Source organism: Thunnus thynnus, chromosome 16 (genome assembly GCF_963924715.1).
Source record: "Thunnus thynnus chromosome 16, fThuThy2.1, whole genome shotgun sequence".
NCBI classification, from domain to species: domain Eukaryota; kingdom Metazoa; phylum Chordata; class Actinopteri; order Scombriformes; family Scombridae; genus Thunnus; species Thunnus thynnus.
In genome coordinates, this window is record NC_089532.1 from 20684692 (window position 1) to 20973049 (window position 288358).

Here is a 288358-nt window from a genome sequence, read left to right on the forward strand (position 1 = left end):
AAGGTATGAAATGTAGATGGCTGAGCTAATTTGAACTACTTAATGTACTGTTGGACAGTTTATCAGATGATCATTTTGTATAAAACAGTTGTATAGTTTAGTTTAAAATATTAATATGCAAAGTAACCATGGCTGTCAAATAAATGTAATTAAGCAACAAGTATAATACTCTGAAATGTCGTGAATAAATAAGTATCAAATGGAAATGCCTAAATGAAGTACAAGTTCACTTTCCACCATCACTGTTAGCGTGCAATGTACTGTTGCATAACAGGTTTTTGTGGAAATCTGCATGTGTGGTCAGACAACTGTGATGCTAAGAGGTGTGCTGACTAAGGGGGAAACACTGTGGTAGGTGAGGGGTGATTTCAATCATTTCCAGACATGGCAAAGTTTTTGCCAAAATTAAAGTTGCACTAAGTAGAGAAAAATTGACCCTCGGCCTCCCACAGCTGTCTGCATAGTTACCTGATGAATCTCACCAAATCTGAACCAAACACAACTGTATCCTTTCAGCTGGATTCACTCCCACTGATTCGTCACAGATTGTGAAATGCAATGATTCTGAAGTTGTAAAAGAGCACAAGCTAATTCCCTTGTTACTCTGCCAACATTACCTGTCCACACATATTTGGATGCTTTGTCATCATCGTGCTTGGTTGGCTGGTTGTCCTCCACATCCAGTACCACATCATGAAATAATCCTATGTGGCTCAGTGTCAGATAATACTAGGAGCAAAATAAGAATCCTGGTCATATAAGTTACTCTGTTCAGCTCAATGAAGTAGATCAAGTCCCTTGAAAGTGCAGTTAAGCTAAAACACTAAATTCTCCCAATGTCCATTGCTGAGCAGTTTTTCAAATCTCATTATTCAGTGCTTTGAGCCCTACAAACTTAATTCAGTTCACGTCCCAAAACCTCTACAAATAAAATGGGAAATATTTGCATGGCTAGTTGCTACTAGGGCTAAGTGGCAAAATGTTTTTGTGATTTGAGTGAACTCATCCATTAAACAATGAGACAGCATTAACAAAATGCTTAATTTTATGGCAATTGAAGCATTTTCAGTCTGCTGGCCTTAATATTTAAGAGAATAAAGAATAGAAAAACACACTAATTGTCTTTGTGGAGACGCCCTGCTGAAACATGCTCAGCCATTGGAACATTTCATATGCCATACTTGTCTGTATATAAAACCAAAGCAACCCAATAAAGCTTTTTCTGCGTCTTTCGTCATGTAACTGTGCCCCACTTATGTCAAATAATCATGTATTCTATGGAGGATATAGCTTTTGTTTCCAATACTAGGATATTGAATTCTGCATTTCTTATGACAGCTAATCAGGAACTGGTGGCAAGTCCAGCCCTGGGACTGATCCTGAGATAAGACACTTACTTCGCAGCACTGCTTTAGCTGTCAACAGATCTAAAGGATACTCAAAACTGAATCGACAGACTCTGAAGGGCAAGTTGAAAGCATCGTTCTCCAGGTGTCACTCACAGATAAAACTTTTATTTATAAAACAGTTCCATAAAAATGGGGCATTCACATTCATTGGTATGCTAGCATTAAAGGCATGGTAAAGTTGAGCTGAGAAGGTAAAGAGTGTACTGTAGTAGTGGTTTGCCATTTTATAGTACCTCAACATGTACTTTATGCTGTAGCAAACAATGTTTTACAAAAATATCAGCTGAATTTATTGCAAATTCCTGCCTTGTTTCTTACCTGTACAGTGTCAAGTATGTATAAGAGAATACATAAATGTTTAAAAGATAGAAAAGATTATATATACAGGACACATATAAACATAAAAAGAAACATTGGGTTTTAAAAATTATTGCAGTTTAAAATCATTCAATTAAGCAGCCATATCTCAAAAACACTTGTACATTCCAATGTATGCACTGGAAATTACAATCTTCAGCAAAAAAAACAACCAAAATCCAGTAGGCTACATTTAAAATTAAGTGAAAAACCATCAAGCTGTATTGCTTTTTTTATTTTTTTTTATTTACTTGTGGACCAAATCTTTAACGGTTCAAGCCCTCACCCAAAAAGTTACTTTGATTAGATATACATAATCAAACCTATTAATAAATAAAAAGCATTAATAACATTAAAACCTGTACAGATAAAAATTTCAAATATATAGGCAAACAGTGTACTTTAGTGCACAAAATACAGCAAAAAGGCTTTGTTGCGCAAGTCAGTGTCCTTCCTGTTCAACTTAAGCCAATATCATCTCTTCACAGGAAGTATGACTTGACTGCAGCAGGTCTTTGGGTGAATTTTATCAATCTGCGAAAGCTTACACTCACTCCTTTTCCTACAAAAATTTATAATAAGCGGTGAGTGACCTATAGTATTTGCTTCTGTGAAACCACAGAATGCATACCCTACCAAGCCTGAAAACATGAAAGCCTGCTGCCCAGCAAACTGTCCTAAAGCACCAGTGTGGTCGCCCAAGAAACCTTTTGTTATTTTACCTCAGTGTCCTGTGGCTGTATGCACAGTGGACTTCTCTTTAACTTTTGGGACTGACCAGACAGACAAATGACATTCTCCCCCATTTCTTCACAGAAAAGGTCAAAAATTGGATAAAAACTGCAAATCAGCATGAGCTGCAGGGAAAACTTGGATGGAATACGTCACTGAAACGGTTTGCAGGGAGAAGGCAAGGCTTAGAGCAGAGGAGACCCGAGGGTGCGCATCAGTGCTTAGCAGATTCATTGCAGTCATTATCACTGGGACAGAAATCATCTCGCTTCGCTTCTCCAGGGGAGGAAAACCGTGTCTGTCAGCCAATAGGCTTCCATCAGAATACATCATTTACACCTGACCTTAACTAGGCAGGTGTGCGGCTTACTAAATGGACTTCCGTGTTGAGACACAGCTTCATAGCCACCTTGTTAGAGCCTGCAGTGAGTCACAGGGGTTTCCCCTCTAGTGGCACAGGGGCTTTAGTCAGCCCCTCAGACTGTTTGACCACTAACTTGTTGCCCTGGTATAGTATAGTCTTGTTCTGCTCTGTGTAAACCCTTAGGAGGAGGGGGCTTGTTCAGAGTCAGTGGCACAGCTCTCAGCTGGATCATAGAAACAGTCTTCATTGACTACTGAAGTAAGACTTTGGACACTGAACTCCCTGTCCAGCAGTGTGTTGAGGTCCACCGCCCCTGAAGACGACACTGCATCGGTTTGGCTGTCTAGTGACCTGCTGTGCTCCTTCATGTTCAACAGTGCACCCTGGCTCCTCTTGAAACTGCTGTTTTTTCTCTTTACAGCATTGAAGTGGCCTCGCATCAGTTTGGGTTGGATCTCCGGAGTGTCGCCCACTCCCTCCGGTTGGACGCAAGGGGCCGGTGTACATTTTAACGCCGCGTCCTCTGAGAGTTTAAGTTGGAGGAACTGAGCCTCAATGGCGCTAGTCGGGGAGTTGCTGCCTCCACTGTCCCTCCTCGTTCTCCCTGTCTCGCTGAAGCCATCGTCCTCGTCACTTAAAATATCTGACTCCTTCACAGAGATGGAGGGAGGTTGCGAATTACACTCAGGTGTCTGAGACCAAGTCTGCTGGACCGGGAGGATATGCGTGTCAGAAGAGTTGCAGGGTGGAGGAGGCCCAGACAAACTGTAGGTTCCACTGCTCAGGCTTCCTTCATCTGAGTCCAGTCCAGGCTTGGGATTCCCAGCCTGGGCGTGGAGATCTCCAAGTGGCTGCTTACACAACCAGGAAGCTCTAGAGGAACCTGGTATGAAGGTAGAGATGGAAGTCAGAAATGTCACTCTTATCTGTAAAAAACACTTGCACCATATTCCCCACATTTTATGACCTTAAAAGCAAGATATGATCATCTGTAAAGTACATGCGTACTTAGTATTATACAGTTGATGATTTTTAAAGCCAAATGACCTTAAAGGCTAAATATCAGTCAACAAGAATCACCCCTATGCCCTATGTGGATATGTTTTTATAGGAAACTTTCCCAGGCTGCAGTTGATCTACTCAAAGTAGAAATGTCAATGGTTGCTCATATCTGTCCTCCATAAAACATGCAGAAATATTTTTCGTAAGAATCTTGCTTAACACTCACCTAGCTTGGCGGAGGCAGGCAGGGTGTTGCGCAGGGGGACCATGCGCTCCTTACAGTTCCTCTCCAGAGTGCCGTCAGTCCTCATGTTCCTCCTCGCGTTCTCCCTGAGAATGGATCGGATCACCTTGATGATGTTGACCTTGCTTTCTGGCACACTGAGGAAGACACAGCAGAGGTACCATAGTAAGATGAGCACAGCGTATATTAAACTTGATTTCAAAATATCTTCTAAATATAGATTAAGAAGATTGCTGAGAGAGTTCCAGTGTGTCCCTGGTGAAATAGGCGATTTAATTCATTAGGTGTGATCCCATTTTCACAGTGCGCTATGAGACTTCCCATTTTGAATGCAGGCTTCACTCTCACCACAAAGTAGACAGATTACACTATTAAATGCTACAAAAAACATCAGTAAACAGGGTCCATGGACAGAAATATCAACTCAACCTGTCTTTTTTGGGGTCTGTGATATAAGGAGGAGGAGACAAAATGAAACATTAACATATTTTAGTGTTGTTGCCATATTTCCCAGATATCAGTGTTTGACTACAATTGTAGTGAACCCTAAAATGTCTATGTATAATGGGTATAAATGACTTTGGAATCTTTGCATGTGTCCCAGAATTAATCATCACTGATTCCACCTGAAAGTTTAATCTCTGACCTGCTGCACAGCTGGAAGACTGTCTCTGGTCTCCCTTCCACTTCAGACTTGGAGTGAATCAGCTCCCAGATGCAGCTGCTCTCTGTGCCTGTTCCTGGGAGAGCGGGGGTAATAAAGAAGAGGCTTTTAATCACACAGTACAAATATGGTTTATGGTTTCAGTAGAAGATAAGGAAGGAGGGAGTGAGCTGAATAGAAATGCCAGAAGACGTGTGTGTGCGTGGAGAAATATGATGGAGGGGTAAAGAACAAAAAGGATTTAGTGGATTTACTTTGTGAGTGATTTAGTGGGGATAATGTGGCAGTGTGCCGGCCTCTTACCTGCAGTATTTCCCAGTCTGACCTGCAGCGCAGAGAGTGGGATGAGCCAACGGAACTTGAAGGGATCTGAATCTCCGTGAGAATGTGCCGAACGAGGGTTCGTCTGGTCATCACATAGAAAAACGCCACATGAGAAAAGAGAGAAACGCTATGTTTCACACCAAGACACCGTTTGTGGCACGTGAAGGTAAATGAGCACTACAGACGAAATACTTACCATCTTTTTCTTCAGCTTGTTGTGTTCCCTGTAGACCAATATCACCGCTTTCTTGAACACTGGAGAGAGAGAGAGAGCACATCACCATCTTAATTTTGACTGCGAATGCCTCTTGGGGAAAGCTGTCTTAAGGAGTGCAACCCACAGAGGCATTTTAGATGCCAGCTTGAAGCTTTAAAGAACATCTCTACAGCTACGGATATTGAAGTTCACTGAGAACTGTTTGAGCGCTACTCCAGACACAACTCTGCATGGCTCTACAGCATACCCAATACACTTGGTTTGTACTGATTAAATTTTAACTGCAAACATTAAATAAAATAATTCATGCAACGGTGGCAGGAACAGTTTGCAGACTCACCAAACACGGTCATTTCGGGGTCTTTTCTCATGCGGCCCAACGATGGATGCGGGTTGAGCCAGACCACCGAGGAATGCAGAAGAAACTCTCCCATAGAGATCTCTGTGACCTGAGTGAGAGACACAAGAGACAGGAGGTGGTTTATGAGAGAGCGGAGGCAGAGGGAGCGGAATAACAAACCAGGCTGTTGGCTTTTTTGCTGTAGCATCCTGCTGTGTGAGATACATACTAAACATCCATGTCTGTGAATGGAGTTCCACAGACACCGCAGACTCTGATCTGATTTTCACTTTTATCTGGTTTTTCATTGTGAGCTGTTTAAACACGCTGCAATGTTACGGTGCCCTAGACAACATTATTTAACATTCACTTTGAATATTTATACTGCAGTGCTTACCAACTAAATATTCCATCAATTTGTAAATGTATTCAATCCCCAGAGGCAATGCACAGAAGATGGCATAAACAGCATAAGGAGCTAAACAGCTCCACTCTGATGTCCTAATAGTTAGCTGGGTTGAAGTAGTTCAAACTGATTGTGATAAGTATTTAGTATTTTTAAATTTAACTTTAATTTGTATGAGAAGGCCTGGAGAAACTCAATACAATATTAATGTAAGGCAGCTTTAGATGTATTTACTATAGAGCTGAAACAATTAGTTGATTTATCGATTAGTCAATCAGCAGAAAAAGAACTGTCAACTGTTCATGATCAATAAATCAATTTTTCAAGCAAAAATGCAAAATTTTCGATTTTGTTGATTTGCTGCTTTCTTTGTTTTATGTGATCTTGGTGTTTTGGACTGATGGATGGACAAAACAAGCAATTTGTTAACATCACCTTGAACTTAAAAGATAATTGTCATCGGCATATTTCACTACTTCCTGATATTTCTGACATTTTCTAATTCGCTAGAGACCAAAAGATTAATCAATAATGAAAATAATCGCTCCTTGCAGCTCTAATTTACCACGCTCCATTAATCCGATCTGAAACGTGCATCTACCTCTTTATCGTGGCCGGTCTGCTCAGCAACCAGTTGATCAAAGACGGAGCCGTAATCCTCGTAAATCTTCTGCATCTCATTGATGTGACTAGCCACTTTCTCCATGGCTTTCAGGGCCTCTGCAGGGACAAAAACAGAACAAAGTGTAAACAGGGATCAATTCTTGGCTGTATGTGTGGGTATTTAGCATTAAAGTAGCAGATTTGACTTGCTCATCGTGTTTATGCATTGTGTAAGAAAAAAAAAAAGCCTTTCTTATATTCCGAGAACTGTCACTTAATGCGCTCATGCATGATAGCATGACAACGTGACGCTGAAATGACAAGTGTGAACATAGATTATATTTTTAGCCCGCCCTCCCCTGTGTGTGTGTGTGTGTGTGTGTGTGTGTGTATGCATGTGTGTTTGTAAATGTATATGTATGTCTCTCCCTACCAGTGAGGTGGTAGTGCTCTTCGCTGTCAGCATCAGTGAGGGAGACCAGCTCCCTGAGCAGCAGGGGGTACTTAAGCACCCTCTGCACCGGTTTAATCAGGTAGGACTCCAGGGTGGATGAGTGCTGCTTGGTGGGGTTCCTCGCGTCTAGGAATTCCTTGAAGGCCTGATCCGTCTTAGCTGAAAAAAAAAAACAACACATACTGAATTAATATGGATCATTCAGCAGTTTGCTTTGTTTGTTTTTGGTGTCAAGTGTTTTGCTGATGTAATCTTATTCTCCTGTTGTTTAGTCTACCTAGTGAGAACAATTTGTGGCTATATTGTATAACCAAACTCTGATCTGACAAAAGATAAACGTTAGCTCTCTATTACAGACCAGTGAAGAATCATGGTGCAATAACATGTCTCCAGCAGGGGGTAGTGTGGGCTTCTCCTCAACCTACCATGACCACTGCAGTCTTCAAATGTAAATATCTGTTGATGCATGTATCAGACTCAGCACATCATCTCTGTGCATCATAATTGAAGATGAGGTGTTTTCACAAATGCAAAGGGCAAAAAAACAATCTAGCAGATCTGTGTTGTGTTACTTAAATGCTTAATAAAGCTGTCTTATTTTTTAATGTGGTGAAAAAAGATCAAGAAACATTTAGTGTGAAATGGTAGGTATAATACAAAATGTTTCTTCTGTAAAGGTGATGACATTTTCCCTGAGCAGTATGCTTCCGTGATGCTTACAGAGGGGGGCCATTAGAGTATTAATTATAGCACTCCCAGCTGCAGACAGGCAGCCGCATCGACACCTCCCAGAGTAATTGGCAGGCAATTAACGAGTCGACAAATAAACAGAGAAACTAAGGCAACCCAGGGCCTTTGGCATGATGGGGTAGGGAGGGGAGTGATGAAGATGGCAGAGACGGGCATATAATTACTTATAGGGTTGAAAAACGCCCACAGATTTCTTCAGTGTGTCCTTGAATCAGCTGGTTGTGGCCGGGCTGCGCTGAGTGCTGTGTATCATGCTGAGCCAACTATAGACTCGGTGTGTGCACTGTGCAACTATCGCCTTGTTTTACTTGGCTGTTCTTATCTGTACTGTGCAATTATTGAGCTACATGTTTGTTCTAATATTGGTTCATGTGCACCAACTATGACAGTGTACACCCCACTGTTTAAAGCTTTGGTTAAGCTTTGGATAGGGTGTATGATCGTGGTGAATACTGTTTGAGTCTGGCATCTTTTTCCCTTCAATCAGACATTAGGATCCATTTTGCGCCGAGTTGGCAGACAGAAGCACTTCAGAATAATCATTACGCTAGCATCACAGGTGCTATTTGAAAAGCACAATCAGTAATTTTTGACAGTATAAATCTGAGGTATACTCACATTTTGTGCATAATTATTTCAAAAAAAAAAAAAATTGAGAGATCGGAGATTTTGTTTATATTTAGATCACAGATTGTGCCTTTCAGCTTTTTTGCATCTTTTGGTGCATCTATAAAAGTAGTATAAAAGAGCCAAGATAGCCTGATGGTGGCAAAATCTATAATTTTCATGATCTTTCAAAATATTTACTCAGTACAGGAAACTCTTTCATGCACCAGTGTTGCTTTCATAACCATATTTACCACACTTTATTCTCCTCTAGGTAAGTCTGACCCATCTGAGACTTTTCTCTGTGTCTAATCCTATTTAATATCCATCCTGTTGCTTACTTCGAGGAATATCCCATGCAATTCTGGTAATGGAGCAGACTCCCCCCGCCCCCTTCCCTCACACACACACACACACACACACACACACACGTTGGCAAAGAAGCCAGTCTTCCTGCATTCCTCTCTGTACTGGGCAGCGTTCCCAAATACTGCCAGAAAGGCCGGCGTCTTAGCGGGCATAAATCAACTTTAAAATTTCTACTCTGTCACATGCTGAGGGAGACGCGAGGAATTATTAGGGCTCTCAGCTTGTCACGGTCGCATATCGGCTGTTACTGTACAAGGTTATCCAAAGTCTGTATCAATAAATAAACGTATTTGTTTTAACTTCATCTGTTTGTAGAACAGCTAGTAGCTCTGAATGTTTAGGAACCATAGATCATAAAATAAACGGAGAAACTTCCTTCTTGCAAAGCTAATATTTTGTGTGTACATCTGTGCATGATGTTGGAGAAGCAGTTGAACAGGGCTTGCAGTAAATTGGAGAAGTATTCACCTCACTTCCATCCACCGTCCCACTCTCGGACATTTACTTTCATACATAATTCATTTGTTTCCCAAAAAGAAAAGGCCAAACCCTCAACAGTAAGTGCTGTGAGGTGTCTCTGATGCAACACAGGTGCAAGGAAGCTGAACATAGCAGGTGTGTGGTACATTTTGGATTAGTATGTGTGTGCACATTTATTTACTGTGTGCCAATTCTGAGTCTCCATTTCTCTCTGTGCAGTAGGTTACGTATTAAGACCATGCCATGTACTCTTCATGTGTTAAGGTGCGTGTAGTACCTCTCTCCAGGACCTTCTGAACCTTGATGTGATTGGCACAGAAGCCACTGTAGAGCTTGAAGTGGTCGGCGTAGTAGAGGAACGAACCCCCAAGAGAAAACAGCAGCTTCTGTAAACAGAGAGGATGTGAGAGAAAGAAAAAAAAAACAGAGAGAGTGAGTGTTGCACACAGATGGAGAGAGAGAGAGTGATGGCACACAGAGAGAGGATGAAAGAGTGTGAACATGTGAAGTCGTGACCGGACCACTCTGTCCTCCCTCTCTCGGGAGAATATTCAGACGCCCCCTCTGTCCTTTCCCTCTCGCCTAACCTCTTGAGTACACTAGCTTTCAGCAGCTCACAATGAGCGAACCGCCGCCTCAATCAATAGACCCCACACCTTGTCATGTCAAGCCTATATATCAGCCCGCGATGCTCCTGTCACAACACCTCAATTATTTATTAACCTCAAGATCTCAAAGATCAAACATTTCTTTGGATTGGTGGCTAAAATCACCTGAATGCAGAATAATGCTCCGTATACCCATACTCATCATGGAACCTACACTGATTCTTTGGGCATTTAATCAATAGTACGATATGTTTGCGTATCTCACCTTGAACTGTGAGGGGGTCTCAAGGGTGCTGAAGTCAGGTGAGGAGGCGATCCTCTCTTCCAGTGTCTGTAGGAAGACTCTCTGGAAGTCCAACATCTCTGGAAGGCTGCCAAACAGACTCTCCATCTGAGAAGGAGAATGAGGGTGGGGGGGGGGGGGGAGATAGTGAAATAATTGATAGAAAGAGGTGCAGAAAGTGGAGGTAGTGTAGAATTGTGGGGAGGTGATGGATTGGGATGTATAAGGGGGAAAAAGGAACAGGAGTGGGGAGAAGAGAGTGAGTGAAGGAATATGAGGTTATGAGAAAAAAAAAAAAAGCCAAGAGAGCTTGTAATTCATAACAGTCAGTCAGACAGGCACCCTGGAGTGTTATAAAACTTCCACTCTGATGGCTACATTTCTGACAAAGGCACTTAGGAACAAGCTATGGCTCTGCTACAAATGCAGCCCTTCATTAAAAGCCATTCAAGGGCTAACATGCCCTTGTCCATTTTGTGTCTGGACACGTCCCGCTGTCCCATAATGGCCTTTTAATTTGCCCCAGTGCTCAGTGGCCTATCGACTATTGCGTCTTGGGAGAGACGTCCTGTGTTTGAGGTCACGACTGGCACAGCACTGCACACAGGGCTGGAGACTGCAACACCGAGGTCATTAACATGCTGCAGCTACACTGTGTGTTTTCAAAGGAACACATGACGACAAGTTTAATTTAATGTGTTTTTATATGAAAAAAAAAATCCTATTTAATGAAAAAGGTGCACTGAAATTAATAGACAGCTATACTGTGGTGTGTGAGTCTGGGTTGAATGCTAGCCGTTATTGGTGTGTCCCTCTGGGGATGCTACAGTAGAAGGTCAGTGTAGGGGAATGCTAATTTGTCCTCCAGGCAGTCACAGTGGTAATGAGGGAGATACGGCCCAGCAGAGTTCATCGACGTCACCTTAGGATAATAAACACTCAATGAATTCCATGTCCTATATAGCCTCAACGCCTCCCAGGACACACCTCTGGACACTCCACCTGTCTCACACACACCCACACACACACTCACCACCTACCTCGTCCAGTGTGAGGAAGGTTTCTTTCTGCAGAGGTTTCAGGTAGATCTCGAACAGACACGCCAGGTCCTACACAGACACAGAAAAGCCAAAAGAGGGTGAGTGACAAGGAATCAAAACAGCAAGAGTAAACATTATCTCTTTACCTGTCTCGTCCTTTAAACCCCTTACATCATCAGATCACTCCTTATTTCTCCTTTTATAACCTCCAAGTCCCTCCCCCAACCCCCCAACTACTTTAATGTGGCTGTGGCTTGTCTTGGTATCAGTGGGGATATTCTCATTAGGTTGATTTATGAGCTACTTCTTCCTCCTCCTCCTCCTCATCCCTACAGTGCACAGATAGGGGTAACTGGCCTGCGTCAAGTCACACCAGGAAGACAGTCTCTTCCCTCAATTATAAATCAGCGGCAGGTTGAACAAGAGGGGTGCACTGGGAAAGGGATTTAATGAAAAATGAGTTGATGAAGAAGAAAACAAAAAAATGCCAGCCGTGACAAGTGTTGCAGAGACAAGAAGATCATGAATGTGGCTGTTAAATGTGTGTCAGGGAGGAAAAGGTCATATCGGAAAACATGGGGGCAGCAAAATGATCGAGTGGGAGGAAGATAAATAAGGCTAGACAGGAGGAGGGAGAGAAGGAGGAGCTTTGTCTATACATGGGACACAAGAAACGGCATCTTCTCAACACTTGCTTTTTCATGCCTCGTATCTCTACTGTGCACAATGTGTTACATTAAAGGCCCTCAAATTCTATTTTCTTAATCTGCTACTGACTATGAGCAATGGGTTTCTACATGAACACAAGGTTTTCTGAAAAACAGTCAAATAAAGTGATGTCACATACGTCCACCTTCATCACAGTTTCAACATTTTTTTGAATCAAAACGTAATGACAGTTTTGACAGTTGCATGTCTGTTGCCGGCACTGTCAGTCAATCCACACATAGTGCCTGTCATGGTCTGTCTTAGAGTTATGAATTGGGTTTTGTTGAGAGCAATTACACATACTACATGGATATTCAAGTTTGAATATCTTTATTGCATATGTTTATTTATATAGTTACTGCACATGTGATCATGATTTCCATTATATTTGATAGGCTGAATCTTGAATATGTGATCTTTATAACTGAGGGAGCTTCAGCCTAAAAATGTGAACAGGGAATAAGGCCAAGGCCAAGGCACAGATAAGGAAGTGTGAAAAAGTGTTCAGGCCGCTGCTCCCAACAGGTGTAGAAATGTATTAGAGGCCTCTCAGCAGATGGATGCGGAGGCAGAAGAAAAGAAACACTGATCAGTAACAAACAAAGGGCTAGCTGTTGTATTTTCATTGCTTCTGACAACAACGGAATCCTTTGTAGTTTTCATGATTGGTGACTATATCTGTGTTTCACTTTGCCTTTTTGCCCTTTATCTAACACAGACACTGAGTCCGTGTGCACACGTAACGCTCAGAGCTTTATTAAAATGTGACAATATTTTAAGAGATTTGTCTCGTTCCTCTTTGTCAGAGCGGAATTGCAAAATTGCCACGACAGTTTCAAAAGGGACTGTGGCGGTTCTTGTTTTAATAAAAAGGAAAAAAGAAAAAGTTTAAAAATTAATAGTTTAATCAAATATTCATGTTAGCTTCCTAGAGGAAATTCTCACCTTCACATAGGATTTCTCTGTGTCCACCAGCTCCTGTATGACCTTGCGTAACCTCTCAGTGCCGCTCATGTGCTTAGGGCAGGGCCTGAGCAGAGCGGCCTCACCCCTGGGACCCGACCCTAACTCCCCTCCCTGCCTCACTGGTGGTTCTTTGGTGTCGTCCATCAGACCCCCAGAGCCTGAGCCCGTCCCCTCCTGGAAGGACTGGTAGAGAGTGCACACTGTGTCCACGCTCTGCAGGGGGGGGTGACACACGGAGAGAGGAGGGTATTTAGGTTAGGCAGCACAGGGATTATGACAGCCAGCTGGATAGAATGAGGATCTCTCACACACACACACACTCATGCATGCATGTATCTGCAAACAAACATATTCTCTAGATTCCTTTAAAATACATTTAACAATCTTCAGTCTTTTACCTTCCTCATTTAACCATTCACCACTAATGACTCCATAGCTGTATAAAATAATGATTATATATAATTCTGCACTGTGCATAGCCAGTGATTCCCCTGGGTATACTAGGAGCGTTATGGAGATTTAGTTATGCACTCTATGCTAATTGGCTTTGCATCAAAGACTTTACGGTGAATCTGAAAGCCTAAACTGGATATCCCGGCAGATAGTATTATAGCATATTACATTATTCCTCTAAATCCATAATGGACAGCTATGCAGCTTTGTGACACATCAATTACAGAGAATTTGACATGCCAGGAGATCCCAGGTGGCTGTGTATTAGTTTGTAGTAGTTTGTATTAGTGGGAGTGGAGGAGGGCTTTAGCATCATCTTTTTTTTTCTAAATTTAGCTGATAAAACCTCTATTCGCGCACAAGAGTATAATTTCCTAGAGCCTCCTTTGTAATTCTTTGATAAGTGGAACCCCATGAAGAACTCAGAGTAACAGCTATAACAGAGGTGCTCAACAGAAACAGATAATCTGCATTACTTCATATTGGACTGTATTGCCTGGGGTTGGGAAATTAATATCAGCCGTAGGCACCATATTGGAAAGTCTTGCCTGTGGCGGGTAAGAGTTTGTACTCTGAGCAGCTGTGGCAAAAAATGAACGATTATCAGTCTCTCTGTTCTGTTCCCTAGGACATAAAAAATAAGCAGTGAGGGAAAAACTCTCTACATTACACAGTGAGTGGCACTGTTTTGCCTTTCTAATATGTGCTTTACAAGTACTGCATCAAATGTATATACACTTCATCAAAATCCAACCTATTTTCTTACCTGACAAGCTATTCATCAACTGCACCAAGCTTTGCTAGACTGTAGTGCGCACACCATCAATTATGCTGTGATTTCTATGCCAAAAATAGCGTCATGATGACCAGTCCCCCCTATATTCCAAGTGAATGACACGATGTAGAATTATAATCTGCGGCCAGTCACTGGAACCAGCAGAGGCTGATAAATGCCAGTTATAGCAGGTTCCAATCCGCTGCACAGCAACACAGCACAGTGGGACGGCCATCATGCCAGGCAAAACAGCTGCTCAGCACTATCCGCCTTCCTGTGTGTGTGTGGGTGTGGGTGTGCTGGTATTTAAAATAGCGCATGAGCAAGCATTCAAGTGCAGCTCACTACTAAAGACTGTACAGCAACACACATAGATCGATACACCCTTCGTTCTGACACTGCAGATGTCGATACACATGCATACACACTTCTCAAAGTGTGTGTGAAAGCTTGTCTGAGTCATTCAGCTCAGATAGTGGTGTGAGCTACCACCCAAACCCCCCCACCCCCATCATTTCCCAGGGAGCCCACAGACAATCAGGGCTTCCATTAATAAGCCTGCGACTCATCAGCTAGCTCATTATAGCATGGTCACTCCAGAGACGGCCCTCCGATGCTACAATATAAAATGTGTGTGTCTGAGAGTTACAGATTGAAAGAGAGAAAAGAAAGAGAGAGGCAGAAGGGGAAAATGCCTCTCTGTGTCCTCTATGTATGTCTGGGCTAAGCCTCTTTCAAGTGATCCACCACCCACAGCAGCGCTCCTCTCTGGAGCTGTTTGAATGTGGGCTGATAATTATGAGGGGACTTAATGTCTCCCTTTGCGCTGGTGGAGGGATCAGAGTTCTGATTGAAGAGCGCAAGACACATAAATGTACTGCAAACGGACACCTGTACATAAAGACACAGTGACTGGGCTGACAACAAACCATACTCTCCATTAACCATCATAAGAGTTGTCAGCCATGCTAGCGGCTCTATAAGGCTGTACTTAGGCACTTAATGCTAACATCAGCATGCTAACATACACACAATGACAATGCCATTCACCATTCTCACCATTTTAGTTTGGCATGTTACCATGCTAACATTTAGCAATTAGCAATGAACGCAAAGTACAGCTGAGGCTGATGGAGACGTCATTCATTTGGTCATAAAGTATTGAACAAATGACCCAATGATGGCACTAGATTAATTAAATAAAAATATAACACTGTAAACCCTGTGGGGAACACAGATGTCTGGAGCAAATGTCATGACAATCTGTCCAACAGTTGTCGAGAAACGTCAACCTCATAATGGTGCTGGAGGAAAAGTCACGGGTCACCAAAACCCTTCTTTGTCTTGGCACCATGAATGTCTGTATAACAGTTTTTGTCAATATGTGAGATATCTCACTGGATAAGTGCTAAATGAATGGTGTGGGATCATCAATCTCATTGTGCCTTATCTTCTAGATCATGTCTGTACTAAATCTTACAGATTTCACAGCAAGTTACCCAATAGTTAAGATATTTCAGTCTTTCAGGGCCCAAGTGGTGAACCAACTGACTAACCAACATTCCCAACCCTAAAGCCACACCACTAATGTGGCTAAAAAGGTCTGGGTATGCTCATAATTGAAGGTTGATCTAGTAATCAAGTGCTACTTTCTCTGGTTGGAATATATATATATATTTGTCTACAATCATCTACTTCAATGTCTGAGCTGATGGGAAACCTTTTCCCCAACATGTATTCTGATTGTGTGCATATAAATATTCATGTAGTAATCATATAAACATTTCTCCTCAAGCAGAGGGAATTCATAAAAAAACCTTAGGATATCGTCTTCGTAATCACAGCCACTGACAAACTATTTCATTAAAAGATCAAAAAAATCTGCTTCAGACGATGACGTTGCCACACATAGCGCCAGTCTGACTTATTCACTGATACATGCTCTGGGAAAACTCCATATTGCGCCAGACAGGAGAGCAGGGGAAGACTGCCTGAGGGAAACACAGAGGTTGAAGGATATCAGAGCGACATATACATCAAATAGCCCAGTAGTTGCCCCAGACAGGGGAGAGCAGCATTGTGGAGACAGATAACAGTCATATCTGCTGTTTATTCCAGCTACAGGCGCCCAGAGGAAAAGGGAGGCCTGCTCGGGTCTTTAGAAACGTGTGTGCCTGGTAGCACGCTGTAGCACACACTCTCAAGAGCTGAGTTAATTCTCACACTCACATGCTGGAAGGAAATGGGCTCATGTTCACCTTGTATGCACACAAATGAGATGATGGAGGAGCCACAGAGCTGGGGGGGGAAAAAAAGAGTAATATGCTTGATTGGAAGCTCAGGCACGCATGCACAGGGAACCACACACTTTCACCTCTCATACAGCTCCCTAACTACGATTTTCATCAAGGCTAAATTGCAGATACCTGCATTGGAGCGTGACAAGAAGAAGTGGGCAGACAGACAGAGGGGAGGGGTGAGGAGGGGGGTCCAACACACCGCCATGACTCAGGAATTGTGATTGCCTCACAACAATCCCACCGACACAGCCTGACAGTTCACCCAAATAACCAATTAAGAGCAGAGGACAGCAGCCAGCAGAGGTGGGGGGAAAAGCCTGGGAGCGCCAGGAAAGACTGTGAATTCCTATTCAGGTTTTCTCGCTGACAGCTGTCAGCTCCGGATCATGTTTCTACCTATTCCCGCTGTTCATGCCCTTCAGTCAATTTAGAAAAGAATTCTTAGTCAACCTTTGCAGGTAAAACACATATAATCAAGTGAGAGGCTGTTGAGTCATTTCATCTTTGTCTACTCTGGTTCCTCTTGACGGTGTCTTTTCATTTTCAGTCATCTGACACACACATGTACATAATGTCCAGAAGTTAGACCCCCCCGATTTAAAAGCAAAGGGTTTGGGTTTCATTCCAAAACACTATACTCTTCATGTCAAGAACAAACATTTATTTTTACATACTCACATTTTAATTCAAAAGTGACCAAAAAAATCCTAATAACACAAACGAAGCTACACCAGCATTCTCATCACTCTGAAATTAAACCACATCTATTGAATCCAGAAAGCCCTTATGGGAACCTACTCACTATCAGGAGCTGTCGGGGAGTGCTAATGACTTTCTATCGTCTCTCCTGATGAGGCCCCTTCAAAAAACTGCCATCAAAAATTACAATATAAACAGCGTTAATCTCTAAATATTAACTTCCTCTCCCAATCCTCTGCTCACCATGAAGAGCAGTCTGTAGAGCAGCCTCCATGCTGCTGTGGCCTGCCGCTGGGTCCTTCGGGCCAGTGAGCATCCCTTCCTACGCAGCCTGCCTCCTCTGGATGCTGGCATGGTGGCTCCACAGACAGCGTGTACAGCTGAACAGCCAGAGAAAATAGTTTTCAAAGAAGTGAAAATCTGGCTTGACCACCTTGGAGATTTGTCTTCTTGCTGCGTCCACCACTGATTTTCATCTGATGGTCAGTCAATCCCCTCTTCAACTTTTCTCACCCTCCTCCTCCTCCTTCTTCCCTGCTTTTTCATTAATGTCTGCTGCCCGTCTCTCTGTTAGGCCCGGGTCTAAGGCCTCAGTCTCCAGTACACCTATGCCTCTGGGGCGGAGCAGGCTTTGATGGGGATCGAGCCATTGATCCTGCGTCCAGCCGTTCTGTGAGCGTAGGCAGAGAAAAAGTGCTTGCTGCCCGCTTGTTTTGCATATCAATCAGGAGTGGACGGTCTGGTCACTTGGCTTGTGCAAATAGAGGGGAATTCTTCCCCTGGCAACTATGTTACTCTCTTACTGTCTGTCTTTTTGCATCAGCACTGGTCCTCCTACATCTCTACCTCCACACCCCGTCATCCATCTTACTTCCCTCTGTCCATTTGCCTCCAGATATCCCCATCCCTCCTTGCTCTTCCTCTGGTTCTTCCCCTCTCTTTTGGCTCCATGTGACCTCAGTGTAATTTCCAGAGAGCTGAATGGAGAGGCCGGGGGCTGTATCAGTGTCCAGTCTCTCAATAGCGGCAGTACAATGTAGACTGTTCTGGCTTGTTACCTCCACACACAGAGGAATGGCTGACTCAAAAAATGGGAGGCTCTGATCCAGTGGGGGGGTAACAGGGTAGGAATGTTAACTATGGCCTTGCACAAGAATAAAACGTGACATGTATCTCTCATTGCACAGGGTATTTTCGCATGGAATAAATAAATAGAAAAAAGGCTATCCATGAAAACTGAACCAGTTATCCAAATTGACCTAATACAAGCAGATTTTAAGCATACATTACATATATGGACAGCCAGTTAATGGAATAGATTACAATTTGTTAAGCTACCCATAAGAAAACAATACAATGTCAAAGTGTATTATGTCAGGAATGACATGCAACAAAGGTCCCCAGCTGGATGGGAACTAGGGATGTTGCAGTTTATGGTCAGGGAAAGCTCAGGAAAGGCTTTTCTTTTTAAGACAGCTCGAAATGTTTTCTATATCACTGGAAGGTATGATGCAATTGTCGTGTCGGTATTGAGAGCAACCTCACCTTTGAAATCACTGTGTGACAGGAAACGTCTGGACAAAGAGGTGTGAACTGTATCAAAAACCACAAGCCAGGAGCTACCATACCCTGCTGAAATTTTTACACCATTTGACTGCGGAAACAGGGACACAACAACCTTCAAGAGAGATCTCACTTTCATCTGTCATATTTTAAAAAGATTCTTTCCGATAGTCTCTACATTTGTGGCACTTGGTTGAACACTCAAAAAAGTGACAAAAGCAGTTGTGTGAATAATGAAAAAAGGCAAGTTCAAACTCCACCAACATTTACACATCCACACCTGGCCAGTCACTGTGCAAAGTTGGAATAATTGTTGGATTGTTTGTTTCAGATCCACCGTCAGAAGGGTAGTTAAAGACACTGTTAGACAATCCAACAAGCACTTCACGTGAAGCATACTGAGGCCTTACCAAATAGAGTTTTAGTCCCTGTTTTTAGCACATGCACACACACAATAGTTAAGAACTTACTTAAGTTGATAAAGTATGCCACTAAATGTTATTCCATCTCATTTGTTTCACATTCCAATACTTAATTTTTCCAAGTGTTGGGTGTAAACAAAAAAAAAGCAGCTCAGTTCTGTCAGTCTGGAAGGTTGCAAGATAAACACTAAACACTGTCTCCATCTCCCTTTAACGCTCCAATGGAGTCATTATGTACAGAGCTCAGTCTGCTCTGCAGATGAAACACTGCTCTAATCAAAGGAGAAGCCTTGTGCTTCACCAGCGGAGAAATAAGAAATAAACAAATGTGGGGAGAAAGAGGATAAAGAAAAGGGGATGAACAGGCATGCCTCCGGGGCTGGCTTTACCCATCCCTCACAGGAAACAGCCTTGTCATGACACTATGAGAGAGAGAGACGGAGAGAAGTGGCCCGGTGGCTGGTAGGCAGGCCAATGATTCATTTGCCATGTTAGTGGGCTATAGTGCCACGATGCCATCCCCTTTTCAAAGCTCAATAAAAGAAGACGCGCCCTCATAAATCACAGAGTGGAGGGGAGGAGAATGGAAGATGAGAGGGAGGGCTGGTCCCGTCGCGCTCCACTCCAGCCCATTTACGCCTTTTATTATTCATCCTAAACAAATATTATTCCGCCAAGTCTCGGAGGACTTTGGGAAGAAGAGTGTGTTTTAATAATGAAGCCAGCTTCTGATTAAAGCACCCATTCTACTGAGTCCCCTAGGCTTTATAGATCCATTCCGCTGCATGACTGCCAGTACAAAGCCAAAGTAATGCCAGCATTACACGTTATTCTTGCTCCACCAAGATGCCTAAAAGTAAATGAGAGGTTAAGTGGAAATGCTTGTTGCCAACATTAAATATAGCCTGATGTCTAGTCTTTGGAAAAACTAATGGGAAAACCTCTGCATCCCCTATTCCCTTTCCTGACATGGAAAATGCTAAATCTGGGTGATTCAGAAGCAAGGGAAGCAACCTGAACTATCAACGCCATACAACTGCCAAAGACGACATGCTATTAACAGATAACAGACCCACTGAGAACACAAGGTGACCGTTTCAGGGTGAATACACGTCCATAAGGACAGTCACTGCGAGTCAAACCAGTACAGTTAATTCTAATAAAGTGCATACTGCTGAGATAACAGATAGCAGAAAATGTAAAAGTTAACACCATGACCTTTTGACCTGATCCTATCTGCCTTCACTATAAACCTTACACAGTCTAATTAAATATCACCATGTACGGCGCAGTGCCAAATAATTCATGTACTCTACACATAATACTGTGCAGGCATGCTGGAATTCATGAGCTAATCTAAAATGCTAATATAATGCTAATAAAAGGCCTATAAATTCTCAGACTTTGTGAAGATATTTTTACCAAATACACACAGAGGACTGTATGAGTTGTGTGAAAACTTGCAGCTCAAATGTGAAGACTCATAGTATCACCCAGCTCAATTAAAACCTTCTACAGTTGATAATTACCGGTTGTTTGTCCCCTTTGGTGCCTCTCTGGCAGGACAGGCAGTCAGCCATATACTGGGCCAGGCAGGCCAGTTTGTCTTTAAGTGGCCTACCAAGGCTGAGCAGTGCAGAACCCAGGAACAGGTCCATCTCCTCTGCCTCACTGCAGGACGGCCAGAACCAGCACATAGCCAGCAGAGAGCACAGGGCCTGGGCCGGTGACTGGTCCCGCATAAAGAGCTCAACTAAGGTGGTGAGGCAGAGGCAGGGCCGAGGGTCGTCATCGTTCACCATCGGGGTTACAGCTGGTGCAGCTACAGCCATGGCCGTGCAAGGCTATCCCTGTGTAGTCATTCGCTAGATCTGGGTCATGGTGGATCCGATTCCCTGTTGTTCTCTCCGTTTCCTCTTTCTTTTAAAGGTTTCTCCAACCTTGTCTTCCCAACTTGTTTACAGTGGGGTGGACTGACAAGTGCAGGCTAGTATTAACTGCGCTGACAGCAGTAAGCCCAGATTATTAGCCTGCTCATGGCCAGATGGCGGCTGATGGGCTTAGTCATAACACACCTCGACAAATTACCCCCCACCCAACTCCCATCCTACAGACAGACAAACACACGATGGGTAAAGGAGATTCTTTAAAGTTTGGAGAGGGGATGGTTGTAGCTCCAAGGAAGACGGGATCATGTTTGAAGAAGATGATACAGCCCAATATCCGTAGGCATCTACTGTATCTTTTTGAAGTCTTAGACCCATGATAAGAGAGGAGAACTTAAACTGAATAATTCAACTTTTTCTTAGTCACACATTTTTTAAAAGTGTTAAAACACCTCTCAGACTCTCCAGTCCACTGAGACACATAAAGAGGCAGGATTTAGACTAGAAAAAAAAATAGGAGGAGCACATCCACTAAATGTATAGAAGACAGCTTCTCATTAAGAGGCAAAGTCCAATAACAGCACCATTTGTACTGGGGGCCAGACAGACTCCAGTCATAGCTCTATTCATAAGTCCATTTAAATGCTCTTACTGAAATGTCTGGTCTGGACAAAGAGGCTTAATATGTCTGTCCACTGTTTAACCTTTGGTTTAATACAAGACATGACTGACTACTATACATTGTGTCAAACATAGAATGGCTACTGGCTATAGAATAAAATGAAATTTAGAGTTATTACAATATAATAGAATTTAACATTAAAGTATATCTGGAGTCATGAGTGATCATGTGTAATGAATAACAGTATTATCATGTCACAAAAGTCATGAAATACTAGATATATGAAAGTGTTGTTGTACCAAAAGATTATTTACATTAATAATTGGTCTGCTGGTTATTTTCTCCATTATTCAATAAATGTTTTGGTTTATAAAATGTCAGAAAATGTTGAAAAATGTGCATCACGATTTCCTAAAACTGAGGTTAACATATTCAAACAGCTTGTTTTGTCTAATTAACAGCCCAAAACCCAAAGGTATTGAAGTTACTATAATAGTAACTAATTAAATGCGAATAAAATATTCACATTTAATTATTAAATGATCAAAAATTTTGCCAATTCATTTTCTGCTGATCAATTATTAATTTTATCTACTAATTGTTTCAGCTCTACATTAAAGCAATGGACGGAAAGATTTTGTATGTGTGTTGTTCCCTACCATAGATTGGTGTGATTACTTCCCATGTTCCCCCACCTGTCTATTAAGATCTCCTGGTATGTTATAGATGTGTGCATTCACATGTATGCGTGAGAATGTGTTGATGACGTGCTCCCTGACAAATCCCCAACAAGCTTCTAACTCAAACCTTTCAGTTCCTTAACTAGTACAGAATAGTTGAAGCATGAACAAAAATGGACGTCTTTACAACTGCAATACCTCAGTGGAAACCATGTCAAATCAGTTTAATTTGAGTTGCCTCGTGGGAGTTATCCAGGACCGATTCAATTGACTTCTGCAATCGATTGGTTAAGCTCATAATGGTAGCATTACATTAAACCAATTGCTATGGTGTTCACACTATAGCCAAATATATCATTAGGTAACTCCCAGGTGCAGGAATTACAATCAGGATCACGATGGTAAACATCACTATCAACTCTGCCTAGTAAGCACTTCACCTTAAACATACACCCACACACGCAGATCTCTCTTGTGTAATAAGCTCAAATTGGAATGCAACAGACCAATTAATCAAAAGTAGTCAGTCTAGTGAGGCGGCCGATTACAAGGTGTGACAAGAAGCTTGAAATTGGTCCTTCCCTTCCATCCATCTCTATTGACTTTCAGAACGGCGTGTGCACGCATGTGTGCGCCTATATGCTGATACACGGCTGATTTTCTACCCGGTGACTCGATTTCTTTCTCCCCGCCCCAGAGAATAAACTGATGGCTGTGCTGTGATTAAATTCCGCTCTTCGTGACAGCAAAAATCTGATTTACCAGCACCAATATCTCACCCTGTGTTTTTTTTTTTTTTTTTTTATTGCCTTCACAGTGGCTGGCTCTCCCTAATGGAGGCAGAGGGCTTTTTCTCCTTGTGTCTGAAATGTGCATGTCTGCAGTGACATAAGAACACACATAAACCTGTCTCCCCCCCCCCCCCCCCCCCCCACACACACACGCACACACACCTATCTTCCTTTCTTCCATTCAGTAAAAGACAAATGTCAGGGAGCTGAGCATCAGCAGAAGTGGTGCAGTGCAGATCCCAGCGCAGTGGGACTGACTCATGTCGCCGGGCAAACAAAAAGACAGACAAATAGAGCGAGAATAGAGAGAGGAGAAGAGGGCAAGTTGTCCTCTCTAATCCACCTCCTTGCTGACCTCGGGTCAAATGCTGCATGGCATCTTCTGACACGGGCAATTAGAATAAAGCCATGACAGCCACAGCAATTAACGATGCTTTCTGGATATTTGGCCTGGATTTACTATGAATTAAACACTGATGTAATGAGCACAACACTCCTTTTTTTCATTTAGCCATATCACATTATGAGCAGGTTGGTAAAAGTTTGCCAATCACACATTCCCAATGTTTAGAACAACTACACTGCTTTAAAAGGACATTAAATATCTGCTGCATCAATGAACTCACACACATGCGCTCTCAGGCTGTCAGCCACGTCTACATCATTAACACATGGCTTTTTGTGATGACCGCGCACACTCATTACTGCTCTCAATAAACACCAGCACACTGATTCTCCCCATATTACATTATCACAGCGCTGAGGCGTAATTCCCAACGGGACAGGTTCACACTCTCTTTAATGACTTCAATAAAGTTGGTTTACATATCAAAAACCTGACCGGATATTCAACAACCAACAGGACAGAAATAGGCGTGCCATCTGCCATAATTCATGAGGGACAAACCATTTGGCATGTTTACAGAGGAAAATATTCTTTTAAACTGGTTTGAGAGGGAATTCGGGAGTTGTTTCAATTGCAGAGTACCTTTATTGTGTTTAAAACCAAAGCCAAGACTGCCAAAAAATATTAAAAATATGATAGTTGTGTATGTTTGAGTGAGGTGAGGATAATAGAAGCATATTGGTTTCTTCTGAGGGATTTGGCTTTGCATCTGGGCATGCAGGTCGGCGTGTACATGTATACTTGTGTATGGGAGTGTGTGTGTGTGTGTGTGTATGGGAGTGTGTGTGTGTGTGTGTGTGTGTGTCGGGGGCGGTCTCTTCTCTCAGTCTGCATCCTGCATAAAGTAATAATCTGTGTTTATACCAGTGGCTATGATGGAGTATTGTAATTATGGTAATGTCGAGAATTGAAGCTAGTCTGGTTTCTGACAGCCCTGCAGCTGCCACTGTGAGTGGGCACAAACACATACACAGACACACAAGACACACACACACACACAATGTGCACACTTTTATTCATACAAACCTAGAACTGAAGCGAGGTACAGTATGTGGATTAATACTTTTTTTTTTTTTTAGCACAAAGACACACACTCTAACCACTCCTACCTTGCTGTGCTGTACAGTCCTGTGTGCGCAGTGCGAGTGACCATTCTCCAGTCCTACACACAGGGACTCGCCACCATCCACTGCAGCACACACATCTGGAGAGAGACAAGAGAGAGAGGAGGAGGAAAGTTTTATCTTATGCTCGTACCACCCATCACTGCATCTGTACAACAGTGGTTTCTGCTTAAGCACATTGTTCTACCGACCACGAAACACAAACAATGCTGGCTGGTTTCAGTCTAAATCCGTCATGGGTGCCTGCCAGTCGCACAGAACTTAAATATGTCTCCAATCTGAAAATGGCAATGGCATTCAGATGTTCCAAAAAAGAAAAAGAAAAAAAAAACACTTGGCAATCCTAATTAAAGACTTTGTTATCTCTGTCCTTGTTTGCCTGGGAAAAAACCCTAAAACGGTTTTGTAGATAAAGTTCACTGCTGGTTTTCTTAAAAATCCCTCTTAATGAAATGTACATTTGCATATGAACTGTCCTGAAAGGATGATATTATCAGAATAACTGTTTTGAAAACATTTCTCTGATTTTGCCTACTTCTCATTAAATTCAAGGTCCCGAGGACAAACCCTCTAGCAGTTGGCGCATGAAAAGACTTTATTTGTAATTGTAGCCTGGGAGGCAGGCCAACGTGACTGCAGGAAACAAAAGAAAACTTCTGGACCTCCCGTGGAGCTGAACTTCTCCTTTCTGAGCTGGCAATCATTTGTCAACCAAATGTCTGACTGCTAGAGCAGAGTCACTAAAGATATCTAAGCATCTGATTTCGATTCTCTTTTCTTATGCGTTTGTATAAGGCTGAATGAATCAAGATGACAGACAGTTTCTTTTTAGGAACGCTTTCATGAAATTGTTTGTGTCATTTGTGTCAGACAAGTGTTAATTCCCCCACTGTTGGCATTTACCTCACTGCCTCCTCATCAGCCTGCCTGGGATCCTATGCCCTCTAGAGACAGAGAAGAAAACTGCAGGGCACTTTGATCACGCCACTTACTGTAATGAGGCCTGCAAGTCATTAATCCCTTTGTGTTCAATTACAGCTGTAGTGGAGGAAACGATATACTAATGAATTATCATCATCACGATGACCCTTTTTTTGACCGTTTTTTTAAATGATGAAAAGTCATTTAAAAAAAGCAGAAATTGAGGATGTCAGCTGCACAGTTCTGGTAAAGTTTTGTAAATTTAATTAGAAAAATCTATTCTATTAATAAGGTCATTGCTTGCTGCGTGGGGGTAAAGTGCATAATGTGAACCCACGACATCCTGTTTTCAAATCTGCTCTCTGAACATTTTGCAAGTCATACTCTTTCCTAATTTACATTCTCATGTTGCTTTACCATTATTAGAAAGCTTAAATATTATGAAAATAACTATTTAAAATATAAAACTTTTACATTTTGCTCTTTTTTACTTATCTATTAACTGACCATGGGTAATATTCAATTTGTGTGCCTGATCCGACAGAAAATTAATCATTAAATTAACTGTTTTAAGATGATCAAATTATCGTTTCAGTCGATCTTCAAGCGTAAAAGCCACATGTTCACTGATATCTGCTTCTCAAATTTGTGGCTTTTCTTTGTCATATATGATGAGCAAACTGGATATTTTCAGTATGGATTGTTAGTCAGATTTTTAGAGGCAAATTTTTCATTTTTTTCTGACATTGTATAAATAAACAACCAAAATGATCAGATATTCGAGAAAATAACATAACTCTTATGTTATGTCATAAAAACCATCCATTTCTTACAAAAACAGAACTGTACCAAAACTTCACACACATTTAACGCATCAGTGTACTTCAGTTATGTATGCCTTACCTTTAGGACAACTCTTGAACAAGGAAACTATGTTTCTATCAGCTGGGTATCAGCTGTGTTTGTCCGGCGACAGGAATGACCTTACTGTTCAGCTCTGACACCTCGCATCCACAGTGAGATTAAACCGAGCTGACAGGATACTTATACATTCCAGCAATAATGAGCCCTCTGCGGTCAAAAGCCCCTCCTGGCCTTTCATCTCCCTCAGGACATACAGAGCTGTGAAAACTTCATTCGGAGCTTTCTACCACTTTTTTTTTTTTTTTTAACTTTTGACAGTGAAGACCGATTGAGTCTCTTTTGAGGAAGTAGAGCTGTGAAAGATCTTAACTGTAAGGGAAGTGTTGTGATGGTCTTGTGGTTGGGGTGACAAACAAACTACTTTCTCAGTAAACGTTTTTTTTTTTTTTTTAGGTTTACATGAATCCCATTCCCTTAAAACTATATCACGTACACAAACTTCCCAACATATAACTAATCACAAAATAAAAAGATGCAATACAGCAGGCAACAACATAAAACAGAAAGAGACAGAAGAAAAACTGGTCTTTAACTTTGAGAAGCGGTAGACCCATGTGGTTGTTTGCAGGATTGACACCGCTTGCTGATGGTGTCACTTACTGAGAAAACTGTACACATATACAGAAGAGAGAAGCGTTACCCCGATGGGTGTGCCGAATTGTCGCTTATCAAAGGAGATAAAATGTCTTTCGTTGTTTGTTTGAATGCATCTCTCTCACACACACACACACACACAGGGTCCCATGTGAAGCTAACAAACTAGATCTAAAGGGTATCATTATCTACTTCAATTTCAATTTCACTGTTGAGTGTCATGTGAAAATATATAGCCTCTTAGTTCAAATACAGTCTCGCTGATGACTAAATCTATTTTTCTCACTAGTATGAGAATTGTGTTGTTGTGAGTGCATATGGATTTAAGCACCTGTGGAGGACTTGGCTCGGTGCTTGTGTTTGGGAGCCGGGTGGTTGGATGCCACGTTTAGAGGCAGCGGCCCGTCCCGCCTCATGCTCAGGTGGAGGGTCTGCTCAGCAAACAGCGTCTGGATCAGTGCCAGGTCCAGCCCCGACACACAGCGGCCATTCAGCACTAGGATCTCATCGCCTGGACGCAAACCTGGGAACACACATAAGCATGTTTCAGCATATACCGCACACGTGTGATTTCAGGATTATCTGTGTCTATCTTAGGCGTGTTGGCACCTTCGCTGAAGGCCAGTCCATCAGGGAGCACCTCACTGACAAAGATCCTGCTGTTCTTTTGACTGTCTATATGTCCTGTTACTGCGAAACCTGGTAGGAGGAAGAGAAAGAGAGGAAGTTAGACTGATAGGCACAGAAGCAGCAAGATTAAATGAAGGATCATGAGAGGTACATGAAACTACAACCACAACATCCATGTCTGACTCACCAAAGTCTCCAGTGCCACTCGGCTTGCTCATGTGCAGCGTAAAAACATTAAGTGGGACCACCTCCAACTGATCATTGACCTACAGGGTGGTATCAAACAAATCAATAAACAAGAAATAAAGAGCAGATAATGAAGAGCACTCTGTGTCAACATGTGATTGTCTGGCCTCCTCACCACATCTCGGAGGAACTCGCCAGGAGCCACATGTCGAAACTCCACGTCCGGTCCCACTCGCCTGTGCAGTCGGAGGCAGTGCAGACCCGGGTCCAGCTGTTTCACCTGTTTATACAAGAGTCCCTAATGTTTAGCAGCCCATATGCACACAATCATCGGACATGTTTCACGCACCAACACTTAAGTCTGACAGCTGCTGTATGGCAGAGGCGTGAATTATTCACCGACTTTACAGTCAATGATGAGTAATTTTGCGGAAAACAAAATAGCTTTACCCAGGGGATTACAGAAAGTGTGTGTGAGAGTGTGTGTGTGTGTGTGTGTGTGTGTGTGTCCATCTGACTGCAGTCATTCTTAGGGTACTGTGTGAACTCGGACACAGGATGGATAGGTGTGTTATTTCAAGCCCATGGGAGAGTAATACAACAATATCTGCTGCTACAGATGCTCCAACAAAGACCATTTTACCATTAACAAGACTACACCTGATGTGGCTGATCATTTTTAGAGCAGCAACTTTCTATTTACACATGACAACTAACCAAATTACAAAAGTACGAATAGCAGGATTATGTACAAAGACTAGACAACAAAATCCAAATGACATCACTGATTTTGTTTGTTTTTATGCTACAACCGTCAGGAATATTGTTCATTCATTGCGGTGTCATGTGATCATTTATCTGTAACCGGCTGCCAAACCAACCTTGCAGGCTGCAGAGAGAAGGTCGGCAGCTGTCTGGTCTCTTCTGACGGGAACTTGGACTGTCAGGCTGTCTGGCATGTAGACACACGTCAGCACGTCTGTGGCACCACTGATGCTGTCCCACACACTGCCCTCAGGGGGCGACATGGAGTAGATGCTGGTCAGCACATCCAGCCTCTGTATCGGAGGAGAAGGGGGGGAAAAGGAAGATAAAAGAGAGAGGGGGGGATGAGCAGCATGAGATGGAGGAGAGTGAAAAGGAAAAGGGGGGGAAAGGAAGTAAACACAGTGGGGGTGAGAGAGAGCAATAGACTTTGAGTAACAGCACACAAATCAATACAGTTCCATTAGTCTAAATGCTTGGCTGTGGATCAAGCATTGGAGCAAAGATGTCATACAATTAGCCTTTCAGAAATTCATTTGACAACGCAGACGGTAGTTGCTTCACATAATAGTCACCGTAATGACCGTGTACACGAGAGAATTAGCAGGGGTCGACTGGCAGGTCTAGACATCCAGATGATATCTGTGTGTGCGGTTCCCCAGGACTTATTTACTTTGGAACGCCACAAGAGTAATTTCGAAGTGATATATAATTTATTTCAAAATCAGTCAAACTTTCACATCACATAATTATTTGTTGGTGGCATTAACAGTGAGGTTTGAGCTGGGTATTGAGGCAGGGAGTTAGCCCACCACCCGGCCTCACAGGCAGCCATTTGGGGGTTTTGGTTGCGACTTTGTGTCTCTGGAGGGAAAAGCGCCACTGCTGTGTTGTGGGGCTGTGGGAGACGCCAAAGTGCAGCCTAAGACCACAATTATCAAGGCTCTAGATCTTGAGGAAACGCTCAATCACACCAAATGTACCAAACCTCATGGGCTGAAGCAGTTAGTGATTCAGCACTTCTGACAAAGACGATATGAGTTCTCGGTTTAACTGAGACATGGGACCCAGAGAGATAATTGCCTCAGTGAATAGGTCTGAGTATATAGCAAAGTTTTAAATGCATTACTGGATCATAAAAATGGAGAGTGGTGTGTGTGTGTGTGTGTGAGTGACTGAGGCTTTCTCTCTGTTGTGCATGTGTGTGAGCTTTTCTGTCTGTTTCAGAAGCTGTTTGCGTGCTGTTGATGCATCAACTCAAGAGGAAAAAGACCTTTTTCCCTGCCAGACAAAAAGCCTAAGGGACAAGCTAAAGTCTCTGATTCAGAACACCACTTAGCACCACACACACAAATAGCGTTCTACCCGGTGTAGCTCAGATAAACACATGCACACAAGCAAACATTCGCCTCATTTTCCATCTAAATGTCCCCTTGACTAGTCTACTTCAGGAATTAGTGCCAAAATAAAGGTGTTCTTGTTCTTACGTCAATGTTCTTTCCAAAATGTTTCCCTAACCTGTAGGGATGGAGGAACACAAGGTGCTGCTTCATCACCCACCTTTACCCACCCATTTGGGATGTGAGGTCATGCTTACAAAGTGAGAATGAAAAACAAGCCGTCATGGCAACTGGTTTCATAACCGCCACCGTTTGTGTCCCGGCAACATGGCGTGACCGGAAAACTAAGATTTGGTTGCCTGCGCTGACCTGACCGGCAGCTGACTAACACTGTACACTCATTCATGGTCAGAGAGGGTTGTAACGGACCGACGGTTGCCCGGTCAACGTTCCACAAACGACTGCCAAGAGTGCAGTCCAGGCACACGATGGATCTCGACAAGTGCTCTGTGTGGAGAGAGTGTGTGTGTACGCTATTTATGTTTGCATTCAGCCAAATAATTCAAACCAATAACTTCAGTCTTTCCTCTCAAGTGTGGAAATTATTTCCAAGCTTGCCGTCCTCCACCCTGGCGCTTCTAAAGATGGACTGTGAAGTAACAGGACGTTCGGTGGCCGCTGCACAAACACAACCTTTCTGTTCCACTTAGCAACTGAGTAACAAAAATACTGCAATACTGACTGAAATAGATAATAAGCTAACCATGAAGAAGAAACAGAAGAGTAGCTGTGGACAATTTCAGCCCATTTCCCTCTATTACATCTATTAAAAGAGTATTTTCAGGTTCTTCTTTCCACCATAGTGACACGCTGTTCTACACAATCATACACACAAGGAGACAACGACTACCTATGCTGCTCTGCTGCCTGTTTCTCAGCCATGACTTTAAAGTTGAGGCAGAGGTGTGTATTCGTGGGTAGCAGAGTGTGGTGAGAGGTGGTGACACAGAAAGAGGAATCCGTATGTCATGAACAAGAACAGTTGGATGATCACCAGCCAGCAAAAATAAAAAAAAAAAGGGAGACTAAAAACATTTGTCTCAGATGGTATTTTAATCCTCCCTGCCAAAGGAGAGGAACGTGAGCGGAAAAGTGAGCTGTTACCATATTTCCAGAACCCTTCCTTTGGAATTTACTTAACAATAACATTTTTATACATTTCTAATATGTCATGTGTGAGAAGGCAGAAGTAAGTTAGAAAATCACTCTGTTTACTGTGCAAAAGCGCTGAAAGTCAAGCACTCATGTCATTTTTCTAACAGCAAGATATTCACTCACTCCTCTACTGACAGCAGGAGTGGGTGGATGGAGGCTTTGAAGAGCAAAACTATGCCAGTCAACGTGAGCTCACTTTTAACCTCTATAGGAGCCAGGGAAGCTGGTGTACTGACAGGTTCAGCCCATATAGATGTTGTGCTTTAAGCAACAGTCACAATCTATGACTAGTGCCAACATAACCTCAGTCTGTTGAAACAGCTGGTAGGTTAAAATCATATAGAAAGGATAGTAATCACACAGCAGTACAAGTAGAATGAAGTTTCGGCACAAATACACATTCAAATACACCCTTCAATTGACTTGACTTCAAAGGATTAGTGGAAGATGATTCCTAAATAGAGTAATTCCAGGGATTTGTGACCCAAGTTGGACAACAGGCACATAGTCATCAAGACAGAGAAAAAGAACTGTATGTGTCGACAAAAATCAATACAACTGTGCTATCCACCCTCCCCTTCTTCCCACCCTGAAGAGGCTTAATCCCCACATCAAAATGGATTCTAGTGACGACCTGTTTTCCACATTCACGTCCAAATCTAGGAAAGATCGAAACACTCAACTAAGGGGAAGCTGCTGCATTTAAAGCAACATTAAAGTGTAGACCCAATGAAGGCCATCATTGTTTCCCCAAACCACTTCCTGTTCTGAATCCATTTCTAGGCCCTTAATGGGGGCAGTTTTAACATTTGCCACATTCATCACAGACTCATACTATGAATCATTGCATCCTGTGGAACAGTGATCTTCATAACACCCGTTCTGCTCTTCTAAAAGTGTCCATTATACTCATCTGTCAGCACCACACTTCATCTGTTCGTCCCGGAAAACTTTGAGGAGATTTTATTTGAAGGAAAAAACATACTGTAGTATTCTGCATATATGCATTTATGATATATATAAGCTCTAGAATAGTGGCACACATACTTATTAAACCTGAAATAGATTTTATGGTAACTTGGGGGCAGCAGAAATAGCCTGTACTGACATATGATCACCTTTAAGTTGATGAACTCGTGAAGAAAAAGCAAACAAGCAATATATATATATATATATATATGTATAAAGAGTGAGGTCCAAAAGTCTACACATTGAAAATATTTAATATTTATATTTAATATAATATTTAATATTTTCACGTAAACCTGGAAATAATCAGAAACTTTGAGGATTGAGGAACATTTAAAACACAAGAATGACATGTAAAACGAAGAAGAAATATTTAAGATTCTGCACTATTTCTAGATCAGACATTTGTTGAAGTGACCAACTTAACTCCTTTGTACAAAAGGTACAATACATCAATCTAAGTTCCCTCAGAGATAGAAAAGCAATTTAATCACAGATACAGAATTTGCTGAATAAAGAATGTAAGACTCCAATCAGCAAAAGTAGTGTCAAAAGGAGGCTGTCTTATTGTGCTCTCAGAGGACAAGTAGCAGTTTCTAAACCACTTTTCATGAGGGGAAACAAGGCCAAACACTTGGGCTGGACTAAGAACCAGCATTTCACAGTGGATGACCGGACAAAAGTCCTATTTACTGATGAATCAAAATTTGAGATTTATGGAATAAACAGGGTGTATGTAAGGAGACAAATAGGAGAGATAATGATACACACTGACAGTGAAACATGGTGTTGGGAATATTCAAGTCTGGGGGTTTTTTGCCTGCTCTGGAGTTGGACACCTGCAGCGAATCGACTTCACCCTGACCAAGGAGAAGTACCACTCCATTCTTCAGAGACATGCTGTACCCTCTGATTTGCATCTTTGTGGAGAAGGATTCATACTGCTGCAGGATAATGACCCCACACACACCTCAAAGCTTTGCAAGAACTACTTGAAAACTAAAGTCCTGATTGTCATGGACTTTCCTTAACAGTCACCTGACCTCAACTCCACTGAACATTTATGGGGAAACTCGAAGACTGAGAAAGCCAATCATTCTGTGACATCACAAGAAGCTCTTTGGAGCACTGTCAAATCATGCTGGGATGACATGGGTCATCAGGTTTTGCACAAACTTGTGGAGTCCATGCCAGCCTGAGTGCATGCTGCCATTAAAGCAAAAGGGGACATACCAAATACCAAGATACTCTGAAATTCATGTACATTTTTCAAAGATTCAACTTTTCACTCAAATTGTTAAGCTGATATTATCATTTGTTATGAAAAAACCCTCTTCTAGGCTGACATTGCCCCCATCCACAGGGCACAAGGGGTCACTAAATGGTTTGATGGGTATGAAAATGATGTGAATCATATGCTATGGCCTTCGCAGTTATCAGATCTCAACCCAATTGAACACCTATGGGAGATTTTGTGGAAACTTTTAAGGTTTGGAGCTGAATCTCACATTTCACACTTCCTTAATGGAGGCATGTAACCACCCAATAACCTGCAAAATGCTGCAGTCCCATCGTCTGGCTGCTCAGATGGCCAGAATTCACACTCGTTGATCATTCAACACTCTTACCATACACACATACACTCACACTTTCAATCAGCACTTCTGGTCAACACTTAAACTCAACACCCTCCATTAACTGAATTATACCGTGAATTGGACCCCTGTCCACACCGGAGTTTAACACCGTTCTACTGCTGTAATAAAATCTGTTGTTAAATGTGCCATCTATTTATCTTTCAGACACCTGCAGATCAACATGAAAGGAATGTTTGCTTTGATCCTGGACAGGTAATACACAGAAGTAGACACACGTACACACCATATGTCAAAAATATCTTCACACAATCCACCATCAAAGCTATGAGAGACAGCAGAGGTCAAAGCAACAGGACTTGTTTCTGCCACGGCTACTTCACGCTGAAACCGATCAGTTGACACATTAAATGGTACCACAGGATGGATATGACAGATGGCAGTGGAATTTTAAAAAGATATATCAAAGATCCACAATCTGTGACGGACAAAGTCACTGAGAGCTATGACTCACCTCGGTGCTCCTGGGAGGTAGGGCATACGTTTGACCTCCTGCATCGCTCTCAAAGATCTGAAATCAAGACACAGGCAGTTAGAAGTACAGACAGTGGGGCACCACACTGATTGACTCATAAGCAATTAAGAGACCAGCCACTTCGGCAGCACAATATTAGACACACACGGTGCTATTATGTAGTTAATTAAAAACTACGCGTGGCGAGTACAGCGCTTTGATACTGCTTCCAAGCGGGGTCTGTAGCCTTTGAAGGCGCAATGGTGGAAATATGCTCTGTGTGAGTGAGCAGAGGGGGTGTGTGCGGACACTGAGTGGTTTCTGTGTAGCAGAGAGATGAAAGGGGGAAACAGCCTGGTTATAGATGAGACGATGACAAGCGCTCCCCCTCTCCATCTCCACATTCACCCTTCGGTGTCAAAATCTCTCACTTCTTGATCCATTCTGTCTCCTTCAATCTCTCCTCTCACTCCTCTTTCTGGCTTGTGATTGTAAGTTGTGTTGTGTCAGGCTGAGCCTGATGTTGGAGGTGACTCTGCAGTCTCAGCGGGCTCTTTAAGACAACAGTTACACAGAGCTGTCCATAATCTGAGGGTGTGACTCCAGTCCTCATTCAACAGGCTGCAGTCAGCAGTTTTTACTGAGACACTTTGTGGCAAAAAAGTTCTCAAAATGGGTCTGACACAAGCTCAAACATGCTTGTATTTTGCTATGAAATTAAACCAGTTGAAGCTAAATTTCTTGCCAAATATTTCCTCTGAAAATATGCACACTGCAGTTTAAAAATAGTGAAGGGAAAGGGCTATGTATGGGGTCATTATAATTCAACCTGATCCTTTTCCCAAGAATATGTTTGACAAAATCCAACTACTTTTCTCCAAGAAAAAAAAATCCTTTACAATCAGAAAAACTCTCTGGCTCCTGTTATGGTAGTAAGAACCCTCATCTGACCTCTGATCAGCAGGCTACAGTAACTCTCCCTCCCCAACACAAGTACATTTATAAAGTGGCTGTAAACAGTGCTGCTCCACCGTAAACTGACTAATTTTAGAAAGCTTTACGAACTCTCCCACAAATCCTCGGACCTTTCTGGCCTACTTCCCACAGCCGACTGCCGGCCAGCTCCTTACTGTATACATAGCTCTGCTAAGACGGATGAGAGATGAGAAAACGAGGCAGAAGGAGACGAGGGGGGGAGAGCATGACTTTGGGGCAAGGTTGTCAAGCGCAGGGGTAAATGGGATTTAGGCTTAGTCAACACAGATGAGTCAGTATGGAAACTGTGGGAGAAGGACCGGCAGCCAACGTTCTGATGTTTATGCTCTGAGAAATGGGGGGTTTGGGAGAGAGGACGGAAAAAAGAAAGACAAATTGTGAGTGAAATTGGGGGGAGAGTGAGATAAAACTCTAGGTTTAAGAGATTAAATAATCAAAAAGGAGGGAGAAGCAAAAAAAAAGAGTTTGTTTGATTTGGAAGGAGGGAGATAAAGGGAGAGCATGGGGTGGGGGGAGGGTGGGGGGGTGAGTACTGAAAGAAGATATCTCGAAAATCTTGGAGAAAGTACAGTCCGAGAACCTGAGAAGGTAACAACAGATTAAGTGTATGGAGGAGAGTTTGGCTCCTCTGATGGCCTCCCTGTCCAAATCCCTCTCCAGCAAACACGTGTCTCTTCAATACCACATGAGAGAAGCGCCAGGACAGGACTGATGATGTCATCTGAGACGACCACGACTAAATTTCACACAAGTCACAGAGAATAACAGAAAACCGAAACTAACACTACAATGACCTTTTACTCTTGTAAAAAAAAAAAAGAAAACAACACAAAAACAGCAGATGTCCAGGAAAACCCAGGACTCTGAAAATCCCTTGAAGCACTAACAGCCATCAAGTGCTCCTTATTAGCCTCTACCTGTATGTAAAAAAAGCACTAAAAAGTGGCTGTGAGAGAGGAGGGACCTGTAGAAAAAACAAAACAAAGGGAGGCTGTTTAATATTTAGCGTCTTTACACCAACCATCTGCTGGTGTCTGCAGGGCAGAGGAAAAAGTGGAGAATGCCATCTACCACATATGGCTTTTAATAATTCATGTGTGTGCTGCAGCGCCACCTCCGCCTTCTGCACTGCGAAATGTAACTGGGCCTCATTAGGGTGGCCGGCTGGAGTTCCCCAGCAAAATAATAACATACACACATACCTAGTCGTTGACAGACGTGCGCACATGCACAAATACAAATATCACGGAACAGGTGGTGGGACGGATTAGCTAGATAAAGGCCGAGTGAAACAGGACAGGCAACATTTTGTAGCAGTCAGAGCTCACCTAGTGAGGAACATGATTGGTCCTTAGCTGCGCTAGCTCCAAAACAATAAGACACCATATTGACTTCACAGCATAAAGAAAAATGGGAGCAGTTAATCAAAACCACACTCCTCTCCCTCCCATACTCTAAACTAATGAACAAAGGTCCATAAAAGACTTGAGCAAATGAGTGTTTCCTGTAGCGATTCTTAAAATAGACCACCAAGAGTAGAGTATTCTCCAAAGCTGTACCTTCAGGGTACACAGTGGTGGATCCCTATATCAATAAATAACCAGTCTTCATGAGTCTAATTACTAACCAGAGAGGATTTAGACTCCCCCCTCCGCACCTGGGTAAGGAATGCTCCCTTATGTTGATGGGAGGTTTGCACTCAAACTTACAGGAAAGGAGAGGGGGGGGCACGTGAACTTATGTGCTTCTAATTAATAAAATCTCCTTGGGGGGAAAATGTGCTGAAAAGACTGCATGACTGTAAAAGTCTCTTGCTTGCTTTCATGTCAGTGCAGGCATATTTCATTTGAGTAAGCAATAAAGCAACATGTTTGCAGGTTGTTTTGTTAATGAATATGCACAATGTGTACTCAGGGTGTAAGTATCAAGACACCGTTTTTCTGAGCAGCACACCCCAAGAGACTATGTGCATGACAGTATACTTTGATGGGGTGTGCATGTATGCTTATGAATTCTGCATGCTCATGTCATGGGTGTGTGTGGGGGGGGGGATAGTTTTCTTGCTGCTGAATGCATGAGCTGGGGGATCCTGCATTAAGAATCTGCTAATCCAGACCACCTGAAGAGTTTCATTACTCTTGAATTCAATGGAGATTATTTAGTGTCACTTCAAGGTCTAAGTGCTGCTGTAAGGCTTTCAACATTGACAGGAATACACAAATACTGATATAAAGCTGGTATATTACATAATCTTTCATCTACTGGTAATACTGGTATCTGTTTTTTGCCTTAAGTGAGTGCTGATTGGCTCTCTATATGTCACATATTAAAATAATTTGTCCATTACCACTACGCCTTTATCTGTAGTTTGTACAAAATAACGCAAAGACAGAACACAGTGCAATCTTTGTGACATGAGAATAATTGCACAAACACCTTCAACCTAATGAAGCACCGTTTGCTGCACAATTTTATCCTGAGGCCAGCAAGCTGTACTGAGTTTGACTACAAGAAAAAACACCAACAACAGTGCATTTTTAATGCAGCTTTCATCTGCATTTTACATACAGTCATAGAAAATTCAGGACACTTGATATTCCTAAAAAACTTAAAGTTTTAACACATTAAGTCTAACACTTTTGATTTTTCTCACACTTTAAAAAGAGATTTAAAAGTAGTGAACACTTTGATACATCTATGTCAACATAATAAAAAGAATTAATACCTACTACAATTTTACGCACTTTTGGTATCTATATTATATTCAAAGTGCCAGTATTGTTTTTAATCATACCAAGATCTGTGTGTGTGCTCAGCAGTACCTGTGATGCAGAGGGCCTCTTTTCCCGACCTCTCTTGGTCAGGTTGTCGAGGCCTTTGAGCGAGGAGAACAGGCCTCTCTTGCGCTGACGGTAAGTCAGGGACAAAGAGCGCCTCCTGAGCGTGGCCTCATCTCTGGAACAGATCTGAACAGATACACACTATCAGGACTATAATCATTTAGCTAAAACAAAAATGTCCTTCTAATCAGACCATCTTAATTAGGTTTATTTTCCTCCAGTAATGCATAAAGGGGGTGTTCACAGGATGCCTTTTAGATTTGAATGATTAAAAGATTTTCAAGGTTGCTGTTTGACATCAAGTAAATTAAAACTGAAGCATCACATACAAAAAGGAACGTTACAAAGCATCTAAACAGGACAAACTGCTGGTCCCTTGATTTTTTATTCTGCATAGTCATTCATCTGTCCCTCCCCTAGCTCGTAGGCACTGTCCTGGGTTTCCTCACCAGTGCGTGGAAGGAGGAGACAGAGAAGATGCCCAGGCGTCCCAGGGTGGTTTTGGTGGGGCGGCTAGCAATAGCTAGCAGGCTCTTTGGGTTGGGCAGCTCTCCACCCTGTAGACTGGCCAAGTAGCAGCGCATCCTGAAGAGATCCATGTTAAACCTCTCCAGGTTCTGCTCCCACTGCTGGATCTGAAGGAAGAGGAAAAACAATACTTTGGTAAGTTTGTTGGGGTCTCTGAATGTTAATTTGGTGGATGGTTTTGGGTGGTGGTTTAGAGAGGAGAGTAGGGGGTGGGAGGGTAGGGGGGTAAAGAAAAAATGAGAGGGAGGGAAGGGAGAGTCAAAGGGGGGATCCAGGGTCAGTAGAGTGCTTTCCATTAAGCTGCAATTGCTTGCAGATGTTGGTGGAGGGTGAGGACATAAATTGGAGGGTTGATAGTGAAGGGTGACTGCATATCTACCAGAGGAGCGAGAGCGTGTGTAGTAAATCCAAATACCCATTTTTTATGCAAGTCTAGAGAGGGTGGTGATGTTGCACAGACCACCCGTTAAACCCCCACCCCATGTGCACACAAACACACGTACACACACATACAAAAATGTACAATTGCCTTCCCCCTATCCCTATTTGCACTGTGTAAGCTATGAGAAAGTGCTTATTTTGTTGGCTGGAGACTAGTTTTAATGAGAACACTCAAGTTAAACAACCCTCTATAACAACTGCCTTTAATAGGTCTCGTCTGCAGTGTGAGTTAATTTACAATAAGACACCCTTTGGCATTGTCCCATTAGGTCTCATTCACATTGATGGCATTCTTTAGGATTAAGAACAAACTGGGAGGGTGGCATTTTATGAACCTCAGACTTTTCAAACATCTTGCACAGAAATCACCATGGGGCCATACTGTGCAATGTGAAAAACGACTATGTACATAGCTGTGCAGGTGGCCTCAGTTAACAAGCCTTGAGTGAATGACATTGAAGCCATGATTCCCATTGTATACTTGGACCATGAGAACAACAGCTAGGAATCCACATGCTTTGGTTAAAAATGACCTTGCATTTGGCATGCTTCTTATTTACACGACTGGAAAAATTAACAGAGTGAGGCATTACGTCATTTTCTGAGCAAGAATGGCAAAGGACCCCAAACATCAAGCCTTATCTCTGGAAAATCAGTCTCTTTAAAATTTGAAATATAGATTACTACTATATGAAAGTTTTTGAGTGTGTTTTTGTAACACATGCTTCGTGTTAAAAAAGTAAAGTTTGATCCATAAGCAATAAAACGCACCCTGAGGTTCTGCAGCTACAGCCTTACTTAAGTACCTTTCAGTGGCTAACGTTAGCTAATACTAGCAAAGTTTGGATAGATATTGCTGTATAACAGATATTACTGAGTCAGTTTATTAACTTGATGAATGTACTTGGGCTACTGTTACACTATGTTTTAGCATTGTGTCTACAGGTAAGTAAAAGTTACGTGGTCACATTTTACCTACAATGCTAATTAGCAGCAATTGCTACGTACGATACAGAGATTATAGGCGACTAACCTCATGTTAAGTCGTATAAAGCCATATAAAATATGTCAAAACAACTACACAACTATAAGGTTGGCCTTCTTATTTGGATAATGGTAGTCACATAGAGCATTAGCATGGTTAGTATTGGGCACCAGGACAAATAATCAACCAGGGACACATGGATGACTTTCGTGTCTGTGTTCTCATCACTTAATAGGTAGGCTGACAAACATGTATTCCTTTCACGTTTTCACTTTGTCCGAGGGCTTTTCTGTCGGGTCTTGGTGTTCCTCTGCTGAACCTGAACTCAAACACTTTCTACATAAATCTTCTGATGTAAGGAAGCAAAGCACATTTTTTACCCTGCTATTCTTGGGACATTATATATAACATGGTGTTCTGGGGGAACTGTGAAGTAATTCCAGTGAGTAGTTTGAAGATGACTTTAGATGAGGAGGGAGGTATTAGTAAGTAAATCAGATAAGCTCCTTCTTCAAAAGCAAAGACAAATTTAGGAGAGTTGCTGCTTTGGAAAAACTCATGTCTATGTATAACTATCACACAAGATCCTAGCATGCTTCTGATTTACATGCCATCTGGATGTGTTTGACAACAGTCGAATATCCGCATCTTCATTCAGGGATGTTCAAAAATAGTCCTGTGCATAAAATTCGATTTGATGATTCATGCCAGGGTGCATCACTGATGAACAGAATTCTTTTAAAAAAGGCCTATGCAGTATTAGTCTGCTGCTTCATGGGACTTAAATCAGTGCTTTAAGACAATCAGGCAACATCAGTGGAAAAACAGGGCATGTTGGGGCCCATCTGGCCTGCGTGCACAACTTATTTACATCCATTTCAGAGCCATTAAGCAAAGCAGAAATAAGCCTTTCTTTTCACAGATCCTCATCTTTTCTTGGTTCCCCCTCTTTAACATCTGCCCCCGGCTCTCCATAAAAGCCCTAATGCATAATAAGTCTTTCAATGCAACTTGATCATAGTGTGTGTGTGTGTGTATGTGAGGGTGTGTGATAGGGGGCAAAGGCAGACTTCAAAAGAGGTCTACTGGCACTGATTTCAGTAGACATGGGTGGGGGTGGGGGTGGGAGGGTACATCAAAGTAGTGCCCTGTTGGTGCTAGACAACCCCACCGAAACCTTAAATCTATCATCAGCCTCAGGGCGCCTGTATCAGAGCCCTGTCCAATACCCCTCTGACCCTGTCATTGACTCCTACCCCGTCTGTCTCTTGGTCTACTCTGAGGTGGCATACTGCCTAATTGGAAACAGATACAAGCACACGATTGGTCAGTCCCGTAGTCAGGCAGTGACATCTCCACTGGTCATTACTGCGGTGAGCTGCCTAGCTTGTATCTTGCTTGTTCTTCATAAAAAAGATACTCATATGTACACTCAGGAAGACCAAATATGAGTCCTGATATACTCCAAAAAAAACAGCAAGCATTTTTTGCTTTTTAAGTGCACAGACATGAGAAGCTGATAAAACACTGACCCTCATGGCTACGCACATGCAGAAAGCATAAATTTGCCTTAAGAGGCGCTTCAAGTGACCACCTGAGTCGCAGACAAATGATGCAGCTGGATTTTCCCGCGTTCCACAATAAACACTAATTTCTTGTAAAAGTATTTGTGTTCTTGCTACGCTAAAGGTTATGGGCTTTTTATACCCGTCTATAATCTGCTGTGCTGTATGTAGGCTACAGCACAGTGCTGGATGCTTTGGATTCTCCCCCAGGCTGTGAGGAGGAGGAAGAGGATAATGCACGTTGAGAGCCCATTACCAGGAAACATCTGGAATCCCAATCTGATGCTCGGGGAGCGAGATGCTCCCCTGGGCCCCTCACGATGTGTTTGGGGATTGGTGCATTTAGGCCACTTCTCCCACCAACAGACGAAAATAAAGCAAAGGCTTGTCACCGCACTCACAAAATCAGGAAATATAAGTAGGGCACATCATGTGGTTGCTACATGTGTCACGTGGTATAATGACACACAGAGGAGTCTAAAAATTAAAACTTAGCATGAAAAGAGCATACGTTATGCCAGCTGATCTATCGATGCTGTAAAGTAACCCAGCAGATTTTCTGTGGAATCTGTCCCAGGGGGCAAGAAAAGCACTGTAAAATATTCTCAGTGACACTGCTATTCATTTTAGCTAATTCTACTAATATCTCACTATCAATATCATTGTCACCAACTAACCTGGTTTTCAATGGCCTTGCGGTTTTTGGGATCGCTGACTACCGTCAGCTGAAGCTCAGCCATCTTCTTCATCTTCCCATCCATGTCGATCTTCTGCAGCAGGCCACGGACCTGGCTCCGCAGCAGACGCACTGTATCTTCCTTGCCCTGGCGCTTGGCCAGCAGCGAGGCACTGGCAGAGTGAATGGCTGTCACCCAGTTTTCCAGGTCGGTCTGGTTGCTGGCCTGCAGGGGCAAAGAGGGACGCGAAGTTCAATTTGATGAAGTAGCAAGAGATCCGAAGCCTGATAAATCTTCTAGGATTATCAATACGCTGCTGTTGTGTTATTCTATCATACATCACAATAAGATCATTGAGTGGCAAGCCGGGCTTTGCTGGATCAATAAATGAAAACTTGATTAACGGTGCTTCTATGAAAAAGCGCTGGTTATGAATTGTTTCTGAAATCAAACATATATTTTACCCGTTAATAAGCCATTTCATGATTATCACTCTGTCTTTATAAGATGATTCACTCTGAGGCGTTTGTTATGAATCAGTTGAACCTCTTTTAGAATAAGAATGACTCATGTTTAACAGGCCATGTGAGTGGAAACAAAAGGATGAAACCCACACCGTCTTCACGTCATAAAGTTGATTTTCTCACTGCTTGCCTCTGGGGTTATTTCAGATCCACACTACACTGTTTCATTAGATGTAGGTCTGGACACTGTGCATATTGCAGTCTGGGGAGCTTGTAATCTTGAGTGGAGGAGGTTACAAGGCAAGAGCTGAGGCTGGCCATGAATTTGGTACTGATATGTAGGTCAGTAAGCACAACAGGCAAATGGGCTCTCAGAACCCTTAGCGGGAAAGTTTGGGCACTTTGCCTGCAAGTCCCTGCCAGGCTGGAATTGGTCATTTCAGATGAGATACGTGAGGGAAGGGAAGCTCAAAGTGTGTGTATGTTGTAATTTAACCACAACCATGTACTGAATCTCTGCACACAAACTTTCTGACTTTCTGCCTAAATGTACATTCTGACAATTCGAGACGGTAAACTAGTGAAAGTAATGTGGGAAAAAATTTTGTTATGTTGAGTTGTAACAAACATCTGCCATCCATTACATCAAGCAAAAGTTGAAGCCTGGCAAAATATTCAACAATGAACAAGATTTCTCACAGACGTCATTCACAAGATTTACCACTGATGATTTAACTCATCTGCCGTGGATTTCAGAGAAATGTAGCTGATGTGTTTCACCTGGAAGAGGTAGACATCTCCGTATGAGTTGCTCAGGCAGAAGACATTCTCCTTTTTGGGGTGCTCAGGAACGGCCTGGACGATGCTGTCCTCAGCCAGGAGAGCATAGCGAGGTGATAGATCCTGCTCTGGAGAGCCTTTACCATATGTCTCATAGAACAGCAATGTACATCCTGAAAAAAGATGAGATGATGAGAAGTACAGACACAAAAAGTAAAAGAGATGGACACAAAAATAAACGCAAGTGAGTGAGGCAGAAGACAAATAGGTGTACATCATCAAGCCAAGTCTCTCTAGACTGTAAGAGTTTGGGGCTTTTAACAGCTGTTACTGTATGATTTACAGACAAAATGTCCTTGTAAAAAAGAAGATAAAAGAAGTGAAGTTCAATTGGACTGAAATATTTGAAACATTGAGTGCGAATGTTTTAAAGACTCCCAAAAGGCCACTTGGAATCATAAAAATAAGACTGTCCTTGCTCTTCAATACTTAAAAGTAATGTGTGTGAAAGCAGCATGTGTACATGCACACATACACATACACACACATCAGGTGGCCTGAATTTTATCCATTCGGCCAGAAGCAGCAGCGTAATTCCCTGTAAGCTTTTAGGATTGGAAGAAAGGACAATTACTAAATGTCAAGTGGGATGCCAAGGGTCAAGGACATGACTTCTGTTAGGAGGAAAACCATGAGACCAAAGAGGAACCTACCTGTCTGTCAAAACTGAATTATACAACAAAAAATTGGATAATCTACTTAACATTGAATTATTTTAAAAACACAAAGTCAGCACAATCTTGGACTCAGCTTCAAGGAGAATGGTGCATAATTGCTCGTCTCACTTGCTCCTCTGTCCCAAGACTCAAGCTCACCTTTCAAGGTCACCCAGTACTGCTTCCACTTGCGGCGAGTCACTAGCTCCAGCTTCCTGTCCTTGTGCAGGGTTACGAGGGGTTTGAAAGAAAGCCACCCGGCCCGTCTGACCACCCCTTGCTCCTTTTCAAACAGTAGGTCCAGCTGCTCCAGGGAACCCTCGGCCGACTCGCTGCTGCTCTCCCCCTCCTCGGTGGAAGCGTCTCTTCTTTCGCCTCCTCCCTGTCCGGTGCCCATCTCTAGCTCCCTCATGAAGTTCTCATAAATGTTCTGGCGGAGGGCATCGTTGGTCGTTTGGTGAATAGCCCCTGACGATTGGGCCCTGGATGCTCCTGGGAACCAAACGAGGCTTGAGACCTGGGAGGGGGAGCTTGTGTCTGCAGTCAGGCCATCAACTCCACTGTCAAAGGCATCGCTCAGGTCCTTGTACCTGGTCTCCTGATAAGGCACAAGATAAGCAAAAAGGTAAGGGTGAGATGTAGGAACTGGAGGACAGACAATATGGGGGAAAGCATCAACAGTTTCTTTAATTAGTCGCCATTGAGGATGTTTCATACTTAATTTACAGATTCATTGTTCCTAACTACATTTAGGCAAAACCCCACCTTGTCAGCCCCAAGACATACACACCTCTGTATATATGGCAAGCCCTATGAGCCTACCATAGAACAAAAATCAAACAGTACTCTTTTCAATTAGCCCCAAGGCACTGCAGAATTGGAGGAGAAACTTTTGAAAAAATCTAGTCAAACCCCTCGAACCTACTTCAAAGTCTGCATTACAGTCTCTTAATCTTTCACTAGGCTGAGAAAGTGGGACAAATTTCCTGTGATGGCACCTGGGAGGTTGGAACCCTCCAGGCTCAGACAATTTCACGTCATTTGAGGTCTGCTGTGGCTTCCCAATTCCCCAAATGAACACTTGATGGAATTGCACTCTTTCATGCCTAATGACAGCCTACCTACACTTGACTAGATTGCAGCATTGATTCTGCCCCTGGCAACAGAATGGAGTGCTCTCAACATGCAGACACACAGTATCATGCCGGAGCTCATTCTCCATCTTTGTTTGTTCTTGTGTCTCATGCAGCTTCGTCCAATTTTTCTTCATTCTTATCCTTTTTTCATTGCATTTCTTTTGTGCATTTCTTGATATTTAGCAAACAGTTCAAAATTGCCTCACGGGACTTGACTTGAAATATGCCTCACAAGCATGCAGACATATTTTCAGCCTATATATGGAAAATAATAGCGATGTGATCCCTTGATTCTGTGGATGTATTTTCTTCTCACATCCCGTCACCAGAAAGGTCAGCTTTCCTGCAGCTAGCAAGGATTCAATGAACCCTTTGAACCCACAGTGTTCACCTGCTACCATAAAATACAAAGTATTTGTATAGTATAGTTGTACGAAAATGTGTCCTGAGCACAGGGTGTGTCTTTTTCAGCTTTCCCTTGTTTCCTTTAGCCTGCACAGCCCAAATTTATCCACCCTCTCCCAGCTGCTTCTCATTTGGAGCAGGTTCTTGGGCTTTGGCATCGGGGTCGCGGTGTGACCTTTAAACCCACAACAGAGCCCTAAAGCCCAGGTGGAGGGGAACCAGAGCTGGAGGTGCTCCTGATTTTGGTCAACCCACTGAAAGGAGGCACTGTGACCGGCCCTTGGAGATATACGGCAGTGAACAAAATGGCCCCTGGGGGAAAGAGGAATATTCAGCCTGAAAGACCAACTCAGTGACTTTAACATGAACTTGTTGCAGCCTTGCTAAGTCAATAAGTAAGAGAACCTCTGGCATAAATAACTGATACATTTTTTAATTTGCCCGAATTGACCAAAATTAAACTACGTCAGGCTTCTGATTCTTCTGATTTCATGAAAGACATTGTTTATCTCTTTGTTACCAATACCTAGAGCTGGCAGATTTTATTTTCTTTGAGTAATCAAACCCATTTTAAATGTTTATGGAGGATTTCTGCAGGCTTCTATCTGTTTTATTTCTGGATAAGGAAACAAAGACTGAAGTTAATCTGTGGGTGCTAACCTACCCCCTAAAATCGGTTAAGCACCAACACATGGCCATAGATTAGCACGGCGTTATGGCAGGCAGGAGATTTAGAGGGGACATTATTAATGTAAAGTGGAAGCCCAGTAACACTTAAAATGAATACTGCCTTTCTATTGCATATTTGTCACTACATGGTTGAGCATCAGGGTCAAGCCAAAGGATCCATAGTAGCCATATTTCACTCAGGATTATCTGCTATTTAAGTACAAAGAGAAGCTTACTAATTCTTACTTACTTACTCTTACTTAGCAAAGCAGAGAGGGCCAGCTGTACACAATGATCATTCTATTCTGTCCTTTTGTTTGTTGTCAGATCCAACTGACCGAACACCAATCCCTATTAGCAGATTTACTCTCTAAGGACCATGAGGAGAGCCCAGAAAATCTGCACCACATAACAGCCAGAACAACCATAAGTCATTCATTAACATTAGAGTAGGGGTGGGGTTAAATTTTCAGCTAGGATTTAGTTTCACTCTAACAGAGCCTCTCAAAGGCTTACAGCTATTCTCTTGGCACTGCCCAAACAGCGTGCTTAAAACTTTTACAAGGCAAAGCTAAACGAATTAATGCAGAAACAATTGCTTTCAAGCCTCAAAGACAGAGGGACATGGGTTCAGGCTCAGTTTAAACAAATGTTCTATGTCAAATTAAGGCTATTAAGAATGTAGTGTTTGTAGAACGAAATCACATGGTTCTTAAACATGTGCTGGCGACATGCAGACACGCTGTGGTTATTTTCAACACCTCCTCTGACCCAAGCCTGTATGGTACAAGTATCATTTTGCTACTGTGAAAACGTCTATGTATCAGCCGTCTGCTCTCTGTTTCATTGCTAACATTTTTCTTTAGCATTATGCTCCATTCTCAAATGTCCATGGACTTCCTTAAACCACCAATTGAACCCTTCAAACCCTTTTTAATAAAATACAGTGCTTGAGCTAATGAGCACAGATCATAACAGACCCCCTGTAAGATTAATAAAATAAAAATAAAAATTTCCACCCTTACAGCCTACAAGCACATCCAACTGTAAACAAAAGACATCAACATGCCACAAGTACTGTACATTCAATGACTAATCACAATCAGTATGCAATAATGCTTAAGATCTACCCACCCAGATGCAGTCATCATGACATCTGCACATAAGCTCCCAACTTCTTTTCCACGGAGGATCATCCATGTCTTACATTGAATGAGGGTGTATCTCTCATCCTTGTTCCATCCTCACAAAAACAACAAGACCCAGCGCTGGCTGCCTTACAAATTTCATTTTGTGCCACCCCACTGTGCCCCGTCCTCAGACAGCTGGTGTTGTGGTGCTAAGGACCAGAGGACGGTGGTTGGTTCCTGGCCATGCCAAGCCCACCGCTGTGGCTCACGATCAAATAAACATTGCCAGGCAGGAAACTGTCTGTGCATAGCTGTTACTGATACCCTCTCTTGTCCAATAAGCTGTTGCTCTAGGGTTAGTTATGAAAGAACTACAGGCAACCACAATAAGATGGTGATAAATGCATCTATTGTGTGCTTAAACTATGAGAGCTGTGGGTTACGGGGCACACACAACATCTATGCAAACTATTGGTTTACATACCATGTAGATAAGATCTCTGAATGAACCCTGTGTGTGATAAAGGAGTGCAAATCATTAAAAATGCTGAGCTCAAGACTTAATCAATGTGATCCCCAAAACCCATTCTGACTAAATTTACCTGAGATTTCCTCTTCTTGCGGCTGAGGCTGCCAGTCCAGTCACTCAAGCGTCGGATGCGGTTTTTAATGGAACCTTTCTTGTGGAAGCCAAAATCTGGTCCAACCTGCTCCTGGTGCTGTTCCTGATCAGGGTACTGGTCTAGATCCTCACTCATGGTGTGGGCTTTGGGCCTTCGACATGGCAAGGTGTATGATGAGTATTGCCGGGCCTCTGGGCATTCTTCCTCCAAGGGAACATCCAGGACTGATGCAAAAGAGGCTCGGTGTGTCCGTCGACCTGGTGGAGGCTCCTGTAAACGGGAGGACAAGTCCTTGGCTGTGGGAAAGGTAGCAGCCATTGTGGAGTCCCTGTAGAGGTCTGTAATGGACAAAGGGGGACACTGCTCAGTGAAAGAGTCAAGTTGGTGGATGGGGGAGTGGACTAGTGTCCGGCTGGCAGAGCAGGGTTGGTCCTGCTCACACAGCTCTGTGCTGGGCCCCCAGGGAGAGTCATACCAGGAACCATCAGAGCTCAGTGAGCTTCCTTTACTGGTCCTGGCCGTGGAGGAGGTAGAGGCTGGTGGTGGACCACTGCGGTGGCTATCAGGTCTACTACCGCTGGAACCAGGCAGACTGGGGGTAGAGGCAGATTCCAGGTTGGGAGAGAACTTAAGGAGCTGGACAGGACCAGAAGCCTCATCCAGCAGGAGGGCATTGCCTGAGGTGTTGGTGAACTCCACCCTGAGACTGCCATCCTTCTTGATCACCACCCGTGGGCTGCTCTGGTCTTCTAAAACCTCATGCTCATCACTGTGTCCATTCAAGGTGTGGCCATTGAGCTCTGCACCATATGGATTATCTTCATATTCATCTGACGTATGCCGCCTGTGTATACCACATCCAGGAGTCCGATGCCAGCGATGCTCACTTGGGCTGCCCCTCGCTCCCTTGGAGACATAGTCATAGTGACGAGTGGAGTAAGGCTGCCGGCTTTTAGGAGGAGAGAGACAGCCGCGGCCAACAGACCTGGCCTTGTACCCTGAGCCTCCTGGTGCATGTTTCCACCATGTATGGGGTGACAGAGCGTCGTCTTTGGCTGAGCGGAGCTTCAGTGAGTATGGCTTCTGTTTTCCAGGGAAGACAAAGCTGGTGCCTTTGGGACCCTGGATGCTGTACTGGCTCTCTGAATTTCCCATCTCCTTCTGGAAAATAAAAATAAATAAGAAACTAAACCATACTGTCACCAGGATTATGCTGCTGGAAAATGAATAGTACTCACACAGGCAGTATAATATATATGACATGTATGACATAATGCTAGCTCATCAGAGACATAAAATTAACTTATTACTCATAAACAGTAATGGGTACACTCCCATAGACCACGCACATTATTGTTAAATTTGCAGTGGCTTTTTCCAGAATAAAACAGCAGCATGTCTAATATCTTCCTTATGCCCTTAGAAGAAAATAGCTGTAAGTAAATCTATCGCATCTGGTCATTATCCTGTAGGGTCTACCCCCCTCTCATTTTACTACATTCTTCCATTCTTTCTACAGAAATGTCAAGTGAGATGAACAGGCTTTAGGCTGTCATGGTTGTTATGTGTGATGGAGTTCAGGACAATGAAAAAAATCACTTCCAGACTGTCCACAACACTCTTACATTAGTGACGGGAAGCCGTGACCAGACAGACATTTCATTACATGGCTGATGCTATAGCACATAAACTACTGGGACAACTGCTGTCAGTAGGAAACAGTACTGCATCGTATGCTGTCTGTGAAGTGATTACATAATAGGTCCAGCTAAGATTTAACACCTTTACCCATCTCCAGGTCTTTGAATTAGCAAAAGTAGATTAGGAACTAGAAACAAACCTCTCTGCAAAATGTGGCATGGATTTAACACCTTTTTTAAAACAGTTAACACAGACAAAGACCTCTAGATAAAGGCAATGTCTCCAACATGTACTAAATAAAGACTAAGAGGAAATGTTTTTTTAATTTCAGCAAAAGATATAATAAAGCAAAATCATATCGCCCCGCAACCTGTATATGAAGCATGATTATATTTTAGCCACAGTTCTCACTCACCTGTCTCAAAGTCTCTTCTCAGATTGTTATTTGCACGGTTCCCTCCGCCTCATTTCTCACAATAAACTCTTTCCTTTGTCGTCTGGCTCATCTGAAACAGAGAGAGAGAGAAGTTGACTGAGTTTAGTCTCTTTGCACACAGCACTGCAATTTACTCCATGTAATGAGCTCCATGTTTGATAACAGGTGTGCCAGTTAAAGAGTAGACCTAATCCCCAGGATTTGGGAGAAGACTTGGTAAATACACACTACTTGTTTCTCAGTGAGATAAACAAAGCCACTAAAAACAGAAATAAGGCTCCACCAGCATCTGAGAGATTGTCTTACTTTTGGTAATTTGAGATTTTCTGTATCTGCAAAAAAAAACATTGTTCATGTTGGCAGGGTTGCAGAAATGGTTCAGCCAATGTACCAGAGATGAAAGTATTTCTTCACAAAAACTATGCCATGCTATACAATAAGTAACAGGTCCAACAAACTTCAACCAAGTTCCCAGTGGTATCACATCAACCAAGCTTTGCACTGAGTCAGTACAGTAGAGTAGTGCCACCCTGGCGATACAGTATGACTAGTTTAAAAATTCACTCCACCCCTCCAAATCTAACTCTCCTCAATCAGCCATCCAAACCAAACATTAGTCGCATTTTTCCACCTCCCCACAAGTAAATGACGTCGTCTTTGATCGGGGTTGGGAAAGTTTTTCAAAGCCGGCTACAGTTTACCCGTCTGTTTATTTTTAAACCTTGGAATCCTAGCTTGCTCCTTTTTTTCACTCGTCACCGCCAAATTTGTCCGGGGGCAGGATCCAAAACCAGAAACGGCTGAGGAGCACTCTTTGTGGAGGCACCGGGCATCTTCCGAGAAGCAGTCTGACTCCGTCTTGTATGTGTGTAATATAACCCACTTACATGTATGTAGCTCAAACTCCCAGGAAGGCTTTCAAATAGTGCTAACTCCACTAAGCCTCGCAGCACACGTACAGCATGTGTAGGGTTACAGTGTAAACAGCCCACTGCCAAAAGCCCTAACCTTCAGGATTAAGTGATCTGCAGCATTAAGAGTTGATCTGCTCCTGCTTCGATGTACCTTGACTGTGAGGTGAGATTAAATAGTGTGACTGAATAAATGGACTACTGTAAAAGAGTGTGTTGTGTGTTTAATACATGAAGTTGAGGAGGAAATTCCAGGGGACTTGAACGATTTGAGTGTGAAGCACGTGAGGCACTAGATCCTGAAGTTCAAGGACGGGGCAAAGATGCAGGCTAATGTTACAACAAAAAAAACAACAAAAAATCAAACATCACAAGGAGCCACACAAGGAAATAATTCCCTCCTTCAAACTGTTTAGAATGTGTGTGAAAAAGTAGTTGAGTGGAAATTTGTTGCTGGAGACATGTAGACCTGGTACTGAACTTGAACCATCACTCTGAGCTGATCAGAGGATTAACCAAACGCTTGCTTCATTCGTCATGAGTTAGAAGGTGAGTTACAGGGAGTAGATGTTGAATAAAAGCAATACAGACACTGAGAGATGGCCTAGGTACTATGACCCTGAACCCACCCATATGGGCCATTTTCTACTAGAAACAAAAACAATTTCCAGCGTTGTCATGCATGGTTCCCTGGGCAAAGGGTACTTATACATGGTCACTTGAACTTGACTAGTCTCTGAACACCTGGGTCAACTTCATCAACTTAGAAAACTGTGGTAAAACCATCTAAGTTACTCAATTTCTACATCCCAAATTTTTATATCCCATATCTAAATTGGGCATGCACAATGTCACCAGTTAGCATCACTAGTTTGCAGTGAGGCATGGCAAGCAGGTGAAAAATATTTTGCTTTTTGTTAGTTTCTTTTGCATCTGGAGACTCAAATGTTCAGCGTAAAATGTTTTGGAGTCTCTGCACATGAATGAGGAGTAACTAAACAAAGCTCAGAGGTAAACACCTAGAAAGCAGCTGCCGACAACACCGGGAGTCGGCATAAAGCCGCTTGTCGAACTTGTCACAATGCGTGCTTTCTTTTAACGCTACTACTGACGCTTTTCTTGTAAAGTTTATTCAGGCAGAGCAGGGCTGCTAGTATGAAAGGCTTAAAGGCGTGCCAACACACAAACCTAAAGACACACACGTTTGCCTTCTGTTGCAAATTGAACCAGAGTATTGTGCGACTGTTTTGGGAGAACAACAAGACAAGTCTTCCTTTTAGCTGCAACCACTGCGCTCACTCTGAACCCTCCCTCCCTCTTCCCCTTCAATCCTCTCGTCAATAGCCTTCCTACAGGCCATCTGCTCAGGGGCCAAGGGACCACTGCCACCCCAACACTCCTCGACACACCCTGTGACCTGGCATTCTTCTCCTGCTGCCCCGGAATGACTCCCACGTAAGCTCCATGTTTAGTCTGGCACTGTGTGTGTCTTGGGTCTGGAGCTCAGGATAATGGTGAGGAATGGGCCACACCTCGGCATGGTATAAACACAGTAGGTACATGAAGGCAGCGTGTTAAGGGAGTAACTGTCTTTTTCCTTTAGGAAGACCACCGTGCATCTGTGGAACAAGAGTCTGGAGATCTATGCTTTCTTCTGACTCTCTTGTCCTTGAATCTAAACTTGAGGAACAAAGCTGGAGGAACAAACTATTGACACAGCAGTGTGAAACACAGGGCAATCCTCCAGAGAGCTAAGCCACACTGTAAGATCATGATGCTGTTAGTGCAGTTTTTCACACTACTACAGTACGTTCAAGATAAAAGTACAGTCTTGGCAGACTTTTTCTAAGAGCACATAGAGCAGCTGAAAATATAGGCCAACCATACTGCACAATCCTTATTTAACATGTGATTCTGACAGAAGAAATCATATGTCAGCAATGCAAATGACAGAGTGGCAAAAAATAATCCCATTGCAACATTAAGTACCAACAAGGTTTTATTTTTGAATTATTATGCTGTCAAACTAGGTACTATGAGGTCATTTTTTATTTGTAGTGACTGCTACAACAATCACACCGCTTTCCTCCTGTCAAATCACAGCCCATGGGACTTGTCTCTTATCACTTTCCTCCGGCACCGTGACAACTGAGCTCTTAAAGGAGCAGTGCACTTAAAGCTTCAGATGCATCTTAAATTAAAACTTATGCAAAGCAACCCACAAGTTCTTTCAGTACAAAAACAACAACAGGAAGTAAAGAAGAAGAGAAAACAGTATTATTGGAGCCAAAGACCAGGCCATCCCCCGCTGAGTTTTTGTCATATGAACCAGATTTAAAGTATCCTGCGGTTGTTTGCTTATGAAGAGAATATCTATCTATGAATCACTCGCTGAAAGCCCACATTACTGTGCGGTGAATATAGCCAGAGCCACCAAACATCCATCAAAGTGCTTGTTAAGTGTCTTTTGGAGTTTTTCATTATACATTTAGAAGCTCTGTGCCTGGCTCCTGACCAAAAATGACATGGCAGCCTTCTGAAAGATTTATACACGTATGCCACTGCCATTCCACAGTGATGCCAAGAAAATGAAAATGTTTCCAAACACGTTCATACAATGTGCTCCCACCGAGCAAGCAACCACCAACTTAAGCAGGACTTTAGACTAGGTGGGAAGTTTGTCTTGTGACAGACATAAAACTGCTGACAACCGTGAAACAAACAGCAGTAAAAGTGATAAAGTCAGAGATTATTAAAGGTCATTATGTACATACTTCATTTACAAGGCTATGTTGCTGAAGGCTTGAAAAGAAAGGAAGGCCATAAACTTGAGATAAAAACTAAAGTCCAACTGCTATCTACTGGATACAGCTGGAAAATAAAAACAACACTCGCACATGCAAACACACAGTGTAACCAACACCTGTACATCTCAACAGTAGGAAACACAATGCAACCTCTTCACCCCAGCCTGCTCTTAATCCAGTAAATAGGAGAAACAAAGGGAGAGGAAGATAAAACACAGAGCCCATAACATCCCTTACCTCTGTGGCCCGAGCTTTAATCTAAAAGCTCTTTGAAGAGCTTGCAAAAGGAGAAATCTAGCTGGTGTTCTCTGATCTCAAAGTGGATTCTCCCTGTGAAGGCTCGATGAGTCTTAAAGCAACATACGCACACCGCATCTGACTCAACCACCCAGGCACACTGGAAGACACGTGGAAAATCCCTCCCGGCTTCGAAGCGGCAGCGAATCACAATCCTCCCGGGGCAACCCTGGGTAACGGAGCGCCAAGAGGAAAAGCAGGAGAGTGGGGAGGAAAAAGTGGAAAGTTCTCAACAGAAGAGCTCTCTCAGAAAGAGAGGTAACGATGTTTTAAGGCTCTCATCCATTAAGAGTCTCCACTGAAAAGAGGCTCCACTTCTCCACAGAGTTGTTTTTCCTATATCCTGCTTTTCCGTTGGCTAAGAGGAGGATGCAGGGCTTGTTACAGCCAAGGCGGTTTTCCATAGCTGTTTGAGGCGATTGGGCGAGACAAGCAGGCGTATAATGGCTGCAGTACTGCCTGGGAGGCAGTGGGGAGGGCGCAATGACTGGAGCTCTTGTCTGACCCTAAATACCACAATGACCCCAGGAGGAGGCCAGGGAGGCAGCCAGCTACTGGGGAGACAGAAAGAGTGTGTGTGCATATGTGTGTGTATGAGTCAGTATGAGCCAGAGAATAAGAAGAAAAGTACAGTGAATGAAGACAGGGGCTTGGTTTTATAAAGAGCAGGGCCAAAGAGGAAATTACAGAAGAGGAAACAGAGTTAGCAACATGGCTAATCTCTCTGAAAGTTTCCAGGGGCCAGAGGGTCGAAATGTGCATCTCATTTTGAGAAGCTAATTAAAACGCAAGAAAAAAGAGTCAAAATTTTCCCTGGTATTACAATTTCTTGAGAGATGCACTTGAAATGTTGTGACTAAGCCGTATCCCAGTGGAGACGAACTTGAGACCGCCGTCGGTCTAAAAACACATGCATGCCTCCATTTGTCTATGGTTCACATAGCTGTGGTCACACAGTCAAACTGGACCTATTCAGAAAGCCACACCAGAACACGGCACAGCATTTGAACTGGACGAAGCGTGCCAGACTGTTCCCAAAGCTGCTCACAATCCAGTTGTTTATTTCAGAGGAGCTAGGTGAACATTATAGTAGATCTCAAATGGAAAACATGAGAGCCTATGTGACTGTGTTCTTCTCTGGAAATTCATCATAGTCTGAAAAGCTATTCAAAGTCATGTCCATGCCACGCTGCATGAGCAGATGTGGAATAGTCTTCCATCAGCCTGCTGCTTGACATGGAGACATCAGCTCTGGGACACAATATCAGCCAGCGTTCACTGGGGCTAAACAACATTGTTAACAACACAATAGTCCTCGTGGCCTATTCGGAGCTCCTCACAAAGCCCTTTGTCGGGCTGTAGATGGAGGCAGCTAAAAGGTTGGTCAACAACGTGCCCAGAGAGAGGCTTGAAAAGAGAGAGGCACTGAGAAAGAAAAGAGAAGGCAGGGAGGAGCGCTGTGATGCATATTCAGACAGAGCAGGTGCTGAGTCTAATTCCATCCGGCCAAATGATCTGACCTCTAATTAAGATCAATTAAGGCCACAACAAGCTCTCCGGAGCCAAATCCAATCCCTCTATATATAAGCTCTGGGCAACTGACTCATGCACAGACATCAATGTTACGTCCATTTACATGTTTTCAGCTGCTGAGCTAATGCCTGCTTTGGTAGTGGAAGCTAAAGGTCACATTGCACTACATCATGATAATGACATAACTAAAGAAGATACTGATACATCGTACTCTGCCCATGTGTCTGCTTTACTCAGATGGTAACCAATGCAGCACAGGAAATACAGGAAAAAGGCGTATCTAACAAGATTTTACATGGAGGAAATAGGGAGTACTATTGTTGCATGGGGTGACACGGAGTTTGAGTAGTTTATCAGCAGAGCTTTGCCTTGGGATAAAGCTTTAAAAGACCCAAAATCCCCACTGATATTGAGTTCTAAGATGACCCCAGATGGCCTCTCTGTCTCTGTGCAACAATGGCAACGTGACAAAATCCATGTCCGTCACAGAAATACTCTCCGCCAATTCACGAACACAAACACTGCAGTTAAACCAACATTAGGTCCTAAAGCAACTTTAATGATGGCAGATAGTTAAAGGTAAAAGTGCCTTAGGGTTTAAAAAGCTCAGAGCATTTATATAGTCTTTGTGTTTCCAAGACTCATACTTTTCTTAATCTGAGACAGAGACAGTTGTTTTTTTAATCACAAATTTTTTGTGCAAAAATGCTATTGCTAATTGCTAACTAAATCAATTAGGTAGTTGAAAGCCAATTAATCTACAATAACTTTGATAATCATTAAGTAAAAACTTGCAGGTTCCAGCCTCTAAAATGTGAAGATTTTCTAATTTTCGATGACCGTACATTGAATAGGCCTACCTTTTAATGTTAACCAGACAAAACAAGCCAGTTTAAGATGTTGCATTGGGTTCTGAGAAATTCTAACAGGCATTTTTATATCTCATTAACAACTAAACATTTAATCAAAAATATAACTGATGGATTTATCAGTAATGACAATAATCTTAGGTTGCAGCCCCATTTCAGCCCTACTACCAAAATAACATGAAATAAATATGAGCTTTATTTAACCATGTTTTGAAGAGAACTTAAAGCATTAAATGGAGACCAAATGTTAATGCATCCAGCTCAGTGGCTGCAAACACCTCTGATGGATTAATTACATTAATGTACTTAGAGAGCACCTTAACTTTCATGTAAATGATGCTTTTTATGAGGCGTAAATTATGTCACATTAAATCTAAGACAAATCACTTTCAATAATCCATCTTTGATGAAAAGAAGTGACACTGGTTGAGCGATGCTCATGGGACCAAAGCTGATGGATTGGGTGGAGGAAGAGAGTTGGGGGGTGGGAAGTCAGTGGGAGAAATATGAGTTTTCAGTCGGGATGCTAATACTTAATGTCTCCCTCCTAAACAGCGTGATGGAGCCACTCTCATAGCTGGAGGCCGTTTATGGTTTGATGCCATTGATTATCCTGCTCACTGGGGACTGCAGCAAGCGGCAAGTTGTGAACAAAATGTCTGCTGGGAGGGAATAAAATGATCTTAATTGCTCATTTTAGAAAAGATTAGCGCACCACCACATTCAGAAAACATGGATTTTAAATATCTAGGGTCTAGAATGCATTAGAAATTTAACTAGAGGGTCAGAGGAACTGAGGGGTGTGGACTGATGGAATTCATTTAAGCTGGGATGCTTTCAGGGTCAGGGTGAAAGGTCAAGTCTTTTGTTTGGTGGTTGGCTTCCACACTCAAACCCACTCCACATATTTAACAGTTCAGCTCCATGGTTAATCAAAGACAAAAATATATATATTACCCTGATAAAAACTGCTACCTTGATTTAAAGTATTCCCTGTTGAGAAGTTTCTTTTTTTATTTTCCAAAATTACACACTCCTGCAAGTTTAACAAAACACAACAAAAATGCAAAAGTGCAAAACTCAAATCAGGAAAATACATAACATTTAAAATGTTTTTCTCATATTTTGTGACATTCTAAAGGTCAACCCTCCCACTAATTATCCTCTTTTCCTCCTCGTCTGCCTCTTAATCCTTCTGTCTCATACAGTGAAATCTCTATTTTCTGCCAGCCTCCCCTGCTGTCAACTCAGTTCATTTTCTACTGCTTTTACAGCTCCTGTCAGACTTGACAGCCCAAAACACAGAGAGTCTGACACCGACTTTAAATCAACCAGTATATGTCGGCAAATACAGGCTCTCTGCTAACAAAAGAGGGATGATGTGTGCCTGCGTGTGTCGAGACAGCGTGTGTACGAGAGGACAACACCAGAGGGTTTTTGCTCTCTGCTGACAGGTCCAGTGTAGAAATCAAAGAAATCAAAAATGAGAAATTTGGTGTAAACAGCTTCTGATGCTTTGTTTAGAGGAGACACTGACTCAGAACATCCTCAAGGGGGTGTCAGCATCCATCTGCTGTGTGCTTGTGTGTGTGTATGTGTGTGTGTGTGTGTGTGTGTGTGTGTGTGTGTGTGTGTGTGTGTGTGTGTGTGCATAGGCGCCTGAGCAATGGATCAAGTGGAGCAAATGCATCCCCATTATTCAATTAGGGAGAGCAAAATTATGGTTTTGCTAACCCACTTTTTGTCTTCTTAAAAATAAACATATCATCATATAGTCCCCGCAATTAGGTGATTATATTTAGGCAGCCTATGTCAATGATCATTTTTCTATTTTCAGCAACTGACAAAAACAAGTAAAAAAAAGAAAATCACATATTTTTGGACCACCTTTTGAGTACGTTCAGTCGAACCCGTTGTTGATCGTTTGCCACACCATGCTTTGGCTGTCAATCACAGTCTGATAACCCACACAGGAGTCTGACTGTTCACAAAGGTGAGAAACCTGCCATTTAGCTTAACTGCGATCATTGACTGAAAATAGAACATAGGAAAAGATAGCCTAGTGTATGTTGAATGAACCTGCTTGGTACATTGACTCCAGCCAAACTTTAATTAGCGAAAAGTGCCAAACGGATTTTAGTAAATGTTAGCTAACTTAACCAGCCCGCTCACCTACATTAGCTCGCTGACGGGACAAGATTCGGCTGTGGATATGGGATGTTCGAAAGGAGCCAAATCAGAGTCGGCTCTTTTAAGTGTAAGGTGGCTATTAACAGGGCTGCCAGCTCACACACATTGACCGTGAGACTCATGCAATAGACAATTTTCACACGCTCTCACGCCACACCTCCATTTTCTCACACAGTGAAAAGCAAATTCATAATATGATGATTACATTGTGGTGTGGAAAGAGGACACTGACAGCGCACAGACAGACAAGACAGAGCATCACATCACAACAGCAGCAGCGTGCAGCAGCGAATTATTCAGCCCATCAGAGAGAAAGCAAGAAATATACACAAATCTATTATATTGTAATTTATTCTCATGCATGCTGCTCAGAGTAATCTCAGTCAGTAGCTCTCCTAGCAGCAGCACAGTGTCTCTCCCTCTCCTCTTGTGCCATAAATATGAAATAGCCATTCTACTAATAATTATTTCCAGTCCTGATCCATCCAATATATACTGTTCTTGATGCATTCTTGGTTTTTATAGCACCCTCAATTTAACTAATCTAGACTAGTGCAGGTGGCCGTTTCTTGATTTAGCTAATCCAAGAGGTTAGGTGGTCTAGAAATGCAGGAATTTTGTTTTAAATTAAAATATTGTTTTTTCTGGGGGAGGAATCTAAGACTCCTCCACCAATTATGTATTTTTGCAAGTTTGCTCCCCCATTTTAAAACATAACCAGGCACCCATGTGTGTGTGCATGTCCGCTTTTACGTGTGGATTTTTTGAGTGGCAGAGGGAGGAATAGGTTAACGGCTCTGACAAAAAGATGGAGTGTGTGTACGTGTGTGAGATATAGCAAACAGCTGGAAAACTGCAGGTGCAAATCAGCTTTCCATCAGCTTCTCTCCTAATTAAGCAGCTTAATGGGCAGTGGGAAGGTCATTTTGAGGGTTAACTCTGCCAAAGAAAAAGACATAAACACACGCACACCATCAGCATGTTCTTGAACTTATTCCAGAGCTACAGTATCTGGATTTCAGACTGACTTGATATTGCCACAATTTAGCTGCATTGATTTTTTTTTTTTGTGAAATCAGTATATTCTCACACAGACATCACTCATAGCAGAGCTAAAGCAGAGCAAGCTTTAAAAGCCCCTGTCTTCAAGATGCAAAGCTATATTGAAAATGCCTGGAGCTGCTGGTAAAAGTAATAGAATCAGTGACAGGCTGTGCATGTGAAACACAAGGAACCGGAGTCTTTAGCAGCCACAGGTCAGATAAGAGACCCTGAGGCTGCTGGGAAAAACAAACGCACACTAAGCCCTGCCCAGGAAGACAGGGCAGAGCGCGACAGCTTCCTCGTTCAAAGAGAAGGGAGAGATACTTAATTAATCTCCCCGCCGATAAGAGATGGGGAAAAGAAAAGTGCCTTTGAGGTGGAGAGAAGGGGAAAAAGACCAGCGACATTAGCTGTTAACCTTCAGGAAGGTCGGTTTGAATCCTATGCACCATCAAAAAGACGAAACCTTTTTCATCTCATCAACTTTTTTCCAAGGTTCACAGTGACTTTGTATATTCTATGCATTGGATGTGAATGCCTGCATAATACGCCTGTACTAAGCCTGTTCGCAAACTGTATTATCTCCACTGAAATTGACTGTGGTTGCCCTTTGTGCGCTGCAGTATAATCTGTCACACGCTACGTGGTGTGAGCTCCAGTGATTAATACGATCAGCCCTCAACTCACTCACTCACTCATTACCATAGCAATAGCCACTGTAGTGTGCTGCGGCAGTCATGTGAGACATATTCCAAGCTCCCTAAGGTGATCCATCAGAGATCATTGACCATTGCGGTACAGTATCAGTCACACAGACAGAGCCAGCTGCTGGAGGTCAAACAGAATCACCAGAGGTTTCAGGGAAACAATGAGGTACTGGGGATTTGGGAGCAGGTAGACGCGTGCACGTACAGTAATCGATGTTACCATACTGGAAGTCACACATACACATTCAAAACAGACACACTTGCAGCATCAATCACTGGACTCAACAGGAAAGAAAAACCTATTGAGGGAGCAGAAATCGATTCATCGGCAATTTCAAAAGGACAAAGCGAATCGCTCAAACTGCCCCAGACGTGAGATAGCATAATAAAAGCTGCTCCTTCTAACCAAAATGACAAGCGGCAGGTGAATACAGCTCTATCTGGGGTAGTAGGGCAAACAACCATGTCTGGCTTTGTCCCACCAGACACACACACACACACACACAAACAGAAACACTCAAACCACACACACACCTGCTAAGCTGGCAGATACTGCTGCAAGGGAGGGCCAAACAGTCTGCATCCAGATGCTCTGTGGATATGTATGTGTGAGTGTGTGTGTGGGGGGGGAGGAGGAGGAGAGGGGGGTCAGGTCGGGGCTCTTCATCCCATCCATCACTGCCACAGACATGCATTAATCCCTCTCTGCATTCTTGAGGAGCTCTGACGCCAGAGGGAGTTTGCCCTTGTGGCCTCCCCCCACCCTGGGTGTAGAGCACCACTCATGGCCCCTGGAGGCAGCTTTGCCCGCTGCAAGTCAAAAACTTTATTCAGAAATCTGTTGGCACTGTGTGAGCTGATGACTCACTGACGTGTGATTTAAGCTTGGAAAGCCAGAGGACAGGTTGATGCTAATGGATATGGTAATTCAAATGTTACCTCCCTATTGCCAAGGCGAGCCATATGTTCATGGTAAACTAGCACTCCAACTGGCAATGTCTCTCCTTTTATGGCCTATTAAGGGCCAAAGTGTAGATTACAGTCAGGCCAAACAGAGCATAAGTCACTCAGCTGGCTCTGATTGAATTCATTGTTCTCTTGACCGTCTGACTGATAACACAAGTAAGTGACCTAGAAAACAAACCAATGAAAATAAATAGGTGAGACATACGGCAATGTCCAGGTCATAGTAGTTTGTGTTAGCTCAGCACTTTCACCGCCATTCACACATCACAGTCACATCCGCTAAAGCCTTAAACAAACTGACAGTGAAAGCCAAGATGATGCTTTAAGTCAATTATAGGTGGTTATGCTAGTCTGGGCCTGTCTGGTTGGTTTGCTCATCATGATCAAGGTTAAGAAAGATAACAAAGAAGCTTTTGCTCAGCTAGCCATTAAGGGCCATTACCTAAGGCAATTACAGTCTATATTAAAGCCTCTCTTTTACCACATTGGCAGGTCTGAAAGATTGCTTCTCTTAAGTGCTCAGGACGGATGTTACCTGTGGAGAACTGTCGTCATCCAACATGGCAGCTCCTTCAATGTGGCGCATAAATTGTCCGGTTTTCTTTCTGTCTGAATAAATACACCTTGCACTTTGTGAGATAATTGAGTCCAAATTGACTTACCGGTAAGGTTTTCATGTAGCAAACCTTTCTTTGCCTGTTCTTAATATAATGATCTGCTTTATTCTGCCTTGTTTCAAAGTAGTGACAACTTAAATAAATGCCTGAAACTGAACTACAAACAAGTAGCATTATCCCTCTCTGCCAGAATGGAGGATTAACTCATTTAAAACAAATTTCATGACTGCATTGCTTATTAGGCTGACCTTTTTTGCAGCAGCACATCCGAACCACGTAATAAATGCATTAGAAAACATGGGAGTGTGATTTCTTTCTGTTTAAAATGAAAATTAATGTGATGATTCTTCAGAGAAGCTTTGGTATTCCCGTCACATTCCTGCGCCTGTTTGAGACAAGCATACATCGCGGTCTCTAGTTGAGCTGAGTGGAGCCGGGCAGCTGGGCTGTAGATTGTAGGATAAAAGCGGTGGGTTGTCAACATCAGGTCGCCGGCCTACATCAGAGCCTTGTAAACACAGGACCACAGTCTGGACAGCTAAATAAACCATCCATCAGGTGTAATCAACACTGTTTAGACACATCTTGGGGTACCTTGAGTCTATATGCACGCATGTTTACACACATACAGCACATAAATGTCCTTAAACACTCATGCAGCCTCCAATAAGGATGTACCGCACTTTCAGTACAGCTTTAGTAAACACAGTTCTGAGCTCCGTTCTATAAATTTTCATGCAAAGTAACCATCCTCTGACTTAGACTGCTCACAGCTACTGGCTTTTCAACCAAATAGGGAGAGTAACTAATATTCTCTATTGAGCTGGATAGTAATCAAAAGGTGGGTTAACTCCCTAAGCAATAAACAGGTTATGAAATAAAACCAGCTTAGTGCAATCTCGCTTTCACAGGAAAGCAGGAACATTGCTGCTCCTGTTATCATTAGCCAAACAAATTGTTTTTATTACAGCTTCAAGCACAGCTGGACGTAATATACAGTATTAGTTACTGAGTACCGTCCATAACAGGTTTACAGCACAGATAAGAAGACAGAAATCTGAGCTAGACTGTCTGCTCAGCATCCTGAAAGCACAGATGATGGGTGGGACAGCTGGTGACGAGCCAGACACAAACACACACACACACACACACACAGAAATTTTACTCATCACCAGAGCCACCAGTTTTGGATGTCTGAAGCTACTCTGTGCATGCAGCAGGCTCTTGAATTTCTGCAAAAGATGTAGAGACAAGCAACTATGTGCACACATGAGCTTCATGCAGATAGTCTTACAAAGAATCATGCACATACACATATTGCATTTGTACAGATTTGGATGTCATTTGATTAAAGCCAATCCTTTTTGCACATCAGACCGCAGCTTTCCAACAATCTTGACAGACTTCATTTCACCATGACAGCCAGTAAACAACCACACCTAGGTGAATAAAAACCATGATTGACTGTTAGCTTCAAGCTGTGATGAGCGGTTAAGTGTGTGTGTGTGTGTGTGTGTGTGCGCATGTGTGTGCATGTGGGGATGTGTTTTTTGAAAAGTGTGAGAAATAAGGCAACACTGAACACATCCTGCAGAGAGTTCAACACACAAACAGGTTTTAACACCTGTGGTGTGACACAAATTTGCATGTCTTCATGCTTCTATTCAAGCAAATGTGACCCATGACCTAGTTTCTGTCCAAAAACTGTGTCATAGGTTAATAAAATGCAATTCATTGGAGTATATAGAATGTGTTGCATGCTTAAATGCGTATATACGTGGGTTCGTGTATTTGTCAATGAATCCTCATTGTAACTCTTAACATTGTGGTTGAAAATCTATAAAGCTCACTGTAAAAAGGAGCCAAAATGCCTAAAGCCAGATTTCACCGTTGAATTATCACACGACATTAGCTGGGAGCCGTTATCGACCTGTAATCCAGAACAGGTGCTCCACAAAGCACTCAGCACCGTGTTTAACTGAGGAAAGCTAAATAAACGGAACAACAAAGACTGACCTGTGCAGGCTGAGGGAAAACACCTAAACCAGTTTCTCTGGTCACGCGGACGCAGGGGCACGTGAGCTAACTTGATTGCTGCAGGAAAGTCACAGAGAAATCTTTTGCAAAACAAACTCCTTTGTCCTGTTCTGCAAAAGCTTTTCAGAAACAGGAATGTGGCTCGTAAAGACATATAACACAGGAACAAGCCAAAGCGGGCACCGAATGGCACCTCATCTGAGGGCATGGCAAGACTCGGCTAAGCGCTAGCAGCTGCACCACATGTGCACCGCTTTCACCGACATGATTAAATTAAGGCCCCTGCCAAACTCATTATTATCCCATCCATATAGGGAGGCTCAAGAATGTCAATGAGGACCACGCTCATTATGCAGTCGTCATGCACGGTGCCCAGAAAGAAACAAGTACTCGCACACAATTACAGACTGCAAATCAACAGCATATTCGAGCTGACAGGCTTCTTTTGCGGCTCTGAAAAATTACAGGCCGGTCTTTAATTTTTATTCTGTAAAATAAATTCAACCAATTGAATTACTGCTTAAAGGCAGATGTGACAGCCTGGTGATGTCCCATAGGACAGGCTAGTGGAATCGACAGGCAGATGCTCCAACCAGCAGAGGTCACAGAAGGTCAAGCTGTTCCATTATGAGAGGACAAGGGTGGTATTTATTCACAGCCTTCTCCTCCTAAACCGGGGTGGGCTTAGAGGGAATGGAGATGGATACTTAACCCTTGAGGCAAACGGCTGACTACAAGCCATCCACTGTTTCTCTCATTACTGGTGGAGATAAAGCAATTGTTCCACCCACACCCAGTGAGAGGAAGGTACAAAAAGAAAAAAAAAAGAAGAGAAAGGCAGAAAGAAGGAAGACAGAAAATTGCTGGAGAAAGCCAAAAATTCACAGATTCTCTGACTCCTGAATGATCAAGAGAAAGCACTGCCACCCAGGCTACATAATAACAGAAAAGAAAGGGGAACACACACTGACAAGACTCATGCACTGTAACCCACTTTAAACAGTAATAATGGCCACAGAGGTATATAGTGGTTTAAACAATCTAACCTGATCTGACTTGTCTGCACAGTCTGTGAGTCTGTTTTGTCTCAGACTTCATCAAAGTGGCTCTGATGTACCCTTGCATACAGCATATAGAAAACCATACCAAAGTTTTTCAGCATTTTTCATGCTATGTATGTATAATGTATCTTGGCTCTGGCCTCCTGTGGTTAGCCAAAGTGTACTGCATGGCTTGCCAAAAACCCAGATATCAAGCTTGATGATATGGATGCTGGTAAAAGATCGGAAAGAATGAGTGCGGTCTTCCAGGTTGTTAAAATACTTGTTGGCTTAGAAAAAAAGCCTGTGGCACTGTATGATAGCATGATTAGCAAAAGCAGCAGGCATGTCTGGGACCAAACATGAAACCCATAGACAACCCCGCCCCCCCCTCTCTCTCTTTCTCTCTCGGGCCAGACTTAGGGGCCACTTAAGTGGTGTGCATGTCCATGAAACACAAAAAGGTTGAGATGTGTTAATTAAGGTTTCCACTTCTTATTTCAAAATCTTCTCAGCCATAGGACAAATGAACATATGAATCATCGAGTGAAAGGAAAAAAATACAAAGTTAGAAATTATACGTGAGGCTAATAATACAACATGACTGTGTGAGTACAGCTTTCACCCAGCTCTTTGAACCGTAACAGCAATCTTAACTGTCAGGAAAACCCAGTTCCTGACGTTTCTCGACATTGTTATTATTAGTTTAAGCTTGGGCATGCCAGGACGGACGTATGCGCTGTAAAATATCGTTATTAGTATAAAAAAGGCAACCATAAGTTTCCAGTGAAGCCGATTTCTCCACGCGAGCAGACCACAGGGCTTGCCACTGGAGACAAAACCACTCGCGCGCGCACACAAAATTACTACCGAGGAGCAGGACAAGCGCCTAAAGAGACAAGAATGGTTTTCAAAATAACTTCAAGAGAGTATCACAGTTATTAAAGTCATTCTTTTACAGTTTCAGAGTCTCTGCCAGGCAGAAACAGACATTTGGACTGAGAAAATTGGAGATTGCCAACAAAAACTGTCAAGTCTGATCACAGATACCCCAGGCAGTATAAGTGAAATTAAGCTTTCTACTTATTGTTTGTATTGAGAGATGAAATGAAAGATGAATTTCTATGCTCTAGACAGTGCATGTCAGTGGGTTGAGTGACACAACATCAGCCACCTATTAGTCACCAGTCAGGGTGTGTTCCTTGGATCACTAACCTCATGAGACCGCGAATAAATGATTTCATCCTCCAAAAGGGGAAATGATTTATAATGAATGACTTCAGCACTGTACGCATTCACTTTACACCAGATCCTGTCACATGCAAGGCGAATATCAATGAATATATAAAAGATGGATTTAGAAAAATGCATCATCTATGAAAGAGGTGTTTTTCCTCTTTGATATGCAGGCAGAAGGATTCCTACCATGAAAGCAGATGAGATAGAGATCAAAACTCTCACACTGTGAAAGCCAGCAGCCGGTTCACACACAGCTAGTCCATCAACATGGATGATGATGGCTTTGAGAGAGTTATGCCGTGTAACACAAGAGTTCTTATTATTCAGCTAGAAAGAATGCAAGCAGAAGAGCTGCTATACAACATGTGCGCCACAGTGGCCTCACATACTTCAGCAGTGATTTTCTCATATGCGCACACACGCCAGTTGTTTTACACGCAGGATATGCACATCCCTTGTAGTTGTGAGTCAGTCGTTCCCCCTTTTACCACAGAGCACCAGTCTAAACTGTAGACACTACATATCATCCACATCCAAGGAGATCCATCTGGAAAAGCAAACAAAATGTCCTGCTGAGTGGGTCAATCCACCAGGGAGGATTGAGAGGTACTGGCCACTGATCTAGGCATAAAGTGTAATGGCTAGGATGTATAAAGAGGTGGGGTCACTACTGCAGCAAAGCTCAGAAAGCCTAACAAAGTCCCTTTAAACATAAGGCTTAGATCTTTTATATTTGATAACCTTTCTTGGAGCAAAATGCTTGGATAGAAGAACCAGGACCAGATCCGTGGGAGTCTATAAAACCAAGCAGTTCACTTTTTGGCTCATGCAAGTTTAATAACATTAGGATCGAGCTGCAGACAAATTAGGAGTCAGCTCCTGCAACGACTGTTGAATGTCAAATACCATTAATAGCCTCTGGCATCTCCTGTACACACAGCACACACGTGTGTTTGATATGTTTGCAGCGGCCTAGCGAACTGGTTGCCCTCAATCTCTTTAACAAAATACCATTAGGTTTGGAGATTCTGTTTTGTTGCATTGAGCTTCTATGAGTAGCAAGTTTTAATAATCCTCTGACATGCCTGTGCATCCACTTCAGCTAGACTGCTAAAACTTTTAAAAAGGGGCATTTATGAGAGTCTGGTGGCATCTGCTGTGACACCGTTTGGGGAGAGAGATGTATTAATATTGCAAGACTGTCCAACGTCGCAACAAGCTGAGCGGCGACCTGCACTCAGCGTAATCTGCTTGGCTTGGCATGAACCCATAAAGGAACTTGCTAGCAATGATACTGACCTTCTTGACTTTGAATAAATTATGTGCCCTTATGTGAGTTGATGGTATGTTTGGGAGCAAAAATGTTCTTAGTGTGAGTTCTCAGAAAGTCTAGAAAACTTTGCACCTGCCTTTTGCACCTGGACCCATCAACTGTGAAAACGACCAGTTCTGTGGATTGTGCGGCAAGGGTGCCATGGAGAGCTAAGCCAAGCAGTGAGGGAGATGATCCTCCTGGGCCAGACAGAGAGAACCCTGGGTTAAACAGCTCTTATGTAACAGTCAAGCAGAGATCATGTCTTGGCGCTAGCAGAGCAGAGAAAAGCGAAGCTGGAAGTTTCTGGCCGATGAGGGAAACCCAAGTCGACCTTAGTGAGAAATGGAGAAAGGCTAGTCAATCTTTGGGCATCCAGAGGGTGCTGTAAAAACAAGCAAGCCCACACACAGGCTATCCTGCTGCGGCCTGGCAGGTACACCACTTGGCTTCCCCTACATTGAGGATGTGATGCATATTAAACTATTTTTCTGCTGTTTTACAGAGGCGTGGACTGCAAAAACTGATAAAACGTCCAACAACACTGTTTCTTTGGCCTTATCTTTATGTGCTTTACAATGAGCTCTTTCACTTACATATCCCTTTCCTTCCGACAGCCGAGGCCTGTCAGCCAAATAAGCCTTGACGATGATATCGCTCCAGGAAACAGGTTATTTGGATACATTTACCTCTTTGGAGAAAAGAATTTTCAAGAGAGCTTTAATTGAGCATGTTCAGTGAGTGGATGCCAGGATTGCCGGTGACCTAAAGCAATCAGGACCTTGTCTCTGTTTACGCTGGCCTGGCGCCAAATGACTGAACCAACATGACAAAGCTTGGAGGCTGAGAAGTGGAGAAAAGAGCTTATCTTGCTCGGAGATCAAACCACCGACTGCTTAAGTAGGGAGGGGGCTGGACAGGCAGAGGAGTGCTAATGAGCCTGAAAATGTTCCTCAACATAACACTAATATAACGGCTGCCAAAGACCTTCCAAAGCACTTCGCGTTTGTCACAAAGCCCGGGAAACTGTGCAGATAAGGGCACATCATGTCCAATGCACTTCAGTGAAGCGAGCTACTGAGCAAGCAAAAAAAGCAAACATCAATAACCTGCACAGTTATGGCAATTTTGTGTTGTGATGACTGATATATGGCTGCTAAAGGTAGACTGTGATGAATGGAGTAATGGACACTGTTGGTTCTGTGTGTGGTAAGTGATGGATTTGTTTGCCTGACAACACTCTTTCCCATCTTTGGGCTACTATATTTTATGCCATATGGTTCAAAGAAATGAACACAGTGCTGATTATTTAACATATGATTCTGCATATGTTGCCAGACTAATTTGCCCAGCACAAGGTGCTACACAACAGCAGAAGAGTGGACTTCCTAAAAAAAGGAAGAACAAAGATATAGTCAATTCTCCACCCACTGATGAGCAGGTGGGATGTGTTGGAGTAAATGTGTACCCAGAATTAGCTCCATCCATCATGGGGGACAATACAAGACACATGGCGCCAACTGAACATCCCAGCACCGAGCACTTTGGCCCGTAGCACCAGCTGTGTTTGGCTTTCCAATACGGGAAGGATAGTAAGTGAGACCTTCTGGCTTATGGACCAAGGTAGGGCAGATCAATCACAATTTCTATTGTTGTTGGGATTGACCGGTGAGCAGGCTTAGAGTCAACGAGTGGGGGTGCAGAAGGGGGTATTTCCATACAAAGAAGACTGTTGGTCGCCTAAAGAATGCATGAACACGTGCCATCTTTAGAAGAAGGTATAAGAAACACGAATATCATGTACATACAGACTTTACTGCGCTCCGCAGAGACATGATGCAACTTCACTGTTTCCATCTTGAATTCATAACCAAAGGATAAAATAGTATTTTACACACAGCAGCAATGCACATAAAAGAATGTGCTTTGAGCATTAAAGATCACACACGCTCCAACAACGTTCTCTGTGGCGGCTGGATTGTTAAGATATGAAGTCCCATATGCAGATCAATACACCAGCAAATAACCCAATACCCAATACTCCCTCTCCTCACCATCTCACTGTTCATACATTTTGATAATGAAACTAACTCTTGTATATTCGCGGCTTGTAAATCACTTGGTTAGGTTCAAAGTGATGAGGCAGCATCTTTTTCCAGACTGAAATATTGTATGCTGTCTGGTGTGCACACAGGAATTACATGCACCGCTACTCTACTGCTGCCATGGGAGCTTTTTGCTTCATGTACACCAATAGCCATGTGATTTATATGACCATCGATAAAAGAATGGTAATGGCATGTCTCGCAGTTATTTCTTTGGGGTTAATGAAAGTCTGAATCACAAGTGTAGTCGTCTGGCACAAAGCTACCTGACTTCCTTCTTCGCCTGCACCCCAATCATCCACTTGGCAACTCTTAATCTGATACCTCGTTTGACACATTGTTAAAAGCTGCAGCCACCATTTAATCTTCATTTTCTTTGCAAACCTTACAAACCATTCTTTAGCAGGTGACCCTGAAGGAGAGCAATTCAATTTAGACCTACGCGTTAATCTCCTCAAAGGCCCGAGAGCTGTGGCTGTTAAGAGGGGCATGAATGGGCGCATCGGTTCAGTGAGATGAGACCCACATCGCTCTGTTGAGCTGGACAGAAGGTTCCTGTTTGTGCAGCAGAGCAGGGGATCTTGTGTTGGAGCAGATTCACAAAGTGCAGCTGACTGAACAAATCTCTCAAAGTGGATGGGCGTGTGTTTGTGTGTCCGCCAACCCAGTAGCCACAGCAAAACAGGTTAAATTCAGAGTCACTGAATTATGCAGTACACAAGGTACAAAGGATCTCTTTTGGGCTGTTTTTTAGTCACAACGCTCAGTTATTATTTTTGTCTAAACTGGCACCACAAGACAGGATGGGTAAGTCAATGTTGTGTTGGTGATAGCTCTCTGACCTGCAGTTGTGTGCACCCGGAAGGGGTCAAAGCCAGCCATGTGTCTTATGGTTGGCGTAGCGGTGAGTGCGGTAGCAAATGTGAAGCTTCAGCCAAGATGCTGTCAACACCAGCTTTTAGTTCACCTGCTTTTTATAGCAACCACTCCAGACACGGCTGGCCGTACACTACCAGCAAACACTGTGAAAGCCAAATATAATCTCAACCACAGCAGTAAGAAATAGAAACATACAAGTCACCATTATGCCTTTGTGACTGGACTTTCTACACTAAAACAGAAGCTTGAAGGCAAGAAAGGGCACTTCATTGTAACCAAGGGAGCGAATATGCTGAGAAATGTACAAAAATGAAAGTTTTTGTTTAATCCATTTCAAATCCTTTTGTCCTGGAGATGCTCCAGTCAAGTGGAGCCCCTGTGGTTTTCCCCTGCAGTGCCTCTCTACCTAGAGACAGTAAAAGGCCTTCATCCCCGTGTGACAATAAGCACAGATGTTACCCATGCCTGATAAGTCACATGCACGCCACCTTATATGGAGAAAAATGTGCCGGGGAGAAGACATGAAACATTGGTGTTTCTCGACCAGTGTGCTAGCACTTCAGAATTAACGATGACGGGCACTCACACACAGCCTTCCAAATGGCCTGCGGAGAGAGAACAATTCCAAACTTCTCGGTTGACGTCGGTCGTTGTACACATAAAGCATCAGGCACGAGAAGAGTCATTTTTCCACCACAGCTAGATCGTACTTCTTTACATAACTCCACAAAGTCACACACACGACTTCAAAACACGATTGTTTCATAAGGGAAGTTCCTGTGGTAATTATGTCACTGTTTCAGAATGTTAAATTAGGGAGATGATGAGCAGTAGATGACTGTGACGCAATCCTGTGCCACCCAGAGAGGGGGTAGCATTACATCTCCCTTTTGTCACTGGTAAACAATTTTGACAACTGACAGTCCCACCAGCTGAGAGGCAGAAATTGCAACTTGTGTCACAAAGGGAAAGAGCAAAACAATCACGTTTTCCACTAAAAGAAAATTATGGGTCATACTCAATCAGTATCACTTTGGTTCAAGACCCCATCCCAACCCGGGGAAAACAGAATAGTAAAAACATAGTGTTCCCTGTGGTTGAGGATTTCTTTGCCACAAAAATGTGAACCACATAGGCCAAAATCTGCGTGTGGTGCAACAGCTTCTGTCCATTCAGTTTAGTGATATGATCTCTGAAAGAACAGGGCGCATACATGAGAACAACAGCAATTGTATAAGTAAATAACTACTCCTTTATAGTTCATTAAACAGGCAGGGTGGCAGGAAGGCCTGACGGAATATAAACCAATCACACAGCATGTTTCTCCCTAGAAAAATAAACAGCAGACATTCTTGGCTATCTTCTCTCTTGCACTCATGTTGGGCTAAGCCTACTTCCTGGATATTGTTCCAAGTAAATGATTAGTAAACATTTACATTGCCTCCACTTATCCGGTACATCATCCAATAACCATTTATCACATTAATTACTGTTATCATATCACTTTTCCTCAAGGTTTAACCTCTCCATTAAGATATGACTTCCAGCCAGAGCCTTCAGACAGATCAGCCAGCCTCTTTATGTCAAACATTAGCCTGTGTTTTTATTGTTACAACCCCACTCAACTGCAAAGGTAGCAGTACAGTCAGACTGACACCTTCCCGTGCCGGTTTCCATGACAGAGGGCCAACCATGCCAAAAGGCATGCCCGACCCTTCCTCCTGCTCCTTGGATCTATTTGCTCTGGGCAGGCCCTTCACTCCAGGGGTCCCAGGGCCCTTTTGTTGCCTGTATGTGGCTAGATGGCCCTTCCACCCCAGCACACGGCCAAAAAACAATAGCAGCTGAGGGTAAATCACATCCAAATACAACAGAGGAACATACCCCAGCATTTAGCGGAATGACCGATGCGCCCTATCTCTCAGTTCATAAATCAGAAGCAAGAAAAGAAGGCAATAAGCAGCCTCTCTGATACTGCTGTGGGCTACATGTTGAACATCTCCACACTACACAAGCACCAACTGTGATCTACTGTGTCAGTGGAATGACAACCCAAATACCTGTGGTATGGAGTTTTTATTAATTTCCAAGGCTGAACATGATGACAGGGGTGGGATTTATTATTCATACCAAATTGCGTTTCACACCGCACAAAAGATTTAATTAACCGATATTGTATTCCAGTAAGTAAAATTAAAACAACAGTTTTAATGAATGATGATTATAAATATAAAGGGAGAGGTCATTCTCTCTCTGTCAACAACAACTTGACCAAAACTACATTGTACTTTCTACACAGGGCCCCGTGTTGTAGGCTATTCTTCAATATAATGACTTTCACTTATGATAATAATGAAATAAAACAATCTGTCACAGTTGCTGCAGCGAGCTATAATACACACAGCGTTCAATGAGGACTCGCTGGTGAATTTAAAGCCGAATAATTACACAAACACCGCCAAACTTTTCTTTAACAAAAACAAACTTTGATCAAATGCGCGTTGAGGAGTTGCAGCGGACAAAGCGCACTTACACATATGAACGGAGTCCTTCACAACCAGCGTGACTGTAAAATAAGTTCGCTTGTAACTTACCGGCTAATGTTTCATCTGGTGAGACATACTCCTCACAATATTCACGTGTTTCCCTCTTCACAACCGCTAAATATAACGTTGTTGCATTTTAAAGAAACATAAAATCGGATTTTTTTTGGAGCGTATTTCCACGATTCCTCCGTTCCCAGAACAAATGTTGGTGGGACGGAGCGCCAAGAGACTGCGGACTCCTCCCAGACAATGTGGGGTTAAACTCCTCCTTCCCACGGCCACAGAGAGGGGGGATGGCCGTGTTCTTACAGCATGCTATACCGTAGAGGTATATACACATGGATGATAACACATATCATGATAATTTAGGGGTTCCCAAACAGTGGTTCGGGGATTTCTTGGGGTCCCTCGGGGAGATGTAAGTGTCTTCAGTAAAATATAGTTAAATTACACGAATATTTCACTTTAATTAAAGTGGCCTTCGACCAAATTTACACATGACATTCGGTTTATTCGTCATGAGCACTACTCAGCCTGTTGTAAAATGTCTGTGTGGTTCTGGAGGAGCTTTCCAAAGTTAAAAGAAATTATCCTGAATTAATGATGTCATCGGTGGTATATTGGCTTGGGTTTGAGACTTAAAACTGGAGTGCAGGACTTTTACATATAAATGAACGTCCGTTACACTGAAGCCTTTGTCAAACGAGCTCACACAATGCTGATTAAGCCTATGACTGCCAGATAAATCTCTCTACATTCACAGTATATGAAGTTTTTAAATCTGATGTCTGTGGCGATTTTCCCGCCGGTGCAATGGTAGTGATGCATTTCATGTCAACCAGCAATGACTGGTTTCCCAGAGCTGAGGGGCGCCCATTGAGCATACACACCAGGGACTTCTGCTGGCCGAGCCAGCTAACATCCGGTTTAGCCCTGTGCTAACTTTTGACTTTTAACTGACTATTTAACTGTTTACTGTCACTGCCAGATGGGGCAGATAAAAGTTCTGCACTGCAGGTTTAATATTTTTAATAGAAAGCTTTTGTTATAAACTGCAGGATTTGAAAGATGTATTTCATTTGAGAGGCAGATGGTTTAAATTAAAGATGCTATTGAGTTGTATTATGGGAAATGTAGGATCCAGTGTTTTTGGATCTTGACCCATACTAGAAACTAAAATTCAGGATATCTCAGTCTCTGCTGCTTCAATTTTGACCGTTCTCTTATTTAAAAAGCTCTCTTTTGTGATCTCCCAACATTAAGGAAGTGCAAAATTAAATCGCTGGAGTACTCCTTTAAAAAAATTAAGGCATGGGTATAGTCCAAAAACATGTGGACTATAGTACAATACATTGGGTGTCTGCTATGCAGACATGGAAACTATAAATTAGTCTTTAGTTGATGTTCTGTATCGTTGTTTCTTTACATGTGTATCAGGTTTCACTGCAGCAAATGAGGTGCAATATTTTGTGAAATGAAGAAGGTTTTAACTTCACTCACTTCAAGTCTGCACTGACAGAATAAATATGATTTTACTGTTTTAACTCACCCATCGATCCTTCTTAGGCTGGATTCTTACTGACAAACTGTGTGGTCTTGCAAGGATATATTTGGCAGCCCTTGACCTGAAAAAGTTTCCTACCCTTAGGCTCTCAGTCAGCTGTTTTCCTTGGAGAGGTGAGCAAGGTGAGCATATTTTGCATAACACTAACAACCCTGCCTGTCACATGAACTAATGAACTGATAAGCAAAGTGATAGGAAACAGGTTTGGTCTCCTCAGACAATCAGACAGCATGCCAGTGACAAGAATGATCATTGTTATTCTTGGACGTAATGCTTTAGTATTCATTCCCCCACTTTCATTCTCTCTCTATCATACTCAGTCATCCACATCCAAATACCTCCACTCCCTGATAACATAGTGGCGATGGCCAGGCCCTCCTTCTTGCAATCTCCCTCACGATGCTCGTAAACCTTTCATAATGTGACTCTCTGGCCAGAAACAACCCATCTCTGCATATCAGCCTTTTTACAGCTGCTACAGTGGGGGCCCGAATAATGATGCCTATCTCCGCTGCCCATTGTAGCAGTTGATCCTGCTCCTTTCATCACAGACCGATCAGGATCTGTCTACACAACAAGCCCCCTCTCATCCCTCTTCAATTGGATTTAGCCGCAGGGTATTCAACTCCAGTTAGCAAGTGTCTTTTTAAAAATCAACATAATATCTTATTATGTATCTTAAGGAGTGTCAAAGGATTGTGCAGACAAACGAGGTTGTGAGAGGACGTGGATCATTACAAATGGAGATGTGCTGAAACCAAAACTCCTCTGGTGTTAAGGTCATTTTGATCTTAACTGAGTATTTTGATCTTTTTCACTGGTACAGAGAAACTATCATTTTGAGCCATGACTACTGCAATATTCCTTTGGGCAAATGTCATCATTGTTACTGATGACGTACAACAGATCCCCACCCAGTAATTAATGTTGTTCAGGGAGGCATTCTGGGTGTATTCTGGCCACATGGAAGCTCTGGTCCTGTGTCGTCTGGCAGTTTTCAGCTCTGGTCACTCCGCATCTCATTAAACATAATTGGCTCTGATGGACATTGTCAGCTCTCTCCGCCTGTCTGTCGGTCTGACACAGGAAAGGCATCCTAATGAAGCCTTTCCAGACACTCACAGGAGAACTGCTACAGGACCTATGATTGCTGAAATATTGGTATTGCCCCTTTATTGCTTTAAAACACAACAGGGGCCAGAAAAACAGTGAGCTCAGCCAACATTCCCTCTTTTTTTTTTTTGCTTATGCAACACAAATACTCTACAGATAGGCTGGCAGGTATGGGGCTCAAACACACACACACACACACGAACACATACACTACATGCACACACTTATCAACACCTCAGCATCAACTCTTCCTTCCCTCTCTTAAATTAGGCTTCTTAACACCCTCCGGACTCTCACCGCTTTGTACTGCCATTATGGATGCTGTAATAGAGTCGTCCTGGTAATTGTGTGTGTATGTGAGTGTGTATTACTGTAGAAGGGGAGCGGGTCGGGCCGCTCCCCTGCTAAGTGATTTTCTCACCCTCCTCGCCGCTGCCCATTGTGCGATGTGATCCAGCCATTATTACCACTGTATGAGGTGCTGAGCTGCGAGGGCCGGCCTGTTCAGTGTCCACATGTAATTACCACGCTCATTTGTCATGTAGCCTTTAATGGCTCGGTGTGGTTGGGAGAAAATTGTCTCCCTACAGTTGTTTCAAAGGCTGGCAGGCTGGTATGGAAGGTGCTCTGCGGTGGTCTGCAGGGGAAGATATTTTTTTGTTTTTTGGGAGAGGACACAAGGAGGGAGTTGTCCTATGGTGTGTGTGTGTGTCATTGAGGTGTCACAGAGGGAGGGTGAGAGGAAGACTATAATCAGACACTGAAATGCCACACCCTGAAACAATTCTTTACTTGTGTCTAAATACAGCAGTCAACATTAAAGCCTGCACGAACACAAAGGCTGCAATTGCAGCAGCTCACACAATAGACAAAGGAAATCTATGCGCTGGAAAGGCGATAGAAGGGCACTGGGTGAAGATAAGGTATGAAAAAGCAAGGCCATTTTGTAAAAAAAAGGCTTTTAATTGAACAAGACAGGTCTGATCCAAGTGATAGCTTGCAGACTCCTGAGGGTTTAACTAATGAGAAATCAATGGCGACAACGAGGGAACTGTGTGTCACAGAAGCCGACCTCTCACGTCAGTGTTATTGGGGTCTTTAAAGTACAGATGGAGCACTTAAAGCCCCTGATTTACCTTCCCATACATGTGATTCCATTAGTATTAGATGAAAATCTTAAGACCTTCATCTATGTCATTTTTTTGTTTAAAAAAGCTTTAAATTTAAGCTTTTTGAATTGATTCCTTTTGAGAAAACTACTCAGCACAACTAACACCTACAGTGTCATTTTGTGCAGAAATAAATCCAGCAGTTGGAGATATAGATGCTGACTGATGGCAGGTAGATGGATGAATACAATAAATAAAGCTGTATGGATGTGTTGGTGTGGGAAAACACATACGTGATGGATTTGACCCTCACGCATTGTATCATCTGTCTGTCTGACTGCCTGTCTGCCACACAGATATGTCATTACTGAGCACTGAGAGTGGGAGGGTAACAGAGCAGTGAGGGGGCTGGATGTGTTGATTACTTGAGTTGTAAGTGAAGAAACTATCACAGGGGTGTGACAGAGATAGGAGTTGAATTCGCCTTTTGTGTCCTTGCGTGTGGGGAAAAGATTGAGACGGCCATTTGATGGATGGGAGGATGGGACTGTCAAACAAAGCTAAAAAAGCCGGTAAGTGAGGCTGTACTGGATAAATAAAAGATCAAATATGCATCTGAAGCCAGAATGGCTGCACAAAGTGTTGAAAGGCTTGTTGTTGAACTAGCCAAATATTCACTTTCTATACTGTATACTGGATGTTGATGCATGATCATCTGGAACTGTTCTGAAACGGCCTTGTGGGAAAGCACCTCCATTTTCTTTCTCTGGCTGTTTGCCTGTTTCCATCTACAGTATGTGAGATCATTACGCTCTGAAAAATGAATCATTTCAAGGTAAGTGCACTGAGGCGCTTAGAAGATATCTGCGCCTCTCTCAATCAGGGAGGGATTATTAAAACAGCACAACTGTAAAATATGTCTGGAGAGAAATCACAAACACGTTTGGAGTAGATAATCCCACGTTGTATAGGACCACTTAAAGAAATTCACATAAGTGGATGAAAGCAAGAAACAGATGGAGAAGAAGATGATTGCCCAAATGGTTTTCTGTAGCCTTAACTAATACAAAATGATTCAAATAAAAAATATAAAGCTGCCAGATACATATTTGTATAGACTACAGCAGTAGAACTGTACAGCAGCGGTTCCCTACTCAAGACTCACAATAAAAATCTGAAGGCTCAGGCGACAATCAACACGATAACAAAGCAGAGACGTATTTCAGCTATACAATATTACATTTATTTTTTAGACTCTTCTGTGATCTTTGTTTGTTTTTCTCTTGTGAACTGCTGTAAATTATAAGTTCAGTATACTTGAGTGAGAATCATGTGTACGGCAGTAAATGTGATTGCTGCCCAAGTGACACTATTACGCATCACCCCCCTGCAGGCTATGTTTACATGTCACAAATCACGTTTTGCCATTTTATGACAAATGCCCTCAAGTGCTTTTAGAAGCACCTACAAGAATAAAATCATAACACTGGAATCAGCCTGTGATTTTATCCTCATTCACAAAGCCCCTCCAGCCTAAATGTGTTTACATACTTTCAGCCTTGTCTGCCTTTTCTCAAATTTCATGCAGGACATCAAAAATCCTGCATTCTGATCATGCTTGTTTCCATGTGAATGAGGTGAATACTGCACACAAGATAAATCATGAACATACTGCACGTATACAGTATATCTAATACCAAAGAATCCAGTATACCAGTGTTGATGTAACTGGTCAAATTAAAAACTATGATGCAAATAGCAATAGATCTGTGTTCTTATTATTCACACACTCATATATGTATGAACTCTACACCAGAACACACTTAATTTACATAAAGTATATCCAGTTATGGTATAATGCATTACTTGGCTTACTCAGATAGGTTTTGTGGATATATATGAGCATCTGTTGTGTGAAATAGTGAAATCTGTTTTACCAAATCCCTCAAGGCTACAGCAACAGCCTCTTTTTTTATTCCTTTAAGCTTCTATCATTTATCTACACTGAATTTTTACCAATTAATCTCAGGCAACATTGCCCACTTACATTCATTAAAAAAACAAAAAAATCCCCATCAGCCTCCGGCTATTACAGTGTGCCTCTCTGCAGTGACTGACAACAAAATTGCCTGTCCTCAAAACCATGTTTGTCTTCCCATCAGGCCGTGTCAAACCTGGCACACGGTGCCATCGTACCATGTCCAAACATGGAGAGAGAAAATATGACTGATGGATTCATGGTGGACAGCTCAGCGTGCGGTCAACATTGCATCAAACCTCCATCTAAAAATGCACCCGAGTCAACACGTGAGCGCCCGTTTTTACATCTCCTTTAACGGAATATAGGGCAGATTTGACAATGACAAAGTTGAGAGCATGTACGTAGCCAAATATATCCCGCATGAGAGAGGAAAGGATATAAATGATTGAGAGACCGTGGGGGAGATTACTTTATGAAAGAAAGATCAGGACTGGACAAGCCTTGTCTTTTATAGACTCGCTGAAAGAGAATAAGGAAGCAGTCTGTTGCTCGAGGCTGGCGTGACAGTTTAAGCTGATTCAAATCTCTTCACTCCTGGTCGAACGACTACAACCACAGCACTCCAGCCTAGAGGCCAGTGAAAGGGAAGCAAACACAAGGACACTTGATTGAGTAAGCCAAAATTGAGTCTAATGAGAATAACATATTATAAGCCAACAGACAAAAATCAAAAGCTCCATTCAGTAAAAAAAAAAAAAAAATGGTAAAGGCTGATTCCAATGAGCCAAATGCAATCAGTCACTCTGAAGTGTAATCTGATTTGTATCGGGCTGTGCTGAAGCTAAATTCTGCTCATTCTAATTCAATAAAGAGCGACAGACTGTCTCAAAACAAGCCACACAATTCAGACACTAACAACTTGCAGGAAAAAGTTGAGGGCTAGGAATGTCAGACGTGTTAATTACATCCTTGAAATGCAACAACAACCACTAGCAAAATTACTTTTTCGCTAATTAATGAGGCTCCCATATTACTGGCCCTTAATGACTCCCTAGCATAATATCGAAAGTGTTAGAAACAAACAGGCTCTTATTGCTCCATCAGGACCATGATCCGTCCCTTAGCCGGAGCTCGCTATGGTAATATTCCCACACCCATTTACCTCCTCGTTCCCTGCTGAGAAACACTTTCACACCCATGTGAAGGGAGCAGAGTGCAGGGCTGTTAAAATTACCTTGTTAAAATCTGCTCATTTCACTTTCTTAATTAGAAACACTCGTACAGCTCTGGGTCTTTTCCCACAAAATCATCACCTACCAGTACAGATGAAGGAGTAGTAACAGAAAACACCGGACTCAAGTGAGGCTGTTTATCTGTCCGTCTGCCTGTCTGTCTGTCTGTCTATCTGGCAGCTCGGCTTTTAAACAAAGTAGGAAATGAATGGCCAGGAGCTGTTAATGGAAAGCTGATACTTCCCTCCCAAACTGTCTGGACTGGTTTGTTTACGCAGCCAGTGGAGGCGTTCATGGCAACGGTGGATTAGTTTACAGTATGTATGTGTGAGTGAACATTTCAGGTTTGTCATAAGCTTTTTAACATCTCCTTGGGGATAAACTTTAGTTCTTCCAAGAGAAAAATCTGTTAACTGCAGTCAAAATACGATTAGATTTGTCTTCACTGTTAATTCAGGGTAAAGATGATTTACTCTATTGCAAATTTCACACTGCACAATGCAGCATCACAATGCACCAAGCTTTACGTTAAGGTGAGATTAATATTTAGTTATTTAGGTCCATTTCAAAAAGCGTGCACCTGGGCTTCTTCACAGCAGCCCTTTGTTTACCTATTAGCCTATTTAGCTAATAATAGCTAATGGATGTGTCCATGTGAGACTCTTTTCACTTGGGCTGTAAAATCGGATTAGCTCTCCTGTGGGCTGTGATGTGTGTGTGTGTGTGTGAGGTGTCTGATTTGACAGCAAAGTGTGTGTATGTAGGTAATGTATTCTCGGGAAAGGCTGAACATCTTTCATTACTCAGACAACAGGGAGTATGAGTTTGCATGTGCAAGTAGAGGACAAGATATTAAAAACACCAAACTGTATTTTCAGTTTATACTGGTATTCAGTCATTCTTGCATTTGTTTAGCTGTGTGTATAAGAGCACAACTTTATAAAAATAGCCCATACATTACCAAGTGCAGATAACACATGTAAAACACTTGGTTACACGTGTTGAGTGATCACAAGGAATCATCTCAACAGTGAAAACATGAGAATGTGTAGCAGCTCCGAAGCTAAATAGAAACACATGCAAACCAGACTGGTAGTTTCATATAAATCAAACACTATGTACCTTTTGAAACTATCTTTGTCCTGTTTTATGGGGGTGATATTAAAATAAAGATATACAGATCCACAACCCATATAATACAAACATCTAAAGCCTCATCTTCAGACTTTTTTACAGCTGACACACGCCATTAATTGGCACATTGGTTACTTTGCCTCTGTAGCAGACCTTGTAATTACGACGATGTGATGATATGATGATGAGAGTTAAAGTCGTTTCATATGTACTGTGTCTGTCATTTTGCCCACTTCCTGTGTTTGTATATACAGTATATGTATATTCACTTCTACCCGCTCACTGGTGGCATGTACTGTTTGTGTCTTTTTGATGAATGCGACTTGATTTTGTCCAGTTCCTATAGCCTGAGAAAAAAAGTGCAGCCTCTTTTACCCTCTCAGCCTCTCAGCCTCCAACACGATACCCCCCCCCCCCAAGCCCGGCCAAGAATGGTCTGGTCTGACCCGGCCCGCGCTTATCCTCACTAACACAGTAACTCTTAAACTCAATTCAAGTGCTAGATTCATGTTTCTCATTTTCTCCCTACGTGACACACAGGGTGAGGAGGGGACGAATTAGGCGGGGGAGATAGAAAGGACAGAGAAAGAAAGAAAGAGGGCGGAGGCCGAATCAGTTAGCGGAAGAGCAAACTGTGCTTACTCATTAGCTACAATTCCCTTCTTCACCCTGTCGAACCTTCTGCACCGATCTCCTGACCCTCCTCTCCTTACACTCTCCACCAAGGTCATTACTGCTTCCAGTGCTGACTTTAGTTTCCAAGTTTTGTTTCAGTATCACTTTTCAATTCTATTTAGTTTGATTTTTTCTCATATTCTCATTTCAGTGTAGCATTATCTCTCTGATTCAAACCAAATATTAGCAGCTTCACAAAAGTAGCATTTCTAGGGAGGTAGGTGTTTCTGGTATTGTGTGTGTGTTGTGTGTGAAGTCTAGTATATTATTAGTTCTGGCATTCTCTTTCTTTTAAGTATACACTGCGCTGAGATCAAAGAAACAGTAACAATATCCGAAGTCTGAAGACTGGCATTTTAACTGTAAAGGGTTGTTTGTGTTTTTGTTACAGTGCCATACAGAAGTACTGAAATATCATCAAATCACAATCAGTCATGTTAACATGTCAGGCAGGCTATCTTACATATTTAGTAGTACAAAAGAAAGATAAAATACTCCCTGACAGTCTTTTTTTTTTTTTTTAGCAGATTCTATACAACTTTTACCAATCGTCTACACAAAACAGGCTAAAAATGACTTGTGTTTAAACCGGTGATAACTGATTATTTTGGCCACTCAACGGCAGCAGAAACAAGCTGTAAACACGACTTAGTATCACCTTTGAGGTTGATATGTCCAGCTTGTTTTTTCGAAAGCCTTGCTTATGTACACATTGAGCAGATAAGGAGAAACATTCATCTGGAGTCCTGTTTCTGGTCACCGGGCGAATGTAAGTCCAATATTTACTCTCGTTTTAGCTCTGTTTGCTCAACCAAATCCTGGGCAGCTGAATGTGCTTCACTGTGCTCACCTGATAGTTGCTAACTTTGTTTGTCTGCCGCGGCTGACAACAGCGCTGATGAAAGCGGCGAGATTGAATCAAATCAGTAGAGTTGTGGGCTGTAAAACCAAGACAAGTGCTTAAAGACGCCGAAACGCTGAGTGGAGCTGTAGAGTCGGGGGATAATTCTCTGTGGGTCATTTGATCCGTTGTTAATATAAAATACTGATTATTGCAGCTTTAAAGTTTCTAAACGTTCTCACCTTCTAACTTTGTTTCAATATCACCAACTAAAGTCTGAAATTCAAGTTTGAAGGGTAATTTGCTGCTCTCTGGCCTCTGTGGACCAGATTAAAATGAAACCTAAAAATAACCTTTGAGTGCTTTTTTTAAATCATATTTTTAGTAAGTTTTGGAACCAGGCAGAAGTCCCATCGGGAGGCTCAGTGACCAGTGAATCTGACCAGACTGTCACACTACTCTGAAGACGAACAGTAGCGAACAAGAGATAGAGAGAAAAAGAGGTGAGACGCCAATGGCCAAAGGAATAAAAGAGGATGAGGGGAGGAAGCGGAGCGTAAGAATAATGAAAATAGTGACTGGAGGGGAAAGCTGAAGAGGGAAAGGGAAGGAGGGGAAAGTCCAACCGTGGAGAGACGGAGGGACGAGAGAGGAGATGTAGTATCAGACGGGACGATGTGCGGAGTGCGGCATCAGCGCTCCTCTGCTCATCACTCATTTGTCATTTCATTTGCAGAGGCTGTGGGGCAAAGCATGTATAGTTATATCACATCAGAGGAGTTGAAGGAAAGAGAGGAGGGGGAAAAGGACAGAGAAGAGGTTGAAAATGAAAGAGCGAGTGAAAGAAAATAAAGGGGAGGAAATGTCAGTCAGATTTGACTTTATTTTATTATAATGACAGGATGATCAGTCACTGTTATTAATGTTTATTTACTGCTATAATTAACCCCGCAATAATTAACAAGATAGGAGACTAATGTGAAAAGATGGGCAGGAAGGAAGAGATAGCATAGAGGGCATTTCCTGTACATCTTCCCTAGGTCATGGACTTCTCAACCCTGAACACACATGCAATGATGTGACATCTGCTGCGGATAGGCCCTGTCACACTGCAGTCTCTGCTGGGGCCCGGCCGTCACAGATGTTCTCAGCGAGGTCCTCAGTCCATCCCCTCTACCCTTGGGAGAGTTCAGACCGGCGGTCCAGAGAGACAAGTAGACAGGAAATCTGTTCTTTTTCTATTTAACAACCCGGCAGATCCATACTTATACACACACACACACACTTAAGACCGTTCTACCAAATTACACAGCATGAAGAAAGACAAGGGAGATTTATTCAGGAACGTGTGTCTCATTGAATGTATTGTATGAAGATAGGAGAATATGAAAGAGAGAGAGAGTGTGTGTGTGTGTGTGTGTGTGTGTGTGTGTGTGTGGAGGTGTGAAAGTGTGGAGGTGTGTCAAATCACCAGAGAGCGTGTGTCTGTGTATCTGATTTGTGTGTGTGAGAGATTAGGAAGAGGTTGAAGCACGTGTGGGTTCAAAATGTGTAAACTCATATGTGTGTGTGTGTGTGTGTGTGTGTGTGTGGGTGTGTGTGACAGACTGGAGATCCCTGATGCCTGCTGGTCATTAATAAACATGATCATGAATATTTAATCCCCATCAGCGGGGTGGCAGTGGAACCCTCGTGGGTGATATTGACAAAGTCGCACACACACACACACACTCGACAGATTGGGGCAGCGGCAGGAGGGAGGTTTGAAGCGCTCAACACGGGGTTAACTACTCGTGAGCAGGACATTGGCTTTTTTTCGCTGTGTTAACTTGTGTGGGAAGATGAGAAATTTCTCTTTACACTTCAACCTTCAAATCAATCTCCATACAAAGTACTTTTTATGTGTCTAAACACAGTGATGCCCAACTATAAAGAACCTATTCATAACAAATATGTATGATCAACAGCTATTTACTGTCTGATTTAGCCATCAGGGAATATTTTTCTTGATGAAACAGGAATGTATTGTGTAAATGAGCCTGAAGTTGGATAATTCCACTTGGTCTCAGGAAAGTTTCTCTTATTTCAGGATTTTCTAAGAATGAGCATCTTGAAACAAGACAGAATAAAGCAGATCTCTGCAGCAGAATCAAGAGACTGGTTCTTGATTGAAGAGACCAAGTTTATTTGTAATGGTAAGAAGTTGAGTTGAGAAATGAGATAAAGAGACTTATTAATATAATTATTCAAATTACCTTATTGAGAATTAGGCTGATAAAACATTCATTTTTCCAACATTAGCCTTTTATTCAAAGTTGCTCATATCGGCTCCTGGATTATTAGAGGTTTATGTCTGAGCTTTGTAGAGAGAAAATGTTCAAAAATACATAAACTGTTTGCACTGTGCTGTACGTGTTCAGAAAATCTACATTCTTGCTTTGAAAATAAATCAATTTCAGCTATCAGGATTCACTGCAGGCTGTCTTTAGAAGAGGATGATTGATCAATGATTTATTGTTCCAACTCCTGACATTACAGCACTGTGCTCTTTTTGCTTTGATTTATTTTTTATTATATTTGTTCACTTCTACACAATTAATATGTCTTAATTTACTTTATTTACTTATTTAAACTTGAAAATCACTGAGGTCAAAGCCCTCATTTACAATGATGTCGAGCAAGAAAGAAGACAAACATATAAATACAATTAATAAATAAAGTAACAACAAAATCAATTACAACAGGTACAAACAGAAGTTAAAAGCTTTGAGATTGTGGATTTAATATGACCAAGAGTTACCAATGAATTTATTTTTAAAGTGTTTTGTAGTGTGTTCCAGGTGGATGGTGCAAAGAAGCCAAAAGCAGTTCTTCCAAGCTCTGGATGAACACAAGGGACATGGAGCGTCAGCCAGTCATTAGTACTGGTGTAATGTGGTCCAGTGGACCAAACTAGCATGGAAGTAATAAAAGAGGGCAGCTTTCCAATAAGGGCTTTGTACATAAACAAATATATATGAAAATCCCACCTCTCAGAGAGAGAGAGTCACCTGACCTTTTTGTACAGGATGCAATGATGAATATTATAAGCATCACCAGTAATGAGCCTGAGTGCAGAACGGTAGACAGCATCATGCCAGTACAAACCGTCACCAGTAAAGGAACCGCTTAGAGCAAACTATTTTCCAGGGAGTAATGGAAACAGATGTAAAAACACAAAAAAGTTATTTATTTTTTACACTGGTGACAAGTATGAAATGGGACAAATTGAGGGAACAAAAAGTTATGCTTACATGACTAAAGATGGAGATTTGTCACACATGACCATCTCAATGCTGTTTCAGAGGCTTTAACATTATGTCGAGAATAAAAAATACAAATACTTTGGGTTTATTTGTGTATATATGTTGTCAAAGTCTCACTGTGAACCGTGACAGAAGAAATAATCCTTATGTGTGTTTTGTGGATTATCCAAAAAAAAACGTATGTTACTGTCAAACTTTTTAATAATAATTTTGCAATTCTGTGACTGCCACAAATAAAATGCCATTATCGCCACTGTAATAAATGCCTAAAATGTTGACAGCTTTATTTAAAAGAGCTCATCAGCCTTCAAAATTAGTCCAACCCAATTTCAAACATCCAATTCCATTTGTCAGTGATAAGTCAGTGAGTCATTGAATTTCCTGTCTTTTTAATTTGTCACCGTCTGCTCCGTCTCTTTTGCACACTTCAGAATAACGCCCCCGACTCTCAGGAGGGAACCTGCTTCTTACTGTCGTAAACAAACAGGCAGACAACCAAGAGGCCTTCAGGGCTAATTACCAGCTAGCTGCCGCACCATCCTCACAAACAGCATGGGGGGGGGGGGAGCAGAAGGGGACGGAGGGCGAACAAACAGAGTCACGTGTGTGGGCAGGTAGACACAACACACTCAAAACACTCACTTTAGCACTTAATGGAAACAATGAGGCTTGTTTTTGATGAACCAGGTGTCACATCTGCAGGAAGAAACTGAGTCAGCCTTTAATAAAGAGCTTTTATATGGTGTTCTCTTACTAATGATGATAGACGTGTGAATGCGGCTGACACAGACAAACAAAGCTGATGTAAAACGTCTGCAGTGTATTCAGCCCGTGTGAATGTGTGTTGCGCAAGAAGGAGAGCTTACAGATAATCAGAAAATTGATATAAACGCTGTGGGAGTTGGTTAAATGACTGTGTATGACTGCAATATGTGCGCGCAGCCACTCTCATGAGAACATGTAAGACTGACAGCGGGAGGCTGCAGCCCATTCCCGCCTGTCTTCACTGATACATTTCACATTTTAAAAATTCCCCCATTTCCAGGCACAGTGTGCTGCGCTGTCAAACGCTGGCCCCGCTTGCTCAGCATCTCAGCACACCTCGCTCCCTGCATATCTCTCTCTCTCTCTCTCTCTCTCTCTCTTACCCCCGCCCTCCCCCGACTCCTGCAAACACACACACACACACATACACACACATATTCCTCGTTTGCGTTGGCAGATTTAATAAGCTCCCCTGTCACCCAGATAACACACAAATGCACAACTCTCCGCCCACCGTGAATCATGACTGGATCTTCCCTTAAAAATCAGGGAAGGTGTTTGTTGCCGGCGGTTGTCACCTTGACTACCGTTCTGTCTCTAATTTCCCAGACTCCTCCCTTGTGTCTCCAACAGTGATGACCTTTAGACTCCTATGACCCCACGCTCACCTCCCTCCCGCCCCAATAAGCGCAGACAGCTTGAGATGAGAAGCAGAAGCACCGATAGAGCTTTTCTAATGAGAGTGAGACGGTCACTTTGGGGAAAACAGACGTCTCAGGACAGATAGTCATATATGTAAACAGATGATGTATGCTGACTGATGTTTCTCGTTTGAAACGGGGGCCTCTAACAGGAAAGATTAGGGACTAACAATGTTAACAGAGACAACAAATGTAGACAACAATCCTCAAATGTGCCGTCTCTGCCTAAACCCTGTTTACACTAATGGGTTTAATGCTGGTTGTATTGTGGCACCGCTGATAAACTGCCAGTATACACACACACAGTTATGTGTGTAGCACAAGGTATTCTGTGACAGGCATGTAGACCACTGATAACACACACACACACACACACCTCCTCAGTAGGCAAATACACACTGACTTGGCAAACACAGGCTTTCCGTCTGACTGCGAGCCATTCTCTTCCTGAGCCTGGCACAGCAAAAAGTAAAAACACTTGCTACATTTTTATTCACCCCTGAGAAATGAAATATTCTCATGAAAGCGGAGGAGAAAAATGAGACAAGTTGTTGCCTTCAGAAACAAAAGAGGAGCAACACTCACTCTAGAAATACCAAGTCTGGATTTGTTGAACTGTTGCCTATCACTGAATCACAGTCTTTATTTTCTCTGAACCTTAATGCATTAAGTATTTATAATATGTATGATACTGCTTGTCATCTCTGCACGGTTTAAACATCCATCATCAGTGTTTTCATCAATGCAAAGTAGCGCTAAACACAAGTTAAGCTGAGGCTTATGCTTGCACTAGATGAAAAATTGATGGATCAACAAACTACACAAAGGCCACAAATGTCTGCACCTAACTGCATCATCCAACAGATGTCAAGACATTTCACTCTGAACCACAAATATCAACTTCATGGTGGCGCTAGAGGGAAACTCAGGCCATCGGTAAAGTCTTTAGAACTCATCCTCTGAGGATCATGAATGTCTGTATGAAATTTCTTAGCAATCCATCCAACAGTTGTTAAGATGTCTGGATGAAAGTGGTGAAGCAACCGACCAACACTGCCATCCCAAGAGTAAAAAAAGAAACAATGAAATCCTTTGATGAACATGTTAGTCAGACTAGAAACTCAGCTGTACGCAGCATCTCAGAAATCTGAGCATATAATAACTGGCTTCTCTACCAACACACATAACAGGAACACAGAAAGATCCTTCATATTCATCTCTTAAAATCACTCAGTTCATCTGCAAATGGCTGACTGTCAATCACCTGTTACCCATTCATTTAAATGAGCCTGTGTTTTGTGTCCATCATGACCACAGCATCATGTTTTTGGAATCAAACAGATGGTGTTTTCCTGCAGAGAATGTTGTGCCTCCTTTGCTTTTCTTACTTTGAAAATAAACTGTTTCTGGCTATATGAATTTAAAATCATCCTGTAGCTTAAAAAAGCAGCGACTGAGAACCTTAAGACCTTAGTTTAGGCCCTTGAGCAAGCAACTAAATTCTCTACCAACAGCTCCAGGGCTGCTGCTCTAACTTCCTGCGCTCACATCTGCCTTCAAGTGCCACGGGGACAACTCAGTGACCTCGCTCTCTCTCCTAGCCAATTTGCAGCAAGGTGCAGACTCGTGACTGGGCTAAGTTCCTGAGTGATGGGAACTTTGGACATCAGAGTCTGCTGATAACGGAGGAACGAGAGCCAGACAGGGGCTTCTTGAGGAAGAGGAAAGTTACACACACACACACACACACATACTCCCACAGTGGTGAGTAATTTGCTGTGGCTGCAGAGCGTGAGCACCGAGATAGGGGATTCCTCTCCTGCATAACTAGGTGGACGAAAGATAGATGGCTCTGTCTTTTGCTCAAACTCGCGTCTCTCGTGCTCGTGAATTTGTAAGAGCGACCACACTCTCTCTCCACTTGGCACAGACTCCACTGTGTGCGGATATGATATTTGGGTATCTGGCCGTGGCAGATGGAGGCTGATTTTAGTCTGGAGGCTTAGGGAGGGCTAATCAATGACTTTAATCAATTAAGAATGCAGCAACTGAGAAGCTGCAGAAACGGGCCAAGTCTCACACTAAAAGGACCCCATTCCATTTATCACACCGCTCCTGTATCGATCCGAGAGAAAAGGTACGGAGAGAGGTATCTGATGAATTCATTTCAGCGCGGTGGCACTGTGAAGATACTGCATGGCAACAATTTTCTATGCCCTTATTCTTTCACTAAGCCTGTTGTTGTTTCAAAGGAGGGGAATTTCATGTGTAGATTAACCTCACCGTGGAAAAAGAGGGTTTTTTATTTGTCTGTGAGGGTGCAGCACAGGAGGTAAGAGAGGTGAGCACTGCAGATTTTGAGCTGTCGCACTCCAAGAACCTAGTGTGCACACAGTGCTGCAGTACCATGCTGACATCAAATGGTCAGACACGGTACTGACACTACAGATTCACCGACTGCAGTTTATATAGCAACAGGAGTATGGTATGTGCTGTGGGAATGTACTACAAGTCCAGTAACACCAAAACTTATTAAACAATCCTCATAAAGTGAATCTAGTCTGTAAGTTTGACATCTCCAGTCCATATCAGACCGGGAGATTTTATCCTTTTCCCACATGTTGTAGTAAAACCCATTAACAAGCTAACTGTGAACCCTCAGCACTGTGTCTAACTGACTTCCTCCCAGCAGGGAATGTCTGTCTTTGACCTGCAGTCTAAACCGCACACGCACTACCACCTGGGCATGAGCTGCCAGTGAATTATGATTCCATGCCATTAGGTTTTGGTGCTCTCATTAGTTGTCCATGCTGGGGTAATTCTCAGCTAAAGGTCACGCCTGCTTTAGCTCGGTGCTCATGGGCCCGGCTCGGGTTTATATGGAGCCTAAGCTGGCGACGACGTACAAATAGCTTGGCACCATTAGGCTCAGATTGAGTCAGGTCTGTGGCTACTGGCTGTACAGGCTTTAATGTAAGGCTCGCTCATAAAGAAATGCACAGAAATCGTAATTAATTTATCCCTGAGCTCTTTTTGACTGCCAGATCCGAATGCAGATCCCTCATTTTATTGTTTCTTAATTAAAAAAGCCTTCATTGGCAAACATGCCCTTTATTCTGCTACAAATAAATAACTGAAAGATGCTGGACCTCCGTGCTGAGGATTTATTTTTATTGCCATCCAGCAGGGCGCTTGCCAACTGCTGTGTGCAAGTGTGTCTGTTTCAGGGCAGATAGCGGTTGATTCAAAGTCTCAGCCTGTCAAATCTCTCTGTAGGGAGGTCAGCGGGAGGTGAGACCTGGCTGGCTGCCTGGGCCTTTGGGAGCCAGGTGGGAGCTAGAAATTTATGGAGTGAGTCGAACTAAGAGACACACAACTGGAAGTTTTCAGCTCGGCTTTCTATCTGCTCAGGTCTTAAGAAGAGACTATAAAAAACACTATTTTCTGGGTGTCAGTGTTCGGATCATTGGATAAGCTCAGGTGTAATTGGATGTAGAGGCATAATGCAGCACATTGTGCTGTTCTTCTCCTAGTTTTGGTTCTCTATAAAAATTTAAAAATGGCTGAAACAGCATCAGTAGACACCGTGATGTAGGCCATTGTTAAAATTAATCCTCTAGCTTGTGTTTCCTGACACAAGCCGGACCATTAATGCACACAAGTAGAGAGCAGTTCGTTGCTGGTGTGTGCTGAGTGAGCACTTCCTCCAGCCATAGCAGCGCAGTGTGGAGGGGGTTAAGATATCCAGCATATTCTCCTACCTCCTCCACATGTCCCTCATTTATATACTCCCTTATTCTCCTTTTGTTCTGTTGAGGTAAGCGCCAGATGGCTGCTTTATCATTGTAGGAAATGTCCTCTGTGACAAATGCATAATTCGCTTGGATTCAGCAAATAATTTGACTGCTTTAGTAAGGAGGCATTTAGTAGTAATCTGCACCTTTATTGCTAGGTGTGAAACACAGTATGCTGTAGTGTTCTGAAGTGTGGAAGTGACCTTTATTCAGTATCTCAGGTCTCAGGAGGTTTTTTCCCACCATATAAGTATGTTAACTAAAAAAGTCTAGTCTGTATTTTTTTTATATCAGAGATCTTCAGAAATAATATTTATCTCAAAGCAGAATCTGGTAAACTAAATACAATATGTATATCCCTCTCTTTACATTAATTGTTTAAACTGCTAGCATGTGTCAGGTTATAGTATTAATTATCTTAGTTGTATTCTGCTCTCGAGTTTGATGCTACAGTGTTGCTGTGTGTGCAGGAATTCATCTGATTGGCCTGAATCTGGATTCATGACAATAAAAAGGGGGAAATAACTGATGCACCTTCAACTTTTATTCAACATCACATCTCCTGTAGTAGACATTTGGTCTGAGAGAACAGTAGACTATGGGTTTCTAGTAGTATGTCTCAACAGAAAAGCACTATAAGTATGAAATGAACAAGAGACAGGAAGGTTAAAACATGGCTACAGGCCTGCATGCACAGAACGGTGGAGTATATAGACTTTGTTCTCCTCTAGGTGAGTGCTGTACAAACTGCCCAGCTGCCATTCAAACGGTAGGCCAGTCAATTCTGTGCAGGTAGCATTCTGTTCATAGAGCCGTCTGACACGGAGTGGCACGCACAGTCTGGTGTAAATCACACAGTAGTGTTGGGTAGCATCATGAATGACAAATCCATTCAAAAAGGCACAATCCCATCCTCAACAGTCACCCAGCAAAAGCTTAGGGAAACATACAGGCTGAAGTCATCAGAACCTAAAAACTACAAGTCCCACGGTTGCATCCAACAAAGTGCTCTGTGGATGGATGGTATAGCAGCAACTTGAGTTACGAGAACGTCAAATCGACTGAAGTGACAGCACGCAATGTGTACGAGTCTGTAAAGCACTCTTAGTTTCCACTGGTCCTGGGTCAGAAAACAGTCCTAAAGCATGTGTTTAAACAGACAAAGCATGTTTATTTCACACTAAAACAATATGCACCCCGACATCCAGAACATCCCTCTGTTCATTTTCTTTTTCTTCCCCCTGGCATGTAATTTTCTGCTTGTGTTCACTGTATATAATTAGAAACAAATTACAGACATTTATTTTGGGGATACAACATTTTCATGTTTTCATTTTAAAAATGTCCATTCTTCCAATTATAAGCAGCTGTACTGGTCTCACTGTATGTAGGCAATTTGTTCTGCTTAGAAACAGAAAGCATTGTAGGACACCACAAAAGCATTCATTGAAAACTTTGCAGCAGCATTTTAAAAGAAGAGGAGACAGAAATGGGCCAGCAACTGCCATTTTCAAGTATCATGTGTAACTGTATTCAATCCTTTGTCGAACAGCCAGGATTTCTTACTCTCTTCCATAGGAAGGTCAAAAACTAATTTCCCCCATATACAATTGAAACATTTTGGCAGGCAATTCAATAAAATTCACCAAGCTTAGATTATTAAAACGAGTGGGGTGGCATTACAACTTAAAAAAGGAAAAAGGAAATAAAATACAAACAAAATGTTCTATCAATAAATCAGCTAATGAGCCTTCTATTTAAGTACACTGGTATTTGTGAGAGATAAAATCATTTGTTATTGGTTATCAGACAATAACTGATGTGAGTCAGTATTCGCCATGTCCCGTGTGGTGGTGGTGGTTTGCTGACATGAGTACAGAGAAGAAGAGACAACTTTACAAAATGATCTTTTACCTACTGAGTGATGATTATGTCCCCTCAGTGTCTGTGACAGTGTCTACCACTGGCTGACTTGCAGCTTCCTCCATGGGCTCACTCTGTTCATTGTCTACGTCCTTAGGTGAGGCAAGCTGCTCCTGCTGCTGCTGCTCCGGTTCACTTTCAGGGAGCAGAGAGTCGGAGGAGGGGTCTGGAGTGGGCTCAGGAGAGGCCTCGGGTGTGGGCTCAGACACAGCGCTATTGTCCATCCCAGGTCCATTGACCCAATGAGGTTGGGGCGAGGAGGCTTTCTCTTGTGATTCCTCCTCATCCTCCTGTGGGCTCTCCTGCTCCTCCGGAGAGTGAGTAGTCTCTTCAGGTGGGCTGGCAGCTTGTGTGAAGGCCACAGGTGAGTCCTGGGATGAGGCCTCAACAAGTGGTGAGGCTTGGCTTGGGGTCTCAGTGTCTGGAGAAGCGATGGTCTTGGAGGGGGACTGGGCTGTGGGCAGGGACGGTGACTCTGTGTGTGGCGGGGTCTCGGGTTGCGGTGATGACTGGGCCTCAGTGGAAGCCTCAGGCAACGGGCTCTGACTCTTGCTGTCTGATGGGGATTGGGCTGAGGGTGGTGACTGCGTCTGAGGTGTCTCAGACGCAGCCGGGGTTTCTGGCTGGGGCTCGGGCACAGCTGCTTGGTTCTGTGATGGAGGTGGAGACTTAATCGGAACCTGAGGCAGCGGCTGATTCAGGCCCAAGAGAGGAGGTTTGGCCTGAGCTTGAGGCAGGAGTGGGGACTGGAATCGTGGCTGAATCTGGGGGTTCAATTTGAGTGGGGCAAGCAGTTTGCCTTGGTTCAGGGTCAGGTTGGGATTAAGAGTTGGAGTTGGAAGCAGAGGTGTTGGTAGAGGGAGAAGAGGTGTCCAACCCCCGCGTTCGCGCTCCCTCTCACGGTCTCTCTCCTTATCACGGTCTCTGTCGCGTTCATGCTCTCTGGTACGATCTCGGCCTCGCTCCCTGTCTCTCTCCCTCTCGCGTTCCCTCTCACGCTCTCTTTCACGGCTGTGGCGGTTTCCATTCATCTCTCTCCTAAAGTCGAAATCTCTTTCATCTCTGTCTCTTTGCCTGTCCCATGGGCGTCTTCGGTCATCTAGGTCTTGATGTAGTTCACTGTCAAAAGGCGCTGTGGCACCACCACTACGGTTCCAGGCCTGTGGCCCACCAACAGCTCCAGCGTTTCCAGAAGCCCCAGCTGCTCCTCCTGCTGTCCCAGGACGGTTGTCAAAGCGGTTAGGATAGTTCTGCCCTGGTGTGGGGCGATCCTCCTGGAAGCCTTTTGGACCTGCTGGAGCCTGTGGACCTCCTCTCATGCTGTCTCGCTCATCAAAGTCCCCTCTGGTCTGGCTCCAGCGGTTATCAGGAGTAAATCCTGCAAGAGCCTGGAGACGTCCCAGCAGGCTGGTTCTGGCAGGTTGAGTCCCTGGAGTTTGGAGCAAGGCAGGCCTGCCTCCTCCACCACCTCCAAGGGGCTCCCTCTGCTCTGGTGGCGGGGTCCTCAGCAGGCCTGTGCTCTGTTTTTCCATTGGTGGGAAACGATAGTCCTGGTCTTTGCCCTCATCAGCACCAGAAGAAGACTCATCTTCTGTCTTAGATACATTTTCATTGTTAAGGTTGGGGGCCCTGTTAAAGGGGTCTAATTGAGAGAAGGGGGCCCTGGCGCGGGCTTGAGCTTGGAGTGAGTTGTCAAGGAGGACAGCAGCCTGCTGGGCGGGGCCCTGCTGCATGAGGAGTGGGAAGCGTGCGGCAGCCCCAGGCTGGAGAAGGTTAGGACGCACATCCAACGGCAGCAGTCCAGGCATTCTCTGACCAGTCAAACCAGTCTGGTGCAGTGGGTGGGTGAGGGAGGCAGTGGGGTGCATGCCAAGGAGACCCATTCCGCTGCGAACTGCATTCTGCATGCCTGGGGATGAAACACAATATTATGAAAACGTTACAATTCTTCTTGCGCATCAAAACACTGATAAAGAAAATACTTGTTAGCATTGTCTCACCTTGCAGTGTAAGCTCTGCAGCGGCATCCATACCATCAGCAGACTGTGGCATTTTCTCACCGGTGGCTTGCTGAGTTTGCATTCCCACTGGGTTAAACACACCGGCTCCTGGGATGGTTGAGGGCATGAAGCTGCCAGGGATAGTAGTCGGAGGGATCATAGCGCTGAATGGTGATTCCTTGACAGCTTCCTGGCTGGTTGCCACTGAAGGCTGCACTAGAGCTACAGGAGGGTAAAAGCGTAACAACCCATTTAATCTAAGCTTAAAAACTTCCAGCTTATTTCTTTAAAGGAACACAACAATGTTATATCTATGTATAAGTCATAGGATTAGCACACCGTTAATACTTACAAGAAGGTGCTGAGGCCATGGCTGCTGTCTGTGCTGTCTGCATAAAACCTGCACAACAGGAAAGAAGTATGTGTAAGCTTTTGAATTTCTGTCGGTCTGATCGTCAATATGACTGAGTCTGCAGCATTTACCTGGAGGAGGCTGTGAAGTGTTGAAGCCAGCCCTTATGAAGGGTGGTGGCGGCCCGTAGCCTGGTGGGGGTAAGCTCATGGTGACAGGGAAAGTAGGAGGCACCAAACCCACTGCACTGGAAACAGCCTGGGCCACTGGCAGCTGGATGACAGGAGGTGGAGGACATAGGCATTAAACACTCTAAATTTCAATGACCACTGCAGGACCAAAGGCCAGGTTACAATTCATTTATTTTCTCAAAACCCAAATGTGTGTAAATTATTCTAATCTAGGCGTTGAGGATTTGTCAGCTAGAATTAACAAGTTTTATTTTGAGTTAGTAAAGGATTTCCTTTGATTCTCCTGTATATGACAATGTTACTGACATAAATGCATACTGACCACAGAATGGATGAAACTATCACACAAACAAATATTATAAACCATTAATTGAGACAGACCCTCTTCATTACCTGTACAGGCATCATGGTGACCTGCTGGTTATATGTCTCATTTTGAGTGTTAGATACCGCTGTAGTCTCAGCGCTTACTGGTTGGCTCGTAACCTCCTTAGCTGGCTCAGCATTCTTGGCTGCTTCCCACTCTGCAGAAAAAGATGAAAACAATGTTAAAAACTATCATCCAATTCTTTGTTTGGATTTGGCAGTTTTGTTATGCTTTTCCAATTCAATTTGCGTCTTCATCTCTCTATCAGGGAGGTGGATTCCCGATGGGATTTCTTGAAGGATTTTAGGCATTACCATAACAAAACAAGCAACCGAGAGAGTGGAGTAGAAAACAAACCCTATTAAATGATCAAATGCCAAGAAGTGTCTGTGTTTGCTTATCTGCATTATGCTTTCATCATGTGTACAAACTTGCTTGCGTGTCCTACTTATACAGCATTGCTACTGAGTCAGTAAACTTAAATGTTTCTGCCAAAGAAAGATTAATAAATAATGTGTTTCTTTTCACCATCGTTGACGGTCTCCTGGTCAATGATTCCTCCTTCAGCAAAGCCATCCAGGTCATCCAGTTTAACTTTCTCCCAAGGTATGTAGGTGACACCGAGGTCAACGTCCCAAAATTGCTTGTACTCCTGCTTTACTCCCTTGTTCAGGGCCCATGCAATCTGTATCAGATACACATATATGACTGTCAGGGGACAGAGTCTCTTTCAAAGACGTTTCTGTGAGTATAAAAGGATCCATGTGCCTGGAAACCTAAACTCTCCCTGGGGTTTCACCATTAGAGGTCAATGGACAATTAAATTAGAAGAAACTGCAGGGAGAATGACAATACAATCAATCAAATTACAGTATAAAGTCAATGTGTACCTTGATGATCTTGGAGCCAATTTTAAAGGAGCCAGTGCTTAGCTTCTGGCGGGCGCGGTACGCATCTTGTCTGTGGACCATACAGATGTAGGCACAGCCTCTGGGAGGGATCATCTGCAGAGGGGCACACACACACACACATACACACACAGAGATTACAAAGGACATAAGAAGGTGAAACAAGAAGACATGACTAAACAATGGAGAGTAATAATACATGCGTGACTGATAAAAATGTGTAAATGAGAAAAGCTGATTACGGTCACAATATAGCAATGACAAACAGGCTTGCATGACAATAAATTCAATATACTTTAAATAAATTAGAGGGTTGGTAGAGTGAAATGTCTTACATTTATAGATTCTATCTGGCCAAACTCTTCAAACAGGTTAGTGAGGTCTTGCTGAGTAGCCTTTTTGTCCACTTGTCCCACCCACAGTGTTGTGCTGCACACTAGGAATGGATAGAAAGAAAAACAATTATTGTCATAGTTGATCAGAAGTAGTGGCAGAAACAACAATTAAAATATTCAACTAAAACAATGACTTCCACTTACCACTTAGAGTCTTGGATCGTATAGGAGGCAGTCCTTTCTTCTGCCGCTCCTTCTCTCGCTCTCGGGCGCGTCTTTCACTTGAGTATGATCGTGATGACTTCCTCTTGCGATCTCTGGAGCGTGAACGTGACCGCTTACGGTGCTTACGTTTCCGAGAGCCGGAGCGGGACCTGGACCTTCTCCTCTTGGGTGACCTATAGAGAGAGAAGAACAAAACTTATAGAAATTTCTTTTCGGACTGATTTTTTTTGTTTACCGTCTTTTTCAGCACCAACACCTATTTTCAGTTCATTATTAGATCAAAAATTTGTCCAATTTAAAAATGCACTACCGTGAGCTACAAGCCTGTTTATTTAAAGGACTAGAGCAACTTAATATTACAGACTTGTATAGACAAATAATCACTGGCACATTTAGTATATCCTACCACAAAATGAGATTTCAGAAATAAGCGAGACCGACCTGGAGCGTGATCGAGAGCGTGTTCTGGAGCGTGTGCTAACAGTCTTCTTCTCCTCTGCCTCAAAGATCTCCTCCTCCATTCCATCCGGACCCTCGTCCAGATCCATGTCCTAAAAAACAGTATCATTTCAACACCGTTATACACAGAAATAACCAGCTAATGGTAGAAAACGGCTGTCATTACTACCACATCTGAACCATCAGTCCTGTGTGGTCCTTGTGCTGAGAAAATAACCCCTTTGATAAAAGCACATACATACCAAAGTATAAATCATATTGGTAATGTCCCACTGGCCAGGCATACCTGCTGTTGGTTGTCTATGGAGTCGTCCAGCTTGTTCTCAGGCTCAGGAAGCTGTGGCTGGCTGCTGCCCTGAGCAGTCGCAACTGAGTTCTCTTGCCCAAAGATCGAATCCTGCCCTTCTATGCTCATAGCCTTGAAAAAATACGAGAGCAGTGTTCTTGTTAGAGCTGCAACTAATGATTAATTTAATTATCAATTAATCTGCTAAACATTTTCTCTACAGTCGTTGGTCTGTAAAATTTCAGGAACCTGTGAATGATGCTCACACTCTTCTAAAGCCCAAGAAGACATTATCAAATTTCTTGTTTTGTTTGACCAACAGGCCAAGACACAAATATATTCAGCTTATTATCACATAAGACTAAGAAAACCAGCAAATCCTCATAGTTGAGAGGCTAGACCTAGGGAATGTTTGGCATTTTGGTTTGAAAAATGACCAACTAGGATCAAACTGTTTAAGTTGCCAATTAATTTCCTGTTGATTAATTAGATAACTCATTTCAATTCTAGTACCTATAATTTGTCCTTTATTAAAAAAGGCATCTAAGTGGGCAAAGTATATCAACTTATTGCCCTGTAAGGAACACAATTTCCTTTCCTTGGCTGAGGCGTTTTTGTGGTGCTTACAGGTCTTAAGATCTGTGAGGGACAGAGTATGATGTCTGTGATGAGGAGTTATTACTTGGTCATTGACTGTCAGGGTGTATGTGTGCATGCGCAGTTTTGATTGCCCTCAAACTGTACAGGCCTGATAGACCCAGACCACCAACATTACCTGTCATACTGATTAAATGCTTTTTTCAGACTTTGTTTTTTATGCACACATTAACACAAAGTTCAGAAATCTAAGCTCATTTGTATGGAGGAGCATCACAAACCTCTGATCTGAAATGAATTTGTCACCTTCAGTGTTATCACCGGGGAAATGGTAAGTCCTTCTAAAGTACTATAGCCTACTATCTGACTGCAGATATGAGATTCATTTGTTTGCACATATGAACATTATTTCTTTGTCAAGCCTGTCTTTGTCAAGTCTTACAGCCATTTACTATCCAAAATGGGTAAAACAGAGAAATCTTTTAAACCAAGGCAAGCTCACCATCAGTCCTGAAAAACTACGGTAAACAGTTCCCTGTGTGTGTGTGTGTGTGTGTGTGTACCTACTTTTTGCTGGTGCTGCTGGTGCTCCAGCAGCTGCTTTTGAAACTGCTCCAGGTTCTGCTGTTGTAGCTGCTCAGCCAGTTGGTGGAACAAGGAGCTGTTGATGGGCTCTGACACCATGGGCCTGAAGCGGTCAAAAAGCTTGATTAGATACAAGCACTCAGGTGGGATGAACTGTTAGTTTTGGTGTTGGAGAAGTAACAGTCTGATGATAAAACCTACTGAACTCACAGTTGAGATGATGAAGAGTCCTTTTTAGATTCTTCACCACGTTCAGAATCATTCCCAAAGTCAAACGGACCCAAAAGTTTCTGCAACAAAGACAAAATTATCACATTTAGAGACATCAGATGAAGCAAGAAATGAGAAAGTAGTGGCTGCTGGCTCCAGCAATACCTTATTAAAAGAGGAGACCCTCTGCTCCAGGGGGTTGAGGCTGTTGGCAGTAGCAGCTGCAGTAAGTTGAGCTGTCAGAGCTTGCAATTGCACCACCAGGCCGGCGTCCAAGGCCTGCAGCAGCGACGGCTGTGGCTTCTGCTGCTGCATCTGCAGACTCTGTACCAGCTGCTGAAGCTGGTACCAGTAACAGGTGATAAAACAAGATTTGACACATTTTTACCACTATTATACCATTATTATTTACCCATAAAATCTTGAGTTTAATTGTTTAATAACTGAAAAGTTTGTGGACATGTTTGCTAACCTGTTGTCCCTGGGGACTCTGTAGGATCTGTGCAACAGCAGCCACGGTGTCTGTGTTGGTAATCTGGGATGCCCAGTCAGGCAGACCCTGGACTATGTTGGCTGGGGTGGCCGGGGTGGCTGGTGTGCCTGAACACACAGAGACAGAATGTTGTAAAATAAAGCATAAACCAACCACAGTATCTAGTGGTGTCAAACAAGTTGTCTGACCACATTATCACAGCATATGGGTGTGTGTTGTCCACTCTACTTGTTTGTTCTCTGACTGACCAGGTGTAGTGTTATTGACTGGGGCAGCGCTGCTGGGCATGACGGGGGTGACGCTGGGAGGAGGAATCCCTGCAGCCATGTCCAACAGAGGCTGGATGATGTCACTCTTGAAGACAGCATTCTTTTGCCACAGATTCAGGACTCGCACTATCTTACTCTGGAAACGCAAGTACACATGACAAAAAGAAACAGTGACATAACAGTAAAATGTGAACCAAGACACAGTGCTCAAAACACCATTTGGGAGGGGTGAAGCCTACAAAAACAAACAGCAAATAATAAAACTGCCAGTATCTCAAGGCCAAAAACTGAAGATTTACTTAAGCATAAAGGCGTGACTGATTTATGGACACACATTAAGTGAGCACTCAAAATGCACAAAACTGCACTTACTCAGTTGCAACAATGCAATGAATGAGTACATTACCAATGCCCCATTTATTTATCAAAGAACTTATGTAAAGCAGAGGGATAAGAGCAAAGGGTCCAATATCAACTCTCATAAAACCATGAAAAGCCACAAAAATGAAATGTCACAGAGAGGAACACAGATTATTAAAAATGATCAGACCTTATCATCTGAAGGGCAGCGGTAGAGGTGCTGGAACGTTGTGATGATATTCTTGCTGAAGCGTGGGGCAAAAACGTCCTTCTCTGTGCCAAACTGGTGTCGTGACTGTCTGACAATTGAGTCGATGACGTACAGACCTGGGACCTTGTATTCTGGTTTGCACTGTCAATACAGAAACACATGGCTGGTGTTAGTACATTTTTAAAAAATGGAAAAAAACAGAGTTCTTGAATTTACCGTCTGGGACCTATTTACAGTTCTACACTAACAATTTGCAATTGCTAGCAATTTGTGGTGTTCTACATTTCCTTTGAGACTGGTTAAGATTTAAGAAGGGAAATAACATTTTGAACTGAAATCACCTCTGCATCAAACTTTATGAGTACAAATGCCTTTCAAATTTGGTATATTCAGTAATGCTTAACTCCCAATATTTTGCTGCACTTAGGTTGGGTGTGACTGAGAATTTCATCTATGATACAACTGACCTTTTGTATGAACTTCTCCACACTCTGGACAACGTGCTTGTAAAACTGAAAAAGAAGCAAAGGAAATAAAACAGTTTGTGATGAGTGACTTGAGCAGCAGTATCTCAGAGCAGCATTCAAGAAAACAGCACAGATAAAATTAAACCAGCAGGGGCTCTGACTAAATACGATGAGAGAAAAGGGGCAGAAAATGCACGACAGGCTTGTGTGCTGAATGTTCAGTTTTTTAAACACTTTTCTTCTCACTGCGGCTCCTCCTGTACGTTACCTACCCATCCAAACACCAGGAACACCCATTACTGACCTTAAGAACAGATAGATCAACTGCAATTTTGGCATTTTCACCAATTTTGGAGGGTGTGACAGAAAGAAATGCAAAGAATCACTGGCACATATAGTGTGTTGAATGTAAATTAAACACTAACATGGGTAACCATGATAGCGGTGGCCTTGGCAGAGTGTTTTATGCAGGAGCATTCAGAAAAAATGTTTGAGAACAGTAGGAGGGCATACCTCAAACTTTAAAAACGTAGTCTGCTAAGTGAGGTTTACTGCAACAATACCTCTTCTCTGACCATTGTTACTCATTAATAAACAAACTGTCTTTATGTTAACAGGGCATGTAAGTAGTCATCCTTCAAAATGTCTCACCTTATTGAAACATCACATTAATAAAATGGGAGTTAAGTGCACTACATAGTGAATAGGGAGTGATTACAGATACAGCCTTACACAATTGATCACTTTAATTGTATTGTACAGTCTATAGCCTTGTTAGATTTTGTCCCTGTTCTTTTTGGTCAGTTAGGGCCGTTAAATATAAAAGGTAGCCTGCAGGCAAGAGGTGAGTAGATGGCCATTAACAGGCAGCTGGTACTTGTGGAACTCTCCAGATCAACTGATGCTAATGGCATTAACTTATGATAGAAGATGATAGAAAGTAGGTATTGGCTCAAATTGGTATTGGTTTGAAGTATTAATGGTTTATTAAAGTTTGGCTCAACCATCCATAATAGATCAACCAAAATAGTATTCAAAGACAGACTGGTTACCTCGCATATTGATGGCCTACTTGGAAAAAAGCAGCACAGATTGTGCAAATTTCAGATCAGTTACCATGAAAATAGCCTCACTTTACTAGCCTGTGACTTCATTGTACTCATTATTGAGCGTTTCCCTTCATTTTGGCTGAATCATAGTTTCCATGCAGCCCGGATGTTGGGAAACTGCATTATTCTATAACTTTGTGCAGACTGTTGTGCATGTTCAAGTTTAGGCCTATATCAAGCAAGGATAATATTAATGTATGTAGTTCATATGATTTTGGAGTGGTTTATTGAGGTGTGAATACTACACTGAGACTATGTCCACACTTACACATTTTCATTTTAAAACGAAAATGATCTCTGTCCACACTAACATGCCTGAAACAGGAAGCAGATTGTTTACTCTGTGGCTGGTTGCTTTGTTGCAGATAATACTACAGAGGAAGAACAGCGATGGTGAAATATAAGACCATGGTGAGTTAACCACTGGTAGTCAAGGCTGTTCTTTGTTTTCTTCCAGATGAGGGTCATGTCATAGGGGTGTGACAAATCAGGGAATGACACGTTGTGACTGATAAGACCCAATCAGGAAGCCAACACGGGTGTCTGCATCATAGTTTTCAAAAGTCTCCGTTTCTGCCCGTCCAGACTAAAACGCAATAGCAGAGCTTTCAAATTAAAACAGGTTCAGCACCGTTTTCAAAAGTCTTCGTTTTAGGAGTTCAAAAATGCCAGAGTAGTGTGGACACTAGGTTTAAAACGTAGCTAAAGTTATGCCTTTTAAAGTGAAAATGTAGAAGTGTGGATGTAGCCTGAGTGTTATGTCTTGTTTTCTATTGACACCTCACATAGAGCTTAAAAAGAGGCATGAAGCACGCCCGATATAAAGCAGAAAAACAATAAATGTGATGACAGTACTAAAAAACAAGGCTTGACAAATTTTGGCCACCACAGCCAAAGTCTATAAAACATCTGTCAAGGTCAGAAAATGTATATTCCTATTATAGTACTATTCACAAGTAAATAAAACAATCCCCAACCTGTACTATTCAGTAGCCACAGATTAATGATCTAATGGCTGTCTTCTTATGCTCTACAGAAAAATCACTTTGTTTCAGCTAATGTTTTCATGTGTAGAGATGATTAGGGTGAAACATCTCTCCTGAGTTCTTGGCACTCACTCTGTATGACTGTCACTCAAATTAAGACAGCCTAAGACTGTCTGAGGTCTGCAGTCTGCACTGCAGGTCACAAAGCATGCACAGGGTGATATACAGAAGTACTGAAATTCCAGCCTCAACAATGGAGGAGGAAAGTCTTTGCTGCAGGGGGAAACAACTTAAAGGATTACACATGTACCCTTTTCATTTTACAGTAAAAATTAACATGGTCATGCAGCCTTCTTTTTTCAAATCCATATCTAGAAGGACTTTGACCAAGAGGGCTGAAAAACTATGCATTTTATAAGTAAGTAAATCCATTTGTCTTAAGCCACACTTAATTTATGTTGACTGCAGTGGTAGCTCAACATTTTCGTATGAAAAGCTCAAGTTCTACAATCAGCCAGTAGATGGAGTCAAAGTACAGAGGAGTGACTGGTGAGAGTTAATGGTTCTTTATCACAGGGACCAATAGGTTGAATATGGTCATTCCAATTGAATAAAGTGACAGATGAAAAGTCTTGTTAAGTAACTGCAGGCAAGCTCATATATATTATGTGATCTTAGGATAACATGAGGTAGTGAGGATGTTACTGTGATAGTGCAAATTAAATGCAACTGTCAAACTGTTGCATTTCTACCAACTGTGTATAGTAAATACACAAGTTAAGTCAATAAAATGGTGTTTTCTAGGCATTCTTTAAAGATTTTGTCAAAAATAGACATACTTTCATGGAAACTCATCAGTGAGCTGCCAGGAACCAATTTTTTCAATCAACACCTTGCACAAATCTCTGTAGTTGCAGCAATTAAAAATAAGCTGTCAACTATACATACTAAAAGAAAACAGATGGGCTCAAACTAGAGCAATAACAAATGTTCAGGAAAACATGACACTTGCAGAATACAACAACACCAACACCAGACTGTGGCAATGACAAAAAAGCAGCTTAAAAACAATCAAAGTATCTCATTTGTTATGATTTTAAACTCAGCCGTGACTGCTGTGTGTGTCCAGTGAAGCATGCAGTAAGCAAAGTAACTGTGTGTCAAGAGGACACTTTCAGGAATGAAAGTGAGAGTAGCACCAGTCAATTTGCTAGTAAACAGTGGCTTTACTACAGAATTAAATGTATTCAATACATGAAAAGATCTTAGACTGAAACCAATAACTCAAGAGAGGACAGATGCCTTCTCTAAAGAACTCAAATCAACATGAGCTACATGAGCCTTAAATAAGTAGAAAATAAAAACATCTTAATCAGCAGCCCCAGGCCCACCTAGCCTATTATGATAATAATAGGCAACACTGACCAATATTTACCTGCAAAACATGATAGTGTGACAATAAAATGTTGACCAAATCTCGCACTCTTTACGATTAAAGGTTCCATATGACTTTTTTTCCTCCTAGGGCTTCCCCCTAATAGTCGACCCACTATTAGTCGATGAGAAGAGTCTTAGTCCACCAGGAAAAAAACCCCTCAAAACTCCCTTCTAGAGCTGCACCTCGCCAAAATTAGGTCAAAACCTAGTATGGCTGGACCGTGTATGAAATGCTAGAGGGCTTTTAAGTTGAAACAACGGATACAATAAGTGGCGACACCTGGCCAAGGCGACCAACGAGTGATGAAGAAGACCTTCATCGCTCAGTCAGTGACCCAGTCCGCTGTGATCGGTTGCTCTGGAAAGATTTGTCAGCTTTGGCACTGTCCTGCTGGGAAACCACCTTAAATAAGAGATATGAGGATTTAACAGAACTAAGTGACCCACGGGACTGAAAAAGGTAACTCAGTCTCCTTGCTGGTTGTCCTGACACATTTATTGTCATTATAGGCAGCTCGCTTTGTGTGCACGCTTGTAAAATTTCTATTTTAAAGGCTCATTATTATGGTTTTGTATTTCTCTGTGATGTAGCTCAGTGTTAAAAATGTTAGTGTTGGAACTCAAACCATTTTCTGATGCCCTAAAAAATATTTAAATAATTAAATTAATATCACAAACATGTGACAACTATTCGACTAATGGCTTGAACTAACAACTATTCGTCGTCAAAAATCTTTGGTTGAGGGCAGCCCTATTTTTTTCCCCAAGTGACAGCCCTTTTATATGGAATACAAACTAAAACTGGTATCATAATTTTATAATTTGAAAACTTATCCAGGGCTGCATGGGCTGAGCTACTTTTTCTCACACTGATAGGTTGATGCTGATTTTATTTTGAATCAAGGCCAAGCCAGGTCAACAGTTAATTAAACTGAGACTGAGCTGTTAGGAGCATGACTGCAGTCAGTCTGTTGCTGTGTCTCACATACAGATACAGCCGATAGGGTGAGTGTAAGACAGTATCTAATTGACAGCTGAGCTGTGGCAGTCACGTGTAGATGAGAGAGCCAGAAAGGCAACAAGGAAACTTGTTGAAAGAAGAGTTGATATTGCGTTAAGATTGTACTGACTTTGTATGGTAGAATACACACACACACTTATTATCTATAATGAATATTGATGATAGATAATGTTATTATAAATGTGGTTACATGGTAAGTAAAGGAATGGAAATCAAAAAATTGAGATGCCTTGAGAATTATTTTGAATAGAATCATCGCACCCTGAATCAAAATTGAATCCAATCAAGAGATTCCCAGCTCTCATACATACAGAGCACAGACATGTGGTTGTAAGGTATGAGAAAACACATGCTCTTACTCTAATTGCTGCAGTGTGGACCCGTATCTAGGCAACCATTCTAGCATACTGCAGAGCCTGATCAAGTGTGCAAAGAATAAAAACTACTTTGCAACATTACTCTGCCCCATTTTAAAGTATATTCATCCTTTCTAACAACTTAACATCTACAGGTGGCAGGCTGAGTGGAACATACAGAGATAATATGAGATCAGAGAAAATGTAAATAAGATAAACTGCTGCCTGGGATAACTGTGACACCAGTTCTAAGCTTGATGATATACAAGCTCACATATAAACAACACAACAAATGCAATGTGGAGTCTATATCCATCTGAATCCTTGACTGCATTTTTAAGTAAAACATGTTCTGAGCCACAAGCACTTTAGCCTGAACAACATGATCCCTGAATACTTGAAAACTTGTTTACACTGTTGGCATCATAGCCTGAACAACATGATCCCTGAATACTTGAAAACTTGTTTACACTGTTGGCATCAAATCCTAATATTTGTATCTGTAAGTTGTAGTATGCTACTATTCTGAGTATACAAAAAAATAAAACTACAAGTTTTGACACACTCCGAACTAAGTACTTGTTTATGAATGTGTATGCTTTTCAGCAGATTAAGCCGATAGTGGTCACACTTTGACATTTATCTAACTATACATGTCCGGTTACAATTTTCTTCTTAAACTGGAAACCTAAAATGTACATTTCAATTACTATGAATTTACTATGATGTGGTTACCCTGCAAAATCTTTTTTTCTGCTGTGAGCCTCTTTTGATTTTGATGGTGTTCATGAGTAGTAAAAGTCTAAGTTAACATTATAAAATATCAAATCTACATTGCATGAAGTGCCAAAATTAAATATGGCCTCCAAGCAGCTGATGTTTTGTTTCTTTTTTTAGCAGGAGGAGCTGTATGACAAGCAGGACAGGCAGTACAGAAGTGAAAGAGGTAAGTCATTCTCTGACAACCTGGTGAATAAGGTCAATGTGTGTGAGTTTATACACAATGCATGAATTATAACATCAGCATAAAAAGTAATACAGATATTCTGATATTCTTTTTGCAGTGTAGGAGGTTAAAAGACTGCGGGGAAAACTCTGTTATATGTAAATCAAGAAAAGGAGAGCAACATGGTAATAAAAGCAGGCAGGCAGAAGAAAAGACAAAAAGAACACTGTGAAGTTCAGAAGGAGGTATGTTGGGAGGCTGTACATTTTTCTGCAACAAAATTGTGAATTTCATGTGAGAATACAAATGACAGCTTTTTTCCTCAGATTACGTACTATAAATTTGTTTGCTTTGACATTTATGTGAAAGGACCTTAACGGCCCTGAACACAAATAAACAATATCCTGACAAACAGGCTCTCTGCTCAGGTTGAGTTTGGGCACAGCCATGCTGGAAACTGCAGTCACCAAACTCCTATTATTCCTATTATTATTTGTATTACTTCTATTATGTCAGTCAAGCACAGTTGGTACATGCCCACAGAGTCCTGTGTGGTGTACTATAGGTGTGTAAGGGCTTTGAGGGCCACACACTTTATAAAAACTATTTTAGACTGCAAGGATTAGGCCAAGAAAAAATTACAATTATCGCGTCATGATTGTATGTCTAAGCCAACCAGTCGAGTTGCAGTTTACATCCATGTCTGTCCAGACTCATAATATTTGTAGTGAAGACTTTGAAGGAATTGAATAAAAAGGTATTAAGCGTATTTTCCTTATACATGCTTGGCCAATAAAGCTGATTCTGATAGAACACAAAGTTGTAGCCATGACAGTAGACAAAGCTGCTGCAAAGAAGCTACAAATCCTAAAACATGGATGCTTCACACACATCTTCTACCCAGCAGCACAGAAGATCTATACAATCACCACAGTTTCAAGGTGGGCACCCAAGATTAGTGTCACCAATTCAATATTTGATCAAATGTGAAATATGGTCACAATCTCCCTTTCTGTTCCTGAGTTATGGCGATGAATAAGACCAGAAAAGTGTCATTGCAGAACATTACGAAAGTTGACATTTTGAATATAAAATGTCATCACTTCATTTTATCCTATTAGACATTTGTGTGGAACTTTGTCCAAATTAACATATGAATTCTTGAGTTATGGCCAAAAATGTGTTTTGTTGAGGTCACAGTGACCTTGACCTTTGACCACCAAATTCTAATCAGCTCATTTTTGAGTCCAAGTGGACTTTTGTGCCAAATGTGAAGAAATTCCCTCAAGGCGTTGGGGACTGTGGGACTGACAGATGGACAGACAACCCCAAAACATAATGCATCCGGCCATAGCTGTTGGCAATGTAGAGGCATAAAAATAGTTCTGCTGGACCAACAGCAAATACAAACAGTTTCAAAACTTTGATGTCTATTTTCAAAATTTCAAACAAATGTTAAGTATAATTTTTTCAAACTGTTGCCTTTTTTTGTTAGGGGCCCTGCACAGCCCCACAAGTGTTTTGAGTTATTGTGGCTGATTACATCTGCTCAGGCTGAAGGTGGGTGGAACTATGCTGAGAATTATGTGACATCCCCAGACATTATGCACTAATAAGAATGATAAAGTTGTAATATTTCTCGCCTGAAAGGTGTGGTCAGACTGGATTTCCCCTGCCAAAATGTATTTGTGTGATGAAAAGCAGGCAGTACAGGAAGCAGCATGGGTAGGGTTGTAAGCATTAAGCGCAATAGCTAGAATGGCTAGCAGTCTAACAACAACAGTCCACAAAGTTGTTAATTATACAGCTTCTTATCAAACACTTTCCTTTCATTAAACTCCATCATTGTCCTTCCCTCACTGCAGCTAAGCCGCATCTCTCCTTTTCTGCTACCTGCATTAATTTGCTGAGCAACACAAACAAGGATATAAACAATCAATATTTCTTGAATGAGAGGTCAATCCCATCCCCTTTCTTAAACTGGCTGGACACTGGAGAGCCTCCTGATTCTGTGTCAAAGCTCAATCAGATTGAAATCTGTACAAAGTGGTGGGTCGATTCATGACCCGAAGCAAATATGTCTCGTTTAGCCAACAGGAGATTAAAACAGTCAATCAGTCAGAAATCAAGCAGTCCATACATGCTCCCACAGTCAAAGGTCTAGTCAGCCAAAAGTGAAAACACCTGTGTGGGTGTACCATACAGGTGGTATTATGGACTAATGGAACCATTTTTTTAATTAGCTTATTTTTGGTTTAAAAAATGTGAACTCATTATTTATCTTGAATATTTTAAATGGGTGAAAAAAGTACAAAAACTGTTCGACTGCTTTTGATTTTTGTTGTTTTACTTATTTACATTGACAGACATAGACTCAGCTGCTTAATTGCATTTTCCATGTATTTTTCTCCTTCACTTTCAATTAAGCTGTCCTCACAGCAAGAGGATCTCATTTACTCCAAGATCAAATAACCTAGTACCAAGTAGTATCGAAACTTCTCCAGTTAAATGATAACGGCATTAATCCTTTTTGTACCTAGATCTAGAGAAAATGACTATTTGTATGGTTTTGCTTGCAGTATTCTTCCATTTAATGCGATGTGTCATTGACCCACTACCGCAGCAGCTACAAACCATACAGTCTGTTGTGATGAAGTCAAGCGCAGTGTATTTGACGGAGTCAGCAGTTCAGCATGCCAAGCCGTCTGATAAAATAAATGCATAAAATGTTTAAGGATTATATCAGGAAAAACTGAAAATATGAGTAGCATGATAAAGCACCTCATCAAGCATGGAGAAAACTTCAGAGTGCACACCTGCACCATGTTGTCTTCTCCTCAAGAGGACATACTGCAGCTGTGTGTAATGGTTACTAGGCTAACATTATTCATCTTTTGTGTGTTGAAACTTAGCTAGGATTTTATCGAAATGATAATCGCTTTGGGCAGGTTTGTGTGGTAGTGAAGTAGGAAAAAAAAAAGTTTTGAATGAAGTACTCTATTGGTATCAGTATCACTTTAAGGGTACTGGTATCGTAATTTTTTTTAACAATATCCACCCCGACAAACAATTAGTTTTACCCTGTCAATCATCATTCATAGCTCTAACAAACATTGTCAACAGGATTCCAGTGACTTAAGTTTCAACATCAAACATATAATATAAAGGAACAGATGCCCCTCATCCCTGCTGCCAGCTGATGTTGTAATATTGCTGTTGTTACCGTCATGGCTGACAGACTGCCCTTTATAAGTGAGACATTAAATTAAGTATATATGGACATTAGAACTTAAACTGGAAGTCCATTTTTACTTGTTATTGCTTCTAATGTATTTAAAACCAACATTTAGGACTAACTCAATCTCACCAGGTGCAGACTATTTACATGTAAGTCTAAGTAATGGTTGCGGTTCTGAATTGTGACTCATAGTACTAAGGTTGCTATTTAGGATAGTTTTCCATATTCCATAAGCTACTTTTGAAAGTCCGTTTAATTTTTGCCATTGTTTTTATACTAGCTGATGGTTCTTTGTTTACATGTCATAACTCCATTACCAAATCTACTGCATCTCAGGAAAAAGGGAGGCTTCTTCCTAAAATCTAATAAGATAGATTTAAAATGGGAGGAATTAAAAATACCAGCCTGTCCCTTATAAAATAATAATAATAAAATAAATAATAAATGAATATTAAAATAATTATTATTCAATAATTAAATCTTTATTTCTCTCTTCAGTTGAGCTCAATAAAGGCTCTGGACATTATTTGAGAATTTATGGTAATAATTATATCAAGTAACTTGGAGATTAAATTTATTGTAAATTAGACTATACATTGTGTTGCATTTATCAAGTATCAAGAAGGAGGAGTGCTGATCTTGGAAATCACTGACCAAGTCCCTTTGACCATCTATGGGAGTTATGAAAAAGGACATAATCCTAGATTAGCGCTCATACTCTGACACTTGATGAATGATAGTCAATGTGCAACATTTGTCTTAGGGCCCAAACGCACTGAAAGTAATTGACGTGCCTCATTAGACGCGGGTCAATTGATGCTCCTATGGCGCACTGTAGGCATCAGATTTGAAATGCCAACACCCCAGAACCAACACGGATTTGTCTTGTTGTTCTTTGTATTAACTGCTACATTGGTCGGATGTAATGAATTAATGAAAAGGAGAAATGCAGAGGAGGAAAATGAAACTAAGAGCTTCTGTTTCCACAGTAAATCATCTGTTGAGTGTTTGATGGTTATTTATTTGTGCTTTATAATGTAACTGCTGTGAAACAATCAGAAAATACCATTTTATTTCTCTCATTCACAGGCTTGTTCTTGCTACTGATCACTCTCCTCGCTCAACCACTGCTACGCTCTCTGTCTCTCTCACTCACACTCACTCACTGGTGCTTTCAGCTCGCTCGCGCTCTCTCTCTTTTTAGCTGCAAAAAACCCCAGCTTTGGTCTCTGGGTCCTCATTTGATGCTCCAAAACTGAAACAAGGTTGGAGTAGGGGAATCAAGGCAGTTTGACCATTTAAAACAATAGGTGTACTTCAAAAAGCGCACATCAGACGCTTTGAGTGCGTTTGGGCCATCAAGCCAAAGATTAAAAGTGACAAACTAAATATGTTATGAATTCCACCAAGTTGATCTTTAAAGAATTGTGGCAAATCTACAAACTACTCAGAGAAAGTTTGGTAAAAATTCAAATTAATTTATAACAGGGCACAAAATTAGCACCAGCCAAATGCTGGTAACATGTGCAAATGGCTGGTAGATTTGCTTCTCTCGCCAGCCAAAAAAAACAAACAATGGTAATCTATTGAGTGGCAAGTAAAAAATTTCACTCGTCATTTGGCTGTGGTGGATAAAAATGTTAATTTTGCACCCTGATTTGTAACACTATTTAACAATTTCTCAACCATCTGTCACAAGTCATTTTTGGACCTAAAGGTGCACAAACCACAAATACTGCACAGACTGGAGTTGCCACAGCAGCACACAAGATTTCAAGAGTTACTGTTACTATTATTATACTAGCCCTCCGCTTTCTGTTGGGAGGGAAAAGGAAAGACACAGCACTGACAAAGGACCAGACACACAACACGCAAAAGGAAAAGAGTCATCAATCTCCAGCTGAAAAGCTGCTAATAGGCACCTTCATCAATCGCTAGTAGGCCAACACTGCAAACTATAGACCAGCTACCTACTGTGGCACTAGGACCACAACCATTTGTTGCTCAACTGCATATGTGGTCACGTATTTCAATGGACACAAAATATGGTTTGAGGTTAAATGTATACTAAAAGTTTTTCAGCCAAGAACTAAAAACGAATGACACTGTAACATTTCTGAGTCTGCCAGATTGGTCAAGATGAGAAAAAGTCTGTGGTGAAGTCAAACTGTCTCACAGCTTAAGTAGAGAGTGCAGAGACAATAGAGTACAGTCCACTGCCGGGAAAATGATCATCCCTGGGTTAGATTTGACCTTCCAGATTTGTCATAGGGCTGTCACTTTTTATTTGAAATTTAAACTACGGTTCCAATGTAGGAATCAACAAAAAAATCTGTCAGTAATGAAACCTCCTGATTCAAAATTCACCGTGTAAATGCAACAGGGAACTCTGCACTCCAGGAGTAAAGCAGTAAAATGCAACCTGGACTTGCCATTAGCTGCGGTATTATTGCATATTAACCATTTTCAATACAGTGATATCAATATTTTTTTGCTTATTTCTTATGTTTTAATATATTTAAAAATGTAACATTAAGCATAATTCATGTTAATGTCACCTCAGTTTAACAATGTGAAATTATATTAAAATGGTACAATAAATGAATAAAGAAGCAAAATTTTGCAGCACCCGTGGCCTGTCCTCAAGGCACCCTAGGGTGCCGCAGCACCACTTTGGGAAGCACTGAAAACTAGAATACCGTTTTCTGTTCACTTAAGCAAAAAGGAGGAAATGACTGAGCTGTGCTGAACATCTAATCATGAGCACAAACCATCTGAGATCTAATGTGTGGAAATATTTTAGATTTGACAGCACAAGGGGAAAACAAAACAAAAAAACAACCCCCCCCACCCTCCCCCAAACCTGCATGAAAGGTAAGGCTGTTTGTTGCCTTAAATGTTTACAAAGGTAATGTAACAACGACAACAAATCTTAAGACATCTGTTCACTTGTTTCTAACTGATAGGACTGTTTAGGATTAGGCTACGTGGGTTGCATTCAAATGAATTCTGAATCTTTGAAAAAGTGACAGCCCTAATTTATTATTAAAATCAACACTTGAAATTGCATCTTAAATACCATATCCGGAGCAGCAGATAAGACTAAAATCTTTCAAGTCCTCCACATTTCAACACTACATGTGCCAACATGAAACAACACAACCACACTGTGTGTGCACAAGGCATAAATCACTGCTGCTCTGTCAAGACAAACATTCAGGGTTCAAGCACTGTGAAAAAGACAACCCTCAGGCATGAATTAGATCATCATGTTAATGAATACTGTCATATTAATAAAGATACTGATAGTAGTTTACTCCTGAATGACTACTAACTCAAATACTCTGCATAAAGTGTGCAGAATAAAATTACATTCAGCTTAGAACACGCCACCCTCAGCAAGTGTATGTATTCAATGCCCTTTGTGTTGAGGATAAATGACTGAAAAGGTGTGTTCAGTATTTGGATATCCATAAACTCAAAGACAAAGGTCAATCACAACCCTTTACTAACTGATGAGTGCTGCTATGTGCACTATGCAGCAGCACAAAAATTACTCTGACTTAACTTTCAAGAAATGTCAAAAGGGAAGTGTATCAACTAGTCCAAACCACCAATACAATAGTCAGACAACTCAAGAAGAAAATTAACAAGATTGTACCAAATTCAAACACAATCAAAAGCTCAAAAACCAAGATTGACCACTGCATGACAACCAGAGGAGGAGTACAGCCCACAGTGACAAAAGCAAAAGAGCTGCTTCTCTGGGTGTGTGGGAGCAAATTAAGATTAAATGATTTTAGTCTTCTTCCATCTTCCTTGTGAAACAACCCATACTCCTACCTAAGCTGGTAAGGGATTCTCTTATCTCTTTGTAACTCTCTCCACCCCATCCTCCTGCTTCACTTTCAGTGCTTTGGGGGAGCTGGGAGAGCTGCTGAGGGAAGGGGAAACGGGTGTTATTCACAAGCAACATAAGGAGCAATACCAGCATTACCAAAAGCTTTAGAAACAAGAGTATAAACAGGTCAAGAAAAATACATTATTGGAAGGTTTATTTTTAAGGGCTGGTGTCCTGGACGGTGTCAGGCCAATAACTTCAATTAATTCACCTGGAGTAGTGATAATAATAATAATAATGATACTTGTGCTAATGATAAGTAGTTTTGTTTAGAATAATATTAAACTCTTGGCATTTATCCTTCAAGCATCTCAGAAAAAAACGCTGAGCAGTTTTGCATTTCAGGTGAACATAGATGATCATGAGGACTTGGTCAGTGATTGTTGATCAGCCTTTTTCTCTGAGAGTCTTTAATAGGCCCAGGGTGCAGGACGTCAGCCATCAGTGCAATATAGTGTATAAATAAGAGACAAATTAGAAAAGGGTCTTTTGGCAAAATAGCGACTAATGCTGATGTTAAGGAAAAACATGACCGTAATCTCTTAAAAAACATAAAACCAAAAAGCAAAAAACAAAACATAACAAAAAACCCCCCCCAAAAGATATTTTTATTGCAGCTGAGTTCAATGTTAGAGGCCATAAACAAAACAAATCTCTTGAAGAGGGCTTGTATTGAATACAATGCACCTCGGGTATGTCACTGCTACGAATACCTGAGAACAGCCTGTGGCCAACAGTGCTGTGCATTGAACGGTTTCTATGTAGGGACGGGTTCTGATAGCTGGTTCCATTTTGGATCAGGTTCCTGATCATAAACTACCTGGATTCACTGAGTTTATCAAACCTTTTATCTTTCATCACTCTTTTTCATTAGCAAAGGAGTAATAGAAAACACAGATAGCTTCTCATTCCTAGCTGACCATCACTGTCTCTGGTTAAAATGACAGATGTCAGCAGCTGCAAATTGGATCAGCTGTAGCTAATTAATGTTGACACGATAAGTTTGGGAGTTCTCTGGTTAATGTGCTCTCTGCAGCTGGTGTCTGCACTTCGCCAACAATTGTTTGTGAGTGAAAAGACACATCACTCTGTAACTTCACTGTATGACTGCAAATAGACTGTATGTTTTTGTGGTTTCACAGCCTGGTGACCTTTCTCTAGAGCAGAGGTTTTCAAAGTGGGAGTCCTTTTCCAAGCTTTGTCTGAGGGGAGCCCCACAGTTTCAGTCTTTGAAAAACCCCTGCTGTAGAGAAATGATCTAGCCGATCACATAATGTCAATATAAGAATCTGCCAGTTAAACTTTAATTTATATAATGCCACCATTTTAATCTGATCATCTTAATAGTTCTGAATCAGGATCTTCAGTATTTGAAGTAGCTCCTGAGGCACAGTAGGCTACAGCCGTCTAATTGAATGTGTCGGATACATTTAATTAACATTTCATATATTATGCTGCTCGCGTCATTTTCATGTTGTAGGCACACATTGTGAACATTAATTAGGCTGCCACTAAAAACCATAGTGTTTCTTCCCTCTCAACCAAAAAATGTGATTAGACCTTGATTAGATTCAATAAGAGATTAGATAAGTGGATTCTATACTGATTTGAATTTAATAAAATGCTGTTGCACCATCTCTATTTCTATGTCCCTAAAAATGATCAGGTTACAGCCCAAACACCATAGTGGGTTTAGTTAGTGAGTATGTAAGTTTACATCTATATTGCTGTGTTATAATAGGAGAGAATTTTAGACAAGAAATGAAGGGTGAAAGAAGAGAAATATTCTGGTGTATCTAACATGTAATTCAAGGACAGCTATTCTTAAGAGGTTCAAGCAATGCTGATGTTATTTTTTTTGTTCAATCAGACTGTAGTGTTAGAACAGGAATCGCTTTCTAAGTTGGGTAGCATTTATAGCTGGGTAGTAATATGAACATTTAACATTTGCAAGATTTCAAATGGCAGACCGCAAATTGGGTTCCGCAAATATAATTAAAAATTTAAGAGATGTGTATAGTGTCACTTCACAAAACCTAATCAACAAAATTAGGACATAAATTTGCAACTACATTTTGTAGATCTTCAAATACAACATTTAACTGGTAACTAGAGTTTTCTGTTTGTTGCCACTGTATAAGGTGCATCCGCTGCCAATGATGACTGTCAGGTAAGGTTGACTACACAGGATGTGTATCAGCCCTCCAGAGGACTTGATAAATACAGTTGTCTACACGGGCCGTGATTACGATCCAAAACATCTTTTCAGACTTTAAGTCTATTTATAGCTTGCTTGTTTAATCTGTACAAAAAGTGGAGCGTAAAAATGACAGGTTGGGGTTCTATGGGGGATTATGTGCCAGACTATTTCTTGGCTGGGTGCAGTGACTTCCTGGAGTCTTGTTAAGTGTAAATATTTTCCAAAATGTCCACTCTAGCACACTTTGTTTATTCAAATATCAGAGAGGAGAATTTTTATACCAGTTAATGCAAAAAGTTGAAATTCAAATGATCCTTTTTAAAATAATTTTCTTATTGTTTGTAGTTTTTTTCCCCCAGACAATGATTAGTTGGTGGCTGCTCACTAATAGCTTTGGTAGGGGCAACAATGTAAAGTAACTGCGTTCACATTGATGAACATCCTACATACTTTACATATTGAATAGTACACTCTATTACTATCCTTCAGTATGTAACATGCAGCAGTGACTGTCACTGTCTGGTTTGGCTTTCCAGTTTTAATCTTTGATTTAAAATATTTAATTATAGTTAATATGGAGTCCCACAGGATCCCAATCCCGCTGCAGCCCTCTACCTCATATCTCCAACACTTCTTAACAAAAGTAAGCAACATTAGTTGTATGAAAAATCACTTGTATAGTTCCTGTAAGATGGGCTCTGATTGCAGCTGCTCACATTACAGCACAGCACGGTTGTCCCATATGGAAATTTGGAATTAAGCTCATGTGCTTCATACTATCATGATTGACTCTAAGCATCAGAATTCCTTTCACTAACCCGAGACTGCTTTCTCACAGCCGAACTTATTTATAATTCTACCAAATACCTGCCGGTATGACATGAGTTTCAACCTCAAGGCTTTGGAGAAACATAAAGAGGTACCTGAATGACAACAGTTGTCTTTATTCTATTTTTAGATGATACACTTTTCCCAGGTATTTGTGAAAAAAATAGTCACAAGAAATTTAATATCTTGTACAAGTCCATCACAGTCTTTTACAAGACCGTTGGTGTTCTCGGCTAGAAGCCTGCTGAGGCAGGTCATCTGCACTGCCAATAACTAACACAGACTACCTTCATATCCCTATGCACGGTTCAACATGAATACCTGGCTTTACTTGCCCAATTAGTCCAGGTAGTCAGAGTTATACTTGCTCCTAGATATTTTCAATCGACAACCAGAACTGAGTTATTTCACCATTATTAATTTTTTAAATATATTTTATTCCTACACATTGTACAGAAGTATTCACAGAGGGTGAATAGCATGTCAAAAACAAACTACTAGATCATACAGGTTGTGTGGACAAGCTTATCTGAGCTCATGTTGGTTAGTAATGGATCCACTCACAGAAATCAAGAGGAGATGAGCAGCTTGTAATAATACAATGAGGGCATACAGGCACTCACATTGTGATTTTAGTATTGTTGTACAATTTATATCAGCCCACAGAGTTACATTTGCATGTTTATCTTTGAGAATGTACCCCTGTTTCCATGTTTGCTTGATTTCACCAACAGCAGATTGGCCATTATCTGTTAAAATGGTATTTGTGTGTTTAAAAAGCTCTTTCAAAAACCTATTTTGCATCAATGAAGTCGGATGCTGTATTACAATTTGTGGCTGACACAAATATATCTTTGTTTGAAGTAAAAAGTCAATTTCTGTTCTACATTTCGCTCCCTGTCCTCTCATATATCACTCCAAATAATGGATGGAAGCATAAACTCAACGTGTTTTGAGTTCTTTATTCTCTATTACCTGCCTCATCTTTCAACTCTACATACTTACTTTTATAGCCTTGATTCCAGACTTTGTGATCTGGGTCATCTTGGCCTTGGAGATGGGCGGCTTGTACTCATTCAACGAGTACAGCTGGAAAATGAAATGAGACAGGAGAAAACATCTTTTGTCATATAATATAGTAACTCAAACATAAAACAAGACTAGTAATAATAATGATAACAATAACACAACAACCATATGCCCATTGAATAATCAAATGCATTCTCCCTTCTAGCCTTTAAAACCTTTTATTTTGGTAAATGTTCGTGGTCAACAAAGCCACGAAGTACATAATGAGCTGATGTAGTGGGCTTGCCTCTGAGTTCGGTTATTTGTTTTGATACATCATTAAAACCATATAACCACTAACAATTGAATCAGGTTTAGTCAGGTGTAAAATCTTAATCGTATTAGCTGTTACCTTGGAGTGCATAATGAGGTCAGCATTTACACTGACCATGACAAAGGACAGACAGACTTTACTGTCAATGCAGACTTATGATGGCTACGCTACTAGCTGAGAGCCCTTTGATAGCCAGCATTAACTGTCTGCTAGATTATCACAAGTCATTTTTTTTGCTCTGTGCAATTAAACACCAGGCAGCTAAATAATTCAGCCATAGTTAGCTACATTGCATTAATTATCTGGCAAAGCGCCAGAGGGAAGCGATACATTTCACCCACGTCGATATTAAACTAACGTTAGCTCGCCAAGTTATCACGCAACTGAGGCGGGTTTGCTAAGTTGTAGGTTAGCTAGTTACCGTTAGCACCAGTCTGTGGAAAATATTTGCTCAGACTGGCAGCCTAACCCACGCTCCGTGTATTAAGAGTCACTCTCTTCACAGCAACAACCCGGGTGGTTAACATAAAACCGGCTGAATTAGCCACTGTGTAAATTAACGTTATGGCTGTATTGTTGTGCACTGATAGCGGCCTTATGTGAGGCAGCCCTCCGCTCATTTTCTGCTAGTCAATGCTAACGTTAGCTACTGCAAACGTGAATAAGAACATTTCTACAACCGACACGTTCAACATTTTACAACGGTTTCAAACCAACCTCGTTGTTAAAGGCTTTGACGGCCTCCATAGTATTGTAATTTCGGCTCGCAGGTGGCTGTAAATATTTACAGATATCTCCTCAATAACCGGTTTGAGACATGCATGCTCGACGTTTGGTGAGATGGAGGAGACTGCCAATATGGCGCATAACCACAGTGGAAATCTACAGAGAGCCCAGCGACCCCAAGCGGCAACCACTGGTCACTACAAGTAACGCCTCCTGATTTTTCTTCTTCTTCTTCGTTGATTCTTGGTAGGCGGTTTGCATCCAAAATGTTGCAATACCGCCATCTACTGGATTTAAAATAAGACTCAATTCTCCTATCTAATCTAAATAGTTATATATAAAATAAAATCAGAATTAAAAAATAAATAAAGCTCTTCATAGCATAATCCAAATAAAACTACTGTGGAAAAATATTCAGTTTTAAGATAACACTTTATTTCCCTGTATACAAACAAGCACACTGACTTTCAGACCACAATTGAGATCAAATAAAATTTTTACATCACACATCCATGTACAACTATTTACAGAGTTAATATTTAACATGCACAACGTTATCCAGAAAATAAGAAAAAAAAACATAGAACAAAAACATCTTTGTGCCTGGAGCTTGTTTGTGGCCCCACCAGTCAGAGGCCTCTGCTTGGCCAGAGCTTTGTAAACCTGTTGCTCTCTGTCACATAAAGCCTGATTCCTATATGTGGACGACCCCCTGATCATCTGCTTATCTGTAACTACTACACTGTTTGGGTCTGCTGGGCTTGTTTGTAAAATGGGGGGAACTTAAGGAACAATATCCAAGTTTTTTCCTGAGAATTGTCCATCATACAGCTTGTGCTTCTACATCCTGCCTCTAGTTCCAATATACTGTATAAACTATTTAGGCCTATATTAGTTGGTGATTAGGTTTTTATTACCATTGCTGACTATAATAAGTTGTTTGTTACAGTCAATGTTTGTGGACTACAACATATACCAACAAAAACTCCAAAGCATATTTGCATTTAGGTTGGAATTCTTCATTTGAAAAATTGTTTGTTTTGGAGAAGACATAACAGCCTTTCACACTCAAAATAAGGTGATTACTGGGTAAAGTAGAACAGTTTTCAAAACTGCCATATCAAAATGTCTTACACTGCAGTGAAAATGATTTGTAATTTTACTTCAACCCATCAAAAATCCCCTTTTAAAAAGAAAATTTGACATGATTCATGATGCACATTTACTCTGTAAGTGCAGCCTCCAGTGTTCACTCTGGAACCGCCTTCATGATAAATATGACCATGTCATTTCTAAAGCGAACAACACACACCAATGATTCACAATAGTTGCTGTAAAACACATGTAACAGAAAGTGATGGTGCATGGCACCAATAAGAGACTCAAAACAGTTAAAAACTTGTTCACTACTGATGAAATCAAAATAGATAAAAACATACTTTAAAAACAAGTGTTTCCATGCAGAAAAGAATGGATCCATTATTTCAACGTACTCCACCATTCTGAATATTAAAACAAATTACGGACAGGCTCACAGAATTACAACATAAAAACAGTCATCTGTAAAATTTGCTAATCTTACAAATCAAACAGTAAAAGTAATACTAAGACACATTCCACATTTTAATGTGACCTGCTAATCATATAATGTCTGCACTGATTCCATTTAGGAACTAAAAAAAACTCTTCTTCATAGATCCATTTACTTGTTGAATAGCACTTAATGTCCACTAATATGGCACAATAGTCTCAATTAAAAATTGACATCAGTGTGTGTGTCCATAGTGTGAATGTGAAGTCCTCTGAGTCCAAACACAGTAAAACCAGTCATAAGGAGTGTTTATAGACTGGTCTCAACCACTGGAGCAGCAATGACTGATGCTGCAGATTTTGTGGCCTCTGATTCCACCTGCTGGCCAGTTTTGACACAGATTTCCTGCACCAAGGGCGCATTGGCCTCCTTCCATTCTCTGAACTTGTGTGAGGTAAGCTCCGGGTCCAACAGCACCTGCTCTATTGCCTGTAGGTCTGCCTCTTTTGACTGGAAAAGAAAAGAGCAAAGAAAATGGGAAAATTAAATGATGGCACAAAATGTTTTTTTGGCTGTAATGGTGTGCAACAGAATAAAATCCTTCTTTTTAAAAGAAGTCAGTGCAAAACAGACTTTATAAAACAGAAAATGTACCTTCAATGTGCTGTTGAGTGTCCTGATATGGTGCAGTTTCTCATTGACAGACTGGTTTTTACAGCGTTTTACAAAGGAGGCCCTGAATTCCCTTTTTGTGGATGGTTTACGGTCTCCTATAGGTGAGAGGCTGGCCTCTTTCAGATGGATATACAGCTTCTCCATCTCATCTGAGCTGTTCCCATGATACCCTGCAACAAGTTAGTTTATATTGCATCATCACCACATTTGTGTTTCGTGAAGGTTTTACAAAGATTGCACTGCACATTCTGCAGGGCTGAAAGGTTCTCAAATCATAAAAAGAGTAACACAGCTTAACACAGCTAATGTATCTTAATCTGAAACGTGCAAACACACCGGCTAATGTCTTTCTTGGAACTAGTGCTGAAAAAATTCAATTAATAAAGTCACTTAATCAATAACAGAAAATTAATCAACAACAATTTTGATAACACATTTATAGTTGAGATCATGAATTCAGCAAAAATGCCAAATATTCCCTGGTTCCAGCTCCCCAGCTCCTCAAATTTTGAAAGCTAGAACCATTGTCACCTTGGGGGTATGGGAACTCCCGATTAGCAAATTAGTCTAGACAACTAATTAACTTGTGGGAAAAAAACAATGAAATGGAAATAGTTTGAGCCCTGTTTTGTTGTGAGTTGTGAGTAACAGGAAATGTTCTCTACTGGCATGTTTTCTTTCAACTGGAAATGATACAGCCGAAACTTAGACTACAGACGCCTGCACTTAAAGTGAAACTTTGCTCAAACTAGAACTCACTCACTTGGTTTGCTGAAAAAAAATTCCAAAAGCTGTATGAATCGACAGTCAGTTTGTAAATATAAACGTTCCTTAAACCTCAACTAATTGAGTGAGTAAAATGAAATCTCACCTTCATCCTCAGCACCTGAAACATCCCTCTGTGCCTCTGCAGCGGGGCTTTCCTCATTAGACCCCGTTTCCAGAGAGACCCGGGGAGCCGAGCTCTCCAGCACCTGGGAGCCATTTTCCTCTTCCGCCTCCTCTTGCGGAGATTGATGTGAGTGTACCTGGACTGAGCACACCACTGCTGTTTCCCCGGTGGTAGGAGACGCCTGGGAGACCAGGTCCAACCAGGACTGCCGGTGTTTGGTGAGCGAGGAGGCAGAGCTCTGCGATGTCATCGTACTGACGGGAGAGGAGAGTGAGCCATTGGCTTCACTGGGGACTGTGGAGGAGTATGGCGGAGGAAGGGTTCCCTGATGGGTGCTCCCAGGCGGACCGGACGCAACCATGGAACCCTGCAGGGTCTGTTCAGAGTAGGGCGGAGGGGGGATCTCTGTGCTTTCAGCTTCTTCATGGTCGCTGGCTTCACTATAACACTCTGAACACAACACATGTATAAAAAGTCAGAATTCATAACATGACACATACAACCATAATCCAATTTTAGCTCTAAAATAAACAGAAATATCAGAAATGTTGTTAAGCGATACATTTTTAGATCAAATTCATTGATGTTGATATGTTACATTCACTTGTATATGATGCTCTGAGCTAGGAAATTCTCAAAGCTCTCATGAAATTAAAAAAAAAAAAAAAATTTAAACCAAGTGAACAACATCAGAATAGCATTAATGTCAAGCTAAAAGCAAATTGACATCTTGAAAATAGAAGTTTTTCATTCATTCAATAAAAGTGACAGATAGTAAAAAATACAGTGTCATGGGTTGCTCACCAGCTGCAGGGTTTCGTTCTGCTGGCTCATACTGAATGGAGGCCAGCCCGAGCTTATTCAACCATCTGGAAAAAAAGCAAATATTTAACTCAACATTTCAATAAAAACACCCTGAGAGAAATACTGTATATACACTGACTCTTGTGTTTCATGTGACTTACAAGTTCATCTCCTCGTGGCTCTCAGCAGCAAAATAAAACATCATGACTTGTGGGTGGCAGGCTTTGAACGCACTGGATAAGGAAAAATAAATGGAGAGCAGTTAAGATGGGATCAGCTGTTCCTATCACTGAGCATGGAGAACACTTTCTATGTTATTGAAGTCATATACTAGATAGAGATTAAGTACCTTTTTAATTTAAACCACTGGTGATGGGTGGCTTATAAAAGCTATCTGATTGAGATAAACCACAGACAGTGTAGATAATAATTATGAGCTTACTGTTTCTTCTTGCACTCTATGGCTCTGTCAATCATGAAGTTGGTGAGGTCAATGTAGCCCTCGGCTTTTTCCGCCTGCAACGAACAAGATTGAACAACAGCAAGCGTTAAAACAAACGGATGATTTCAAACCGCTTCCTGAACAATTACACCTGCTTTTACGTTGCAGCAGGCTACTTCTTCTATTTTCTCCCGCCATGTCATGGTGACATAAAGTAAATACCGGATAACTCATTGAAGTCATCATGTCAGTAAATCAAACATGTCAGTCAGTTACGTATGCTTGGTATCAGGCCCTCAAGAACCATTAGTGACACCGTCAGATTCAGGAAACACACTGACACTGCTTGGCAGTTCCTGCAGTGAAGGGTGGGCAGGGATACAGCTGTGGCAGACACAAGTATGAGTCATACCTCACACTGCAACTGTGACTCAAGTGTGAAATGTGTTAAAAAAAAAAAAAAGATAAATGTGCCATATTAGGATTACATTGCAGCTTTTTTGTCTTTTTGCTGAATGTCGCATGTGAATCACTGCACTTCAAAGAAATATATAAAATAGGCTGTGACAAACTGTCGGCTGATTTACATTTTGATTTTTTTTAAAAGTTTTTATTCTTTGTTTAAAAGAAAAATATTTCTTCTGACAGACCCTCCTCTCCCCTGCTTAATCTTTTTACTATAAAATTACTGTCAGTATCTGACCAATTGTGCAGATTTGATTGGTTTAGAGGCATATACTTGTGAGCTGCATCAACCAGTCTACAGAAGTTATAGCCCTTTCAGATTGACACAGAGAAACATGTCTGCAGTTACTCTGAATAAGTCAACATGCATTTATTTTCCTCTCTAATTCTCACCATTACATTCCATTCTTATCATATATATTCTTTTTTAAAAATCACTTAATGCAATTATTTGTTTTGCTTCATTATGGTATACTTTGTACTACCTTATTTTTTCCCCCTTGCATTTGGAATTATATTATGAGAGAGACAGCGAGACATAAAGACAGAGAGAAGGATAGTGAGCATGAGTGAGCAAGAGAGAGAAACAGAAACTTCAACTTATAATTCTGGGTTTGTTGGACTACAGCTGGAGTCTCTGAACGGTGACAGCTTGTGACAGGTGTCACACATTACTTAAGACACTGGCTGAGTGTGTACATCATAAGTGGATCTCCTGATGAAAAATGGATACTCACCAGCTGGTTTGCGTACCAGTAGAGTGCTGTCCTCTTCAGCACGAACCAGTACTTCTTCCATTTGATCCCCAGGAAGCCTTTACTCTCTTTCTTCCTGTATAGCCAGCCCTGATGGTCTGGCTGACCCAGCTCTTTGACCGAGACTCTTCTTCTACTCATCGTACCATTGCCTGGTAGAAAACACACACACATTTAATACACAGACACCTAGCTTCCTTTGTCCACAGAGCAGCAAAGCCACAGAAAAGTACGAGTGTAGCATTAGAGGAAGCAAAAAGTCAGTTGGTCGCACAGCCTAAAATTGCTATGCAAATAGAGCATGTGAAAACTGACACACTTCCATTTTCAGTCAAAATAGGTCACTGTGTTCGGTCAATAACAGAATCAATCCTAAAAATAAACAACAACAAAACCCACAAAGCATCCAGGAATATTCTCATGCAAAGCTACTTTCTGCCTACCTGTTCCAGTTATGAATCACCCGACAACAAGAATATCAACATAAAAAAAAGCTGAACTCAAGTTTGCTTCTCTAAAGAAGCCAAGACACTGCTGCAGTGAGCTAAAATTGAACTGAAGTGAAAGTAACGGAGTATTGTCTCAAAGCCCCCTGTACACACTAATTGCCCTGCCACTTGACACACGCCCACAGAGGGTCCAAATTACAGTTGAGGGCTTACATAAGAGACAAAGTGATGAAAGGGTGACAACTTACCACCTCGACTCTTCTTCTTCGATTTGTGTCGGAGGGAGACCTTTGGAGGAAAGCAGAGGAGGAGAAAGTGAGGTCAGAGAGTTGGAGGCAGGAGGCGAGAGGAGCACAATAGTAGTCTCAGACCCCACAAATGAGAAAGAGAAGGCTGTCTGGAACATCCTGTTTCTTGCAAAAAGTGTCACATGCATTTTCTCCCTGCTGTTCTATCTCTTTACACACACACACACACACACACACACACACACACACACACACACACACACACACACACACACACACACACACACACACACAGCCCCTCTCTAACATCCTCATCTGTGACTTGACTTTCTGTCTTGCGTTTCGTCTCTCTTTGTTCTTTGGTTTCTTTTGCTCTCAACTCTTTTTAGTCCCTTGCGACAAAAACAAACAACTGAACTAGACGATAGCCAGCTGTCCACCTGGTTGCATATAAACCCTGGCTGATACTATAAATGTTTGACTTTGTCATCATAAAATAGGAGAAGCAGAAGTAGCTCCATCATTAAAAAGGAGAGCGGGGGAAGAGTTTCTATTCCATTAGTACTGAGAAGGAGGCGTCTGTAAATGTCATACAAACACACACACACACACACACAAACACAAAAAAGAAGAAAAACTTACAGGGTTGTAGTCATCAGCAGCCATAGAAGGGGACACAGATATGGGGAAAGCAGCCTGTTGAAGGAAACAAAAGGACACAGCTTATCAAGAGGCGTGTGGGTTGACAATATTTCACCACACAGATAGATGGGTAGAAAATGAGAAATTTCTTTGCCTCAGCATGACAAGAGGAAGTGACATCATGGACAGATAGCACAGACAGTGTTTTTAAATATGTTGTTTTTTCTCTCTTTTTCCAGAGTGAACAAAAAATAAAAAATTACAAATGTGAGTAGAAAATAAGAATTTGTCTTCCTAGGAACTGGAAGTTCGAAATAAAGGTTGAAAACTTACTGCTCAGGAACTGCTCTGACTCATAGCTCTAGTGTCACAATGTTCACTGTCAGCAGTTTCATTTAACATGTGAAACATAGAGTTTGCAATACAATAAAAAAATACTAAAAAAATTGTTATCACTTTTACATAGTCAAGTTTTTACAAAGTCAAGCTACTTTATAATTTATCAACCTTAATGAACAGTGACGTGAAAGATATTGAGAAATTCCAGTTGCCATTATTGACTAACTTCCTCTGCACACTTGAGTTCCTTATTCTAAAAGCGACAAAGCTGCCTGAGTGCGACAGTGAGAATATCACAGACACACAGTACAAAACACGCAACAACTTGCAACAGTTGAAAAACCTTCCGAGCAACAACACAGCAAAGATCTAGGTATGATTTCACAGGATTAAGAATCTTAACCACCCATTACTTTAAAATGATCTCCCCAAAACTCTATATCTATATATATATATATAACCTTGCCAAATTGAGCACTGCATGAGTAAAAAAACAACTGCTTTGAGGTCAGGGGATGTAAGAACACAGGTGGCGGTTGGGTCCTGAGTTCGAGTCCCATTGCAGTTGTTCACACCCAATCACTCACCACAACCTCAACCTACCAACATCCCCAAAAGAGAAGTAGATTCCTACCTGCTAGTTTAAAACTTGTGATTCTCTCTGAGTGCAAACAGCTGAAGTATCAGTTTCCTCTGAATTCTCTCACAATGACTTAAAAAAGCAACTATTATCTAACCCAAACCTGCGTGTGTCTTCTTGCTCAACACAAATGCATCATATCTCATTTTCCGGGTGTCTGAGTTAACTGGTTGCCAGTGGGAGCTAGATGATGATCACCACAGAAACCACAACACATGCTGACAATGAGTATGTGAGAGTTTAGTAAGAACAACTTCCTGTTGTATATATATATATTTTTTGGCAGATGTGAGAGGTTGAGGTTCAGAGATCCACACTTAAAAAATGAATAAACTGTAGTTGAAGTCGTGATTTAAATGCATTCTTTGAATGTAATGAGCAGTAACAAGAGATGAATGAATTTATATTGTCTTAGCTTCAGTCACTTCAACTGGCTTTATCTGCAAACCACATACCAGACATACTTATTTTCCGTTGCTGTTTTTTTTTTTTTTTTTAACTCTTTAAAAGACACAATGAATGTAACTCTTCAGCACAACAATTAGGTTGTTAATGTTAAATTTTGGGCCAAGTATCTGCTTCAAATAAAAATATGAAATAAGTCTTGAAATCTATACAAAAATCAATCAAACAAATGATAACACAGTAAAAAAAAATCACAAGAAACTAACAATGTATTTCAAAAACTTAGAATACACTTCTGCAAACCTATAACATATTTTTTTACAACGATATATTTATGCCACAATATATTTCTACAAAATACTAATGCTCTAATTTAATCAGTCAAACTGTATTTTCAATTAATGTCTTCTTTTCAAACCCTTATAAATATACTGCACTCTGGCCAGACTTCATGACAAAAGACAGCAAGTCAAAACAATAACCTTTGGACATATTCATTACTTTCGGACAACTTTAATAAAATAAACACTATACCTGCCACCACAACCTCAACGAAAGCAGTCTGGCACGAAAGCTCTCCTCAAAGTCCGACCAAACTTTGGTGAGCATGTCGGAAACAGACAAAGCGAGAAATGCAAAGAGGATCTGCTGGTTTCAGGTGAGTTCAGGTTCTCTTTGGGTGTTACCCCTCACTTAGAAGACATTCAAACTGAAGCGACACATATTGTGCGGGCACAATATGTAGTTTAATGTCTTTAATGACTTTTGTGAATTTTTAAATCACTTTATTTCATTACATTCAGGCAAATTCAGGTAGTTTCTCTCAGGAAGTCCTCGCAGAGTCGCAGTTACCACGTATGACCACTAAGCGTCGCTGTGTATCAGCATTATAAGCCATCGCTCACTAATAGGGTATATCTAGGAGATGCAGGTTTAACATATGTGGTAGCAAATTAAAAAAAAACAGGGTTTCACTTTTTTTTTTTTTTTTACTGCTTTTGTTCTACTATGTCTGTGTTTAAGTGACTTAAGGCTGATACTACTTGTAACTAGTGTCATTAAGTTACACAATTATAGCCTACAACCTCTATTATTGCCTTCAAATACCTGTTAGTGTGCTATTCACAGAGTAACTTTCACAAAGCACTAACATGCAAAGAACGTCAGGACCCTGAGTGCTACAATGCAGTTTTTTTTCTATTCTTTCTTTGAGAGAAGTTCACAAAATACACCAATGTTTGCCTCCAAAAAGAAGGAGACAAATACGTGTTTCATGTTACACTCATGGCTCTGGGAGGCTGTGGCCTGACTATCAACACCCTTCACTGTCTCGGTGGGGAGCTGGGTTTGTAGCCATAACATCTCTGCTCAAGCAGTATCCGTGAAGAGGCTTGGATGTTCTGGCCTAAGTCCGTCTATGCAGGGATGGCGGTAAACCAGCAGACACATTCCTGAGTCATGCGTTATTATAGTCTCCATTTCATTTCTACTTAAATAGACAGGGGCCTCTTCTTTCTTCCACTCACTATTATACTGCACGAGTGTGATTTGAAATGACTATGAAGACCCCTTCCCTTTTCATCTCCCACATTCTCACACTGTAGCTTCCTCTTCGCTTCTCCTCCCATTTGTCACCCTAAATTTCTCATCCATATCAAGTAACTTCCTTATGTTACCTCTAACAACCACCCCCCCCTTCCCCCATCCCAGAAGCTTTCCTCCTTAACATTTCAATTAAATGTGTTGAATTAAATGATTTCAACACAATTCAAACTCCTCTTATTTCTGTCATGAGGGAGAAAAAAAACCTCTGCACGCCACTTTAGGGTGATTTAAAGGGGCATTTCGCTGAAGCTGTGTTTTGGTGGAAGTGAGGTAATCAGCCTACGACTCATGTCAAAGGCCTGAAGGATTCGCAGGAATGCACATTGGTCACACCATTGTAACACTCAATCTCCCATCACGATCCATGCTGAGAATTGTCATGGCACTTAGCTAATGCCCCCACCCCCTCCCACTTAGAAACAGTATGTGTGTGTGTGTGAGGGAGAGAAAAGAGACAGGGGGCAAACAGAGTGGCTATTATTCAGCAAGGGAATCTCTCACTGTGTAAAGGGGGATGGGTGCAGGGCTGGTAATGATATCAGATTCGAGGTTGCTCAGTTTGGTGGCCCCCCCGCCACCTCTTGCCCAGTTGTCCTGGCACTAACCCCAGGTTAGATCTTGTTGCATGTGCTTACTTAGTCATTATAGCCTTTAAATGTTGAGTAGAATAACAGCTAATGAGGATTCGGTTTGAAATGAATCCGTTTTTCTTCTGTGCAGCAGATGTGTTGATGGAATCTGCAGGTAAACACACAAATAATCCAGAGAGCAGCCAATGACAAGAAGAAAAGCAGTAAAATCCAACATTCATCTCTGTATTCCTTCTCCTATTCTATATAAACGCTGACAGCAGGGTCAAGGTTTCCTTGTTTGGTGCAACAACAAGTCACCACTGAACCATAAATCTGTACAAATGTGATTTGCTCACATGCCACTAGTGACTATGTACCTAATCCATCTGACCCCTGTGGAGGTGCATGAGTGGTATGTGCCACTGAGGGATTGACACTAACTCATGGTACTGTGGTATATTGTCTAGATGTGGTGCCCCTGTGGTCATTTCATGTCCACATCTGCCACAGCCAATAGATGCTCAATCAATTTCCGCTGGTAGCACACTCTGAGACTAAACACAAGGTAAAGCTGGGGCTGATGGGAATGTCAAGAGTTTTCTAAGTAATTTATCATTAACTGAAATTTTGAGCAAATAAAAATGTTGACTTCAACAAAGTTATTACAGTTTATTCTGACATGAATGTCTGAACCAAATTTCATGGAAATGCATCCCACAAGACATTTCACTCTAACCCCAAATGTTTGTGGCACTAGAGAAAAACTCATGGTGGGTAAGATTCATTCTCTGGGGAGCATGAATGTCTGTACCCAATTTTGTGCCAATCACAGCAGTAGATGTTGAGATATTTCACCAGATAAGTGAAAACTTTGAGTCAGGGGTCAGGGGATCACCAAAATCAGTAAACTTCATCATCTCAGGATCATGACTGTCTGTACAAAATTTCATGGCAATCAATCCAATAGTTGTTGAGATATTTCAGTTCAGGCTTAAGTGGAGAGATTGACATTGCCATCCCTAGAGCCACACAGCTAGCGTGGCTAAAAAGGAAGTTTCACGGTGTAGATTCACAGTGGTCAGAGGCCTAATCCTCACTTAAGATCCTTGACATGATCAGCATGATTTGCATCTTGCATGTCTGAATACTGGTGGTTTGTGTGCAATAAAGTGAGTGCATACAGTATGTTGTCTTATCTGTGTGTGAAATGTAATGGGCCTGTAATTGACACTCTCAGTTACACCTCCTCCTGCCAAGGCTGAGGCCGGTAGCATTCCTCACATTGCACAGCGGACTTAGCAAAGTCATTCACTTGCACAGATGCACTCGCATACTGTATGACAACATTTTTTCCAGTCAGTGAGACTGATGGTATTCAGACAAACTGACACACTTACTGCTTGAGAGAAGGACCAGGATCGTATACGTGGCTGATTATACCTGAAAGAACAAAGAGATAGGAAGATTTACCAGACACTTAAGAACACTGCAATGGCTTTTCAATGAAGTTGTCTTGTACCCAAGAAGCTTTAGCTAACCGTCATACTTAAGATCAGACATAAGTGTCTCACTGAAAATTTCCAACACATACTTATTGCTCCCCAGTTTATTCGTAACCATTCATTATCTTTATCTATGTTCCAATCCAGCTCACTTTGATTTGGCCTGAACAAAACAGATCCCATGGAGACTGTTTAACGTTTGGCATTTGGTTGGTGTGCCAATGGTTCTGATAATACATTTGGCAACCAGCCACAGCAACATGGGTAGACAAGAAGCTTGTTTCCAATGCTGAAAATACTAAATTTACCTCAGCCGGGCCTCACCCTACAATTGCAGGGTATGAAATTGCTTCCGGCTTGTTTTTCCTGTCTTTTCGATTGCTGACATTTTGTTTTTTTTTGGTCTCCTCCTCCTGTCATCCATAAATTTTCACGTCTTTGTCTCCTCCTTAAATTATGAGTTTGCTGAGGAGATAGTGATGATTTTTTTTGCAGGTGTGTTGCAACTCCAAATGCTGTTTCCTCCCACTCAAAATGGCCCCCGCTTTATAACCAAATTGATAGTTTTGACAAGTGACACAGAAATGAAATTGATGCACCATCACATTTTATGCTTTGTCATTTTTACGGATTAACACGCCCAAATTAAGATGACACTTGATTAAATCCAATGTCAATCAAACTCTACTGCCTGCATCAATGTTCATGTTCATAAACCCCCACCAACGATGAGTCAACTGCTTATCTGCAAGATTTACTATAGCGTCTATCTATATATTCTAAATGTGACTAATGTGTTTTGATTGAGCATGCAACAAACCGGATGTGATGCGTTTGTGTGCGGCTCTTAGAATAGAACTGCCGGGAAGGGTGGGGGGGGCATTGTGCAAGGACGTTTAGTCATCGATCACGGTGTTAATGCGGGGAGTCACACTTCCTCAGGCCCTACATCCAAGACCGGAGGAGATACAGGGGCCACGGATGAGGACATGGAGAAATAGCAATCGTCGGCGGTGTCGTCATATTTCGCAGTAGGATGGTTGTATTTATAGTTGAAAGTGTAGAGGAATCAGGATTTGTCATAACAGTGACATTTCTAAAGATTCTCTGGCATGGGAAGATGTCTTGGGGGTGGATGGTGAAGGAAGGACACATTGGTGTGTGGGACATATTGGAACATTTTGGATACTGGAGGTCCTGAGAGAAGACAATGTCTCCAAAAACCATAAAAATATGTCTACACATTTAATAATGACTATTGATCTAATTTTGCATTTAAAATAGTGAAAGACCTATTTGTACTGCCACCAACTCTCTCTCAAACCAAAGACAGCAAATAAAAAATCATGTTTTAAGGATTCTTTGCTCTAATTAGCTTAATCTACTGTGAAAATGTGACTTTGTTTCTTTATCCTTTATTGGCTATACAGGCAGCAGAAGTGCTGTGAGAAATGTGTGTAGGAGGAGATCAGTTCTAACCACGTTGTTGCATTTCTTACTTACCACCAGCACAAATCAATAGGCTGAAGTTCATAGATTATTTAATACACTGCCATTAAAAAATTGAAATACTGCCATACTTGCTTGCTAACTCTATTGTTTTTACCCTAATTCTCTCACCATCTGTTTGTCTACCTGTCTCTATGTCCTGTATGTCAATGGCATACTTTCCCTTGATCATAAAACCAGCCCACCCACTGACTATGCACCCCGTGGCTTGTTTTAAAAAGATTCCACGGCCTGCTGACTGTCATTCCCTGTAGGAAAATTAGACCCACCCTGCTCTTATGTTTCTCATTTGACCTATGGACTACATAACACTGTGTGTGAGTGTTTGTGTGTGTTGGAGAGAGAGGGAGAGGCACTCACCGGTTCAGGAAGTCACTGCTAGAGTGCCAGTCGGGTCCCTGTGATACATAAAGATTCATGTGTTAACGCATGATGGAGATGGTGTCAACGACTCATCATAAAGTCGCTCTGAAAATCTACTGTTGATCAGCGCTCATCTTGAGATGAATTTGGTCGACGTCCAACAGGCTTTCTGTAGTAATTCTTGAATGTTAAATGTAAAACTGCAGCATCTTCTCTTGCACAGATTTAATAGCATGTGGCCTTGGATCTCAATTACAACAATTTCATGACAACAACAATTTCTGCTAATTCTGTGTTGTGGCAAAATGGATGACTCCACCCAAGATGAGAAAATAAAGAAATGGCAAACAAAACATTCATCATATTTGTGATCAACTAACAGAAGTTTGTGATTATTAACCAAAAGACAGTAAGTTATTCCACATGCGCAATTTGCAAATATTTCAGCATGTCATTCCCTTGTAACCATTTGTGATGTGTGCAGGCATAACATGTTAGTGGTTAGCAAACTTAGCAGTGGGTTAAACTGAGTACAGGTAGTATTTAAGCAGACCACAGGTTTTCAGAAAGTGCAAATTAGTGAGGACCGCAGGCGACTATAGCTTGGCAAGCATGGAAAGAATAAGACAGATAGAAGAAGAAGTGAAGGGGAGATAAGAAAAGAGGCTCCTCTCGATCAGTAAATTCATGCACAAGAAGCATAGGCGAAGGGAACAGAGGTGAGAGTGGTGGATCGCTCTTAACAGCAGCAGCAGAGATCCTCAGTTCTCAGATGAAACGTCCTTCCTGTGCAAATGCTTCTTCAAATCAATGAAAATGGCAAAAGCTGTCAGGCAAAGTAATCCTAACCTCACCTTTAAATGTTTAAAAGACAACATATGTGCAGGAATAAGATCCCCTGATGGAAAAACCTGCTTTGACCATATGGTTCCTCCCCCCAAAGTTCATCAAAGAGGGAAGTAGTTACATAACCATCATCATCTGAGACACAGAGAAAAGGTAACTTCACATTAGCTATCCTGTTTCACCACACGCTTAAAAAACAGAAGCATGGTTCAGCTCAAAAGGTCAAAGCAGGTTAAGAAAACCAGCCGGCTCCACAGTTTGGTTCTGCATTTAGTCTGAGTGTGGAAGTTAAGAATGACTAAAGCTGCCCTGGCTGACAGATTGTTATGATGAAAGATGCCATTGTGAGCATGTAAACTGAGAATAGAGCAACAAAGTTCAGCACATATAGATTTTTCTCATAAATAATAGTTTTCAGAAACAAAAGAACACCATCATCCCACACTCTACATTATAGTTACATGTTAAGCAGTGATTCCACAACCAATGGTAAAATAAAGACAATACAAAAGATCACTGAAATAAACTGCAATTTTTAATAAAATGCTATTCAAAACTTACAAAAGGCAGATAAAGCACAATTGACACTTCTTCCCTGTATTTTTTTTTTTTTTAAATAATACTGTCATTCTGTCTCTTGTGATAGGTGGTCTTTTCATAGCATGAGCTAACAGAAGGCCATTTGACCTGTGTTTACTAAAAGATTGGTTCAAAACACTGGCTTTAAAAGACCAGTTATTACTGTCAACCAGCTGTATGTATAGGCTCTTTAGGTGGGTAATTTCAGAGTAAACTCAAACACAGGATATAAAAGTTTAGACTGAGTAGAGTGCATAGCTTTAAAACCAGCACAAATACAGTATTTGCTAATGACAAGATAAAAACATCCTTTAACCAACCAATGCAGCATTGTCAAATGAAGAGATTATAAAAATGTCTTAAGTTTTCTTTAACTTTCTTAAGTATATGCATAGCTTACAAGAGGCAACCATTGGCAGAGGGTAATATATCTAACTGATCACAAAAGTGTAATTTGAAAAAGAAAAAAGTAACATGTATAGTAAAAGCACAATTGCACTAACAAAATATGGTGTTTGTTTCATTTATTTTATTTTTATAACTTATTTATGCAAATAAAAACAAAAGTAAGAACATAACTGAAATAAGATCAGGCAAGTTTTCTGAGAACTTGACTTAAATAATGGTACCAGAAAGCATCACATCTGAAATATGACATAACTTAATATGTACAGAGGAGTCCGTAGACAGCACACAAAGCCAAAGTGTCCTAAACCTGAACAAACTATATCCTCTTGAGGCTGAGATGGGACTTGTAGTCAGAGATGGGGGGGAGGGTTGTGGGCAGTGTTAAAGTGGTGATGACGTAATGTAGCGAGTACTACAAAAGCAAGTTTGGTTGAGGAGTAGTAGTTGGTAGTAGTAGTAGTAGTAGTAACACCAGGGAAATATGTAGGTTGGGTAGAGAGGAGTGTGAGAAAGCCAAAAGCTGCCAAAAAAACAGCTGGACGTTAAAAATCAAAGGCACTGAGGAAGGACACAAGACAGGAACAGGAAGCCCCGGACAGGAAGCGCATCATCAGTGAGTCAATAGCTTAAGCCGCGTGATCCAACTGACCAGTAGTGAGCGTTCTGCCGTTGTGCGCTTGGAGACGGGGGCTACGGGGGCCTTTTTCATGTCCTCCTGGTAGGGGATGGTGGCGCTGTTGTGGAGGTCTGAGTTGGAGTAGTAGCGGCTGCCCCGGATGTGGTCCACTCTGACGAGGTGTCGTTCCCCTGCAGGCCTGTAGGGTGGAGACACTGAGGGGACCTCCTCGGCTATGGTGGGGATCCTCTCATTGCTCAGGTATCTGTACAGGAGGTCCTCACCTACAGCAGAGACAAAAGTCAGTTTATCAACAGCAGTAACGTGCTTCTTTAGCAGCATATTTGAAACACGATCTTTCAGCACATCATGTAATGGCTTGTAACTGTCAAGGAAGTGCTTAAGATGTAGTTATACATTTCTGGACCTTTTTTGTTTTTAGTAATTCTATCCTTATTGATGGAGGATATGTTACATTTTTGGTCATATTGCCTAACCCTACACTGTTAATATTATGATATATAATATCCAAGCTCATAACAGAAGTAACGTGCTCAAATGCAACTTGTTGCTTCTTCTATGCTTCTCTTGTTCTCTGTATCTTTGTCACTTATAATTTGTTTGAAACATGAATATGGAAAAGAATACGCTCACAATTTCACACACAGACTCACTGAGCAAAAATACAAAGTTCAGTTGAGGTTTAGATGAGGGTTCATCAGCCTGAGTTATATAAATCAAGTGGCTATCTTCCAAAGTTACAGTTTACAGTACACAATTCCCTCTTTGTGCTTCCTGTGTGTGCTTTCTGATCTACAGCAGAAACTTAGTACTGAAAACACAAACTTTGGAAGATACCCACTTGATTTATCTAAATCAGACTGATGAGGCCTCATATTGGTTTTGGATGAACTTTGGAACTTTTTGCACAGAACAAGTAATGTGTATTTTGTCCCCCCCCATCACTTACACTGAAATTGCTTTAAGAAGGGATCTCTTTGCGGCCAGTGTAGGCAGAAGGAACAATTACAGTAAACAGTATCTCTCTAAATATACATTTGGCTAGAGAGTATTGGTTTAAGTCAGATCTGAAAAATCTGAACCTATCCTTTAAATATAACTTGGAATTACAAGGTTTTCACCTTAATGTAAAATCATGCTCATTTATACCTTTTCTGCCCTGTGTCCAGGGCTTAGCGTAGGGATCTACCACTCCAACACAGGTATCTGCTGGCATGGAGAGGGGTCGGGGCTTACCTAGAAACAAGAGTTTAATCTTTAGGAATTTCATCATTTTAAGAATTACTGCATGTATTCAGTGTCCGTCAGTGGAATATGAATGAGTTTCCCCTAATGAAGAGGTACTGACCACGTGAAGGCTTGTGCTCCCTCATTCTGGGCTGTATCACGTTGGCCTCGATGGGACAGCCAAAGCTTAGCTTGTCATAATCTGCGATGGTGCAGCGTCTTCTGCTCTCCTGGTCCAGGAAGGAGTTGGGTGACTCAGAGCCTTTTGGTCTTTTACTAATGCTAGAGAAGGAGTCTGTTCTCGTCTCTCTGCATGGAGAAACAGATGCTCATTTATTTGTTACAGCACAACATGCTGATCCAGTATAATGTATAATGCCATGATTAGGATATGACATGGATGCAAACTAAATTTTACAGAATGTGCAGTAGGAGGGGGGTTCTTAACTTTAGGAATTCAACTCAAAAAAAAAAAGTCTTGGCAGATGAAATGGGTCATCTCACCGTGGGGTGTATGGCATTGGAGGAGGAGGGGGGATGTACAAGTCCAGGATTGCTGGTTTCTCTCTTTTGGTTGATCCGTTAGCTGAGCCGCAGGGAGACTGGGCTCTGATCAAGGAGGAATTGTTCTGGAAAAAACAGCAAAATTAATTAGTCAATACCTCCCACTTCACACACATGAATAAATCAGCGATGGTAGCTTTCTTGTTATCTTAGTTACGCTTCTCACAAATTAAGTCATTGCGTTCCATTTCTTCCTAAATTAAGACTAAATATGACTTGCTGGCAACTGGGAGGAGTTCACCAGATGTGGTGAGACATTTAAGTGTGTGTGTGTGTGTCTCTCTGAGCATAAATCTTCTTGTTTGAGGTATGGAAAGATTGTAAGTGATGTCCAAAATAGCCTGTGAGACATGTACTTAAAACTGTACTCAATTTACCACAGTTATGTTTCTCAACACTCAACAACACTGTGCCCTTGACAAAATGTACGACTTGTATTCACTGTCATTCTCATCAGACACTAAATGATATGTCTGATAATACAGTATAGTAAATGTGATATATTAATGACAAACTAAACATCCAATCTGAGATCTCATGAATCATTCCTTCTTTCCTTCTCTAAATGGCTCCCATGCGTACAAATTATATAGTATTACAAAGCCAGTGTCAGTCATTCCTGAATCACGGTGTGTGATTTGTCTCCGTTTTGCCTTCTGGAGTCTTATTATCACAGATAAAGAGACAGAGACGACTAACTTTGATATCCTTGACTACTTGTTAAAACAAGATGTTGGTTGACATGTTGACATCGGTCACCTTTGTGTTGAGAGCCTCTTTGTTGTTTTGAGAAACGCACTCTTATCTGATATTGTCTCATCTTGCCTTCTCAGGCTTTACAATGGGCTATGCACCATCAGACAATGCCAGAGCTTGAATTTGGTAGACTATGTTTACAACAGGCTTATTGTCTCCCTGTCTATTAAAGGGGAACTCAGGAATGGAGATGTGGTTAAAAGCTAAGCCAAGCCTAATGTGTTCACATGAGGGAGAATAGCAAATTGGATTACAGTCATATAACCTTATTAGCGCAATATTTATCAATTAAACATTTGAAGAACTGACATTTGGGATGTTTTCTCATGGAAAAAAAGTGTGGAGCCGGAGAACATGAATTATTGTAAGTCTTACTGTTATCTTTTGATCGGGGCCATTTGTTTCTAATAAAGCAGATACAATCTAACCAGACTCCTACAGTATAGACTGGCTTTATCTCCAAGACTGAATGACATCATGGGATGTTTTCTTTTAATGTCACGCATGAAGAAAAACTCAATGCTGTCTACAATTCAGCTGGCAGCTCTTTCAGGGTGGCTCTGTGACACTTGTCTGGACTTGCTATTTTGGAACCAACTCCCTAAAAAGCTGATAATTGGTTGACAATGACTAGATGCACAGGCTTTTGTTGATCTTCAGGGACAAAAGAAGGAAGTGTTTTGTGTGAGCGCGCATATGTGTATGTACCTGAGGTACTGGGGGCTTCCAGCGCATGTTCTTGAGAGGGGCGGGGGTGAAACCTGTTGTGCCTGTGGGCCTCTTCTTAAGGAGTAGAGCCACACCTTTGGGGTCCTCCCTCAGTTTGACAACTAGGTTTTTCAGCTGCCAGCCCACCTGGAATACAGGATGTGAACACACACATTCACACACACAGACACACACACACACACAATACCATTAATATTTGTAGTGTGTAGTTAAGTTACCACTTTTAAAATGCAAAGACATAAAAAAAGAATCTCACCACTGTCTGTTGGTTAACCTGGATCACCTCATCACCAGCATGGATCTTCCTGGTCAGGTCTGCAGGTGACTAAAGAACAAACATACACAGGACAGATCAAAGCCTGAAACTTAAAGCACCAGTATACTCAGACAGAAGTGTTTGTCGGAGGGTTGAAAAGCCTTGTGTCTCCCTGCCTCCATTGTGCCTGTGAGGGAACAGCTATAAACACTTTTACCTACTGTCATGGTCAGATGAAATGTTGTATGAACTAGTTCTTTATGAGCATACGCCAGTCTTTACTATTAACAAAACCTTGTAGAATTAGGAAGCTAATTTATAGTGCTATTCTTGCCTGATTACAACTGTTTCTGCATTTTAATTTGTCATTCAAAGAGCAAAATACTTGAACACTCTAAAAACAAATCATGAGAAAATGCAAACACTCTCTGCGTGTATGAATATCAGTCGAATTGTTTTTCATGTCGCACAGATGTCAAACCGGATTAACTAGTCATTATTGGTGATGATTCAGGTTCTGATTCACAATTAAGGTACGGAGGCGTGAGGATCCGACCGTGACAGTGATGCTGGAGCATTAGTCACTGAATAGCTGCCTCACTGTGGAGAAAGGTAGGACTTTTTGTTTGTGGAGGCTGTTTGTGATATTTACTGGTTTCTGGAGTGCAGAAACAAACAATTCCCTTTACGAATGAGCAGTTCAGAACTCCTTCAGATACTACAACTCAGTGTGCCCTCAGCATAGGAAGAGGAGTATGCAGAGCAAGATGAGGAGGAGGATGAGTGTTCTTTAAACAAATATTAGATGATTTTACTTAAGAGTGTGATGCAAAAAACTGCAATGATAAAGGAATTCACAAGAAATGCCAAATCTGATGATAAAAACTGGACTTAAGACTACTAGGCTTCTTCATTCTGTGATACAATCAGTCCATCTCTCTTCCTACATGGAAAGAGAGCAGATGGATGTGGAACTAATAGCTGAATGCATTGTTATGGTCATAATGTTGTCATACTTACATGTTCTGTGGTCCCAGTGATGACATGTAACCCATCATAGGTAGACTTGATGTACATACCCTGAGCCAAAAGAAAACCACAAGAAAACTTTACTTATGTTTTCAGTGAAAATATAATATTCCCAAAGGGAGAGAAATGTATGAAAGACATGTGAGGGTCACAATTTCACACGCATTGCAAGCATTCCTGGCCTGCGAACCCAAGAAACAGGGAGCGAGTTTTGGGTTGAAAATAGGAAGACAAAAAAAAAAAAAAAAAAAATCTTCCAGCATTCCTTACCAGACCCTCGCCCGGTTTGATATTGGTCAGCTGGACTTCCTCCAAGCAGGCGGATTGGCTCATCAGGGGGTCTGAGGTGGTTCTCACGGTCTGATCACAGATGCTGTTCAAAATCTTAGACTGTGAAGAAAAAGGCAAAACAAAATGCATCAGTGATCAATGAATAAATGAGAAGCACAAGACTAAACTTCTCCCAGTGATTGTGAGTGGTCTGATGGTGCATTGTGCCTGTAATAACCAGCGGAGGCACTGTGTTTTACAGGGTGGAACAAAGCAGGTTACTGCTACACTTGTGACACAGAGACCTTGTTCTTCACCAGGTACTTTGGTTTAATTGTCTTACTCCCTGTGTACATGCCTCTGTGTGAGTGTGTATGTTGAAGTTTAGTGCAAGGCTTAATGGGCTAAAAGGGACCATTAGTGTGCTATTAACTAGATGTACCAGTGCACACACACAACACTGAAATGAATAAGGTGCACACATTCCTTCTTTCTCCTTCATGCCTTGCTTTTTTTTTTTTTTTTTTTAGGACAAAACTCCAATTTGTCTTCATTAGTGGTGTCTTTTCTGTGATGTCTCTTGTCAGGCACATACATTTTATTTTGAACACATGGTGTCCACTTTGTGTAGAGTTGAGCTTATGGAAGAACTCGAAAGAGACATATAGAGAATGAGAGGAAATAAGTGTAAGCAAAAGATGGGGACAAAAGATAAAAACAAAGACAAGAGCAGAAGAACGCAAAATCTTGTGAACAAAGTTAAGTGACAAAGAGACTACTGAGAGTGCTAGAGGAAGCTCAGCGTTCACCCCAGGAGTCTGGAGAGTGTCAGCAACAGGAAAACTGATTGATGACCGGGGCGTATTAGAGCCGCCTCCTCCACTGGCAATCCTTTAGAACTGTTTGCTCTATTCACTCAGAAAACTGACCTTGCTGCTGAGAGCATGTCACACAATCTCTGTGTAAAAAGACATTTACCCAAACGATCAAACAGACCATTTCCCCCTATAGAGGGACTTCTGGGTCTCATTTAGTTTACATCATGGGAAACGAAGAGAAGTGATATATCCAGTATACTTACAACTTCCAGGATCTTTTCTTCCATCTCGTAAACACTGCAGTCCTGTTACACAGAAGAAAAATAACAGATTAGGCTTGTGAGCAGTAAACAACGGGGCAGAGGAAGAGGTTATTCAATGGATAAAGAGAGAAAAAGGTATACTGCCCTACAAAGGCAAATCGCAGTAGCTACGCTATCAATGAAACTGAGGAAAAAATGGCTTCCAAGTTTTTTGACTGTCCAAACAAATGTGTTACAGGCATAAAAGTGGTAATGTTCTTATTAAATGTGTATTCTTTAAATAATTTTCATCGCTAAAAATCATGGCCAATTATTTGACCCAAATATGCAGATAGAGCACTCTGCCGTTGTATTACCTTAAACCAGACATATAGGTAGTGTAAAGGCAAAGTGCAGTAACTACAATCTTAGTGACTTCTTCCTGGGAAAATCTAAATATAATTTGATTTCTCATTATATCTGTATTTAATTGTTTTATTGATTGCATGTTTAAAAATTGTAAGTTGATGAGTAATTAAGAATAATTCAAGCAATCTTCAAGTATTATTTTGTGAAGTTTAATCTATTAAGTTGGCTTGATGTATTTATTTTAATTGTAAAACTAAGTAAACCTAATTAGAATTAGATATATGCTCTTATAGAATATAATCAAGTTCCTGTCTTCATAACCTTTAAAATTGTTGTAATGCTCGCTGTATCGATAACAAGTTGAAGTTATATAAATTATGACTTAGCTACGTAGTGTGCATAGTAACACCTGATTATGGTTGTACTATCTGCTCCCTGTAACCCCTAAAATATACGAGAGAGAGAGAGAGAGAGAGAGAGAGAGAGAGAGAGAGGGAGGGAGGGGGGAGGAGGCTTTCAGTCTGTAAACTAATGTCAGTGCACTCTCTTGTCCTTTCTAGCTAGCTAGTGCTAGCACAGTGAAATCCAAACTATGATTACTATCTACAACAATTGGATTAGCTGATACCACACATATAAAGTAAGTAAGAGTTCCCAGTGGAGAACACAAAGATTCCCTTCTTTGGATTGTCCTGAAATTGGCTAGAATATGGGATTTACAGACACTGAAGCCTCATTCATTAACAATTTGGACGGCTGTCGCAGACCGCAGTAACTGTAGCCGAAGCTCTGAGAAACCAAGGCAGAGCGCAGTAACTACACTTACTGCGGTTTGCCTTCGTTTTTGGTTGGATTTTGTAGTTACTGCAATTTTTACATTGTGTTTTCTCTAAGATAGAGCAAGGCTGAACTTGGACAATTTGTCACAAGATAAAACAGACATTTAAAAGTTCAATTTCAGTCGTAACTCAATTTTGACCAAAATTGTAGTCACTGCGGTTTGGCTCTGTAGGGCAGTACAGGAGTTGGGTAAATATGATATAATCAACATTCCAGATATAGAACTGAGAAAAATGGAGAACTGCCACAAATAAACAGATTTGAGGTTCAAATTACGTCTCTGCCTAAATTCTGGGGTAGCTGTAATTGCATAATGCCCTGTTTGGTTCAGTTAACTATATTGGAACGTAAATACCATACAATATTCAGATGACACGGTGGGGAACAATTGGGTAAAATATCTAATGATGTTCAGAAACCCTTCATCCAAAAAGTGCTTTGGTCCTCTGCAAAGATTTGGACGCATTGCTGGTTTCCACAGTTATATGATACATTAAGTGGGTGGGCTAGTGGAGGCAGGGGTCTGTGGAAGTCCAACAAGGCACAGTAGCTGTGATTCTGATTGTTTTGGAGAAGGACCCACTGACCAATTCTGCACAGTCAGCTGGGAGACTGACCACCCTCCCTTCCATGTGTCCCAACACAGTGCTCATAGACTGCAGCTGGACTGGACACAGCTGAGGCAACAGCCTCCCCTGACAACTGTGTTGTTGGTGGTGAAAGGGGCCTGGGTTAAGGAGGGGGGTCTACTGTGCATGTGGGGGGCCCCTGTCTGTTTATGAAATTGACTCTAAGCTGAGATGCCACAAGGGAACACGTCCATCAAAACACAGGTGAAACGCTTCTGTCAAAACTAGACCACAAAGAATCAACTCAAACAAGTCTCTTATTTCTTGAGAGCCCTCGCAAGGCACAAGCCTGATACAAAATATAGGAAAACTGGTGTTGTAGCCCTCATAGTATTAGGCATAGGCATGCATAGGCATGTGCTATGTACAAAGCCAGCTCTGTTGCTCTTTGTAAATCCATTGTGCAGACACTGAATGGGGGTCGAGCAAGTTTATCCATATTTCTATAGCTTGTACATTCCACTGTGCTAAAGGGGGGCGTCTGTGTTCAAATGCATTTGGCTTGACATACAGTTGGTTTATTTGCATTGACAAGATTTGACTGACTCTCTGTGGCCACAAGCAATGGCTTCACATCAAAGCAGAGTATATCTTATGCTCTCTAAATATGTTTGATAGATCTAAGAATTTCTAAAATGATCTGTGTAACAAACACATGCCTTTGACACATTTCCCCTTACTTTGGGGAAAAATGAAAAGCCAGTATAAACATAAAGTGGGGGAAAAAAACACAATCATAATAGGTTTCATTTGACATATATTGGTCCCAAAATCCTGTTTCCATCAATATATTCCCTAAAGTCAGCCAAGAACTTATGGTGGTTACAGAAAGAATTTGGCCATGCTTGCGTAAACATGTAACTGCATATTTCTTTCAGAGACTGCCCCATGTTTGGATGACTACACTGTTGACTAAGCCAAAGGGGATGAGCTAAAAATACATATTTCAGTGTTTAGAAGCCTTGAAACAAAACAGTATCATTGTGTGCTGCAGACATTGCTTGGCACATAATTTCATAGTACCATCAAATCATGTGAAGCCAATATTGCAGATAATCCGTCTAAGATCTGTTCATGAAATCCAAATTAATCCCATATCTTTGTCAAAACCAAAGTCTCTCTCACAGACAGAAGCCAGATCATAACTAAGAACTGAGAGAGGCTGAGGAACAATTCCCCGGGTGTACTGATCCCTCACGTTATGGACTTGATCCCACGGCCGGTGTGGATCAGATGACTCTCTGTGTGCAGCTCTTTGGGCCTTTGATCTGCCACCAGAGCGGATTTGCATGGTCGAGCAATGAAGTGGCCGAGAGAGGGGTGCTGGCACAGTGCGGGGACCTGGACTGACTTTACACCAATGGGAAATAAAAGCCATGACTGCAACACTTTAAACTTGGCCTCCTAACATCCTGTTATTCATATGGTATCAACATATGCTGCATGTATTTGTTTAATTTTAGGCTTTGGTTTAAATAATGGAATCTCAGTTTTTCTGCTAAAAATAGAGAGAAAAAAATTCATATCTGAGTCAACAGTTGAGAAGTTGGAAGCATGGACAAAAGACAGAAGGGATCAATGAAAAATGGGTTCTTTGAAAAGAATGACCTCCACGCTGATAGGTCAGCCAAAATGGGTGATGCGTTCACAGTTTTATAGCCATGTCCTATTGTGTGTGTACACACAGACTTCATTCAGGCAGAACACATAAATTGTGTGATCTGAAAAGCCCTGATTCTTGGCTGAAGTTCATGAACGAGTTGGGCAAACCTCATGCCATCCTCCCCCGTAATAAAAACTAAGCACTGTGGCAGTCTCCTGTGCAACCTATTTTATTAACCAGCAGCTCATATGCTGGTCAGTAGTTATTAAAAACAGCCCAAATGCTCCAAACAAATATGAAAGGAAGACGAGACTCTTGCGAATTTGTGATGAAATGATGGGATGGGTTGGAAATGAGCCTCCTCATCAATGTTTCTATTGTTGTCTAAAACCAGTTAAGAACCAAACTGCATTTCTCCACGGGTTGTTAGAGGAAACTAATTGCTCCAGTCTTGCAAGACTCTTTCAGCACCTATCAGGAGTTTATTCTACACCATAACTTCTGTACTTCACATGGCAGTGTGGGAAATGTATACCCCCCACTTCTGCTGGATGACCATGACCGAGACATCCACAGTAAATCACCGGAGGCGCTGAAATCCCAGACACTGGTGAGGAAATAGGCACTCTGGGAAAGGAATTTATTTTGATGCAATAACCCTCTAAAAATGACACCTGCAGTTTCGGCGACCACTTTCACTGGCAGTGTAAAATGAGTTGCTTAATGAGCTATGCTTAAGACACAGGCTTTGGGGAAAAAAAAACTTTACATAAAAACTAATTACTTTGATAGTGATGAAAAAGCCTTTTCTTTAAGATGAATGTCTGACCAACCACTACTGGTTGTGTGAAACTGACAAAAGTAGACAAACTGTATCATGATGCAATGCTAGAGCAATTCTCTGCAGAAAATTGGAAATATATTTTTTTGGATTGGATTGGATGAATGCTGATGCTCTGCTTTCACAGTTAGCCATCTATCCAGCAGTCAGACAGACCACCTCCTCATCCCTGCACTAAACCTACACACAGGAAGTGCTTTCAGACAGTTTGGTCTCCCATTGCGAGTATCTTGGAGAAGCAAAACAGGAACCACATGGCTGAGGGAGTACGGCAGCCTGGGGAATGTTGGCAGGCACCTTTAAAAGAGCGCCAGTGGGTTTTATGAAACTGGAAACACAAAAGCGACGTTCACCATTAAACGTCCCCGCACTAAGGGGTCTCCTCATTAGCCAGCGTGAGGAGGAAAGATCCCAAGGAAAACATCAGCATTTGCAGTAATGTGTTCAGACTGCTGGCTTCAGGCTTATGTCATGGCTGCCAAACCACATTTCCCATAACTCTCTTCTCCTACACTTTATCCTGTATGTCTGTACCCCCGGGTGGGTATGTGCTCAGTGGAAAAAGCTATTGTGTGTATGTCTGTATTTTTCCTGGGGGCTGGCTACACATGTGCTGTTGAACTAACTAGCGTGCAGACCTGTTGAACTGTGGTGGTGAGCTCCAGGCACAGCTGAATGATCTTGTTCTTGGTGGCTGTGAAGTCACTGATCCCTGTAAGAGGCGTCCTGCAAGCAGACAAAGAAGGAAAAAGAGAACATTATGGACTAGAGATAGACTGCAGAGTTAGAGTTGTGTTGAAATTTCAGTTCACTCACTCAAACTGCGCAGTTCAAAATCTAAGTATATAAAAACAGTGTTTGATATTTATCTCCAAACTGTCAAGTTATGAAAATGCTATAAAACAGATATACTTGAGACATACTGTATGACATGGAGTGAGCTATAAGCTACTAACTCTGAGCTTAACAATAGACCCAGTGAACCTTGCACTCATTACTGTGTGTTTGGGTGACTGGCCACAGACAGATTTGGTTGTAAGTCAAGAATGTTACAGTTCTGGTGCCATTTTATCTCAATTTCTGTCGACTTTTTTTTCTCTCCGACTTATGTAAATTCATTGAAATGTTGAATAAACTCTCTATAAACTGACATAACAGTAGATTTATTTATGTTAGGCCCATGTGTTGATTTAAAAATAAACTGGTGAAAAATTACCTTAGCTAATTAACCTTACACTTGTATTTTTTTTAATGGAAATATGTAAAAAAAAATGTTAACTTCAGTTATCTCTCATCTCAACATCACAAATACCATTTATATCATGGCATCACTATACTGACTTTAGCCAAGCCTGTCAAAAAACAGAAGCTTAATTTCAGCCAGCTAACACTTAATCCTGGCAACCTGCTTAGTATGCTCTGCTTTTATGGTGTAATGTGTTTTGGAGCAGGTCAGCAGGAGAGCATAGGAGACTCTGCCAGCTCCTGTCCAATCTCAGCTCACAGGGGGGTTGCATCTCAGCTTTGAAACTGTATATAGTGTTAACTTGGCCAGCAACATGGAGACATGCCAGTGATTACTGCTGACTTTTTTGGAATTTCTTTTTATTCCACAAATGAATAACTATATCTGCTTTGCCATCACATCCACAAAAGGAATTATTTATTTCACCTGCCCCCAGTTGAGATTAAATATATATATATATATACACAGATAGGTGTTAAATTAAAGGAAACACCGACATGAATTGTCTTAGTATGGAGTCAGGCTACCACAAGCCTTCAGAAGAGCTCCAGTGCTCCTTGCCAAGTCTTTGCAACTCTATTTGAGGGATAAACACTATTCCTCCATTTATATATATATAACCTTTATTTAATCAGGTAATCTCATTGAGATCAAGATCTCTTTTGCAAGATAGACCAGAATACAGCAGATAGAAAGAAAAACAAACATAGCCAGACATAACAAAATGACAGAATATACAATTGCATCAGAGACAATCACAGAAAACGCTAAATAGATTTGAAGATGAAAGTTCATATCATTTTATCTCATGGAGATGGTGGTGGGAACATTGATGCATGGAGGCATCTGCACTGAATATGTTTCTCCACTCTTTTATTCAGGTTTTTCCGTTAATCTGTCCCCCGTCTGTATATCTATCACTAGGTAAGCTGACAACCAAAATGTACGTGTATGTGCAGTTAGTGTAAGCAGTGGCCTCATGGCAGCCCATCTGATAACTGACCTGATTCAGAATGTACAGGTAGTTGGTGGTGATAAAGTGTTATTACCTGTCAAGCCAAGCCAGGAGGCTCTTTGCAGCCCCGATCAGCTCCACCACAGAGGTAAGAAAGTCATTGGGTGGCTTGCGTGAGGTGCTGCCATCGTACGCAGGGCTTTTCCTGCGATCAGACGTGGCCATGTGCAGGCTGTTGGTGGCGGCTCTCATCCTCACAACCAGATTCTTCAGGTTATCTGTCTCTACCCCATAGTTCTGAAACAGTAAATGAATTCCCACTTTAAAACATGACAAACAAAAATGGAAAGTGCACACACTCGTGACTGAAGCAGAGTCTATGTTACTCACTTCTACCCACCCTTTCACCAAGTTTTAAACAACAACAACTGTTCTGCAGAATATAAACTTGGGAGGTCCTTGCTTTTTTTTAAATAAGTCTTATTCTCGAGAAAGCGTGTTCTGTCCTGTACAAGAATGGCTGCAATCATTTCTTGACAGATATGATTTAAGTGTGCTTGTCTGTCTGGGCAGCTCGGGCTTGTTGTAGGACTCGCGAGGGCATACGGTGAGGGTGTGCATATGCCATCACCTGACTCCTATCAAGCGGAGCAAAGTTTGCATTCTTGAGCCTGGGCAAGTTCCTGCTATTGCATTCCTCTAATTTATAGCTGATTCACATGCACAAAAGAGTCAAGCTGTGTGTCTTCACGGGTCACTAAGTACAGTACAAGCCAGCTGTGAACCAAACAGCATGCATCTTTTCTTGCGCAGAAAAGTGTGTGACTGAGACTAATATTTTATTTGAATGAATGGGTTTGGAATAAACTGTTTGTTAAAGGTAAGCAGATGAAGGGTAGCCTGGCTCTTGTCCGGGTAAATATCAGCTTACAGGGTGTTGCATCACTGCCAGCAATGCTGCTGTTATGTGTGATGTGCCAGGAGCTAAATATGCTTTGCAATGAGTAAAATGGCACGTGTTTGGCAAACAACAAGGGAGATCTGCAAGTGGTTAGTGTCTACTTTTATTCCACTGCCTCTTTCCAACATGAGTTAAAAAACATACAAATCATTTCACTCATGTCAATCCTCAAGGAATGACTGGAATAATTGTACTAGTCAAACAGAAGCTGCAGGCAGCTTTGCTCACGGTACATTTGACACGGAATGGATTATTGAAACATCATAAAAGATAAGCAAACATGATTAAGGCCTATACAGAATAAAAAGAGCGTGTTTGAGGGTTTGGTTTCTCATTTTGCCATTCACACACTAAAAGTAGAACTTCAGCACAAAGGCAGTATTTCCAGATCAAACGTCTCTCCTGGCTTTTTCATTAGCAGGCTAATCACACAGTCACAGCAGCTCTGACTGGCCCACAGATGTCCAGAGAGCTTTTGTCCCACACTGCCAGCTGAGCTAAAAACCATGCTTGAGCAAAAAAATCTGTGGTTCCAATCAAATGCAATTTTTCATTCTCGCAACAACATTTCAAGCCAAATTTACGTTCCTTCAGTGTCTTTTTATAGGCATTCAGTTAATCTAGAATCAAGACGGCAGAGGCGTTTTGTGTATGCTCCAGTTGGGGCTCTTTGAAGGGAATATATACTGATATAAGTGTCCTTGGGTGAAATGGAGAACGGTTATCACAACACAGCACTTCCTGCCCTTGCAACAGGCATTACACAGATCTGACTTGACTGTAAAAGATACAAAGGTCTGTAGCCTGGACAGAGAGAGAGAGTGTGTTTGTGTGTGTGTATGTGTCTGTTGCATGTATAAACTACAACGTGCCATCTAAGGATAAGTGTTACATGATACCTTAGGTCAGATTCCCCCCTCGGCAATAGTAAAATACATTTATAGCTCTTCTGTGGCACATGATATGGCCAGATGATCTGTCATATTCTGTATGCTCAATGGCCATTGGAGTCATAATGTGTATATGTGAATATCATGGAGTGCTAGTCTTTGAGTGGGTCGCTGGAGTGTAAGAAAAAATAAAGAAGTGTTGGGTTTCTACACTGACTCTGCAAAAGACATCATGGCTCAGAAAAGTCCAGTAAAATTAATTGAAATGTTCTTTCTTTGTCCCTGGACAGCAGTTTGCTCTTGATAGCTTTTGGGTAGAAGGGTATGAATGTTTCCTTTAGGGCTGTGGGGCAGTATGTTAGGCCATCAGTCATCATGATTTAGGTTTGCTAACAGGACAGCTCAGCGCCGATATATAAAAAGGTACTATGATAAGGTGAAATCTTTACTACGTACACACATGCATTAACATCTAAAATGCAAGAGCAAATCTACTAACATCAGTGAGAAAAAAAAAGTGTAAGAAAGATGTCTGCTACTGCCTCAACAGGAAGTTTCTGACCTAACAGTAAACAAAAGAGAGAGGGAGGGAGAAAGTGGGGGGAGTGAAAAGTATGTGGGAGCGTGGGGGTTTCGGGTGCTGGTGGCCTGTGTTTCTGTTGGTAGCGGTGACCTTGCCTCAGTTAAAGCTAATTGAATCGGGGCCTTACTTCCTCCCATGGGGCCAGTGGGAGGCTGAGGCCTCATTCTTAATAAGGAAACCCCTAACGGACAAAAAACATTTAGCTGCACTGCTACAGTCAGAGGTGAGGGGTTACTGAGAGTCCACCGTTCCTCGTCCAAAGTTTCAAGGAACAGAGCGGGAGGCTGAAGATATAATGCGCCGTATACTTCTTTACTATAGTGCATAAAACTATACAGTGCATGGAAACACACAAATCACTCACTGCACCTTTTGAAAGGTTCACATGCGAGGAAAGGGGTTTACTTAAAATAACAAAACCATGCTGAGGCAGGCCAAAATTTGAAGGCCAAATTTATGAAGCTGGTCGAGGAGAAGATTGTTTGAGATTTCACTGCCAAGGTCTTAGGGGTGAACAAAAATCTGGGCCTGATTACAGTGATGGTAAAAAAGAGGTTATGGATCACAGGTTGTATAGTACCATATGGTACATAAGCTATGATGAGTAAATCTATCAAAACAAAAGAGGCAATCCTTTATGTTACAAGTGTTTCCATGTGTCCACTTCCAATGATTACAGGTAGAGAAGATGAAGAACATAAACAGGTAGAGAACAGACATCTCTTCATTTACTATCTCTTTCTGAAATACAATCTAATTCTCAAGGAGGATGATTTCCAGAATATATGACGACAGGCTGACTATGTCCCATCTGAGACACAATGGGAGAAAGACAGAGTCTGTGCGATGATAGAGGGGTCAAAGTGGAGATATGAATCAAGTCCCAACTAAACTTGTACAAAGCTGTCATCAAAAGAAATTGTTCGGCACAGGGTTCATGGTTACAACCAGTAGCTGTCATGCAGCCTATAAAGCTCATTGATTGTGACCCAAGCTCACACAAAGGAGCCAAGAAATCATCATGAGACGGATGAGACTTGGTTGCCAACCACACGGTGCTTCCCACAGGATCCTAGCAAACTCATCCATAGCTTTAGCGTGCCAAGGTGGAAGGACGCTGACAGACATCACATCTTTTTGAACCAAAATATGTTGCATCAAACCTGTTTGACCTACAGCTTTCAGATCAGCATCAATACAAGATACAGCCTTATGCAGTAGAGAAAAGACTGCACGGCTAAGTTTCTTAAGGGTAAAAATAACCATGCCCCAAATGCTGAATGTAAAGAACTTTAAGAGAACATAAAGAGAGAAATGCTGACACTGATCAAAACGCAGGGACCACAATCTGGGACTTTTATGGCACAGGAAGTGATAAAACTCCAAATCGATCCCATCTGCTGGAAAACCTGTTTCTCTTTCAGTTGGAACACGGACAGTTTTCATCGCTGTTTTCATGCTCGCTAGTTGAAGGCAAAGAAATTTTTGTTGGCAGTTCTTCTAGGACCTGTGATGATGGACATCGGGTCAGCTGGTGCACTCCCACGGTGATTAATAAGAGCAAAAGAGGTGATTTTTATTTGAACCAAGAGAGGCAGCTCAGGTGAGAATAAAACAGATGACTTGCTTAATATTTCTGTCAGTTTATCTGAGAGAATAGACGCAAAAAAAACAAAGCATGTATGTATGTATTTTGGGTGTGAATCAGACTTAAACATTGACGGGAGAGAGGGGAGAGAGGGCAGAGAGAAAGACCTCTCATTTTATCTATCAAACAGATCAAACTGTCACTCGTATCTACATGATAGCTACCATTAACTGCCTCTGATAATCTCCCACAGTTTCAAACTGCCAAATCAAGCCGCGGGCCTGTCTGACCCCATCGACGCTACTGTACCCCAGTGTCCTCGGGCTGCTTCATGTGTTGTGTTGCCTCTACACCCCGCTGAGCTTTGTGGGAAATTATGAGCCTTTCTGCATCGCTGGTTCCTTTAGCTGCCGGACCAGAAACTACTGAGCCAGAGCGGGGGAGGGTCAATGACTAAAAGAGAGGCTCTTGCATTGTTACAAATTGTTACCTAAAGATACGATCGGGTCCTGTAAGTATGTAATATCCCCTGCTGATACACATGCAGTCAGCCATGCACACGCTCAACAATGGAGATCTACTGACCAGAGCGCAGAGCAGATCTACAGCCTCCAGCACCAGCTCCTGGTGTCCGATCCTGGCCACGCCGAGCTCCTCCAGGTCTTGATGCGTGATCTTCAGTAGCTGTTCCCCGCTGATCTTTTCCCGCTCAAAGTTGCTCACGTACTGCTGTAGGCTGTCATCCAAACCTGTATGCACATGAGAAAGAGGGGCAAATAGTGGGACTCATTAGACAAACATTCAAATAACGGTGCTAACAGTGTTTCTTTATCAAAGTTCAGGACAAATGTCATTTGCAAGATCGCTTTGCCACAGTAAAAAACAAAAACAGTGCTACCCAGGGCTAAACTACTGTATCTGTCAGTTTTATTTGTACTGTCTGTTTCCAAATAATATGAATGTGTGTGCATGTGTGCAGATAAGGAACAGGTGGGACAACTATCTTTGCTAGATAAAAACCACCATAAACAGAGTAACGGTTGAAACCTTTAAAGTCTGTTAGGCTGGTTAAACAATGGATGGCTATATTTGTGTGCTTTTGCATGTGTGTGTGTATGTGTGTCATCAGGGTGTGGACGTTTGAAATAAACGTGCTACTGTCAGGGGTGTCCGCTTGCTACTATTTGGAGCTCTGATAACAAATGAGTTGGACCGTTACACTGCCAACACCTCTACATACAAGGATGTAACGAACATGAAAATGTGCTCTGAACACTGCAACCACCTTTTCTGATAGTGTAGAATGACTTATATAGAGTACATTGCAATAAACAAACTCACAAACATACCCTCCCTATGCACGCAATGTGTCCCTCGGTGGACTTTGTGTGTGTGTGTGTGTGTGTGTGTGTGTGTGTGTGTGTCTAGCTAGCTGTGGGTAAGTAAACGCCATCTTTCTTTCCATCAAAGAGCGTACAGAGAGGGGGCAGCTGCAGATACATGGCCCTGCGCCCTGTTTTTCTGAAAAACCTGTCAGCTGCAAGACACCCTAACTCACTCGAACCGTACCACAAACACACACACTTAACACAAATAAAATCCTTCAGCGTGAGCCACGAGACAAGATTTGGCAGATCCGTTTTCAGTTTGACATTCAAGTTGCAAAAAAAAAAGCTAGACTTTTTTTTAGGAACGTGTTACTTAACAGCAGATAACTGCATCTATATAAAATGTAGAGCACGCAGTTATGAGTGAAGACCCACTGGGTGTGTTTGGTGGTCACTGAGTCATTTTTGTGAATGGCACCTCATACCTTCATGCCTATGTGACACTGTCTGTGCATGTATTGCAGGCAGTACGCGTAAGGGAAAGAAGAAGATACTAAGATACTGTGTCTGTGTGTGTGTGCAACATGTTAGAAGAATGAAACCTGAACTGACAAAAATATATAAAATATATAATAAATATACAAATAAAGGTTAAGAAGTTAGCATTCAAGGCTGGCCAAAACAATTATGTGCACATAGATGCAGCTGCTTCACAGTGAAAACATTCCAGCAGTGAGTCCTTGCCTTCATCAGACTCCCAACAAATGGACAGGATTTTACTATGAAGCAGCTGCAGAAACACTTTATGCACAGAAGTGAATTCTGTTTACCTGTAATGTTAACTTACTGCGTGATAAAAGTAGAGGTTTTAGCACTTTGTTTTGGTGGATCAGGCTGAAATATTACACGGGATGAATAGACAGTGCTAACAAAGTACAAAAGTCACGTTACTGGTTTTGTCTGATATTGCAGCCCGCTGCAGTACATCTAATGTAGAAACTCTCTTCACAATAATGCTACACGTGAGAGTACACTCATTGTGTAGCTGTAGGACTCCCTTCAAGGCCATTAAAATTCCATTATGGCATCAAAGTTCACAGCATTTTCAATCTGTGAGAAAATGTCTGCAATAGCTCAAGTCATCTCCACAAAATCAAAGAGAAAATCCATCATGACTTGTTAACCATTAGCCTCCACACAAGTCAAGTCCACTTAGGCTCATTAGATGTTTCTCATTCCTTGGCATGTTAATTCCTGAGCACGGCTTCAGAGAATTTTAAGCTTAACCCCTGACTAGCCGGCATTCTGCGAGGAATTCAACTTCACATTGTGAAGACTGAGAGGGACTGAGCACCAGCTTGAGCCCGCAACAAGACAAACGCAAGCCAAACACAAACTCTGGGCCGGTCACTTAATGCGATTAGATTAAAACAAAGACTCGGATCCAGAGGGTGCAAAGTTTCTCCATCCTGCAGTGTTAAAAAGGCATTTCCTGTGGAATGGTGCCATGCTTTGTGCGAAATCTCCACACCAATCAGAAGAATAAAAGGGCACAAGGAAAAGTTGTGGTTCAGCTTACAAATAAGACTTGCTAAGGCTTACGTTGTGTGTTTTCTTAGCTCTGTTGCCCTAAAACCACACTAAGATCACACAGACAGACTAGATACGGGAAAACAGTCTGGAAAGAAATAGTTGAAGGAATGAATAAGGGGTCTATCCTCTCCTCTGGGTTGTTTTGCCTTTCTTTCATTCATCGGCAAGTGTGATCTCCCCACATATCCTTTCACTGACTTTGGAGTTCAGACTTCAGACAGTTGAGAAATTCCAGGTCACTAGAGGTCCAAACTGATTTGCATCAGCTTTGAATTGGGTACGATTTTGAGTGTACTTACATACGTCAGAGACTTTAATGGTACCATTGGTGGAGAACTGGGGTAAATGTGCGTCACAGAGAAACTGCATTACTCTCCCACTGAATTGTGGGGCACACACAGGAACGTAACACAGCAATCTGTCCCTCTGGACACAACCATTGACACCTTCTGAATAAAAGAGGGGTGTCCTTACAGTGGGGCTTATAAAACATTTATTTGGCCTCGATCAATGGCTGCTAGGGTGTGTGTCTGTGTGCGAGACTATCAATTTTCATTAAGGCTAGAGAAACCAGTAAAGGAGATAGAGTGTCACCTTATTGTGAATTGGGTGAAGGGGGAGGCAGCAGGGAGGACTGTGTGAATGCTTTTTCAAAAGCCTGCGCAGGATGAAACGCTTTGGAGGAGTTTTATGGCCTCTGTGAACCACTTGGCAAATGTCCTCAAACCAAAGCAAGAGGGTGCAAGTGTAGCCTATAGCACACATGCAAAGACACACGGCACCAATGTCAAATGCAATTGCATTGCCGATCAGCTGGATAAACATTTATTGCTCCCTAAATCTTCTGCCAAATTTCACTGAAATCCATAGACAAGTTTTTCCTAAATCCTAAAAACAGTAGTCAACAATGAAATTCAATCTCACTACATAAAAAATGTATAAAGAACAGAGTGACAGAATAGTATTGTAAGTGAGACAAACTGCTGTAAAATGGATGAAATAGAAATTGATCAATAAACAAACAGTACAGGAAGGTGATTGGCAAATGCCAGTGTGTCTGTGTATGTCACTTGCTGTTCACTGTGGGGTCTTTCTTACCACCCACCATCTTCCATTCAGTAAACAATGATTATGTGTACAACAGGTTATCAACACAACAGTTTCAGTGTATGCATATACACTTGCGCGCACACACACACACACACACACACACACACACACACACACACACACACACACACACACACACACACACACACACAGGCATATTTCTGGACAGCTGGGAAAGCAAGAAACCCAGATACTCCAGTCTGGACAGCACAAGTGGAATTGGACCCTTTAGGAGGCCGTAGAGCTCTGCAGCCTACTTAAAGGCTGTGTAAGCACACATTTCTGGCAATGTAAACAACAGAACCCTTCCTCTTGCAAATGGCTGTGCTATTCTTGTCATAATCTCAATGTTTCCCATCCACACAGAGGCACAAAAAACAGCAGATTGGGTTTTAAGTGGCCAAGTACATGATAGCACAGGGCCCATTGTGTATGTGTGTGATTGAAAAAAAAAAAACACATTAAAGAACAGCTAATAGGTTTGCACACGAGATCTTATACAAGTTCAGTGCTCTGTCATCAGGAAATTGTTGATCAGTTTTGATCAACAATGCTTTCAGTGCAGCTTCTGGTTTGCCAACGTTTAGTTCTCAGGGGTTTGATTACAGAAGTTACTAGAAAAGAGTGAACAGTCTTTCACCTCCTACAGAATGAACTAAATAAGCTCCCTCCTCCTCACCCCCCCCCATCTCTCAACCCCTCCCTTTGCTCCCACTGGGAGGTGTAGCCACTCTGTAACACACACACACACAGACAGACACAAACCAGGACACACACAAACTTGCACACACCAAATATCCCCACTGGGGTGGCCAGTGGGAAAGCTACTGGGTGTAGAATAGCAAAGCCACTGTAACTCTGCTGTCTGTATTTGTCAGCACGGCCTCTGAACCTGCGGGGAACGGTCAGGAATTTGACTCATTGTTCTCCGCTGAGCAGCTCCATTGTGGGAATTCACAGCTCTCTGGCACAATGGTCTCTGGCTGGACCAGGCCGTGCTGTAATTAGAAAGAAAGAAAAAGCTCCTCTCTGCGACTGCAAAGCTATCCTCTAATGCATGACTTCACAGGAAAACAACAAAGCCTGTACACACACACGGGGCTGGCCCTTCCAATGGGAAACTGGGGATAGGAGTTACACAATGGTCCTCTACATCTCCCCATTGTGTCTACATCAACGTCATAATTCAATTCAGGTTATTTTTGAAATCAGGTGGGTTTTTTAATTGATACAAAGAGAGAAAAAATGTAGGTTATGGTGCCACTTACTATAAGATTGTGACTTCTTGAACTGTTTTACAGTGCTTAAGACACAAAGGCAGCATTTTCTTGTTCTATCGCTCTCTCGCTGCTTAACTGGCTATGACCCTGCGCAACCCATGTTTTAATCTTATCAATGCTTCCTCCAGTTAACATGGAGTGTTTCACTTCATGTACCCTAATCTTAAACACAGACGACTACAAAATGGCAGTGACATGTCCAGAGTGGGCTTCCTAAGTGAGAAAAAGCAGCTGAGGCTAGCCCCTCACACAGGCAGACAAAAGCGGCTCTGTCTCTTACAGGGTGATGGATGATGACTGATGAGAGAAGTGGGGGTCATAGTTCACGGGCTTGTCATGGTTGAAGCACATCAGCAAGTATGAGTGCCCGGCCCCTTGGTTCAGTTAATCCACACCTCTTACAGCAACGCAGCCTCAGTTACATTGCCAGTTCTTTGTCAGTTTGAGGTTTTTTTGGGGGGGGGGGGGTGGATGACTCGGTTAATATTGACCGGAGTGAGGCGAGAGGTGACGTCTGGAGGCGACGCAGGTCAGAGCGGAGGAACACAGGAGGTCAGGAGGGGTATTTTAGCTGTCGCATGACCTGATACATGATGACTTCTGGTCATTAGCAGATCAGAGGATTGAGGAAAAACAAGATGGAGCAAGAAGGAGGAACACTCTACAAAAAAAAAAAAGAGAGATAAAGCAGACTGCTGCAGGCATATTTGTCAGTGATTTTCCAAACCTGCAGAATCCATAACAACTGTTGCTTAAGTTAGGGGTGTGGAAAAAAAAAAACTGTAAAACTGGTTGACTGGGTCACTGAGTTTAATCCTGAAACATACTTTAGTTTTCTCTTGTCAGACTTCCTTCACAAGCAATTTCTCAACACCACACATGCAGCCTATAATCTTAATGCCATTGTTAACAAATGTTCAGTTTAACACGCAATTCTTCCACATGGACTAGTTCCTTGCACACCTACATTCACTAAATACTGAGGATTCTAAAGTAGTTTGAGAGAGCAGCACATTTATATAAGAGAGCTCATACATGAATGGTGGGAAACCTGGATACTTATTTCTGGTGTTATCCAGGATACTGACTCATGCAAACATGTTCACCTATCTGATTGTTTTTTTTATTTTCAGTGCTTTCAATAGACCCTTTTCATGAGAGATCTGTTAATGAGTCATAGTAAGGAAAGCACAGGTGTGATCATTAAGGTGAGTCATTACATTATTCGACATTATGTCAAAATGTACACTGTTGCCATTAACAGCGCTTAGTGTAGCGCTATTAACGCAATTGTAGCCAGTTCTTGAGTGTTTGACAGGGACGGGAGCAGAAGTTCGAGCAATAACCTCTCAGGCCAACATAAACACCCATCACTCTCCAGCCAGTCGGCCGCCCAGCCACGCTGCAGCTCGTTACCACTAGCATAAACACCCACTAAAGAAAGCAACAAAGACCTCAAAAATGTCTCCAACACCCCACCTCCTCCTCTCAGTCCTGTTCCTGCTTCTCCACCCAGCGCAATCTTTCGTCTTTCCTGGCCCCTCCAACATTCATATTGTTGTGGTTCTGCCTGTTGACAAGTATCCCAAGATAGTCACAGTCTTTGTTTCTTGAAAGTGCACAATACAATGGACTGTCATTTCTGGAATTTGGGAATGGTCAAATGTTTTCCAGTTTTAATCACAACAAGTGTCGAATTAAAAAGCAATAAGGACACTCACACCACAGGGCCTGAGAATCACTAGTGAAGATGAAATGTTTCATAATAGACAGCGCTGTTTGTGTGTCAACGGGACTTCTAAAACACTCACTTTTTCAACTACCTACATATCATTTCCCTGAAACAAAACTATAATTAAAGACTGTCATTCTTTGCTAAGAGACAGAGTCAAAGTCATAGCCACTGAGTCACAAACTGGTCGTAGAAAACATGGAACTCAGTTCGGTGGTTTTGTCCCCTCACATATACTGTATACCGTATGATCAGGGTGGCCCTGCATACTGATTACAGGCCAATTTACTAGCACCATAATAGCTGCCTATGTAAACCACAATAAAGATGAACAAGGTTTCGGAGGGGTGGGGGGTGCCCCACTCATTTAGTTTGCCATGGGAATAGTGTAGCAGCAGTCATAATAACACTGCATGTGGGCATATTTTCTAGCAGAGCTGAACTCAACATTGCATCCATTGTGCTATTATGTTCCATGTGAATGCTTACTTTACTGGGCTTTTATGAAACAGACTGATACGACGGACAGCAACGAGCCTTTAATTAAAACTAAAGATAGCTTCATGTCGCTCCTGTCACTTGTGAGGTTGCTATGTGCTACGTTTCTAATGTGGATCCTCATAAGCATCGTTGGATAGATAAGAACCTGCTAATTGCCATAAGTCTTCTAGAGGGCAAATCTCCCTTGGATCTTGTTAGAAGGAAAGATTCACTTGCCAAACCAGGCAAAGGATTTACTTTATCAAAACCGACAGCAGGTCCATCTCTGACCCTGGCATAGAAGAGATCTCTTCTTCTACCCCTTTTCAACCAAGGCAGTTCGAGGGCTGGTTCGGAGCCGGTGCCTAATCTTGAACCAGTTCTTCGCATTTCGACAGCCAAAGAACTGGCTCTCAGCCAGGAAAACTGGTTCCAGAGAGACATTTTGCTGGTATAGAAAAAAGAACCGCTGACGTCAGGGGCTGGAGCTAGGATCATTGTGACCAACCAAAACCAAAATGCATTGCGTCTCTTCAGACTGCGCAGTGGTGGAGATTTTGGGCCAGGCCAGAGCCATATAGAGAGAGTTAAGCTGTTAATATGTCACTTTATTAAATTTTAATATTTTTTCAGGTGAGAAAGTAACCACATAGAGTCCCAATATGTGGTCAGTATATCCAACTAACATCTGTTTGGAATTTTGCTTCAATGTTTTTCGGAGATGTGAAGGGGCTGCTGGCCGGTGTTACACCGTATTTGGTGACTCATCAGATTCTGTGACCTGCAGTGTTGGAAAAAGTACTCAGATTCTTTACTTAAAAGGGAAAAGTTCAATATTTTTCAACCTGAACCCTATTTTCCCATCTTTTTATGTCTGAGTGACTAATGGGGAAACTTTTTGAAATTGGTCTAGCATTGAGCAAGAGAGCTGCAGCCAGCTTCCGCAAAGAAGGCTGCAATGTAATACGACAGGGCAATTGCATCCCGTCAATGTACGTCCACTAAAAGTGCAAATCTTGCGAGAGTTGAGTTGTTTCGAAATCAGCTAATCAGCTAAATATTCAGCCATGACTTTGAAAATCTTTTAGATAACACAAAGCTAGGCTTTCTGTACTCCAACACAAAAAACTCCTCCTGGCACTCCTCTCTCCAAGTCTGTCATGGTTGAATATTTAGCAGATTTCGATAACAACTCAAATCGCACAAGGTTTCAGAACAAGACTTCTCCTTGAGCGAGGCTTGGTTAGACACAATAACAAACAGACCAGATCAAGCAAAAGGTAAAGAAAAAAAAACATTTTATTTCTCTGTATGGTCCCTTCCATAATGTTGTCAGACAATTATAATAGCAATCTGAGCCTGTCAGTGGCAGAAACAAGCACTTTTAGTGGACATACATTGACAGTGTGCTATTGCCCTAAAGGATTACACTGCAGTCCATTTTGCAGCTGCCAGCTGAAGCGCTCTAGCTCCATACTGGACCAATTTCAAAAACTTACTTGTGATGAAGTATTTTTACATTGTGGTATTGATGGGTACTTCTACTGAAGTGAAGGATATGAACTTCTAACACTGCAGGTCACAGAATCTGATGAGTCACCAAATACGGCGTAACACCAGGTGAGACAGCCGTCAGTCATGTGATACACTCATGTCTTGCTTGAGTATACTTCAGTGTGATCAGTCTGCTGGTGATGGCATACTTAATTGTTCATTTAATTGCTAGGAAACCGGAGGCGTGTACAGTTATGTAACAATTTGGCTCTCTCGCTCGTTGAACCAATTGTGAACCGGCACCAGCACCAGTCCAGCACCAGCACTAGGTTCCAGTTGGTGGAAAGGGGACATTTCTCAGCCTGGCCTGTCCACATGCAACTCTGAGCTTACTGTCTGCCTTCTACCCCTGCTGAACCCGGCAGGAACACTTTGCTGTGTGCAAAGTGCTCCTGGTGGTCACCCCCTCAGTCACAATGGCTGCCAACAAAAAGCTGAAGCTCTGGCTGGAGCTGTAAATAAAATTAAGGTTACTATAGCGATAGGGGAAGTGGGAAGAGGTTGGGTAGAGGTTGAGTAGACGGTGGGGGAAAGGAGGTTCAGTCAAGTTGGAGGGGGCTGAAGTAGAAGGAGGGGAGAGGAGAGGTGTGTGTGAGAGATAGAGACCACGATCCAGGGTTTTATTGTTGGCTTGTGTCCAGGTCACGGGAGGAGGCGAGGGGTCAAAAAGATTGAGAACATCATTAGTCTATCCATCCTTTCAGTAGAGGACCAATAAAACAGAAAAACACACACACACACACACACACCATAAAAAACAGAAGAAAAAAGAAACCCACCAATCAGTAAGACACCGGCTTTCCCCAATAAAAATTCTCAATCACTCAGTTCTCTTATCATGGCAGAGAGGAACAAATCTAATGAACACTTGAATGAATTATGCAATGTAAGACATCACTACGCAGCCTACAGGCCATGGGCAGCTGATCCTGTTCTCCCTGCTGTGAGGGGTGTGTGTGGGGGAGGGTGAGTCATCTTCAATGAAAAGTAGTGGGGAGTGACAGTGACAGTCACCCCCAGGCCAGAACTGGGCACCTATGACGCAGCCACTCACACACACATACTGTAGGCACACACACACATACACTCCATGTTGTGCTGTGGTTACTTTACTGACTTTCTGGCTTTGGCATATCAAGATGTGTCGCCAAGTTTTGCTTTAATGCTCTAACTCATTGGTGGAAAAACAGACCACACACACACACACACACACACACAAACTAATCTCTTTCTCCACAAAAGCACTCCTCCCTTTCCCAGGTGGAGGTTTGTTTGTACTCCTGACAGCACCTGTTGTGGGTCTCCCTTGCAATCATGACAGATTAAGAAAGGGACAGTCATGTTCCTATAAATGATAAATGTGTTGTTCCAAACAAACAGAACTGAAAGGCAGGTGAGTGGGTTTTCCCGGGTGTCTGCACCGATGGAAACAAAAGAGAGGATAAAAAAAGAATCTCCCCTGATTGAGAATATTCTGGATCAGGAGAAACAAAGAGGAGTCACCACTCCCTGTTCAAACAAATTCAAAACCCACATTTTGTTCTAATGTCCTTTGTATAACCTATTGAGTTGGGATCAAGGGAACAAAGATTGTTTTGTTTGAAATGTGCTGGTGTTTTCAACCTTAACTCAAGATTAGCTGTGATATGAGATTAAATTTGGTGAGCTCCAGCCTCTAGCGGAAACATATGCAGGAGAAGATTTTAAGTTCAGTAGGTTAAAAGGTTTCATAACAAATTCCAATAAGACAAAAGGTTAGGATTACAGCTGACCTGTATTCTAATGAGTTACTCATGTGCTTGATGCTTTGACTGTTGGGAGAGTATGAGGAAATAAGCTACAAATAGTTGTTTTTCTTGAAGTTAGGGACTTGTGATGGGAAAGTCCAAAAGGGACAAACTTCCACAGAGGTAGAGTATGACTTCACTGCTCTGCCCTTGTGGAATTTTCTGTGCATTCCCTCGGTGACTTATAACCATAACAAAATGAAAACAGAAGTTTGACACAGCTGTATCACCTTAACAGCTTTATGACCTTTCCATAATAGAGTAATATGCACCTTTGTATACTGTAGACCTGCATGGGGAAACCGCACATGCAATCATAATATATCAGATCAAGCACAGATACAGCACAGCATGGGGCTTCCCTTTCATCTCCCAGGTGTTTTATAGTTTCCTGGTTAAAACAAACACGTAAATCCATCCATCCATTCAGGGTACATGGAGCCATGCTGATAGCGGGCCTGGGGGCTCATCAATGCACCGTCTATGTTGTGAAAACAAAGACTGGCCCATTACAGCTGCCTTATCTATCAGCACGATCTAATGTAACCAGTCAACAAAACAGACTCAAAGACACGTCACAGGAAAGTGAGAGACCTTCAAACAATAACAGCCTGCATGTAATCTAATTTTATCCCAGCATGTTATTATGCAAACAAACAGAATGGACTGCAAAATGTAACCCGGTAAATTATCTTGAAGTTTAATCATAAGATCGTATGTCCTACGAGGACAACAATTTTTAAACTGTGTGAACAGCTTGACAGGAATTCAGTCAGTCTGTGTGAAGGACTGTGAAAATATGGACTCGTCTGGACATGTTCTAAACAAGCTCCGATTTGGCATTCACCCAAGTGCCTTGCTAAACCCAAATGTGGGTAACAGTTCATAAAACTACAGATCACTTCATAATCATAATGACATTAAACTCCATTACACTGTAAGCTGGTGGCAGGAGGAAAGAGCTTTGTGTGTATTTGGTCAGTGAGGAGGGCTACAAAACTTGACTGGGTTCAGAATTTTAAATCCGTTAAAAGCAACTGGTGGCCCCAAATGCAACAAAGGACATGTGTGACCTGTTTTGACTGCTCATTCGCAGAGCTGTTAGTTTGGTAGAGGAAAAAAAAACAGCAGTCGACTGCATTCCTCTCATGTTCTGTGGTTATTTGAGCGTAACTGCATTAACAGGGCTTTGATAACAATACCAACACAGCCTTACACTTCCTTTTTCCTTCTCTGCACGCGATTTGAGTGGCCATACAAGCATAGATCTGTGTGGCAGCAATTTGAGATTTTAATATATTGAAAAAACTTCAAATCGCATGACAGTGAGAGTGAGCATTTGGGCACATTCATGACACGCAAACACATAAACCAGTGTAGGCAGGCACACATACTTGACTTCCCTGCACGAGAGGTCAGTCAGCATGTGACCCGTATTTGCACTTGCACCCGCTGTGCCACCTAAGGTTGGAGCTTTTATTCCTGTGGCTTAAGCACGGCACTTCACATGCCAATGCTCTTAGGGCAGACCGGGGCCAAATAGCTTGCAGGACCTACTAAGCAGAGATCATCTGGGAGATTTGCAATGTACATTTCAGATTTGAATGAAAAGCAAACTGGTCTAACGCGGGTTGGCAGGGATACGTGGTGACACTTGGTCTCCTCTCCTGGCGCTGTGAGAAGATCTGTTGGATACACATGCAAATGCAAACTGATTTTGCTTAACTGATAAAAATCATCAACCCTGTAAAGAGTTGTACACATGAAGGATCAATGCAGTATATATAGTGTTCAAACACATCAAACACCCAACTGAGGTCAACTGACACTGTGTTTAAGCTCAAATGGATAGAAACTAGGGCTGGGCAATATATCAATATTGTGATATGAGACTACATATCGTCTTAGATTTTGGATATTGTAATATTGTGTTATGGCATAAGTGTTGTCTTTTCCTGGTTTTAAAGGCTGCATTGCACTATAGTGATGTAATTTGCTGAATTTACCAGACTGCTCTAGTTGTTCTATTATTTGGCTTTACCCACTTAGTCATTACATCCACATTACTGGTATTATTTATCAAAAATCTCATTGTGGAAATATTTTGTGAAAGGATCAATAGTCATCTCTACAATATTCGGTAGAGGTATTTGGTCAAAAATATCGTAATATTTGATTTTGTCCATATTGCTCAGCCCTTATACAATAGCAACTTTTAACCAATGTGTGAAAACCCTTACTTTGATTAAAAAACACTGACTGTTGTTTCGTCTTTGTCTCTTGAACTCTAGATCATAATTATGACATTAACTATTGATGATTTCTCTACAAGTCCCCATATGGTGGAGCTCCTGAGGCTATAAGGCTGGGACAGCAGGCCGTGTGAGAAGCAGGCCGCTGCAGGGCCGACAGGGACAAAACCAAGGCAATCCCTTTGAGTCGCCTCTCCCCAGGGGGAATCCTCTTACAGCACTTCCCCTGAACTCTAAAGGCCTTTTTCTATGGAAAAGTAACATGGTTATCCGCCCATCAATGGAACACAATGGGTTGATTATAAAAGCTGAATGGCTGGATGACTAGAAACTGGTAAATGACAAAAGACAGGCATTTTAACTTTATGGGATGTCATGGGAAGAATGACTTTCAAATGAATAAATTATTTAACCTTGTTACATTGTTAAGTTCCTTGTATGATTGAGGCCACTAGAAGGGCATAAGGACATCCGCTACTATTAAATTGTGAACACTTGTCATGATGCGTATACACACAGTCTACAGTATGAGGCTTGCTAAAATGGATAAATGATGTCTGTGGAGGCTATCCAAACATAGAACTCCACTTGTCTGATAGAGCCAGCACTAAAACAGAGGCAGCGGATGCCTTAATAAGGGTGAGGTGTCTGCACAATGTCTGTTCACACTCCAGTTTAGGAAGTCTCTGTTTCAGCCAGATAAGGATCATGGGGCCATCATTGCCCACACCTCAGTATCATCTCTACAGATAAGACTGCTGAAGGTACCCATCAGTGAAGTCATTCAGCATGTGCAGACTCCTGTTACTTTTCAAAGCACACACTTGGTCAAAGACAAAAGCGCATTCAGCACATGTTTGTCACCTCTCTGACAAGCTAATTACCTTACTGGCACCTTGGTGTTATTTGAGAGGCAGGATACACACACACCTATGCTAATATACTCTTATGTTTTCCATCCACATGACATTCGTTTTCCATCCACTGTGTTGAACCTGCAGTTGACCATTCATATCAGACTTCTGGTTACGGACAATGTTCACACACATCTGAATCTGTAGTTCCATACACATCACCGATACGCTAATGGAGTCAGGCCTTGTATAGACGTGTGGCTATTTGGTCTGAGAGAGGTGTGAGATAGATGTAGGCCACTAGATCAGCTGGGCTAATAGAGACCTCTTGCTCAAAATAAACCCATCACTAAAATTATCACGGCTAAATCCATCTCCAGATACGGAGCTTTGAAATTTGATTAGTCAGTATTTAAGTATAGAAAATGCTGGAGGTCATCCAATGTGTGCTGATCTATAGAGTTGCATGTTCAGCCACAGTCTGAACTTGTTACAGCATTGGATTAAAGCCATATAGTCAGACAGTAGCTGTGCAGGTTTGCATGTTTGGGATGTCTTGTTAAAAACTTGGACGTCTTACTCCCAGTAACCAAGATGTGTACAAGGGGAGAGTAAAAAATAGAAAGTATGTTTGGTAAATGAAAAACTATTCAGCTAAGTTTGAGCTTAACATTCCCTGAGCAGTGCCAACCCTTCTCAGATGAAGCTTTGCCCATGTGGATTCATTTAGGACTATATTTGGAAAATGACTAGCAGGATACAAACTTTTGACTTTGTGAACATGGGTATGTGGGTCATTGTATAAGTGTTACTTCTTCAAATCCAACCTCATCTAAACCTGCACTTCATTTAACTCAAACAGTGTCAAAGCAAAACCATACATGTATTTCATTAATTGATTAAAAAAATATCGTGCTGTACCATCTATACTGCCATTAGAGAGGTGAATAACATCCCCGGGGTAGGGAGTCCCACACATGACATATGGCATAGCAAACACAGGACACCACAGGTCCAGCTGGAAGATCAGAGCTTGTGGTGAGGAAAATGCACTTCAGGGCATTTCCAGTCCCCAAACACAAAAACAACAGTGTTTAAATCGAAAGAACCAAATGCCCTTTCACTGGCAATAAACATCCACCAACCGCCGCTTGATCTCCTTGAACAATGCAAGTGATTAACAACTGCCTCAATACACAAAACAGTCCCTGTCCTACTGAGGAAAACAACCTGAGGCAAATGAGAACACAGATCTACAGACAGTGCTTTCTTGGGGGTTTAATATTACGTCTTTCACACAGGCGCAACAGCTCTGGAAACACCCGTGTTTGCCATCGGTGTGAGTGGGTCAACACGAGGCCGTGACCCTGCTTTCGTCAAGGATTTTACTTGTGTGTGTTGGCGCTTGTCTTCAGTATGAAGGGATTACACAAGTTATTCTTCAGTCAAACAACAAACCAGTGGTTACATGCTCTTTTGTGGCTGTCTACTGTACAGCGGTCACTGAGGACAACACAAGGTCTTTTCATTTTCATAGACATAGACTTGTGTCTCTCTCTAAGTAACACTGCTTTTTCTGAACACAAAAGATGTTAAACATGACCGTGGAGCACAAACACATACTTTACTTTAGTGAGTTTACCAAATAAAGAAAATATACCCTGTTAACGATCAATTTTAGGATAAAATTTCACCTCAAGATATCAGTCTTGCTACACCACAATGAGGGAAGCTAGATTTTTTGGCTGGTTTTGCAAAGCTGCATCATCCACTTTGTTGAAACTACAATCTAAAGACAACACAGCAGTGACCACTTTTGATTAAGGTGCAAAAATGACAACAATGATAGGAAGACCTGGTATTTGGTCAGAAAGGTCCACTGCAAGTCGACCCCTGTGTTCAACATAGCATGTTCATGCACTGGGTTTGTGTATGAAAGGGATATGTGAAATATTCCCATGAATGGCTTGCTGTCATTTCAGTTTGTTCACTACAGCCATCTTTGTAGGAGTCTGCAAATCCGATGGTTAAGACCAACAGAGACAATCGCTGAGTCAGATTTTCATGAGACTGACAGCAATGGGGCCTGTGTAGACAACTAATCCTCCATCCATGCGTGCTGGGGCCAGGCTCTTTTCACTGGACACACTGAAACTAACCCCTCCACAATCCCCTTTAGCTCCCAACTATAGATGAGCACAGGCAGGCATGCCTCAATCAGCAGTTGCTGCGCTACAACACTATCATAGCTCCAAATAATGACGCAAGTGCGTGCCCTGAGATACAAATTATGGGATTAATAATGAAGTCACTTATGCTTTGTTTTGGGATGTTTCAAAATGTCCTCAACTGTAAAGCTATGAGAGACAGCTTTGTCTTATCGCTGGCATTATAAACAGCTCATTAGTTCTTTTGCAGTAGAATATACACACACTTTTCTGCCTCCCTCTATGTTTGGAATGGTAGCAGTGTGACTATTTCCATCCATACTTCACATGCCATTTGGTGTCTCTCACTAGAAATACCTAAGCTGTGACTGAACACAGGTTCAAAGAGTAATGCTGTCATTTACCATAGCCAGCATTCCACTGAGCATCTGAAAAAGGTATGTTGCTTTTACTTAGTGCCCTAATCCTGACATGATAAAGTAGTCCTAAAAAGCTTTAAAAAAACAAGTCTGACTGAAACTGATTTATGGGATTCAAACACTTCTGACTTCTTCAAAAGGAGCCGGTTAATGAAAGCAGAACAGTGATTTCAAAACTGAGGTCCACGGTAATGAGTAATGACTGTCAGCATTACTTAATTAAAAACAATGAGTAGACTGAGCGAGTGCATTCATGACTTCAGTTGTGTGTTCAATGTCATTCCTTACTACTTCAGTCAGTCAGCAATATTGGTTTTAGATTGGGAGACCCTGAAGCAAAACTGTCATATAGGAGCTTGCGGTTTAAAGTGATATTAGCTTTGGTATTTCTGACACAGGAGTTTAGAAACCAGTGTAACTGAGACTGAATAAATTATCTCTCTTCCAACAGCGCGAAAGTCAGCCAACACTTGTCATTCAGAGCGCCACAAAGTAGCAAAAAGTAACAAATTAGCACACATAAAATGACAGCAATTAGCAGCAATTTAAGAGTCGTATCAAAGAAAAGATAACACAGCTGACTGTGGCGTTAATGGCTCAACTGGATAGCATCTGTGAGTGAGAGTGAAAGAAAATGCAGTCCCATTGTTAAGCTTCGAGGTATGTTGTCACACAGGAGCAGTTTCTACGAAACCAGCTGGAGATAACTGAGGAGCGAATTAAAGGTTGAGACAGAGAAGCGAGTAAAGACACAGGAATGTTGTGTTTCTTCTACAGTGTCCGTCAAAAACACTACATTAACGTAATTCATTAAGTACTCCACACGTACCTTTCATCCAGTCGACAACTTGCTTTGGTGTCCACTTTGTTATCGGCTCCATGGCTTCTTTCAACACAATGTCAGTGACCAAAATACGCCAAAATTTGGCGCCGGTGATTCAAGAAATGTGTAAAAAATATAAAGCCTCTTTGCTATCACATTCTTCACAACAGCTCAGTGCTGTCCGTCTGTTTGTGTTCACTCACTGAACCACTCTGTACTAGCATGACTGGAGGCTGGACTGAAATCCCCTACAGCTCCTCAGCGCCCGGTCTGGGATCTATGTTGCATTCATGTACAGCTGGGATACTGGGAATTATAACAATACGATCGCAAAAATAACGACCAGGCAAGACCAGATGCTGCTTGTTCTTCAGATCCTGGTAGAATGGCAACAAGGTGTGTCGTTTTGATGTTATTAATATTATACTGGAATAATAATGGTCCTATAGCCTATTAAGTTTGCTCATAGAGCCTGTGTTTAAGCTTCACGCAACCAATTTATAACATGATAAATTGCCTCATTTGTCAAAGTTAGTCTTTTTGATTGATATTGCAACAACTAAATGTATCATTAGTTCTGATTAAAAGCAGTGAACAGTGTGTTCAATGCATTTGTGGGACATGAAATTGGGAGCTTTACGAGGTGCAGTGAACGTCGCGTATGATGTAGGTAGCTTCTGTGTTCACCGCCCTCATTTGAAACTGGAGGCGTGTAAATATCAGTGAGTGTGTTGCCCACTTGATATGTGGTTGCTTCTGAAAAAGACAAAAGCTAATTTCATGATACACACGATTACACACGATAGGCCTACTTCAAGTATCAAAAATTAAACAATGCTCCATAGTTGGAAATCAGTGCAATTTGTGAAGTGTGTGTTAAACCTTTTTTTCGTCTATCTGATGAGTCATATGATAATGCCCTACTGACATGACATGAATTCATTTGTTTGATAAAAATCATATGTGCAGTCACTAAGTTATGATACCATGTATGAAAAACAGCAAAATCAGCAGGTTCTGTTTTCACTAAACTGAATGTGACTCACCACTGCTCTCTGTTGGTAACTTGCTTCTTTGCAAGCTATGTAGTAGTGGGCTGCTCTACAGTCCCCCCAAAACTGCTATACACAATAATCCTTCACATTGTGTACAATCTCGTTAACTAATTTAGAAAATGTCCCCAATCCAATAATATAATGAAACTGTATAATAAAAAGCTATAAATGAGTCTGATGGTTGTTCCAGCTACAGTGGAGAGTCAATTCACAATTACCTGAGCAACCCAGTTAAAAGATGTTATTGTGTTAATTTTTAAATTAATATAACTAGACAAAAAGACAAGAAGAAAAACAAAATTGTTTTCAGGAGTAAACTTCAAAGAAACCCCTTGAAATCCTTTTGGATAGTGATTGTTTTTCCCTGACAGTGACAATATATGATGTAGGCCCATAAAGAATTCAAGCATTTGAATAAACAGCATTTAACTATTTTCAGGTTATTTCTTTGGTCTTGGTCCTGGTCCTGGGACTGGTGGGAGCAACTGGTGTGCAGTGTGTTTACTGTGTTGCAACAGGTGGCTACTATGCAAAAGATTAGAAATCATGGAAAACACATTAGGTAGAATCTGTATTAAAATGATGTCCAGGGAGCACATAAATAATAAGAGAATAACCTTCTTCAGTTTAGAAAGTCAAGGTTCCTTTACTGTAAGGATATTTTACACATTGGAAGTATTACATCTTTTTTTTTTCCATGTTTGGTTATTAGGAAGATTTGTTAACTATTTAAGTACTGTTTGTTAAAAATGGTTCCTGATAGAAAGTAACCTTTACAGGTTCATTGTTTCCTAAATCTGAAACACACCTTGCATGGGAGATTCCCAGCCCTTCCCATCACACCACTACTGTACAGCTGGAAGCTGTTGTATACTCTGCACTGTAATCATCTGCAGATTAAACAGGGGTACACATCAATTTGCTGTCAAGCAAAAAAAAAAGAAAGAAAAAATACTGGAAGCCACAATACAGTGCTATTTGTTCTGCTTCTTTTCTTTTCCTTGTTTGGACTTGCTGGCGTCCCTACCAGTTAGACTAAACTAAGACCTGTTGTGAATAAGAGTCTTTTCTTTAGATTAAAGTTAATCAAAATTATCTCCCTGCGCTATCTCTGAGAGTAACTTTGGCGATGACTGACAGGTAGGATGCCTGCGGAAAGCTTTTATAGGAAGACATTTTTCTCAAGTTAAAACCTGCAGAACAAAAACAAGAATGAATATAATGAGGATGGGTGTTATTAGCACAGTATAAGGTACAAATATGGAGTTTGGGTGGAGACTATACAACATATTGCAGCCTTGGGTGACTAATGGCCTTTCAGTCAATTATGCCTCTAATATCCTTCTAGACAAAATGCTGTATATGCTTGTAGTGTACATTGTTGCCATGCACTGCAAACAACATATCTGACAGTGAACGGGGGAGTCAGAGCCATGTTCAGTTCTCATGGGAGTGGGGTGGATTGAAGGGGATTTGGATAGTGTGGAATTCAGGGGAGGTCCTCCCTGATAGGATTAAGTGAATCATGGGATTGTTGTTGAGGTGAGGCGGAGGGATTGAGGCGGTATTTGGTCTGCTAAGGAAGATGCTTTAGCCTGGAAAAACATGAGCGACAAATGCAATACTGGAAGATCAGTTTTGACTATTTGTGCTGTTTTAGGTTAGAACTACAGAAAAAAGTTTACACTACCTCATGCAAAAGGTCACCTTACATAACCAAGCTTCATCCCAAGCTCCCCAAATACTAACATTAAAACAAAGACTTGTAAAGATAAGCAAACTCTGCATGATCTCTGTTGTATTTCGAATCAACATTTATTCCAGACTCAAAATACAGGAAGTCCAGTTTTGGCATTGTGTATTATTCTGGGATCTACATTAAGATTGGGCTAATAATGTCATATAAACAAAGGCAGGCACATGAAACATCAGCACAGGAAGTTATCCACTTCACTATCTAAGATGACAGGATATGAAGAGCTAAAGATGTTTTTATAACACAAACAAACCCACTTCCTGCCCTTGACAGGTTTGCTCTATAAACACCGAACAGATTTACTCTTGGATAGGAAATGTCACATACCCTGGTCTGTAGCTAAAACACACAGCATGTGACACAGTCTCGTGTGTCGCCACAAACCCTGCCCCATATGTTTTGGCAGCATTCATGGGGGTGGCCATATTGTAGGCTATATGTTTATCACATAACATAACATCAGGGATTCTGAATGTTATACAGGACTATAAGGAATTAGAAATTCATAATGAAAGTTATTAAGATGTCCCAGTATTTGAATTGCTGCCAATTATTATTTTTAACGCTCTTTTCTTTCCTTTTAGAGGCAAGTGGACCAGATCATTGATATTAGTATTAACACTAATGACTCCTCACAGTGTAAGTGAGGGGTGTAGGCTGATATAAAGAAAGTAGTGTAGTAAAAAAAAACACACAGAACAGCCTGTGTGGTGATCTTGTTGCTGGGGACTTAAGGCTCGGAGGGAAGGTGAAGCTACGTAGTCTTCAAGTCACTTATGGCTCCATTAGGGAAGAAAATACATTTCACATACTCACATAAACCAAAATATAGACTTATATATAGATTTCCAAATAAAAAATGTACTTGTCCGTGTAGTTGAGGGTTTTTATTTCAACCTCACGTCTCAATCATTATGTTAACAAATCCATATTGTTGGTATTTAAAGAGGAGTAAATGCAGTGTATTCTTATAAAATAACAGTTGAAGATCTTTTCTATGGTGAAACATCAAAAGAAAGAAAGTTGTCGAAAGGAATGCTGGGGGTTTTATGGGGCATTTTGTGGGTTTGAAGGGTTGGAAGGTTTTGAAGCGTTGGCAGGTCTGGCGTTGAGGTACTCCAGAACAAAGAGCTGCATGATCTTGTTGAGGTTCTGAATGGTGGAGCGATCCAGGTTCTGCTCATTGTCGTCAAACGTGTGCCATACGGATGGGAAGGGGGAGGGGATCAGGTGGAGGATACGGACTCCTAACAGAGAGGCAAAGGATGAGGATCACCACCAAAGCAACACAATATACAGTATATAATCATAATATTTGTGGTAGTAGTGTCACTTGCTGTGTATACCTCTGTTTAGGAATGGTATATGATCATCTTGAATGTGGCCGACAGGTTGATCTGGCCAGAAATATTGCACATCATTAGGATGATTCACAAGCTGGTTCATGGAGTGTAGACGCTTTTCTGAGGATGTAAGAGGAAGGACAAAGAGTGCATCTGTCAGTTCAGTTAATCTTGTAAAGCCCCTCTAATTTTTTTTTCTCTATGACATAATCAAGTTTAAGTTTGGATAAAGAAGACATCCATAAGATCATATTTATTGAGGGTTTAACAGTCAAAAACAGCTAATCTGCTTCAAGATTGTGTGGGTGTAGTTTGATCTGATTTGATTGCCAGTGTTGGCAACATAAGAAAAGATCACACATCGTCACATTTAGGTTCAAATGTTGCTAAATCCTGAAGTTATTCAAAGGAGCCCCACCCCACTTCAAACCAATGGGAAAAGTGAGGACAAAAAAACAAAAACAAAAAAACGCAATATCTGTCACATTAAATAACCAAAACTTTAGCAGAATATAGTGCGTTAATGCAACACCCTATTACATGTAGTAAGAAGCTGACTGATAAAATAGGTTTTCAGAGCCTGTATTTATATATATTAGCAATTTAGGCTAAACAATACAATCTCCACATTGCAAGAGTTGCAAAGAAGATACAGTGTGACAAATGTGATTACAATAATTTGATTGTCAGAACTGTTGCCACATTGGCCTACATATGATGATGACTATCTTTAATATGACTAATGTATTTTGACTAGTGATTAACATGACTCATAGTTGACTTATAGATGTTTGTGGCACATCTTAAGCAGACCTACATACAACAGTAGCTACAACAACATCTGATCATTCACCAATGTTCTGCAGTCTGGAGAGCCAGTGTGTTGTGCTGGGGAACTGGTTCCCAAAGCGTGGGCTAGGGGCCCCGATCAGGTCCAACAACACAAACAGATCCTGGAAGACACAAAGAGAAGGGTTAACGAAGCTGGTGAGCTCTCCTGAGAAACTTTCTCTGCACATCCTGAAGATAACTCCATGACAAGAAGCCCGTTCTCATAAAGATCAAACCTCAGAGTCCCTACTTTGAGGTGTGATGGTGACATCATGTGTTCCATGGTGCAATGCACTGACATCATATGTGCACGCTATCTCTGCGAGACTCAGAAAACACACACGTCTATCTGTTCACGTGCACGCATGTGAATGCCCCTGCACACACACTCACAGACACTATGTTCTTTAAGATACTGTCTGCTTTATCTTTCTCTGTCCATACAGGAATGTCTCCATCTCTTGATAAACAGTTGCATCATCTCTCCACAGCTAGGATACAGAAACATACCATTTAATGTGACACCTTATCATAGACTGTTTAACAAATTATGTTTGATATCAGCCCCTCTGAGCCTCCCATATGATAAAATGAGTGGCTTTGTGATTTGAGACTTCTTCGAAATACAACTGCACCTCCCTGCCTGTGTGGGCTGTATGTGTAAGAGGAGATAAGAGCTAAGCGGATTGCACTGAAATTGATGCGGGCTAACAAAGAGATGATCTTGAGAGTGATGAAGTGATTATGCTAATCTCAGATGGTTTAGACCAGTGGTTCTCAAAGTGGGATCTGGGAAACCCCAGGGGTCCTTGAGGGGGTTCTAGGGGGTCCCCAGCAAAAAGGGGAATAATTTATTTTCTCTATAATTCCATCCATAAGTAATACAATGACAGAATTGACAGAAATGACAGATTACTTTCTGTAATCATCAAACATCTTATTAGATGGGGGACCCAGTGACAAAATCTTATCAAATGAGGGTCTGTGGTGTAACTTGTGTCAGTTTTGGGGTCCTTGATGTGAAAAAGTTTGAGAACCACTGGTTTAGACAGTGAAGTCTGAGCAGGGCTCTGACATACTATGCCGTGCAGTAGATTTGTGTCTGTGGCTCCAGCGGGATGTGGGGTAGACTCCATCTTCTGGGCGAGGTGGCGAGAGCCATACAGGGAGTCTGTAGAGGTCCACTGGAAAAGAGCTTCCTCTCCATCAAAGAAGATTAGCTGTAGGGTCAGATCAGGACTGGAGCTCTACAAGGGAGACAGCAGTGGTAGATAAACACAAAAGGAGAGACTGGACAAGTTATAGACAGCACCAGTTTGCATTTACACAGTTTTGATGCCCCCTAGTGGATTTGAGATTACAGGGACACAAAAACAGCCTGAGCTTTCCTTTTGTAGTATCTGCTTTTGTAACACACACAATATGCCCCTATGTGATTAATCAGCTATGATATTGATTATGTGTCCTCCTCCCAGGCAGTTAAATGTATTTGTATTCAGTGTGATTCCTATTCCCACAGTGACCTTTGTGACAGACAGCTGAGTCTGACAAACATGTCCCTTGGTTGATCTCTTCCTGTCACTGGAACTGTCATTGTCCGCCCAGTAGACAGGGGTCTGAACTCAACTGTGAAACAGGGAAAGGGCAGAAGAGCAGGCTACATGAATGCTAAGTGCGCTCCTTATGCTTCACTTGTGTGTGAAACAATTAAACAGTGTTGCTGGGAAATGTATGCTAATTCCTATCATACAGAACCAATAATTATTGCTTTTGTATTTGAAATGTTGTTGTGTTTGAGTGCAGACATTTGCAGAGGCTTGTTCTGTCTAATTCATATATGATCTTATACGAAAAAATAATTAAATATTGAGAATTTACTTAAACCTAAAAAGCAAAACACATTTTTTCTATTTAGAAAAACTAATAACCTCTTATTGATTGAATAAATTAAAATATTTAAAGGATAATACGGCTGGCAAAATTATATATTGTTCTTCATCAAACAGTATGAAAAGACAACAACCAACAATTAATTGATCCTAATAATAATATTGTCTGTGTAACGCAAGCTTGATATACTGAATCTTACTCCTCTGTGTCATAGACCTGTGTTGTTGTCCATAAACTAATAAAAACAAATAACTGAGCCACACTATTGAACTGGGTGACATGCACCATCATTACAATGGACCTGGGCACTGTGGTTTAATTTGAGTCAATCCCACATACACTGTCCTGCTGCCATAAATACTCACTACAGTATTACATGTGTATAAATCTGCATCTGAAAATGCAAAAAATCCAACAAATGCATTATTTACTCATATTTGAGCAATGTTTGCTGAAAACAGAGATACTCCGCTGTTTAAGGAAATTACTCTGCCTTTTAAAAAAATGAAATGGTATTTCTGACCCATTTTGTTCAAGATTTATGTCTTCAGAGTGCCACAGACTGGGTAGTTGGAACATACTGAGAGACAAATTATCGCATTGTTGGTTTAGGTCTTTTCATGGTATTGGTTGACAGAAGAAAAATATAGAATAACACCAGCCTTATCCTTTAAAATTATTGTAATGTTTGTCACACAGCACTGATGGAAATGTATTATTAATTTCACCCTCTTTCCTTTCAGGTGGTTGAGTACTCACTCCAACACTTGTCACTCAACTTGAAATGATGAGTTTGAGTGAAAATCAGTGATGTTCACAGGTTTATTTGAACAGGTTTTATCTGTCTGTGTCTTTGGCCTTGTTTTTTTCTAGAGCTTATAGGGCTATTGGAGACTGTTGTTTGACTTCCCTGTGATTCATGGCCACAACCCAAGTCACTGCTAACCACAACCGCAGAACATAATAAATGCCTGAATATCATTAAAAAGCCCTTTATGACTTTACACATAGGCTCACAGACAAACAGACCAGTAATGCATGATATATCTTTTGAACTTATTGTATGTCCTAGCTTTAAGTCACATGCTAGCCCTCTACCTTCTGAGTTTTCAGTTCTTCATCCAGGGCTTGTGCCAGCTCCAGCATCATGGCGCAGGGAACAGCAGAATCAGTGGCGCCTTGGAACTCCCTCCCGTGCCATTGTGGTGGGTAGTACTTGGAGTCGTAGTGACAGGCCAGGACCAGACGGCGCTTGGCTGATGGGTTGAGGGTGGCGATCAGGTTGGTGAAGGGCAGGGGGCTATAGGGTGTCTGTGACACAAACCTATCCTCCGTCACTTCCCAGCCTGCCCCGAGGGAACCGAGGGTTGTTTTAATATGCTGAAGATACACACATACATTACTTGTTAGTGAGTGATTTGGATGTATTTCCTACTGAAACAACATGTTGGAACCAGTGTCTAGCCATGATAACTCACCTGCTGCACGGCTTGGCTGCCTGCAGAGCCCGGGTACCTGGTAACAAGTAGTGGCCTTAGGTATCTTTGCCACATCTGGTCCAGGTTAGTGTGTGACAGGGCGGTCTGGATCTCCTCTGGTGTTAGTGTGACAGCTCGGTGATAGAGCTGAACAGGATCAGAGGAAACACACAAGAAAGAGATGACAAACAGTACCATTTTCACTTAATACTTAAGCAGGGAATAAGCATGTACATAGGGACTGATAGATTAAGCTATTGCAAGGTAATCTAACATAGTAGACATCAGATCACTGTGATCTGCTGTCATTCACTGCAGTGTTGCAAACTGTGAATGGAAAATACAGATTATTAAGCAATATTTACTTCTATTTGACTCAGTGTCTGCCATGACCCAATATCAGATCAGCAAAGTCTCAGTAAGAGCAGGGGAAATCTTAGTATGATGCCTTTAACTTGAGCAACAGCGAGGATGCCATATTGCAACAGATGTTAGCTTGTTACAACAGTGAGTTCAATCTCGTATTACTGGAAATGTTAATCAAGTTCAACCTGGAAGTGGAATTTTGGACATCAATGTTTCGGAGATGTTAGGGACATCTGAGAAGAAATTACATCTCAAGAATTATTATTTACAGTTACAAACTGTAATAACACCTGCATAACAGTCTATGTTAACATAAGACAGCAGCAATTTGATCCTATGGAAATGCTCTAACAAACACTGCATTTTTTTTTAGATGAGCTGTTAAGTTCACTCTAATGCCTCCTGAGAGAGAAACACAAGAGCCAATTAGACCAGTGTGAATAGACATTGAATGAATGGCTTCAGATAAACAAGAGACTTAAGTAAGGCAGAGAGGCAGAGGAGTGAAGGATGCTTTTTCACATTCTCCATCTCTCTCTTTGAGATAGACTTCCAAAAACATGATTATAAAAAAGCTGATCAGCCAGTTTGTGCAGTTCATGGAACACGACATGGATTCAAGCCAAAGTGTCTGTTCTATAAATGCTAAACAGGTTAAAAAAACATATTGATCCTCCGATCCAATGACTCTTCTTTCATTTGGTCTCAAAGTTCAACCTGCAGAGGAGCTCGGTTGTCCTGGTAACAAACTGAACCAACAGGGAAGACAGAGCAAGACAGGAAGAGCTGATGGTGAATGTCAGAGCACAACCAAAGCCAGTTTGCATCTGGTTTACACTGCTCCATTTTCTCCAACAATAGGCGCTCTGTTTAGTCCTTAATTGATAATATCATCAAAATTTGTATTTATCAAATCTATATTTAGGATTAGGGCTGCAATATTTTTTAATTTTTATATAATCAATTAATTGATTTGTGTATAAAATGTCAAAACAGGCCCATCAAAGTGCCAGTTTTGTCTAACCAACACTGAGGAAAGCAGCGAATAATCCCATTTGAGAATGTGGAACCTGTAATGTTCAGCATTTTTCTTTATAAATGATTGAAATGATTAATGTTTTTGATTTAATAATTTCAGCGCTGCTAAGGGTATATAAGTCTTCAGGCTGAACAATTTGAATGGAAAATCACAGTGGACTTTTGTTCTTCCTTATTCTTATTTGGTTTCACTTTATCGTGTTAGTAGGGGAGGGCACATTCCTTTACTCTCTTCAGTGCATCTTACAAAAACATTCACTTACAAAACGTGTTGAAAGAATGAGCTAGACTCATACTGGCTGACTCACTGCACTAGTCCTGTAATTACAACATGGCATATAATGTAAAACATATCATTATGTGGTCGCACACACTGGATATAGCCCTCCAAAGAGCTGGGGCTCACTGAGCTCAGAGAGGGTTAAATGGGGGTCCACTTAAGGTCTATAAATACCAAGAACTGCAATTGGAGGATCAATGATGATGGCTGTGCTGCCATAGCAACTAGGCAAAGAGGAGAGGAGAAGAAGAACATGAGTATCATGAATGGCCAGGCATACAGGTGCACCTCAGGAGAATTACACAACAAGTGTTGAGAAGCAGCACAGAGGGTCGCTGGAATATCATGAATAAATATTACAAATATATTACGGATATAAAAGGAAATTTGGAAACTTGTTTTTTCACATAATGGATAATAGGTAGTGTAAGTACTGGTAATCTCAATTTTAAAAGGAAACACACACACACACACACACAAACACACACACACGCATATATGTATAAATGTATAAATGTATAAAATATAACAGGATTTAATTTATTTTTCTTTTTTTACAATTCAATTTTTACAAATATTTCTCAGACAAAATTATTCAGATGCTTTTCATATACACACCCTGGGAGTTAATAATTGCATTATTATTATTTTAGCCTTGTCAAAAGTAGGTTACATGACAATAACAATGCAGGAAGCAAGTTTTTAGAATTGTTTCAGTCGTTTCTTTGAGAGTCTAAATGTACACTTACTACTGCCTGGTGACATAGAGGGAAAAAAAAAGTGAACTGAGCCTGTTAATTCATTTACCTTCTCTTGTGTCCACGGAATTCCATTGGCGCAGTGGATGAATGTCAGCCAGATGCAGACAGTGTAAAATAAACGCATTATAGAGAGACTGTGGCTTCGCTCAACCATCGTTATTGTCGCTCTTGTCCACATTCCCGACTCTCCTCTTGTGAAAGCTACAGATCATGTGAAAAGCAGGAGGGAGGACCCGAGGCTCTCTAAACCACAGCGCGTCACTACACTGCTATGTATGTGCGTGTGTGTGTGTGTGTGCGTGAGCGTGTGTGTGTGTGTGTGTGTGTGTGTGTGCTTCATCTACTCCTTGGATCCACAGTGGAACAATGCCACATGTGACCCCATACTTTGATAACTGCTCATTTTCACCAACCCATCAATACATTTTCAGAATACCTTGAGTCTGGATCTGACAAGAAATGGCCTGACGGGACTCATTATATGCTATGTGCTAATTAACGGTTAATTTTCAAACAGAAGTACCATAGCTTATTTGACGGAAGAAAATCATATGTATAATTTCTATAAAGATAATTCTTGAAAAATCTACAAAATCTTTAATAAGATACAATAAATTTTTTTCTTTTCTTATTTGTGGAGGGTAAATAATAACATAGAATATTAATTTACTTATTAATTTAATTACCTTTCTTTCTTTTTTAAACTTTATTGAAAGTGTGCAATCACAAACACGCCAGCGGGACTAAAGAGTGTAATACATTTAGGGGAAAAAGGTGGTTAAATTAATGTCTTATTAAGCTATAAACTTAAAAAGTTTTCTTGTTGTACATTTAGATATTGAAGAAATGTATTGTTTGATCATTTAATTACTTTCCGTGAAAGTGCGAGCAGCGCTTGCTACGTCACCTCCCACGTGGTCTCACTCTCACGTGGTTAAACCGGAAGTTTGCGCCGTTCAACCAATACATCCATGCTTGCAACTATAACCAGAACAGACTTGTCACACTTATAAATATATTTTGTTCCTGTAATTGCCCGCGTTTTTTGCATGTCAGCAGCGATGTCTCAGGAGGTCTGCGGTCTGAAGGCTCAGCTGAAAGAGAAAGAGAAAGAGATTGCTGCTCTGAAGAAGAAACTGGCTCAACTGGAAAAGGTATGCAAGACTGGTTTGTAACCAGAGATAAAAATTTGTCAGTGGCCCAAATTTGCAAGCTGTGTTTACAGAAACAAGTCAGCCTAATTTTCTATCCAACAGAGTGCAGCTACAGCGTTCATTTTCTGGTTAGTCAAGGCTACATAACGTTAGCAAACTATGCTTATTGTTGTCAGGGTCAGATGAGCACGTTTGACAGTGCTGTAAGTACACTTTTATAATTAACTTGCACACTTAAAGACGAACTGACCTCTCAGGAAAATAGCTGAGAAGAAATGAAAAACTCCATAATATCAGCCATCAGTAGGCACACACGTACATCCATAAAATCACTGAAGATGCTGGGTAACAACAGTTAGCACCCATAGATGAAAACACACCTGCTATACGTCATTTTCTAGGTAGATATTACTACATTTCAACTACAAACTATCAATATAGAATTCAGCGCTGTATTTGATTCATAAGCTTTTGAGCTAACACACAGGTTTCTTTTTTTATCACAAAAAAAAGTAATACAAAAACATGTATCTTAAAGTGTCTCAGTGCAATAGAGCACAGTAACTCATCAAATCCTAAATGTTAGGGAAACATAAATTAAACGCACTAGAGGCCACTTAAATCCCTTCTTATGTCAGACATATTGGCTGTAGAGGCAGATTGTTTTGGGTTGAGATACCACATGGCGCAAAGCTCTTGTAAACATGTTATTCTGTTTATTAATCCTTGGTGTGATATCAGAGCCACACCTCAGTACTGGAGCTGCATGACAGACTGACACCCCTAACTCCCCTGAAAGCCAAACCAGCGCTCTGCAATGAAGACATCATGCGGTACAGCAGACAGCTCCTTCTGCCTGAGCTGGGTGTGCAAGGTACGGATTATTCTGTAAGCATTCCGTCAGGTGAGATTTATGGCATGATTGAACATGAATAAGTGAATCTTGGTTGTCCACAGGTCAGCTGAACTTGTCCAAGACCTCAGTGCTAGTTGTGGGCTGTGGAGGACTGGGCTGTCCCCTGGCACAGTATCTTGCAGCAGCAGGCATCGGTAGGTTAATTAGTTGAGAAAATCATTTACCTTGAAATAAATATATGGGTGTGAGTAACTGTTGAACTCTCAGTGGTTTGTCTTTTCTGTAGGCAAAATTAGCAATCTGGCTCACCTCCCAGGGGTGGGTAAACTAAATAAATGTTCCTGTGGGGGGAAAGGGGTGCAACCACAATTATGCATTTACATTTTCCAAAGAAATGTATCACACTACCCATTTTAGTGCTGTTTAATGAATACAATTAGGTGCACTGTGAAAAAGTAGGTAAAGAGACAAGAGTATATTTAGAGCTTTTAATTTGAGACTTTTTTTTTGCAGTCTCACCTATGTCCTCTGGCACCTTAACAAAACTTTGGTTGTTTAACTGGAGAAAAACTGGAGGAAAGGGGTGTAGAAGTTTATGTATAGCAGATATAATCATCATCAGACTGAGCAAAGCCATTGAAAGTGGTGAGCAGACACAAAATTAGAGAAAAGGCAAAGACCAAGGACTATAGATAAAAAGTAGGCAGTCAAGTATGCTAAGTGAGACTTTATGTTTTTTTCTTCCAAAGACAGACTTTGCTAAATTTGCATTTACACAGAGTTTAATTGTCCTAGTTCAACTGTTATCAGGGTTTGCTATTTTATTCGAAACCCTTCCTCACTGCCTCGTTCATCGTTGTGTCTTGCAGGGCGTCTGGGCCTGCTGGACTATGACGAGGTGGAGCTTAGTAACTTGCACAGACAGGTGCTGCACGGTGAGGAGAACCAGGGTCAGGCCAAGGCTCTGTCTGCTGGCAATGCTGTCAGAAGGTACTAACTGGCACCTGCACACATTGTATGAAATATTATCCTATATAGAGTTCCACTTTGTGTGGGACAATGTCATGCAGGTCAAAAGCACCTGTATGCCAGTATCATCTGGTAGGACAAAGATATTTGACAGCATTTGAGAAATGTATTCCTCCTCATATGTGCCAAAAAAGCACAAACAGATCTGAAATAGAGATGTTAGTATTTAGATATTATTAGTAAATGGTCAGTAACTATGATAATTGGCGTATTTTTATGCTTTTTGTGACCCTTTGGTTGCTGTGTAATGTATGCTGGCGCTCTCCAGTCTCACCACAGGTTATATTTGGTTGTGTATTTCTCCCCAGTCTGCAAATATTGTGTAAACATGTTATTTTAGAGACAGCTTTTTTTGGTGCCTTTCTCCCTCACAGTGGGCCTACTGTGGTTAGCACTCAGATTTTATAGCCAATGCCACACGAGGGCGTCATTTCTCTGACTAGGAAATGACTTTTGTAGTGTATTGATGCTGTAGTACACACAGTCTGGCATCATCTTCCTTCTTTGCCTTCAAAACTCACAAGTAGTGGTTTTTGGTTGAACAGAGCCACTAGTACAGCTCTGATATGGGTTTTGATTATGTCTACAGGTTGAACTCAACAGTAGAGTGTGTTCCCTATCACCTGCAGCTCTCGCCGGAGAACGCTTTACAACTCATTCAACAGTATCCTGCCGCAAAGTCCTCAGCCTACATCTGTTACGCAGACCTGCCACTGGCTAATTCCTTGTCATGAATCTTAACAGCTGCCATCCACTAAGTCTTACCCATGCTTATGATTACATATCACACTGCATGAAGAGCATTTTGGAAACCTAAAAGAGAAATGTGCATGTTTAACTTAGAAATACTTTACCTTGACTTTTCTGTTCTCATATACGACATTGTAGCAGATTGTTCAGACAATGTCCCCACTCGTTATCTTGTGAATGACGCCTGTGTGCTCAGCGGCAAGCCTCTTGTTTCAGCAAGTGCCCTGAGAATGGAGGGACAGGTAAGGTAGAAAAACTCAATTGTCATCAGTACACCCTCATTTCACCAGCGTAAAAACCTTGGTGTTCTGAGTGTATGTGTGTGTGTGTCTGTGCAGTTGACAGTATATAACTACTGTGGAGGCCCTTGCTACAGATGTCTGTACCCAGTACCCCCACCCCCAGAGACAGTGACCAACTGTTCTGATGGAGGGGTATTAGGAGTGGGTAAGTCGTCTACTTCTTGTCCCTTTACTTTCCCAGAAGTCATTAACTTTAAACAGAGTACAGTCTTTGTAAATGATAGTCGTTAGTAACGTTTTCCACTTATTTTTAAGTTCCCGGGATAATGGGCTGCTTCCAAGCATTGGAAGTCCTCAAGATTGCCTCCGGACAAGGCTGTATCCTTTTGTTTTCCATTCTTAACTCCCACTTTACATACAGTACTTTCCTCTGCCATTTCGTTGCTGTACTGAACATCCAGACTTTCTGCCCAGTCATCTGGATGAACCAATAAAGAACTGCTGAAAGGTTTTCATTGTAACAAAGTTAGGGATGGGGAGGGTGTTTTGTGCTTGTCTGATAAAATAAAACAAAAACAGACAGGAATATTTTTGTCTGCACTCTCTGGACTGTGCTGACTCTTCATTTGCTGTCGTCTCATGAAGCTGTTGTGGTAACAGTGTTCTCATGCTAATATACAGTAGACTCACATTAGAGAATAGACCTGCCCTATCCTGCCCCCAGTCTTGCATTGTCATATCCTGCTAATACCTGGAACTGGTGCGTCAGCCAGGGAAGTGTCATACTGTTAAAAAGAAAAAGAAACAGAAAGTTGCCATGGTGTATATACACAACTGGGAGCCGATTCTTGGAATCAAGCTGCGTGGTGATACTTTTCCTTGACCAGGCGTGCTAGCTTCCTGCGGTCAGCAGCTGGTGATATTTGACGCTCAAAATGCCAGATTCCGGTCCATCAAGTTACGGCCCAAGCAGGCTAGCTGTGCAGTGTGTGGAGAAAACCCCAGTGTAACCCAGCTGGTGGACTATGAGACCTTCTGTGGGTCTGCTGCAACAGATAAGGTTGATCATTAAAGAAGAAACTTGATATTATGGATTGGAGGTTTTTATGCAAGAATGCATGCCTTGTACATTGTCACAGGAATATTAACTTTTTTAAGTCATAAGCAGTGTTTCTTATATCAGCTAGATTTAACCATTTAATCTGACACATACAAAATACATGTAATTATCCTCTAATCACAGGAAAATTCTCTCATTGCCTCATTTTCCTTGTGTTTCAGTGCCGCAAACTCAACCTCCTCTCCAGAGATCAGAGGATCACAGTGCAGGTAGGAATATACACTCCAGAACAGTTAGCCATTGCGTGACTCCCTGCATTTAGAGCTGATTATTGTATGATTAGTCACAATTTTTTTTCTCAGTTTTCATGTGCATTCATAAAACTGATTACATCTCAGCGCTGACCCAACCCTAAATGGGAAATGACTTAAAATGTGCCTGTAGATTTTCTATGGGAAAGAATAACATGTTCTATTTGGCACCGAGAGTAGTGGTAGTGGATTGCATCTGTTTATGTTTCTGCAGAATTGGCGCTTTCAAACCCGCTGAGTCATTAAGCACAGAGATGGGGATCATGATTGATTGGGCTGTAATCGAGATTGTGCAAGGGGCTCCAGTTAGAAACAGTTTTGTTTCCTGTGATTTGAGGAAAAGCAGTTAAAATGTTCGTATTACTCTGCAAATGCAAATACAAGCGGTACCTATTTCAACATTTGCTGTAAGTCATTTAGGTTTCCCTGTTTAACTGGAGAGATACAAATCAATTCAATTTTCTGTTCCAAAAGATAAAACCACACCTCTCTCAATTATAAAGTTCATTGTATTTGTGCATAAAGGACTGTTTTAATGTAATTCCAGGATTACAAATCCATAATGGACAAAGCAGAGCCCCATCTTTTGCTGGACGTGCGCCCTCTTGTGGAAGTGGATATGTGCCACTTACCCACCTCTCTCAGTATCCTTCTGGTGACAGAGACACAAAATCAATCTCTTACTGTCATAATTCTAAACCTTCTGATCATGTTTGTCTGCTCCCCGTATCTGTGTGATTATTCTCCTTATATTGTCGCCCAGACATCCCACTCTCAAGTTTAGAAGACAGGAAGAGTGAACATATCCGATTACTCCAGGAGAGCATCAGCCAATTGAAACAGCAGATGGCGGGTGACTGCCGGCCTCCAGGTAACATGTCAAAACACCATTTAGGTCCGTACATGTTGTTTGAAATGAACAGGCACTTTGTGTGCATATTCACAGTCCACTGTGTAGTCACATACTGCCAGGCTGGCGGCTTATTTTGGACAGCTAGTAGCAGGTTGTAATGGGGTTGCTAGGTGACCCCTTTTCCAAAACAAGTATGGCCAACCTGAGCAGCTGGCCTGCTTTAGAGAAATTAATATTAAAAACTTTATTTTGGTGCTGCTCTGTATATTCACTGTGTTGAGGTTTCTTTATCAATGAGCTAAATTTAGCTTAGCATATAATACATTCTTAGCTGTCTATTTTATAATCAGTTCCAATTTACCTGTATATACTCAGTGTAATGTTTGTACCATTCAGCTTTTTGTCCCTCGTGGTGTTTTTGTTTGTCCTTCAATCATACAGTATGAATGTATTGAAGTTCTTCTGTAATTTGAATCTAAAGCATATTTAGTTCACAAGATCGGCTGTCGTCACCAAACTTATCTCTCATTGTTGTCTCTCTGTGGTTTCCTCCAGTTTATGTGATTTGTAAGCTGGGTAACGACTCTCAGAAGGCTGTGCAGGTTCTGGAGAAGATGAGTGGATCAGAAGTGGACAGTATCAGAGTGAAAGACATCTGTGGGGGCCTAATGGCTTGGGCGCAGAGGATAGACCCCACATTTCCACAGTATTAATGCATTTAACTTTGACAAGACTGTTCTATTAATAAACTCCTGCATTCTGTTTGTCATCTTTGATTATTTTTTACTTATGTGCATCGGACGTTGTGTTCATGACATTGTTTCAGGTAAATTGTCTTTAATGCCAATGCTGAGTTGCAAAATCTCACTAAGTGTAACAGCGGACCAGTTCCTAAAATTTGTTGTGTAATTTTCTGTGTTCAGCTCATCAAAAACAGAGGCAAGCAGTTAGATAACACGTAAGCATCCTTGCAAAATCAAGTCCTTCTTCCTGTTTTTTCTGTCAATCAGAAATTCAGTGGAAAAGACATCTTCCTCATATATAATAAATCAAACCTTCGTTGTCCATGTCAGGGGCCCTCAAGTAGACACAGTGGGCCACAGACCCTTATTTTTACAGTAAACCCCCCTATAAAAAAAGAGTTAAATTGTCTAGACAACACAATAGAGACTAAGAGCTATGAACAGAAATCTTATACTTTCTTTTATGTCTATTTGTTAAAACAAAGTGAAATCAATCCACTCCTCATTTTGCTGGGGGCATCCTGAAGCCCCTTTAAGGGCCCCTGAGGACTCCTGTACTCTACTTTGGAAAACTGTGCCACAAACCGATCCGGGTTGTGTAGAAGTTTTTTTTTTTTCTTCTTGGCATGGCCAAGTTGAAATAACGGAAAAGAAATGCACATGCGCATTGGTTAGAACTCCATCGGAGGCGCCATTGCTTTACAGGGCTGTAGTTCAAGTTTTCCTCCCCACACATGGAAAGTCAGTTATGCGGAGATAATAGAAAGACTCCAAGCCCCAACGACGGTCGCTGCTCTTTTTCTCGTCAAGCAGGGGGAGTAGTCACAGCTGGAAGGATAATAAGATGCGCATGAATTTACAATCTGGAATAAAAGATAAAGAGAAAATAAATGGACGGCTCGGTTAGTCTCAGCGCGCCTGTAAGTAAAAGTAATGTTGGTATTTATTCTACGTAGGCTACGACGCTGCGCTTTTGTTTGAGACTTGAGAAAAGTGCAGAATAATAAACTTGAGACTCCGCTTTCCTCAGTTGATGGAGTTACAAAGTTTCTTCAGTCCACTCACAATGGAAAGAAATGCGCCCTTCGCTGACTGTGAAGGTAAAGTATCATTTCTGAAACATTCAAAGGCGACGTTTGTTCTTTTTTAACGAGCTTTACGTGACGAGACAGTTCAACTGCAACAAAGTCTCCCGTGAATGTGCAAATTCACGGCTTGTATAACTTGTTTTGCTGGCATTCTCGAGTCTCGACTCGGGGTTGTGTTCTGCCAGCAAGCCAGTCGAAAGTGGGAGGGGTGCAGATGTTCAGAAGCCTCTGTTCCAGATGTTTGTGGAGTTTGAATTCTTGTAAACCCAGAAATGATATGCTTTATCAACTTTTACGTGTCCTCGTGAGGTATAATTTCATCGTCCTGCACACTAGCATCAAGGCCCATTTGTGTTTGAGAGAAAAAAAAACTTCTTAAGTTCACCAAAAAGTTGAAAAAAAAAACAAACAGGCGATGTTAATGTTTAAACCTATGACACTTCACCTAAAAGTTTAAGTTGTTGCTAATTTAGCACGCTCCATTTACAGCTACACGCAATATAAGCTAACCTTGGGAAACACTCACAACCAAAACAACGGAAAGCAACATGAAAACAATACAAACAACAATATAAATAACCTACCTGAAGCATAATTTCATGATTTAAGAATCTGTTTTAAGCAAAGGCAAAGATTTTGTGGTCTTCATTTAAAAAAAAAAAAAGATGAGCATGTGTCTCTGTGATGTTAGTGTGGTAGCGGCAGTGAAATGAGAGCTGTAATTGAAAAGGCAGATTGGCTGGAAAATGTCTTTCTAAATGAATTCAACCAAAGAGTGTCCATGAAATGAAGAAAAGGAGCTGGCACGTTCATACAGCCGGGATGAGAGCTTCTAATGTGCATCAATCCTTTACTTTTCTTTACTGTATTCAGATAGGAGAATGTTTTTTTCATTATAAATATAGCACTGTGTGTGTTTGTCTCTGTGTGTGTATGTTTGTGGTGACAGGCTTCCTGTGGTCAGAGTGGATTACTGACTTCAGTAAGGATAAGGATCACCACTCCAGGATATGAAGTTTGCTGCAGTGATTTCACTGCAGAAGCCTGCGGATTGTTCAGAGACTTTTTCTCCATCACCTGCCCGTCTAGTGAATGTGGTGCGTGAGCTCAGGTGGGCGGATAGGCTGTTACCCTCATAATTTGTGAGAAACAATGTCACACTCATAAAAAAAAGACATACAGTGCTGACTCACTGATGAGGACCAAAGATTTTCCCTATCAAAAGCCTATCCACCTCCTTCACTGAACCCTCCACTATTCAGCATTTCACGTCGCCATTGGAAGAAACCCAATGTCTGCCTCCCCTCCCCCATCCTTACCTCGAGCCTTCCTCCACTCTCTCCATCCGCACCACCCATCCTTGCCGTCCGCCCCGTCCCCGTCACCGAGCCCGCCCGGACCGCTCTACACGAGACTGTCCAACGGTAGTCACAGCGCTCCCAGCCCCACCAACTCCCGCAGCTCCTTCCATGGGGTGTCCTTCCTGCTGCAGATCGGACTGACCAGAGAGACGGTCAACCTGGAGGCCAGTGATCTGTCGCTGTCTGCTGTCAAGGACCTGGTGTGCTCCATAGTGGACCAGAAGGTAAGGATCTCATCACATCTCAAAATCACACTCTGTTTTCAGTTACATAGGACATCCCTCATCAAACATTTTTCTCTACCCACTACAATTAGCTCGCTTTCAAACTGAAGCAGTCATTCTGACGGGCCAACATGATGCACCAAATGTTTTGCCATCTCCTACCATATTCATCTGTTTAGGTTTTGTTTTCCAAAGCAGACATCTGGGCCTTGTGCCCCAAAATGAGTCAAACACCGCAGAAGCATGCTCACAACAGCAGCGATGCTCCTTCAGTTACAGGGCACAGCGTAGCGGTGCCAGTTATTTACATTGTGGTGTAACGTTGCTGGACTTGCATGATGCAAGTGCACGCATACAAGCTCATACACACATACAGAACTACTCTGTGGTTTTGCTCTGCCTGAAGTTATACCCAAAGAGGAGCTGGATATTCTTTATTTTTCATGACATTGGTAATGGGTTGTAATGTAACTGGAGTGTAACCTCAGCACAAGAAGTGACTTTAAATGCAACTATAGGCTGCAATATTTAACATCATTCGCCATCTCATATTTGGTTGTGTAAGACAATATGAGCGTGTGTGTGCCTGATTATAACATGCAAAATAAGAATGAGGGCAAAACATTCCAATTTTTGTTTTTCATTTGAATTGGCCCCATATGATAATAAGCATTGTAAAGATATAACACCACAGATGATACGCCTTTTATATGAAGTGTTTTTGTCTGTCTGGGATATATAAACATGTTCAGTAAACTACTACAAATGCCAAATAAGATCAAAAAAGTCTTTCACATGATCTGCAGTGTTAAACTAGTACATTTGCTTAGTAAGTAATACAATAAGTACTGCAAATTGAAGTTCAAAGTTGATAACATGTATAATTATTTAACTTTTAAATACACAGTATTTATAAGAGACTTATAACACATCAGTGCCCTGAACCTCTTACTTGGTTATTTTGCGATTGTCTTCTTTGAGCCCATGCATGTGTACTTCATGCAGCAGTTGTGTGGGATTAATGGTGTGCAAAGCCTGTTGGAATAATGAAATGGCTGTGCATCCACACATCGCTGTTTTTTAACCTCTTGTGTATAATGATGATTACTCCATTTGTGTCTGTAATTATCATTGACTAAATAAAAGGAGGGTGATTAAACAGAGCACTTTCATCAGCCACTAGGATCTGAACATTTGGGTCGGTCAGAGCTATATTAGTGTTTGAGATGATGATGATGATGACGGTGGTGGTTTTTAATCAAAATAAGGAAAAATGAACGAGGGACAAACTTGTGTTGAGCACAGTGGAAGATAGTGAAGGAGCTATCTGTATTGAGTCTGTGTCCTTTGGTTTCATGTTGTCCAAGTTGACATTCCAGAGGAGCAGGGTAATGTTGTTGTTCTTTACGAGGTCTGCTGATTCTCACTAGCTAGTTATGAACAGTTCTGGTCCGCAGAGCAGAAAATCTCATCACTGCGCATATTTACATGGATCCTGTAACATATTGGCATAGTTGCAAAAATCTGTAACAGGAAAAGGGTGGGAAATATGATGCTTTGAAGAAAATCCCTTAAAGAAAATCAGTGCAGTGCATTCATAGTGCACAGTTGCTGATAATCTGCCAATATGACATCAGGATCACATATTGCTTTAGTGCAATTTTATCGTATCACTTCATATCACATGCATTCATCTAAAGATGCCATGCACTCTAATGAGATATGCCAGGAAATGATCTAATTTATGGCCAACAGTCATGGGAACTCCTTTTTATAAGGCTATAAACATACTGCTGAACATACTGTACATCCTTTTCATCATAATATACTGTACATCATCACCACAGAACATATCCAGCCCGTTCATCCACATTATTGTGCATTTCTTCTGTTAAACACTGCCAAATGCAGTGTACTGCCTCAGCTATTTCATGAAATCGAGCCATATGGCTTCGATATCAATGGAAAATATGACTGTAGGCCCAGTGCGCTCCAGTCCATCCCTGCCTCACTTCTTGTTCTAAAATATGCATGACAATGGTGAGCCTTTTACAAAGTCTGCTCATCCGGGCCAAATTTTCCAGCTGAGGATCTCTGACCCTAGCTTAGCCGTTGACAGTCGTCCCAGGAACTCTCCGGTCAGCACAACCTCAGGTGTCTGTCAGCAGAGGCGAGACAGGAAAGAGCTTTAGACTTCATGTGGTAATATCTGCATGGAGATGGAGTCTGGATGGAAGTGTATTCCCCCCTTCGTGCTGCTGTTTCCTCCGCTGTGAGTTGGCCTGTTTCACTCGGTGACTCACCGCTCAGCCATGCAACAAACATGGATGCTTATCCAGACTTAAATCTGTCCATTCAGTGTTACATTTTCTGCTGTGTCAGCTGTTGTGAACTTTCAGAATGGGATTTAGATGTATGGCTATATCATGCACATTTTTAGGATTGCAAGTAATGATTATTTTCATTTTAGATTAATTGATTAGTCATTTGGTCTATAAAATGTCAGTAAATAGTGAAAATGTCAATCACTGTCTCCCAAAGCCCAAGGTGATGTCCTCAAATGTCTTCTTTTGTCCTGACCAGCAGTCCACAACCCAAAGATAATCATTTACTATAATGCAAGACTAAAGAAACCAGTATATATTCATATTTAAGAAGCTGGAATAAGGGAATTTGGACATTCTTAAAAAATTACTCAAAATCAATAACAATCAAAATAGTTGACAGTTAATTTTCTGTCGATCGGCTAATTGATTCATTGACTAATCGTTGCCCTACATAGTATTTTGACAACAAATACTGTTCAACCATTTTGACATCTTGTTAGTCTTCAACCTCGTATTACAGTGGCTGAGCAGGTTGTTCATCTTCCTGTTGATAATATGTGTCTGAGTCACTGTGCCAGCAAGGCAAAAACAGCAGCCCAAATACACTTTCCTCAGCAGCGCTCCTTTAGCTTTTTTATGTGATCCCAAAGTGCTTTCAAGCATGCTGGAATATGTAGTGCCTCCACTATGTCTTGTCTGTGCTCTGGGTTTCTTCCAGTACACAGCCGAACTACCTCAACCCCTCTCGCTGGCCTGTTGGACTCCATTGCTGAGAGTGCTATTCTACACAGGAACCTTATTTTGGCTCCCTATACTTGCAATCTCATTCTTTCAGTATCTTCTCAAAGCTTGTGACCATAGCTTAAGGACAAATAGATGGTTTTCTGGTGAAGAGGTTGCTCCGCTTTGCTGTACAAATGTTCATTTTTAGTTTTGTTCTTAGTTTACTTTTGGAGCCTGTTCCTTCTCTGGCTTGCCAAACTATAAGAGATGTGACACTGTTCATCAATCTTAAGTTTTCTTGGTAGGTAATAGGCAGCCACATCATGACAAACTAGCTCTTTTCCAATTTTCAGTGAGCCTTTGTGTTGAGGATGCTTGTTACTCGCAGAGAAATTACTGTTACAAGCCATGCATACAAGCCCTTATGCTATAGCAGATGTACTCTGGATGTGGTTGGACAGCTGTGGAATTTCCAGATGTTTTCATGTGCTCTCTTTTACTGTGTATAATGTGTCATGGCTTCAAGGTTGATATTTCATATCTTTCCTGAACCCTTTAGTTTTGAATAAGTCTCATTGTTTGACGGGGAGTCATGCAGCCTGTTATAATAGCTGTGTATTGTATAGATTTCGTACGGCTCATTCCTCTTCCTGCTAACGACTCAACCACATGACTTGGCAAGCATCCACAGAATAGATTTGCCTTTTCTCTGTTCTCTGTGCTGATCTATAGCTGGTTTTGATAGTAGTGGTTTGGACCACATTTACCAACTTCAGTGGTTAAGGTCAACCTTAGTCCAGGGCAACCTGATCCTGATAGGCTCAGTTTCAGTCTCTTAAAGCAGCTATTGTGGTTACTTCTACTGCAATCTAGTGAATACTTTAAAATATGACTGTTTTAGTGTCACCACTTGGCACAAAGGTATCAACTCTAAGCCAGGCTCCTCGAGGACTGTGAGAAAGGATAAAGGGAGCCAGCCAGTGGGTGGTTGAAACCCTCCCAGTGGGTTACCATCCAGCCCAGATCTAACCCGCGATGGCCCGTTGATGGCCCCTACAGTGGCTACATGTAACTCCATGTCGGGTTAGCCTTGTTTCACTTGTCGGGTCCTGACTTCTCTGTCTGGTTTTTGGGTCTTGATGAATGGTGCGAGATAAACATCCATAGCTTCCACTTGTTGAGCGTTTCCTGTTTGGTGTCGCCCAAGTCCTCTCGTGCAGCCAGCAAGGGAGCAGTGGCGGGACAAAAGTTCACGACTCCTTGAGAATGACTCCCAGCTAGCCAGCTGGTCAGCCCGGACAGCCAGCCAGCTACAGAACATTCCTCTTCACCCAGGCATTTTTGGAGGATGATGTGATGCTGCTCGGGATGGGTGGGATTAGACTGCTAGGAAACTGAAATATTTGAAGCTAAACACTTGCTTTGGTAGTACTGACCATCAGACAGATTTTGATGGATGCTGTAATGGTGAGTGTGTGATCCACACAGTTTAGTTTTAAGTCTTTATGGGACTATATTTAATATCTTTCAAAGGTGCAATTTAATTTTCAGTGGAGATGCTTTCTGGTGAATGTTGGCTGCAAACATGTTCGATATAAACGGAGAATTTACAGTGTAGCTTGGCATACGTTAAAAGCGTGTCTTGCTATCAAAGGGGATGATAAAGCTTAGCAGGAGGAAGGAAATTTGAAGTTATTTTGGCATAGGTAATGGAAAAAAAACATTAAACCATTGCCTCAAATGTTAGTTTTATGAATACTTTAATTTTAGCGCTTTTCCTTAGGATGTTACTGCGTTTTCACTCCAGCTGGAAATGCTGTGAAAGGCAGCTGCCTCAGCCACAGGTTTCCCCACTGGTTTTGTCAGTCCTTTAACTCCCAGTCTCTGGTTGAGGGTTGTACAGCTGCCTCTGTAATTAGCGAGACAAAGGCCTTTTTGAGTCAGAAGCAGGCTACGTTGGACAACGCACGGTAAAATGGCAGAGTATTGTAAAAACAAAAGGATTTGGATTGTTCTAAACCTTTGAGTAATATCACTTGCATGATGCAAGGTAACACTTGGCAGAGAAAACAAGATCGGCTCAACATTCCTTTTTCAAGAATAATTAGATTGAGTTGCAGCAGTTGAGAAGGCTTTCTTTTGGTTTGCATTTTTATTCTTTCATGATGGTGTTGTAATGGACAATATGTTTATCTGCCTTCATGTGCTATTTAGCAATGTTTAGTGTGTCCAATTTAGATCAGAAGATGTAGCTTTTGGAGTATAGAATCAATATGTGACTACAGGATTCTCACCTAAGACCTTTGTGTAGTAGGCCCACTAGAAGGTTGAGGTTTGTCATAACCATAGTATAGAAAGTATAGAAAGGAGCTAGAGAAAACTTAAAAAAGAGAAGAATATGAGAAGAGAAAATAGCAAGAGGGAAGGTTGCAGATGGAAAATGGAGAGACTGCAGTTCACATCGACCAAAACTAACTGAAACACACGGGAAATAAATCACCACCATCTCCCTCCCGCCCTCCCTCCCTCCCTTCGACAGTATAAGCCCACATCTGCATGTTCCTATGGAGCTGGCAGCCATATTTCACCCCAGAGGACGTCCCAACAGCACAGGGCTTTATGTGTGATATACATGGGGCCAGACGTTTCCTGGAAAGCACATTCAGCTCCCTCTCAAGAAAAAACAGGTCACCCCTGAGTCAAAGTATTCAGTGTTGGTATTGCGAATACACTGTTACAGTCGCCTTTTTCCAGCTTAGATGGTTTTCAGTTTGTAGACAGACTGATGTATTCCAAAGCCATGGAGTTGACTAAACTGATATCACAATTGGGATATCTGAAAAAAAAACAAAAGTCTTCCATGTACAACTCTAAAGCCTACATGCACAAGGTATCTATCAATTTCCCTAGTCTTGGAGTAATTTGTGGAAAAGGGAGAGAGAGAGAAGAAAAAGGAGAAAAAAAATCTCTGAAGTTAAGTGAGCTAAGTAATTTCTACCATCTGCAGTGCACATTTCTGCCGCCTCGTTCTCCTTTAAATGTAAAGTGGCATGGCAGAACACAGAGCCCAGCCGCAAGAGTCAGGGAATGACAGAGTGGAGAAGAGTGGCCCTCTCTAGGGAAAAGGGGGCAGGGGAGGCTGGGACAGCCCTGTGGGCAGGCCTCGCATGGGCCACAGAGGGGGTTGTGGCCACCGAACGGCTGATGTCCTGCCGTTCAGTCGGTGCCAAAACCATCTATAAAAGGCCGCTCCTGCCACCAAGCGTGGCTTTGCTTTGGATTTGCTTCTCCTCTAGGCCTCCCGAATGCCCTTCACCATACTTGACTTTAGCCAGTGGTGGGAGATTATCTCACATCAATTCAATCTCTCCGTTAATACTGGCTGAATGGGTTTTGATTGTGATTATTTTGATGTAGTAGGCAGCAGTAATGTTGAACTCAGGAATCCTGGTGACTTTGTCCTTGTGAAGCCAACCACCTGTAGTGATTTAGGCGTACCTCCTGACAGACTCCACTAACATCCATTCATAAATTTGTAATGGTGGCATAACACAGTTCACTGAAAGAGGATATCTCATTTCCTTTATTAATTTACTCATTAACAGCTTGAGTTTTTCCTCTCCTTAGACTGGAGCTTTACCTTTACTACTGACAACCTCAGCACATTTGGAGGACTTCAACCATAACAAATGCTAAAGAAGGAGGGGGGGGTTGAACTTTGTGTGGTGACAAGGACACTGCCTCTTTTAAGATATTAACCCTTTCTTATTTAATCTGTATCACTTCCGTCCATTTTCTGAACTAAAGAACCACCCATCTCAACTCGTAAACAAAACACCATGTGCCAAAAATGCTTTAAGTGTGAAGACCACACTGTCACTTCTGTAGATACGCAGTTATATTAGTGTGGCTGTATCGATCCATGTAGCAGCAGCAGCATGCAGAATGTCTTATTCTGTGTTGTTTTCTCAGCGCCGTTTGCCTTTCCTGTCTTTCAGTAAAGCAAGTGATCTGTCAAACTGATAGGAAGGTGGCAGGGGAAGTGCAATTACAAGTTGATACAACAAGAATACAATAAGAAACCTACTGTGTTATGAAGGTAAAAGGTCTTAAGAAATGCTTTTAATGAGCAACATTTGCCCTAATGAAAAGCACCACAGGCCAAATGGAAAGAAAAGTAGTTGTATTACAATTCTACTTTTGTCTGATTGGCTCGTCTGGCCATTTTTAAACCTAAGGGAAGCAGTCAGCCACTCTGCATGAGTCCTTTTGTCACTGTGTCTCTTTCTTCAGCCGCACTCGCTGTTCGGTTAGTTCCCCTCAGAGCCGCTCCCTGTTTCCATATTCTCTCAGCTCCTGCTCTCCAATCTGCTGTGGTCGGCGGAGCAGCACAGCCTGTTCAGTCTGTGTGCCTGCGCTCAAATGGCTTTTCCCTACACTGCACTTGCTATTATTCTTGTCTGTGTGTTTAAATGTTCAGAGAAATTGCCTTTTTGGTGTCTGTGTTTTGAGGAAGGTGACAACTTGAGTGTTGGAATTTGGCTGGACTGCTGGAGTGTTTAGTTTAGTTTAGTCGAAGCACAAATGTATTTCTGTGCAACTACTAATTCAACAAAAGAACGTCTGTTAAAGTAAGTGCTCATTATTAATCATAAATAAAGAAAACCTCAAGCAGCTAATCCCTACCCACTTTCTGTAACACAGAGCCCACAGCAATTATTAATGTTTCTGTTGAGCAACAGCAGCGGGTTCCTACATCCTGCTATTACCTCGCACCTTATGACCTTCTGCTCCACCAGAGCAAGAGAAAGTGCAGTCGCCATCAATCTCATACTTGCATAAATTCCCCCAGGTTCACCTGTTTATTTGCCCCGCGTGGAGGTGAATCTGGCGGCTGTCCCCTTGCTACTCCAGGCCAGAGAGGGGGAGATGGAGTGTGTACTGCAGTATATCTCTGAGGCGGAGGCGCTGGCGGAGGATCGCAGCAGGGCTATAACTCATCAGTAGTGTGCGGGGGCCTAGCCAAGCATGTCTTAGATCACACTGCTCTCTTCCTGAGAGGCCTTAGATCCTGTGACTCAGCCTTCCTCTTCTCTGCCTGGCCTCTGGACACTGTTAATGCATGCAATACTCATGCACACACACACTTCTACATACATAAATGCATGCAAGCATCACCCACATATGTTCAGGACACAGTCATGGTAGTGAGATGAGACATGTATGTAAAGGATGGTGCTATTAAGCCACCTGGGTCTCACTGGGGATACAGTGGCTAGTAACCAAACGGTGACCTCATCGCCATTATCTGCACTCCACTTAAGCGCTTTTGCACTTGAGGCCAAATTACCACAGAAGAGTATTGTTTCCCTGGATTCAAATAATCAAAAGCTGGGTGAAATAATCGCAGGATTTTCCTTGGAGAGCTACACAGCGACGTTTTGTGAAACCAGAAAGAGATTTGGCACAAAACCATCAGCTTTTGTGGCTGATGTAAATTGGGTAAGCGGTATAGCTTTGTTAGAATCTCCTGATGATTGAAGGAGGGCTAGGATGACAGGTGTAGAGCCTCCTACTACGACAAGCACACTCTGTGGTCTGCACAAGGCCCCGTGCCTAAGCTCAGTGGTTAGAGTGGTGATTCCACCTTGTCTGCACCCGAAATGTAGATTCACACACACACACACACACACACACACAAGTTCACATTGGGTACAAGCACACACATACACAGCTCTCAGTTACAGTAACGGTGAATTAATTGCTCATGATCATATTTCAGACCCCTGCATTTCTTCCAGTCAGCTATGCCTGAGCCATGCGGCATAGCTGTTCACACTTCTCTGAAACACAGAAAAAGAAAAAGACACGAGGTGAGAAGTGGTGTCGCGCCCTGAGAATTTTGGTCAAAGGTTGCTTTGTTGTTATGCTGACACTTGTCGACACAAAGCAGCAGAATGTTGCTCGTCGTCTGAATAAAGCAGGGACAGTTACAGCTGAGTGGTGATGAAGAGTTTAAGCTTTGCGCGGTGTGTGTCACAGTTTTGAAAGTGCATTTTTACAGCGTCATGCACATTGAAATTGACTGTAGTGCCAGATATATTTCAAGCAAAGCTTTATTCCACGCTTGGTTGAAAGTTTTGAGCGTTGCGTGGCATCAGGTGTCATTCAGACTGGATTGATTGTTTTGAAGATACCAAACACATACCAAATGTGTTCCACGATGATACAGCCTCATGCAGTTTAAAACCTATGAATGAACCATGAGCCATATTCTGCCACATGGAAGGGAAACAAGTTAGTCAGCCCGTAGAGTGAGAAAGTCACCGCTTCTCTTGCCGCTCTCCCACCACATGAGTTTCCTTTCCGCTGCGGGCCCTCTGCATGTGGCTGCTTCAGTTGGTTACCCATAGTGGAGTTTCTGTCCTCCTTTTGCAGTGGAAAAAAAAGCTGACTTGACTTTCGGAGGAGGACGCACTGTTGTTTGAATTTGTGTACATTGCGGAGACGGATGGGATGAGTTTGCTAGATCCTGCAAGTGCACACAAGAAGCCATATGAATGCTAGTACCTCGTCACCCCCCCAACCTCCTCCTCTTGCTCTTTCTGCCTCCAGCTGTAGTGTGTTTTTCTTGGCCTGTGTCTGCAAACAGAGGAGCAAATCGTTTTATGTAATGTACCATTGAAATGAAGCACATGCTTCTCAGGCTTTCTTTCTGTAGAATGTTCCAAGGAGTTGCTTGACTCACCATGGGGCTGTGGTCAGTAGATCTACAGTATAATATACAGTGTGTAACACTTTGCAAAATTGATTTGCTAAATGAATAGAGCAGAGGATGGTGTGGTAGATGATGTCACCCCTGCACCACCAAGCTGTTTTATAAACTTTTCCCCTTTCGCAGTTGAATCAATCTGTCTTCAGGTTCTTCAAGGATGAGTTCATTAAAATAAGAGCCTGCGCCAGTATGAGCCTATCACGGGTATATTGGAGTACATTTATAAGCAATAAGAAATTGAAGTACAGAATGCCAAATATATATTTGAGGTCATTTAGAAACAGTGTCTCCAGTACATAGATTGTCCCCCAGAGAGAACTGACAAGTTTATTTTTCAACTGTAAAATGTCCCACTCAGTACATATCATGGTTACAACTCAGTAATGGTAGTTTATGTCATATATATTTTAAAAAAAAGAATATTGTATTTAAAACTCTCAAATCAAAATGTACTAATTCTTCTCATTAAGTAGGACAAACGTTTGTAATTTGAGACCAGAGACTCCATACCTTCATAATGCATTTCAATACCTTTCTTTTGCATGTGTTAATGTAAACGGCACAGTGAGCTTGTGGAAGTGAAGGTGTATTTTGCTTATTAGCAATCATTTTCATTCCAACATAACTTTACTTGCTTCTTTTGCATGTGACATCGCACAACTAGAAACAGCATTTTTGAGTCATCACTTAAAGGTCGCAAAAGGTTAAGTGGCAATGTGGCAACGTGTCAGTTTGTTCACTTTCGCTGAACAATTGTTGTGCTTATGGTAGCACATGAAGACACTTTATAAGATTTTCTGCTCACTGCTGTTTCTAGGCAGCTTGTTTAAGCTTGTAACATTCCCTCCTTCAGCTAGTAATAATATTAATGTTAAAGTCTTTCAAAAGATTGAATGGGATTTTTTTTTTTTGCCCAAGTCTGTGTAGATTTAATGTTTATGTTGAGTTTGCTTCATACCTACAGTGCAGCGAACACATCTGCACCATCAAAATCAATTATTTAGAAATCATGCGCCCAAATTATATGGAAACTGTTAATGGAGGACCAAAAACACTTCATGTTGAATAAGAGCGTGGAAAACCGGAGTGTTTCCAGTATACCCTCTTTTGATGCATCACTCCAAGTGACGAATGAATTATTTGGCTGTTGTTGATGCCCACATCTAGTAATTGTATAATTCGCCACGCATGTGTTTCTCGTACCATGCTCTGTGGAAAACTTTCGCTTGGTATTACATTAATAATATGTAATGAAAACAAATACAATTCCACTGTTGACTTTAATAAATTAACACAGTTTTCCACATCATGTTTGATGTGACTCAAAGTAATTACACAGCTTTCCCCCCAAGGTTCGCGTGAGCAGATAATTGGATTTTCCAATGCGTTTGTTTGACGAGTTATTGAAGTATATTTTCCTCTGTTGTGGGCATTAACATGCACCTCAAAGTCAAACAATGGTTTCCCCGTTGTTTTGACACTAAAAAACTGTTTTCCTATTTGTGAAACCCTCACTACGCCTCAGTGGAACTTATGGTTTTATGACATATTATAGAGCATGTTGATTCAGCACATTTTGTCTATTAAATCTCTTGTACATCAAAGCTCATCAAGTCATGCTTGGAGTTATTTAATATGCGTGCAATTTGGCCCAACTCTCTTCTTATTAGTCTCCTTTTAAGGTGATCTTAGAGACTTGCTTCAATTAAATAACAGAAACAAACAGAAATCAACATCTTGTGTCTTCTGGTGGAGGGTCTCTGGGGCAGTGTGATCTGTGTCTTAGCGCTGTTAAATAATTGCAGGCTTATCAGTCAATGGACTTATTTATCTTGTGAATAAAAGCACCTTGTATCATACTGATCTTGTGATAGTCTTTATCTTGCCACCTCAAGCTAAATGAACAAGGACTTTCTACCTCCTGACTCTGGTTAAATGTTTCACAAGAACCCGGTACCTTGATGAAAATATTTAGGTTTTGTCCTCAGCAGGGAGGTTAGATCATCCTTTAATCTCTGCTTTTGTAATGAAGTTGCATATCTGTGTCTAAAATTTAATTACATTCATTTACCTCTGCATATTCACACCAGGGAGCTGACCAGTAGAACCCCAGACTTCAGCCTGGGGATAAGCGCCTGCTCAAGGGCACCTCAGAAGAGTGAGAGGGTTGCTCATTTACCTTCAACACCCACGGTTTCCCTGCTGGACTTCGCATTCAAATTAGTGTCAAAGCAAAAATATGTCTAAAGTTCATCCACTGTAGCATTATCAGGTTTATTTCTCCAGGTACATGTCTGATTGAAATGCCAAAACAACAGTAAAATGCTAAAATTTCCACAAATGTCAAAAAATTGATGGAAGGTTGGAAGTCCTGGGCTGCCATTTGATTGGAAAAGTGAGTTAGAGAAAAAAAAAAAAACATCAAAAGAGAACACATGTGGTTAGTTCCCCTCATGCAATTTTATTGTTTTGTATAATGACGCCTCATTGTGTTTCTGCACTTTTCTAAACTAACTTTTGTGCTTAATTTTCTCTAGGTCAACTTTTATACAGCGGTGGTTCCTCTGTGTCAGATTAATTATTTACAGAGCAATAACAAAGAAAGACATGGGCCACAAAGCCGTGGTCGTGAAAAACAAATCACATGGCCATGAAATGCCAGAGGTCACATGACAATCATACAGAATTTTGAAAAGCTCTCTGGCATTTTCAAATGTGTCCACTTTAAAGAATTGCTTCCGTAGTTGGTGTGGTCCAAAACACTGTTAACTGTGGAAAAAAGTCCAGAACTGACAAGAAAATGATGCTCTTTTAAATGCATTAGTGTGAACATGACATAAGTCAGCACCACTTCTTTTCTAAAAAGGGAGATAATCCAGATTTGTTGAGCAACACTACATTTGGATGTTTTTATGAAAAGCATTGTTTACTAAGCTACAGATGTAAGTACAACCTCATGCAGACTTACTCGAGCAGGACATTTTTACTGTAATCGTATTCCAGATCTGTCTGGCTTGCTGCCAGACTAATAAAGGTGTGAGGCAGCCTGAGGTCAAGCAGCATACTTTTCCTTACTGTAATCACATGGCCATCTGTCAGAGCCTGTGCACCGCTCTCAACACCGCTTCCCTTTTGCCACCCACCTCTGCAACACATCACACATGCACATACGCACATATGCCTAACCTAATGTCATGCACCATTCTACTCCGACAAGAACTCTTACTGCTAGCCTGTGACTGAGTGCACCTATTTATTCTTGCTTATTTTATGGTGATAGCAAAGAAATTCAGCAGAATATTCTCCTACAGCTCGGGTTTTAATGTCATATTCATCATTAGATATACGTAGATGACTTATGATTTACGAGTCATATCCCTAATCTATCATTTTGAGTCTTACTATGTTCTGCAAGAAAGCATCATTATTCCTCAATGCCAAATGGCACAGTTGATTATTCAAACCAGATCATTTTTTTTTCATGTCTGTCTTGAGGTAATTTGTTTTTGGCTTGCAATGAAATGAGACCATATTTCAGATCTGTCCCGCCACGGCCCACTCGCCCCCCCATCATCTCCCCTCTTTCCTCATTCTCTCCTGCCTCTCACTCTCTTTCCTTATAACAGGATTTAGCATATCAATGGCGGATTAGTTCGTTTAACAAAAGCTTACTACTGCAAAGCCCCTTTCCACTCGTCTTTCCAGCCTGACTTGTGGACCTCACACACAGCTCCTCCGCGCCGGGGTCTTTGGTGTGCGTGTGTGGTCGCGGATGCTTGGTTGAATGGATTTACGTTTGAAGATGACAAAAGACATGCTTAGTCACTATGGGCTTCGGAGATGTATGCAGTAGCATGTGTGGGTGATGGTGTGTGAGGGTGCATATGTGTACAGGAGCACGGTGGAGGTGAGCGGTTCGTTTCTACATGCGGGAAGAGAAAGCACGTGCTATTGGCGCTTAATGCGTGCATGCACCCACAGGTTAGCCATCAATTAACTGTGATCTGAACAACATGCTGTTAAAATGTGTCCTAAACCTGCAAATCTATTGTTCTTGCACCTCTTGCTTCCTCTTGCTTTAATGAGGCATGGAAAAAAGAAGTGTCCTCTGCCCTCACAGCCGTTATGTACTGGCCTGCAGATGCTCCTGCTTTGGAATGGGACCCCTTCTGTACAGTGGAAAGTGTTGCACAGAGTGCCAAGAGGCGGTGACTCCAGCTGGCTAGATTTGGGCATTGACCGCAATTTTTGTGTGTGTGCGTGCGGGTCTGAGAGCAGGCGTGTCAGGCGAGTGGAGGAAAACCCTCCAACCCCACCGTGACACCGCAGCCGGCTCAGGAAGGATGCCCCCCGCCCCACCTCCCGCTTTTGGTGGTGATGGTTTGAGCCACGTAACATTAATCACCTCAGAGGGCGACAGGGTTTAGGATGTAGGTATGTCAGAAGGAGGGGGTAAGTTGGAAATGTGCCATTATACAGGCACGTGCCTTGTGTCACACTTTTCCCTCACAAACTGTGTATGATTTCACAGTTTGCAATAGTTTTAATATAGTTAAAATCATCTTCATAAAGGGATTATATTGCCACATAATTGATGATAGGCTCTGGTGGAATTTTGTGACACAAGGAAAGATATGTCTCTATATGTCAAATTGAAATTTAAATATCTCAATTTGGCAAAAATGGTAAACAAACACAAACACACCACAGGCCGACAGTGTTTGTGAAGGCTTACCTCTAGTCTGCACCACTGTGCATTAGTACTATGTGGCAAGTTGTTTCAGTGTGATTGTGTAGGCTATGTAACAGGCTATTGTATCTCCATTTCAAATTCGAATAAATTACATTTTTACCAAACACATTCTTCCTTGGTTAAAATAGCTGGTTCTGGTTGTTGTAGTGACATAAATGGAAATTATTTATTCAAAAGAACTACAGTTGTCCTGTTCAGGGTTGTGGGGGGCTCATGAACATATTATAGGAACTGGATATAAAACCCAAAGATGGCACCCATTCACACAAATAAAAAATGCTCGCCTGGTGTATAAGCCAAAAGTTTTCTAGCTTGTGTGGTTGCTTCCACTAAATACGTGCAGTAGTGTTTTTCCTGCTGGCCCCACCCACGTCTTCCTACTCGGCCCATTGACTTTACATAGAGATGATGTTACAAACTTTAAAATCGATTTTCTAAGCTCTGGGGAAGTTTTTCAGATATAATACTTTCATGGATTGAAAATTCATAACAGAAAGAGTCATTACTGACCTTGTTTGAAGTTTGAGGTGTCCTGAACAATTTAACAGATGTCTCTTTTGTAATGGTGGTCTATGGAGAAAATGCTTTTTGGGGGCACACAGATTTATTTTTGGCTGCAATACCATGAGTGGCCACTGGGTAAAATTGAACCCGAGGCAGAGTGGTGGCCTGGGGACGGCACTGTGTCTAGCTCTCTTGATACATCCATGGGGAGCTGTCCTGGAGTCCTTCCCAGCATGCACTGGGCAAGAAGCAAAGTACATTTCAGACATGTCACCAGCATACAGTAGCATGCATGTGTTATGACTGTGAGAGGAAACCGGGAGCACTTGGAGAAATCCCATATGAATAGGAAAGCCTGTGATTGACTTAAACCCAGGACATTTTTGCTGTGAGGTGACAGGGATAACCACTGATCTTAAGTCAATGACGTATGTATGTACTGATGTAATTAAAAAACATGACATACATAATTTCACCATAAGCTTTATCCTTACACAACCTCAGTCCCTCCATTTAGAAATAACCACTCTAGCAATCATTGGAGTAATTTTGAGCTGGAAAAAATGCAGTAATTCAACACTCTCACTCGCTTCAAATAGAATTTCCGTATTTATTTAAAAGGTCAGTGGACCCAAATTACATTAAAAAACATTTTTTTACAATTACCCCTGGTAGTATCGAGCAGTGCTGATAGTTTTGGTTTTTATATATCCGCCAGTGAAATATCTTCCTCTACCCCAATGCATTGGTGGTGAATTTAATATAATTTGTGGTGCCCAAGGTATTGAGCAATTACAGTACATTTTGAATGCTTGACAGCAGTGCATCTTTCCAGATACAATGTCCTGGTTACCTTAGGATAATCTGACTGATTGGTCCAATATGACTCACATTATATCCTTTGCAATGCAGCTATTGCACATATACACTGTGCAGTATTGATGCTTAAAACTATGTTGTTTAGCTTAGAGTGAACCAATAGCCAAGTCATGAATGCTATTCCAAGCACCCGGCGTCCAGTGTTTTCATGGGAAAAACCCTTTGCTGTACAAGAAGTGATGTTTTTGTTATAATGTTGTACTTCACTGATCCCTGAAGGGAAATTGTTGTCTTCCAGTGAAAGATGGAAGTGCAGGTTGGGGGCGGGGGGATCAGGACTTTTGTTGTGTCTCTCTGTCCATTGGATAGTCCACTCTGCTGACGAAAACAGGCCTCGGTAGTTTTCATTCTCTGTAGAATTCTTTTTTCTTTTTTTTTCATCTGACAGTTCATTCTTCTGTCTTTGTTCACACGAGTCATCTGATTCGACTCATGTTTTCCCGGGCCGTCAATCTGTCTTGCTGTCTCTGTATCTGTGTTTCTTGGCAGTTGAAGGCTCCAGGTGTCTTATGTGTCCCGTGCCCAGACACTGTGCCAACCCTGGTGCTCCTGGGCCACAGTGGCATTGTTCTGCATGGCCCATTATGTGTGACCCTGGTTCATGGGGAAACAGCTGGTGGATCCTCTAGCACCAGCCTGCTTGGCATCGAGACTAGGCTCTTAACTTGGTGTAAAATTACAGTATCCTGAATTCACACTTTAATACCAACCATGCGGGACAGCTCTGAACATCCATCTACTGCTGATCTACTTTTTCCTGCACTGTCAGGTTTTCAAAAGTGATGTTAAGCTGTGCAGGCGGTGAGAACAGCCTTTCCTCTGATTCTCGAAACAGGGTTCTTCTTTGAGCTTTGAAAAAATCTGAGGGAAGAGGAAAGGTCATTATTATAATTTGCCTGTAGCTCTTGTGACAAGAATATTGGCCTCCAAGACGCTATGAGCTGCCCCCAGTACAGGAAGTGACTCAGTATTGACTGGCGCTGCACTTCCTGTGCGCTGATTCTCCTCTACTCCTCTCAGGATGTTTACCTCCTCCTCCTCCTTCTCCCCCATCTCCCTCTACCACCCTCCTCTCCTCCCCTTTCCTCAATCACGTGAGTTAACATTGGTGCTCTCAGCTCCAGTTCATGACCTGGCATGACCTAGGTTTGGTTTGGTCCAGACATCACCAGTGATGATGACAGCTGAGTAAAACTATTACTAAAATCCAAATTTGCTATTGTTTTTACTCATCAGAACATATGGATATTACTCAAGCACAACTGTGTTTGGAATAATTTATGATGATTTTTTCCTTTAATTTCAGCTTTTTATCAAGATATTACTGCATAACTGGAAACAATGGGGGCTTTGGTTATTTTAAAGTGAACTATAGAGTCAGGGTTGGCTCAAAAGCAGGCTTAAAAGAGAGCACCTGGGCTTAATGACTTGATGAAAATGAATGTGGGACACACATTTTGATTGCAGTAGGGAAAATGGGTATCAGTCTTTACTGAAGGGCCCTTGTAGTGGTATTTCCTCTTACTTTATACTCTGATTCCTCTGAAGGCAGAAAAGGAGGCCTTCTCATGAGCTCCTTTCCTGAGCCACTGAGTTCAAAATACTTAATTCCCTATGCTGATGGTGATGTAAACCACTAGGAAAAAAAGGTGATATGCATGTGTGTGCTTGCGTATATTTGCAGGAGGTTTACTATTGAATGTGTTGTGAAATATAAGCTAGACGAAGGGTGGGTTGATCTGTATCTCTTCCTCTGTCTCCCTCTATATCTAACTCTCATTTAGTTTAGGTCTGATTTGCACCTCACACATTACCTCTATCATTATTTATTCACTAGTATCTTAACTTCACTCTTCTTGTATCTCCACCTTTCTCCAGTTCCCAGAGTGTGGCTTCTTTGGCATGTACGACAAGATCCTGTTGTTCCGCCACAACCTAAATGACGAGAACATACTGCAGAGGCTGACGTCAGCAGAAGACATCCATGAAGGAGACCTCATTGAGGTGGTGCTCTCCGGTATGTAAACTGCAGCGAAACTGTAGATTGATGCCTTGAGGCTCTTTATCTATCAGATTGGTTAAAACACAAAGAAAGAAACACTTAAATGGATTGTTATTTTGCATCTTTGTGAAGGAGAGAGAGACATAGACTTAACAGACCTTCATGAACTGTTGGTCTTGGCAGATACAAAGGTACAGAATGAACAAAATGTTTTAATCACCCAGTCACAGAGATTGTACCTCTTAATGTGAATGAACGTCTTAGGTGTTTTTAAGTTCAAACTAGATATCCAGATAACCTTTTGTCCCTCCTCATGGTTGGGAAATATTTATTTGCTAAATGTTGAATTCAGCTGCACACAAGTGCTAATTCTAATCTATGGAATTAAAAGTGTTTTTACCTCAGCTAAAACATGTTCAATTTGTCACTATATTATTTTCTTCATCTTTTAATGCTCTTTGTCAGTTGAAAAACCAGCACAGATTGTATAAAAACGTTAATACAGTAAGCTCTGTTTCAGCTGTACTTCAGCTTGTTTCAGTGGAAACAAACAGTCTTAAGGTCATGCTTCTTTAGAACTCTAAAAAGGGAAAAAATAAACCAAGTGTTCTGAAGGCCAAACAATGGTCCAAAACTAATAAACTAGAGGAAACTTTTTTTTTTTTTTACATTTTTGTGCATAGTCATTATTGACACACCTTCCAGTAAACACAGACAGCCTGTTGTGTCTTGTTCAAGCACACCTCAGTGGGTCGGATGCTTGCTGCGAGGGAGTCCTCTGTGCTCACTAAAACGTAGCTGCACGAATGAAGTATGAATCTTACGCAACCTTTATGTCCTCGAGTGAATGACTACAAGTGAATCACTTGACGCTCCATTCGCTCGCTTGCGGTTTATGTTGTGATAAATGTTTGTTTTGTTTTGTTTCTCCCTCATAAAAGTTTCCATCAGATGGCTCACCTTTGTAGCGGCTAAACAGATGTTTGGTTTTTCTTTGTCATTTCTTGCGATGAATGAATCAGCTTCCTGTGCAGTCCCGAGACCAACAAATGGCTTAGAATATCTGTTCTGCTCTAATCTGTTCTCCTGCTCCATCTGTCTCCACTGGGAAGCACCTGACACCACCTGTGCTGGATATCTCCCCCTCTCTCTCGGGTGGAGAGCATTGTTTGCAGGGATTTAGACGGGGGGATGATTGTGTAGGTTCAGGATCTGAGGATACTTCAGGCATCAGGACTGAGGAATGTAGACTAAAGACTGGAGAACTTCCTTCTTTTTGTTTTTGACTGTCTGTGTTTGTCTTGCGCTCCCCTTTTGTGTCAGTCTTTGTTGCTCTCTTTCCCTCCCCGCTTTCTCTCATTCTAATCCACGCTACCTCTCGCAAATCCATCTGCAGGTGTAAGATCCACCAATGAAGCTACACAATTTATAGCCTGAGATATACCTGAAGAAAAAACGTCATAGAAGAGTCAGATCTCAGATTTGCTACGTTTGCAACTTTTGCAACACATGGCTGTGTTTTTTTTATTTAATCTGACTCTCGATAGGATTTCCTCATGAGAGGGGCTTTACATGTCACACACTCGATATTTGTTTGAGAAACACAAGCTGAGAAATCCACATTCCCAAGCCTTTGCTTTGGTTCAGAGAAAAATATGAACCTTTTCCACCCCGCAATTTGCCTCCTGTCATCATCCGCTCAGTTTTCCTCAACCAACCTGTTGTTGGATCTTTGCGGCTGTGGGAGAGAGACGATCTGAATATCTCTCTCGCTGCGAGAGGGAGGCAGAAGTGGCTTTTTCTTGGCTCCGGGCTCAAAGAAGAGGGCTTGTTTTTCCTGCAGTAAGTGATTGTAGTAGACCCGTGGAGTGTAAACACGCTCTGATGTGCGGGGCGGCCCTGAACACAGCGGACACTGCACAGGCCATCTCGGCCCATGAGGTTTGAGGTTTGGCTTGACCGATTGTCCCTTTGTTCTGTTTTTCACCCCCTTCAATTCCCACCCGCTTTCACAAGCTCCTTATTCACCACTACTGGCAGTGTGAAATTGATATTTTACAATACCTTCTGTTTGTCATAAATATGGCAAACTTGTTTTTGTCAAATGGAAACTTGTGGCCTCCAAATGGAAAAACTGGGTGCCTCAAAGCAAACAGATAGCGTATTCATGTAAGCCTCTCCGCTCGTGAGAAGTGCTGCGAAAAACAACTCGTCAAGTTTATGTTTGGTGTTGTTTGATGCTAATTAGCACAACAAGCATTACATAACACTGCGACTGCTAAGAAGCGGCCAGTTGTTTTGCAGACGTGTGTGAAAAAGCTCATGAATGCCGCCTTTCATGTGTCTGTGCCAAGGGAGCTATGTTCGCCCCACGACATGTGACCTGCTTGAGTTCTGTCTTCTCTTTCAAATCAAACCCAAACTGCGAAAATCACCCACCAGCCATCGTATTTCTCTGAAATGGAGAAATATGTGGCCTGAGTCGTCTCAGATGATCTCTTCTTTTTTTTTTTTTTTTGAATGTCGCGCATGTATGCAAGAATTTCATCACAGTGGTCCTGTGCAGTGACTTTGGAATCAAAAAAAAAAAAAGAGATTTGAGTTTGCTTCTGTAGCTCTTTAGTTGACCAAGTGACCCAGATGTTGACCCATGTCCTGCCTGTATCAAACTAACAGATCAAATTGATGTTTTTTATTGCTGGTGAGGATTTCTGGCACATGAAAGGGTTTTTTTTTTGGTCTCATTCTCCAAATCTTAAATTGTTTTCTTGCTCGAAGGATGTTTTCTCTTGTCTTGATGTGGAGCATATGCAGATTTTCAGCAAAGGAAATGTTTTTTTTTTTTTTTTTTTTTTTTTTTTTTGCCACATGTCATATTTATTGTTCAAGCCTGCATCTCATCACAGCAACAACAGCTGAGCATGTCCTTAGTTGTCCAAGAGAAAATGGGTTCGGTTGAATCACCTCAACGGAAATGAACCAAAACACACACGCTTACACACATTATGACATCACCATCGCCACCACAAAAGGTTTTGCTGCATAACCCCGAGGGTGAAGATTAACTATTCCCCTTTTGGTCGCTGTGGCCATATAAATGATTGCACAGGAACAGCGAGAAACACGCTAACTTTGCTAACAAGGGCTCTGAGAGAGGAGAAGCTTCTGTCGCACACACAGGTTTGGCAGCAGTCACCTCTGCATCTTACTCATCTTCACATCTTTCATGAGTCACAGCCATGATTAACCAACTCTTGCTTCCAACAATGAGCTCAGTGTGTCTGTTTGACACAAAACAGCAGAGAGAGAAAAGAGAGAAACAGGAAGAGATACATATCCACAGTAAATTGGATCTTAGGTAATAACAAGGATGGACTGGAATGAGATGATCACACTGTTTCATTGGTGTCTAATGGGTGTGCCCTATCACTTTGATAGGAGGAATGATGAAATTGAAGTAGTGCATTGCAGATTTGACGCCCTCTACTGCAACAGTATGGCTATAGCGCTCACATAAAGGAAGACATTTGTTTGCATTGAAGCACTCACGGAGAGAATCTTCCTCTCTGTTCTTTTAGATCAGCGTCTCCTCATTTATCACCATAAGCACACAAGCACATAGTGAGACTGTATATTGTCTGCAATATTGGTTTGATATTAAAAACTGTATGAAATTGTTTCCAAGTACATGTGACAAATGGCTGCTCTGTTCTTGTTCTTTTGATTCCTTTGTCATCTTCTCTCATTCATTTTTTTTCATCTGATCCTTCAGTTTTTTTTTTTTTTTGCCAAGTTGTTTTCCAGATTTGTTTTCTTTCTCCCAGGTTTTAGTTATATCATGTGTCTATTGTTTCTAGCTCAAGCAACAGTTGAAGACTTCCAGATCAGACCCCATGCCCTTTACGTCCACTCTTACAAGGCCCCCACCTTCTGTGACTACTGTGGGGAGATGCTATGGGGTCTCGTTCGGCAGGGGCTTAAATGTGAAGGTGAGACGCACGTACACACACCTTGCTGAATCTTAAAAAGCTCCGCTGTGTCATTGTTTTCCCTGAGACCTTTTACTGTATCTATGGGATAAGTCAGAATCAAGGCTGCCTCCTACTGTATCCACACACACACACACACACGCACAAATGGACAAACACACCACATCTCTGACCTCAAGAATGTATCAGGGAGATATACAAGCAAACAAGAAAGACTTGGTCTGGGCACTGAAATGCTTGACATTCAGATCCCACTGGAGTTATGGCACGCCGACTCGCCTTTCTCTTTTTTTTTGTCAGTGATGGATCAGATTTGAATAATACTCTTTCATTTCCATGTTATTAGGCTGCATTTGAAGTCACCTCTGACAATTAATTACATCTAAATAGCTGATCTATCTAACAGTGAAACATCCATAGTCATAAATTCTCCTATTCAACCCTATTCATCAGTGGAGCCATCTTGTGGCTGATTTGCAAAATAGAAAACATGTTTTTTTTTTCACCTCACAGGTTGATATATTGTAATATGTAGCATTTTAACACCTTTGCTTTGTGACTGTTTCATCACATCAGGATGTGGGCTAAACTACCACAAACGCTGCGCCTTTAAGATCCCAAATAACTGTACTGGTGTCAGAAAAAGGCGATTGTCCAATGTCTCACTGCCTGGACCGTCCCTCTCTGTCCCCCGGCCGGTACCTGCCGAGAACGCTGTGGTCGTCCTGGATGAGGTGAGTTCTGATTGGTGGATGATGGTTTTATAACCCCTACCTAGATGTAAAGGTATGCTTAGGTGGAAATGAATAAACTCACAACTATGCAAAGAAGAATTATGAATGAAAGGGGGGAAACGTTTATCCTCACGCATAAAATGACCTGGCTGGAGTTTTGATATCGTCCTAAATCAGCCTGGAAACCAGGTGAATTGGCCAAGAATGTGAAGCAGTCAGTGGGCATGCTGCTCACAAGCTTTGTCTCAACTGTTAAATGTTTCTAAACTTATCAAATTTGGCTCTTTTCCATGGGTGAATCTCTGGGGCCCCATTGTCGAATACCACTGACGCATAAAATTGAACTGAGCTGCATGCAGCGCTGTGGATAGATCCTCAGTGAGGTCGTATGAATTCGTTTTGCATAAGCCTGCTCTGGAATATTCTCCTCTTGTCTGTGTCCCCACGAAAGGACATCTGGAAATGTAATTATGCTAATGACATTAAAAGTCCCTTGAAGTCCAAGTGTATGTGTCTACTCACTCATTGGCAAAAAACACAAAAACTTCCTTCCTATTTTTATCCGGAGCTTCCAGACTTCTTGATGTATTCGTAGGAAATAAAAGAAGAAGTAAACGCTCATATGTGGTAAAACATGACAAATAATAATAATCTAACAACCTTGTATTGACCACAGGGATTGTTTTAACCACACAAAGCCATGCTAACTCAGTATGACTGATTTCTTTTTCTCTTTTCCGCTGATTTCTTTCTTTTCTTCTGCTGCCATGTCATTATTCACTGTCTTCCACTATCACTCCAATACTCCCTTTGAGGCTGTTCTTCCTCTCCTTTTTCCCCCTTTGTTTCCGTCCTGCATATGGTTTTTAATTCTTCCTAACCTCCATCCATCTTCCCCTTTTTCCATTCTGCACATCCGTCCAACCCCAGCAGCAGAGGTCCCATCAGGAGGCAGGGAAGCGGATCCTGTCCTGGAGCGGTAGGCCCATCTGGATGGAGAAGATGGTGCTGGGGCGGGTTAAGGTGCCACACACCTTCGCCATTCACACCTACACTCGTCCCACTATCTGCCAGTACTGCAAGCGCCTGCTCAAGGGTCTCTTTCGCCAGGGCATGCAGTGTAAAGGTGAAAAGAGACATTTTCATAGATATTATGCACGTTATGGAGAATATTACAGATGCTTTTCTAGTCATGTTGAGTCATTTAAAAAACATTTTTCATCTAACAGATTGCAGATTCAACTGTCATAAGCGGTGTGCTTCAAAGGTACCAAGAGACTGTTTGGGGGAAGTGGACTTCAATGGAGGTAAGTTCTACATCCATTTGATTGCTTTAATTTCATAACAACAGTGATATATCTGGAGTATTTGCAACTGTGCTGTTGATGTGCATATGCAGAGCCAGCCAGCCCTGGCCCAGACTCAGATACCACCATGGACACTATGGAGGTGGACAGTAGTGACATGGATGGCGGAAGAGGACTGGACGACCCAGAGGAACCCTCCACCCCAGATGAGAGGATGTTCGACATGGACTCTCCCTTCTTGGATAGAGAGAAGGATGAAGAGCCCATCAAGACTATTAGGTATGAAGATACTGATTTAATTAGATCCACTTTGACATTTCCATTTTCAATGAAAAAAAGCTTATTACTTAAGGGATAGGTTCACAATTTTCCAAGTCTGTCTTAAAACAATAGTCAGGTGACCATATGAACATTGACACAAGTTTTTCTTGCTGTAATCACTCCAGTGTGTAGAATTTAGTGGCATCTAGTGGAACGGACTTGGCAGGGATGGAATATAATATTCATAACTATGTTTTAATTAGTGTATAATCCCATGGAAATAAGAATCGTTGTGTTTTCATTACCTTAGAATGAGCCCTTTATATCTACATAGGGAGCAGGACCCCTTCCACGGTGGTCGCCATGTTGCACCGCAGTGTTGATGGGGCACAAAATCCACATTCCTCTTTTTGTGCAAAAATTAATTTTAACGTTTATTTGAAGATAATATGAGGCTTCAGTCATTGACATTAGTCAAACCAAGTCAATATCTTCAAGGTTACAGTCTTGTTAGTGCCAAATTCCCTCTTTTTGTTACAATCCTTCCACTGCAGCTGAACAGGAAGACACTGTCCGTTGAGACACAAAGAGGGACGCTTTTACTAAAAAGACTGTAACTGTGGAAGATATCCACTGGATTTCATTACCTCAGATGGCTGAAGTCTCATTTCATCTTCAGATAAACTTTTAAATACATTTTTCTTCTTACATTGTAAGCACAATTGGAGGGGAACTTCTAATGGTCAGTATGAACAGGAGGAATGACTACAGCAAGACAAACATGTGTCAATGTTAATTTGGGCACCTGACTGTTGTTTTAGGACAGACTTACAAAATTGTGAACCTGTCCTTTAAATTTACTGCTCGTGATGTGTAAATTTCTGTAGGTGGCACTGTTTACTTTGTTGTTTCAGTCATGGTGGTCTACACTATTCATGGCAGCTACCTCATTCCTTATTCATATATTAGTTTTTGGGGTTTTTATCCCTTATTGGACTCTTCAGTAAAAAGTGGCATGAAACAAGGAAAGAGGGGGAAGACATGCATCACAGGCCACCAGCCTGATTCAAACTGGAGACTTGTGTTTTAAACCACCAGGTTCATTCTTATGTTTATTTTACACCAGCAGCGTTTTATGTTTCTACCAGATTTGGCACTGCTGCAAACATAAAACGCCTTACTTCCTGTACAGGATTTCTGTTAGGAAAGACACTGGCTGCTTGGAAAAGCAAATATAAAAGGTTTCATGAAGTGGCTACAAGTGAATTAAAATTTCATTATACTGAATTCTAAAAGAGTTTTAATCAGTAAAACCCTTTTTTTATGTGTGCGTGTTTCTAGCCCTTCCACTAGCAGCAACATCCCTCTGATGCGGGTGGTCCAGTCCATCAAACATACCAAGAGGCGGAGCTCCACTGTGGTGAAGGAGGGCTGGATGGTTCATTATACGAGCAGGGACAACCTGGTAAGACTGATAACCCCAAAGCCCAACAGAGGAGCCCAGTCTGAAATGGGCTGTGCTTAGCCTGTATGCTGGGGAAAAAACTCCTTCTACCAAAGCTGTTCACATGTGTTGAATTCAGCACGGAAGGTATTTTCCTCGCGAAACAAAAATTTAGACAACAGTTATATTGGTAGGTGATGTATGATTTGCCATTTGTACTAACTTGGAGTTCACTCTCCCGTTTTTACAGCGGAAGAGACATTACTGGAGGCTGGACAGCAAGAGTCTGAGTCTGTTCCAGAACGACACCGGAGCCAAGTTCTACAAAGTAAGCATAAAGCCATCATCTCTGGAAAAACATGTCTTTTCCTCCACATCAAACCCACAGTAACATTCATTAAAATGTCAGCAGATGGAGCAGCTTGATGCAAGTTGATTCAGCGTTGAGTTCATGGTGAATAGTATTGAAAATGTACCATCGCACTACTTCTTAGAATTCAAAAGCGGTGATGCTGATGTCATTTCAAAGGGATCTGTTTTCATATCCATGTTTGAATATTGTCTGTCACACTTATGAGAGATATGTAAATAAAATCTAAGCAGCGGTAGCTTTGTGACTAAACTTGAGGTCTATCATGTTGCAACTGCAAACTTTCCTGAGGTCAGTTCGGCCTGCCGAAATTTCCCCTGTGGTTTTTCACCCTGAAGCCTGGTCTCTTCCCTGCATGAACTGAAAGGATCAAGTCACTGACAGTCACTGTGTTAAACTATTGTTGTCTTAATCAGATTAGACGGGACATTTGAAGGGGTTTTGAAGAGAAAATTGAAATACAGACTAGTGGAATCTCCGAATCCAAAACGAAGTAGATTGACAGAAGATGATTTTGATGCACGATTATTAAAACAAAACTAACTTCTAATTGATTTATAGATTGCACATCCTCATTTCAAAGTGAGTGTTAGTTGTGAGTGAAACACTGTAATTTTCATGTGTAAAATCAGTTGTGGAGCGTGTGTGACACTTCCCACTCAGTGCCAGCATCGTACTCAGTCATTACACTGCCGCAGGGGCTTAATAGCACAGTAATTACACACTGAGGACTGAGGGAGGGAAGGTAAAGACTTCCACATGTGTGTCGTGGTTGGGCATAGGATGGAGGATGTAATCATTTTATTGTTTTTGTCGCTTTGTGTGTTTTGAGACTTTGACACCTACTTGAGCTGTGGTCAGAGTTGTGATGTGGTAGGATGATATGTGGGATTTCTGCAGAGTTTCCAGTGCAAGAACCAGCATGCTCTTTTGTCTTTGATTGTGCGTGTGTGTGTCAAACAGGTGGTTTCGCTCAGAGCTGTATCTATCATCCCTCTTTTCTTCTGACTTACTACCTCCACTTACGCCGGTTGTGAAACAACGCTTAGAAAACTTCCTTCATTCTTGTCTCCCAATTATTCTGTCACACCCTGTATCCCTTGCTACTAAACCCTCGGAGAGGAAACCTCAGCGGGGACAGACTCCTCAGGGTGTGTTTACTGGAAGCTTTATGTGGTTCTTTATTATCAACTTGGCACTCAGCTATGTTTAAGACCTTCAGGAGGCTAATTGAAGGCTAGCTGCAAGTGCCTTCTCTTTATGCTCCAAAGTTCGGTCTTTGTTCCATGCCTGTTTGGCTCAGGGTAGCAGATTTTTATCCATGATAGATAAAGTGTGATGTTTTCCTGTACGTACAGTAGAAAAAGAGTCTTTCAGTGATTTCGTTTCTAAGACCACAGATAGCGGTTCTCCATATGCCGAGTCTGTATCCAGGAAACCTTCTGTATTGGGCATTTTCCTCTCTTTTCTCTGAAGTTTCTAGCCTGCTGCTCATCAGTGTGTGGCCACTGTCCTCCCCTCTCCCCTTTTCTTTATACCTCCGATCTGATTAGTGGCGGTCGCGTGGTGGCTTGCTTGCCAGGCATGGCAGCCATTTTCTCCATTTGGAAGCCATAACTGCTCCTCGTTTGAAGACGAGACCCCTGTACTTATGGCTTTCTCTGAAGAACCTTTCATGGGGTGAGGGGGCTTCTCTCTGTCTCTGCCAGATTGAGTCCTGTCACACACACACAAACACACACACACACACACACACCCACCCACCCACCCACCCACCCACTCACACACACACTACCCTGCGGAACGGTAGTTGCCGTGTCTTTCGTCTCAGTGGCTAGCGGTAGCGCCAGCGGCTCGTGCTCAAATGGGGCCTCTGGCTGGCCCTGCCTTGTAATCAGGGAACCAGAGCGCTTCAGCTGCCGCAGGGACTGCTCACGTGACCCGGCCCAGCTAACCACAAGCACTTCATCTGATACTCTGTGGTGAGCCATGCGGAGGGGACAGCGTGTGCCTCTGCGAGCCCCCATTGGCTGAAAGCTCTCTGTGTTTTTTATTATTTGACCCTCCCTCCTCTCTTTGATTTGACAGTGAAGTTGGAAGAGGAAGGGGGGGACTTTTAAAGTGTGCTTCAACTGTCCTTTACGAGTGTGCTCATAAGACAGAGAAGGGTAGAGGAGAAAGTTAGAGCTGGGCTTTTATAATCAACACTGTGATTATACCCAACAACTGAGTGTGAGGACGTTTGGATTGTGTGAGTGTTACTTTACTCTTGATCAGTATTGTTGTGTTGTTGAACAGTAGAAATGTCTCTCATGCAGGTTATTGATTAAATGGTTCCTTCAGTTAAGCATTTTTCCTGCTTTGATAAGTTTGTTTTCTATTTTAATTTCTTTAAATTAGATTATCAACTTTAAAAAGTGTGGTCCTACATTTTGTTTGAATTTATTAACTACATTTATTTATTAACTTTTTAAAATCTGCTTTTATCAAGTCACTATTTCATCTGTGTATCATTATTTCAGTGTCTTATAATTATTGATAGTTATTCAATTATTATTTTGGGATTTTCTCTTCCTTTTTTTCTCTTTTTACATCTCCTGCCAAGGAAATACCATTATTATATAGTATGTACAGATGGGTGTGTGTATGTGCTTGTGTGTGTTCTGGTCTGCTGTTGGACTCTTTACTCTATGTTTTGTTTTGATGATGACTGTTGATTTTTTTAAGTATAAAAATCATTTATTCCTCAGGTGTATTGGTTGTTGTATACACAACCAAAAAAAAAAATAATTCTGGATCATTTATTTGAGAAACTCAGTGTATTTGTTTATGTAGTTTTATTGAGTCTCTCCCTCTCCTCCAACAGGAAATCCCTCTGTCCGAGATCCTCCAGGTAGAACAGTCCAGAGACTACAGTAATCTGGCCCAGGGCAGCAACCCTCACTGCTTTGAGATCATCACTGCCACCATGGTCTATTATGTAGGGGAAAACAACGGCAGTCACTACCACAGCCCTGCGCTGGCTGCCTCAGGAGTCGGCATGGAGGTGGCTCAGGGTTGGGAGAAGGCTATCAGACAGGCCCTGATGCCTGTCACCCCACAACCCAGCGTGGCCAGTGCTGCAGGCCAGGGCAAAGATCATAGTAAGTAAACCTGTAAAATATGTTACAGCTTTCTTGTGCTAAAAGCTTTGATATGTTTCTGGATGAAGCTTGATAAAAGTTGAACCAGCATATTGCTCCTTTCTTTAAAAGTTGATTTTTTTTTTTTTTTAGAATTGAGACAGAAAATTATGCATGAACTTTCGCAGTGGGCCCATAGATGATGAAACTTGCTTGCCTAGTATGACTTCCACATGATATGTCACTGAAATGTCAGATAATATAGCCTTTACATAATAGGGAAGTTCCATACAAAATGTTTTGGCTCACAAAATTCCAAAAATGTGAATTGTTGGTTATGAGGCTGATATTCATATAGAAAAGTGATGAAAAGGAATGTTTGTAATATACATTAATGAGGATAATGGTCAGTTTGTGACTGCGTGTGTTTGGTTCTTACAAGAGGTGGCATTTCCTCTTTCAGTTATGACCTATGAGTTGGTACCTACCACAGCCATGAAAAAGCGTTGCTTTGCTTGATTATGTGTCTTGAAAGTATAAGGTTTGCCCAGATAGAAAGAGCTTGGCCCGATGTGGTCAAAAAAAACACTTAGATGGCCTGCCTTAGCTTTCAATATGGGCAGGGGAAACCCTGTGTTGGTCTTTATAGGCCAAAGGAAGTAAGTCTGTGAAGCAGTGCACTGTTTAGAGATGACAGTAGTGAACTGACATGACTGCATGACATGACTGTGCAGAAACCGAGTCTGACTCACAGTAGTTAGCACCAGGGTGCAAAATTAACCTTTTTGCCCACCGGCCAAACAGCTAGTGAATGTTAAATTTTTACCAGCTACTCAGTAGATCACTGTTTTTTTTGGGGTGGTGAGTGAAGCAAATCTACCAGCTACTTGTATATTTTACCAGCATTTAGCTGGTGCTACTTTTATTCTGCTAACTTTCAAAAGAGATTAAAAGAAAAGCTTGGTCCTTAACAACTAAGAAAGAATTATCTGTGATTGTGGGTTCCATCATTTGAGATTTCATGGTTATAAATTGATTTGTAGTTTTGAGATCCACATGAGAGTTGCATTAGCAGCGAAATATTTGAATGTGTGGCGCTGACATTAGAAAAAGCTGCAGATCCGAAACTGACTCATCATGTCACCTTCGAAACCCTCTCACCACACAGAAATAACTACTGTTTAGAAGTGTGTTCGTCCACACATCAGTATTCATTCATTAAGTATAGATACTGTAAATTAACTTGAATGAATATTTAATCTACAAACGTCAGTGTAATTTATGTGCTCAGTATGTCATTCAAAAGCAGATCTTGTTTTCCAAGATTAAAACTACATTTTTGTGTGTAGCATTAGCTAAATGACCACATCATGTTTTCTACTTTCTTTTATCTCTGGCTTTCTATTCATTGGCCAGTATGCAGAATTAGCCCCTGCGGCTGTCTAAATTCCCAGTTATGAAATGCATTGCATACTTGCACCGTTCAGTCACACATAGCTTCCCAGATCAATTTTATAGCCAATGTATTGTGTAATAAAATGCTTCATTATGTGAAGCTGTGACTTATTGCATGCAGCTGCGATAAGCTTGAAGGTTGTGAAAAAATAAATACTAGTATGTGAGCAATGTGCCTCCTCCTATAATCACTGGCTGCTTTATGCATTGGTAAAATCATGTGTTTTCCCCTCCAGAAGAGCTGTCCATCAGCATATCTGTGTCCAACTGCCAGATCCAGGAGAATGTGGTGAGTGGGGCTTCTTTTTTCTTACGAACACTTTCGCCTATTGCACAATTTCCCAGCATAGCCTGCACATGCATGCATTCGTGTGCACTGAAAGTATCTGTTGTGGTGAAATCAGAAATTGTATCCCACTGTTTCTTTACTAAAAGATTCAGTAGAGGTTGTTGTGCTGCACAGATGGGGAAGCTGCAGCCTCAAGTTTTGGTCAAGGGACTCAGTCTCACTTTCAGTTCCACTTCTGTACTGAGTGAAAGTTTAATATTTGGCAATACTAGAAAACAAACGGCGCAACTTTTTTCCTGGGATTTGTTGATGTAAGCTGTTGTCAACATAGGAAATAAAGGGAATATTACCAACAGTTAAAGTAAAATACAATAATTAAATAACAGTGTAAAATATCTCTTTTATAGGATATTGCCTCGGTGTACCAAATATTCTCGGATGAAGTGCTGGGATCAGGCCAGTTTGGCATTGTGTATGGAGGTATGTTTCTCTTTTGATATACAATAATACCACATACATTTCATGGAACTCCTCTGTAAATTGTATTAAATTTGGAGGCTATTTAAAGTTGTTTATTTGATCATGTCCCATAATATTTTAGGCAAACACAGGAAGAGTGGCAGAGATGTGGCCATCAAGGTTATTGACAAGATGAGATTTCCTACCAAGCAGGAGAGCCAGCTAAGGAACGAGGTGGCCATATTACAGGTGACGACAAGAATCCACCAAACAACAGAAATGACAGATAGCACAAAATAAAAAAAACAAAATATATTTATATTCCTGATTCAGTTTAGACTTAATGTCTTTATCTACTCTTCTTCAGAATCTGCATCACCCAGGTATCGTCAACTTGGAGTGCATGTTTGAGACGCCGGAGCGGGTGTTTGTTGTTATGGAGAAACTTCATGGCGACATGCTGGAGATGATCCTGTCCAGCGAGAAGAGCAAACTGCCTGAAAGAATCACCAAGTTCCTAGTCACACAGGTCAGTGTTGCAGAGGCGCACTTCTCTTCCCTTCTCTCCAACTCCCACTCTTTTTATCCTCTCTTAAGTCAAGATCAAGATTCCAGTGTTACCACTTAATGGTACTGTAGTCTTCCTAGATGAGATGAAAGCAGCTGTTAGATTACTTTTTGACACTTTATACATTTAAATTGAATTTTCCTTCACCTCTTGCCAGCATTTTTGTGTCTTGTCTCTTTATTTTCTATCATAGCTTTCTGTCCTTCTCTCTCTCTGTATACTCCCATCTGTTTTTCGGGTGTGTTAGCCTACTGTGCATAAATCTCTAGCTCCAGAGCCTGTTTATTCTTGTGGTGAGCTGATTGGGGGGAATTGTTTACGGGACTGGTCTGCATGGCATCACGGCCTCCTCCCTGGCCGTGGATTACAGCCTGCAGCGTGCTGGTGGCTTTGTGGCCTGATTAGAAGAGGCAGGCCCCCGGGCCTCCGTGGATCCTGCGCCCCAAACAGGAGCGGGACCATTAACAACAGCACCATTAGCTGCGGCAGGCTTGGCTCTGATGTGGCCAGGAGGACATCTGTCAAAGCCAGGGTCAGGATAGGAGAGCCAGGCGCACTGTGGTTTTGGTACAGGGCCATAGGCAGACATGCGTGCAACGCTAGCTTATGCCAGGCCTTGTGAATATAGATGGGATGATGAGATGAGATCATATGTCTTTATGCGAAGGTACTGGTCAAGATGGAAGTATTTAAAGGCATTAGTATGCTTATGCTACTGTTATTTTTCCATATGGCAGCACCATAGTTTTCTCCTGCATAGATTATACAAACACTGCCCTGTTTATACCATACACTATATACATTAAAACATTTAGATGGTGGAGTTTATAGTATTGACATCTGGATTTTTTAAGCTAAATCACTGCCTTTTTGACTTATTTTTGCAATAGATCCTGGTGGCCTTGAGACATCTGCACTTCAAAAACATTGTTCACTGTGACTTGAAGCCTGAGAATGTACTACTGGCCTCCGCAGAGCCCTTTCCTCAGGTAAAAAAAAAAAAAAAAAGAGCATTCATGTGTTGATACAGGCACCTGTGTGTGTTCGAACTGACCAATTTTGCTGACATCTCCCAGGTAAAGCTGTGTGACTTTGGCTTCGCCCGTATCATCGGTGAGAAGTCTTTCCGGCGGTCGGTAGTGGGCACCCCGGCTTACCTGGCTCCAGAGGTGCTGCGCAGCAAAGGCTACAACCGCTCCTTAGACATGTGGTCAGTGGGAGTCATTGTGTACGTCAGCCTGAGCGGGACATTCCCTTTTAATGAGGACGAGGACATTAATGACCAGATCCAGAATGCTGCCTTTATGTACCCACCTACGCCCTGGAAAGACATCTCTGCAGAGGGTAAGAAGATGTAGATGTTCCCTTCCTTTTATAATCTGGCGCTTAGCTACAGTATGTCCTTCGCTTCCTCTAGTGCTTGGCGGTCTGGTTGCACCTGCAGTTCATTTTCAAACTGATTCTCAGACATGTAGCCCCAGCCGCCCTCCCCACCTACACGTCTGGGCTGTCTGAACTCTACTCTGACTTTTACTTTGTCTGTGGTTTCATATGAATCACTTTCAAATCTCCCTTACTGCCCAAGCTGCAGCTCCTCCCACATACAGTGTGAAAGAATTTACATGGTGAAACAAATGTGGTGTTGATGTTGATATTTAAACATTGGGCCTTTGCTCTGCTTGTTACACACTGTGGCTTTTTATCTGTGGGCTGTGACAACTGTGACATGTGACATTTTGAAAGTAGCATCCGTAAGTTGTTATTGGATGATAGATCTTTGGGTGACAGTATTTTTATCATGCATTGAAACATTCTGCACCTTATCACTTTCCCTCACAGCTACAGATCTGATCAATAATCTTCTCCAAGTCAAGATGAGGAAGAGGTACAGCGTTGACAAGTGTCTCAGCCATCCTTGGTTACAGGTGACATATGTATTTATTTCATATATTTTCCATTGGTCCATGTGAAAACAATTATCTGTATTGTCAGCTATCAAATAAAGCTAAAGATGCCAAAAAAAACCCCCAACACACAGTCATTTCTGAACAGATTGTGTCACTGAAGATGTTGCATTCCATTAATTTGAAAGTTCATTTCTCTTTTCCTCAGGACTACCAAACATGGCTGGACCTCAGGGAGTTTGAGACGCGGCGAGGCGAGCGCTACATCACCCACGAGAGCGACGACGCACGCTGGGAGGAGTACGCGGACGAGCACAGTCTCGTTTACCCCAAACACTTCATCATGGCTCCTAACTTAGATGACATGGAAGAGGACCCCTAGTGGCACATGGGGCTTACTACACCACATGTATTAAGGAAGAGGATTGTCACAGGGACTTTTCGCATGAAGCTTTGGGAGCGGTGGATTTTCCCTCCGGGACTGTTTGTTGTCGAAACAGAAAGAAGCCCATCAGGTTGAGAATTACTCTCTGGAGGCTTTAGTAGTGGGAAAACCCAACAGAATTTGTAGCATGATGAACTGCTACAAGCAGTAAGCAGATGGAGATGCGTGCCACAGAAACGCATTAAGGAACTGACAGGAGAGAAGAGCGTTCTCCTGCTTTTTGCACGATATCAAAACATTCCATGGATTCGCTCAAGTTCGGTTCATTTCTAAGAACAGTCACAAGCCAAAATACACAAGATGAACTTAATAGTTTACACACATAATTTTGATTAATAATATGTCTCTTTTCTTTATGTGAGAGAGGAGACCAGAGAGACAGAAAGAGAGCTTACCCCAGGAGTAAAGGGCACTTTTCACAAGGGATTTACAGTCTGAGAATTTAACACACATACGTTTTCTTCTCATTTCCGAACAGTTTGTGAGACTGTCCTTTGGCATGAAACTGGAACTATCACATGCATTTGTATGTTTTTTTTTTAATGTATTTAGTAATTGTGGTAGATTTTTGCACTATATTACCATTGAACATAGCAATTGAATAGAAACACTATTCGCTGCTACAGAGAGCATGTCCAGTCTAGGTGCAAAATGTTAAAGAGTAATCAGCAGCTCACACAGCGTTGGCTGCTTCGTCCCATTGATTTTCATCCGACACAAGTTTATTCATACTTAATTCATCAAGAGTATGATCTGTTAGTGGCAGCTAACAGTGTGCAAGGTTTTATCTACTTTCTCCTGGAGAAAGTGACCAACAGACTAGGACCAAATATGTTGTCAAATCTGAAAAAAAACAAGCTAAACAAAAACTATTCATTTCAGTGTTTCCAAGCTCTTTTTCTTTTTGTGAAATTGTGAATTTCTTCAGTGTGATAAAAGACCGTAAACCCCGAACTGTCAGTAAATGCAATAATGGAGCCAATCCTTCTATTCAGTATGAGGCTAAAACCAGCAATGGACTCTATGTTAGAGCATCATGTTTCTATGTACCCTGTTTTGTACTTTGGCAGTATTTTTGAATGTGACTTTCCAATTTTGGAATATGCTCTGTAAGCATCTGAAGGCCAACCTAGGTTTTACATAGAACAAAATATTGGTGTCCATTTCCTTTGGAAGCTAATTGTGTGTATTATGTTGTCTGGACTATTTCAACAGCCCGTTTGTCTAGATAGTAAAAGTTTAAATTACAACTTGGTTCACATGGGAGTTTATTGAACTACAGTTTTGTAGTTTGCTCTATTGGTGTGTTTTGGGAGTACATTCCTGTGTCCTGTTGTCCTTTTCCTGTCTTTGTTGCCGCTGGATTGGCAGGTGTCAATGTTTTGTATATTTCAGTACATACCAATGGAATAAAAACCCAACTTCTTAACTGAGAAGGAAAATTATTTCTTAAAGGTCTTACTGTCTTTCTTTTCATGCCTCTATGCCAAACTCGACCTAAGAATAGATTTTGAATTTGTGTGCCCCTGCATGCATACACGCATAAGATGGCTCATAATTTTGTAAGTTGCATCATGATGAGTGAGTGAGTGTGTAGTGGTTACATATGTCAGATCCCGTTCTCAGCAGCTGGATGTGATTGTTGCACCACACCGAGCAGTTTGCCGGGCCGGTCGCTCACCACAAGGCAGTAATGACATGGTTAAAGAGGGTGGTGGTGATGTGCGGGTTTGTGGAAGACTTTGAAATCGCTCATGATAAATGCTATCATGGAATCCCTTCAAGTATCAAACGGGTGTTCAACTCCAGCAGTATGAATAAAATGTCTTATTTTTGGATTGTACTTCTGAATAGGCCTATTGTTTGAAGGTGCAGTTCACCATAAACTACAGAGAGTGGACAGCTGTCATTAATTTACCTAAATCTGTGAAGTGCGCTTTCCTTGATTCCTCTACCAATGTTCATTGCTCCGAGATACTGGCCGACCACTGTTAGCAATCATGGCTAGCATTATTGCAGTGCTATCTTCTAATAGCCACTGATGAGAAGTTGAAAATACTCTTTTTTTTTTCTCTCTCTCTCTCTCTAAACGATATTCAATACTGCTCTCCTTTATCTGTTTCGTCTGAATGATTTCAAGATGTGGACTTCCTTTGCAGGCCAGATGACCCCATTAACCCCTGTGGGGGGAGACAGAGGCATTTATACACCGAACAGACCCAAACACAAGAGTTCACTGAGTTGGTCGAAACATTCAGCAGTGAATGAAGTAAACCCAACCTGCCCACCATATCACATAATTTAGAATAGATTGTGTTAGTAAAATCTAAATATATAATTTAGAAAGAGGTGAAATCTAGAGAGTAATCTAGAAGACAAGAAGTAAGAGCAAAACTCCCTGAAAAATAAGGTGCAATGTCTCCCTCCTCTGGTTGGACAGATGTAGAAGATTTACTAATTCATGTCTTTCTTAAAAAGCATATATTTCATGCTGTGTAGATATATGTGTTGTTCTATTTAACATTAAAACAGTACCTCACCTTAGTGAGAAGATATATTTAAAGCCCCCCTCGATGTGAAAAAGCTTATGGTTACTTCACTTGGATATTTGATCTTCTCTGTGCAGAAAGATGTATGTGCAGAGTTTGATACTGGGGTGATAATAGGCTGTTTTCACATTCATCTGCTGAAGGAGGAAAGTTCCTCTGAGTTGACTTAAGTCTCAGTTTAACGCATGTATGTTTGTGACAAGCTGATCCTGGTCCAATACACGAGTGTGACGTGGAAACTGGAAGCCTTCAGTACATATTCACAGAGGAAGGACCTTTCAGTAAAGTAGGAGACATCTTGTGTCCAACAGTTAAATGCCTGAAATGAGAAATATTTGCATATAAATAGATTCTGCTTAAGAAATCAAACTTTTTGTGGACAAAACACGTGAGACACAAATTGTTATTTAAAGCAGGGGGATTTTTATATGTCTTAAAATATGGCTGGAGAGGATCTTTAAACTTGCTTGCTGTAGTTTTTATATGCATACTTCAGAATGAGTTTACAATACCTCAATTGGTGCTCTCTAATGGCAAGTTTAAATTATAATGAATATAATTACATGACATTATGGGCCTATAAATGAGTCATATCGGGGCCATGTCATGCCTTGTGTCATTTGGGGACACTGCATGAATTAGTATTCTTGGCCTGTATTCACTGAGAAAGCAGTTCTCTGTGCTGCCAGAAGGTGTCAGTCTCTGTAGGTTAATTCAGTGAAACTGTAGTAGTACAGTTTTTCTGTGAGTTCTTTGATCTGACACAATATGTGAGGTGAAGCCTTTGGACCTTCATAGGGCATCAGATATTTTATCTTTAGGTCATGCGCAACAGTGCACTGTTGTCTACAAAAGTTAGAAATGACCTGTGCAGATACCTGAATACAAAAGTCTTCCACATGTTACAAAATACATGTGGATACTCCATGGGTATCTCCTTTGAGGTGAACCTTAGAGCATCTTTGAAAATTTGATACAGAATTAACATGAATCAAGATTTTTCTATCAGATACGTATTAGAAATTACATCTGCTGAAGGATCAGAGACAGCGATCTTTCTTTGTTGCCCTGATCCTGGGGTCTGTGTATATTTGTTGAGTGGCTTTGCCTGGTAGCTTCTCGGCAGGTCTCTCATCACCTCAAGGGGAGGTCTGTGTGTCACGCATCCCCCCCCCCCAACTCCTCTCCTCCATGTCTTCCACTTCTCCTCTCTACTCCATACTGGGTATCCATGGGCTCCAGACCAAACAAGCAAACAAACAGAACAACAGAAAAACCCATCACTTGGACAAGGTTGGTCTGGGCTTGGGGAGAGATGGGGAGAGATCTTGTTTGCTTTCTGGGCCAGTTCCATTTCACTCTGATGGCAGAGAAGGCCTCCCAGGACACAACTACCCACACTTCTGTTTGACTTCCGGGAGGGGGGGATCAAGGTGGTCCTCAGCACCGACACATCATGTTCCGACCTAATACACAGCTGACTGCAGCCACGGGCTTGTAGCCTTTACCTAAGCTGGCCCTGTACTCTTTAGCTGTGGTCTTGGCCTTTATCTGAGGGGCTTGTTGGTGTGGCATTCACTAGTGGCCTTTCATCCACACAACACTGTGTTTCAGTCATGACCTGTAAATAAAGTGATTCATTTGACTTAAAATAGTGACTCCACACATACATGTACGTTTGTAAATTGCAGACTTGCTCTGTTCCCTCTTCATCAACTCAGTGCCCTCTGTCTGTAACTGATTACAACCCACATAGAGGCCAGACTGCTTTACTTTTGCTTCTTGTGTCCTTGATGAAGGGCACAAATCCCAAAAAACACTCTATCTGCAATCTCTAATACAATCTCACAGCACACGATGTATTTTCCCAATCTGTTTTTCCACATTAAGAACCTGGTGACAAATGAATGCAACTACAGAGGGCATTTATACCTTATTGAAGATGTCCAAAAATGTGGTGAATGGTTGACAAAAATTCTCCTGCGTGTTTACCTGTTGCTTAATTATTTGAATCATTTTTTCCATTTGCAGGGAATTTCAGGGTATGCTGGTGAGTCATGAAGCAAGAGTATTAGACAGTGTATTGCAGAAAAAAAGGTCAAATCTATGTGTGTGGTTGCTGTTAGGAACATCAAGTCATTCTTTTGTTGTAAAAGCCACGTAGAGAGGAAATGAAAGCTGGAAATGGTTTCCTAGTCTGGGAAAATGCAGATGAGCTATATAGGTATGTTTGATTTGCTGACTCCAGCTGTGCCTGGAGAATTCCCTTGACCCATCCTATGGACTGGTTGCTGTGTGAGGCCACATGTACCCCTGTTGCAAAGCAGGCAGGCGCAATACGCAACCCCCCCCCCCCCCCTGAAAGGGCTGGCCATTGAACTCTCAGGCAAGTGGCAATATTTGCTCACCTGAAATACACACATCTTGCCAATTGGGGTCGGGGTGGGCCAGGGACTGGGGAAGGACCCCTTGATGCAGCTGTGGCCCAGAGAAAGACCAGACCAGGAAGTTTTGCGGTGCACAAGGGTGGGGGCTCTCTTGGCGGGGGGCTGTTTAGCGGTGGCGGCCCTATTGTGTCTTAAAGGAGGCAGGGACCATATTTGTTCGGAGCTGCAGGAGGCTGATGAGGTGCTAATCTGTTGAGTGGCTGTGTCATTGGGCCTCTGTTCCCAATAGCCTGTTAGCTGTCAGGGCCTGTAAAAAAGGCACAATTTACGGGCCCCAGGCCAGGACTCAGCCATCGGTGTCCACGGGTAAGCAAACACAGATTGGACACTTATGTTGTTGCTCTGGTAGGGCAGGCTTTACCACCAGGCTCCTGGGGTGACACGTAGGCAGCTCCTTTTCAGCCCTCTTCATGAGCTGTCGGCCCCCTCTATGCTCCTCTGTAAACACTACAAATTAGCCATCTGCATATGGATGGGCCTTCAGTCCATACAGGAAGGAGACAACTACCCTGGTAGAAGATATAGGCTCACCTCTAATGCAGACCAGATATAAATTCTCCACTATCAGCTTTTAATTTCTATCCCCATGCATACGAAACAAGGATAGCATTCAGGCACAGATATGCCAGAGACGTGTCCCTGCTCAAGAGAGTGTGAGATTTTGTTGTATATGGTGCTCTGAAGCATGAGGATAATGAAAGCGCAGGGCTGGCCAGTTGTCTGCGATGGGTTCGGGTCAGCAGTCAGAGGTAATCCCAAACTTGAATTTCCCCATCAGCCTGGAATACAGATAAGACAGCAGCAGATATAAACCTCACTGACTGACTGACTGATGGAAAAAGGAAATGGACCAAAAGCCTCTGTCAGATGTAGAGCTGAGATGTGTGTGTGCATGTTTTCTCAAGAGGTCTCAGAGAGGGTTGCAGCCCGGCAGATTTGAGGAAATTGAGCATTGTGGTGATCAGATGAAGATATTGTATTGGAGATTGCTACAATATCTGGATTACACCTCTATTTCATACCATTATATCAATTCAAAACTAGATTAAAATGGTTGAGCCATTAACTGTCATGAAGAGGATGCTACTACTAGGTTATGTCAATGTCCCTTGAGTCAGTTAGGATTAGAAAGACCATTACTGATACGCAACTTTTTAATCATCAGGCCGGGTTTGCCCTCTCGTCCGCTTTGATGGGGATCTTGACAGCATGGTGGCCGAGTGTGAACGGCAATAGCTCATCATGGATTATGGCATGGGCTTGATTGTAGTGATATTTAGACACAGAGCTTCCCATGGGAGCCTGGCACTTTAATTAACATAGCACTACTGCCCCCCTCCTGTTTTAATTGCCTTCAGTCTGTGATTAAATGTGTATTGACTCTGCAGTTGGTCCACTAATGAATAACAATGTGCTGATTTGGTGATATTAAATCTTTTGGCTCTAATACACATCCTATCCACGTTGCTTAGAAAGTTCAGACAGATACTAGAAGGAGACATCCGAGCGGATCTATGTCAGAGAGGGGGGTGTATATAATGTAAAAAATACATCATATATGCACATGAACCATAGAGTTTTTCATTTGTGTTCATTTTTCAATCAATCACTTGTTTCTTTTAGCTTTTTTAAACCTGGTAGAAACATTTAATCTATCTAAACCATTTCATATTGAAATATATTCAATCTTACCTAAAATTGGGTCTCTTTCTAATAATGTATCCTTTATAAAGAGCGTATATGCTGCAACTAAATACTTTATTAATGATTAATAAATCATTTACTAATCCTTTATAAATTGGTTCTGAGCCATTAAAAAGAATAAATCCCCACTGTCATGTGTTTATCCTTTCTATTTGGTTATCACACGATTATAAATGTTAGTAAACCTTTAATAAATGCTCATGGGTTTCTCTCTTTCAAATTAGCCATCAGGTCTGCAGTTATAAATGTTAATATGTTGTTATTTAATAGATTTCCATCCTTATCATTTGCAGCCATTTCCTAGAAAATACTCTGACCAGTCAGAGGTAAATTTCACAAGCTGGCAACCTAAAAGTTGGTCTTATTAGTGGATGATGACCGATCTATAAAGCATTATATTATATAAATAAGAACATCAGTTATAACTTATAAACCACTTAATATAGGGTGCCTTATCAGGAAGCAGGTTTTAAGAATGTAAAAGTTTATATTGTAACCATCTGAGCTCCTAAAGACTAATTTAGTACACATGCATTCTTTAGTGTCATCTGATCTGTGCATCTCATGGGATCCCACCTTCCGTATTCTACCCCTGTGGTCCTATAGATAAACTGTCACCTTGTTTGATAAATGAAGGGCAGCGGTCAACATCGGCTCCTTTAACATGACAACAAGAAAGAAGTATTGAATCTGCATTGCCCTGGATACAGTCAACATAAAACATATCGAATGGCATTCCTCCCCACATTCCTCTCAATATCAAAAGGTGCGTATTTGTGGATATCCTTAGTCCGTTTACGCCTGTGTTTGCGCCCTGACCCACTGGGGCCAGTGCAATAACTTTGGACTCCCTCCCACTGCATCTCGTTGCAATGACCACTCTCAGTTTTTATTTAGCTGGCTTGTGTGCCTTCCCAGTCCAGCCGCTTTTCAGATTCATTTCCAGGTAAACACAGTGTGGCCAGCCACAAACCTGCGGCCAACAGGCGTTGTCACAGCTGTGGCAGATAATGGCAAGTCCAAACTCCAGCCTGGCTCTGGAATGTTTACTGTCACCACAGGCAAGTTGGCAGCAAACATTTTTTTTCTCCAGCACTTTCTAAGAGGAAGACTCTCTCGTTATTAATTTTATTTTGATGAATTACATGCTTAACCCTTTGCCCTGTGCTGCTTTGTTGGACACTCAGAAGGATACAAAGACACAAAAAAAGGACATTCTTAAGTGAATCTTTAAATTTCAGTTGGAAAAAAAAATCCTCACTTTGAAAGTTGAAACTTGAAGTTAACACAATCCTGCCAACAACTCCTGGGTGTTTGAAGGAATGTTCGAAAAGGTCCGCCTTCCTCTCACAGAGCAGGGAGCACCCTGTTTCCATCCCCCTTGCCCTGCACCTAAGAAATCCTCCCAGACACCCAACAGCATCTCAGAAAACCAGGCCTTGTGGTGTTGTTTTAAGCCTTTGCACATGCAGGTGTTGCACTTTCACTGCTTTTACTGACTCATTAAACTTTCAGCACTTTGTGTTTGCCCTTGCAATAACCAGTAAAGGAATGACACCTGAATGTGTGAAATGTAACACTGATCATCATGGAAGCTAATTGATCAACAAAGTGGCAGATCTAGCCTGAGATGAGCAGAGGTGTAGGGCACACCACCGTTGAGAGTATGTCAACTTGCACAATGTGCTTCTTCCTTTTTTGAGAGCAAGACAATGCAATTCTGTTCTCGTTTTGAGTGTATGCCATGGATTATATGAAGAGGAACCAGAAAACAGAATGATCCACAATAAATGCAATAGCAGTTTGCATCGTAGCGACTCCAATAATGACTGTGATGCATTTAGAATCACATCCAGTCGATGTGCTGTAATGAACTATTAGGTGTGAGACTCTGGGGTTTTAGCCTTTTATATTGTCTCACTTGCCAATAAGCCAGTCAAATTTAACATTATTGAGCAGAAGGGCTGAACAGAGGCAAAAAAATGTCTATGACCAGTAGTTTACACGGTTGGTTGCTATAGCAATGCAGCAAATTCTTCACCTGTAGCTAAAACTTTCCACATACATAATAACAAGGGCTTCACATAACTTTAAGTTCACAAATCTTTCTCCACATATCACATGTTTATTAAAAATGAAAGTCTTAAAAAGAGAAAGCCTTATAATTCTTGTCTTTTCATCACACATTAATTGATGGGTCAGAAAATTGTGTTGCTGTTCACCTCCATTTGCATTCATTTCAAAATCCTGCATTTTTGCAACATTAGCAGAAATCATCTCACATCCAAACATAAAGAGTCATTGATGAATCATTTCCACCATCATTGTTACAAGGTTAAGAACATTTGCTTGCTGCAAGCTTTTTAGCAATGGAGGTAAATGAATTGTACAATTTCTTGGCATGTTGTAGTTGCAAATACGGATGAAGGAAATTTTAAATAGTTAGAATTAAAGTAAGAGTTGTTATACAAGCTCTTGATGATCTACCCTTGTGATATCTTTAACATGATCACATCATCCCCACTAACATTTTGTTTGTTGTTATGCACAAACCTTATAAAAAAGGGCTTTGTATATATAAAAAAAAAATCTTTATGAGTGATGCTTGATATTTCCTGCAATGACAAGCCAAACAGGAAACACTGAAGAGCCAAGTTACTGTTATTTAGAGTATGAGACACAGGCTAGACTTTGTCAAACTGACACCCAATGATCTCCCATTACAGCTGGTGTCTGACACTAACTGGCAGAAGACAGTTGAGAGTCAAATAAAAGGATTTATCTCCAACATGACAGCACAGCATTCAACAATTTTGTTATACCCCACGTGAAAAGGTAGATATAATAAAGGGATACTCTGTATATGAGCAGAGAATTACACCAAATGTGAAAAAACAAAAATATACAATCGATAGAGCAACTGCATGTGGCACTTTTTGTTTTTTGACTAAATCCCAAATGTGACCTTCACCCATGTGAGGGGACTTGGGCAGGTTGATGATTAACCATGGAATTAGCAACATGTCTCATTCAGGAACATAATGTCATACAGGTCAAGGACCATTTGAAAATACTGAGGATTTGGTTTCTGTAACTTTGGAATAACCACACACGTACGCCTTCCATTTCAAGCCATCAATTAGCTTATACTTTACTAACAGCCAAGAACAAAATAAGGAAATATCTACCAGGAGATTTTAGGTCAGTTCAGTGTCATAAATTTTCTGACATTGCCAAACATCACACAGGCTTGTGTAACACACATAAATGTTGACAATTTAGGCTTATTTTTGTATGAAACAGAATAAGTGTGAAACTGAGATGTTTCATATTTTAAATTATGAACATATATTGCATTATTCATGAATGTATGAGATATTTTACATGAAGACCTACAAATACAACTGTATTTTCAACACTTTGACATATCTGCCCATAAAAATACGTAATTGTTGGATGATTATTTGTTTCCAACTTTTTATCATTATGAATATATTTCCTTTTTAATAACGATAATATATGTATTTATAATAATAATAAAAAAAAACTTGTACTGACGGACTCAAGCCGAGAAAGCTCTCCGCCGGTGCAATCCCCAATCCTCAAACACACAGAGCTTTTTCTCATGATCTCATTTCCAAGTTAAGCAGACTGTGTTAGTCCCTCGTCAACAAGACAGGTTTACTCGCCTTTACTAATGGGGCTCTATACTGATAGTTATGCTCTTGCGTAAATATGCAGTCAAATAGATGTACAACCACTGACACGTGGCTGGCACCGGACTGTAGCCTCACCTTGATGTTTGTGTCATACAAATACTGTACAAGCTGCGAGAATTAAGGGCCTCAACACCGCGGGGCCCGGCCCGGCTGATAGCCTGCAGAGACGGTGGATAAAGATATTTAAGTAAACTTTCATCATTTATAAAGCGTCATTAAAAAAACATATGAGCAAAAATGAATCTACCTACTATCACGCACACTCTGAACTGCCATTATTAGGATGAATATGCACTGTATATTCAATTCAGCAGATAAAAACGGAGGGGAGATTAGTCTGGGAGTTGATTGCTTCCACTGCATCCCTGTTTACTCTGGCTTGAATTATTCTCAGATCCATTTAGTGCCAAAAAACACTGAGAAAATGTACACAAATTCCATCGATTTAAAATTCTTCACACACGCTTTATTTGAAAGAATCAGGTTGTCCTGTGTGCCACAAACAGAGCCAGTTGGAGACAATAACCGAGAGAGGGCGCTCTGAAGCTATGCACTAACACTAATTAAAGCATTTAGAAACAGTAATTCAGTAGACTGGGTCCAGACATCTCTTATTCTGGGCAAAAAAGCTCATATTCACAGAATGGAAGGCGACCACCCCAACACCAACCAGTGTGTGCTTCTCTTATCTGGGTGTTGTAGCAGCCCATGAGGGTCTCTCTTTTAGACCAGGTGGAGAAATATTATGCTAAGTGGGCGAATTACAGCTCCTTCATTATAGGACCCTGGGGCCTCTGTATATGTGTTAAGACATCGGCTCAAATCCCTAAGAACCATCTAGACCTGTGACTCTCTATGTGCTGTGTTTAACTATTTAGTTGTTTATTTTCTCTTCATTTGAATTCTCTTTTTGCGTGTGTTAGTCTCAGTGTTAGTCTACTGTTCAGACATATAATTGTGTGACCTTGTTTCTATGCCATGTGTCCTGTTTCTCAGTTCATACATTACATAAAAAAACAGTAATTCAGTCATGTAGGTAAATATAAGAGGATAAAATGTCGCTTTGTGCTAATATTGGTGACATTGGCTCTGTAGATGCCAACAGCTCTTAATTAGAACATAGTTGAATAACAGCTGGGGAGAAGTGGGGATATTCTTAACTGGATTTTGGATTCACTGTAATATAACCCGTTTTAAACCATTTGAATGGACCACAGCAGTCTATGGCCCTCATCAAGCCTTAAGATCATAATTATCTGCAAGTTAAAGCTGCAGGCGTTTAAAAATACAATATTACAACTGAGTATCTCATTCACAGCTGAATATACCTCCTGGTTTAAGCCTGACTGACTTTATACAGCAACAGAACACTGATAATATGACACTATTATTAATTAATGGTTTCTTTTAACTAAATGTAGGCTATTCCTTAAAACGCATTCTACTACGTCTCTCTTTAGGAATATATTTAATTCTTAAACGTTTTCAAGCTCTTTAACAGTGTTGTTGGTGTAAAATTATTAACAGTTATATATAGGCTTAGGATATAAATTCATTGAACGCAGCATAATAAAAAATGATTTTAGCTCAGTTGAAGTGGAATAAGCACGTTGGAGGATGTGCGTAATGAAAAGCACACCAAGGAAGAGCGCCAAACATTCCTCTTTTTTTTTCTTAGCTCTTTTTTTTTGACTCAGACGAAATACAATAAGATTAGTTTATAATGAAGCTTTTCATATGAAACTGTTCTTTTCAGTCAGCGCAGGTGTACAATTGGGGTGGGGGTGGGGGGGAAGCTTGAGGAGTCTCACGCCTAGGTGCGAGGAGATTATTCAAATAGGGCCCAAGGCGTAGAAGTAGGGATTGGAGGCTTGCCTAGCGCACAGAGCTATATCACAGCGTTAACAGGCAGCACGGAGCGTCATTTGAACTCCAGTCACTGACAGACGCATTTCACGGCTGGCTCCATAAGACACACATGCGCCAGTCTTTGACGAAGGGACACACCGACGACCCAAATACACTCAGTGGTCCCCAGTCACCTGCTATTAGAGAGACTTTTGGCTTTTCCTCTGCTGGGAGACGCTTTGTGAAAGTCCTCCATGATGCTTGGAGCAGTTAAAATGGAAGGACACGAACACACCGACTGGAGCACCTACTACGGAGAGCCCGAGGTGGGTACCTTAAATATATATTTTTTCCCGTCTAAAGCCGATCCCATTTTATACAACTCAATATTAGCCCTGAGATAATATTAACTTTGTGATCAAATATTGACTTGAGGCGCCTCCAAATCCTCCCCCATCTCCACGCAGCGCACTATCCTAACAAAGTTGCTTGACATGTAGGGGGGGAAACTTTTCACTCGGATTATAATTCATAAGTCTATACGTATCTTTACTAAATCAGATGATTTTTTTTTGTCATGTTTCCACTCAACAAACATTTGAGCTGTTTGATTTTGGGGAGATTGATTTAAATATTTGTGATGCAGTCGCGTTTTTTTTGTGTGTGCGAGCACAGTTCTATATTAGGTGTCAACATTTTTCAGCGACATTGTACATTTTTAGTGAATTATCGGCATCATTTACTTGCCATAGCCTAACAGTGGCATTACATACATGCTTCAATACATGCAGCTGTATTTAAAAAAAAAAAAAATTGAAACAATTTCTCGCGAGGGCAAACGCCGATACTGTAACAGTTACTGTAATGTATTTATGTCATTCACTGAAGCCCGCATGGCTTACAAGACACTACAAAACATAACAAACAAGAGCTATAACATAATGAGAGCGAAAGAACGAATACAGCTCTATATATATGTCAATCAATGTCAAACCAAATATAAACGCAATCCTGCTCCTTAAACATTACAGCTATAGAACTTAAGACATATCTGAGACACAGCTTCTGCCTTTAACATATCAAACATGCTCATACGCATTTAACACAAACTGAGCTAGGTTTATAAAACCATGTGGACATTTACGAGCCAGTGCGCATTAAAATAATGCTTAATTTATTTTGAATTAATGCTATCATTCTGCTTTTATTTGGATTAAAGAAAAACTAAGACGTGTGTTTAGCAATTACAGTTGTATTTATTCCTGTAATGTTTGTGCCAGATGAAACTGATGAGTGTCTCTTTCCCTCTCTGACAGTGCTACACCTCGGTTGGCAACATGAACACGGGCCTGGGAATGAACTCTATGAATACCTACATGAGCATGTCCGGCATGAGCACCACTGCCAACATGACGGCCAACTCCATGAACATGTCATACGTCAACACGGGCATGAGCCCCTCCATGACCGGCATGTCACCGGGCACCGGAGCCATGAACGGAATGGGCGCAGGCATGACGGCCATGAGCGCAGCCCTGAGCCCCAGTATGAGTCCAATGACCGCGCAGCCCGCGTCTATGAACGCCCTGACATCCTACACCAACATGAACGCCATGAGCCCCATATACGGACAGTCTAACATCAACAGGTCCAGAGACCCTAAGACCTACCGCAGGAGCTACACACACGCCAAACCCCCGTATTCCTACATTTCCCTCATCACCATGGCCATCCAGCAGTCTCCCAGTAAGATGCTGACTCTGGCCGAGATCTACCAGTGGATAATGGACCTCTTCCCTTTTTACCGACAAAACCAGCAGCGCTGGCAGAACTCCATTCGCCACTCTTTGTCGTTCAATGACTGTTTCCTCAAAGTGCCGAGGTCCCCGGATAAACCCGGGAAAGGCTCCTTTTGGACTCTCCACCCGGACTCCGGGAACATGTTTGAGAACGGCTGCTACCTGAGGAGGCAGAAGCGCTTCAAGTGCGACAAGAAGACCATGAAGGATCCCGGCCGTAAAGGGGGAGACGGCGGCTCCTCCAACAGCAGCTCAGAGAGCTGCAACGGCAACGAGTCGCCGCACTCCAACTCCTCTTCCAGCGAACACAAAAGGTCCCTGTCGGACATGAAGACGAGCCAGGCCCTGAGCCCGGAGCACGCGGCCGCTTCCCCGGTGTCTCAGGGGCAGCACCTCATGTCTCAGCATCACTCGGTCCTTGCGCACGAAGCGCACCTGAAGCCGGAGCACCACTACTCCTTCAACCACCCCTTCTCCATCAATAACCTCATGTCTTCGGAGCAGCAGCATCACAAAATGGACCTAAAGACTTACGAGCAGGTGATGCATTACTCCGGCTATGGCTCCCCCATGGCCGGGGCTCTTTCCATGGGCCCCATGGCTGGGAAAGCCGGTCTGGATTCTTCATCCATACCTGACACAACTTACTATCAAGGCGTCTATTCCAGGCCAATCATGAATTCCTCATAAACTTTTAACCCTTCCATCCGAAATGGACTTTGTTCCCCTTCAATTTGTACATTTGTAAAAACAAAAAAATATAGACTTTGTGTACAATATGTATTTCAAATATTTTTGACGTTTCCCACCGTTTTAGTTGTCGAGTTTGTTAGTAGCCTAATTATTTTGAGAGGATGTTGATAATTATAATTAAAAGTAATGATAATGTGACGAGATCTGTTGAAGTCGGCTTCAGGAATGGACCCCAAAGACAACAACAACAACAACAACAACAACTTGCTGTAAAATAGCCTACATCTGCGTAACTGGATTCCGAAATGAATTTAAATGCCTCGCAGGATTTCTTCAATCATTTGTGTAATTCCTATTTATGGCTTGTATATGTGTATTCTTGTAGTGACAAGAGCAGAATCTATATTAAAGTGTTATTGGTTTTGTTTCTGAAAATGATGTGTTGACCATTATTATTATTATTATTATTATTATTATTATTATTATTATTATTATTATTATAGTAGTAGTAGTAGTAGTAATAAAGCTCCATTATTAAACGGTGTTTACAGCTATAGTTTTCCTATTGAGGGAGGACTAAATACATCAGTTCAAATTAAAGCAACTATAACTGTAGGCGGAAATATTTCACATAAAGATTACATTACATAATACATAATTTACTTTAACTTACATTAAAAACAAAATTTAAAAACAAATATTTGTTAAGTAGAAGATCTGACAGGAGGTAATAGGCTTTTTATTTTTCACATAAATCAAGGTTTGGCTTCTTATGACACATAAAAACACAAACGAATTCCATATTAGTACATACAAGTTTCACAATACTATTGATTTTTGTGCAAATTATTCTTATCCATGGGTTGTTGTAATAAGGCGTATAGTCTCAACTCTTAATAGTTTTGCTGGACAAAACTGTGTACAATACTCTCAATTTGTCACTCAGAATGATGTAAGCACAACAAATATATTATTAATCCCAAATACAAATTGAGAATTTTATATTTTATATTAATTTTCATATTTAACACATCTGACACTTCATAATAATTTTGAAGTAAAGTGATGAAAGCGACAACAATTGAAGCAGGTTTAGAAAGCAGAAAAACTAATTCTACTCCAAAAATGCTCCAAAATAAAATACAGTTTTTTTTCTCAGAAATCATCATGCAATCAACCCTAAAAACCGCGCTCACTTTAATGCCCACAATGTCCAATTTCACATCGCTGATAGAAAGAGTTGGTCACATAATGATTATGTACAGTTTATGTATTCAATCAGCCATTTAAATTCCCCCACACATACAGGGTGACACACACGGTTCAAACTGTCACTCAAACATCATGCCTGCCTGCCAGTCACCCAGGTTGATCCCTACCACACACACACACACACACACACACACACACACACACACACACACACACACACACACACACACACACACACACACACACACACACACACAGTCTCTCTCTCTCTCCTACACACACACACACTGCAAAGTTTAGATCAGTGAATAAGATTAAGTGTCATTGTCACATAAAACAGCCTCCCGTGGCGCAGGAGAATAGTTGCTGGAAAAGGGGGCTGATTTGGGAACAGAGCCGCCTGAATGTGATGCTCTAACTTCTCTCCCCACAATCTGGGGGTCCATTGTCTACTCCCTATTTTCAAAGTAGTTGGACCCTCCCATCTTGTTAGATAAGATAGGCTAGTTGTCGTCCAAATGAATCGACCCCCCCCTCTCTTCCCTCCCCTCCTCTTTCTTCATTGCCTTCTCTTCCCTGCTGAGCTCAAATCCAAGGCCGGGGGGACATTTCTGCTCCCCTTATACCAAAATGACACCCCTTCGCCTTCTGAACACGTAGGGCCTAAAGTGTGCGTTTATTCTCCAGACCCTCTTTACAGATCGTACTTTAAACAGCGTGATCTGCGAATAAACAAAGCCAGTAAACAATAGAGTGGAGGCTATGCCCACATATAGGAAGAGTACACACACAAACCAAATTGCACAAGTGTAAACTTTGAATAGGACAACGCAGCTCTGTAAATTTACACAGACATTAAATTTCGTTCTATTCATTTTAGACATATAATGCTAAGCTGATTTTTTTTATAGCACACTGATCGATATCTCTGTAAAATAATCATTTTTTTAACTAGCGGGGCAGTGAAATCTTTGCTTTGTGCTAAAGTCAACAGTGACAGAGTTTGAGCTCAAATAAATGCCGTGATGTCTGGAGCCCTTTGCAGAAGGCAGAAGGCGAGCTTCTACAATGGGCTCCTGTGTGGCTTGCCAACAACAAGCACCGGCGATTTTACACAGGTATGAACCTTTTTATTTTTCTATAACGCTCTCTACAAAAAAATCTTTATTTGTTACATGGAGGGAGATGCGGTTTGTTGGCCGTTTCCCGGACATGCATGGAGATGGAGGGGGGCAGAGGCTGATATCTTAAATTCACGAGGAAGGAGACGTATTGGATTTCACGACAGGGTGGTGCAAAGCTGAGGGGATCTGCAGGTTGTGTGATAGAGCTTGCTTCAAGTTTCAAGTGTCTTGGAGTTGCGTGATGGAGAGAGATCTGCACTGCTGCACTGCAAAAAAAAAAAAAAAAAAAAAAAGAAGCAAAACTGACACTATAACAAGTGATTTATTCTCACAGCTGATTCAGTGATAAAATGTTAAGAGAGGATTGAAAAAATGTGCAGAGGATGAGACACTTTTTCCCCCCCAGTGAGGATGATATCTCAAAACAAAAAACATCTAACAAGACAGAGCTTTCTAAAAAAAAAAAAAAAAAAACAAAACTTTATTGTAGAAAAGTCTCATTGATTTTACACAGGAGGCAGGTGAAACTGGAGGATCTCTTCACTTATGCAGAAAAATATGAGACTCAATATGGATTTAATAGCTTGTTAAGTTGGATATTTTTTGCAGTGTGCGGCTGATTGATAGAATTGTTGCTGCACTGATGTCATGAAAGCGAGCTTTGCTGCAGCGATGACACTGCTGCTGAAGGCTTTTTATATTTATTTTTATTTAAACATGTGCACAAAGATTGTTTTCAGAATATATTTTCAATGATACATTTTCAATTGTAATTGTGATGGTAAAAATTGAATAAATGAGCATTATGCATCAAGTAATATGAATGAATGCACGTGAATTTTCTGTTTACAAATCTGAAGTTTGATATCCGATTTTATGTATTAAAATCCTATTGAAAGTCCCATTGAAAATACATTGTAATGATAATAATAATAACAATAATAATGATAATAATAGCCTAATACCGAGAAAATAGTGAACAAATATAAAAAAAAATAATGTTCAACAAATTTCAAAACTGTCTCAGTTAAATCTCAGATAGATGGAGAGCCCCTTTCATAATACCCATTAACCAATATTAAACAACTGCATCCTGAAGCGGCTCTCCTCAGATACTTTGATGCTCGGATAACCTCAGTCAAGCCCTCCACCGTGCACACTGAGATGGGAATGGCCTTTTGGAGCTTTGGCGGTTCAAAGGTAACCAACCTCAATCTGTACTGGAGGACAGAAGTGCGCAGAGGCCACATCACTTCCCCATCTCCTAACTTAGCCTACACAGGGAAGGATACCTCTGCAGCTCCTGGCTCACTGTTCTAACACGCACCATCATCAGACAAGCACATCTGTTGTTATAGCAACCGAATAAAGGACGGGTCCAGCCTGTTGATCCTTTTTACTCCGCTAACCTGATTTCTCTGCATTTCTCATGGTCGCATTTGCATCTTTCTTGATTAAGGCCTGACAATCAGACCGCCCTTTCTCCCATATACACAAAGCATTCAGACGCATTTTTTTTTGTTTGTAGGGCAGTCTGACTCTAGTTGCAGGTGATCGACGGGATATCTGTAGTGATTAATAAATGGAAAAGAAATATGATAACGTTTTGTTAAAAGCGATAATGCATAAAAACGAGAAATTATATTCTGCAGATAATAATTGCCTGCTATTCAGAATTCAGCTTTTAGAAGAAACACAGTTGCAATACGCGATTTTCCTCTTTTTTTCTTCCATGAAGTTAAACAACACCTCGTGTCATGTATTGCAACAGACTTACAAAGTGAGACATTTTCCCTACAGCGATGCAACTTAATGCATAGGCGAGTTTGGGCCTATATTTTCAATGCATGACTCAGACCCCTATAAGCCATATAGACTACACATCCACCCATGGGCGTCAACTGAATAGAGCAGGGTAAACGCGCCAGCAATCCTAACGTATATGTAAAAATGTTTGAAAAATTATATGAAAATACCCATCAGGAGTGCAGAAGCTGGAGCAGTAGGCCTATCTGTGCAGGATAGTTTGGTAATCAATCGTGCCATCGCCCTGATAATAAAGAGTCTTCAATCAGCGGTAATTGCTCGACATATTATGTTATATATAGGCCTATGTGTATATTAATCGGGTGTAGTTATTTCAGGGAGTCGGATGGTGCTATATATGCCTACAGCAGGGTGTTTGCCGCACCTAGGCTATGCGCTGCAGCCCGCGGACTGGAACACCCAAGTAGATCTGTCTCCATGGCGACGGCGGGACACCGGTCCAACAAGCTGTAATTCTGTCTCAGCCTTTTGCAGGGGAGGGACCGTCCACACTAGCCCGACTTAACTCCTCTTTCACCAGAAATACTCCTAATCCCATATCTTAGCAAGGCAAACTGCCGTCCCTCAGTATATTAAAGGGACCACAAAGTCAAAACTCAAAGCCACCCATGGTTTCTCAGCAGGCGGCTCGTCCCGGTGTGACGCTCCGTCATCCTGTCAGTCCATCTACAGCGTCTGTGCCTCCAGTCTTCTCCGCACGTATCCACAGTCGATGAATGCATTTAGGCCTTAGTTAATTATTAGGCTATTAGTTATTATTGTTTGATTTCGAAATGTATATGGGAAAAAGCAGACTTTATTATTATTGTCAGATTTAAGGAAACAACTTAAGTATTGAATGAAAATGTTTAAAATAGAATTCCTGTTAACCGTGAAATTGTATCATTATTTTGGCGTCTTGCAGCTGTGGTATTGCAGTTTTATTATGCTGCTGTCATCATTCTCTTTTACCTATTATTGTCTATATTGTATTGGAAATTGGATAGAATGAACGTACAACCAAAGGTGAAAATAAAGTAAACACGTTTTGAAAACAGCTTTTACAGTAATTAAAGCTATTTAATTCTCTGCAATATATCGATATTAAAATTATAAAGTAAGTTGCAATCCTAATTTGTAATAGGAAGCAGTAAAATGCATGATCTGCCTGCATGTTGTCATATTGTAGGCTCAAAAATATTAGGTAGAAAAATGAATACATTTGCATAAATGTCTGCAGTCATGTTAAAGATTATTTTCAGTATTTCCAGCAAAGCATTAAATCAGAATATGAACTAAACTAAAATTGCACATTGGACAAATATGTAAAATAATTTAACATCAGAATTCAAACTGAAACTAACTTGGTCTTGTCTTGAGATGTTGTTCACATAGTTTGACTGTGTATTTGGACTTCCAGCAGGCCTTGCATACAAATCCTGGGTTTAGTAATTTAGTTTAAATATCCTCTGTATTCTTTTTATAATAAAGAAATTAAAACAATTGAAAAAATGTCTTATACCATGCTTATATAATTATACCAATACCATGCTTCATTACTGAATAAATTGAACTGGACCCCTGGCAGATTTGAAAGTTAAAAATTAACTAGTTTTTCACAAGTTTTTTAAATGACATTATATAAAACTAAATATTGCTAAAAAGTACATTTAATATCTAAATGGTTGGATGTTATTTGTAGTGCAAAAAGGATATTTTACACAATCTGATAGAAGGAGTAGAAACCAACTTTCAGAGAAATCTGTTCTCGCTCATATCCTGAAATATCCTTCTAGAGTATAATCAGGGATTTACAGATGTGTGCCAAAGATCTATACATACTCTGATATCATTTTTTTCCCTTGTGTGCACACACACACACAAAAATGGGACTCTTTTCCTCTCTCTACTTTGGCCTTTTTTTCTCTCAGCGGCAAATACATTTCATAACAAGCAAGCAGATTTATACATGATTCTTATTGCTAAAGATGAAACTTTCATCTCACAATTTTGAGTTGAGTTTCACATTCAACAAAACCGACAGATGTGGCAGTTATTTTGTGAATCTGGAAGTATGAGGGTCAGCTTGGCGGTGTGTTATGATGGAAAAGAGGAGGTGTGTGTGTGTGTGTGTGTGTGTTTGAGAGAGAGAGAGAGAGTGAGAAAGATGGCAGGATGGACAGGGTGAGAATGCGGCTGCTGACTGTGATGTGTCCGCACTCTTCTGACACGACTATGTGACATTCCAGTGTAGGACTCCTTCATGTCCTGAGACAGAGACAGAGAGAGAGAGAGAGAGAGAGAGAGAGAGAGAGAGAGAGAGAAAGAGAGAGAGAGGTTCATCAACAATGCCCATTGAGTACTGTGAGGCAGCAGCTGGTGGGACATGCAGTGACCTAAAGGCGATCTATTCAGGCCAGGACGGGGTGCCTCTCACTACCCTGCTGCTTTTATATGCCTGGAAGTGGATGGATGGTAAGTGTTTATCCTTGTAAAATATTGCAACAAAGGTCTGTCATCATGCTAATGGCAGAGAAATCAGTCCCTTACCTTTATCAAAACAACAGGGGAGCAACAGGAAATCAGGGCTGCTGAGGATAATGTAAATGTGAGGAAGAAGAACTTTCCATCTTATGTCAGTGTGATGGAGATAAAATGGAGATGACAGGCAAAGCCTTTTGTTTCTGGGGGAGTGCTGAAGTGAGGCTCAGCCACACTCTGGAGGGGGAGATTAGCTCTTCTAGGAGAAACATAAAGCGTACAGAAAAACCCTCCATGCAAGATAAAAGATGTGTGATCAACCAGGCAGAAAGATACTATATTGCATGGAGATTGAAGATGCTCAAAATATGAAGTTATATATTGCTCTGGTTCACTGCAGCCAAAGGTGGACATTTGTGTGCACACACGCTTCTAGCTCCTCTTTGGTAATTCCACAGGCATTTCCCAGTGGGTCTCATGCCTGTCTTTGAGATCAAACCTTGTTGGCAAAGCTACCATAAAACGATATGTCAGTCAGCTGTGGTAAAGGGATGCCTGCTTGGCGGTGATTGATCTGCCAAGGTTTCTTTATTCCCCTTGAGACTCGATACCTCCAAGTTTTAGATTCAGCAGTTGCCAGTGCTGATGGATATCTGCGGCTTCTGCTTTGGAATAGTACCACATTATATCCCCTTTTCTGACCCATTTCCACCCAGTGTGGCCCATTCAGCAGCACATGGCCATAACATGGAAGCCAACACGCTGCAATATCTCCTCACTTCCCCCTCAGCTCCAGTTCCAGGAAGTGAAGGCAAAGCGTTGCCAGCCAATCACAGCGAAGGACACCCAACTCATTAAAAGTTAATGAAACCTATAAACGTGGTGCGCCAGCGATTCATTTAAACCCTCAATCCAATCTCCTCTCCCGGCAAAGGCAAACAAGCCCATGTGCCCCCAGTGCTGTCCTCGGAATAACAAACTACGGAATATTTTGTCCTGCATATGTTCTCCCATGCAGACATGTGCACTGTGATAGGCTATCTTACAATGGGACTTGTCCAATTTAGTGAATGCCAGGATGGTGTTCTGCAGGGGTGAATTCTGTAATCTGCACCCGACTTGAATTTAATGCCTTTACTTTACACCACACAGCTTGTCAGGAATGGCCACGATAGATATGCCATTTCAACATTCATGAGAATCACTGACATTCAAATAATGTGCTCATTTTAATACCATATGAGCGGGAGCCAAATCTGTGTGAAAAACCTACGTTTACTTCCTCGCAGCCATGAGAGTGTCAAGAACTATTCTTGATCCATGCAGATAGACGAGGCCACATCTGAGGGTAAGCTTTCCCTCCATTCAAGCCCATCTCCTTCTCTTTCCATCCTGATCTATTTCAGGAACACTCTCGCCTAATAGTATTGCTGCTCTCAATGTGATAACAACGCATCAACAGCAATAAAGCGCCACCTTACAAGTGTCCAAACCAAAGTGTGGAACAATATCCCCCCTTGTCTTTAAAACCTCCATTTCAACACGGCCCCAGTGCCTCAAAGTGCTTCCCTTGGGGGATTCAAATTAAATTCCCCCCATGTATAGCGCCACTGTCAGCCCGTTAATGAATTCCCATACCCTGACTTGAATCAAATTAATCCCCAATTTAATCCCATATAAATGGCTGTGTTATTTATAATGGAAAGGCGGATGCTCAGTTGAAGGATTGAGGAAAGCTGGGAGGTGTCTATAGGGCCGTTGAGCAGATTATGGTGAAGGATGAGGCCTGTGTGTTTCCCCCACTGCAGAGTAGTCCCCTGATACACACTATTTAACCCTCGCCTGCTTGACGCTGACAGAAACATCACGGTGTTTGTCACTTAATATCCTTTCAGATTAAGGAGTCAACCGGCAGATTTATTGGTCTGAGCTGGGATACCCTCATCTTGAAGTGCCCCAACTGAAAGATAATGTTGTGTGAAATGTTCACAGACTGTATATCGTGGTGGATTTGCAACGCCCTTGGTTACAGTTAAATTAGCTGTGGGTTCAGACTTGTTACAACCAACCATTGTTTCAGGTCATAGTGTCAAAGACAGTTGCGTTTATGTATCGATGCAAATTTCACATGGACTTCCGTTCATATGCAAACCTTACACGTGGAAGCAGATGCCTTTATTTTGAGATTATCTCCATATCAGTATTTAGATCAGAGGACCACCACCTTGATTTATTACACATAGTGATAGGTAAATGACAGGTAGTTTGTTAAAGGGCTTATGTATACAAATAGCACAGCATCGTGTGTCATTTGTGAAATATTACTGATGCTTTTAATATGCAAATACAATGGTCCACCACTCCGTCAGATGCATTTGTGTAAAGAAAAGCAAAGTCCAGATGGCGGCTCCAGGTTCAGTTATTGATGTGTGGCTCTGAAGACTGGAACTGTTGGGCCACCCATTTCTGTGTTTTTTTTGGCCCATTCACCTAAGAGCCAACAGAGAATGAAAACACAATAGCGAGATATGCCAACATAATGATGTTTGTAAAAACCGCAAAAAAATACTCTGCGTATGATTAATGGGATATTTGGGATTGATACACTGGACCCAATTATGTGTGAAGAGCCAAAAAGTTATCAACTGTATCAATTGCGTAATTTTCACTATAAACAATACAGATATTAATGCAGTCATTGCAAGGAAATTTAGTACAACGTTTGTTTTTTTTTAAAAAATTGGTTGTTTGAAGTAATTCCTAAATGGAGCTGGGTTGGATATATAGTTTGCAAGCATATATAAGAGTGCTGCAGCTCCAAATATATGCTATACTGTGTATAGTTATTAAATGAGCAGCATCATGGGATGGATATGAAGATGACAGACGGTTCTGAAGTCAGTTTGGCAGTTCAGAGGACAGTTTGGAGCTTTTAAAGCCCGGTCCACCAAATGTCTGAACAGCTATGGTTTATTGAGGCATCTGTAAGCTTACTCATTTTATTGCCAAGCTTGGCTCGTGTACCTACCGTCATGGAGAGGGAGAGAAAAAAAGCACACACACAAAAGTTTGCTGTTTGCCTTCATTCCACCAAATCCTTGACAGCCGTGCTATAGCCCATCACCATTCACGCCATTGTGCTGTCACAACAACTAAACACATCATTTGTGTTGCAGAAACTCATCCTGTATGTATCCAATACCAAATGTTTGGTGACTGAGAGGGGCAATGGTGGGTGGGTAGCTGGGGTGGGGGGGTTGCTGCATAATTTGCTAGGAAACATTTTACCGAACATTTGGTGATAAAAACGCCGGCGTCGGCCCCGAGGCTTAAAGCAATTAATTCAGGATCCTGACATAAACTCTCCAATCCTTTGACAGCTTGGAGCTGAAATAAAAATGCTAGTTCTCCTGGGAACGGCAGGAGATAGCTGGCTCTTTTCTGGACTGTTTGCTCACTGGCCCTGAGAGCAATCTTCCCCAGTCAGAATGAAATGCAAGGACACAAACAATGTACCGGCGAGAGAATGGGAGATGGGGAATGAACAGTTTGGACTATTTGCTCAGCAGAAGGGCAGCCACAATGGCCGGCCCATGGCTTTCCCATGCATCAAGCCTCTTAGTCTTAGGCCTCCCTTTGTTGCCTGGTTTCTTCTTCCCCGGCCAGATAAGAGCCCAGCTGCCCTATACTTTTAATTCCCATTGTACGCCATACTGTATGGTCATTTATCTGTCCACATTCTGCCTGCCATGATGGTGTTGTCTAATTGGACTGGTTATCGCCCGTGTATCTCTGTTCACCTTCGCATGTGTACTCGTTTAGGGGCTGAATCGCTCTCACTTTGCCATAAAAGGCAGGGTGGCGGCCGGGGAGGGGGATAACGGCTGACCCCTCTTCTCTTCTTAGAGGAGGCAGCACAAGTCAAGCACAGAGTGCGATAACGATACCCATGTGGTTTTTGCATAAGCTGACACTTTTAGAGCAATTCGCGTCAGTGTCATTCACAATGAAAATGAGAAAAGTTGGATTTGGAAAGTGACAAACATCAAAGTGTGTATAAAAGGAATAAATATTGAGGAGTCCCATTTCTAGAACCTGACAAAGATGTACTTTTCCAGCCGAAGGCAGAAAGCCTCCGAGGGCTCTTGAGGGAGAAATGAGATGCGGTCATTATATGACCTAATGGCAACTCCAGCGAGAAGAGAGGGCAAACAGAGCAAGAGTGTAGTGGCTCTGGCTGAGAGAAGGATCCATATTGTGTTCTTTTGTTTTGGTTTGTTGGTTTGTGTTTGTACATTGGCCAGTTCTTTCCTGAATGTGTATTCACACTCAATACATCTAATGTTGTCTGTGTGGCAGGAAATGCAAGTAGCATGGTTCCCTGTTGAAGTCTACCAGGAATAAAATAACAATAGTAAATGTATCTGAAACAAACAAACAAACAAACAAAAAAAAAGTGGCGGGATGTCACAGTGGGATCAATACACATAAGATGAAGGAGCATATTCATGCATGTGAGCAGACACTTGCCTAAATACAAACACACACACACACACACACATGCACGCACGCACTCACACACACACACACGCCCATCCCCCTTTGTAAAGGTTGTGGTGTCAGGGACCCCCTGGGTGGTCAGACTGAGGATGATTTCTACACAATATGATGTTGTTAAGAAAAACCTTTGAGAAAAGGGATCCACTGGCTGTGTTTTCGCTGTCAAATTTAAGAAATATATATAATTATACTTTTTCTAAGAGTTATAATGTATATGAAAAGAGTCACAATCTTATCTGCAACATTTTGGGTTACGTGCAGCTAAAATTAAAACCTACACACATAGACGCTGCAGGAAAATGGGTCTTTTTTCACCAGAGTGAAAACACAACCAATGATAATGCCACAGTGGTTTATTCTAATGGATAAGCTCTTAATCTATCAGATCAAATTTCAAAGTGCCAGTAGCTGTGCCAAGACAGGTCCCAGGAAGGAAAAACCTTTTGTATGGGACAGAAAATTTTAATTCTAAGACCAGACTTTATTCATTCCTTGGCAAGGTATCCTGGGGCGTTAATCACAAAAAAAGGTATGGCCTGTTGTGGAAGCAATACCTCAAAGAGCAACATCATTAAGAAACAGTAAGTGCTTGTTTTCACATCCACCTTTGGTGCACCACCAACCAGCGTTTTGCCAGCATGTCAGACCTCAGGTATGGCAAGATAAATAGCTGTCTTATTTGTGCCTGTGAGAGCCAGGCTCCTTGTGGGGTGGTGCTCTCAGCTTCACGCTTCACCAACACTGAAATAAAGCTCTGTTCGAGGCATTTCAACACCGCTTAAGGTTGTCCATGGCCGTGTAATTTATGAGTTGAGAGGACTTCGTTTTTAAGTTCACTCCGACCTACAATCTTCCAGCATTCATGGGTGGAGAAAAGAGCCGTGTGTGAGTCATAGGAAACTTACAACACTCCTCCTATTACCTTAAACAATGTCAGCGTGAGTGATACCTGTAGAGTTCTAGTGTGTGGTTCAGTCCCTTATAATGTCATTGTGATGTGACCTAAAGTAATTGGATGTACAGGCACTTTAACAGGTTAGGTGTTTTGTCACCTGTAGGTCAGTATAAAGCTGGCAGGATACGATTAGAGCTGTTCACTTCATGCCCCGTAGCTCTCAGTGGGTGGTCATAGAGCTAGACAGACAGACAGACTGACATGCTGACTTGTGCTCACTGGCTCTGGTTGCCTCTTTGGCAACCAACTACAGAAGAAAGATATCCTCCTCAAAGGGTGTCTGTGAAGAGGGTTTTTTAGCATTTGTATTAGTAATGTAGAGTAAAATATATAATCAAATATTTTCAAAGTTGAGATACTTCAGATATACTTCAAATATACTGTGCAGTATACATACAGTTGTAAAAAATCAAAATTACTTTAATTTTTAGTATTTTTATTTTTCTGTTTGTGGAATATAACAATATTCTAATCTTGCTTTCAAATGACCACTTATAATAACCTTTCACAGTTATTCAGTATTTATATATATAAAAAAAATACCGAAAGAAATCACTTTTACTCAGCAGTGAATGTTAGACTACATCAAAACATGAAAACATATTAAAAATTGTGGAGATGTTAATCATTATTATAGCGACACTGTTTCGTTGGGACGAGGTGTTTAACATTTATATTTACATATCTGCTGTTTGCTCTTTGTTACAATGAGTGGATATATGACGGGATAATTGTGTTTTATTGCTAAGCCATCACATAAAGGGAAATTAAACCCCACATTATCAGGTTAGTTTTATCAGTGGGACCACATATCACTGCACCATGAAATTTACAGTCAGAGTAATTATAATTTATTTATATTATAACCTCAAAAACAGGAAAGCAATGAATGGATGTAATTAAAATTTTATATAGAAGAAATTTGATAATTAACATCTAATGTGTGTTGAAATTACTATTATTTAATTGTGGAAGTAAATAAAAATACACATAATATGTAATAGTTTTTGCTCAGTTAGTATTATTGATCCAACAAATTATCAATTGTCTAGGAATTATATGAATTTGAAGATGATCATTTATCAAAGGCTGCAATTAATTAAAAGTAAATTAATTAAAGCTTTTAGGAATATGCAAGACAAATTTGTAAAACAAATCATGAATTATAATATAAAAATTACATTTGAAAAATTAAATGTATCTAAATATGTATAAGCATATATATTTCACTATTATTATATATTCAAAATAATGATTAAATCATTTAATGACAAAATATAAAGCACAAGAACAACAACAAAAAATAAATACCAACAAAAATATTGAAATGTCAAAAAATGTGCTCTTTATTATGTATATTTCACAATTCACAATTACATGAGATTTACTGGCAATTAAAAAGGATTTTAATTGTAATGTTTAATGTTTATAGCTGAAAATGCTGCTGCAGTAAGAGGAACGTTTTGTTTCAAGAATATCAGCTTACATAAAAATGACTTGCAGAGGTGTTTTCGAGTTCTTCATTTGCTGATCATTTTTGAAATGATGCCACAGAAACATTTTTGACAGCAAGATGTTTTTTTTTTCATTTTAGTTCTGTTGAACACTTTCAGGGCCCAGCTCAGCCAGACATGGCTATACCATTCACGTTACCTCTCTGCCAATGTGTGAATGTCAACACCCTGTAAACACCTTTGACACACATGCTTGAATGCGACGGGCGAGTTAACTAAACATTCCTGGGTGTTCCCCATAAAGGTCTACCACTCATCCACCAGACTGCACTGACCCGTCTCCCACGCTCCAAACTGCACTCATGGAAAAAGAGCATCCCGGACATTTTTTTTTCCTTTATATATTTCAATTTTTCATATTTATCTTTTACATTTAACACACTTATATAAAAATGTTAAATTATATAAAATAGAAATAGCAATAATTCACAAGCTCATACCACCTGGCATTTTTATTTTCTATGTATGTGTCTTAAAATGTGATGGAACAATGCTCTTTTAGGATTTGGGAATTTGGGAGTATAATTCCAGCCCCGTGCTTATCGCCACACCCAGACTATTTGAGTGTTTTGAGATGCGGGCTCCCTGAGGACGGATCGAAGGCGTCCTAGTAGAACTGCACATCAAATAAATAGGAAGATGGGATTTATATGGAGGCTGTGTCTCTGTCAAACAGGGCTCTGCTGACTGAAGTGATCCCCATGGCCCGAGTGGAGGAGAGGAGGGAGAGGAAGCCTCAGAGGGAAGAGGGATAGCTGTGGAAGAGCTACACACACACACAAACACACACACACACACACACACTCAAACACTCACACAATGTCCCTCTCAGTGCTGGGTTGTGACCGGCCCATGGCATTGGCCAGGTATGTCAACTATGTTTGCCAAGCCATCCATCACCCATGCACCTTCCCTCCTGAAACAGGAACTTTTGTTTGAAGCATACACTTGTTAAGCCCATCCTTTGACTCCCCTCAACCTAATTTATTTCCTCATAGCTGAGACACAGGATTTATTAGCACCTATGTTTTGTTCTTTATTTTCCTGTTATTGTGGGACGCACAGTGCAAATGTGTTGGTAGAAACATGGGCGTGTTGTCACTAAAGAGAGATTGTGAGCTACAGTGTGGGGACACCGATGGCCCTTATCATCGGTGACCAGGGTTAGCAAATAAACACACTGTAGTGAAGTCAAGCTGCATGTAAGGAAAGAAAAGATTTATGGCTGTGTGACGCTCACATTTGACAAAGAGGATATGAGATGTTTATATTTTCTGGTAGAGTTTCTTATCATGTTACATCAGAATGAAAAAAAAAGATGTACATCTCCCTTAATGAGCCTTAAAATGTTTAATAAATAAAAATTAATTAAAATTTCTTTGCTAGTTTTGTAAACTATATTAACTTTGGGTTTTGATTTTTGTGTGTGTGTTTTTCATAAAAGAACAAGAGAGAACAAGACAAATATGAGTAACTACAGTTTATTTGAGGTGGGAAAGCTTGCGAGGTAAAGAGTTTGCCAACATAGCTTTCAGGAAGTGCAGTTTTGATGTTAACACAAACATAAACCTGACTCATTTCTCTATTGTTGGTCAGCTTGAGAACATATTGTCTGAGCGATACTCTGACCTGAGAACCAGCCACAAAAGTCTCAAAAGAAACCTACGTCTGAGCTGGTATGTTTGCTAAAGCACATAAGCTGGAGCCTTACTTCATTCCCTGAAACACAACCTTCATTTATCTTTTGACTTCTAGTCTGTGCGAGAGAGCAGATATCGCTAAATGTGCTACGTTAATGATTGACTCTTGGCGCACCAAGCATCCTGCGTTGAGTGGCCACTTTGCCTGCTCTTGTGCTGCATTTTCAGCCATAAATGTTTGTGGTCCCACCATCCTCTCCAACTCTCATACAGTATTATTAGCACTGGGGGTTAGGGTGGGGTCAAGACTAACTTTCAATAAAGAACCGTTGGCATGCTGAGGTAAATGGAAGATAAGAGTTTGTCTCTGACCCTTTTAGTGCTTTAGCTATAAGAATGTGGCTGTGTAAACCTAATCTCCCCCCCCAAGATAAATTTGGCCCTGCTTTGTGAGAAGCAAGTTCATGCATTGCCTTTTTTTTTTTTTTTTTGCTGTTCTAAAGCCAACTTTGACAGGCGTGAAATGAGTCCAGGACTTTTCATTGACAGTTCAAGATGGAGAGCAAACTGAGATTAGGGCATGTTAATTAATTGTGGGGTCAGTAAAGTGCCTTCCCATCCCATGAAAGACTTGTTCCGTTTATTGCAATCCTGCCAATCAGTGACAATGATGTATTCATGACTTTTGTCTTCCTTATTTTTACTTTTTTGTGTGGTTGTATGAGATTTCCAGTGTAATTTATTATAGAGCTTCCATTTACTACCAGCATGTATTGATGCTACTTAGCAACTCACCTCTGCCAGTCAATAGCAGAATCAAATTACTGTTTTCTAAAAAAACATAAGATTTATGTAATGTTATATAAAATTGACCTTTGTGTTCTCCCTGTCCTCTGCAGATGTGCATGGCTGTCATTTGAAGGACACTTTTCCTTTGCTGCGTATAGTCTACTTTCATCACCCTGGTTCAAGTGACCTGAAAGCACTTTCCTGTCGATGTACTTGGCTATATCTACGTCCGACCTGTCTGCCATATGTAATATCAAAGCCTCTGTCAGCATGGAACTGAATGGGAACAAAAGAGAGGCCTCCATTAATGATTAACTGTTCTAAAAGCCCCGGCTTTTGTATTCCCATGGTGCCCAGGCTATCTGGCCACCATGTGACATGCTCACAGCATTTTTCGAGCAGATTGGGGGAAAGCTAGTGAGCAAACACAGGTGCTTTGGAGCAGCGTTGCCGACGCTGTCAGGGACAACCACAAACAAGAGCAGCTATGCCTGGCTAAATGAATCCCCACCCCTCCCACCACCACCACCTAAACCCCCCCCGCCCCCCCCCCTCCGTCGCTAGCTAACTTGTTTGCTAGCTCCATATAGCTCTCTGGCTGCAAAGCCTTCCTTCTGGAGAGTCCCCACATCCCCCCCAAGGCCAATGTCCGCTACAGCCGCGCTCCACAACTTCTCACACCCTCCAAAGAAACAAACAAATAAAAGTGAGGACAGCCGACCACTTCTTTGAGGTGATGGCATTTGCTGTGGTCATGACTAGTGGGAGAGCAAACAAATTAATGGTGTTCGAGTTTTCACTTTCCAAACCAAACTAAATGTCTTTTAGTTCAAGTGGGGCAATTCCACTGACCCTGGTGTCAAATGCTGTGTAAGGGTTGCACACTCTTGCACTTGAAATGCCGAGAGGAGGCCACAAGAAATTGGCCTACATGAACATGGTTTGTTGAAAACACCTTAAAGTGGCATGTGACAAATAAATCTTGAATAAATTGCGTGTGTAATAAACACTGTGTATACTCATTTCTGCTGTCTATGTATTTTGACCACAAACTTTAACAAGAGGTGTCTGGAGCACTTAACCTTTTCATCCAGGCTGACTGATTGTTCAGAGTGACTGGGGGTGCTGTGTCTCAACTTTGATAAGACAATCAGATGATAGGATGGCGTTATCTTAACATGGCTTTCCGGCGGGGAGACAAATGAACAGTGTGTGATAACAGGAACAAAAGCTTTGCTCTTATTGGCTGGCTCCTCCAAAGAAAGAAAAATTATCAGGATGGAAAATTCACAATAGGCGCAGTTTATTTCATTTTCAATTTTCTACTCAGCCCAGGTCACGGGAACAGCTTTTTATCACTCAAATATTTATATTGTCTCTTGTTGGCATTTTGGTTTCACAGTCGGCAATTACCTGAGCCTATAAAGCTGTTATTATCACAGGAAAGATGATAAAAATGTTTTAAAACAAACAATTTTAAATCAACAGGAGAGGAAATTAAGTTGTAAAAGTAAGAGAGACATGCAGAAAAACAAAGGTTGACGGGTAGAGAGTAAAAATATATAGCGCAGATGGAGAGAAAATGTAGATAAAAAGACGGAGAAGGAAGAAGGTCAAAAGTATTTTCTTCAGAGACCCGTAACTGATCAGTAAAACGCCACTTCTGTCTGGGTTTTCTGACTTTTGCTGCCCAATTCTCTGAGTCAGAGAGGGGTGTGTATACTCAAGGATTCACTCAGGGATTTGTTTGCTCTATTCCCCCCAAAAATGATTGGAAAAAATATTGGTGCCCTGGTATGAAATGTTAGAACTTTGTGGACACAGAAAAACCCTTGCAACTGTGTTGAATATGCATGAATAAAATATTCTCTTTTTAAGAAAATGTGTTGTGTGTTATTTAAAATACAATATTCACTAAAAAGATTTTCATTTTAACAGGCTTTTGAATGTACAATTCCTTATTTGTGTTGAAATGGGACTATTCTAAAGTTAAATGGAACCTCCTTAAACCATTATTCCAGGGACTATCAGAAAGGCTTTAAAATCAGCAGAGATGTATTCGGAGGAGCTCATCTCATCCCCTGTTTGGCTGCTGGTTCCCTGCAGGGATTTAGCCTCTGCTGGTCGTGAGCTGAGTCTGATCAGAGGAGTTACAAATCCTCACTTTTAGGGGTCTTACTGTAATTCACAGGCCCCGTTTGCCGCAGTAAAGCGTGGGGGCCCAACATCTCGAGAGGGATTTGAGACAACATCTTTGTTGCCTCCTCATTGTGTTACGGTGAAAGTCGTCCAGCCCCATTGTCTGACCAAACTCAGCTCAGACCTCGGCTCAATCAAAGAAAAGTTTTCCAGTAATGAGGTAAGACATGAAAGCTCATTGAGCACAGCGACATGTTGAAAGGGCCCTTTTGATCTTGCCAGGCACAATGGTAAAATTTGAAAAGAGCAAAGTGTGCTTTAAACAGCAATGCACTGCATTAACCCCTTGTCTTTTGACAGGCCCACACCTAGAAAGAAGTAATATTCCGCTCTATGGAAAATGTAGTTCATGAGTAATGGCCTCCTTAAGGGGAGGAGATCTTTGTGCTAATTCTACCTGCTTCCTTTAGAGACTGACTGATCAAGGAACACATAGAGCTGGCCTCTATTCAAAGCTTTGTCACAGGCACCTTCTCTTGGTGAGTTTTTTTTTTTCCAGAGTTGTTTTATATTTGTCACTTATTTTACAAAATATGAAGACAGTTTCACAAAAGATATAATGTATTAATGCTGATTTAATTAACACACAGGACAGAAAGTAACATCACAATGAAACAAATCTCTTAGATTTGTACCATCCAGAGATTCAAGGTTCCATTAAATCCGAGCAAATGAATCCTAACCCGTGCAGACACTGGTACTTCAAAGTTCTTGTTTTATGAAGAGTGATAAAAACTTAATGGTTAGTGTGCTGGAGCTGATAGATTACCCAGCAGCCAGCTATGGCGGTCATGGGTCAGTGCAGGGACGACTCTGTCCCCAGACTCTGTTAACTAAGTGGGCTGGCACTATCTCTGCCCAGCCAGTCTGTCAACTCCCCAGAGAGTGCTAATAAAATATACCTGTCTCCTATTTTGAAGGCTGGTTTATTGTAGAGAGTGGGCATCTATTAACTTCTCTAGGTTTACTGAATGAATACCTACACCAAAGGCTTTTAAATTTTTTTTGATGTTTAGTGGCTTTTAAAGGTGGCTTGTGTTGACTTCAGCAGGAGGCAAAAAAATAAATAAAAATGCTCTCATGACATGATCAAATAAAAGACACCAAAATACAGGTGTTTTCTTGTCTTTAACTAGATATCTAAAAATTGCAAACGTTCAGTAATGTTTTCAACCTTCATCCCCCCCAAAAGCACACATACAAACATATACTCCTTCTGACGCCTGCCGGGCTGCCCCGTTAGTGTGTATTCATTTTCCACATGGAGATATAAGACAAAGGTGGTTCACTCAGGTAATGGAGCGACTCGGAGCACAATCAGCTCAGGTGGAAGACCTCTGTGCTGCCGTCGTTATGCTTGAACTGCAGTCAATGACAGACATACAGCTCACAGCAAAACCCACGTATACCAAACTGCCAGAAGCTCCTCGCTGGTCCAATAACCCTCTATTCACCGAATTGTCTCCCTGCCATTGTGTCCCTCGTGTTCAATTACCTGAGTCAATATGGATGTATTGAACCCCAACATATGAGTCAAATCATAAAGTGTATATATACAAGAGCAGGGATGTTATGGCCATCTCAGAGGGGCAGTGAAAATTACACTGGTGATTTGCAGTCCAGGAAGTAAACAAGGTGGTAATATATGAGGGTAATAACACCCAAATATGGTTCCAAGGTGCAGAGCATCTGGACGGTGGTGTTGCTTTCCACTAGACAAGAAAACGCTTTAATGCTCTTCAGATCATAGCATCTTGTAAGACAGACAATTTAAATTATGTGCTAGAATAAAAGTCTATATGCCACAATAATTCCTGCGTGAATGGGTTTATATGAGAGCATGTGTGCCTAGATGTGTGCATTGCGTGTATGAGACAGCTGCTGCTTTTTGGCACACACATATCGTGCACACAGACACACTCAGGTAGCAGCTGGGCAGGCTCACCTGTCATATTAATAAAACCAGACAATCCCTTCCATCAGCAGCACAGCAGCAGCAGCAGCAGCAGCGGCAGAGGCCGAAGCAGACAGAGAGACGGAACAAAAGAGTGGAGAGGCAGAGACATGTGAGGGAGAAAGGATGAGAGGAGGAGTTAATACTCACTATGAAGCCTATATCTATATTATATTGTAGATGCTAGCTTTACAGGAGTTGCTGTAAGCTCTCATAATACATTACCATGTTTTATAAGGAGAATTCTAAGGAAGTACATTGTTTGTAATGCATGTATAACGTAATATATTGATATTTTAAATTTTTGAAAATGGGCTCTGATATTACCATCAACAAAACAGTTAGATGGCTGTATCCTCAATTTGTTTGCATGATATAGATACATTCTTACTACTGAAACAGACATTGTGCATAATCAAACATGGCATTATCAGAATCTCCTTTCATTCCGGTTGAATAAAGAAGCATGACGCTCATAAGACCATATAGCCATCTGTGCAAAAATAACCATTGATAATAAGCTACTGTAAAATTTATTATCATGAATACCAAGTATTATGGCTATACAAATAAGGGCTGAATTACTGGAGGGAATTTACATACATTATGAATGATTATAACACAACTCCTACAGTGCATTTATATATAGTTATAGCTATATACATTATGTATTATACTGCATCATGTACATAAATAAACTGACTGCATGTATGGAAATAAATAAATAAATGAAGTGTAATCAAAGTCCCTGTTTTTAATATTACAATAAAATCAAAATAACAAAAAGGGGTCAAAATTCAAAACAACTGAAATGTTGAAAAACAAACAATCAAACAAATAAAATAAAATATATTGATTGATTTATTGGTTTATTAAAGTGTCCTGCACTATATGGTGGACACTTAGGCAGCATCATGACAAATCATAATATACAGTTCCACAAATTAATGAAAAGTTTATTTCAAAAGATTCAATTTACTTAACAGAAGTGCCCTATTATGAATGATATGGTGGACAACTCAGGTCATTGAAGGAGGCTAAGAAACACAAAATGACACACCAAGATCACAGAAACCAACATATAAACGCTGCTTTAAGGAATATCTTTATATCTGCCTATTTCAGTTGTCAGCGGTATGAAGCATGCCAGGCGCTCTGCCTTTTCTGTAAATTAAATTACATACGTGGTTCTGTGTATTTCTTAGCTTTGACTTATTGCAAATCACCTCCTAAGTAGAGGTTGTACCCTTTTTTCGGGAGTCACTGGACAATCAGACAAGGGGATTGGCTGTGGATGATAGAGCGATGACAATACTGATAAGATAAGAAAGCTCTTAAGAGACTTTTTTATTGTTTGTGTATGTGTGTGTGTGTCTCTCTCTTCTACGTCTTGGTCTGTTTCTGTGTCTGTCTTTATGAGCTTGTGCCGAAGTGAGGGTGCATGTTGCTGCTTGCTTGTGTGTGTTCTCTTGGCATCAGAAAAGGCCTTGGACGAAGTGAAGAGAGGGCCCAGGGGAGAGGGAAAAAGAGAGAGACAGGGAGAGGGAGAGAGGGGGTGGAACAATGAGGGGTGGTGGAAAATGACATGCCTGGTAAAGGAGGGCTTCCTGAAAGCACCACATCTAACAGAAGAGGTTGTGCCGTACAGACGAGACCATCCTCCTCTTCCATTAACCCCAAAGCGCCTGGTTGCCCAGGTAGAGCTGATTCATTGAAGCCACTGACAGCTGCTCCATGGGTGGGATCCGGTGTGTTTACTTTTACCTGTAGACACAGAGGACTCATCCTAAAGCCAATGAAAGCTCTAATGTGTCATAACTGACAGCAAAATGAAAACACTCTCATGGACCCATTTGACAATGTGGTGAGATTGAAGTTGATTCATTCAAATCTATTGCTGTCAGCACAAATAAAAATGCATTGATTGATTTTTTTTCGCCCTTTAGTCACACACATTAAATTAGCAGAGCATCCACCCTGTATTGTGGCTGAATTGTTGGTATCCTGGCAGCCTCAAAATCAGCCGAGTGCGATTAGGCTGATTACCTACATGGGTGAATTGACAAAACGTGTCCAAAGGGAGAAATAGGAAATGCTCCATAAAGAATCTTTTGAGACGGACTGACAGGGCCCAGTGAGTGAGCATCAATTTATGGATGAAGGGACAAAAAAGAAAGTTCCCAGTGTTCATCGGAGGCCAGTGAATCCAAAATGAACTCTTTTTATGAGGCTGACTTTGCCTCCGTGATGGTGCTAGCACAAAGCAGCCAACAAAGGGCGCCAGTAAAGGGGGAGTTGTGACAAGATAGCGGCACAAAGAGAGAATCAACTTTCACGTGGCTGAATGCAGGCAGGAGCCCGGCCCAGCTGTTTTTAATGGCCATGCATTGACAGGAGGGCAGGCTATTTTTAATCGCGTGCACTTCTTTCAGACGCGCACACACACACACACACACACACACACACACACACAAAACTCCCCTTTCACCGAGCTTTGTCGGTAACCTGCGGTGACCCGTATTCAAGGCTGTGTCAGGGTCTCCTGCACAATAGATGCTGGAGCACAGGGGTACAGGGATGTCTGCAGCTGGATGTCCAGTCCAGAGATTGGAATTCCCCACCAGACCACCACAGACCTCCAAGACGGATGATATTTGAGGAAAAACTAATCTAGAAAAAATTATTAGCAATAATTAACCAAAGAATATGTGCAGAGACATGTAAATCCATACTAACTTTGTTACATCTCAAACTAAATAAATGTCTTTAATGTCTCTGCAAACACACACACAAAGAATGTACAAACAAGTCGGGAAACAAAGGGCTCTTGTAACAGGGCTTGGGATCTTGATGAAAAATTCAAACAATATTAAATGGGGAGTGTCAACAGCAGACACACTTGTGCTGAGGGCCCTTCAAACAGACAGAGTAACTCGGCACACACATTACGCCGCCACAGTTCAACCTCTTAGTGTAATGATGATGGCAGCTTTAACTGGGGCACCGCTTTTAAAACCCATCTCCTGCAAACACTCTCCTGCGATGGGGGGTAAAAGCTGAGGGTTTTGGAAAATAAGAGGAGGAGTGAGGAGCCGCTGTGTCCGGGCATGTCATTTCCTCCAGATTTACCTGCTGGCGAACGTCACGGGTCACCTGGATTCCCTGCGACCCTTCCCTCCCTGTCCTACCCTCACTCCCTCTCTGGTGACCACTTCATCAGGACTCGCACTCCTGAAAGACGCAGATTAAGATATCAGTGCTGAAGGATTCCAACTGTCCTCCTGCACAACGCGGAGCAGTAATGCCTCCTGACAGGCGAGCTTTAGAGCCAGGCCTCAGATTCTCACATCCGTCAGTGATCCCTCATCTCAGGGAGTCGGAAAAAGAAACAACTCACATAAATATGTGGACCCCACTGCACACATGAGGAAAGAAAGAGCACAAGGCGAGGATAAAGGACCACTTTCCTGAAATGTAAAGCATGTGTGTTAGTGTTATTAAAGGGAGAAAGTGGGATTACATCTATTTCTGTCCATATATTCAATGTATTTCATGTGCTGACCAGACATAGGAGCCCACATATGATTGCTTAAGGCCACACAGCAACCAGGAGACCCTAAATAATCAAACTAATTGTAAGGATTTATTTAAATAACAGGATGTTTAGAAATATCTACACAGTAAATGTTTTCTACCTTGCAGTGATTTTAATTTCTGTTTATTGCTCTTCCTCAAATTTCCATATTGCAAAGTTGATTTTCATTGCAGGTGTTTTGTGCAACAAACGTGCTGGTTTCCCAATAACACACCACACTCCTAATGGTGTTGGAAAATTTAATAGTAATAATCTTAAAATTAAAAATTTCCTTTGGTTGTCACATAGGTGACAGATTGCGGTATATGAGCATATAATGCACACACACACATTAAGCAAAACAAACAAATGAACAAAGAAATACATTCTTTATGCCAACCCTGGCAAGTGTTTTTCTATGGTTTACAGTAACTCAATCTGACTGCAGTAACAATAACATTAAATTGATATTCTGAGATTATTGAGATTTTATTAAACACCATATCTTGTTTAAAGTATTTGAATCCTGTGTATTACTTTCAGTTAACAGGGATAAAGAATGGTCAAAATCAAAGTAGCAGAGGCGTCAAGACTTTTAGTCCAAATAAAGCTCTGAAAACACTGGATCCTAAAGTTCATCCCCATAATGCAACTAATATATCATAATACCTCTCTTACCTCTTAAATGTCCACTTCTTTCAAACCCTTAAACATGCTTTCAGAACCACAGAAGAGATTATACGACTGTTTTCACAGGCTGAGTAGTACTCTTCCTGAGTAAACTGAACTTCACGTTTAAAATTGGTGGAGTGCCCCTTTAAGGCAGTAGTTGGAATAGTTTGCTTATTCATGGATAGGAAGAGGAATAGAAGCACCTAATCCTATATAAGAACACAGCCATTATAAAAGCCAATTGCAATAAATGTGTGTGTCTGGCACCGCTGCAGGGTCAGTAGTTCCTCCACCACCTGTAGGCAGACAACCGTGCTGACTGGGAGGGGCTCGACTAGCTGTGGTCAGACACAGGAAGCAGAGACAGCAGGTGTGCTGTTATCACTTCCATAGAAAGGTAATGAAGCCACATCACAATCAGCAGGAAATGAAGTGGCGCAGCTGAGCCTGATAGCCCACTTCAACAACATTTTAAACACGCATATGGGACTGTATATGATCAGGTAATTGATTGCAGCTTCTTACTCTTTTAAGCACACATGACAAAATAAGCGTTAACACTCTTGATAAGGAAAAAAAAAAATCCCCAACTTCTGTGCCTCGCAGTTGTATCCCTTTTGTTTATGAGCGCTCCATGTAGACTCAAAGTGGTGTGACATTTACGGGCGCCTGCTTTGAAGAGGAGCCAACTGCTCTCCTAGCAGTAAAAGAGCCACCTGCCTCGCCTCACCTGCCCTTCTGTGAAGGCTTAGTGAATAAAAACTCCCGAGTTCCAGTGTCAGCGAGGCCCTGCCCAGTAGCTACTGTACAGTACAGCACACCTTCAAAATCCCCCCCCAATTTTGGCTTTTGCAACAGACAGAAAAGAGGATATAAAGAAGGAGAGCTGTTTTCTTTTCAGTGTCTCCCCTCGGCTAAGTCTGGGGTAAGCCCGCTAATCCTGCTTGGTGTGATGACTCACAACGGGTGTGGCCAATGTGTTCCCAAAGATATCTTTTCCACAGTCTGAATATCAATAGGAATGTTTATGTTGGCTTTGAGAATCATGTTGTGTGGCATTTAATAGTTTCTAATGGCTGCTCGACACCTCTTCTTATATCTATATATAATGTTTGAACCATAACAATAAAATCAGAAAAAAAACTATTTGTCATTTATTGTATTTGTCTAATTTTTAGATGTATTTTGTTATTATATGAGTGTGTGTGTTTCTGCCATATGTGTGTGTTTGTGTATGTGTGAGAGGGAGAGAATTGGGCCAGTGTCCCACCTAATTGTTATTGCGTCTGTGTTTGGCCTGGAGACAGTCGATAGGAATCAGCAGTGAGCCTGGTGGTGGTGCTGGGAGGGGGGTTATGGAGGGCTGTGTCTCCCACTTCCCAGTGTCTTAGTTGTAATGCATCCCTCCACTAACAGGGATCAAGGTATTAGGGATTCAGGTTATTTGTATTGATTTTATGTGCTGTCATGCCGGGCTCGAGGACGCCCTCATATTTGTGGAAATTGCAAATTCCACCTCGGAAATGTCACCAGCGTTTAATCTCTTCCTGAGTGGTCAATATGGGACCCTCACTCTGGTCCGACCACGTTTATTAAACAGAGACCAAGCGTTCCCTCGGTTACCATGACACCATGCAGCGTGGAATGGGATTGGTCCAGACTAGATGGTAACATGAGAGTGAGGAAGTCAAACCTCAACATTAATAACTTTTGATAAGATCTGTGTCAATGGTTATGAGATTGCACATGGATAAGGAGAGTTGACTCTGGATTAAGTTCAGCACAGAGAGGAGTATTCATAGTTGGGTTTAGAAGTCACAAAGAGAATATTAGCTGAGGTCATTTTGAAGGGCTGCAAACCTATCTGCAGTAATCAAAGTTAGTATGATTAACAATATTGTGCATTCAAAGGGCTCCATTGCTTTTAAAATATGTGTTAAAGGAAGCATTCATTTCCTGCAATCATTGCAAAACGACAGCAGTACTAGTGGAGTGCACGAACTAAGGTCAGTGTCATTATTCTGTGAGGACTCTTCAAGGTCCGTAAAAGCAAACTGCTTTGTTGCATCTGCCAACATTTGCATGCTATTATCATCTTTGCTTTATCCGTGTCATAGCAAATGTTTCTCTTTCTCCAGTGTTTACAGGAATGGCCGAGCCACCCCTCCTCTCTCCATTCACCGCAATCAAATTTACTCTGGCTTGAGTACACGTTTAGTGGGGACCATTTGTTTGAGGCAAACACTTAGGGCCCTCGTATGTCATTGACCAGTGTCCACAAATATAATCCTATCAAGTTCAATCTTAGGATGTCCTACGCCATTGTTTTCCTAATGCAATAAATGAAAATAATCCCATCTGTCTTGTTTTAATATAGAGGCATCGCCTTTTTTTGAGCACATTATGAACTTCCTCAAGTCCCTCTCTTTTTTATTTGTACGAGTGGGTCTGGACAAACTCGTTGATGATATTGTGATGGTTTCACTGAAACCCTACTGTTGACATCCACCGCAGTATTTACAGTACAAGAAGAGGACCGGCACAGCTAACAAACATGAACCTGCCGGGGTGGACGGCATGCGTGAACGCACCCTTTCTTGCTTGTTGATAAACCCCTGCTTCTTCCCAAGCCCTCAGCTGACATGTACCTACAGAGAAAGCCTTAGCAAAACAAGCAGGACCCTTGTAAATATGCATTGCCCAACAGTGGCACACGCAGTGTTGGCTTACATACTGCTAGTGGTGTTTTTCTTTTTACCTCCAAATTTGCTCGGAAAACTAATCATGGTCTGATAAAGCCCATGGTAAATATGGGAGAGATTGACACCAACATGTCAAAGTTTACATAGCCAGACCAAGTGTACATATAGGGCAAGAGAACTGTGGAGCTGGACTGGCCTGACCTCGGTGAGTCTGCACCGGTGAAATAGACACTTTGTGAGAGAAGCCACAGAGGAGGAAGATTACTCAAAGACCTGGGCCAAGAAGGGAAATTACTTGAAGATAAACTTTCCATCTGCACATTTTGAAATAAAAAACCCCCCCAAAACAACAGCATCACTGTAAGGCATTCACATATCAAAAAACTGATACATAGCACAAATGTTTAATTTTTTATGGTGTAGTTTAAGATGGTTTTGATGCCTCCCGCTGTTTATCTCTGCTTTGAAATACATTAAAATGAAGACTGTGGATAGCCTCCTTCTTCCTAGTCGCTGTCAGCCATCCAATTGCTTGATAATCCACAGCAAAGACAGTGCAGCTAACAGAAAAGGTTAACCCCTGACTGATGTGTCTGATGTTAATCTATAGATCAATTAGGGAGAGGCACACTGGGTCAAGCTACAGATATTGCAGTGGCTATTAGTTCCCCTATCTGCCATTATTACACAGTCACATGCTCAAACATTGTGCTGGGTTGGTATGCTAGGCACAGATGCCTAGGGTAAACAGACAGGCCTACAAGGCTTGCACAAAATATTGATCTGACAGCAGATGGGAACCTTGATATCAGCCATTCAGTTTTCCTGTGTCTGTGTATTCTTATGTGTGCATGTGTTGGAACATTTGTGGCAAATGTGTTTGGGAAAATTTAAAAAGCACATATTGTGTGTTTGTTTTGCCCGATGATAATCTGGAATATTTCACTTCCTGTTGTAGTTTTAGCATATGATGTTATTCTCTGTTCTTTTATGACTTATATAGATAAATGCATATGGAAATTTACAATATTTCATTTGTAATATAATAGGTTTTACATGCAAAGTGCCTAAGAAACACAAATAGACATCCTAGTTCATATTGTAAAGGTAATAATATTTTGTTTAATTCACCAGAATTCATCTACTCAACACCTTCAAACTACTGGTTATAACTTTGGTGGACTTCAGTATTTTCCCAGCTCTGACCCTAAAATTAATTCACAAAAGGTGTGAAACTGGTGTTGCAATGGGCCCTTTGTGTGCTCTAATTTACAACATAATACATAAAAGCTATTAGAAATGAGCTGGATACAAGCAAGAGTCATGAGCAGCATCAGGTTTTAAGATTTACATTTTATATGACATTCTTTGACTTTTTTCCTTTTCTCCTTTTCTCTTTTTTTCCCATTTTTTCCTCCCTTTTAATAATCCAAACCCAGAGGCATTTTTTTCTCTCAAAAATACCAAACAAAGAATGAAACCCATGCATCAAACTTCTTTTGTTGCATTAAGCTGTGTCTAAAAGAGGGAACGGTTGTCAGTGAGAAAAGATGAATTGAAATTTTCCATTACTCCATTCAAAGCTCCCCATTCAGTTTCAGAGAATTAGCTTGATGCTGAAATAACTGAGTGGAGATGAAATGATACCTTGTCTATCAGCAGAATGAGAGAAGAAAGTTCTTCAATCCTCTTTCTTGGAGTCTCAACTCATAGATATTTTGGGTGATTAAAATGGCTCACGCTGGGAAAAATGTCAACAGGAATGACCTATTTATTGGCAAGGAATGGTTCTTTCTTCTCTAAAGCTGGCAATAACATTGAAGCATCACGTCATTATGAGGACATGCAAGTGCTTTCAACGCTTATGAATAAGCAATGTCTATATATGAAATTTGGATTTCTAGAAAGGGTTAGACTGGGTCGCATATTTCTGCGGACTATCCGTGTGCTCCACAATGCAACCAACTTGTCCAAATAGCACTGATGGGTAATCCAACATTCCTCAATCCTTAAATCTCAGGATCATCACAGCAGGGGTATGGAAGCATATTCATGACTAATTATGTTTCTATATCTCCCTGCTCCGCCTTTCTGTGTTCAGGGCTCCATGGTGTGTTCTGGCCCTGGGGATCAATCACTCTGAGCTGCCTGGCCAAACAACATTGACAAGGCAGACGCAATGTAAAGCTGGTCCAACACCTCCATGGCATGCCACCATTCAATTAGTCTTGGTCAGCGGGAGACATGATTATTCCGAAATTAGTGATTATTTCCCTGGGTAAACAGGCCCAATTGGGGTGTGTCATCCCTTGTGCGCCTTGCTGGTCACTGGACCTCCACAAAGGGGGCTGGGGCTTGGAAGAGAGGCCAGGGTACAGAAGACTGCTTCTCCTGAAAGAGCTGCCCACTCCCCCTTCTCATTGCAGGACCCTGCGGCTCGACACAGCCCTCCCTGATAAAGTGGTATTTCCCGCATACAAAGGAGGCATCGGGCTTAATCCTCAGCCAACCCACACCCCCTTCTTTCTTCCCAGCAAGAGAGCACAATGAGCGTGGACCTTGTCTTAATCCAAAGGTGGGCTATCACAGTAATCTGGTAATACATGCTGATCAAAGCCTATTCAATGCTAATCAGGACAACAGATCAGCATTATGATCTAATTAGGGACACCCTATGTGCCACTGGAGTGAAATGCCAGAGCATTGTCAACAGTAGAGGATGGCATTGAAATGCTGGGGAGGAACAATAGACTGAATGTAATACTGTGGTATAATCCCAGCTCGCACCCGTACTGCCAAAATAACTAAACAGTGGACAATTAAATGTGAAAGATGAGAAATAATATCAACATCTTGGGTTGATCTGTGAATCATGCAGGATCTATGATGTTCCTTTTACACTGACAACTCAAAATAATAACCTGCCTTTATTGTGGTTGTATGTGGGATTTTTTTTTTTGCAGTCCCATGGCAGCAAGAGGCCACTTCTGTCATAAAGAAAGATGAAAAGGTTGGAGGTCAGCCATTGTAGTGCACTGTCTCACAACATGTCATATGCTCTACCTTTGATTCCCATTTCAGCCACAGTAAGAAAAAGAACAACACCTTAACTTATCAGTTGGCAAAGAGACATTCCTTGAACCCTCTTGATTGTTTTGACTTGTGTAGACCCATTCTGTACTTTTTTTTGTTGATTTTGCCACTCATGGTATGCCCAATTAGACATGAGCTATTAACAAAGCACCAAATCAATTACCCACTTGCCTTTCGGAAGTTGTTGTTCTCCTCTGGGAGGCGCATCGGTCACGCATTGGCTGCAGAGTCATCCCCTGCAACTCCAGAAATCTGGGTGGCCACGACTCTTTCAAAACAGCACAATACAGCTCCTACATTTGGATAAACTAAGTCTACTATAACAAGGCTCCCAGCAAAGGCTAATCCTATCAAAATGGACTCCTTTTAGAAAAACAATAAAGTGCCCTCTAATGACAGTGATATGTTACGCATGGAATGCAGGGAAGGCAGAAATCAGCGTGCGATGAAAATTCCTTGTGCGGCGACCGACATCTATTCCACCTGGGCCTAAAACAACAAAGCCATTTTCGGATTCAGCACTGTTTAGATACTCCTTAGCTACGAAAATAAAGGCCAGATGTGCAGGCGGGAGTCTCATGTGGCTACATGTAGGCTATTTGTGTGTGATGAGGAAAGGCAGCCTTGTCGACAGCCATTGCTTTGCAAGCTGACTTTCCCTTTCAGACAGTGTACAAAGAACGGTTTAACCCTTTAGTCCTAACACAATGTACAAACATTACAGACGCTGTGGGAGTTGAACTTGGCAGAACATCAGTTAGGTGCTGTGTGTAAAAATATACAATATCTAATACATTCTTCAAAATATAAAATTTTGGGCTTGGTATTTTGAAGCTAGCATGTCCAGACAACAAAGTAGATTAACTGGATTAGTCATCGTACAAATCTGATGACTTTAAATAAGTCAAAAAGAAAGTGTTGGACAGACAGATTAAAAGACGGCCCAACATTTCAGTTTAACCCCTAAGCAGCTTCTAAGTTGCTTGAAGTTTATATGTCGTCCTGTGTAGGTCAGTTCAAGGCACTGCCCCCACCCCCATTCTTAGGCTGCATTCACACCAAATCCAGCAATGTGTGAAAAACAGCGGTCCTCCCATTCATTTGAAAGGGGGCAGTGCGTTTACGATGCGGGAGTGGGGACCGCATAGGGCTTAGCAAAAAACCGCAGTGGCCGTCTGGCAAGAAGTTGAACCGGATGCAACTTTTGTCGAAACGCAACCCGACTTCATGCTGTGGTGGCCAATCACATACATGCAAGTGCACTTTCCTAGTGGATTACTTTGTAACGTGAACGCTGTTTTCGGCTGTTTACCTCGTGATCATTTCGATGAAAGATAAAACAGTTGGCGCCATAAAATCTTTCCAGAGTTGTAAAATCCTGTCTGTGAGTTTTACATACTGCTGCACAGCGTTTTGGCTTCTGATAAGGCTTTAAATGCATTAATTTGTAACTCCAACTTGACTTCCTGGATCGTATTTCATTGTCTCACCGGTACCTCAAACAACGCGCCCCCACCATTGTAGCCCCCTGCGTCGTAGTGCTGGATTGCCGGATTTGGTGTGAATGCAGCCTTAGTCCAGCTCCCACACACAGGCAGGAACAAAAAGACCCACCTCAGTGTGGCCCTATCAATGTCACTGCTTTGTGTAGCAGTCTTTCAGGGTACATGAAGTGTCTTTAGCCACAATGAGATCAATAGCCCGGCCAACTGTGCAACAGCTAGAAGCAACAGCAGCCACACAGAGCTGCAAGACAGAGCAGATAAAGCTGATCAGAGTCGACACATTGTCAGATCTGTATCTTTGATCTACTTGTGCGCACCCTGCTGTTATATAGAACTTTACAATCCAGTTTCTCTCTTGCATTTGCTGTGTAGAAAGTGGAATACTGCAGCAGAGGTGCAATATTGATGTGCCATATCTCCATTTAGTTGGAAATGTCCCTGAGGACCTTTCAAAGTTTTCTGTGTACTCTGCTGAGCCAGATCTTTCCTGACAGTGACCTCAGTCAGCCTATAGGTACACTGGCTTGGACAGGCCAGTTCCATTGATTTCCCATTCCCTCTTGGCACAATAAAGACTGTCAACGAACCACTGAGATGTGTCCTTGACCAAAGTGTAACCCATGCTGTTTTATCATGTCTACTCTGGAGCTTTCAACTCAGTAAAAGGCTTGTTCATGGTGCTATGATCCATTGAATAAAATGCAGATTTTCCGGTCCATTACTGTTTCTTTGATCGTTCCCTTCTGTAATCATGTAAACTGCAGGTGAATATATCATTATGAATAATCGGAGACCACCATGTTAGACTTCAGAGGTTTCTCTTCTTTTTCCCAACAGAAAAAGCCCAAGCCTAATTTGCCATCATCAGCTTCTTTTGTTCAAACAGGGGCTGGTATTTGAGAATAATCCTCCCTCCATAGATGGAATAGTGTCTCGACAGGCAGCGGCAAGATTCTGTCAAAACCTTTTCCAGAGGCGAATCTTTGTGAGATCTACAATGTTCGAGCCTGAAAGTGTTTTGTTAATGACAAAACAAGTGATGTAAACTTGCCACCTGGCTTTGAACACAGGAAATGCGCAATTAAAGTGCAGCAGTGAGACATTTGTCTTGTTTATTTTGCTGCAGCACTGAATGCTTTTCACCACTCTTGAAATCTATTTTAGTCTTATTCAAAGTCACAGATGTATTTTATTAACAATTTACATTACTATTATTTCGCAACACAATATGAGTTGACCCAACATATAAAAGGGAAATAGATGCCTTTACTTTATATTCAGTGTCTAGTTATCCTTCCAAAATGCCACGTGTAATGTCATGCAATATCTGACAAAATGACCTTAATTTAAAGGGCTGCCATTGATGTCAACACCAGGTAAATACCAAGTTGCAAATGTGCATTGATTGTTTAGATGCTCCAGGTGACACCATGCCAGTAGAGAGAACTTTTGTTTACCTCTCAAATTTCACAGAATGTTGAATTGGCACTAAAAAATTATTGACATATTGCTAAAGTGTCTGCACTAAAAGACTGAATGAAGAATAAAAAATGTGCGTCCAGTTGAAATATCATTTAAAAACATGCATATAAAGACTCTGCAACATATTGTCCTTAAAATGCTTCTGATCTTAAAATGTGAAAAAAACAGCATAGAAACATGTCCACTACCACTAAAAATGACCTTTTCCAAATACATTGTCAGTAAGCGCCAATGCCTTAAATGCTTATATACAGAAATGCATAGTAACCAGGAATCCTTGTTATTCTTCTGGCTGTCTCAACAACCAAACTGGCCAGTGTGTACGGTGCAATTCAAAGGAAATGAGATGCAAATTACTCCATACATCTACAGCATATTTTAGGAACGTTATTCAGTGTTTTGATCTGGACTATCCTTTTGTTAGTTAAAATGTACAAACTATTCAAAAGATTTCTTTTGTTCTTAACCTTTGTAAGAAAGTGGAGAAAATATTTGGAATGCATTAAGTTCTGAAAACCGCCTGTCATGGCCGACAATAAAGGGTAGCCTAATAGATGTTAGCATTGATGGTAAAGAGAACAAAAAGAAGCGGCCCTCTGTTGTGCACAAACTGCCTGGCGCAACTAAAAATGAATCCATTTACTTCAGACTGTTTACTTTGTACTTTTGGCTGTAAAGGCAAAGGAAATAAAAAAAACCCAATTCACGAGGTGCAGGAGCCAAGGCCTCAACTTCTCTTTCACAGGCCACGTTTTTTCAGCTTTTTAAAAACTCACACGCCAAGCGCCCTGGCAGCCAGTGCTGACAACATGCAGGGGAGAGAGAAAAGACGGAGCGAGGAGACAAAACCAAACACAAAAACAGTAACATCTGCAGCCGCTTCCAGCCAGACAGTTTGATGTGAATAACTCAGCACTTCGTGCCCTGACCTTGGCGAACAAAGGGGGGAGATGCCTCAGGAGCGGAGTGGGACGCCCCGGGAGGCAAGCACCCAGAGAACACCCCTGCTCGTTTCGCTGAGTTGGAGTTATTGTCCCCTAGCAGGGTGAAGAGGTGGCACCAGGGCACCCAGGCACTGCATGCCACATGGACTGCCATAGTATCAGCACAAATATGGCTGCTTGACAAATGAAGCAGTGCGGTGCAGGAATAAAATGTAATTTTCAGAGTGCTGCTCTGCTGGGATCTCCGTGCCATATGAATGCAGATCAGGGTCAGGCAAATAACTATAGGAGTGCCTTTTAAAGAGATCAGTAAATGTAGAGATAAATCAGTGCAAGGGGGAGTAGATGAATATTTATCAATCCTGCCAGAAGATGCTAATATATATACAGATTTATTTCACCTCAGTCCAAAGTTAGAAAAGGCAAATTCCTCCCCATCAAATCAAAGGAAGACACAACAAAGCAACTGTGTACTTCAAGACTTAAATCTTACAAGTTCCTAATCCTTCTGAAGTCCACATGGGACCTTTGGTCTCCATGGCAACAGCAGGGCATTCAACCAAGTGATTGCCTCCAATGAATTTCAGATAAGACAAAATGGAAGTGAATTGATGTGATTTTAATGCAGAAGTGAGCGGCGGAGGGGAGGTCCACTCGGTTCATATTTGAATAAAGCAAACAGAGCAGACAAAAGGCTGACAGCCGTAAATGACATTGTCAGTACAAAAATTATCAGCCAGTTTACAATCTGTTTGCTCATGTAGAACAAACAGAATGTGTGTGGCATCCCCGGGCTTTGTGAACGGCAGGGCCGGCAGCCGGCGGAGAGAAAAGCAGATATCAGCTCCCCCTGCAGCCCTGCAACAATTAGATAGCAATTTGACAGGCACACTCAAAATGTGAGTTTGTTGTTCTCTTCCAAGGGCACCACATCTTTTTTTTTTATCAAAAAGGAAATACATAATTGAGGCATTGGGAACAAAGACAAATTGTGTGACCTATGGCCAGAGGGCTGCCAGGGTGGGATATCACAGGCGTAGGGAGACACATTCCAAACATAAGACCCTTAGTTACCTAGCAAGGGCTCGAATCAAGGTCCCCTTTTCTGCCTTGCCCTCCTTTGGTGGTAGGGGACCAACAGGGAGATCCTCCTTAAAGACAGCCCTGTTAGGCCCCGTTCACTCCCTACTGCCCTTTGTTGCATTTTGTCACTTGTTTTGTTTTGAGCTTGTTAACTTCTCTATAGCCGCATGGACAAGCAGCAGCTGGCGAGCTTGTGGTGGGCTGCAAGGCATCAATTTTATCCCGGAACAAGCAGGGAAAACAGGCCAGGCTTGCTTTTGACAGCACCTTGAACCTTACCACTGTAATGCCATCTGTCCATGTTGCCAAGCAGCCATGAGTCAGATTAGTGACTGGTAAGCAATGTTACTTTTTATTGTTAATGTAGCAGATATTTCCACTGATTCTAATATTTAAAAATAGCCCTTTTTTTAATGCATTTGCATAGAACTTCAACAATAGCTTTACAGCACATGGGTGCACTGAAAGTTCTGTAGGGTTTAAGTTATGCTTGGAAAATGCAAAAGAAAGGCAAATGTATTTAAAAGACGTCAGCAGCATAAGTCATTGCAGTAAAGGTGTGAATTCAGCTGCAGTACACAAAGCAGCACTGGAGGACATCCAGCTGAAAAGTCAAGTCCAGCTAAGTTGAGTCTTTTCTTGCTGATGAGCAGTAAGTAGCCTAACGTGAAGAGGCTGTGGCCCCGTGAAGCACAGCTTGCCTGACAGATCTGAAAGCAGCAAACAAAGTCAGCTGAATCTTCTTGATACTGTGTCAAACTTCTCATCGCGGAAAAACAGCATGTCAGAGTGTTAATTGATATTCATCCCAAGATTCTCCTCCCTGTGCTGTGAGCCCTGCTCTGTTCTCTGGCTGTGGAGATGCCGTTTAGTCTTATTAAAAAGTTGTTTGATTAGCCGGCCCTGGAATGGAGGCTGTGGAAAGGTCTGGCAGCAGCAGATAAAAGGGGAATGATAAATAGGCGAAAAGCCAGCCGATTGCCAGTCAGCCACTAGAGCATCAAAACACATCCATTTCTCTGCAAAGTTGATCCAATTATTGTCAGCCACTCACAGATAGCTACTATGCTTTACTCCTTTCATTCCAGGCTAAATTGCTCTTCCCCCTTTTTGCCGATACGGCAATCGGTCATAAAGGGCCAGCCATCATTAGTGCTGTTTGAATTGGAGCCCTGTAGTGTTTGGTTAAGAGGGTAAATGCAAATTTGATGAAAGAATAAGGCTGCATTTACATATCAGTCTCAGCTCACATGGGGAGGGTAAACATTCTGTTTATCTCAAGTGTTATTTTATGATTTCAGTCGAATATAAAACCGACCTTGGACCAGTCAGAGCAAAAGACCAAGGAAATTTACTGTTGTTTAAACACAATTTATTCAAGTAGAACTTGTCAACAAATCTTCTGTAACTCAGCACATAAAAGAAAGATATCAGGATGTTTCTTACTGAAAATACGTCAGTCAACTCACATTTGACATTTTTTATTTGACCTCTTAATTATTTTTATCTGATATTTTCAGATCTGAAATAATGGTACAAAAAGTGATCATTGTAAAATAATATACTTATTTAATATCTGCATTATTAAATGGTACCTTCAAGGAAAATTGTGCAATGGCATGTTTTCAGAAAGATTTTAATTCATCACATAATTGTCAAAATAAAAAAAATAGCAAAATTACAAAATCAAAATATGAAAGCCTCCAGATGAGGATAAACAATTAATAAATCTTTATTTTTAACATTTAAGCACAATAACTAGGCAAACCACTGCACTCAATTTGAAACCACAAACTTAACCAACGCATGTTGAATCACAAAAAAAGCTTTAAAATAAAAGTAAAAGAAAGGTTGGGAAAAGGTTGTGAGTTAAATGGATACTCTGATGCAAGACTTTAAGATTAAAACTGATTTTCAAGATAAGACTTAAACAATGCGCCATCATCAGTGTGAAAATCACAATTTTACATTACATTACACTATTTTACAAGTGTTTCATTCATTCATGAAATTCACCTCCAGCAGTTTAGAAGAGATCAGACAAAACTGTCCAATAATAAATTAAAATGTAAACTCCAACCAGAAAATATATTCCAAACAAACAATATTTAATTTCTGCATAGCCACAGAGCTGAGTGGGCTGCTAAAAATAAGGCATAACACTGCCATCTATGGCTATGTTCCTAGGACTGCTGAGGTCCTGTGCACCCAGCACAAAGGCAATCAACAATTCCTTGAAAAAAAACATTGTATTGCTTGATATTTGTAAATAAGATTAATAAAATATAATTGTAATTCTAAAATTGTAAACACATGCCTGACAATTCTAAATCTAGTAAAGTAAAAAAGTGTTTGGAACACCGTTCACACCAAAGTTTTTTTGCGTTTCTCATGAAGCTGACACGTTTTTGGCTTCCGAAATTGACAGATTAGACTGAAACCTAGATTTTCATCCAAATGGGCATCTGGTGGCCATATCCTTTAAGCAACACAATTCTGCACAAATCAGGGGTTCTGTCAGAGCTTTTCGTACCACCTGCTGTGTATCTTCCCCTCAAAATGATTGAGCCTGCCTTTATTGTTTCATCATAATTTTATCTTTACAGTTTGTTGGCCAAAATGCAACACACATTGCACATTTTGTACTCAAATGGGCAGTATGATGATACCGCAAGCGGCATATACTGTATGCTGGTATAACTTTCTGTATATCTTATAGCTTATACCTCATTTCAATACATTTATATTGGCAATAAAAACACATATCAGGACAAAATTTTGACTGTGATTCAAGAGCGCATTAAGGCGCAATAATGAAGTGCATATAGCTGCCAGACTGGGGTAGCAGGTTGGCGGTGAAGCATAGAAGAAAGCCAGATGTCAGGGCTTCTATAGCTTAGGCCTTGACCAGGCCTTCGTCTGCAGCGGCCCTTTATGTAGCTCTCTGTGTGATGCACTGGTCCCCTATGGGAGCCCCAAGGCTTTACTGGTGATGAGACGCGATCTGTCCCGTCTGTCACCTCTCTCCAAGTTATTCATACACCATCCATACAGTCAGTCCTCCAAGGCCTCTAATCCCTGTCTCCCGAGGTGGAGTACAGACAGGGAAGCAGACAGGCAGGCAGGTTGCATGTCTGTTCATAAGATGTTTAACACACTGAGCATGACAGAGCATTCCACATTTACAAAATTTCAGCAATGGTATCAGCATGAGGCTGCAAAACAGTGGGTTATTTCTGCAAGTGGAAATCCTGATTCATACAATAATGCGTAAATGCATGAGTTCAAAGATGCAGAAAAAGCCATATACTGGGTTTCATATTGGACTTTGCAGGTGCTGTGAAACTGATTTAAGATTTAGGATTGAGAGTACTGCAAAGTCTGACTTTGCATCCTAATTTTCATAATTCTGTTTTTAGTGAGCAGTGGATAACAACTTCATATTTTCCTTTTACATATATTTTTTCCACTACTATTGGATTTTTTTTTTTTATAAAACCCGAGAGTGATCTGGACCATAATGTTTACAAACTCATCTTCAATTTATGAAAAACTTAGTTTAAGTAAAATCTGGAAAAGGCAATATGCATAAAAGTCCCTAGCTGTTAGGTGGTATTATGAATTAGAGCTACTTCAGCACCCTCGTGACCACACACAAGAGTAAATTTGCTCAGCACGTCATCTCCTGATGTTTACAAACAAATACAGAAAGAGTTTATGTAATGCATTTATTTAAACAAGACCTAAGAAATAAGCAAATAGATCATTCTTAGGGATTCTTTGCTGTGCAAACACGCCTATTATAGATTAAAGTTTGACAGTATGCCAAAGTTATCAAGGTAAACTAGAACTGTGACTGACAACTGAAAGTGGTTTCTCTTTGTTCCTGTGTGTGTGTGTGTATGTGTGTGAGACAGAGAGAGTGAGACAGAGACAGAGAGAGAGAGAGTCAGCAAGAAAAGCCATACACAAAGAGGTTCAGCAAGTCTCACTATGTGGCACTTGTTTTGCTTCCCTCCTTCTTGGAAGCACCATCAATTTACCACGGACAACTTGACCACTCCCTTCAAGGATCAGCACAAAAAGACTGACCTGGGACAGACACACAGGGTTCACCTCAGAGCCCATTAATCAAGTGTCACGGTTGTGTGTGGATGAGGTCAGACCCTGACATGTTGTGTTGCAACCACTAGGTCATGTACAGGGCACTGGATTAGATCCACAATATCTTAATAATGCAAAAATGAAAAAAAAAGCAAGTGTGATTTGCGTTGCTGTTTTCCTATTGATTCACTATGTGTGATCAGGAATGTTTGTCAAACTCAAATAGTATTGTTTTTCCTGCAGAGATTAACCTGTTTAATGCAGAGAGCAATCACCCATTGAGGTTGCACTGCAATGCACGTTGTGGATGTGTGTGTGTGTGTTTGTGTTTGTGTGTGTGTGCGGGTGTGTTGTTGTCTGTGTGTGTGTGTGCATGTGTGAGACAAAGACCACCTGTGCAGTGGAGGGAGCCAGTGAATTTGGAGCCAGAGTGTGCTTTGTCAATTGGCATTTGATTTGTCACTCAGCGGGCTCAGGCTCCGGCTGAGTCACTTAGCAAGCCACACCCGCTTTCCTCCATCTCTATCTCTGCCTTTCCCTTTTCTTCTCCCTCCACACAGGTGTATCCAAAGGGTTCACCTCCGGGCCAGCACTGTTGACACACATACCTTATTGCGCGTGGCTCACACCCATGTCTTTCAGTGACTTGTGTTAAGCTGCAGCGAAGAAAAATCATCACAGAATGCAAACCTTTCACGATCAAGATTTGCTGCTGATTATGTCCTTGAAAGAAATTCTCAAGACTATTACTGACACGAGCTTAAGAAATAATTTCATTATTTTTAAGCTTAGAGATGCTCCCACCAGCCTCACACACATTTACAAGACTGTTCTGTGAGTCACATTTAGCTACAATGTGACCATCTGCGCTATGAATTGTGGTGAGACTGAAATATTCATATTGTCTCCATTTCATGAGAGATTTCATGCTCAAAAGAGGGCTTTTATTTCATGCACACCTACCGATGTAAGGCACGTCTGATTCTACAACAAGGACCACAGCACAGGTATTAGCAAAGCCACATCTGAGCGGCACTGCAGGGATGCAGGTGGCAGACAGTAGCACGCTCAGAAAGAGAGCTGAATGCTGGATACCGCAGCCAAAAAAGATCACAGATGCACACAGAAGCCTGTCTATTGTACACATCATGCCTTTGAGATGGTAAAAAGCTCTAAGTGACCAAATAATAAGAAGGTAGTGGTAGATAATGTCCTGTATGTCACTTGGATTATTCAAACTGTATCAAACCAGTCAGAAGGGTTATATTTTTCTCATTTCTTTTTAATTATTTCATTTTTTTAAAAATGAGTAAGCCTTAAAGGGGAATTTTATCATGAATCAAAAACATCTAATTTCCATGAATTTTAACAAGTAAAAACTTGAAAAAGGCATTTTATCATGAGTCAAAAACAACTTAACACAACAAAACACGTCTACATATTTTAGGCATGAAATTACAATGAGATGGCAGTGCAAATATATTAGTCTTGGAAAACAAAAGCATCAGCCTTTGAAATATCCGAAAATTCCTGTCTAAAGTTGCATACTGAAGTTGCTACAATGGCTTCATTCATAACAGCTTCGAGGGTGTGGAACAGAATGTAGAGCCAACCACATCAAACAGTTGATTAATTGATGATGGGATGCCAAAGGGGAGGATGAACGTGGATTATTATTGTGAAATTTCTCACTCTAGTTGCTCTGAATCGTACCTGAACCTTTATCCCACGCAGTTTTGCACCAAACTTAATGCCAGCTCAGAGTGCAACACTAACAAATAGCCCACCACTCCCTTACTGACAAAGCGCAACTATCTGTACCAGAGCTCTGTGACAAAGGGACAAAGCATGTCTACACTGTAACGATGGGAGTCAGAGGAGATCTGAATGAGCTGAAACCTCCCAGGTCAGGTGCAGAGTAAGTTTCCCATGACAGTGAAGTCTTTGAAGACAAGTTTGGAGGCTTCAGACAAAAGTGTGAGATTATTAAGACCATTGAAAATTTTTCCATGTATGTCTTTAAAAAACCTGTACGCCACTTAGAGGGGGAAAAAAAACATTTATCCCAAAAACAATATTGAGATAAATATAGCACATAAACCATATAGCTGCACACGTGTTAAGAAGTCGGCTATTTGGAAAATAAGTTTAAAAAACTAAGGTCAGTTTTTTTTTTTCTGCCTGACTTTTAGAGAGCAGCAGAGACAAGCATGAGGGAAGGTGTCCATTGCAGTAAGCAGCTAATTGATAGGATGGCTCAGACAATAGGCGGGTGCCACCCGGTCACATTCCTCACATGCCAGTCAGTCTGTCAGTGACCCTGAAACGGAGCCCACTTTCCCAATTAGGGTCATTAGTGTGAGCCAGTAAGTGCCCCAGTCACACATGGCTGCAAACCAGGCCCACTTTGGCACTGTGGAAAGACCCCAAGCAAAACAGCACAAAGAGGGCCATCTCCGTGTTTTCACCAAGTGTTGCCTGAGACGTCCATCAAGGCATTCAGAGGTTTTTCAGTGTAGCTGCGAGCGGTATTTGTTCCCAAACTCATAGACCTGACACAGTTTCGAGCAACTCAGTAAAAAAGTGAACAATTTGTAAAAGGAGGAAAATGAGCTGCGTTAATCAATCAGGATACGCAGGATGTAGAGCTTGTATGTGAATGGGATGGATGTTGGCAGTTAGAAAGCTGCTCACGGATCTTTTAAAGGCACCAGACTGACAGTTGTGGCAGTTGCCTCATTTCTCACTGTTGTAGAAAACGGTAGACCACAAGATTCACTATCGTACGGTGTATTTTCATGGACGTAACCCAGTGAAACACCCCTTAACTGCCGTTCCTCGCCGGACTATCTGTATGAGCTTGTAGGCCTATTATCATTCTTATGTTATGATGCCGTGTAATAAATCCTGGAAGTGAAAAGAAGAGAGAGGCATTTACATCTGCGGTCAGATCTTTTTTTTTGTATTGTCACTGGAAAAAATTTTGACGTTAACGGATAGCAGATGTTGTTGCTCATTTGACTGCTTATTTGTTTAAACACTTTAAAGGTAGCTTCGAAACATCCATTTATGGATATGAGGAAAACGATTTTGCTGTTGTGTGGGCCTGCATAATCAGAGTGTGCGTGATGTGGCTGCTGTAAGACAGCAACGATGCCTTCTGGCTGGTCTCACGATATCTAAATGCTCACTCTGAAACACTGAAATAAATCAAATAAATAAAAATAAAATATTAATAATTAATTAATTAATAGTTAATAATAGGGAGAAAGTGTGTTCCAATGATAAGGCGGCAGCATCGTCCCTCTTGTGGTGAGCTGATGATGCCTGGGCCTTGGTGCTATTGCCTCTGCTTTGAATTCTGTGTTGTGATAGTTGTCATGGAGAATTTGAGTTTATGCTGCACATTAAGTGTTAAGACTAATTTAGTTTGAATTAGCAGGTTGTCTTGGTGTTAAGCTTGTTTGCTTTTGTTAGGCAGCATTCGCAGCAGTTTTCTTTAAAGTATATAGAGTGTGCTTTAGGTTTATATCTCTGTGGTTCTAAGGATTTAGTGTACATGCTGTGTTTTTCCCCCCGCTACGATTTGCAATGAACACTTTGTGCACCTGCGTTCACTGGAACCATTAACAGGCACTTTGTTTTATCTGTCTCCTCTCAACTTGAGATAAGGTGCGCTGAGAGATTTGGAAGGTGGCAGAACACTAAAATAATCAGTCATCAACTTTCACATTCAAGAAACAATAAAGCAAAATGACTGAAGGAGAAATCAGAAGAGAGAGGAGATTAGAGCTAAAGCTGTTGCCAGGTTGCTTGGTGAAAAAAGCCTCACTACTGTGCAGCTGGGAGTTGTGCGGAATCATCAGGTGAGATTCAGATAGCGAGTTGAGCCAGCCAGTAAGGTGCTGAAAGGTGCTAAAGCCTATATAGAAAAGATGGCACCTGTCTACGTGCTGTATAAACACTAGATGTTTCTTATTACAATTGTGCCAAGAAGGGAATAAAGTCTGCAGCTTATGACCTTCTTATCATGATTGAGGAGAAGATGGAAAAAATGCAGAATGTATGTTCACACCAAAATACTGAGGTGTTGTAGGAAATAGCAAGACATTGTTGTGATGTTAAGTTAATAATGAACATCAAAATACATTAATGTGTAAAGTGCTGCAGCAGCACTGTAGTGATTGATAACAAGCTGTACTGTTGTACTAATGTCAATAACTGCTCTAATAACACAAATCAGATGGTACAGCATGAGTGTACTCAGTGCCTTTAGTGTGTTTGTTTGATGAGTTGTCTGGCTTGTAGTGTCTGAAGCCACTCACCTCGCTCTCTGTCATAAAGAGGCTGTTTGCACAGAGATCCTCAGACTTACAGCACATCATGCTGAAAAGTAGAGCACTCAAAAAGCTAGCTGTTGATCTCAGTGGCATGTTGGTAAATCAAAGCAAAAATAATCAGCCAGCCCTGTTTGTATAAGTCAACCAAGCCTCTGCAAGTGAGCAAGTATTGTGTACAACTCCAGCTGTGAACCCTACCATGTAATCTAGCAAAATGGACAACGGGGAGCCATATTTGCTTAATGCAACCAGCCTGTGCCTTTATGCTGAGGGAAATCTTTCATCCTCACTTTCTTTGTTGAGTGCTAAAAGCAAGAGTGAACACATCATTATTTAATTCAGAATTTCTGAGCATTTTTATTTTAATATACCTAAGAATGATACTGATCACTGAAACGCACAGAAGTAAATCTATTATAAAAGGTTGTAGTGAGCAACACTGCCCTCCAGTGGGCATTGTGGACCATAGCACACACATATAAATTTTGCTACAGCTTGTAGTGTAAGAAAATCTAAATATATTTTTCTCTCAATAAAAGAAAACTATTATTTCACCAAACTACATGCATACATTATACATTTCAAAGGACCAATCCAACTTGACCACACACACACACACACACACACACACACACACACACACACACACACACACACACACACACAGTCGTATTTCCAGGACTTCAGAGGACATTACATTCATTTCCTGGAGACTTATCCTAACCTTAACCATAACCACCACATAGCTAAGCCTAACCCTTACCCTAACCTTAATATGACCCTAAACTAACCTTAACTTTAAACCAAGTCTTCACCCTAAAATCAATGATTTATGTTAAGAGGGTTTGCTTTTTGTCCCCATAAGGAAGGCGAGTTCCCACAACATGATTGTGTAAACAGATTTACGTCCCCACAACGTGAGGAATACCTGGACCACACACACACACACACACACACACACACACAAACACATGCACACACGCTACTCTTTATCATTATATATCCAGTGCTTGCCAGACTATCACAACATACACTCCCTCTTATTGTCTTATCATTGTTCCGACAGGTGGTTTTACCTGGCTGTGGCTGGGAAGCAGGCAGATATGAAGGGGATGTGTAGGGGCAATAAAGCCATAACCGGCTGGGTGTATGGAGGGGACGTTACATACAGAACACCACCTGCTAGATGTGAGGGCTCTTTATCACCAGCTGGCCAGTGTTTTATAGCACTTCTTTTACAGTGGTTGTGATTAGCAGAAAAGGTCAGGAGGGAAATGGAGAAGCTGCTTCATCATTTGGATGCATGATACAGAGTTCATATCTGTTAAAACACTGAGATTATTTCAATCAAGTTTTAGTCTGTGTGCGACAACATATTGAGCTATTTCTGTTTTTCAGTGCATCTGCTGGCGCAGCAGTGAAACAGGTCTGATCACAGCTTATTCTGTGGCACCACCTTGTGTTTGAGATGGTGTGTTGCAGAATATCCTCTTGTGTTGACTTACACTACATGCAACAACGTCTGTAAAGTTCAAAGAAGTGTATTTTCTCGGTGACACTAAGTAATTTACAATTTGAAAGATGACAGTGATGCAAATAGAGAGTAAATTGGGCAGATAAAAGCTACTGATAATGATGAGGGCACCATTGTGTAACTGACCTAAAAAGTCAGCTTTTTAATGTTTTTCAGCTGGTCATATGTTATGAATAATGACTGATTTCAACAAACCTTCACAACATCAGAAAACAGCTGACTTTAATTTAGATACTGTCTAAATTAGGGTAATTGTGACATGTATGTTTGCCAGTGATAGTTTTCTTCATAATACTTTCCTTTCCAATTATTTATAATGTTCCTTATATTTGGAAACAAACTGTAGACTCACTTTAAAGACAGCAGCATCTACCAGCAGGAAACGTTATAACTGGCTGTCTTGACAGGGGATCATGCTGCAATTTGAAAGACATGTCTTTATTTTTCAAATTATGTTACATATCAATAACATTTAAAGCATTAAACATGCTGACATTACATACTTTAGTTTCAAGTTAATTTGGAAATGTTAACAAAAACAGAGATAGTAAAACTTTGCTTAAATTTTCAAGTGCCTGTCCAGTCCTCGTCCTGCACACAGGTGTTTTCAATTCATGTCAGGCTGCAGCTGTGCTGGGGATTTGTTAAGGCCTTCAATATGCACAAGAATCAAAGCTTTATTTATTTTTCTCCCTAGCAGATGAAAGTTTATGAAATGTATTTATGACAGCGATTTGAAACATGTTTGTCCAAACTGGGTCTTACAGTATAACAGATCAGCTCAGGCAGGAATGGTATGGTGACGGTTTTAATAAGAGTCTACAGTCCTGCTAGCAGACTCTGTAAGGCTGTACTTTGGCACAGTGGTGCTTTAAGCCAAATCCAAAATCAGCATGCCCACATGGTCATAATGACAATGCTAACATGCTCATGTTAAACAGGCATATGGTTTAGCATGTTCATCATCTTAGTTTTCCACATTAGCATGCTAACATTTGCTAATTATCACAAAACACAAAACACAGTTGCCTTAGGCTGATGGGAATGTCATTATTTTTGCAGGTATGGAGTCATAAACCAAAGTACCAAATTGAAATTTTTACCTCATGACGCCAGATGAAAAGTGAAAGGATCGCCAAAAGATTGGATCATCTGGGCACCATGAACATATGTAACAAAATTCATGGCATCATAATAGTTGTCATTGGTCATATTTGTCAAGACATTTCACTAAAAGCAAAGGGAATCACTAAAGTCAGTAGGATTCATCCACTATTGACCATGATAGTACAGAATGTCATGGAAATCCATCCAGTAATTGCACAGAGAAGATATTTCAATCTGGACCAAAGTGGTGGTCACCCAACCGGCAGACCAACACTGCCATCTCTAGAGCAGTGCTAGCATTTAAGTGATAATAAATATTGCACTGAAAATCACATTTAGGCCAAGTTTATGTGCTTAAGAATTTTTGGTTACTTACATGATAATTTATCACATGAATTATTCTTCTACCTGTCTCCTGAATTTTAGTCTTTTTAGGTCAGTTTCTAAGTTCTAGTGACAGGATATTTTGAAGGTATTTTCTGCACTCTAGGATCTAGTGGATCAGATAGACAATAAGGTAGAAGGACAATAATGACTGAATGTATACATTATTTTTTGCACAGCAAAAATTATTGAGAAAAACTTAAAAACCCGACAAAATGTGTGTAAACAGTAGATAGACAATGGTTTATTAATTTTTAATTGAAGCAATGGGTCTATTCAGATTTATGTTTGCCTCTAACTCTGAAAGTCTTACGGCTGTCAACTTGTGAGTGAATTGAATAGCACGAGTCTCTCCAGATGGGTCATATCACAAGTCCTGATTTCTCAAAACAAAAGTCTCAAGTCAACATCTTTGCTGAATGTGTGTGTTGATCTTGTCGGTCTATAACTTTCTCTGCAGATCTATTGCAGTGTGGTTGAGTAATTTTGATGGTTGTTTGTGTGAGACATCCCTGCAGCCACCCAACCACCTGTTTTGGTCATCTGATGCATCTGTGCACAAACACACTGAAACAGTCTGGACTCATGGTGTTCACCACCATCAACTGCCTTTCATTTCACACCTCAGTCCTTCCATCACTTAAATTAACAATGGTTAGGCTTTATTATTTATTTTATTTATATAACATGTTGTCAAAAAGCTTGATTATTAATTTCACTTGAAAACAACAAGATAACACACACAACCCATGAAATAAGAAGTTCTTCTATAAGTTGCATTACACCCACACAGGTGTTTTGAGTTATTCCGGCTGATTGGACCTCTGCTTGGGTTGGGCTGGGTTCCACCTTAACGGGTGTATCCAAACTACAGGAGAGAGAGTTAGATGTCAATTAAGCACAGTTTGTACGCACCCCTGTGTAGTGGAGAAGGAGGTTGTATTCAGACAAGGATTAGGCTACTTGTCTTTAATGGACAATATTTCATATTTAAATGCTTTTCAATCCTGGTCATCTTGTTTTTCTGGAATTGTACTATCAAAGTAGTTTATCACTGCTTCTGCCAGTACCCATCAATATACAGTATAAGGCCAGACGATTTTTTTCATGGCAGCCAGTCAGACATATCACGATGGGGAATAAAAACACAGACGTAAATAATAATAAAATGAATGATGGCTGAATTCCATTGAGCTGTCCCAGTTCCAGGGTCTTTGAGTGACTGAATGAATTTTTGATAGTGAGGTAGCAAGATAAATTACAATAGAATGACAAAAGGTTTCAAGTCTAGATCAGGAGACTGTTAACAGAGTTTTGTTGTAAAATAAGAGGTTTTGTGCAGGTAAATAAGGGCACAAAAGCTCACAAATGTATGCTCAAACTAGACTATGAAGTGCTTTAAAAGTAATGGGTAAGACCTTTAAATCACTTCTGAAATCAACTGGAAACCAATACAAAGAGGCTAAAATGGGGGTTATGTCGTCTCCATAACCATATGGCAGTCGCTTTAATGGTGCAACAAAGGTAGAAGCAACATCTGACTCATAGTAGCAACAGACCCTTTTCACAGACACAGACATTTTGACTTGTTGAAGCAGGAAAATCACAGGTGGAATCAATGACATTATTGTTGGGTGCATTACACTCAGGTGAGCCAGTTTCAGGGCTCTGGTGTTGTGTGTGCTCACTCACTGACACGGCTTGCTGGGACAATTAATGGAACGGAGCCATTGTTAATATTATCATTTACACCTGTGCCTTTTCTGCTTTCACAAGTCAAAATGTTTGCTGTGAAATGGGTCTATTGCAGCACAAAAAATATTATAAAATTATCTTGACAACAACTACAAAAAAAGAATCAATTAGTCACCATAAATTCTTAAAATATAGGGGGTTTTAGGATTTTTCGCTGTTCCCTCTTTGTTGTGTTTTCCCAGTGAACATAAGCTTGCTCTAGTGGTCTATGTCATTAACTTTACGTTACTTGTGTCAGTACAAATTAATT

General features: G+C 41.5%; 7 protein-coding genes across 16 annotated transcripts; 3 read left to right on the forward strand and 4 right to left on the reverse strand.

Annotated features, from left to right (window-relative positions):
* Positions 1 to 1492: 1492 nt before the first annotated feature.
* tiam2a (TIAM Rac1 associated GEF 2a) lies at positions 1493 to 93589 on the reverse strand. 4 transcript variants are annotated; one of them, XM_067615003.1, is made up of 28 exons: positions 93560 to 93589; positions 50312 to 50402; positions 48235 to 49416; positions 48117 to 48143; positions 44452 to 44890; positions 43577 to 43749; positions 42333 to 42557; positions 38586 to 38771; positions 38119 to 38262; positions 34301 to 34357; positions 28784 to 28960; positions 28078 to 28182; positions 27904 to 27982; positions 27696 to 27785; positions 27418 to 27609; positions 24633 to 24727; positions 12906 to 13139; positions 11253 to 11321; positions 10195 to 10320; positions 9599 to 9707; positions 7096 to 7275; positions 6661 to 6779; positions 5654 to 5762; positions 5293 to 5351; positions 5076 to 5178; positions 4755 to 4848; positions 4091 to 4245; positions 1493 to 3745 (listed from the first exon to the last, which is right to left on the reverse strand). In XM_067615003.1, the coding sequence occupies exons 3-28, from the start codon at positions 49408 to 49410 to the stop codon at positions 3042 to 3044; spliced, it is 5226 nt and encodes a 1741-aa protein (XP_067471104.1). In that variant the 5' UTR covers positions 49411 to 49416; positions 50312 to 50402; positions 93560 to 93589; the 3' UTR covers positions 1493 to 3041. The 4 variants fall into 4 exon arrangements, with proteins under 4 accessions (XP_067471104.1, XP_067471103.1, XP_067471105.1 ...); XM_067615002.1 differs by lacking the exon at positions 93560 to 93589 and adding an exon at positions 73480 to 73671; XM_067615004.1 differs by lacking the exon at positions 93560 to 93589 and adding an exon at positions 54288 to 54311.
* scaf8 (SR-related CTD-associated factor 8) lies at positions 92168 to 120128 on the reverse strand. Of its 3 annotated transcripts, none has more exons than XM_067615007.1 (20): positions 119965 to 120128; positions 118911 to 118994; positions 101884 to 101928; positions 101396 to 101557; positions 100825 to 100981; positions 100556 to 100683; positions 100249 to 100425; positions 100084 to 100163; positions 99856 to 99976; positions 98692 to 98823; positions 98388 to 98497; positions 97926 to 98119; positions 97722 to 97822; positions 97369 to 97482; positions 97007 to 97163; positions 96505 to 96635; positions 96052 to 96193; positions 95921 to 95968; positions 95569 to 95790; positions 92168 to 95477 (listed from the first exon to the last, which is right to left on the reverse strand). In XM_067615007.1, exons 1-20 carry the CDS (start codon positions 119992 to 119994, stop codon positions 93574 to 93576), a joined length of 4239 nt encoding a protein of 1412 aa, XP_067471108.1. In that variant the 5' UTR covers positions 119995 to 120128; the 3' UTR covers positions 92168 to 93573. The 3 variants fall into 3 exon arrangements, with proteins under 3 accessions (XP_067471108.1, XP_067471110.1, XP_067471109.1); XM_067615009.1 differs by lacking the exon at positions 119965 to 120128 and adding an exon at positions 114820 to 114910; XM_067615008.1 differs by lacking the exon at positions 119965 to 120128 and adding an exon at positions 114820 to 114913.
* A 258-nt stretch (positions 120129 to 120386) lies between these two features.
* On the reverse strand, positions 120387 to 170308 carry LOC137200303 (connector enhancer of kinase suppressor of ras 3-like). Its single transcript, XM_067615010.1, has 24 exons — positions 170064 to 170308; positions 153263 to 153426; positions 148750 to 148952; positions 147093 to 147180; positions 142194 to 142235; positions 141113 to 141232; positions 140834 to 140893; positions 139814 to 139882; positions 139537 to 139683; positions 138013 to 138137; positions 137630 to 137817; positions 137431 to 137517; positions 136294 to 136544; positions 133809 to 133846; positions 131835 to 131877; positions 126877 to 126930; positions 126235 to 126274; positions 125520 to 125689; positions 124318 to 124391; positions 124037 to 124108; positions 123876 to 123940; positions 123051 to 123521; positions 122159 to 122349; positions 120387 to 122014 (listed from the first exon to the last, which is right to left on the reverse strand). The coding sequence occupies exons 1-24, from the start codon at positions 170113 to 170115 to the stop codon at positions 121814 to 121816; spliced, it is 3015 nt and encodes a 1004-aa protein (XP_067471111.1). The 5' UTR covers positions 170116 to 170308; the 3' UTR covers positions 120387 to 121813.
* Positions 170309 to 172904: 2596 nt separating this feature from the next.
* Positions 172905 to 181111, reverse strand: qpct (glutaminyl-peptide cyclotransferase). The gene is made up of 7 exons (XM_067614226.1): positions 180902 to 181111; positions 178411 to 178557; positions 178031 to 178312; positions 176122 to 176289; positions 175065 to 175164; positions 174215 to 174331; positions 172905 to 174115 (listed from the first exon to the last, which is right to left on the reverse strand). Exons 1-7 carry the CDS (start codon positions 181031 to 181033, stop codon positions 173916 to 173918), a joined length of 1146 nt encoding a protein of 381 aa, XP_067470327.1. The 5' UTR covers positions 181034 to 181111; the 3' UTR covers positions 172905 to 173915.
* A 661-nt stretch (positions 181112 to 181772) lies between these two features.
* On the forward strand, positions 181773 to 187879 carry mocs3 (molybdenum cofactor synthesis 3). Its single transcript, XM_067614227.1, has 13 exons — positions 181773 to 182009; positions 182751 to 182883; positions 182967 to 183059; positions 183735 to 183855; positions 184484 to 184558; positions 184769 to 184886; positions 184983 to 185091; positions 185202 to 185264; positions 185783 to 185946; positions 186168 to 186215; positions 186805 to 186901; positions 187021 to 187128; positions 187666 to 187879. Exons 1-13 carry the CDS (start codon positions 181905 to 181907, stop codon positions 187821 to 187823), a joined length of 1392 nt encoding a protein of 463 aa, XP_067470328.1. The 5' UTR covers positions 181773 to 181904; the 3' UTR covers positions 187824 to 187879.
* Positions 187880 to 188536: 657 nt separating this feature from the next.
* On the forward strand, positions 188537 to 226281 carry prkd3 (protein kinase D3). Of its 5 annotated transcripts, XM_067613663.1 has the most exons (20): positions 188537 to 188773; positions 188884 to 188953; positions 189891 to 190526; positions 208366 to 208504; positions 212347 to 212478; positions 213055 to 213212; positions 214143 to 214338; positions 214442 to 214519; positions 214612 to 214798; positions 216122 to 216245; positions 216475 to 216552; positions 219461 to 219737; positions 221408 to 221460; positions 221868 to 221940; positions 222062 to 222168; positions 222287 to 222448; positions 223378 to 223476; positions 223564 to 223831; positions 224327 to 224412; positions 224600 to 226281. In XM_067613663.1, the coding sequence occupies exons 3-20, from the start codon at positions 190233 to 190235 to the stop codon at positions 224771 to 224773; spliced, it is 2685 nt and encodes an 894-aa protein (XP_067469764.1). In that variant the 5' UTR covers positions 188537 to 188773; positions 188884 to 188953; positions 189891 to 190232; the 3' UTR covers positions 224774 to 226281. The 5 variants fall into 5 exon arrangements, with proteins under 5 accessions (XP_067469764.1, XP_067469763.1, XP_067469768.1 ...); XM_067613662.1 differs by having other exon boundaries at positions 188537 to 188953; XM_067613667.1 differs by having other exon boundaries at positions 188537 to 188953; positions 221411 to 221460.
* Positions 226282 to 237078: 10797 nt separating this feature from the next.
* foxa2 (forkhead box A2) lies at positions 237079 to 240030 on the forward strand. Its single transcript, XM_067614876.1, has 2 exons — positions 237079 to 237429; positions 238420 to 240030. Exons 1-2 carry the CDS (start codon positions 237358 to 237360, stop codon positions 239590 to 239592), a joined length of 1245 nt encoding a protein of 414 aa, XP_067470977.1. The 5' UTR covers positions 237079 to 237357; the 3' UTR covers positions 239593 to 240030.
* Positions 240031 to 288358: the final 48328 nt, after the last annotated feature.

Bases quoted from the DNA above. Each gene is read 5' to 3' on its own strand.
- tiam2a (XM_067615003.1), bottom strand. From the start codon at position 49,410: ATGGGAAATTCAGAGAGCCAGTACAGCATCCAGGGTCCCAAAGGCACC. The intron at 10,321-11,252 runs GTAGGTGGTGAG...TCTCCTTCTCAG, and splicing joins CCTTCCTCACACTGGACGAG to ATGGAGAGTCTGTTTGGCAG. The intron at 5,179-5,292 runs GTAAGTATTTCG...TGTGATGACCAG, and splicing joins ACAAGCTGAAGAAAAAGATG to ACGAACCCTCGTTCGGCACA.
- scaf8 (XM_067615007.1), bottom strand. From the start codon at position 119,994: ATGGAGGCCGTCAAAGCCTTTAACAACGAG. The intron at 98,824-99,855 runs GTAGGTACACAC...TATTTTTTCAAG, and splicing joins ACCAGCAGCACCAGCAAAAA to GCTATGAGCATAGAAGGGCA. The intron at 95,969-96,051 runs GTAAATGCTGCA...CCTGTTGTGCAG, and splicing joins CACTTCACAGCCTCCTCCAG to GTTTTATGCAGACAGCACAG.
- LOC137200303 (XM_067615010.1), bottom strand. From the start codon at position 170,115: ATGGAGCCGATAACAAAGTGGACACCAAAGCAAGTTGTCGACTGGATG. The intron at 136,545-137,430 runs GTATAAATGAGC...TCTCTGCTGTAG, and splicing joins CTGGACACAGGGCAGAAAAG to GTGAGGACCTCCTGTACAGA. The intron at 123,522-123,875 runs GTGAGCAACCCA...TGTTGTGTTCAG, and splicing joins AGAACGAAACCCTGCAGCTG to AGTGTTATAGTGAAGCCAGC.
- qpct (XM_067614226.1), bottom strand. From the start codon at position 181,033: ATGTGGACAAGAGCGACAATAACGATGGTTGAGCGAAGCCACAGTCTC. The intron at 178,558-180,901 runs GTAAATGAATTA...GATCCTGTTCAG, and splicing joins TTCCGTGGACACAAGAGAAG to CTCTATCACCGAGCTGTCAC. The intron at 178,313-178,410 runs GTGAGTTATCAT...GTGTATCTTCAG, and splicing joins GCAGCCAAGCCGTGCAGCAG to CATATTAAAACAACCCTCGG.
- mocs3 (XM_067614227.1), top strand. From the start codon at position 181,905: ATGTCAGCAGCGATGTCTCAGGAGGTCTGCGGTCTGAAGGCTCAGCTG. The intron at 184,559-184,768 runs GTATCCTGCCGC...TTCTGTTCTCAT, and splicing joins GCTTTACAACTCATTCAACA to ATACGACATTGTAGCAGATT. The intron at 186,216-186,804 runs GTAGGAATATAC...ATGTAATTCCAG, and splicing joins ATCAGAGGATCACAGTGCAG to GATTACAAATCCATAATGGA.
- prkd3 (XM_067613662.1), top strand. From the start codon at position 190,233: ATGTCTGCCTCCCCTCCCCCATCCTTACCTCGAGCCTTCCTCCACTCT. The intron at 208,505-212,346 runs GTATGTAAACTG...TATTGTTTCTAG, and splicing joins CATTGAGGTGGTGCTCTCCG to CTCAAGCAACAGTTGAAGAC. The intron at 223,832-224,326 runs GTAAGAAGATGT...TTTCCCTCACAG, and splicing joins GAAAGACATCTCTGCAGAGG to CTACAGATCTGATCAATAAT.
- foxa2 (XM_067614876.1), top strand. From the start codon at position 237,358: ATGATGCTTGGAGCAGTTAAAATGGAAGGACACGAACACACCGACTGG. The intron at 237,430-238,419 runs GTGGGTACCTTA...CCTCTCTGACAG, and splicing joins CCTACTACGGAGAGCCCGAG to TGCTACACCTCGGTTGGCAA.